The 288,358-nt window shown below is 41.7% G+C and overlaps 8 protein-coding genes and 2 long non-coding RNA genes across 17 annotated transcripts; 5 read left to right on the top strand and 5 right to left on the bottom strand.

The window, feature by feature from the left end:
- The first annotated feature begins 27,797 nt into the window (after positions 1-27,797).
- Positions 27,798-29,708, top strand: LOC309505458. The gene is made up of 3 exons (XR_014208445.1): positions 27,798-28,126; positions 29,013-29,046; positions 29,296-29,708. It is a non-coding gene; the product is annotated as an uncharacterized lncRNA (long non-coding RNA).
- A 43,646-nt stretch (positions 29,709-73,354) lies between these two features.
- Positions 73,355-88,377, bottom strand: mfsd1 (major facilitator superfamily domain containing 1). 2 transcript variants are annotated; one of them, XM_082179179.1, is made up of 16 exons: positions 88,186-88,376; positions 87,893-87,945; positions 87,436-87,548; positions 86,101-86,143; positions 85,375-85,442; positions 85,107-85,215; positions 84,042-84,144; positions 82,348-82,446; positions 82,108-82,219; positions 81,893-81,949; positions 79,594-79,750; positions 79,163-79,260; positions 78,947-79,059; positions 77,965-78,012; positions 77,830-77,881; positions 73,355-75,185 (listed from the first exon to the last, which is right to left on the bottom strand). In XM_082179179.1, the coding sequence occupies exons 1-16, from the start codon at positions 88,334-88,336 to the stop codon at positions 75,182-75,184; spliced, it is 1,380 nt and encodes a 459-aa protein (XP_082035305.1). In that variant the 5' UTR covers positions 88,337-88,376; the 3' UTR covers positions 73,355-75,181. The 2 variants fall into 2 exon arrangements, with proteins under 2 accessions (XP_082035305.1, XP_082035306.1); XM_082179180.1 differs by lacking the exons at positions 73,355-75,185; positions 77,830-77,881; positions 77,965-78,012; positions 78,947-79,059; positions 79,163-79,260 and adding an exon at positions 79,369-79,454 and having other exon boundaries at positions 88,186-88,377.
- Positions 79,973-81,884, top strand: LOC309505846 (uncharacterized protein; the record flags this gene model as incomplete). Its single annotated transcript, XM_082179310.1, has 3 exons — positions 79,973-80,005; positions 80,520-80,994; positions 81,539-81,884. The coding sequence occupies 3 exons, from the start codon at positions 79,973-79,975 to the stop codon at positions 81,841-81,843; spliced, it is 813 nt and encodes a 270-aa protein (XP_082035436.1). The 3' UTR covers positions 81,844-81,884.
- lxn (latexin) lies at positions 88,311-106,039 on the top strand. Of its 2 annotated transcripts, none has more exons than XM_082179192.1 (8): positions 88,311-88,441; positions 88,895-89,823; positions 98,613-98,765; positions 99,400-99,462; positions 103,906-104,089; positions 104,272-104,408; positions 104,608-104,670; positions 104,752-106,039. In XM_082179192.1, exons 2-8 carry the CDS (start codon positions 89,722-89,724, stop codon positions 104,866-104,868), a joined length of 819 nt encoding a protein of 272 aa, XP_082035318.1. In that variant the 5' UTR covers positions 88,311-88,441; positions 88,895-89,721; the 3' UTR covers positions 104,869-106,039. The 2 variants fall into 2 exon arrangements, with proteins under 2 accessions (XP_082035318.1, XP_082035319.1); XM_082179193.1 differs by having other exon boundaries at positions 88,363-88,441; positions 88,970-89,823.
- gfm1 (G elongation factor, mitochondrial 1) lies at positions 90,346-120,145 on the bottom strand. Its single transcript, XM_082179171.1, has 18 exons — positions 119,947-120,145; positions 118,558-118,710; positions 117,694-117,826; positions 114,135-114,339; positions 112,643-112,759; positions 112,403-112,553; positions 110,016-110,170; positions 109,850-109,934; positions 108,828-108,965; positions 107,938-108,039; positions 106,948-107,004; positions 106,716-106,853; positions 106,116-106,198; positions 96,196-96,358; positions 93,177-93,321; positions 92,939-93,099; positions 91,612-91,665; positions 90,346-91,515 (listed from the first exon to the last, which is right to left on the bottom strand). Exons 1-18 carry the CDS (start codon positions 120,019-120,021, stop codon positions 91,384-91,386), a joined length of 2,247 nt encoding a protein of 748 aa, XP_082035297.1. The 5' UTR covers positions 120,022-120,145; the 3' UTR covers positions 90,346-91,383.
- A 14,226-nt stretch (positions 120,146-134,371) lies between these two features.
- Positions 134,372-163,711, bottom strand: mlf1 (myeloid leukemia factor 1). Its single transcript, XM_082178831.1, is given in 8 exon segments — positions 134,372-135,611; positions 137,922-138,060; positions 138,516-138,675; positions 138,759-138,848; positions 138,850-138,888; positions 141,427-141,504; positions 159,265-159,406; positions 163,624-163,711. Coding segments are annotated over 8 exon segments (768 nt in total). The 5' UTR covers positions 163,665-163,711; the 3' UTR covers positions 134,372-135,532.
- A 10,444-nt stretch (positions 163,712-174,155) lies between these two features.
- Positions 174,156-176,908, bottom strand: LOC309505578 (uncharacterized protein). Its single transcript, XM_082178998.1, has 4 exons — positions 176,155-176,908; positions 174,691-174,798; positions 174,555-174,608; positions 174,156-174,280 (listed from the first exon to the last, which is right to left on the bottom strand). Exons 1-4 carry the CDS (start codon positions 176,432-176,434, stop codon positions 174,237-174,239), a joined length of 486 nt encoding a protein of 161 aa, XP_082035124.1. The 5' UTR covers positions 176,435-176,908; the 3' UTR covers positions 174,156-174,236.
- A 2,703-nt stretch (positions 176,909-179,611) lies between these two features.
- LOC309505574 (uncharacterized protein) lies at positions 179,612-185,938 on the top strand. Its single transcript, XM_082178992.1, has 7 exons — positions 179,612-179,699; positions 179,865-180,031; positions 180,594-180,747; positions 180,855-180,941; positions 184,581-184,751; positions 185,472-185,534; positions 185,725-185,938. The coding sequence occupies exons 2-7, from the start codon at positions 179,870-179,872 to the stop codon at positions 185,805-185,807; spliced, it is 720 nt and encodes a 239-aa protein (XP_082035118.1). The 5' UTR covers positions 179,612-179,699; positions 179,865-179,869; the 3' UTR covers positions 185,808-185,938.
- Positions 185,939-192,247: 6,309 nt separating this feature from the next.
- Positions 192,248-224,622, bottom strand: p2ry13 (purinergic receptor P2Y13). Of its 6 annotated transcripts, none has more exons than XM_082178968.1 (5): positions 224,300-224,622; positions 223,793-223,918; positions 196,905-197,017; positions 195,306-196,015; positions 192,248-192,797 (listed from the first exon to the last, which is right to left on the bottom strand). In XM_082178968.1, exons 4-5 carry the CDS (start codon positions 196,005-196,007, stop codon positions 192,462-192,464), a joined length of 1,038 nt encoding a protein of 345 aa, XP_082035094.1. In that variant the 5' UTR covers positions 196,008-196,015; positions 196,905-197,017; positions 223,793-223,918; positions 224,300-224,622; the 3' UTR covers positions 192,248-192,461. The 6 variants fall into 6 exon arrangements, with proteins under 6 accessions (XP_082035094.1, XP_082035095.1, XP_082035096.1 ...); XM_082178969.1 differs by having other exon boundaries at positions 196,905-197,012; XM_082178970.1 differs by having other exon boundaries at positions 224,433-224,622.
- A 47,902-nt stretch (positions 224,623-272,524) lies between these two features.
- LOC309505588 lies at positions 272,525-273,605 on the top strand. Its single transcript, XR_014208503.1, has 3 exons — positions 272,525-272,828; positions 272,914-273,003; positions 273,084-273,605. It is a non-coding gene; the product is annotated as an uncharacterized lncRNA (long non-coding RNA).
- The last annotated feature ends 14,753 nt before the right edge of the window (positions 273,606-288,358 follow it).

The raw sequence follows: 288,358 nt of genomic DNA, 5'->3' as shown, positions 1-288,358 counted from the left end.
ATGATCGTTGCAACGGAAGCGAATCAATCAAAACTAACTTTAGCTGAAAAATAACTTTATTAAAGAACCGCTATAAAGCCAAAACAATCTCTGTTACCATAAATTATACGTTTATCTCTGTAAAGCTGCTTTGAAACAATCTACATTGTTAAAAGCGCTATATAAATGAGGATGACTTGACTTGACTGTTTACATCCCCCCTCAGGCCAAAACAGATGAAGCACTTAGGGAACTGTATGGGCATTTGTGCAAGCAAGAAATCGTACATCCCGAGGCTGCATTTACTGTAACCGGGGACTTCAATAAAGCTAGCCTGAGAAAGATTGCACCAAAAACATTCAGCACGTAACATGCAACACACGGGGAGACCGAGTTTTAGACCATCGTTAGGCGCCGTTCACATATCGCGCCTAAAAACGCGTAGAAAACGCTAGTCGCGCCGCGTTCTCCTTTTTCCAAAGCGCTAGGACGGTTGCGCTCCGGAGGCATCTGTCGTTGCTAAGCAACCATCAGCTGCGCTCTCCGTTACAGCAAGGAAATTTCAGCAATGGATTTCCACCACCGAAAAACCCTTGCTGTAACTCTGTCACAAGATTTATTTACTAAGAAAAGTAAAAAACGCTGCAGTGTTTGGGTGCACCCGATACTACAAAAACCCAAGCCTATGCGTCTCCATGCATTATTCCTCTTATTTGAGTCAAAATAATGAGGGCTTGACAAGTCATAAAGTTCAGGAAATCCCTGGACCGCAATGCTGAGCTGCTCCTCCATTTTTCTGCTGAGGTTTCAAAGTAACAGAAAAGGTGAGGAAGCTGATTGGTTGGTTCTTGTCACGTGACCTACGGTGCATTTGCGGCATTCTGAAAAATTTAGATGTTTTTATCTCGATGCGGCGCGGATGCGCCTGGAAAAAACGAGCGCGTCGCACCGCGACCGTGTCGCTTCCATAATGAGCGCACATACCGCGCACCTACATTTGAAATAACGAACTTGAGCGCGCAAAAGACGCGATATGTGAACAGGCCCTTACTCTCCTTTCCGGCATGCTTACAAATCCCTCCCCCGCCCACCTTTCGGCAAATCAGATCACTCTTCTGTTCTGCTCCTGTCTGCTCACAGGCAGAAGCTGAAACGGGAAACACCCGCCCACAGGACAATCCAGCTTTGGTCGAACCAATCGGATTCTATGTTACAGGACTGTTTTGATTACGTTGACTGGGACATATTCCGGGCTGCATCTGTTGATGACATCGATGTATACACAGACACCGTCACTTGTTTCATAAGGAAGTGTATAGAAGATGTTGTACTGACCAAAACTATTCAAATGTACCCCGAATCAGAAACCGTGGATGGACGCTGATGTTCGCGCAGCCCTCAGCACACGAACCTCCGCCTTTAATTCCTGTAACGTGGAGGAATATTAACATGCCAGTTACGCCCTCCATAAAACCATCAAGACAGCAAAACGCTAGTACAGGAACAAAATAGAGGCTCAGTTCACCACTTCCAACGTAAGAGAAATATGGCAAGGATTATATAACATCACAGACTGCATCGATCGCAAATATTCTACTATAGATACTGCTTCCTCACTGCCAGACGAGCTCAATGCTTTCTTTGCTTGTTTCGAAGTCAGTTACCCCGCGCCCGCGGCTGAGACTGCTGAGGTTGGTTCACTCTCGGTGTCCCGATCCCTCAGGCACATGAACATCCGTAAAGACGTGGGTCCAGACGGCATTCCTGGCCGTGTCCTTAAAACATGCGTAAACCAACTAGCAGGAGTTTTAACAGACAATTTCAACCTCTCAATCTCTTTGTCTGTTGTCCCCAAAAGTTTAAAATCATCTACCATTGTACCAACACAAAAGACACCCAAAGGTCAGCTGGATCCTGGACTTCCTGACAGGCAGACAGCAGGAGCTGTTAGCAACATCTCCTCCCCACTGACCCTCAACACCGGAGCTCCTCAGGGCTGTGTTCTCAGTCCTCTCCTGTACACACATGATTGTGTGGCCTTATACACATCCAATGTCATCGTTAAATTTGCTGATGACACAACAGTGGTAGGCCTGATCACAGACAACAGAGAAGAGGTGCACACTTTGACAAACCGGTGCCATGATAACAACCGTTCTCTGAACATCAGTAAGACCAAGGAGCTGGTGGTGGACTTCAGGAAACAGAACAAGGATCACTCCTCCATCATCATTGATGGGACCTCAGTGCAGCAGCTTTCACATCACCAAGGACCTCACCTGGTCTGGTCATACAGAATCTGTTGTGAAGAAGGCTCATCAGCGTCTCTTCTTCCTCAGGCGACTGAAGAAATGTGGTATGTGCCCAAAATTTCTTAAACAATTCAACAGCAGCATCGTGGAGAGGATTTTGACTGGCTATATCATCGCCTGGTACAGGAACTGCACCGCTCTTAACCCGCAAAACTCAGCAGAGAGTGGTTGGGACGGCTCAGCACATCGTTAGAGGTGAACTTCCCTCCCTCCAGGATATCTGCACCCAGCGATGTGTGAGGAAACCACGGAAGATCACTAGAGACTCCAGCCACCCGAGGCATGACCTACTCTCGCTGCTAGCATCAGGCAGACGGTCCCGCAGTATCAGGACCCGATAGGTATGATAGGTATGATGCTGATAATCTTAATTTGGAGCAGTTATCTTGCTTTTATAAACCGTGCGTAAAAAAACTTAGGTGTTCTATTTGATGGCACCCTCACATTTGACAAGCAGATAAACTCCGTCGTAAAATCCAGCTTCTACCATCTAAGAGTTTTGGCAAAAGTTAAGCCTTGGCTCTCCTTTAAAGATTCTGAAAAGGTAATTCATACATTTGTCTCTACCCGACTTGATTACTGCAATTCTCTCTATGTAGGAATAAACCAACAATCTATTTCTCGACTTCAAATGGAGCAAAACTCTGCGGCTAGACTTTTGTTGGGTGTACGTAAGCGTGAACATATTACCCCAATTTTAATGTCTCTTCATTGGCTTCCTGTTCGTTATAGAATCGATTTTAAAATCCTTTTATTGGTTTTTAAATCCTTAAACGGACTGGCACCGACTTATTTGTCAAGCCTTTTGTCCATACACAAGCCATTGAGATCTCTCAGACCTTCAGATCATAGGCTGCTCAAGACTAAAAATGAGAGGGGATCAGGCTTTCTCTGTTATTGACCCCAAATTGTGCAATAGCCTCTCACTGTATATTAGAAGTGCTCAAGCACTCTCTGATTTTAAATCTAAGCTAAAAACGTATCTGTTTCCTTTGGCTTTTAATGTATTATAGAGATGAATAGAATCTTTTTTATTGTTTTTGTCTGTTCTTTGTGTGAATGGTGTTATAATGTGTAGTAGTGAGTTGTTTTAAAACTGTGCTATAGAAATAAACTTGACATTGACATTGACTTGCACCTAAGAATTTCACCGTCGGTACACTTGTAATACGATGTGTGACAATAAAGCGAATAATAATAATACTAAGGTGAGGATCTAGATCAGCTTTTATTTATTGAAATTAGAAGCTTTTTGGATACACATTAAAATATGGCACCAACATTTTTTTAATCTATGGATTTTTATCTGAATTGTTTTTGAGCAAGTCTGCTTTGAGTGTGATTAAACCTGAAGTTGTGTATACAGTATATAAATGTAATGGGTAAAATGTAATGTAATTCATGAAACATTCGTAAATATACGAGTAAATATGTGAGTGATTTGCGCGTTAAGAGACCTTCCCGAAAACTCTTCTCCTGATTCACAAATACTTTGTAAACGTCAGATGTGATAGTGAAATGTGTGTGTGTGTGTGTGTGTGTTAATGAATTCCAATCATTCGTAAATGGGACGCGCGTGCACGCTCATTCTTAATTACCATAAATCCCGCCCATTAAATCCGACTGACAACTATATATGGGCATCATATTATGACACCAAACGAAGGATTTCAACATGTCTTCTCAAAAGCGAATGAAAAAGAGAAATTTCTCAGATGCAGAAATTGAATTTTTATTTTCAAGCGTACATACTGGCGTATCAGGTCCTAAAAAAAAGGAAGCTTGGCAGCATATATTACAGATGCAGTTAATGGAGTTTCATCTGTTAATCAAACAGTCCCAGAAGTGAAAAGAAAATGGTTCGACATGAAGCTTGACTGCATCACTTGTGACTTGTGGACTTGTGTTCCGTTTGCAGATGCTATTACTGGCTCTCATAATAAAAGTAAAAAGAAAAAACGTATGTAATTCCTATATATAATATTTTTTCAAAATGCTGTGTAAACATGTCCCAGATTAAGGTGAATTAAAATGCAGCCATATTAATGAGCAAAACGTTCGGATGTTAAACGCACTATTTACACGTGGCTGGAGCAGGTGGAGATTTCTTTCGTACTAACTAATATATTTCAATGTATTTGGAATATATGCCACATATATTTTGACACTTTTGGGGACCCATACAGAAAAAAATACATTGAAATATATTCTGAAATATAACAAAAATATATGATGTTAAGTGTGAAATATATTTATTGGGCCAATTTCAAATATTTGCATATATTCCAAAATATATACTGAAAATATATTTCAAATATATTTCTTTTGTGTATGGGATAAGCCACTCCATGTCACTTTGTGTTATGTTTTCCTGGTCAAAAATATTTCATATGAGGGTTTGAATGTTTGCCTGTGACAGTACAGGGAACTCTGTGTTGTTAAAAAAATAAGTCAGTATTACTGAAGCAAGGTTAAAATATCAAATCTAATGAGACTATTAAACTGTGCCTATGAATTCATATAGCAGTTATAAATGATCATGTCAGAACATATGTTTGATTGATATCTCTACATTCATGACATCTATACTTCACATATATACATGATATAAAGCATCACTGGACAGACTTTAGCTGAACAACAACCGAAACGCATAATTTCCGTTTATCACTGTAAAGCTACTTTGAAACAATCTGTATTGTATAAAGCGCTATATAAATAAAGGTGATTTGACTTGAAACATGAAGCAGAGTGAACATGAACACTGCCTTTTGTAATTATTGTGCCTAATATTTGGTGGATTATGGTGGATTTTAAAGGCATCTCAAGTACGGTTGATGTGTGTGTGTGTGTGTGTGTGTGTGTGTGTGTGTTGATCAATGTTTAGATGTGAATAAAAGTCTAAATTAAATCTGTTCATGGTATAAAGTAGTCACGTCTCTTCATAAAACCTGGATTAAACTGCTTGATTTATATGGATTACTTTTACAATCTCTTTTTGTACTTTTTAATGCATTAAAGTTTTAGTTGCTTAGACTTTCAATGGATGGACAAAAATGCTGAGAGAATATCAAACATATCTTCACTTGTGAAGATTAATGAAAGTCTTATGGGTTTGGAACTACATGATTTCATTTTTGGCTGAACTATCCCTTTACGTATAATGACCACACTGGACTTACATAGAAACTTTTACATTCAAGTTACACATTTCATTAATTCTTGCTTTCCCTGGGAATCTAACCCATGGCCGAGGCTTTGCTAACATCAGGTTCTATCGTTTAAGCTACAAGAATGCATAAAAAAAAATAAAAAAAAAGATGAATTAAACGGTGCCGTTTGCCTGTGCAAGTCATAACGCTAGCGTGTTGTAAATGTCTACCAGGTCTTTGTTACGCCGTTGCTTTAGTGTTTTTTGATCAGGTCAGGAGTCTCTGTGATCTCCTGGGGCCTCATTTATAAAACTGTGCGTAGGATTTGCGTCAGAAATGGCGCACGGATGAAACATAGGACGTGCGTACGCACAGAAATATTCAGATATGCACATCCTACGCAGTTTTCCCTTAATAAATCACAATCAATTCTAAATGTAGCGCAGCTTTTGCGGCTTCATGTCACGCCCATAGTTGCCCATAAATAGTCTGTGAAACGCCCACAAGTTAATATTCATCGATTGCGAAATCATGGCAAACACAGAGAGGAAAACCAAGAAACGTAACTTCACTCACTCGCAAGCGTGAAGCGCAAGATCAGCCATTGTGCGTCATTACACATTGTGATGGCATCATCGCATTTTATTACCATCCATTTGATTGCATCTGACAAGCTAGATGTGTTATGAGGATGAATTTCATAACATGCCAATATTATTGCAGAACATATTTTACTTTTCTTTTTGCAAATATGTGTTAATTTGCATTTCTGTTGTAATCTTCGTTTGATTTTGTTTGTTTTACACTGCAGATCGATCAGACGGGTGTTCGTGTGGCTGTTAATTGTAAGATTTGCTTTGTGAAGTCTTCATGTTATTTATGAGAGGCAGTATTGCCATTTCTTTTACACAACGGTTACAGTTTCACACACTTTCACACACTTTCACGTGTTTCTTCCATCTGCCGACGGTGTCGCCATTTCTCATTTCACCCGTTTTTGTGCGTACGCCTGGGTCAGAGTTTGCGTGAAGGACCACACATTTTCCCGTCAAGTTTGCTTTTTATAAATACCAATTATTGCGCAGAGAGCGGCGTACGCCTTCTTTTGTGCGTACGCAACTTTTATAAATGAGGCCCCTGGTCAGGAGTCTCTGTGATCTCCTGGTCTGTAGATGCTGCTCAGGTTCTTCCTTCAAAGTGTGTCTGTGGGATTTTTTCAGCTGTTTTCTTCTCCAGCAGGTGAAAGTGGTGCATCTGATCACACTAGTAGCAGCACACTCTCCTCAAACAACACACAAGATTTGAGGAATCAAACGCTCAAAGGCTCAAATGCTGCACGTCACATGAGGTTTCCTATAGGTTAGGGCTTTATTTAAATCACTAACAACATATAGTGTGTGCTCTAACAACAGTGATGCTTGATCTCATCTGGTTGATATTCTTCTCCAGCAGCACACAGTCTTTCATGTGGCAGTAAATCTCTCGACCTGAGCCACGCGGGACGCACTTTCAGGAATCAAACGGCCTCCACCTCAGGCTCATTATTCGCGCTGTCTGCCTCTAAAAGCTCTCCTCCTGCTCTCAGGAGATCATTCTGTGTGTAAGACACCAGTCCCCTACGGCCGTACAAGCCCATCAGTCAACACACACGCTGCTCTACCAGTATTGTGGTTTGCTTACAACACACATCAACAACACACAAGCACCTTGGGCTCAGTTCAATTTTTAAATACGTTTTTTTATTTTTTTTATCAGACATGCACTTACATTGTTAAATGTGATTATTAACATTGTTTGCTGGCGTATGATTGTTGTAATTTCCCCCCAGAGGAAGTCATAATTAACTGTGTTTGTTGTGAAGCCGCCGTGTTTCTGTTTGCATCTCCAGTAAAGGAGCATTTACTCTCAAATTAGTCCATAGTCTACAGAATTAGCAGGTGTTTAGTCCAGTCAGATTTATTTGTACAGCACTTTTTGTAATACACACTGTCTCAAAACAGAAAATCTGCAGAAAATCACGATGTTGTTTACAATATTTAAATATCTTTGTTGAATAGCTTGTGTGCAGTCATGTGATTCTGATAATGCGCAAAATTCAGATGGAGGGCAAGAAGTGAAAAGCAGAATGAACGAGATGGAGGACAGTCTCTACTGTGCTGGTGGAGAAAGCCATAAACAGAAAATCACAACATATGTTGGACGTTATCCTTATGTTATGAAGAGGAGCAATTTTTCTACTGAATTGAAAGACCAGAGGCGGTAAATGTAGAGAATGTGAAGCTGAGGTCTGGTTTGTTTCTGGTAGTGAATTTAGGGCAGTATTTTGATTTTCTGTCTTGATTGTGAAAAATGTCGCCATTGTAGGTCATTCATGCTGAATGGAGAATTGTCGTAGGAACTCACATCATCGTTCAGGGAGAAAACTGGACAGTGTAATACGCTTTTTCTCCTTTTCTACGTTGTAACCTCCACACACAAGACCGGGAGGGTTTAACTCTGGAGGTCAAAGCAAATCATTCACTCGGCAGAATTTCAGCGGAGAAAAACTTAAGTGTCTTTATTTTTCATAAAGCAGGGGAAAGGGGGATAGGGAGAAAACTGTAACTGTAACTGTTGCTCCTTGTCGCATCAAATTACTTCTGGTAGTGATGTTACGTCTGACACTGAAGCTTCGATGTGCGTATCGCATATGCGACACAATTTCTAGTGAAGCCCCGTATCGGAGTGTATATTGGTTTCCCAGAGTCACGTGATCGACGACAAATGAAGCCTCACTTTCTGTCCAAGCACGTGCGCATTTCGCTTTGGGTGTCAGAAGGTTGTCGTTGTTGGCTCAGTCTGGCTGATGGGTTTGTGAGGAGAGTGCTGTACTTTTAAAGTTAATCAATATATTACATTCAAATAACCAACATTTATTTGTCACTACTTAGGCTATTCTTTTTTGTTGTTGTTGTGTCTTTTTGTTTTTGTAAAATCTTTGCACTTTTGGTGTTTTTTAAGGTAATTTGGTATTGGTATTTGGGGTTAGGGTGGGATTAGGGGAGACGGGATAGGGTGTTGGTGTTTGGGGATAGGGTGGGATTAGGAGAGAGGGGAGAGGGTGTTGGTATTTGGGGTTAGGGTGGGATTAGGGGAGAGGGGATTGGGTGTTGGTGTTTGGGGTTAGGGTGGGATTAGGGGAGAGGGGATAGGGTGTTGGTGTTTGGGGTTAGGGTGGGATTAGGGGATAGGGGATAGGGTGTTGGTGTTTGGGGTTAGGGTGGGATTAGGGGAGAGGAGATAGGGTGTTGGTGTTGGTGTTTGGGGTTAGGGTGGGATTAGGAGAGAGGGGATAGGGTGTTGGTGTTTGGGGTTAGGGTGGGATTAGGGGAGAGGGGATAGGGTGTTGGTGTTTGGGGTAAGGGTGGGATTAGGGGAGAGGGGATAGGGTGTTGGTGTTTGGGGTTAGGGTGGGATTAGGGGAGAGGAGATAGGGTGTTGGTGTTGGTGTTTGGGGTTAGGGTGGGATTAGGAGAGAGGGGATATGGTGTTGGTGTTTGGGGTTAGGGTGGGATTAGGGGAGAGGGGATAGGGTGTTGGTGTTTGGGGTTAGGGTGGGATTAGGGGAGAGGGGATAGGGTGTTGGTGTTTGGGGTTAGGTTTTTTGAGGATAGGGGAGAGGGGATAGGGTGTTGGTGTTTGGGGTTAGGGTGGGATTAGGAGAGAGGGGAGAGGGTGTTGGTGTTTGGGGTTAGGGTGGGATTAGGCGAGAGGGGATAGGGTGTTGGTGTTTGGGGTTAGGGTGGGATTAGGGGATAGGGTGTTGGTGTTTGGGGTTAGGGTGGGATTAGGGGAGAGGGGATAGGGTGTTGGTGTTTGGGGTTAGGGTGGGATTAGGGGAGAGGGGATAGGGTGTTGGTGTTTGGGGTTAGGGTGGGATTAGGAGAGAGGGGAGAGGGTGTTGGTGTTTGGGGTTTAGGGTGGGATTAGGGGAGAGGGTGTTGGTGTTTGGGGTTAGGGTGGGATTAGGGGAGAGGGGATTGGGTGTTGGTGTTTGGGGTTAGGGTGGGATTAGGGGAGAGGGGATAGGGTGTTGGTGTTTGGGGTTAGGGTGGGATTAGGGGAGAGGGGATAGGGTGTTGGTGTTTGGGGTTAGGGTGGGATTAGGGGATAGGGGATAGGGTGTTGGTGTTTGGGGTTAGGGTGGGATTAGGGGAGAGGAGATAGGGTGTTGGTGTTGGTGTTTGGGGTTAGGGTGGGATTAGGAGAGAGGGGATAGGGTGTTGGTGTTTGGGGTTAGGGTGGGATTAGGGGAGAGGGGATAGGGTGTTGGTGTTTGGGGTTAGGGTGGGATTAGGGGAGAGGGGATAGGGTGTTGGTGTTTGGGGTAAGGGTGGGATTAGGGGAGAGGGGATAGGGTGTTGGTGTTTGGGGTTAGGGTGGGATTAGGGGAGAGGAGATAGGGTGTTGGTGTTGGTGTTGGTGTTGGTGTTTGGGTTTGGGTAGGATTAGGAGAGAGGGGATATGGTGTTGGTGTTTGGGGTTAGGGTGGGATTAGGGGAGAGGGGATAGGGTGTTGGTGTTTGGGGTTAGGGTGGGATTAGGGGAGAGGGGATAGGGTGTTGGTGTTTGGGGTTAGGGGTTAGGGTGGGATTAGGGGAGAGGAGATAGGGTGTTGGTGTTTGGGGTTAGGGTGGGATTAGGAGAGAGGGGATAGGGTGTTGGTGTTTGGGGTTAGGGTGGGATTAGGCGAGAGGGGATAGGGTGTTGGTGTTTGGGGTTAGGGTGGGATTAGGAGAGAGGGGATAGGGTGTTGGTGTTTGGGGTTAGGGTGGGATTAGGGGAGAGGGGATAGGGTGTTGGTGTTTGGGGTTAGGGTGGGATTAGGAGAGAGGGGATGGGGTGTTGGTGTTTGGGGTTAGGGTGGGATAAGGAGAGAGGGGAGAGGGTGTTGGTGTTTGGGGTTAGGGTGGGATTAGGTGAGAGGGGATAGGGTGTTGGTGTTTGGGGTTAGGGTGGGATTAGGGGATAGGGTGTTGGTGTTTGGGGTTAGGGTGGGATTAGGGGAGAGGGGATAGGGTGTTGGTGTTTGGGGTTAGGGTGGGATTAGGGGAGAGGGGATAGGGTGTTGGTGTTTGGGGTTAGGGTGGGATTAGGGGAGAGGGGATAGGGTGTTGGTGTTTGGTGAAGGGTTTGTATTTAGAGCAATGGCAACAGCCAAAAAAAGGAAGACTTCCCCTATCTGGGAATATTTTGAGCTTATAGCTTCCAATGTATGTATGCATTTCTAATATATATATATATATATATATATATATATATCAATTTTTATTATTGTATGATTACTTTATTATTATATTTATTATTTAAAATTTTACTTATTTTATTGTTGTATGTAATTTCTTACTTTCATATAACTTTTTTCAGAAGGTGAGATGCTTGGTGTGTGACAAAGAGCTTGTCACACACAATCCCACCCTGTTGAGTCCCCTCCTCTTCACTCTGCTGACCCATGACTGCACACCGTTATATAACTCCAACCTCCTTATTAAGTTTGCGGATGACACGACTGTGCTGGGTCTCATTAGTAACAAAGATGAGACAAACTACAGGAGCGAGGTGAGCCGCCTGGCCAGGTGGTGCAGTGACAACAATCTCTCTCTGAACGTGGACAAGACGAAGGAGATTGTTGTAGACTTCAGGAGAGCGCACACTCAGCATACTACTCTAACCATCAACGGTACCACTGTGGAGAGAGTGAGCAGCACCAAGTTCTTGGGTGTGCACATTTCTGAGGACCTCTCCTGGACAATAAACACAGCAGCACTGGCCAAGAAATCACAGCAGCGTCTCTACTTCCTCCGTAAACTGAGAAGAGCCAGAGCCCCGCCCCCCATCATGTACTCCTTTTACAGAGGCACCATCGAGAGCATTTTAACGAGCTCCATCACTGTGTGGTATGGGGCCTGTAACGCATCTTGCCGGAAGACTCTACAGCGCATAGTGAGAGCAGCTGAGAAGATCATTGGTGTCTCTCTTCCCTCCCTCCAGGACATTTACGGAACTCGTCTCACCCGCAAATCCCTCTGCATTGCAGGTGATCCCACTCACCCGTCATACAGCTTCTTCAGTCTGATGCCATCAGGGAGGAGACTGCGGAGTCTCCAGGCCAGGACCAGCAGACTGAAGGACAGCTTCATTCATCAGGCTGTCAGGAAGCTGAACTCGCTCCCGAAATTACCCACCTTTTTTTCCACGGAACCAGGACCACTCCCCCGTCCAGATCCACATCCTTGGGTCCTTCCCCTCTCCACTCCCACTAACGTACAATGATGATGTCATGCACCAGTCACTTGTAACGTATAGGTCTGCCCATCAGTTGCTCTACTACCTCATCAGTTAGTTTAAATAAAAGGACTGCTCTTTGAGCCCTTTGGCACTTTAATCAGACAGGAATAAGCTTATTTTCTTTGCACTAAAATCTCTGTTTACTTCACTGGTTTGCACTTTACTTGCCATGTGTCTTGCGCTGCTTCTTCTTCTACTTCTTTTAGTTATTTATTAGATAGTTGTATTTTATATTTTATCTAGATTTTTAATCTTTAGTGTTAATGTTATTTGTATGCACCATGGGTCTGAGAGTAATGTAATTTCATTTCTCTATATGTATGTACTGTACATGTGGAAGAACTGACAATAAAGCATACTTGACTTGACTTGACTTGACTTGACTTGTGTATGGAAACAGCACCTCATCCATGCTAAGGCATTCAGAGCTTTACATGAGACTCCCCAGCCTCACAACAATCCAAGCACACAAAGTAGGACTGCTGCTTCATGATTTTTATTCATAATTGTGAATGCATTATCATGATTTCAATTAATATATGTATATTATATATTACTTCTTTCATTATAGCATCTCGCAAGCAAATGGTTGATGAGGCATTGGTCAACATGGTCATAAAAGACTCGCAGCCATTTACAGTGGTTGAGGATGAGGGTTTCATCCATGCCCTTGATCCTTCCTATATAATCCCAACCAGACAGGTGAGTATAGCAGAGGTCGATTTTGATGTATAATCTATATAATAAATCTGTACCTATAATAATATAATTTTACTATAAATGTTTTGTGAACTCAAATAAAATGGTGGCTTCAAAATATGAAGAAGCAAAGAGGAAGGCCAAGGCTAACATGGAAAAAGCAACTGCTGTGTCTCTAACATCGGATATGTGGACTTATATCAACACGGATGCATATCTTGCAATAACCTGCCATTACATTGATGACAGTTATAAGCTGAATACAGTGTTGTTGGATGTTGAGAAGTTCCCAAACAGGCACACAGTGAAAAATATGGCCCTGGTGAAAATGAGCAGCAAGCAAGAGATGAGATTTCCTTTGCTAAAAATGATTCACCATTCATTACAGGTGGAACAAAGAAGGTATGTATTTTTATTTATGTAGAATACTCATTAGCAAATTATTATTATTATTTATTTTTTTATTTTTTTTTTTGTAAAGAGTAAATCATTTTGTATTTCATAGGTTAACCAAAAAATCTAAAAACTAATGTTCTCCTCATACTTCTGAGGTGGAAACCTTTGGCTTCTGTTGGACAGTGCTGTGGAGCAAAGCTCAAATGCCACTTCTGATGCGATCATAGAAGTGGATAAAAACCTTACAGAGACAAACATACAAAGAGCTGAAGATCCACTTGAATACTGGATAATGCAGAAACATGTCTTCCCCCATCGATTTACATTGGCATTACAGTGTCTTTGTACCCCGGCCTCCTCTGTACTATGTGAAAGAGTGTTCTCTAAGGCTAGGGAAGTACTGTCCAAGAGGAGAAATAGACTCAGCCCCAACACTGTGAAAAAGCTTTTATTTCTCAATAAAAATCACCTTTCTGTCATTCCTACAGGTACATAAGCACTATCACTGCCAAGTGTCATAAGCACATTTAGTAACAGATGATCCTATCACACAGTGTCCTTATGTGTTTGTGTGTAGAGAATGAGAGAGAGAGAGAGAGAGAGAGAGAGAGAGAGAGATAGAGAGATAGGCCGCTGTCGGTAGCCTTAAAGAGGCCTAGAAATAGGGTTTCGTCCCACCAATACACTTTACGGGTGTTAATCGAGCTTGATCGCCGCTATCAGATGAAGATGCGCTGCTTACGTCCTTACGAGAGAAGGCCTACATTAAATCTTATTGAATCATAGAAGCTCATATTATATTTTATTGTCACACTTTAATGGATAAATTAATTTATTTAAAGGACAAATCAAACACAAACATGTAAGCCTTTTGTGACGATCCCGTATGAAACGCCCCGTTGACTCCCTGAGTGGTTCCACCTGGATGCTCTAATCAGTCAGTCCTTCAAAAGAAGCCTTTGCTTGCTCATTGGGGCTCCATGTTTATTTTGTTTGCGTTCCTGGTTATTATTGTTGCGACCTTTGGAGACATACATTACATTATCTTGCATTACATTACTTCTCATGCCATTTCATGCCTACACTGTACTTTACACCACTGATTTGACTGATGCCATATTTGCACCTGTTTGGTTCAGTTTCGGTTCTTTTTTGTTAATACATTTTGGCGTTAAAAGTAATAGCCATGTGTGTCCCTTTCTTTGTTGCGGCCTTTTGGAGCCACAGGTCGTAACACTTTGTACACACAACATTGAAACTATGGAGTGTGTTGTGGTTGCTTCATCTGCCAGAGCTTCTAACACAGGCTTCTGGCTGCTTTATTTTAAATAAGCACAAAGATGGCGCTAGGGCTGGACCCGAATATTCGAATATTCGTTCGGTGGGTTGGTATTCGATTTGAAAATTTGACATTCGAATATTGTTTTTTTTTGTTTTTTTTTTACACCCCGCGAAACGGTTCTCATTCGCGCTTGAATAAGGCTGGCGACACACTGGCTGCGTGGCGTGAGCGTCTCAGCTGCGTGGTGTGTCCGTTTTTATTTCTGCTCCCATGTTAACAGGTTGAAGTTTGCACACTGCCTGCATGCTAGAAATAGAACCGACGCCTAAAAGTGTTCCAGCAATGGGAGTGTTCTCTGGCTAGCGCAGAACAGCGGAGTTTGTATGGACTGAAGTGCATGCCTGAGCTTGTGTTTTGGGTTAAGCTGCGTTGCTTTGACATTGTGGAAAATAGAATAATAGAAACAAAATGTATTAGCCTTTTTACCCATTATTATCAATCTAAATTAATCTCGTTTTTAATTTAAGTTGTTTTTTCTTTATTTAAATTTCGTTTTTTCTTTATTTAAATTTCGTTTTTTCTTTATTTAAATTAAATTATTAATTAAATTTAAATTACCCTTTACTGTGTCAGTAATTTGTTAGTCAGAAAAATATTAGACTACCTTAAAAGTATTGCTTAATTTAACAGACCTGTGTGTGTGCGTTTTATAGCACTAGTGCAGTGTCCATTCTCGGAGCATATAAGCCCTGCCCGCTTGAGGTGCGCCGCTTCCCGCTCGCGCTGTTCTGTAGTTTACTAAAAGTTTATTAATTCTGAATGTGTCGCGTCTCGCGTGTACATCTATATTGCACCAAATGCAACACTGCACTTGTGAAGTCGATTGGATGAACGGTTCTCGAAATAATAAAAATGCAAACAGACATACCGACACATAGAGATTCCTGCCTTTATTAGAGAGAAGAATATGTTCAGCCCCCTCTCTCCGAAGCTTCGAATATTCGATGTTCATTACTACCGAAGCTCCGAAGCTCAAAAAATGGTATTCGGACCAGCCCTACATGGCGCTGTTCTCGACACTCTCGAAGCTTTGAATCTTTTCCCGGAACAGTCAGGGGAAAGCCTCAGTGCTTCATGAGGCTTCATTTCCCTATCCCTAACTTCTGGAGGGGAGGCAGAAGAGGTTTGAGATTAGTTGAGGTGGTTCATTTTACTCATGTCCTCAACTAGGCCTCTTTCCTCAAGAGATTGTTTGGGTTACGACTGGTCCAATGCCTGGGGTGAGAAACATCGAGCACTCTGTGTCTGCTCACTTCTCCTGCTTCTCTTCCTCTACTGTGGCTTCTTTGTTCTCTTGTATGGGGCTACTAATTGGGCCCAACAGCCTGCAGCTGAGGCTCCCTGTCAGAGGGGAAACGGTGCACACCTGTGTTAGAGCTGTCCTTGGTCCTGAACATCACTGTGTAGCCCAGACCTTGTGTCCTCCTATGATGGTGCTCTCCATGGTGCCGCAGGTGACTGTGCTGCGTTGTGAGGGACTGTGTTTTCTTCTGGCCACCACAGACCCCCTTTTGCCTGTGTAAGCGCACGCCCCAAAGCAGTCATGCCTCCTGGACATGGCATCAGTATTTGCATGAGAATTCCCAGCCCGGTGTTCTACTTTAAACTGGAAGTCCTGCAACTGAAGAAACCAGCGAGTGATTTGTGCATTTTTCCCTTTGTTTTGAGACATCCATTTAAGTGGGGAATGATCAGTTACTTCGACCCAACAGTTAATATCTAAATTTTTCAATAGCCCATTTTACAGCAAGACATTCCTTTTCAATTGTGGCATAATTCTTCTCATGGGGCAGCAGCAGCTTACAGCTAATAAACATGACTGGGTGTTCCATACCATCCTGCAACTGAGATAGCACAGCTCCAATCCCTACTTCAGAGGCATCTGTTTGTAGAACAAACAGTTTGTTGATGTTTGGGGCTTGTAAGACTGGTTCACAACAGAGGGATTGCTTAAGCTCGATGAAGGCCATCTTTGCTTCTTCGGTCCAGCTCACCTGGTTTGGGAGGTACTTGCGGGTCAATTCGGTTAGGGTGGCTGCTTTTGTGGTGAAGCCAGGTATGAATGTTAGCACACTTTAGTCACCAAATAGCCCCCAGGAAGGTCCTTACCTGTTTCTTGGTTTGAGGCCGGGTTTCACATTTTCTCTCCCAAAAGTGTACCCTAGATAGTTGGCCTCTTCTTGGGCGAGTGAACACTTGCTTGGGTTTGCTTTGAGAGCCGCTGACCGTAATGCTTGTAAGACAGCTTCTAGATCAGGGTTTCTCAAACTCGGTCCTGGAGGGCACTGTCCTGCACAGTTTAGCTCCAACCCTGATCAAACACACCTAGCTGTGAGTTTCTAGTGATCCTGAAGACATTGATTAGCTTGCTCTGGTGTGTTTGATCAGGGTTGGAGCTAAACTGTGCAGGACAGTGGCCCTCCAGGACCGAGTTTGAGAAACCCTGTTCTAGATGGTAAAGATGTTCCTCCCAACTCCTGTCGTGGATAACAATGTCTTCCAGATATGCAGCCGCATATTGCTGGTGGGGACGGAGGACTCTATCCATGAGTCTTTGAAACGTGACTCCTCTATAACTCCTAGCTCAAGCATTGTCTTTACCTCTGTCTGGATGACTTCCCTTTTTGCTTCTGGGATCCTGTAAGGTCGAAGTCTAACAACCTTCCCCGGTTCTGTTACTATATCATGGGTTATAAGGGAGGTTTATAAGGGGGACACATTGTTCCACCAAAAGTGAACCCCTTCTCGAAGCACTTGCAATCAAATGAGGCTTTGAACCTCACCAGTGAAGTCCTTTCACTAAAACAATACAAGCCTCGATACGGAGCTCCGGCGGGAAGTACCTGACGTTCTAGACACAAGCTTCGAAGCCTCTGTGTCAGCCGTAACATCACTACATACAGAGGCCTGGTTTCACAGACAGGGATTAGATAAAGCCAGGATTAGGCCTTACTCGAATTAAGACTTTTAAGTAGCTTTTATAAATGTGCTCTAGAAAAAAAACCCATTAATGGTGTGCATCTTGAGACAAAACAATGGAACTGACATATTTTAAGATATGCTTTCAGTTAAAACAGCTCAAACATGCATATAAGTCTGGGACTACCTGAAACCTTGTCAGTGAAACCAGGGGTTATTGCCATTTCAAAACATAATGAAGCCTCATAGAAAAACATCATAGAAACCCATAATTCAGGATATCATTTGGTGTTGAAGTTGAAGTTGAAAATGCTGCTCTTCGGCTATATGTTCGCCCTGCTTTGTGTGTCTGTGCAGCATTGCTGGGATACTCATTAAAATGTGTGTGACAACGACCTTCAATCACCAGGCTAGCTCAACGAAGATTTATCCTTCGAAAAAACGGAAAAGCATTAACAGCAATTATACAAAGGATTTCAGCATGTGAACAATCTTCACAGCCCCAGTGAAAGATCCTGCTCTACCTAATGACAACGCTCCTCCCTGTTGGTGATATTCAACCTAACTCGGGGCCTGCAACCCCAATGTGATGGGAATGCTCAGTATTCAGGAGCTGTTTCGTGGACGGCGGTGACCGGGCTGGGATCGACTGTAACCTACAGTAGGTCATTTACCTGTGGGCATCTGGAGGGTTTCCGGGAGTACCTTTGATCTGTGCCAGCTGTGGAGAAACACTGCAAACTGCACTATCAATCATTCTAAAGTAATCTGGGACCGACGTGCCAAACCAAAGGGTGTATTGGGAGGACATTTGAATATTCAAACTGTGCTCCCAAAAACATGAACAACTTATAGATTCAAATATAGATATTCTGTGCTTATCTGAAAAAATGGTTAACCAATTAATCTCCTAGTTCTGCTTTAGCTATGCCTGGGTATATTTACTTCAGACAAGATAGGAAACATGGCAGGCTTCTTATCTATCTAATGGATCGTTTTAAAAGTAAGCAAATTCATCTTGAATGTTCAAATGAAATTGAATGCAATGCTGTGGTTATTAATTTATCTTTTGTAAATGTCTTTTACTGTTGTTGGAGGCCCGCTTCATCTGATATTTCCTTTTATCAACATTTTAGAAATGTGTTTAAAGAAGTAGATGTAAGTAAGCAGTGTATTATACTTTTTAAAACTTAATTGGTTAGACAGTAAGACTAAAAGGAAATAACACAATTAGTTGAGAGCCCTACACAGATTACGGCCACCTCGCTAACTTTATTAGACCTTATATTTACTAGTAAACCAGAAAGAATTATAAAGACGTTTAATCTTTTAAATGGACTATCAGATCATAATATGATGCTCATTTCTAGAACATTAACTAAAGCCCTATTCGGACTGGATTAGTTTAACATGGAGAAGTGGGGTAAAGTAATTATTACCAGAGCTTCTCAGTGATTTTAGTCCCGTCTGAATGTGCATCTCAGTGATCATTACGGACAGTAAAGATTACAGTGATTTTTACATTCTGGAAAAATTACCTCAGGTGATACTAATCCCGTGTGAATAGACCCGCTGTAAAAATTTACATAAATATTCTGTCATTTCATGTTTAAAAGTAGTTTCCCGCGGTTTTTCAAGTATGGAGACGCTTGAAAAAAGCATTCAGTTGCGTTCTAGACGCTGGGACGAGTCTGTGGTAAAACTCAAGTGTTTTCCACACACCACTCAGAGCAAAAAGAAGATCGAAAGCACTTGTTAGAGGCACAAAACATATTTTAGCGTTAGATAAGTGCCTATTACCAACACAATCCAATCTGAAATTAATTAACACATCGTTCGACCGGACATAACTGGTTTATATATATAAATGTAGGTTATATGTGTTTGCGCATGTGATATCAGGAAGCAGCGTAATACACACATGACGACAGGAGTGACGGCGGTGAGTAAATTGAGTTACTCTCCCACTTCTGCTAGTTTACTGAGATCTCTTATCCTGTGCGAATTGGCCATTAATATTACAGACGTCCTGTGGTAAAATTACATTACTCCATCTACCCTTGTAAAGTTAATCTCCTCTGAATAGGGCTTAAGAAAAGGTTTATCTACTTTATAGCTGGTATTTGAACGATCTTCATCAAGTTTGTCCTGATGTAAATATTCAAATGTATGCAGATGACACTGTGATTTATGTAAATGCAAAAACCAGAGAACAAGTGGCACTTAAATTATCTTAAAACGGCATGCATGGTTTTTTACAATTAACTCTTTCACCGCCACTGACTGAATTTTCCGGCTATCCGTGTTTTCACTGTTATACAGTAGGGGGCGCTATTACACATCTTCTGAAAGAGTACAGCATCTCCTGATCAAAGGACAGGTGAATAAGAAGCAGAAACCAGCAATAGAAAACACATTAATCAAACATTCAACAGCATATAAATCAAAACTGCCCTAATGTTACTGAAGGAAATGTTGAACCCATGAAGAGGAAACGACTGTGAAGCTTTTGGGGTGTTGATTTACTCCATCTGTGTTTGATCATCGTTTCTGTATGATGTTTGATTTTTATTTATTTTTAATGCATGAAGCTAGATTTTTTTTAAGCAGAGGCTCTGTTCTTTCTTTTGATATATTGCATGTTCATATACTCATACAAAAAATATTCTGGGGTCCATGAAATTTATGTGAAAATTGGCGGTGGCTGGCAACTTAAACAAAAAAACAAAAACTGGTGGGGAAAGAGTTAAAAAGAAGTTAAATCTAAAATATTATTTAATGGTGAGAAATGAATTAGGAAAATCTTACACATGGAGATAGTTATTTGATCCAAACATCATTTGTGTGACAAGTTTTTTGTCACTAGTGTTCATAGCTGGAAACATTTACCAATGAGCCAATCTCGGCTTTAGCAGAAATCCAAAGTGAATCCGACAGACAGAACATCTCTTTGCAGGCCGGCTTGGGGAAGTGCTGTTGAGAACTGCGGTTTCATTGTTTGCCATTGCAGGTTGGTATAGGTTGGTATAGGTTGGTATAGGTCGACAGCGTGTCTGACTGATGTTGGATGGTGGCAACAAGGGATTAAGACCAACATTAACGTTTCTTTATCATTGAGATGCAATATAGCCTAATACTGTGATGAAAGCTACAACGCATTATGAAAACTTGATCCAGGCACATGACAAGCTACATCTATTAATAACTTAACATCTTGCTGTCACCACCATCACCTCACTCTCTTCCCAACAACGAGTAAGCCATTCAGCTAATGTTAGTGTTTTAGCAAGAAATCACAATCAGGAGGAACACATTTCAAACGTAGCACTTTACAGAAATGCCCTTATTTCAAGATTAATGAAAGAAAACTTGAAGGTGGAAATACAAAAAATACCTGATGTGCAAACTGGATGATGTCCCGTTATTGCTCTGATACGTTAAACAATTTTACCTCAAGCAACTCTCTTGTTAACCCAGAAATGTGCGCAAAATCAGGACATGTGACACATACTCTTTACCAGCAATAAAAATAATAAATATGTGTGACACGTTCCTTTTCTTCAGTTGTATTTTCAAACAAACAGATTACTAGGAGTTTAACGGTACACCTATTTGAACAATTTCGGTTCGGGACTTTTGGGACTTTTATTTTGGCAAATGCAACATTGTTTTAACCTCTGCATGTGTGGAATTTATGCGTGTGCTAAACATAATCTGAAACTCTGAATTTACTATTCATTTCGATATACTTCTGATAGCATCTGTACAACACACAGTCTCTATATTCATGGACACACAGTGAGCTGCTGCATATAAAGTGTAAAACATCCAAGCTGTCCTAAACATTAAACATGCTTCATATTCAGCATTTTAATCTAACTCATAAGCATGTAAAGCAGCTTGCTCTCCTGTCAATGCTCTTGAGACCTGTTCTCCTCAGTGAACTTCATCTTCACAGACTTCACTGAAGGAGTGGCGAAAGGAATGGCAGTGCAATGATTCTGACCAAGATAAACATTTTGCTAAAACATTCTGAATCTAAAAGTGGAAGCCCTCTAGAAATTCAAATTAAGGGTGTGTTCACACATGTAGTTCAGTTCGCCAATTATTATTATTATTTTTAAATAATTTAGTCCTGGTCTGATGACCATTCAGATTGGCATATTTATCACAGAACCTAAAGAGACTGAACTAAAGGCATAGGGATACGTTCACAACCTGATTGGTCAGCGTTTATGACGGTTGTGGTTCTGACGCCTGTACTGAACTGGGCAACATCACAACTGTGATGTCATTTGTTACCTGACAGTCCTTTTAAAGGTCTCTCTCTTCCTGTTTTTAGTGCGTTTAGCGTTTATGTTTCATTCGAACCGCACTAGTGTTTGTTTTGAAGCGGAGCGAGACCCATCCTTTCAGCGTCTCGGTCCGCTTGTTTGGTGGCACCAGGGTTTAGATGGCAGCGTTCACACATGTTCAAATGAACCGCAGGAACTGAGCAATCGCACCAGAGTTCGTCTTAATCCAACCAAACATGCCAAGTGTGAACACAGCCTAAGCTGTCATGGAGAAGTAATGGTTGACACTGTTGAATAGGGCTGTGTAAAAAAATATAGATTTCTCGATTTTAATCGATTCTCAGTTTTACGAACCGATATCGATTGTTAAATCCCAAGAATCGATTAGTCATCCTTTTTCAGTTGATGAATGAATGTAACATTGTAGCGCTGCATCCCATCCAATAAATCCCAATAATCTTTGTGCTTTGTTACTATTGATATGAAACAAAGTCTCAGATTTCAAATTACGTCCGTTTTCTTCCGAAATTCAAAAACATAAATACAGTTTTGTCGCTGTGGCGTGAGATCACTCTGGCTCAGCTCTAGAGAAGCACATGATCTTCTCTTACGCCTTAACACCAGTTACCGCACGAAATAAACATGAATGAGCATCTGAAAGTGTGTTAAAGGTCCCATTCCATGGATTATTTTATTATTTTAGAATGTTTCCTGGGGTGCCCTTATAATGTTAGTATGTTTTTTAGATCAAAAGTTGTTATAATTTATAAATAAAAAGCATTTTTCCTAACCTGATTTTAGCCTCTGATATGAATGCTCTGTTTGAAGGGGCGTGTCTGTGTGAGACTTAAGTGTAAACGCCCACTGCTGTGATTGGCTGTGAGACTTTAGTGTAAACGCCCACTGCTGTGATTGGCTGCTGTGAGACTTCAGTGTAAACGCCCACTGCTGTGATTGGCTGACAGATAGCTAGCATTACATGTGGAACTCTCTCGAATACTTTTACTATTACAACTATTATCCGTTTTTACTATTACAGCTATCGGGATTAACGAATCGTGAGAAGTTTAAGTATTTAGATCTATTCCCATCACATAAAAGGTTGCAGTGATGAGCATTGAGCAGATGACAGTCTGTTGATCGCGTGAATGAAGATCTTATCATTGCAAGTTTCTGCACTCTCACTAATGATTTCACCAATGCAAACATGAGGCAAGTACAGTAATGGTGCGTTCACACCGGACGCGAATAGCGCGTCAGGCGCGAGTGATTTCAATGTTAAGTCAATGCAAAGAAGCGTTAGGCGCGTAAAAAATTCCTGCGGCGCGAATTGAGCGTCTGGTGCGTTAAGCGCGAATGTTTTATGTAGTGCTATTTGTGCATTCTCGCGTTTGACGCAAATTCTGAACTTCTGCGTCAATTCGCGCCGCGTTAACCAATCAGGAGCCTGCTTGCTGCTGTCACGTGGTGAAGTGACAGTTTATAATGTTATTTTATGTTTGGCCTCAATAAATAATTTTGTAATATGACTAAAATGCTTGGTGTGCAAAGCAAATCTTTCACATAAAAACTCGATTTCAATATATGAGAGATACTCATTTTGTATTGAATGCTATTTATTCCATATCTATTCTAGATTATATGAAACATTATTATTCTAATGTAAAGACAACAAACACAATTTAGTGTATAAAAACTTTTTACAAAATCACAGGACAGGTTTCACTTTTGGAGGCTGGCTCCATTTATTATCAAAACAAAAATAAATGACAGATTAGGTGGGTGCGGGCGAGGTTGAACCTCGCGCCGGGCTGTAGAGCGCGGGCTCGACAGGCAGCGACCACTCGAGGCCGAGGCCTTATACGGCCTACGCTGTCCTCGTCAGCGTCCTCACCGTTAGGTCCACCAAACCTAGCTCCTGGAGCAAATTGTGAAACTCCTGAAACCCTCCGGAGGGTCTGGTGGACCCGAGTACAGCGACGATGTCCCCTACGCAGCGGTTTCTGCTCTCCAGAGCATATACGAGCGGTGACTCTCTCGATTAATGCTAATGCTCGATAAACGCTAATGCTAATGCTCGATAAACATCTAAAAAAGATGGCCGCCAACGGGTTTCGAAACTTTCGCCTCCGGATTTCGCCTCTGACGCGCGTAAATTTCGCTTCAAACTTTTGTTTTTACGTGCGTCAATTTCACTCTTGACACGCGAATTAACACAAAGTGGTCAAGCGTCAAACTAGACGCAGCAGGCGCGAATTTGACGCGCTATTCGAGTTTTGGCAAGTGTCCAGATAAACTCGCGCTGTGTGATTGACAGCTTGGGTGATTGGAAAGGGATTGTTCTTTGATCGCTTTCTGTATATATATATATATATTAATCACAGTTTAAGTACGATTATTTTCATCCTACTAAGAGAAACGATGTGAAGTTGATATTTTAGTCACTGGCTTGATTTACTGATGCATAAACAGTATTGAATGACTTTGAGAGAAAGATTATCTGTCTGAACTTGAACAATTACACATCAGAAATTCACATAACCCACTGGTTCTTCAGAGGCTCGGATGAAGGAACTAAAAAAATACTTTTGTGTTCATTTGTACATCCAAACACTGAGCAACTGCCATGCTTCGCTCGTTTGCAAGCCATGATGTCTCTCGAAGGAAAAAACAATATCGTGCTCGCGCAGCTCATTTTCTCATGGGGGGGCCAGCAGAGAAAGGGGAGGTGACCTTTCCCCTTATGACGACGTAAGGGGAAGATTTCTAGATTCGCCCGTCTGAGCTTTCATTTTCTCACAAATACCCAGGGCTTGGTTTACACCCATCAAAATGTCTAGCCACTGGGGGACCATAGGCAGGCTAGGGGAACTCATATTAAGGTTAAAAAACCTCATAAAGTGACATTTTCAATGGGACCTTTAAAAGGTAGAGTACAACTTATCGAAGTCCGTATCATGTGACATGGAACCGCTCAGTGTTTCAACCTTGGAAAGACATCAGTAAAACAGCTTGTAAACAATGTCATGTAACGTCACATTTACCTCAGAAAAATCATATCCAGTGACCATAAACTCATCAGTCAGCTAGAAGAGTTAACTCTAGAGAGGAGCATTCTGCTAAATATATGCACCATATTACATTTTTAATGTTCTTCAATATTTGCATGTTTGAATAAATCTGGCAAGTTTTTACGACAGACACCATTTAAATGTTTATATTTAATATAACTTTATTCTTGTAAAAATAAATAAAAGTGTAATTTAAGTGTTTGTATACAAATCAGTTAATTTTTACCTTCAATATTATAGTAGGCTAATGAAGCCTATAGACTACCACTGACTCCCATAGTTTACAGCATTAGTGAAGAGATTTGTTTTCCTTGAGAAAATGTGCCATGTATTGTCCCTGATATCCAAAATAATCAATATTGAATCGGAATCGAAATCGAATTGCAAGCTTGTGAATCGAAATCGAATCGAATTGTGAAAATTGTGTCAATACCCAGCCCTACTGTTGAATAATATCGTTATGTATGTGAATGTACACTGTGGTTAATATGTCTCCTTCTCTCTACACTCCAACAAACCTGACCTGCTTTGCTTTCATAAAGGCTGCTAGTGTTGATGGAGGTGGCAGATTTAACTCATCCTCCAGAAAGAGAAACACAGTGGAGCACATGCACAAGAATGATATTGTGAGGAGAGCTCTAGCATTGGACGCAGGAATGTCAGGCTTAAATTGGACAGGGAACATCAGCTCCTGAGGACAAATATAAAGCGTGTGAATTACAGCACTGTCTCCTCACAGAACACCGTGTTCACCTGTAAATCTCCACACCAGCCGGCGTTTCCCTGTGTGTGTTTGTGTGTGTGTGTGTTTATAACATGTGTGATGCCTGAACCATGGGCTCAAAACATACATAAAACAGAGCCTGATTTGTAGAGCTGGTTTAAAACACATGAGGAATAGCACCACACACATTCCATTCTCGTACTAATAAATGAAAAAATAAAAATATTTGCAGTGTTTGCAGCACTGTTGATGTATTCTGGCTAGGGTTCATTCTAAATCTCTCACCCTTAGCATTAAATTCAGCTCGGATGTCGCAACACACACACTACGTAAAATAAGACACATTCAAGCTTTGTTTTGTAGATCAATGCTTCTCAACTGGTGGGCGTCAGAGAAACAACACCAGAACACATCATTCTAAATGTTTTTCCGATGCAAGACTTTTATTTTGAAAGATGTGCGTGAAAGCTGTTGAGTCTTCTGTCAGACGCAGTTTAAAGAGTTGAGCCAATGCAGGTCGAGCATGTCCCATGTCCACTGCATCTTAAATGTTCCTGTCCTAAAGTCCGCCCATGGCAAAAGAGGAAAGCTTTGGTTAGTTTTCTGAATCAGCTCATTCAGGAGCTTCACGTTGTTAATTAAGGCAAGACACGGCAGGCAAAAACATCGGGGTTTTTTACTGGTCAATTTAGAGATTTTGGGATATTTGTCTTCAATAACATGTCTTCTTTCAGACTTGTGGTGAAAAAAAGTCCGAAATACACATTTGGGTCTTTATTTTACTACACTTTGTCTGTTTGTGTCTGTAGATTTCTCATAAATTCAACAAAAGTTGTTGTTCTTAATCAACATGTTGCTCCGCGATCGCTGCCGGCAGCCTGTCATCACACACACCGCTGGATAGCTCTCTCTCTCCTGTACAATCCTGTCGGATCCAAATATGGGCATTTCCTTTTTATCAGCAACCAATCGTGAAAGTAAAAGGACTGAATGCGCAATCTCATTGGCTGATGATAAATCTTTAAAGCCCGTTTTCTCAAAATGACTTTTTTCTCATTCTTCAAGTCCGAAATCTCAACTTCAGTAGCACCGATATACACCAAGTCTTGCACCTAGTTATATTATGAAGACATTTACAGAGGTATTTGTAAATATATTATTCCTAGCCTGATTTATATAACATTTTATTCCAAAAAACATGGCGAAAATAATTTTTTTAAGGCTATTGACAGTATTTTCTGATTTACAGGAAAACAAAAGTAGATATCCATAAATCCCTCTGTAATTTTTTCCCCATCTAATATGTGAACACAATGAAAACATAATTTTTAACCTGGCTTTATCCAATACTTAGATTTCGTTTTTTTAAATATATGCAAATGAGCGCATATTTAATTAGATATTGCCTAATTTGCATATTTAAACATTAAATTACAGTCATCTTAATGTAGGTAATCAACTGGGAAAGTTTGATGGTGATATCTGCTAGTTAAAAATGTTACCCTATTCACCTGTAGTGTCTCGCCTTAAGCGAATCTTGTCGTAATTGATCAAGGGCACATGAAGTACAGCATTAGGAAATGCCCAGCGGCAGCTCCAAACATACCAGTTTCCTGATATTAGTAAAAATATTATTTTATATTTTTTAATATGATCATGTTATTACATTGTGGAAGTTTAGAATAGAATTTTCGTTAATGTTAAAAAATAAATACGACCTCACGTTGTGTCAATCACGTTACAAAACTTTATTCTGTCATAAAACAATTCCGACTGGTTTCGATGTTCTGTGTTTTTCACATGCGTAGGAAGCATTTTGAGAGGTGTTATGACCATTCAGAGCCACCGTACAAGCGGACGCCAAAATCCAGAACTGTTCAGGATCGATTGCTTCATGGAAGTTTGTGGTCTTCTTTTTAATACGTGGTTCCAGTATCGCTAGCAAAGCATCAAACCGAGCCTCTGACATCCTGAAGTAAGCTCAGGATAATCCCACAGCGAACCTACACTGTAAAAAAAACCTGTAAATTTACAGGAAACTGTCTGTATTTTTTACAGAATTTTGCCGTTTTGTCATTATACAGTGAATACCTGTTATTTTACAGATATTTGTTGTAATTTAAAGATCCACTATTAAATTTACAGGTAATTGCTTTTATTGTGGTTTTACATTAATTTAACATTTTTTAAAGGAAATTATCTGTAATTTTATAGGGTTATGTGTAATTTTACATAAAAAATTAAGTAATATTTTACAGATTATTTCTGTGGAATTAGAAAACAAAGAAAATAAGGTATAACTGCAGAAATCAGCAGTCACTTAACATGTTTTCCTTAAAGATTATTAAGCATGTGGGGGTTAAAGTGAGTTTTAAGATTTGTCCACACATTAGGCAGGCCTATTTAATTATTTATAATCTTTTAATTTTGTCTTGCAAATAGATGTTCATTTTGATCATCATTTGTATTTGCCCGTAAATTTCATTTAGGCCTATATTTTATGTCTTTTATGAATCGTTTTTCCAAATCTGCGTTGCTGCACATTGCGTGCCTTTGTGTGCGTTTGAATGTGTGTGTGTGTGTGTGTGTGTGTGTGTGTGTGTGTGTGTGTGCCCGCGCGCGCGGCCGCGCGCAGATTCAAATTATCCGCCATTACGTTTCGTTGCTTAGTCCCGCCCAGCCCACAACGGTTAGCTACAAATCTGTCTCTGTCGTCGATCTGTGTCAAGGGCAAGCGGGAGATTTGAATTCAGAGCTATAATCGTATTCGACAGAAGCAGCCGTGAGCAGGAGCGCTGCTGAACACATATTAGTTGTAGTCTGGTGTCAGTCAGTCCGGAAATAACGCGCCCTTTTTCAGTGAGCCTGGTTCGTCACAGCAGACCTCATCCCGACCGATCAACGGCTGAGGTAAGAGTCTAATACTACATGTAAATGATATTTTATATTACATTTGTGTTAAGTGGTTAGACTGTTTCCATGCTAACGTTAGCATTCTTAAATTATGTTCAGTCATAACTGGCGTCGAGGGCAAAACACAAATGCAGCATGGGGCTTTTCAATTATCGATCTGTGTTAAGAAAGATCAGTTGAACCCACTCTAACTTACTTGTTAACTTATAGACCTAAAACAATCTTTAGTAGACTTGTTATTCATATTAAAGTCCATAATTGTGTATAAAATCTTCGTTATGATAGTCAGTAACATTAAACCAATCTCTTAAATGGCGGGACATTTTGAAACCATGTCTGGAAACTGAAAACTTTATTTTTCAATTTTTATTTTTTTTAATTTTTTGTAAACTTTTTTTTAACTTTATTTTATTATAGTAAAATTGTAGTAAACACGTTTTTAGCTGATTTTTTTTTACCATTGTAATAGCCACAGTTTTACTAAAAATAGGCCTACTGTGTTTCTTTTGTTTATTTCGTAATAGTTAACATGACTAACTTTATTAAGACCGTTAAGAAATCGAAATACTGTCTGTAACTTAACGTACTTGTTGATGATACAGGAAAGCCTAGAACAGGAAGACTAGAATATGAATACAACATGATGAACCCCTAGGTGTATCTAGGTCTAGGTCACAGTAAATCATATTCATTTAATGTTACTTTCTATAAATGTAACTTAGCTAAAATCACATGGCAGCTCAAAATATTACTGCTGGCCTTTCCAGCTCAGCTTCAAGATCATAGTCAGTTGAGTTTTTGCATTGTCCCAATATGGAACATATTCTGACATGTGTAAATCTAATACTGAGTTTTAAAATAACTTGTGTGTGTGTGATTTCAGGTCACGTGGAAAGCAGATGATCATGGCAAACAAGGTATGGGAAGAATTCATTAAAACATAAAAATCATAATGGTTCTGATTCCATATGTTCATAACAGTCTTCTGATTCCATATGATTGCACTAAAAGTATGCACAAGGTTTGGATTTGCTACAGCAAGATTACGATTGTGTTAGATTCCACCCATCTTTCTTTCTTTTTTTTAACTAGGCTCTGTCATTTAGAAACATGACTTTTCCTATCACTAATATCTTAATGACACATATCTCTACCTTTTAATCCAGCCAGATGATCTGACGGTTGCTGCTCGCATCTCAGCCTACCTGATGGAAAATTCTTGCTGGATGAATGACCTTCACCTTCAAATCAGCCTTGCCAAGACAGAACTGCTTATGGTTCAACTTTCAGCCAAAACATACTTGCTGTGATCCTGCTGATTTGCCTTATCATTAGGAGGATCAGGCCCTTCCTATCGGAGCTACACAACTCTCTTGTTCTATCCAGACTGGGCTATTGTAATGCTCTCCTGGCAGCTCTTCCAGTATCAGTCAAACCTCTGCAACTGATCCAGATGCTGCAGCAAGAGTTGTCTTTAAAGGTAGCCCTATGCCTAAACTCACTGCTTCAGATCTATGTGTCCTCCAGAAGCATGTGTTCTGCAAGTGAACGGCGCCTTGTGGTGCCATCATCCCAAAGAGACACACAATCACTTTCACTGACCTTTACCTGGACTGTTTCCTGGTGGTGGAATGACCGGCGCAACTCAACACATTTTCAAGAAACTGCTAAAGATCCATCTTTTTCATAAACACTTCACCCAATAATACTATATCTTTGTTAAAAAAGAAAAAAACCTTGCTATGTGTACTGTGCGACTAACTGGGACTTGTCACTGCACTTGTTGCTTTTTATTATCTTTAATTATTATCTTAATTGGTTAGTCACTTTGGATAAAATGTAATTGTAAATGTTAAAATAAGTTATACTGTAAAGGTATACGGTAATTGCTTTTTATTGTGGATATATTTACATGTTCTAAATTATATACTAAGCATCTATTTCCTATCAATCACTTATCTTGATGTTTAGTGTTTGTTCAATTTGTACATTTGCTATTATTAAGAACTTAATTAGAGATGTTGTGAAATTGGATCGGTACAAATAAAAACGGTAAATTTACAAACATTTGTATTTGAATTTATGTACTTGTGTGCATTTTTTATACATAATTTCATTGTTATTTTACACAGAAAAACTATATTAAAAGAAAATTACTGTAGATAGACAGCATTATTATATAAAATAATTGTATAAAACCTTAAATTTACAGTATTTAATTGTTTTAAAGGTGTATATGACTTTTTTTAAACGTTAAAAATCCCAATAATTACATAAGATTTTATGTAATATTAAAGATATAATCTGTTATTTAATTATGGAAAATTACTGTATTTTAACGAGATTGTTTTTTGCCGTTATTTTACGGTAATTTTCTGGCGCCCCAGCTGCCGGAATAATACCGTTTTTTCACAGTTTTTTTTTTTACAGTGTAGTTATCCTTCCTCTCTACGTAATCTCTGGATTGGATGGACCCAATATTTCCTCTTTATTTCTCTTTTTAAGTAGAGAGAGGACAACAAAATCATCCTCGCTGCTTGAAGACTCTATTTTGTATTGTTTTGCAATTAATTAATACCAAGGTTTCTGTGCGTATGAATTTTTAGGATGACGAATATGAAAAAATGCATACAAAACTTCGGACTCAGTGTGCAAGGACCTTTAGGGGAGAGAATATACAGTTTGTACAGTATAAAAACCATCACGTCCCTGTAAACCAGTATATGCTAGTTTGAGAGTGTGTGTGTGTGTGTGTGTGTGTGTGTGTGTGTGTGTGTGTGTGTGTGTGTGTGTGTGTGTGTGTGTGTGTGTGTGTGTGTGTGTGTGTGTGTGTGTGTGTGTGTGTAATCTGCTCCAGCCAGAAATGAGCTATGTTAAATTACTATGGCGGTTTGTGGTGCAGGTCCATCAGATTTATGAGAGAGTGTGTAATGGGGAACACAGAGTCCAGGTGCGACCAAAGCTTCAATCTCACAACCTCCAGAACAACAATAAAACTAACCAATACACTTCACACAACCATTAAAACTGAATACAGCATCCAATTCTCTTCTAGCGTACAGCAACAGCGGGTGAATCTTATACTGCGACAATAATCACTAGAATACTAGAAGAGGATCCCAGTCTATGAGAGAAGCTGATTAATCATGTTCAGCAGCAAATAGTCTGTCCAATAATGTCCTATGCATTTGATCAAATTGGTTCATTTGTATGGTTTGTTTCAGTCCACTTTTCAGACCTTGAGAAGCCTGTGGAGTGAAGCAGAGCCTCTCGCTGTGGGCCAACGGCTCATTTATTACATTAAGACACTCACTGTGGCTCACAAACATGAGTAACTCTCTCAGCCTCAGACATCCGCTGTAAATCTCTGCCATCAACCAGAAATCAATGGCTAATTTCAAAGCTTGGTTTTATGAGGTTTTGCAGGTTCACATGCACAGACACGCAGTGCTAATGGACTGCAGGCCTTCGGGATTCAATGACATCAAATGTGTGAAGAAATACACCCGCTCGTGACCATTAGGATACTGGTAAACACTAAGCTAATAGGTTAATGCCAGCACCGTTAAATGAGCTGGTGTCGATCAATGCAGGAGACAGGAGTGTGATTTACAGTGCGTTCCCAATGCTCCCTCACACACACTACCCGTTCCCAATGCTCCCTCACACACACTACCGTAAATCCTGCCTTCCGTTGGCGACTGATTAGAAGCGACCCGATGACGGATGGGGAAACAAGCGATGAGGGGGGGCAGAGATGAAGCTGTTTTCAACACCCGAGTCGGTGTGAGGAATTACGAAATAATAATGCGGAGTTACTCTGAGATTCCTCAGGTCATCCACGTCTTCAGCTCCGGCTCTGAACTACACATCAGCACAAACCTCAGTGGCTCACAGTGGCCGCTTTCCATTACAGATTTGCCCAAAACTTTTGCGATATTCTCAAAATGTAGATAAAAAACGATTGTGAAATGACGGCGTTTCCATTAACCGATGTTATGTGACTGAAACGTCATTCTCTCGATGAGTCTGACATTCCAACAATTATGGTGACAGATGTTGGTAGGTTTACGTACAGTATATCTCAGTCACGGCACTAGCCATTATTGTTAATGGAAGGAGACGTAGACGTGTTATCCAAGCATTAATGGTAAGGAAAGACCCTTATACTGTGAGCGGCACATATGAGGAGTTTCTGGGTGTTTCTCCCTCATTTCGGCTTCAAGCTCTTGATAAATTGTGGCATTTCTTTGTTGTTTAGAATCCTGTATTCCTGTGATACTTTTGTCTTTTATGAGTTTAATGAAGAGCTCTGTCTCGTCTTCTGTCCAAACACACCGCGTCGTCTACGTCAGGTGACCTGTAAATGCGCAAAAACTTAAATAATTATTCCAAATATTCCTTTTTCAAACTGCTTGAAAAACCTCCTATTGCGAGCGTGAAATCTTTTTTGCGATAAATGGGAGTTTTTGCAAAATTGACGTGTTTCCATTGGGCGTATTTTCAATGCGCAATTTCAATATGCGCAATTTGAAGGGTAACGGAAACGCGACTAGTGAGCTCAGATCAGACTTCTGTCAACAATTTTAATGTCATTTATTTTTGACGTTCATTCATGTTTTTTATCAAACAGGCGAAATAAATCCCACCGGAAACCGAGCCACATCTACAGCCTAGAAGATCAAGGACCCTTTTCACTGCGGTGGCAAGTGTTCAGCTCACATCTTCTAGGTTTGAAGAGTTTCTGGTCACTGTAAGTTACTTATTTCTGGATATTAGGGGTGTAACGGTACAAACATGACGGTTCGGTACGTACCTCGGTATTGAAGTCACGGTTCGGTATAGGTTTGGTACAGCAGGGGGGAGAAAACTAAACACAAAATTGCTTCTTCTTCTTTTTTTTAATTGAACTGTGTTTTTTAAACAAATGTTTATATAAATTCTATTATTCAAATTTTCTGAAAGATAAAAAAAAAAATCAATCTCTGCTAATGCTGTTAACTATACAGGGAGCCCTTAATTACACCTTACTATAATATTAAAGGTTACAATTAACAACATAGCCCAAATTATTATTTTTAGTTGCTATTTATTTTTTGGATACAAGTCAACGCTGAAAAAAAATAAATAAAATAAAATACTGTAAATTGCACATAAGACACATAATATATAAAGTTAATTGTCTACTCCAATTCATTTTTGAAATATAATCATTTACACAGTGGCTGTCATAGTTTGTTTTTATGACACATTTATTTAAACATACATTAAACTAGATGTACCGCATCGCGGTACAAAATATGACCGCCGCTCAGGCCTGCACTGGCTTTCCACAAAAATAAATGACGTGGAGTAATTTGGCTGTATTGCGTGTTTATGTATATACCTAAAAAAAGTAATAGTATGTGCATGTCTGTCTGTGTGTGTGTGTGTGTGTGTGTGTGTGTGTGTGTGTGTGTGTGTGTGTGTGTATGTGTGTGTATTTGTGTATGTGTGTGTCTGTGTGTGTGTGTGTGTGTGTGTGTGTCTGTGCGTGTATGTATGTGTGCGTACATGTGTGCGCGTGTGTGTTTGTGTGTGTGTGTGTCTGTGCATGTGGATTTGTATGTGTGTGTATGGGTGTGTGTCTGTGCGTGTGGATGTCAGTGTGTGTGCATGCTTGCGTTTGTTTGTATTCCTGCATGTGTGTGTGTGACAGTATCATCCTAAACCAGCAACCCTTCGCTCAACAGCACCATCTACAGGCCGATGAGTGTACAGTCACTAAATGTGCACATAAATGAATTTATTTTATACCCCCCCATGGATGAAATTCTACAAAACTTAGCAGAGGATACCCCCAGAGGTTGTCAAGTTAATCATACACATGAAATATGGTGCAGTTCTGAACATCTCCACTGAAGATAGGGGCGATTAAAGCAGAATAATATTGCATTTTCATTTTTTATGGGAGGGGCGCAAATCACAAATGAGTGATTATGGTCTAGGTTGATGTGCCATAAAAATGTCTTCATCCTCGGTGCCACGGTTCAGGTAGTTATTTAGGAAAAACTGCATTTTTTGGGGTTTGGGGGGGCCCAGCGCGGGGGGGGAGTGGCCCCCGGGGACCAAACGAAATTTTTCCGTAGAAGTCTAGTGGGGCTACATGCCCACCAAATTTCATGTTCCCCGGTGCTTCGGTGTCCCTGGTCTCGTTGACGAAAAATTTACGGGGGCCCCAGCGCGGGGAGGGGGGAGTGGCCCCCGGGGACCAAACGAAATTTTTCCGTAAAAGTCTAGTAGACGAACATACCATAAAAATTTCTTCATCCTCGGTGCCACGGTTCAGGTAGTTATTTAGGAAAAACTGAATTTTTTTGGGTTTGGGGGGCCCAGCGCGGGGGGGGAGTGGCCCCCGGGGACCAAACGAAATTTTTCCGTAAAAGTCTAGTAGACGAACATACCATAAAAATTTCTTCATCCTCGGTGCCACGGTTCAGGTAGTTATTTAGGAAAAACGGAATTTTTTTGGGTTTGGGGGGCCCAGCGCGGGGGGGGAGTGGCCCCCGGGGACCAAACGAAATTTTTCCGTAGAAGTCTAGTGGGGCTACATGCCCACCAAATTTCATGTTCCCCGGTGCTTCGGTGTCCCTGGTATCGTTGACGAAAAATTTACGGGGGCCCCAGCGCGGGGGGGGAAGTGGCCCCGGGGACCAAACGAAATTTTTCCGTAAAAGTCTAGTAGACCAACATACCACAAAAATTTCTTCATCCTCGGTGCCACGGTTCAGGTAGTTATTTAGGAAAAACTGAATTTTTTTGGGTTTCGGGGGGCCCAGCGCGGGGGGGGAGTGGCCCCCGAGGACCAAACCAAATTTTTCCTTAGAAGTCTAGTGGGGCTACATGCCCACCAAATTTCATGTTCCCCGGTGTTTCGGTGTCCCTGGTATCGTTGACGAAAAATTTACGGGGGCCCCAGCGCGGGGGGGGGAAGTGGCCCCCGCGGACCAAACGAAATTTTTCCGTAAAAGTCTAGTAGACCAACATACCATAAAAATTTCTTCATCCTCGGTGCCACGGTTCAGGTAGTTATTTAGGAAAAACTGCATTTTTTTGGGTTTGGGGGGGCCCAGCGCGGGGGGGGAGTGGCCCCCGGGGACCAAACGAAATTTTTCCGTAAAAGTCTAGTAGACCAACATACCATAAAAATTTCTTCATCCTCGGTGCCACGGTTCAGGTAGTTATTTAGGAAAAACGGCATTTTTTGGGGTTTGGGGGGGCCCAGCGCGGGGGGGGAGTGGCCCCCGGGGACCAAACGAAATTTTTCCTTAGAAGTCTAGTGGGGCTACATGCCCACCAAATTTCATGTTCCCCGGTGTTTCGGTGTCCCTGGTATGGTTGACGAAAAACTTACGGGGGCCCCAGCGTGGGGGGGGGGAAGTGGCCCCCGGGGACCAAATGAAATTTTTCCGTAAAAGTCTAGTAGACCAACATACCACAAACATTTCTTCATCCTCGGTGCCACGGTTCAGGTAGTTATTTAGGAAAAACTGCATTTTTTGGGGTTTGGGGGGGCCCAGCGCGGGGGTGGAGTGGCCCCCAGGGACCAAACGAAATTTTTCCGTAAAAGTCTAGTAGACCAACATACCATAAAAATTTCTTCATCCTCGGTGCCACGGTTCAGGTACTTATTTAGGAAAAACTGCATTTTTGGGGGTTTGGGGGGGCCCAGCGCGGGGGGGGAGTGGCCCCCGGGGACCAAACGGAATTTTTCCATAGAAGTCTAGTGGGGCTACATGCCCACCAAATTTCATGTTCCCCGGTGCTTCGGTGTCCCTGGTATCGTTGACGAAAAATTCAGTAAGGTGACGAAAAAAAAAAAAAAAAAAAACTTTGACAATCCCTATATGACCGGCTAGCTACGCTAGCGGCGGTCATAATAATTAAGACATTACTAACAGGCTAAGCATGAATATGCTAATATAGTGCATATACAAAATGCTTCTCTCTAGAGTTGATTTCTCTAGCGAACTATCCTGCTGTGACACTAAACGCCTGAGGTAACTGTAATGAGATATTATTCTCAAGCTGTTTTTATTGATATCTTTCCACAGTTGAAACACTGGTTGAGAGATGTAAACATAGGCCTACCCATAGATATCCATATACATTTACATTTACATTTACATTTAGTCATTTAGCAGACGCCCTTATCCAAAGCGACTTACAAATTAGGACTAAGTTCAGCGAGTCATCATAAAGAGGCAAAAGCAACAACAACGCAGGAAGTGCTCAAAATACGAAGTTCAGGTATTATTCAGAGTAGCCTAAGCCTGATAAGTGATGTTTCAAAGGGAAAGGATTATTTTTTTTTTTTTTTTTTTTCTATAAGGTTAAGTGCTCACGGAAGAGATTGGTTTTCAGCTGTTTTTTGAATGTTGTCAGGGATTCTGCATTCCGGATGAGGGTGGGGAGAGCGTTCCACCAGCATGGAACTGTAAATGAGAATGTTCTGGAAAGTGATTTTGTGGCTTTCTGTGATGGAACCACGAGACGTCGCTCGTTGACCGATCGTAGGTGTCTGGTAGGGATGTAGACTCGTAGGAGTGAGTGAAAGTAGGAGGGAGCTGAGCCTGTGATAGTTCTGTAAGCAAGCGTCAGTGCCTTGAACTTGATGCGAGCAGCTAGAGGTAGCCAGTGCAGAGAGATGAACAGAGGAGTGACGTGGGCCCTCTTGGGCTCGTTGAAGACAAGACGAGCTGCAGCATTCTGGATCATCTGTAGGGGTTTGGTCGCACATGCTGGGAGTCCAGCCAGAAGGGCATTGCAGTAGTCAAGCCTAGAGATGACCAGGGCCTGGACGATAAGTTGTGTTGCATGCTCAGTTAGGAAAGGCCTGATCTTCCTGATGTTGTGCAGTGCAAACCTGCATGATCGAGCTGTCTTTGAAATGTGATCTGTGAAGGTCAGCTGGTCATCAAACGTTACTCCAAGATTTCTGACCGATCTTGATGGGGTGATTAATGATGACTCTAGCTGGATGGTGAAGTCGTGCTGTAGAGACGGATTGGCAGGGAGGACGAGAAGCTCAGTCTTTGCCAGGTTGAGCTGCAGGTGGTGTTCCTTCATCCATGTGGAGATGTCCGCCAGACAGCTTGAGACCCGTGCAGCTACTGTGGGATCATCTGGTTGAAAGGAGAGGAAGAGCTGTGTGTCATCAGCATAGCAGTGGTAGGAAAAACCGTGTGCCTGTATGATGTGTCCCAGTGATGTGGTGTAGATGGAGAAGAGGAGGGGACCAAGAACTGAACCCTGGGGAACCCCTGTGGTCAGCTGATGTGCTCTGGATACCTCGCCTCTCCATGCGACCTTGAAGGACCATATAAGGCTAGATGTCTTAAGGCGGAGTCTCGAACGGCATCACACCGGCGGCCATCTTGTCACAGGGAAGCTTTCTGGCGAGCTCTGTGGTATCTGAAGTAAGGTGAGTGATCAGCACGAACACAAATCCTCTTATCTCGCTGAAATCTTGACGGATTTACAAACGGTTTGGTTTCTTACAAACGTTATTAACGTGGCTATAATTCTGGATGCTTGAACATGTTTAAATATATAATATTATATTTATTGATAAGTAGGCCTATGCAGTGTCATAACTACATCTCTGACGTTTATAACAAACCAAACCATTTGAAAATCAGTAGAAAATTTAGCAAGTTATGGTTATTTAAAAAGTACATGCACCATTAACACAATGTTACGAGTGAGCGAGCTCCCTGTGGCAAGATGGCCGCCGTGTGCGGATGTCGACCTCCATTGGCCAGCAGCGTGGACGAGACATCTAGCCTTTATTATATGATATCTATGGGCCTACCGATCTTCATTTCTTCTTCTTCTTCTTCTGTGCTTTGTACTGTTAGTAAACAGCGTTGCATTGCTGCGCCCCCTTCTGGATCGAAGTGTGGATCGCCTGTGACTGAATGTATGACATCCGTACGGTTCATGACAAATACATGTACCATGTATTAAATGTAAATGAAGTATAATATAATATTTAAATATTTACATCTTTGAAATTGAAGCTCCAATAAGAGAATTTTACAGTGCTAGTTTTGGGGAGTGTCGTCAAGCTTGGCCCTGTCTGGCCTTGGCATAAACCATTCTCTTGGTTTAAAATGATCATGGGAACCCTGAGTAAGTAAATTAATCCAAATATTACATTATTATCTAATGCATTCCATTTCCTCATAGTCTCATATGCAAATAAAGAAAAATGGCTATATTGTAAGACCCCTTAAATGCCTTCTGCTCGCCCTAATAATCAATGATAGAAGGAAAATGGCACTATTTTATCATAGAAACAATGAAAGGACTGTGCACTGGAAGCGTTTTATTTCAGCAGTAGTGGCCACGTTAGGAGCTGGCAGCTTTATCAATGGTTTGAGTGTGAATATAGCTCTATTGTGAGTCAGCAAGAGAGCTGCGATTAATTCGATTTTTTGCATTTTAATTTATTATTCAGAAATGCATGTTTCAAGATCGATACATACTGGCAGGATTTGTAATCAATGCACCAGGGAAACAAGTGAATAGTTACAGAGAAACCAAAGCGCATGACGAGACTGCGCGAGTAATAGGGATGGATGTTCATCATTCTGTTTGCGTTCATCCAAAGGATTGTGTATGATGACTTGTTCAGCGAACTTAGCAATTGAAAATAGGTTTACGTGCTTATATCTACCTCTCCTGCGTTTTGATCCGGAGATTCAGTGGACAATTCACTCAATGTCTGGGAAGTGTTGTGTCACAAATGATGGAAAATTCCCTCAATGGCAGAGAAAGAGTTAACAAGTAGTTCGCCAGAACAGTTCCACAACTTTACAGTTCTTCTAACCAAGCACAATTGAATAAAACAGAGCTTTATATAAATGCAGCACATGATGCTGAACAACTGACGCCTGTCATCAGCCTAAACAGAGAATCACAGCACAGAAATAAAGCCGTTCTTCACAGAGACTGTCACCATCTGCTCAACACACTTCAGTCTCCGCTGGAGGAATAGAGTCTAGAGTCGTGTGTAGGAGACACAGAGCCTTTGCCCTCATCAGCGACCGAAGAGAAGACCTTCCGATTGAGTGACGTGAAGGTTGAGCTGTGACCGGTTTACTGCTGAGTGATCCAGCGCACCGGTCTTACACACAGATCCATTTGTAGCATCTAGACCCATCAGACACACACACAAATTATTCATTATATTTAATGAATAATCCAGCAAACTCACTCTCCCAACAAAGGCCTATGAAACGTCCCCCAAAACTAACACACTGGCAGAACCCGGTGTCCTGTTACAGGACACATTAAGACTGATAAGACTTTTTACGACCCCAAAAGGAATTTGCAGGGAGTTGTGACTCTCATTTAATTCTTGCTGAGAAGTAGCCTGGAAATCCAGACCTAAATCTGAAAGATTAATGGTCTGGCGTCGACTAATGAAGCTCGGCCAGCTCGAGGGCCGGCACCAAGCATGCATTTGAAAATCTCACTGCACGCGATTGGATAACACTACGACCAATCACAACAAGTTATCGCTTAACTATATCTGGCTCACTCCTCCATTGGCTTCTAAGACACTATAACTTGCTGGCCCAGAAAATGCATTAAAGACATCGTTAATATAGTCCAAGTGACTCCAGTGGCTCAATCTTAAGTTTATAAAGCGAAGAGAATAGTTTTTGAGCGCAAAAAAAACAAAAATAACGACTTTATTCCACTATTCATTTCCTTCTCTCTGGGCCTCGAGTGAGTTCACGTAGTGTTTTAGCGTAGCGCGTCTGTGTTGCACGTCACCACGTAGGCTCACTATTGGCCGACGCTGGTCATGTGTGTGATGCGTGTGACGTACAACACAGAAGCGCTGCGCTATTTCACTACGTGAAAAGACTCGAGGCCCAGAGAGAAGGAAATGAATAGTGGAATAAAGTCGTTATTTTAGTTTTTTTTGCGCACAAAAAGTATTCTCGTCGCTTTATAAACTTAAGGTTGAGCCACTGGAGTCACTTGGACTATATTAACGATGTCTTTAATGCATTTTCTGGGCCAGCAAGTAATAATGTCTTAGAAGCCTATGGAGGAGTGAGACAGCTCTCAGATTTAATCAAAAATATCTTAATTTGTGTTCCGAAGATGAACGAAGGTCTTACGGGTTTGGAACAACATGAGGGTGAATAATTACCAAGCGTGCTGCACAAGCCCTGAAAAGTGAAGCCAAAACGTCTCGATCGCCCCCCGGTGACTGGTCCTAGTATAGGTCATAAGCCCCGCCTCCCCGTGTTATTCAACGGGACGTGAGACCAACTAAACAATTAAATACACTTCAAATATCTTTTTTCCAAACCGGGTTTCTTTCATTTGCTGTCGTTTTTATCACGCTGATGTAAGTTCAAGTGTCTGTTTAAAAATTAAGTTGGTTTTTAGTTAGTTACGTGATGCGGTGGTGTAACGTCATGATTGACAGCTGTGATTGACAGGTTCTCTGACCGAAGTAGTCACTGAAGCACCAACGGACATTTTTTCGTGATCTTCGGAGGACTGAGGAGATTGTATTTACTTTATTTTAACAATCCATTTTTAAAAAAGTGTGCGGAATCCACTCTCCCTGAGTGCATTCTGCGAGAGTGAGGGCGGAGCGTTGATTTCGCGGCTTTACTTCCTGCTCACTACTGCGCAGGTCTGGTCCCGAGATCGCTACTGCGCAGACTCAAGTTCCAATATGTCAGCGCCATATCGGGACACTGGCGGCTTCAGTTCTCATCAATGGAAGAGAGCGAAGGGGCGTCGTCCATCTTTTTTTACAGTCTATGATAATTACTGACAGAATTTTCATTTTTGGGTGAACTAACCCTTTAAGTTAATTCTATTAACTGATCCAAATATTCATAATCAATTATAACAAGTTATGATTGATTATTAATATTTATTTAGAGCTAATTTGCTACACATAAGTTACATGCTCAGCCCTGAACACACACGCACACACAGGGATCTGCCGCAGGGATCTGTATTAGGCCCTCTGTTATTTTCAATATATAAGATGCCACTTGGAAATATTATAAGGAAACATGGAATTAGTTTCCATTGTTATGCTGATGACACTCAAATATATATTTCATCACGGCCGGATGAAAACGCTAAATTTTCCAAATTGACAGAGTGTGTTAAAGATATAAAAGATTGGATGACGCGTAATTTTCTTTTATTAAATCCAGACAAGACAGAGGTAATACTTATCGGTTCAAAAAACCGCCCACAAAACCTCGCACAATACAACTTTAACATCATAGGATGTCCTGTTACTTTATCCTCTACAGTAAAAGACCTGGGTGTTATACTCGATTGCAACCTGTCTTTTGAAAATCATATTTCATATGTTACAAAAACAGCCTTTTTCCACCTTAGAAACATTGCTAAGCTACGTAATATGTTATCAGTTTCTGATGCAGAAAAGTTAGTTCATGCATTCATGACCTCGAGACTGGATTACTGTAATGCTTTATTAGCTGGTTGTCCTGCATCCTCAATAAACAAGCTACAGTTAGTCCAAAATGCCGCCGCTAGAGTTCTTACGAGATCAAGAAAATATGATCATATAACACCGATTTTATCATCACTGCATTGGTTACCTATAAAGTTCCGTATTAATTACAAGGTAATGCTACTGACTTATAAAGCCCTAAACGGCTTAGCTCCAGTCTATTTAACGGATCTTCTATCGCCCTATAATCCATCGCGCTCTTTAAGATCACTAAATTCAAGGCTTTTGGTCATACCTAGGATATCCAGAACCACCAAAGGAGGGAGAGCATTTTCACATTTGGCTCCAAAACTCTGGAATAGTCTTCCTGATACTGTTCGTTGCTCAGACTCGCTCTCCCAGTTTAAAACTAGATTAAAGTCGCATCTCTTCAGCCAGGCATCCATATAATCCTACAGTTCAAACTACAATCCGGCCTCTAGCTCATAAATGCCAGAGGAGAACTGGCCCCCGACTGAGCCTGGGTTCTCCCAAGGTTTTTTTTTTTCTCCATTAGGTCACCTGATGGAGTTTTAGGACACCATTAGGTCACTTGATGGAGTTTTTCGGTTCCTTGCCACTGTTGCCTTTGGCTTGCTCAGTTGGGGATATTTTGGGGATATTTAATTTAATTTTATCAATCAATAAATTCCTCTTGAAACAAACTTTGTTGTATTATTTTAATTTAATACTGTGAAGCTGCTTTGATACAATCTGTATTGTGAAAAGCGCTATACAAATAAACTTGACTTGACTTGACTTGACTTGACAGCCCTGAACACAAACGCACACACACGCTCAGCCCTGAACACACACGCACACACAGCCCTAAACACACACACGACGTTTGACTCTGGACGACACTCATCTAAATATCACTTCAACAAATTATGGTCATACTTTAGTTTAGGGTCCAAATCTCACAACTATCTAACCATTAACTACGACTTTTGCCTCAATAAGCTCCTAATTACTGCTAAATAATAGTTAGTAAGGTTGTTAAGTTTAGGGACTGGGTGATTAAGTGATGTAGAATATGGTCATGCAGAATAAGGCATTAATATGTGCTTTATAAGTACTAATAAACAGCCAATATCCTAGAAATATGCACGCTAATAAGTAACTAGTTAATAGTTTTAAAGTTAGTTAAAATTAAAGTGTTACCCAAATTATGATTTCAATTGTGTGATACAGTGTACAAAGTTGGATTGGCCAAAATCACTATTTTAAACACATTGAATGTGTTTAAAACCAGCTACTTTTCATGCTAAGATCATTTTAGCTTAGATAATAGTTTGCAACATTGTGGAAAGTGTCTTTGTTCTGTTAGAGTTTTGTATTTTGAGTTGATTTCTGTGATATCTTTGTCCAGATAGGCTTGACATATGTTCCCCCCCCCCCCCCCCTATAAATAGTAGTAGATTCCCGATATTAAATGGCATGGTCCATTATCAGTTCTCCTCCAGCAGAAGTGTATGCGCTGTAAACTGTGATCTGAACGAGGACTCGCTGAGACATGAGCCATTATCATTACAGCTCATCAATAGACTAATGGAGGGTGTGTTTGTTTAAGGCCTTCAAACATAGCAATCCTGTATTGGAAGCGAGCTAGGATTTTCTTTATTGCTTATCGAATTGTACATTACATCCTCCTCCGACTTCTTTGTGTGTGTTTGTGAGGCATGAGTGGGATTCGCCAGATAACTGTAATGTGATCTTATCACATTGCTTGGCTAAGGATTTGATGCATATTGCAATTTTAGTGTGTGTCTTGGAATATACCAAGTATTTCAATAACTCTGATTTATGAAACTTTTATTTATTTTTTTGGGTTGAAAATGACAACGTTCCTCCATGTGCCGGTGCGGATGCTTCGGTCAAATACTGATGGACATCTTGAGGATGTTTTCGCGACAACAATGTACTAAAAACTAAAAACATTTTATTGGGTTAGTTGCATCAAAAAGCATGTCTAAACAATTTAATTCATAAAACTTTAACAATGTAATTTTTTTTTATTTCTTTACAACAGACTCCATTTCCAATAGTTCATTGCCCGGTCTAATCATCCATGATTGTTGTGTCCACAGCTGTGTCTCGTTAGCTCATTACCTCACCCTATATAAGCCTGGTTATCTCAGTCATTCATTGCGAAGTCTTGTCTAGAGTAATTCTGCAATTCTGAGCATTCTCCTGGTTTCCTGTATCTTGTTTTTTTGATCTTCTGCCTGATTTCCTCTGTTTTTACCTGTGCCCCTGTTATTGGTTAACCGTTGTTCATGACCTTTGCCTCTTTTCGACTACGATTGTGGATTACGCTTTTAATAACATTGCATTTGGATCCTCAGCCTTTGTGTCTCGGAGCAGTTCGTTATAGCTGATGAGCCTCAGAGAAATGGCAGAGCAGCAGATAATGTCTCATATTCACCTATTTCCAGTGAATGTGTGAGACATCTGATTCATTATCTGCACTAGTCAAATAACTAGAAGAATAACAAGTTTATAATTTGTTAAAACGGTGAAATTCAAATAAATGGAAATTCGTAAATGTAGTTAAAATACTTCATATTAGCCTGTTAAGAATTTTCATGTTATCTGATTTTATATTTTGAGTATTTTTCCTTTTTTCGTGGCAATCATAAGGCCCTTGTAGAGACTCCAAAACCTGAAATGGGTGTCAGACCAAAGACACATTCAGTGTACAAAAGTGAGATATCTATATTTAAAATCACTGCATTGCAAAAAATGTCAAAGCCTTGATAGGCAAAATAAAAATAATCAATATGTATCTGTTATCATTTAGTTTTGCAGTAGTATCCTGTATAATTCCCCTGAAATGAGAAAGATGGCTGAGAATATGACCTGCTGAATTATGGAAAATAAATGGTGGTTATGTGGCTCGGCACGAAGCAGAAACATCAGCATTTATTTTCAGTTCATCAATTCAGCCGTCCAGACTCAATTATTCCACTCATTTCACACTTAACAAATATAAATGTGTTAATCTAAAAAGAAAGAATCATTTCAAGTTTTTGCCCTCATAGAGCTCTACTTTCTACCCAAGCCACTGTTCCTAATCTGAATCGAATGTGCTGAAAACACTTGGAATTACTCAATAGCTCTGCAATTATAGAATATTAATCAACAGCCTTTCATCATCAAAAAATCAGAATCAAGAATTTAACAATGCTCCGATATTGTCACGGTATGTGAAGGGGAAGTGTATCTTTATAGTGTGAGTTGGTAATGATGTGCAGGTGCGGTGAATTAGAATTCCGGGGAAAGTGAACGAGTGGACGGAGCGTGCTGATCTGGTGACTCCGTGACAGTACCCCCTCCTCCACGGGCGGCTCCTGATGGATGGATGGGACGACGACAACAATGAGGTCTACCTCGACCCCTGGGAGCTGGTCGATCTAGGTGTTCTGAGTGGTGTTGTGTGAGAAGTGTACGATCATGGATATCATGACGTGTTGCCCAGTGTTACCTTGGAACCGTAATCCTCCCAGTCGATGAGGTATTCCAGCCTGGGACCCCGTCGTCACGGGTCTAGGATAGCTCGAACCCGGTAGATTGGCTCCTCTTCGGCGATGTCTGATGTGAGAGAAAAAAGGTTCAGAGTGAGGTTTGAGGAGTGATACGTGGAAGGTTGTCGAAATTCTGTAGTGTGGTAGAAGTTTAGCCTGTAGGTGACTTCGTTGAGCTCAGCTTACGGCAGGGCAGGCGGAGACGGATGTCCCGTGTCAAGAGCCATACCTTCTGGCCCGGTTGGTAGCAAGGGGTAGGTGTTCTACAGTTATCCGCTTGTCTCTTGTGTCTCCGCACTGCCTGTTGGAGATGCACATGAGCTGAGTCCCATACCCTCTCGCTCTGCTCGAATCAGTGGTTGACATCTGGAACCTCCGAGGGCTCTACCTGACCATGGGAATAGAGGAGCCTGGTATCCCAGGATACGTTGGAACGGGGTGAGCCCTGTGGTGGAGTGACGTATGGAGTTTTGGGCAAATTCAGCCCACAGGAGGAATTGGCTCCAGCTGTCCTGGTTCTGGTGGCAGTAGGACCTCAGGAATCTCCCGATCTCCTGGATCTTCCGCTCAGTCTGGCTGTTAGTTTAAGGATGGTAACCGAAAGAGAGGCTTACGGATACTCCGAGGAGTTTGAAGAATGCTTGCCAGACTCTTGAGATGAATTGGGGACCTCGGTCCGATACAAAGTCTTCGGGAATGCTAAAGTGATGGAAAACGTTCTGGAACAATGCTTCGGCCGCTTCGAAGGCAGTTTGCAATCCTTTTAGGGGAATCAACTTGCAGGCCTTTGAGAAGCGATCCGCGCTGACAAATACGCAAGTGTGGTTGTTTGAAGCTCGTAGGTCTGTCATGAAGTCAATACCCAGATGTGACCATGGTCGATGAGGAATGGGAAGAGGAACAAGTTTTCCTTCCGGGAGTCGTCGAGGAGTTTTTGTAACGGCACAGACTGAGCAACCCTTGACGTAACGGGAGATATCCTGAGGCATGGTGGGCCACCAGTAGCGTTGACGTAGGAGCGAGAGGATACGTCGGCTACCTGGGTGTTCAGAGCCCGGAGATGTATGAGCTGAGTCCAGAAGGGTCAGACGAAAGGTGGGTGGAACGTAGAGGAGCCCTTCTGGACCTCCCGGCGGAGCAGGGTTGGAACGATTGGCTTGGGAAAATTGTTCATCGATGGCCCATCTTATGGGACTGACGATCATGGCTGGTGGAAGAATGGGCTCAGGAGAAGAATCATCAGGGACAGATTGATGAAGATGTGACAAGGTATCTGCCTTACAGTTCTTATCCCCAGGTCGATATGAGACGGTGAAGTTTAACCTGGTGAAGAATAAAGCCCACCGGGCTTGACGTGGATTCAATCTGTTAGCTTCTCGCAGGTATTCAAGATTACGATGGTCAGTGATAACCTTGAATATGTGATGTGCTCCCTCCAGCCAATGTCTCCTCTCTTCTAGAGCTAGCTTGATGGCAAGCAACTCTCGATTACTAATGTTGTAGTTCTGCTCCGCCGGGGAAAGCTTCTTAGAATAGAAGGCACATGGATGGAGTCTAGGAGGATCACCCTGCCGCTGGGAGAGGACCACTCCGACCCCGGTAGATGAGGCATCCATCTCTACGATGAACAGAAGATCTGGATTAGGGTGGACCAGGATCGGAGCGGTTTGGAAGGCCTGTTTGAGCTGTTGGAAGGCTTCAGATGCTGCTGGGGTTAAGGACAGAAACTTGGGCCGGCCTTTGAGAGCAGAGGTCAGAGGAGAACTGAGGAGGTTGTAGTTGTGGATAAATCGTTGGTAGAAGTTGGCAAACCCGAGAAAGCGTCTGAGTTCCTTGATGGTAGTGGGTTGAGTCTATTGGTCTATATAGACCATGACGAATCGGTGAAGGAATTCCCTGAACACCTCATTCATATAGCCTTGGAAACCTGCAGGTGAGTTGGACAGGCCGTACGGCAGGACCCGGTATTCATAGTGACCTGAAGGGGTAATGAAGGCAGTCTTCCACTCATCACCTCGGCATATACGAATGAGGTTGTATGCGCTCCGCAGTTCCAGCTTGGAGAAAATGCGAGCTCCCCATAGCTGTTCCAGGGCTGCTGGGACCAGAGGATGTGGATAGTTGTATTTGACTGTTTGCGAGTTGAGGTGACGGTAGTCGATGCATGGCCTCAAGCCTCCGTCCTTTTTGGAAACAAAGAAGAAGCTTGAAGCGGCAGGGGACGTAGATGGATTAAATTAATTGTTGTTGGAGTGCCTCCTGGATATACTCCTCCATGGCCTTCTGTTCCGGGATGGACAGTGGTTGACAGGTAGTAGGTCGATTGCACAGTCCCATGCCGATGTGGTGGAAGTTGGGATGCCAACCACTTACTGAAGACATCCTGGAACGCCTGATATTCTGGAGGGATCTCCACCTTGTGATCTACCTCCGAACTCTCAATGGAGACCTCCGAACTCTCAACGGAGGTGGAGTTGATGGAGAGTGTTAGTTGTTCAGGAGTTGTGGATGAGAGAGAACGAGACTTTGAAGGTTTCTGGACTGAAGAGAGACAGGATTGAAAGCAGGCAACTCTCCATTGCAGTATTTCTCCGGTGTCCCAGTTGATGCGAGGTTGGTGTTGTGACATCCACGGGCGTCCCAGGATGAGATCAGCGGTGGATCCTTCCAGCACCATGAACGTGATTTCTTCTGTATGCAGGCATCCGATGCGGAGCGCCAGAGTGGGAGAGAAGTGCCGGATTTGACCACGACCCAGCAGCTTTCCCTGGATGTTGACAATGAGATGACAAAGGCTACTCTGGCATGATCGTTGGCGAACTGATGAGACTGTATCTCAAAATATAGGGAACACTGTAACGGGAATCCGCTGCAATCCTCCGCCTCACTGGTGAATGTCGCAGGCCGGGCCAAGGGACTTGCAGAGGCAGTGGATGAAGTAGTGGGTAAAGAATGCAGGAGTGATTGGCGTGCAGTGTGAATGACAGTGGTGGGAATGGTAGGTGGGTTATCCGATGTAGACGGCTGAAGGGATAAACTGACTGCATGAACCAGTTCTGCAAACGGATCGGCTGGGCGATTCGTTGCAGTCTCTGTGGGGCTCTGCATGAGGTCTGGTCTTCTGTCACGGTATAGAGAGAAGCAGACAGGTGAGTAGTTCAAAAACAGAGTTTTATTGAACAGAGGCACGGAGTGGAACAGCAGAGATGACTGGTGAGCATGTATTGAAGAAGCTGGATGTTAATCTTGATCTCTTGTTTGTAAATTATGTCTGTGGATACAGCGGGCAGATGGCTGGAGACAGAAGACGGATGACGGAAGACAGGAAGCGGGTGATCGGAGATGAAGCACTGAAGAGGAATCTTCAAGGTAGGTAGCAACAGGTATGTGGTTTGGTAAAGTCTGTGAGATCACAATAGGACGAGACCAGACAAGGAAGTGAAAGGGAAGTGTATCTTTATAGTGTGAGTTGATGATGATGTGCAGGTGTGGTGAATTAGAATTCCAGGGAGAGTGAACGAGTGGGCGGAGCGTGCTGATCTGGTGACTCCATGACAGATATAATGTAATTTACATTTATGAGAACAAACCAATATTATAGAAATCACAGACCAACTGCTTACAAATAAACCAAATGCAAACATTCTGAAGTGAACTAGTAAGACTCGATCACATGGAGGACTGTAATAACAGAAGTCAATATGCGAGTAACTAACAGCTCGAGCTAGAACTCAAAGATCACAACCAGAATAGAGCCGATGGAAACTGCTAAAGCTACGACAATCATCATTCACACAAAACATGACTAAAAGGAAAATGGCCATGTGTCAAAAGGTGAAGACATCTGAAAATCTTGTGCTAGAAGATGAGGTGGTACTGTACCATTAAACAGAAATCTCCCATTCAAATTAATAGCACAATATTAGGATGAGGAGCTTGATACGGTTGAGCGGTTTTAAATGAATGTTATAATACTGCTGAAAGAGCTTAATGAGCTTAATTTTCATGAAGCATGAAAACCACAGACACAGATGTGCGGTTGGATGCCGCCCTCAGTGAAGACTTTACAGCGTGCTCCAGGGCAAACACAAAAAGACAATCACAACTTCATTAATCAATCAACACAATTCACCTGATTAAGCACTAATGAGGGACCTGGCCGTGAACTAAGAGTGTAACAGCAGCGCTCCTACCTCAGCGAGGTCCGGTCTCAGGTCCATCAGCTGTCCTTGCGCTCCAGGGCAAAACGCCAGGCTCTGGGGATTCTGGGATATGAAGGGCAGAAGAAGAGGTTTTCAAAGGTCTAGATATTTTGGTGTAACAAACAAGGTACATCTGAATGAGACAAATGAAGCTTCACAAATGAAGTGAAAGAATTGACGTGTTGTTACATTTTTGGAGAGGTGCACGTCAGGGTACGCCGAAGGGTAGGTGTGCTACACACAGCCTACGACGTAGCTACAGCGTGAGTACCAATTGTTTAGTCAATACTTTAAAGCTCTTGATTCTAAGTTGTATTTTACCTTATGAAAAAGGATCATAGTTATTGTAATTGTTTAAATGTAGCATTTGTTACAAAAATAATATAATGCAGATAAGACCTCATTACCATACTTAGGGCAATGTTAATTTTCTTTTTTTATCTATAGCATTTGTTATGAAAAATAGCAACCTACACATTTAGAAACCATAGCTACAACATGCCACAGTTTTAATACAAATCTTTAGTGAATAATCTATTCCCTTAACAGATTATATTTGATAAATTCTACAACAAAGTCAAAATTAACCACAATAAATACAATAGAACTTGCTAAAGATGTAAAGGTGGTTATGAGTAGTTTAAAAAAGCTTTACAATCTATGTTGGTGCAAGACGATGTTTTCCCCTCTTTTCATCAGTCTTTTTAGTTTATGGGGCTGTTTTAGATCACGTTTGACTTTCTCTAAAGCAAGTGGTAAATTCTCAATAGAATTCAAATGGGTTGCACATTTAAGCACTTGCGTTAAAAGGTATTGTGTTTTATTTAGCAAACCTGTAACCATTTTGATCATTATGGAAAAGACAATTTACAGGCAATAGACTACGGGTACTTTACTAAGAAAATATAAGGTTTTTAAAGCTACTTAACAGTTAAAGCGCCACCTATTGTCTGATCTCCATAACAGTCTGCATGCTTGTTTAGACTCATATGTTGCATGTGCTCACCTCATTTGTGAAGTTCTGAGTTTTCATTTAGGAGTTATAGGCTTTTGTATACATTTGGCCAAGTTGGCCACGCCTTTTTTTATAAATTACCCTATTATAGCTATCCAAAAGGTAAAGTTCAACATGTTTTTGATAATTCTTGACCTTGAGAGTCCAGAGAATTGTACTGGAGTGGCTTTATTGAGGTTAAGCGAAAAAACTTTGGACTACTTTGCAAAAGTAGCTTTTTAAATAATCTCACATACTTATCGACTTCATTTTCCAGCAGGATTTGCACCTGCCCACACTGCCAAAATAACCAAAACCTGGTTCAATGACCATGGTATTACTGTGTGATTACTGTGTGATTTCATGTAATATTGTAATTTTTTGAAATCCTGTTTTCGTGGGTTTTATGAGCTGGAAGCCCAAATTATGTACAAATAAACAACTAAATACTTGAAATCGTTTAAGTTGTGGGCCCTGAATCTATAATCTATGGAAGTTTAACGTTTTGAATGGAATTATGGAAATAAATAAACTTTTCCATGATATTGTAATTTTTTGGAAAGGGTCTGTATGTTATTTAATTGTGAGCAGGGTTGCCAGGTCTGTGCAACAAAAGCAGCCCAAAAATAGCCCAATGCGATTTTCTCCATTCTCCACTGAATTTGTACATCTGGAGGGTGTTTTGGGGGTGTTGGAGCACCAAAATCATACTTTTGGGAGTGGAAATCAACGGTAACAAAACCAAAATTGGCAACACTGATTGTGAGTTTGGCAAGCAGTTTTGAGATTTCAGGATTCCCCCATTCAAATAGATAGGACTTGGTCTTGATGCCCAAAATACGGGCGTATTGCAACGGAGGCGTTGCAAATATGGCCGCCGCGTGAACAGACTTCTACTAGAAAGAGACTTTGGTAAGCGAGCGAGACTACTACCGTCTGACCAAGTTTCAAGTCTCTAGGCCTTACGGTTTGGTCTGCCAATCAGCTTTATTGTGGAATGATAATAAAAATCCTTATAATTACAATAGGGTTGAACCTGTAAAACTTTCCAGATGTAGCTAAGGAGTAATCTGACATGAACACAGGGCTGTACAGAGAGATGATGGCTTGTAATTGAGAGGATTGATTTTGACTTTGAGACATATGTGTCCTTGCCCTTATATTCGATACAATCCAGCTGTTCACATTCAGATTCCCTCAAGGTGCGATGAGTTACCTGTCAGTCAACTTTCACTCAACCACTGAAAGCCAATCAAAACAAGCATAATAGTTAAAGGGGTCATTGGATGGCCATTTTCCAGAAGTTGGTATGATTCTAAAATCCAAACGGCTTGATTATTGAGAGTGTTTATACTTTTTGAGGATAAAAAAAAAAAAAGGAGTGAATGGATTTGTTTCATTGTATGGTGGTTGTGTCCACACACTGCAAAGACACATTTATATGCAAACACCATATAAAAGTGAATTTTGCATCCGATGACCCTTTTAAAGCGGGATAAATTCAGGCAAAAACACGCCTCAGCAAATACAGAGCGGTGTAAAATAACAGTCAGAAGAACTACATTCATGTTATTAATAACGAGATAATCTATTCAAATGTGCATTTCTCACCGTTACTCGTCTCTAATCATTACAAAACAAGGATGTTTAAACAAGGCAGACTTCTCTTACTCACATAGCTTGTTCTGCAGCAGGCGTTTCGGCCTCTCTGCCGATGGCGTTTCTATGACAACAGACAGAAGACAGCGTGAGACTCGAGTGCTGAACACTGTGTAGGTGATCCTTTAGGAAAAGTCTCAGACCCAGAGGGAAAACTGCAGTGTGTCGACTTTCAAATGAGTTTAGGAACAAGATGTGACATGACTTCAGTTTGATGAGATCATGTTCAATCTGCAGGGAATAAAATATCTTCTAGGGTCACCTTATCCTTCATATTTTGCAGTTATATGCTTTAAAGTACATAAGTTCTGCCCTTATGATTAATAAAATGGTTGTTTATGACAACCCTGAAATCATTATACTGTATGGCATGCAGTGATTCCCTCTGACATCTATATTTCCTTTAATTTAAGACTCTTATCTATGCCATTGACAAATCATTTATGTTCAATCATTTATTGACTGTCTTTCTTTTCTTTCTTTCTCAGATGTTTTGCAGAATGTTCCCATCAACCTTTTCCATACAATGAAACCATATCTGAATATATGGAAGAGCATATTATCGCTGTCTTGTGAAAAACATTCTTCTAAGAAGATTTCACTTACTATTTTAGATGTAAATGAGTTCAGTTTTTAGTGTCAGTTCAGTTCAGTTCACTCTGAAGATGTGTTTACAGGTGACATGTATCAAATAAAGTCTCTTTAAAGGATTAGTTTACTTCAGAATTAAAATTTACTGAAAATGTACTCACCTCCACGTCATCCAAGATATTAGTCTTTTTATATATGTCTTTCTTTCTTCAGTCGAAAAGAAATTAAGGTTTTGGAGGATAAGATACCAGGATTTTTCTCCATATAGTGACTTCAATGGGGTCCAAATTGCAGTTTCAGTGTGATTATGTAATGTGTGTCGCATCACAGCTTGTGCAAGACGAGCATTTGTGGTTACAAAGTATATCAATGTTTATTTTGTTATAAAATGTCTGCTGGTTTGTCTAGATAAGACTCTTATTGCTCGGCTGGATCGTGTCGAGACTTTGAAGCTGCACTGAAACTCACATCTGGACCTTCAACCCGTTGGACCCCATTGAAGTCACTATATGGAGAAACATCCTGGAGTGTTTTCCTCAAAAACCTTAAATTCTTTTCGACTGAAGAAAGAAAGACATGAACATCTTGGATGGAGGAGTAAATTATCAGGAAATGTTCATTCTGAAGTGAACTACTCCTTTAAGTGACAGTCATACAGCTCAGTTAAATATACACAATTCAGAAGAGGTCATTCGGCACATTCTGTCAATGGTAAAAAGTCAAAATTAGTTTGGGAAAAGCGTCTTTCATTGGAAAGTTATAATACAGTGATTTAAAGTCCCTGTAAAGGCAAAAAAAAAAAAATATCTAAACACATTATAAATGTTAGAAATGTATTGCTAAAACACATTACAAACACTGTGAACTGAAGTACTGAATCATGGAGTTAGACCGTTAAAACGGTTTTCACCATTGCTGTGTTCAGGATCTACTGGGCGGGGCTAAAACGGGGGCTCGATGACGCACTGGAGCCGCTGAGCTCCTGGCCCCGCCCCTACTGTCGATGACTCACTGGGGCCTCTGAGCTCCTGGCCCCGCCCCTACTGTTGATGACGCACTGGAGCCGCTGAGCTCCTGGCCCCGCCCCTACTGTCGATGACGCACTGAAGCTTTCTTTATCATTCAAATTTGGCTGGGGGGCTAATAACACATTTTTCTGTTGTGTGACAAACTCAGAACACATACTTAATTTAGACTTTACAGGGACTTTAATAGTATTTTAAGTGCACTTTCATGGTGCTTTCTATCTAGCCTATTTGGCTTTTTACTTAGCATATTAATCTTATTTCTGATTTTAATCTATGGAAAAGAGCAGCACGGACATCCTACTAAACATCTGCTTCTGTGATGTTGAGAACAGCACATCTGAAATGAGGTTAAGCCTGTGTTTCAGATTGTTAAGGGCCTTTTTTGCACTTACTTCAGGGCCTGTTTCAGATGTTAGGACTCTTGCATCTTTATGCACTTTATTCCTTTATCATTCATGGTATTTATTTAGTAGGCCCATTGTGTTGATTACTCTTGTTTCTCTTTTTAGTAATAAATGTTCTTTTATTACACCTGTGTCATCCTTGTGTTGATAATACAGTAAGAGTCTCTACAAGTTGCACACATCCTTCAGATTGGTCAGATGACAAACTCCCGTCAATTCACATCATCTTTAGTTGTTCAACAATCTCGTTCTTTATTGTCAAGGTGAAACTCGTTACCTGGTTCCTTGCAATTAAATATGTTCAAACGATATCAAGCCCGATGTAAAATGAACAGTCAGCAGGTAGTCTGTGCATTCACTGCCAAAGAGTCATTTCTTTTTATCCAGTAATTTCCTTTCTCAATATGTTCCAGTGAACATGGACTGAATGAAAAGGCTCAAGGCATCAGACAGAGGAGAGTATAAGTATCTTGCAAAAAGACACAAAAAAAGCTGAGGAGGAAGAAGGACATCTGAATGATGCACACTTTCATTCTGAACACCACGACCACAGAGAATAACCATTAAAGTCACTGTGAAATTAAAATGGACAGTTCTTGTTTTGTTTTTTGTTTTTATGTAATATTGCATTATGAAGGATTAAAATGTTAAATTCATGTTCCTGGTAATGTTGAATCACAATAACAGCTCATCTCTTCTCTGATGACGAGGGCGGGGCAACCTGTCACTCACATGAGATCCACCAATAGCAAACCACAACCATCCAACCATCCAATCAAGCCCCGCCCACATTTGTTCTTGTTCCTGAAGCGTTTCACTCGGATACACCTTGCAAGGCACCAAACAGTTTGATTCACAATTAAAAATGTTGTCCTCAAGATTTTATTATATTTAAAAGCAATATTGCACTTTTAATGGCCTGCCCTAGATGGCCTTATTACTTATAGTCCGCCTGTAGTCAATCATTTTATCCTTTAAAACTCACCTTTGATCACCAAAATGACATATTTAAACATTTTGACCTTGAACATTTTTTTTTCATGTGTCCTAAACATCTTGAATGTAACTCGACACCCTTGCCTCTTTTAGTATGCGTGGTTCTATGAATATGCAAACGACCCCCGCCTCCACTCACTCACTCAGCTCAGAGATCCACTGGTTGACGATCACACGTTGATCTGATTGGTTACAAGGTAGTTTGTGACGTCAGAAACACCAGCGATTTCAAAGCGTGTGTTTGAGACTGTCTTTGGTTCACTGCAGTTTTAAGGAGGAAATACTCCGCAATGCTGTCGACTTATGAACTTACACATGGTTTGTCTTAAAGCAGATTAAAAACACCACATAGACATATAAACAACATTTAAAGCTGGATTTTCACCACGGGGGACTTTTAATATTTAATATTTTAAATATGTATCATAGAACAATTAAATATAATATATAAAGCAAATATGGTGCCAAATTTGAAATGTTGAAACACATCTTTGAAGTGATGGGCATCTGTGCAATCCACTGTAACAAAACATTTAGTTAGATTGCTTAAAAATGTGGTAACATCGGGATGAACTTGTTTTTTCCAAATATGAAAAATATTATTGACTCAAGCAGACCACATTAGACTGCAGCAATGAAAGTCATATTTAGGTCTGAGATCAGGTAGTCTGACAGGTTTCCCACAGTGCATCCAGTGACCTCTCTATATCAGACAGCAGTTTCCCTGACCGCCACCAGCCGAACGCAGTCTTAACAGAGGCCAGCTGCTGTTATCTGTGAAAGTTATCCGTGAACCCAGTACAGGAGAAGCGGTGAACAAGGGGAAGAGCTTGATCTGCAGGCACGCTTATTCACTGGAAAATGGAAACCGATTTACACAAACAATTATTCAAGTCTACATTCACAAACATCTACAGGAGAGAGAATAACTGACTGGTGCTCTTCACGTGGTGGTCAATTTATTATTTCAATGAAAGGAATGTACTATATTTTATGGAGTTTTTATGGTACTAAGTTTTATATTTACGCTGTATTTATAATCCATTTATTCACTTTTTGAGCATAGACCTGAAAATTTAATTCCCAACTTAAACTGTGGTAAATCCTGAATGCTTTAGAGCGACAGACTGAAGTTTGATCTCTTTTCAAAGACGACACTTGGCAGATTAGTTTAAAAAATGACAGAATTTTATGTTTATTGTTATGAAAAATGCACAAAAATACTATTTAAAGTTTTCATATTATATCTGGAGCTCAAACGCTGCAGGACCAGATACACTGAAGATTGAAGCGCAATAGTAGAAGTGATGCTTAAACACAAGCACTGATCAACCGCTGCTAACATGCATCCATGCTCTGAAGGGTAAAAGCATTGACACACAAACACCTCTGAGACGAAAGCTAAACATCCCCTGTGTCTCATGTTCAGACACACGAGAGAACGATGACAGGCAGAAAGCGAGCTTGAGCTCAGTTCACCTCAGAGATGCAGATTATGCTTTAATGTGTGTAATGATCAGCTCATCAAGCGCAGAAGCTCTGCGGAGGCTGCGGAGAGAGAGATCAGGGGGATTTACTCATACTAAAGTTGCATGAAGCAACATGTTTCTACCAATACAGCTTTGTCCAGTGTCCAATAACACTGTGCTTCATCTGAACACAACTCTGAGTGTTGATCGTTTATTCTCACTGCAGGAAGGTTTATGTACCCGACCTCTCTGGCACTGGACAATACTGCTTTCATCCTTGGCATGTGAGACCTCTCCCCGCTGAGATAGTACGACCGACGGGGAACGCCGGAGGAGACGGGGGTGTGGAGCGGGTGCGTCAGAGGAAGCAAAGAGAGCGTGGAATATTTCTTCCTCGACGGCGTGGGATTTGCGATTCCCGTGTCTTCGCGCTGTTTGTCCGGCGGTGCTGTTGTCCGTGCCCAGACCTTCTGTATCAAGGCCCTATTACATAAGGAAAGGTATAAACCACGGTAATCTGTGCCACTTGCGGAAGATAGAAGAGTGTGGGGGTGCGAGTGTGCCGACTGGGAACACCCTGGTAAGGACGGCATTAGTCAATGCTAGATCCCTTGCAACCAAATCATTCATTTTAAATGATTTTTATATACACAACAACTTGGATTTTTCATTTATTGTCGAAACATGGCTGAATGCTGTTGATCTCACCCCTATTATGGAAGCAACTCCGGCTGATTGTGACTTTCTTAGCTCTCCCAGAAACTCTGGTCGGTGTGGTGTTGCTTTTTATTGTAATGTACAGGACTCTGGAACTACGGTGGTCGCCTGTAATGCACTATATAAAGAAATAAACGAACGAACGAACGACTAGCTGAAGCCTCGTCTGTGAAACCGGGGGTGAGGGACCTGAAGGTAGACACTATATGGAGGAAATTAACAACATTTACACTCTTTAAGAGTTCAAGACACTGGAAATTAATTTTCTTTTGACATATAAAAGGTCTTTGTACCATTAAAGGGATAGTTCACCCAAAAATTAGCCCATGATTTACTCACCCCCATGTCATCCTAGGAGTAAATGAACAGTCTTCTTTCAAACGAATACAATCGGAGTTAGATTAAAAAATATCCCGGGCCGGCTCTTCCAAGCTTTATAATGGCAGTGAATTGTACCACAGATTTTGAAGCTCCAAAAAAGTGTATCTATCCATCATAAAAGTGTATCCATCCATCATAAAAGTGCATCTATCCATCATAAAAGTGCATCCGTCCATCATAAAAGTGCATCTATCCATCATAAAAGTGTATCTATCCATCATAAAAGTGTATCCATCCATCATAAAAGTGCATCTATCCATCATAAAAGTGTATCTATCCATCATAAAAGTGCATCCATCCATCATAAAAGTGCATCCATCCATCATAAAAGTGCATCTATCCATCATAAAAGTGCATCTATCCATCATAAAAGTGCATCCGTCCATCATAAAAGTGCATCTATCCATCATAAAAGTGTATCTATCCATCATAAAAGTGCATCCATCCATCATAAAAGTGCATCCATCCATCATAAAAGTGCATCTATCCATCATAAAAGTGCATCCATCCATCATAAAAGTGCATCCGTCCATCATAAAAGTGCATCCATCCATCATAAAAGTGCATCTGTCCATCATAAAAGTGTATCTATCCATCATAAAAGTGCATCTGTCCATCATAAAAGTGCATCTATCCATCATAAAAGTGCATCTGTCCATCATAAAAGTGCATCTATCCATCATAAAAGTGCATCTATCCATCATAAAAGTGGATCTATCCATCATAAAAGTGCATCTATCCATCATAAAAGTGCATCTATCCATCATAAAAGTGTATCTATCCATCATAAAAGTGTATCTATCCATCATAAAAGTGTATCTATCCATCATAAAAGTGCATCTGTCCATCATAAAAGTGCATCTATCCATCATAAAAGTGCATCTGTCCATCATAAAAGTGCATCTGTCCATCATAAAAGTGATGGACAGATGCATCTATCCATCATAAAAGTGCATCTATCCATCATAAAAGTGTATAGATATCCATCATAAAAGTGCATCTGTCCATCATAAAAGTGCATCTGTCCATCATAAAAGTGCATCTATCCATCATAAAAGTGCATCTATCCATCATTAGACAGCAAATGTCTAATGATGATCTACGTTCATCCATATGTCATACGTCAGGTCAGAGGTCACTCTTCCGCCAGAACTAGACTCGCGTAGGACTGTTAAATCGATGTCATGACCGCTTTAATGTGACGATCCACCAACAACTGTATCTGATGCAACAACAGAGCAATAATGAAGGAATAGATGGCCTGAATGTCAATTAGTTATCAACACAGCAAACAACTAATATTTTAATAGTGGCTCAAGCCCCTGCCCCTTTTGTCTCAAAATGTATTGTGCCCCTCTCTGATAATTGTAAATAATAATCATTATTATTATAAATAGTATAATAAATAACAATATAGGCTACTTATACACCATGCCACTATAATAATACAAAATAATTATATATATATATCTTTTGCAGCGATACATCAGTTCGCCGAGTCTTCAAACTACACGAGTAACGTTAACCTAACACGGAAAAGTTACATTAATCCTACCATGCTACTGTAAAAGTTGCGGCAGCATGCGCGAGTCATAATAACTATAACTATAATAAAAGTATAACTCGATTTCAGCCGCATTCTGAGTCTGACGTGACATTCGTTTTTATCCACAGCCATAGTTATCAGCTTGGGGAAACACATCTAGTGAAACGAAATCTTAAATCCATGTCCAACTCTAAATTGTAAAGAATTTATATCTTTGATTTCACAGTAACACTTTACAATAAGGTTAATTTGTTTATTATTCATGTATTAAAAATGTTTTAGTAAATGCTGGAATTAATACTAACTAATATTAATACATGCCGTAGAAGTGCAGTTCATTATTAGTTCACACATTTAACTAATGAAACCTTATTGTAAAGTGTTTCTGTTTTCAATGATAGCATATAATACATACATAAAATGTACAACATAAACAAAACTAAACATGAATTCCTCTTAATTACCTTATTGATTCTCACTGTTTTGTTAGGTAAAGTAAATAATATTTAGTAATATTATCATCATTTCCTTATTTTGGTTTGATGTGTTATGCATTCTAATGTCTTTTCATAGAATGCCAAGGAAAGAAAGGATAAAAAAATTAAATAAATAATAACTCCTCTCTTGTTCTCCTTCTGCCCCTGAGGAGGTCTGTGCACCACTGATGCAGTGTACATGCCAATATAAGGCAGCCAAGTGGGGTTTTACCTCAGGTACATCATCTCATTTAAATATCGAGTTCACTGCATTTGTAAAACTCACTGTTACTCAAAAAATGACCAAATATTGTCATATTTAAGTAATTAAATCTTATTTTATTTATTTGTCAATTTGTATTTAATGTTGCCTTTATTATGCAACCCTGTTTCCATTCTGGTGTAGATTTTAAAATATTATAGTGTGTAAGTATTATACATTTGGACCATTTAATTTTGCTGTAGTCTATGATGTTCATAGCAATAAAGTATCATAAATCAAACAAATCACGACCCGAATTTGGTAACAGGGTTGCAAACATTTCAACATTTCATTCCATCTCTTTCCAATTAAATACTAAAGGCTTGATTATTGAAGAGTTCGAGTGATGATGATGACGGGCGCGCGCTCACAGGATCCGGTTCGGTCCTGATTCGGGTTCGGAACCGGATCGATGATGACGGCTCGGTCATTCAGAGCAACTACTGTAGCTCGAGCTGCTGAAACAAACACCCACGAGAAAGTTCTGCTTCACCTCGTTATTCGCATATCTACCGTTCAGACGAATGCCTTCACACAAATACACGAGTTTAGAAATTAAATCGACGCGTGAGACGAGCTGAAGTAAAACCCGCGTCAGGTGCCGATGCCACGGTGAATAACCACGAACTCATCGCGCCTGAGATCGATCAGAACCGCACGTGCTTTACTCTCTCATCATCATCATCATCATCATAAACACGGAGAATGTGAGTGAAAGAGCGCGTTTACCTGAGAGATGCTGAGAGCCCGACCGTCCGGCGTCTTCAGACAGTCAAACACATGACATCACCCCCGCGAGCGTCTGACCCGCGTGAAGAGCGAGCGAGCGTCGCGTCAGGACTGTCCTGGGCTCTTCCTCTCAGCCAATCAGACGCGCAGCATCAGCATCAGTCGCGCGCTCCTCCTACTGATGCTACAGGGCACGCGGGGCTAGTTGTCACAGGCGTCGAGTCTCAGCTACTGTAAGACTGTGAGAACAAGTAAAACCTTACATTCCATTTCCGACAAACCTACCGTCATTATGTGAGTGACTAACCAAACCTTATTTTGTAAATCTGTTTTACTAATTATATTGTGCTGAAAAGTCATAATAGCCTGTTTACAATATAGGCTAGTATTAGTAATACTATTTCGTATTAGGTATTTTAATATGGAGAGCTGTAGCCTATACATGTTATTTATACATGTCTTAACTTCACCACGTGTGTGTGTGTGTGTAAAAAAAAGGCTTCAAAATCTTCTTCTTACAAGCAAAACAAGATAAATAAATGGCATAGTACATTATCTTAATAAAATGTGCAGATTTAAGGAGGTTTTGGAAACCCCTAAACAGTAAAAAAAAACAAAAAAAAAACGAAAGTACTAATGAAATGAAGAGACGTTCATGTTAAACTGGTGAATTTTGTACAAGGACTCTATGAGTACTGAAGGGCTTTTGCTGGATTTTGATCAAACATCCAAAATGCACGCAAAAATAAAGGTTTAATAATACAAGTATTTTATTTCTAGCAGCAGTGATGCGCCACATGTTGCAGTGGCACACACAGAGACACACACAGACATACACGGACAGACAGACAGACACACACACACACACACACACACACACACACACACACACACACACACACACACACACTCATTTGAGCAGACTCCTGTAGGCCAGTGAAGACAGATGTGGGCAGCAGTGGTCCGGCATCTGTTGACAGAACAACCAATGACTTTCAAAGAAGATGATGAGCATTATAGGATTTATGTACAATTAGAAATAATACTGCATTCATGGTTGCTAGTGTTTGTTAGGGTGCGCCCTATAGCTGGAGGTTTGTGTGACAAATCAATCCTGAAAACAAGGTTCGTACAGATACTGTAAAATGAAATTCCAGGACTTTACAAGCTCTACTTTTAAGTTTTCAAGGACTACAATTAGAGATCCCCTTATCAAACAATATCGTTATTATCTTTTAAATTCAAAAAAGGTAAATAGATAAGCAAAAATAAACTAATAAAACAATAAATAAAGTGCAACACAAGTAAACGTGAGGCCCTTCAGTAAACGTTGAGTTCGTTTTGATGCACTTGAGAGCTGAGAAAGATCGCTCACTGGTGGACACTGGTATGGTCACGATCAAGCATGTGAGGGCATAAAGCTTTGACATGCTGACTGCAAGCCCCGTGCTCCCCGCGGCAGCCGCCTCTCGCAAAATTCATCGCGAGATTCAAAATTCAATTAATTCAATTCACAAATTGTGCGCTTGGGAGAACATGTGAAAAATGCAGACAATCCTCCCAGATTGACAAAAAAAATATCTTCTAATCCTTAATTTTTGATGCTCCCTGAGACATCACAAGATTTAATGTGTGTGCATAACAGTGCACAAAAAGAGCCTGAGGAATGTCTTATTTTACGCGCGCCTGTTCCCCATTAAGTCCGCATGCCATTACAGCGGCTCCATCATAACACTGTGCCACTAACTTTGTTTTGCAATCGTAGCTGCCCAACACTTCAAGTACTGAAGCTGCTAGATCATGAGCTCGTTTTTTTTCCCTGTGACATCCTCAAACTTTTACTCCGATGTCAGTAACATACCGGAGTACAAATGACAGCTGTGAAGCGTTGCTGCAATCGGTGGCCTCATCCACCATAACTGCGACAAGACTTGGTGTTGTTAATCTCTTTTTTGATGGAATCATTTAGCACCTCAGCAACAGCATTTATGAGATCGCTCTGAATTTTCCCCTATGTTCCCATTAAAACGGTGGCCATGGCAAGGTGGTGTCGAAAGTCAGTGTTATATTCTGATAGCACAGAGAGTAACTTCAAGTAATTACCTTGATTCAGGGACTCATTCCCCTCGTCATGTCCCCTGAAAGACAATTCTTGCCGTCCCAAAAAGATGAAACAGTATGTCTCGGTTTTTCTTCACTCTCTCATTGTGCAGGCTTGTCTCTCGTCTCCGCTGGTCATGCAGCTGCAAATCCACCCTGGACTCACCAAAGGTCTTCAAATGTACCACCGCTGTGAGGTGACGCTCGGATGCCTGGTGTTTGACAGCTGCCTTGAAGCTATTAAGGCTGTTAAAACCCATGCTGTTCCATGTTCCCTCTCTGGTATTAAAAAGCAAACACGGCCAGCAAAATAGCTTGTTCCGCTCAGTGCTAGCTGTTAGCCAGTCATAGCGGTCGTAGTTACCCTCAGTGAAGTGCCGCACAAAACCTTTTTCGGCCTTGGTCAGCCCTAGCCTGGCTCCGCCCTCCTGCGTACTTCCGCTCAATTTTATTTCCCTTCAGTACTACGTCTGGGATTGTGGTGTATTCTTTGGTTTTCTCCGGCCAAATTTTTGGCGGCCCAATCAGTGAACAGAGGGAGTGGCTGAGAACGATGACGTTGAGATCGTGCGTTAGTTTGAGTTGTAGGGTTACGTCACGACCAAAGGTTAGCGATTGGTTATGGCAGATCCAGAGTGACTCTGGGCAGATGGGCAGATCCAATAGTTTTAAACTTCAACAGAATACCCACCTACAAGGAAGTTAATGCTTGTCAATGGAGAGAGGCCAGACTCTCTGTACAAATGAAATGTACGAGAGTCTGGTAGAACCAGGCTAGGTCAGCCCATCCAGCTTAGGTGTAAATCTTCCTTTTGAAATGATCTCTTTCTTCTCTCCAAACGAATGCCTTGAAAAAGACACACGAAGGAGATCGAAAACGGGATCGGTAAGAGGTGTGAAGGCAGCGGCTCAGTGCACTGACATCGCTCACAACCCGCCAAAATTTCTAACGGTTGATAACATCAGCGGGGGCTAGCGCCGACACATCGCTGAGCCCCTGGGGCGTTCTGTCACTGCGCATCAATATTTGATTGGCTAATGATACACATCAGTCAAAGTTATGATCAAATGGAAAATGGCAGCTTCAACGGAAGGCTAGCTATACTACTAGTGCTGGTCCACGGAGTTGTGATGCGTTTAGATGACATATGGAAAATCCAGCTCAGCCTCACAAAAAAAAAAAACATATTCTTTCTGGAAATATAATCGTAAAAATGAAAAAATATATTTTAGATTTTGACAGGGCCAGCAGAGAAGGCCTTGACAGCCCACCTCTGCATATACTTGGATATTTATATGAGCAATATCAAGCTCATTGCCATGCAAAATGGCTCAGACGGGTCGCAACATTGATTTTGTGTGCAAAGTTTTATCGATAAAATTAAACACTAATTTCACATATATTGTTGTTGAAAAAGTGCAAGCCATTAATATATACTTTTTTAATATAACTCTGATTGTATTCGTCTGAAAGAAGTATGTCATATACACCTAGGATGCCTTGAGGGTGAGTAAATCATGGGCTAATTTTCATTTTTGGGTGAACTATCCCTTTAATAAGTTAAAACAAGACTCGGCTGGACACTTGAAGGCCCAACCAAGTGCTTACCACAGCAGAATGGAACCCAAACATGTTTGTTCACCACAACACTCTCCCCATCAGCTAGGGCTTGCATAGACTAGTCGAGTAGTCGATAGATCGACTACTTCAACCACTAGTCGACGCTGTCGGAAACAATCGACTACTCGAGCGTCCATTAACCATAAATGAATTAAAAATGGCGAACGTCACCAACAGACACCACACGTCAGATGTGTGGAAGTATTTCATCAAGGATGACAAAAATATTGTAATTGGCCAACTCTGCAAGAGGCCGTTCACATATTGCGTCTAAAAACATGTGGAAAGCGCGGCCGTGCCGCTGTGTCCTACAAGCGCTTGTGCTTGCACAAGTGCATGGCGTCTGTCGTTGCTATGCAACAATGAACTGCGCTCTCCATGATGACGACGAAGAAGTATCAGCAAAGGATTCATTTATTTCTAGCCCTTGCAATAGCTTTACTACTAGATATATTTCTGGAGATGAGAAGGAAAAACCCGCCTGAAAAAACTAGCGCACCACGTTGCTTCCATTATGAGCGCGCTCGCCGCGGCCGCGCGCCTACATTTGAAATAACGACCTTGAGCGCGAAAAAGACGCGATATGTGAACGGCCCCTAGAAGCAGACGTCTGAAATGAAAGGCAAGAACGGCTATTTATTTGGCTTTAGACTGTTACATGAAAATATAAAAATGAAATGTCATAATTATAATGTTTTGAGAGTTTAGTTATGTAATTGTTGCATTAGGCTATGAATTAATAAATGTTTATTGATAAAATCTATCTATTTCATGTCTTTTCATTTACAGTAGCATGAACCACGAATAGTCGAGTAACTCGAGTATTGTTTTGATAAGAAATCGACTAGCAGAAATCAGTAGTCGTGCAACCCCTACCATCAGCTGAGCTGCATCACAATGTGGAAAAGCTTTGGAAGCTCGACATCTTGCATACAAGAGTGAAAAGCTGGTGACAAGGTCTCGACAAGGTCAGACTGCAATGGAACTCTTGCAGACGAAGACAGTTTGAGTGAACATAAACGGAGTTCAGCGATATGCCACACCTTTACTAAGGGTGCAGTCCATGCCAACTTTTTCTGCCTCACCAACTTCAGTCCTTGCCAATCTGTGGAGTACCGAGAAGCACCTCCTCCGGGATCCAGACCATGCTTGAATAGGCTGGATACACCACAAAAGTGAGTCAAGAAATGTGGGAGTCATCTAGAGTCATGGTTCATCCCGCGTAATATGGTGACTCACAATGAGAAAAACAGAATTGTGTTCAACTGTTCCTATACCCATCAAGCAAACAATTGTAATGAATTGATCCTGCCTGGTCACAATTTAAGCTCTTCTCTGCTAGGGGTCCTGCTGTGATTCAGAGAACATTCCACAGCTGTCAGCAGTGACATTAAAGGTATGTTTCATCAGGCGAGGCTACTCCAGAGGACAGACCACTCTTATGGTTCCTGTTGTGTGATATGCAGAGAGACAACCCTCCTAGTGTATATGAATGGCAAGTCCTGCCATTTGGGACAACTTGCTCCCCATGCTGTGCAACATATGCACTTCAGAGGCACGTCACTGATTACAGTCAAGAAGGAGATGATGTGCGGGATGCTTTTGAAAGACACTTTTATGTGGACAATTGGCTCCAGAGCTTCTCTTCCCCTAAATCAGCTAAAGCAGCAGTCAACAAGGTAAGAGGTCTACTGGCTAGTGGAGGCTTTAAATTAAGGCAATGGGCAAGTAACATCTTAGATTTCATAAGGCACCTTCCCCCCAGAAATACTGTCCCAAGATAGTGACCATTGGCTTAACCAAAGTCAAATCGACCCACAGGTACCCGCTCTGGGACTACGCTGGAGGTGTAGGTCAGATTCCCCTGACATACAAATCCCATCTGCAAGAAGCAAGCCCTACAACAATGAGAAATATCTACAGGATGCTGGCCAGCCACTTGGGTTCATCCCCCCTTTCACAACAAGATTCTTGTTCAACTGTTGTGGAATAATAAGAGAGAATGGGATGACCCACTGCTCCCTGGTGTTATTCTTGAAGCTTGGAAAAGTGAACTCCAACATCTGGAAAAACTCAGTTTGCCTCGCTATTATGTAAGCCTCAAACTAGACCACCCCAGCTGCAACAATGAAGTCCACATCTTCTGTGATGCTTCAGAGCGGGCCTTAAGGTGTGTTGTATATCTGCGTGCTGAGGATCCACGTGGCCAAGTTGAGGTGGCATTCATTACTGCCCGATCGCAAGTAGCTCCCAATAAACAACTTTCAATGCCCAGGCTGGAGCTGTATGCCGCCCTCACTGGTGCTCAACTTGCCCGAGTGTTGCAGAGGGAACTAACAGTGAACATTGCCTAGATTATCCTGTGGACAGACTCAACGACTGTTCTTAACTGGCTACAGTCTGATCCCGGTCGCTTCAAGGTATTTGTACGGACACGAGTTGCTGAGATCCAGGAGCTGACTAATACCAGAAACTGGCGTTATGTTGACTCCTTGAACAACCCAGCTGATGACATCCCAAGGGGAAAGACCCTACTGGAGTGTTTTACAGATATAGTGAAGGCCACTGCAGAGTACCTACACAAGGCAACCGTATCTGATTCACAAAGTCCTATGGCTGAAACTTATCAGAAAGCAGATTTGGAGGTCCTATGAGCTGCTCAACGAGAGAGTTTTCCAGTCTTACTGTTGGTAAATCAGTATCATCATCAAGCCGTTTAGCAATGCTGGCACCTGAACTTGAAAAAAGAAGTGCACATCATTCGTGTTGGTGGCAGACAATGTAGATGTTACCAGAAATAGTTCATCCGATTGTTCTGGATCCAAAGCACTCAGTAGCTAGAATGCTCATTCAGCATGTTGACAATAACTTAAAACACCCTGGTTCTGAATGACTTTTGTGGAATTACGGCACAAGTACTGGATACTTCGGGCTCGTGAAGCTGTTCGGAAAGAGCAACGTGCCTGTCTGGAGTGCCAGAGATGGAGAGCCCCACCCAGTCCTTCCTCGGATGGCAGATCTAACTCCTGCCCACCTGTTTGCAGTGCCCTGCATTCTTCTCTACTGAAATAGACTGCTTTGGCCTTTGCTTAGTTAAAAAAGGTTGCCGCAACGAAAAGAGATGGGGATCCTATTTAAATGTTTAACTACTAAAGCAGTCCACATTGTAGTCATGACCAGTCTATACACCGACTCCTTTCTAATGGGATTGAGGAGGTTCATTTCTCGCTGAGGCAAGACCGCTGAATTACTGTCCGACCAAGGGACTAATTTTAGGTGAGCGAGAACTCCACTTTCAAAACCATGCACCCTTCATTGCAAACTCACCTGGCTGTGCACCAGATCAAGTTAATCTTCAACCCCCCTAATGCACAGCACTTTGGAGGTACCTGGGAAAGGGAGATACGTTCCATAAAGACAGCCTTAAATGCCACCCTCAATGCCCAGATTGTGACTAAGGAAATGAACAACAACATCCTTATTAAAATTTAGGGAATCCTGAATTCCAAGCCCCTAGGTTATGTCTCCTCTGATGTGGTTGACCCAGACCCAATTACGCCAAATCTCCTTTTGATGGGGCGGCTAGATCCTTCATTGCCACAAACCATTTACCATGACTCCAATCTATTCGGTTGGTGGTGATAGAGGGCCTGTCAAGTCCTTGCTGACATATTCTGGTCCGAGCTCCTAAAAAACTACTTGCCTGCATTGCAAATCAGGGAGAAATGGCAAACAGACACAGATCCCCTGCAACCAAACACAGTGGTACTCATAGTGGACCCTCAACTGCCCAGAGCACTATGGCCAATGGGACGGATTAGTGTGTTCGCAGGATCTGATGGGCGAATATGTACAGCAGAACTTAAGGTGAATGACCAGACCTATGTCAGACTTGTCAGCCGTCTGATCCACCTACCCACTATCTCAGATGATGGGGAAAAGAATCCCCAATAACTGCAAATTTGGAGGCGGCTGTTGAAAAGTAAAGTGCAAGCCAGTCCAGCAGAGGGCGCTAAAAGACTATTATCATGACTGCCTAAAAAAACTATTACGCTCTTACGCGCAAGTCTTTTCATTTGTAGTGATGCGACAGGCAGAAGGAAACCAGGACTTTAAGTGTTGTTTGCTAAATTAATCTTGCTTTGGTGGATTTGTGCGTGCAGAATTATTGTGAGTACTATCATATTTACGCACTATATGTATATGTTTGTAAGGATAAACAACCATTTACTGTTTGCCGTTGAAGGACTGAATGTCTTTTTGAATACTTATAAGACAATCTAATAACTAGGCTATTTACTGTATTGTTATGTATAATTAATGTTTGTTGTGACTGTACTAATAAAATATATTATTTATTATTATTTCCTTATGTAGAACCACATCTCTATCCACCTGTAACTTTACCGAAGTTAGTTAGAATTATAGAGAACTTTTATGGAGAACAAAGACTCGTGCATTCTAACAGATGCCCCACAGTGATCATCACTCAACTAGCAACACAATCTTTCTCCTTCATTACTAATTGTCTTTCAATAATCCAAGCACTTTTAATGATTTTTTCCCAGGATTTAAAATAAAAAACGTCAAATTCAATTCAAGCATTTTAAGCACCTTGTACGAACCCTGTGAAAAGCATTTGTGCAGAAGCATTGGATATTTCAGTGTGTTTTCTCTGTTACCTGCACGCCCAGATGTGTGCGTGTGTGTTTTCTGTTAGCCGCACGCCCAGATGTGTGAGTGTGTGTTTTCTGTTAGCCGCACGCCCAGATGTGTGAGTGTGTGTTTTCTGTTACCTGCACGCCCAGATGTGTGCGTGTGTGTTTTCTGTTAGCCGCACGCCCAGATGTGTGAGTGTGTGTTTTCTGTTAGCCGCACGCCCAGATGTGTGAGTGTGTGTTTTCTGTTAGCCGCACGCCCAGATGTGTGAGTGTGTGTTTTCTGTTAGCCGCACGCCCAGATGTGTTTTCTGTTACCTGCAGGCCCAGATGTGTGAGTGTGTGTTTTCTGTTAGCCGCACGCCCAGATGTGTGTTTTCTGTTACCTGCAGGCCCAGATGTGTGAGTGTGTGTTTTCTGTTAGCCGCACGCCCAGATGTGTGTTTTCTGTTACCTGCACGCCCAGATGTGTGAGTGTGTGTTTTCTGTTAGCCGCACGCCCAGATGTGTGTTTTCTGTTACCTGCAGGCCCAGATGTGTGTGTTTTCTGTTAGCCGCACGCCCAGATGTGCGAGTGTGTGTTTTCTGTTACCCGCACGCCCAGATGTGTGTGTTTTCTGTTAGCCGCACGCCCAGATGTGCGAGTGTGTGTTTTCTGTTACCTGCACGCCCAGATGTGTGCGTGTGTTTTCTCTGTTACCTGCACCCCCAGATGTTTGAGTGTGTGTTTTCTGTTAGCCGCACGCCCAGATGTGTGAGTGTGTTTTCTGTTACCTGCACTCCCAGATGTGTGAGTGTGTGTTTTCTGTTAGCCGCACGCCCAGATGTGTGAGTGTGTGTTTTCTCTGTTACCTGCAGGCCCAGATGTGTTAGTGTGTGTTTTCTGTTACCTGCAGGCCCAGATGTGTGAGTGTGTGTTTTCTCTGTTACCTGCACACCCAGATGTGTTAGTGTGTGTTTTCTGTTACCTGCAGGCCCAGATGTGTTAGTGTGTGTTTTCTGTTACCTGCACACCCAGATGTGTGAGTGTGTGTTTTCTCTGTTACCTGCACACCCAGATGTGTGAGTGTGTGTTTTCTCTGTTACCTGCAGGCCCAGATGTGTGAGTGTGTTTTCTGTTACCTGCACGCCCAGATGTGTGAGTGTGTGTTTTCTCTGTTACCTGCACACCCAGATGTGTTAGTGTGTGTTTTCTGTTACCTGCACACCCAGATGTGTGAGTGTGTGTTTTCTCTGTTACCTGCACACCCAGATGTGTTAGTGTGTGTTTTCTGTTACCTGCACACCCAGATGTGTGAGTGTGTTTTCTGTTACCTGCACGCCCAGATGTGTGAGTGTGTGTTTTCTCTGTTACCTGCACGCCCAGATGTGTGAGTGTGTTTTCTGTTACCTGCACGCCCAGATGTGTGAGTGTGTGTTTTCTCTGTTACCTGCACGCCCAGATGTGTGAGTGTGTGTTTTCTCTGTTACCTGCACACCCAGATGTGTTAGTGTGTGTTTTCTGTTACCTGCAGGCCCAGATGTGTGAGTGTGTGTTTTCTCTGTTACCCGCACGCCCAGATGTGTGAGTGTGTGTTTTCTCTGTTACCTGCACACCCAGATGTGTTAGTGTGTGTTTTCTGTTACCCGCACGCCCAGATGTGTGAGTGTGTGTTTTCTCTGTTACCTGCAGGCCCAGATGTGTGAGTGTGTGTTTTCTCTGTTACCTGCACGCCCAGATGTGTGTGTGTTTTCTCTGTTACCTGCAGGCCCAGATGTGTGAGTGTGTGTTTTCTCTGTTACCTGCAGGCCCAGATGTGTGAGTGTGTGTTTTCTGTTACCCGCACGCCCAGATATGTGTGTGTGTGTGTGTTTTCTCTGTTACCTGCATGCCCAGATGTGTGAGTGTGTGTTTTCTGTTACCTGCACGGCCAGATGTGTTAGTGTGTGTTTTCTGTTACCTGCAGGCCCAGATGTGTTAGTGTGTGTTTTCTGTTACCTGCACGCCCAGATGTGTGAGTGTGTGTTTTCTGTTACCTGCAGGCCCAGATGTGTGAGTGTGTGTTTTCTGTTACCAGCACGCCCAGATATGTGTGTGTGTGTGTTTTCTCTGTTACCTGCAGGCCCAGATGTTTGAGTGTGTGTTTTCTCTGTTACCTGAACACCCAGATGTGTGTGTTTTCTCTGTTACCTGCACACCCAGATGTGTGAGTGTGTGTTTTCTCTGTTACCTGCACACCCAGATGTGTGAGTGTGTGTTTTCTCTGTTACCCGCACGCCCAGATGTGTGAGTGTGTGTTTTCTCTGTTACCCGCACACCCAGATGTGTTAGTGTGTGTTTTCTGTTACCTGCACGCCCAGATGTGTGAGTGTGTGTTTTCTGTTACCTGCACGCCCAGATGTGTGAGTGTGTGTTTTCTGTTACCTGCAGGCCCAGATGTGTGAGTGTGTGTTTTCTGTTACCCGCACGCCCAGATATGTGTGTGTGTTTTCTCTGTTACCTGCAGGCCCAGATGTGTGAGTGTGTGTTTTCTCTGTTACCTGAACACCCAGATGTGTGTGTGTTTTCTCTGTTACCTGCACACCCAGATGTGTGAGTGTGTGTTTTCTCTGTTACCTGCACACCCAGATGTGTGTGTGTTTTCTCTGTTACCCGCACGCCCAGATGTGTGAGTGTGTGTTTTCTCTGTTACCTGAACACCCAGATGTGTGTGTGTTTTCTCTGTTACCTGCACACCCAGATGTGTGAGTGTGTGTTTTCTCTGTTACCCGCACGCCCAGATGTGTTAGTGTGTGTTTTCTGTTACCTGCACGCCCAGATGTGTGAGTGTGTGTTTTCTGTTACCTGCAGGCCCAGATGTGTGAGTGTGTGTTTTCTGTTACCCGCACGCCCAGATATGTGTGTGTGTTTTCTCTGTTACCTGCAGGCCCAGATGTGTGAGTGTGTGTTTTCTCTGTTACCTGAACACCCAGATGTGTGTGTGTTTTCTCTGTTACCTGCACACCCAGATGTGTGAGTGTGTGTTTTCTCTGTTACCTGCACACCCAGATGTGTGTGTGTTTTCTCTGTTACCCGCACGCCCAGATGTGTGAGTGTGTGTTTTCTCTGTTACCTGAACACCCAGATGTGTGTGTGTTTTCTCTGTTACCTGCACACCCAGATGTGTGAGTGTGTGTTTTCTCTGTTACCTGCACACCCAGATGTGTGAGTGTGTGTTTTCTCTGTTACCTGCACACCCAGATGTGTGAGTGTGTGTTTCCTCTGTTACCCGCACGCCCAGATGTGTGAGTGTGTGTTTTCTCTGTTACCCGCACGCCCAGATGTGTGAGTGTGTGTTTTCTCTGTTACCTGCACACCCAGATGTGTGAGTGTGTGTTTTCTCTGTTACCTGCACACCCAGATGTGTGAGTGTGTGTTTTCTCTGTTACCTGCACACCCAGATGTGTGAGTGTGTGTTTTCTCTGTTACCTGCACACCCAGTCTGGACAGATAGCGGTTGCGCAGACCGAACGGGGACAGAGGCTTCAGATGCTCTCGATCCTCCATAGCCTCCTGATGGACACGCTGGACATCCCTGAGACAAAACTGCAGTGTCACTACACTGACATCTGCTACTTACACACACACACACGAGACAAAACTGAGGTTCACACACTCACACGAGACAAAACTGAGGTTTCACTACACTGACATCTGACACTTACACACACACACACACCTGAGACAAAACTGAGGTTTCACTACACTGACATCTGCCACACACACACACGCTGGACATCCCTGAGACAAAACTGCAGTTTCACTACACTGACATCTGACACTTACACACACACACCTGAGACAAAACTGAGGTTTCACTACACTGACATCTGCCACACACACACACGCTGGACATCCCTGAGACAAAACTGAGGTTTCACTACACTGACATCTGACACTTACACACACACACACACACACCTGAGACAAAACTGAGGTTTCACTACACTGACATCTGCCACACACACACACGCTGGACATCCCTGAGACAAAACTGAGGTTTCACTACACTGACATCTGACACTTACACACACACACCTGAGACAAAACTGAGGTTTCACTACACTGACATCTGACACTTACACACACACACACACACCTGAGACAAAACTGAGGTTTCACTACACTGACACACACACACACACACGCTGGACATCCCTGAGACAAAACTGAGGTTTCACTACACTGACATCTGCTACTTACACACACACACACACACACCTGAGACAAAACTGAGGTTTCACTAGACTGACATCTGCTACTTACACACAAACACACACACTAAAAAACAACACAGTACATCTCATGTTTTTATTATCATCCTGAGAGTCAGTGCCAGATTGAGAGTGAAGACCAGTCAATAGTCTCGGTGCTGCACTGCAGCGCTCACACTCACACACCGTCATCACGAGCTGCGCTGGACATCTTTGATCATTAGCTCAGAAAAATTTATATCAAATAGTATTTCAAATACAGCATTACACGCTGAACGATTAAATATTACACAGAGATGAAGCTGAAGCCATATAATCATACTACAGAATATAAGCAAATACATCTCATGACGCCGTCAACGACATGATGGGTCAGATTTCATATTTCAACCCAAATACTTCTGATAGAAAACATTAGGTAAAAAAATGTGTTTATATTCCACTATATTTTAAAACAAAATGTAATCGTACATAATTATATATTTTAATCAGGTAAACTCTTGAAATAGTTTTAACAATATCTGGCCATGTGAATGTGTTTGGTCTTGCGGGACTAGATTATTAAGTTTGGACTCGCCACTGCTAATAGACCCACACTGTAAGATCTGCAGCATTAACAGACATTCATCAGTGCTGTATCAGATCTAGACAGGTGGAGCTGGGGAGGAGGAGGGCTTCAGAGGAACAGCACACTATCCTACAGCAAACACTCAACCAGACTATTGAAATGCTGAGCAAGCATCTCATTGGCTGAGGGATCAGCTGAGCCAATCAGCTTGTGCCATGCCGTAATGATGTCAGGATTGCATGTAAAGGACCGTCAGCCTGTGCCATCTAGAGTTTTATGACTGAAGTAAATTACAAAAGAAATAAAAAATAACCACAAATCTTTAAACAAAAGACGCTTTTAAGTCAATATGAAATGCCATTTACAATGAGTAAGAGGCCGCTCACACAGAACGCGTTTCTCCATTCCACTGTGACACTTTTCCATTGTTTTTCAATGTAGACGGACGTCTTTAACCGTTGTGCTCATTACACGGCGTTCTAGAAACACGGCGCTCAAGTTAAAAGAAGATCAACCGTCTCACGTTTTTAACAGCACAAACGCGTTCTGTGTGAACCGGCCCAAAGACAGTTAATCTTGATAAACAGGCGGTATATAGTCAGTTCTTTGGGGATAAAATCAATCAAGTGAATCCCATGTTACTGTGCAAACAAACCAGAGTTATAGAAATGATTAAAACTGTAAAGTAAAGACAGGAGCAGCTTCCAGTCTGAGTGGATCATGATGAAGTGAACCCAGTGTCCAGTGAAGGACAGGATCACTCACCAGTCGTCAGAACCAGTCTCTGGTTCAGTGCTAAAGCGGTTCGACTCGAGAACGAGTGAGAACTGGTCCCGTGTGAAATCATGGACCCGGAGTATCTCTGCAATCGGCTTCTAGACACAGAAAGCTCTACGATGTTTATAATGTCCGAGACGCTTCCCTGAGACTTCGGCTGCACCTCATGAAGAAACGTGCCTCGTATTTCATCCCGAAAGGAAAAAGAAAGAGAGAGAGAGAAAGAAAAGGGGGAAGAATACATAGAATACCTTGTGACATTATTTTCATTACAACAACCCCATTACTACAATAATACAGTATTAAAATAATGCTATGCTGGCACAGTTTCGTTATTAAAACCATGAGTTAAAATCATAGGTACTACTGGGTAGTCATTTCATGAAGTATTATTAAAATTGTATATTAAAAATATAGAAGAATTTGAGAATAATGTCACAAGATCATGTAAAATGCGTTCTAGTAGTGTGTGTGTTGTGTGTCCATCTGTCCGGTGCTCATCTAAAGGATTGTGGGTGATGTGAAAGTGTTCAGTGAAGGTGAAGGACGCAGTGCAGAAGAGCCGTCACCTGAAACACAACACACACACACACACACATTCATGAGATACACGAGTAAACCAAACGCTCACAGAAGTTCTTCACACACAGTTCATCCTCACAGAGTTAGACGTAAAAACACAGTCCTGAATGAAACATGTCAAGCTTCTCTCAGCGGCCATCTTGTATGTACAGAGTGATTGTGGGATTATATGTGTTGCTGCTAAAAGAAAATATTACATAGAGCAGCATTTTTATAACAGGCCCATGATTACGGCTGCACGATTCATCACGATTTGGCTCATATTTCTTCTGAAGCATTCGGCACGGTTTTGGGTCAAATTGGAAATTATACTCATCTCTGAAGAAATGTTTAGTAAACATGATAATCCATGTGTTCTTCTACAGTGTACAGGAGGGTTTTCATCCCCACAGTGGATTCATAAGAGACTCATATGTCATATTAAAGACATGCACTCGCTTTTTGATTTTGCATAACTCCTGACAAAAATTAAGAAATTATTGTCACAGATTTTTATCATGATAATATCTGATCATAAATCCTTAGACCTTTCTAATGATTTATAGTCATAGGCTGCCTGCATGTTAACAGGTAACCCTGAGTTTTTTCGTAAACCAAAATTATGTTAAATAAAAATATCATTATTTTCTAATTATTATATTGTTATTTATTCTTAAATAAAAAAATAAAAAATAATAAATATAAGTGTTCTTGTTTGTTTCATAATTTTATTTAGCAATAATAATAATCATACAAATTATTTAGTATTAATATACAAGCACAACATTTTGGGCTAAATTGTGCATCCCTACAAACAAGCACAACAAATCTGGAGTTCTTAATCTTTTTTTTTTTTTTACAAAAATAAATACAAATAAATAAATAAAAAGTATTTTAAACTGCAATTTTATTTAACCAGAAAAATATAATTAACAGTAAACGCTGCTCACACACACTCAGTCTCTGCATGCGCTGTGTGTTCAGCTTTCCAATAACGTGCGTTTGGGAACGCAGAGAGTCGGACGCGGTGTGTGTGTGTGTTTCAGTGTCTCGGGTTTCTCATGCTGTGAGTGTGTGTGTAACGTTCATCTGGGAACGCAGTGTGTGCCACTGCACAAGATTTGTAACGTCACTTATCTGCAAATCTACGCCAACACACGAGAACACATAAATATGTTTCTAAATATGCGACTTCTTGTTCATGGCGATGTCAATATAAAGTGTAACCTCTCGCTGTGAGTTTGCCTGTTCTGATGTGATCATGTTCCTGTTCAGGAAATTACAGCGGCTGTTCATTTCTATCCTTCAGAAGTGACCAGATATTAAAGGTTAAGTGGAATGTAGTTTGGCCAATATTAAAGAAGGATTTGATCATTTCACAGTGTAACTACTAACACCAGCCGTTGTGCCTCTGCAGGCGTTTATTACAGTAATGTACAGAAGTTATATTTATATTAGTTTATATAATTTATTTTACAGTTTTGTTCAATAAAACGCGTATGATTACTTGCTTAGAACCAATTATTATTGCTTAAAGGCTGTTGTTCACTTGGATCTATTTTTTTAACACAATTTTTTTATCAGATTACTCGATGAATCGATAGAACACATGGTAGATTAATCGATTAATCGATAGAATGAATGGCAGATTACTCGATTAATCGATAGAATGAATGGCAGATTACTCGATAGAATAAATGGCAGATTACTCGATTAATCGATAGAATAAATGGCAGATTACTCGATGAATCGATAGAACACATGGTAGATTACTTGATTAATCGATAGAACAAATGGCAGACTACACGATTAATCGATAGAATGAATGGTAGATTACTCGATTAATCGATAGAATGAATGGCGGATTACTCGATTAACCGATAGAATGAATGGCAGATTACTCGATTAATCCGATAGAATGAATGGCAGATTACTCGATTAATCGATAGAATAAATGGCAGATTACTCGATGAATCGATAGAACACATGGTAGATTACTTGATTAATCGATAGAATAAATGGCAGACTACATGATTAATCGATAGAATGAATGGTAGATTACTCGATTAACCGATAGAATGAATGGCGGATTACTCGATTAACCGATAGAATGAATGGCAGATTACTCGATTAATCGATAGAATAAATGGCAGATTACTCGATAGAATAAATGACAGATTACTCGATAGAATAAATGACAGATTACTCGATAGAATAAATGACAGATTACTCGATAGAATAAATGGCAGATTACTCGATTAATCGATAGAATAAATGGCAGATTACTGGATTACTAAAATAGTCAATAGCTACAGCCCTATTTAAAAGTCTGGACTGTTCTTGAATTCGCTGTAGAAACACACAGCAGCGCCAAACAATATCTGGACACTCAAGTCACACTTAAAATGAGAAGTTGGGGGTTAAACGTGTTGAATTGTCATGAAAACAGTGTCACAATTCAACTGTTCAGGCTGACATATGAATGACGTGTTCCTGACAGACTGTGAGATTCACCCTGACTTTTCCTCCACAGTTTCTGTTCCAGCAACGCTTCTGTCAAATGCTTTGCGTGAACAGTGTGTTTGTGGATGTTTCTGGCTAACGAAAGCTCCTTCCTGACACTGAGGAGGTGAAGGACAGGTGTGTACTCACTCAGATTTGAGTCGCTGGGCTCGTGTCGAGGCGGACAGGTTCAGCTCTCCCTCTGAGGACAGAAGCAGAGGAAGTGTGTGTGAATGATGACCCGTTACAGGCCGAGTTTATCAGGAGTGAGAGTGCTGAGCTTACCTGTGTAATAATCATACAGATACAGCACCACCACAGCGAGCAGAGCCACTGAAACACACAGCACATCATCTCACACACACTTCAGGAGGAGGACAGAAGTAAATCTTAAAGAAACTACACAACACGGGCCAGAACACACAGTTTAGTCGAAATAATTATACTAGTGTACTGAACAGAGCCAAACCTGCACATCGATTAGCGCGGAGTGTGTGTGTGTGTGTTCATCAGCTGAAACACTGTCAACAGAGAGCACTCAGCATGCTTGTGTGTGTGTGTTCATCAGCTGAAACACTGTCAACAGAAAGCGCTCAGCGTGTGTGTGTGTGTGTGTGTGTGTGTGAGAGCTGAAACACTGTCAACAGAAAGCGCTCAGCGTGTGTGTGTGTGTTTATCAGCTGAAACACTCAACAGAAAGCACTCAGTGTGTGTGTGTGTGTGTATGTGTGTGTTCATCAGCTGAAACACTGTCAACAGAAAGCGCTCAGCATGTGTGTGTGTGTGTGTGTGTGTGTGTGTGTGTGTGTGTGTAAGCGCTCAGCACTCGCTCAGATCAAGCTGAGCGTCTGGTGTTTTTGATGATCGATATGTAGATGTAGAAGTGGAGTGTTTCTGAATGCCAGTTTGCTATTGTGTGTTCATGTAGTTACGCTGTGTGTTGAAGTGTGTGTTCTCAGGTTACTGAAGCACGTACACTGCTTTATGCACTATTGTAACCTAATGTTCCTCGTACACACATTAAGGAAATTATATTTTATTTAAGAACAATTGTTTCAAAAGATAATGCACTTTAAAAAGTGAATGTCATTCCATTTCAATAAAAGATGCGGCTTGCACCCTCTTGTGGACATTGGAGACAATACAGTACTTTTTTAAAGTATTGCCTTTAGAATTTGAATATAATTCAAATTTTGCTAATATTTAAGAAAGAAATTCGAATTGAGCTTTTCAGCCGTTTTGGCAGCTCTAGTGTGCAGAGACTCACGGCACAGGCAGGCGATGAAGAAGACCTCGAGGAAGAGGTAACCCTTGTTGTCCAGGATGCTTCCCGCAGCCATCGACATGACGGCCAGACCCAGGTTCTGGATGGACTGCATGCTGCGCACACACACACACACACACACACACACACACACCAGAGCGTCAGAAACACCTGCATGATCTTCAGCAGAGGATGAGGAACATCAGAGGAGAGACTTACAATCCGTACGCCGTTCCCAGCTGATGCTCCGGCACCACAAACGCCACCATGGGCCACAGCGCACAGGCCAGCAGAGAGTACGACAGGCCTAGGAGACACTGATACACACACACACACACACACACACAGGGTTAAAGATCTGATGGGTCATCGGACACACACACAGGCCAGCAGAGAGTACGACAGGCCTAGGAGACACTGACACACACACACACACACACAGGGTTAAAGATCTGATGGGTCATCGGACACACACACAGGCCAGCAGAGAGTACGACAGGCCTAGGAGACACTGACACACACACACACACACACACACAGGGTTAAAGATCTGATGGGTCATCGGACACACACACACACACACACACACACACACACACACACACACACACACACACACACACACACACACACACACAGCTTCAGGTTACCATGGCGATCCAGGGGTTCCAGAAGGTGAAGGCCAGCATCATGTGTGAGAGGAGTGTGGTGACGACGGCCAGCAGAACCCAGAGCACGTTATGCCCGGTCCGGTCCACCAGAAACCCCAGCAGAGGAGACGCCGGCGCCGAGATGATGTACACGACACTGCACAGTTAAAGACCAACATGCACTTTCAGTCGCTAAAGCAAATAAAAATGACTGTCATTGTACTGTTTTGAGCTTGTGTGTGAACAGGGGGTAAATCACTAGTTGAATTAGAAGTTGCAGCATTACTGTTAACAAGACTGCTCTGGGCCAATTACAGTATCGCTACAGTAAAAGATCTGACAGACAGTGAAACTAATGTGCTTCTCCAGATCTGGGTAGATGAAGGAAAGCAGCAAAGCTTTTAAACATCAGGTCCAGTGACGGACATCACTGAGTTACTGCCTTAAACTCAGACTAGACTCAGACTCCAGTGATAAAGACTCCAGACTTGACTCAGATTCCAGTGATAAAGACTCCATACTTGATTCAGACTCCAGTGATAAAGACTACAGACTTGACTCGGACTCCAGTGATAAAGACTCCAGACTACAGTAATAAAGACTACAGACTTGACTCCGACTCCAGTGATAAAGACACCAGACTTGATTCAGACTCCAGTGATAAAGACTCCAGACTTGACTCAGACTCCAGTGATAAAGACTACAGACTTGACTCAGACTCCAGTGATAAAGACTCCATACTTGATTCAGACTCCAGTGATAAAGACTTCAGACTTGACTCAGACTCCAGTGATAAAGACTCCAGACTTGACTCAGACTCCAGTGATAACGACTCCAGACTTGACTCAGACTCCAGTGATAAAGACTCCAGACTTGACTCAGACTCCAGTGATAAAGACTCCAGACTACAGTAATAAAGACTCCAGACTACAGTAATAAAGACTCCAGACTTGATTCAGACTCCAGTGATAAAGACTCCAGACTTGACTCAGACTCCAGTGATAAAGACTCCAGTCTTGATTCAGACTCCAGTGATAAAGACTCCAGACTTGACTCAGACTCCAGTGATAAAGACTCCAGACTTGACTCAGGCTCCAGTGATAAAGACTTCAGACTTGACTCAGGCTCCAGTGATAAAGACTTCAGACTTGACTCAGACTCCAGTGATAAAGACGCCAGACTTGACTCAGACTCCAGTGATAAAGACTCCAGACTTGACTCAGACTCCAGTGATAAAGACTCCAGACTTGACTCAGACTCGTGATAAAGACTCCAGACTTGACTCAGGCTCCAGTGATAAAGACGCCAGACTTGACTCAGACTCCAGTGATAAAGACTCCAGACTTGACTCAGACTCCAGTGATAAAGACTCCAGACTTGACTCAGACTCCAGTGATAAAGGCTCCAGACTTGACTCAGACTCCAGTGATAAAGGCGCCAGATTTGACTCAGACTCCAGTGATAAAGACTCCAGACTTGATTCAGACTCCAGTGATGAAGACTCCAGACTACAGTACTAAAGACTCCAGACTACAGTAATAAAGACTCCAGACTACAGTAATAAAGACTCCAGACTTGATTCAGACTCCAGTGATAAAGACTCCAGACTTGATTCAGACTCCAGTGATAAAGACTCCAGACTTGATTCAGACTCCAGTGATAAAGACTCCAGACTTGATTCAGACTCCAGTGATAAAGACTCCAGACTTGATTCAGACTCCAGTGATAAAGACTCCAGACTTGATTCAGACTCGTGATAAAGACTCCAGACTTGACTCAGGCTCCAGTGATAAAGACGCCAGACTTGACTCAGGCTCCAGTGATAAAGACTCCAGATTTGACTCAGACTCCAGTGATAAAGACTCCAGACTTGACTCAGACTCCAGTGATAAAGACTCCAGACTTGACTCAGACTCCAGTGATAAAGACTCCAGACTTGACTTAGGCTCCAGTGATAAAGACTCCAGACTTGACTCAGACTCCAGTGATAAAGACTCCAGACTTGACTCAGACTCCAGTGATAAAGACTCCAGACTTGACTCAGACTCCAGTGATAAAGACGCCAGACTTGACTCAGACTCCAGTGATAAAGACGCCAGACTTGACTCAGACTCCAGTGATAAAGACTCCAGACTTGACTCAGACTCCAGTGATAAAGACTCCAGACTTGACTCAGACTCCAGTGATAAAGACGCCAGACTTGACTCAGACTCCAGTGATAAAGACGCCAGACTTGACTCAGACTCGTAATAAAGACTTGTGAACATCTGTCTGTGTGTGTGTGTGTGTGTGTGTGTACCTGTTGATGGCTCTGGCCTGGACAGTAGTGAAGTCAAACTTCTCGATGAAGAAAACTCTGTTTGTAAAGACAACATCATTCAAACCCATCCATTGTAATCTCATCATAATGATGTGCAGATGATTCTCTTCTGTTTATGTCAAGTTTTACACTCATTTTAAATTGTTTACTCTTGATTTTTGTTTATATGAATATTCAGCTGGACATAAACTCACTGGCCCAGTCCAATAAAGGGGAAGATGGCCACGTAATACGCCACACAGATGATGAAGATGAGCCAGAGAGAGAAGGGAAAGTCCTTGACATCAGTCAGCTTGATGACTTCCCCTACACGAGCCACACACACACACACACACACACACACACACACACACACACACACACACACACACTTCTGTAAAACACACTCTGCTGAAGTGCTGGATTCTCTGAGATCACAGTCAGGATCATCTCACCGGTTTTGCCCTGCTCCTTCTTCAGGATCTTCTCTGCCCGTCTGTCCAGGAACCCCAGAATCAGAGCGCATGTGAGCGAGAACAGACACGTGGACGCCGCTGCACACACACACACACAGACACTCAGCTGTTGTCTATAAGGGGGTGTAAACTTTTGAGCATTTCAGTTCCTCTCATTCCACGAGAAATCCTTTAAATGTGATATTCTGAGCTGAACAGGAAAGAAGAAATCTATCGTTGAAACAAACAAATTATAGCGACATTCATTATAAACAACAAGTGATACTGTGGGAAACACACTAGTCAAATAAACTCTCTCATACGCCACCAATGCAAATGTTTTGTATGCTTGGTGTTCATGTCAAAAGAAGAGTTGTGTGTTTCAGCAGGAAGGCCTTCGTCAGGGTTAAAACACGTTTATCTGGAACATGAGCTGTTACTCCAGAGAGGAGAGGAAACACTGGAGATTCAGTGAGACGGAGGAAGGAGAAGTGAAAGACGAGGCACATCAGGGTGTGTGTGTGTGTGTGTAACTGATCATCTGATGTGTGTGTGTGAGTCAAGACACGATCTGCAGAACTCAGTTTATAGATGCTCAACTCACACTTTCTAGCTCGAAAACAACTGGAGAAAATGTTTAATGAAGGAACATTGTGACTGGTTGAGATCAGACTCATTTCCAGGCTCAGAGGTTTAAAGCGCAGTGATATCTGTGATATCTGAGATATGCACACTACTGGTCAAAAGTTTTAGATCAGTACGATTTTTAATGTTTTTAAAATAAGTCTCTTCTGCTCACCAAGGCTGCATTTATTTGATTAAAAAATACAAACAAAAAGTCATATTGTGAAATATTATTCCAGTGTAAATCATCTGTTTTCTATGTGAATATACAGTAAAGTGTCATTTATTCCTGTGATCAAAGCTGAATTTCCAGCATCATTACTCCAGTCTTCAGTGTCACATGATCCTTCAGGAATCACTCTAATATGATGATTTGATGCTCAAGAAACATTTATGATTATTATCAATGTTGAAAACAGTTTAATTACATGTTTACTTCATGATGCTATGATGAATAGAAAGTTCAAAAGAACAGCATTTATCTGAAATCTAAAGCTTTTGTAACATTAAACACGACCGTTCAAAAGTTTGGGGTCAGTAAGAACTTTAATTTTATTTTTGGGGGAAATAAATAAAATAAATCAATACTTTTATTCATCAAGGATGAGTTACACTGATCAAAAGTTACAGTAAAGACATTTATAATGTTAGAAAATATTCTATTTTAAATAAATGCTGTTCTTTTGAACTTTCTATTAATCAAAGAATTTTGAAAAAATGTGTGCACAACAGTTTTCAACATTGATAATAATTAATGTTTCTTGAGCATCAAATCATCATATTAGAGTGATTTCTGAAGGATCATGTGACACTGAAGACTGGAGTAATGATGCTGGAAATTCAGCTTTGATCACAGGAATAAATGACAGTTTAAAATATATTAAAATGTCATTTTAAATTGTCATAATATTTCACAATATTACTGTTTTTTGTATTGTTTTTTATCAAATAAATACAGCCTTGGTGAGCAGAAGAGACTTCTTTTAAAAACATAAAAAAATCTTACCGATCTTAAAACTTTTGACCAGTAGTGTATATATCTGATATTTGTGATATTCTGTGATACTCACCGATCATGAGTGTGATCCCGAGAGTGGAGTGTCCCGCTGATCCCGTCAGAGACTGAATACGGCCGTACACCCAGCCGATCACGTTCATGTTCACTGTGCTGCCCTGAACACACACACACACACACACACACACACACACACACACACACACACACACACACACACACACACACACACACACACACACACACACACACACACACACACACACACACACACACACACACACACACACACACACACACACACACACACACACACACACACACACACACACACACACACACACACACGTCAGTCATATTCACTGAGATCACACTGAAATAAACCTCTCCACTGATTTAGGATGGACGTGTAACTCACACATCTTTCATCTTTCACACATCGAATTATCACCAGAACTTCATCGAAAGTTTCACAATAATCCACCAAATTGAGTTTGTGTTTTACACACACACACATACACAAATGTTTGTGGTCAGTAAGATTTTCTTTAAATAAATTAATAATTTTATCATGCAAGGACGCATTAAATTGACCAAAAGTGACAGTAAAGACATTTATAATGCTGCAAAAGATAATAAATGTTGTTCTTTTGAGCGTTCTATTCATATAATAATCCTGAAACATAAAATGTATGACGGTTTCCACATAAATATGGACTGATAATAATCATAAATGTTTCTTGATCATCAAATCATCATATTAGAGTGATTCCTGAAGGATCATGTGACACTGAAGACTGGAGTAATGATGCTGAAAATTCAGCTTTGATCACAGGAATAAATGACACTTTACTGTGTATTCACATAGAAAACAGATGATTTACACTGGAATAATATTTCACTGTTCTATAGAGATATGAATACATATTTTTCTTTAATAAAATGCAGAACAAGTATGAAATCACGTCAAGTATGAAATATTTATAACCAGTAAATTGTCTAAATTGTTCACGGATCATTGATACGTTTTTGTGTCAACGATCATTTTAAACCCAAGAATGATGACCCACACACACACACACACACACACTCACACACTCACACACTCACACACACTCACCAGTCTGGCCATGCTGAGCTGCAGGCCGAACACCAGGTTGAGCTCTTTCCCTTTAAACCAGTTGACGGCATACGTGTTCTGCGCCACAGCCAGAGACTCTCCACCGATGCTGCACAGCAGAGAGGATCAGCGTTACACACACACACACACACACACACACACACACACACACACACACACACACACACACACACACACACACACACACACACACACACACACACACACACACCACAACTACAGGCTTTTAATCAAGAGACACGCTCACCCAAACACAAACCGACCCAAGTTCATCAGCCAGAAGTGATTGGCCAGAGCGCCGGCCGCGAATATGATCTGCAAAACAACCGCACACACACACACACACACACACACACACACACACACACACACACACACACACACACACACACACAGGGTTGCGTGAGTGTTGTGGATGATTGACATCACTAATGTGAGCAAAAGCAGAACAGTTTACATGTGATGTACATAAAACTTTATAAATAAAATATACATTATAAATATAGTTAGAAAAGTGATTCAGTGAAGAGTGAGTGGATTCTGTCTCTTGTTGTTTGAGTGTTATAGAGACACAGGAATATTAGTGCTGTCACTGTAAGAGCTTTACAGTACAGTAACTCATATGTGTGTGTGTGTGTGTGTGTGTGTGTGTGTGTGTGTGTGTGTGTGTGTGTGTGTGTGTGTGTGTGTGTGTGTGTGTGTGTGTGTGTGTGTGTGTGTGTGTGTGTGTGTGTGTGTGTGTGTGTGCTGAACACAGCGCGAGTCGTCTCACGATTCAGTGCTTTAAAGTCATATTGAAATGCTCACAAAGGAATCGATAAGAGGAATCATCATTTTTATTTTATAACAAATATCCGATTCCTGAACTCAAGAATTCAGTTCCAGAATTGATCGATTTTCGATTCCCAACCCTATCGATGCATGTGTGTGTGTGTGTGTGTGTGTGTGTGTGTGTGTGAGAGAGATAACCTACCTGCCCCACTAACACAAACAGAGCAAAGATTATAGTCCCCAGCCTAGAACAACACAAGAGTTAGTCAGCGGACATTCAAGAGCGCGTCACACTCTCAGTCCAGCAGAAGTGATGAGGTATGAGTGAAGCGGGAGTGTGTCTGAGGCCGAGGAGTGTGTGTGTGTGTGTGTGTGTGTGTGTGTGTGTGCCATATGAATAAAGGAGATGTTATGATATATGAGTGAAGCGGGAGTGTGTCTGAGGCCGAGGAGTGTGTGTGTGTGTGTGTGTGTGTGTGTGTGTGTGTGTGTGTGTGTGTGTGTGTGTGTGTGTGTGTGTGTGTGTGTGTGTGTGTGTGTCATATGAATAAAGGAGATGTTATGATATATGAGTGAAGCGGGAGTGTGTCTGAGGCCGAGGAGTGTGTGTGTGTGTGTGTGTGTGTGTGTGTGTGTGTGTGTGTGTGTGTGTGTGTGTGTGTGTGTGTGTGTGTGTCATATGAATAAAGGAGATGTTATGATATATGAGTGAAGCGGGAGTGTGTCTGAGGCCGAGGAGTGTGTGTGTGTGTGTGTGTGTGTGTGTGTGTGTGTGTGTGTGTGTGTGTGTGTGTGTCATATGAATAAAGGAGATGTTATGATATATGAGTGAAGCGGGAGTGTGTCTGAGGCCGAGGAGAATGGCAAGCCGTTTTAACTTTTATTCATTTCCAGGATTGATATCAACAATTTACACTAGTTAAAATGATAATTCTTGATATCTGTAATTCCATTTTCACAAGTGACTGTTCATTTCTGATCTCATGAATGTGATTGTTACTAATAAGAAAGCCATTTTAGATATCTGAAATTATATTGATATCAGAAATACATTTTCAGATATCAACAATTAAATTGTCACTAGTGAAAATGGAATTATTGATAAGAAAAATGAACATTGTTATTTTTTGTAACATTGTAGTAGCAATTTAATTCTTGATATCAAGAATAGACATTTCAACTAGTGACAATTTAATTCTTGATATCAAAAATAAAGGTTTTTACTAGTAAGAATTGTATTTCTGATATGTGAAACAGGAATTTCAACTAAGAAATCAATTCTTGATATAAACAATTGATTTTGAATGGCAGCCTATGGTGACATTTCACTAGTAAAAATACAATTACAGATATCAAGAATTATAGTTTTTACTAGTGAAAATGTAATTGTTGATATCAAGGATTCATATCCTGGATATGAATAAAAGTTAAAACGGCTTGCCACAGAGGAGAGTGTGTGTGCCATATGAATAAAGGAGATGTTATGAGTGAAGCGGGAGTGTATCTGAGGCCGAGGAGAGTGTGTGCTGGACTGGACCTGATGCCAAAGACCCGGTCCAACAGAAAGCCTCCCAGGAAGCAGAGGAACACGTTGGGCCACGAGTACCAGGCGTACAACTGCATGAAGGAGGCCGTGTTCAGACTCATATCCTACACACACACAGAGAGAGAGAGAGAGAGGGGGAGAGAGAGAGAGAGAGAGAGAGAGAGAGAGAGAGAGAGAGAGAGAGAGAGAGAACACACTCTTTCAGCTGATGCTTTATTACACATTCAGTCCTACTAGACTCGGGTATTTTCTGTAATAATCCGAATGCCAATGAATGAAAAATCCAATTGGGATTTTGTGGAGGGAACCAGGGTGAACCTGCAACTCTCCATGTATTAAAGAGCTGATACAAAAACAGCCAGCATCACACACACATTACCTTACTGTAGACTTACAGGATCTATTATATTTGTGAATGTTTTCTCAGAGGACATAAATCCACACACACCTGTGTGACTTGAGTCTGAAGCGCAGCTGGATTATCATAACAGAAATAACTGCCTGCAACAGACACAACAACACAGTAAACATGAGAAGTTTCACTTTCACATGAAATCTGACACCACTGAGCCCAAACATGGTAACAACAGAGTAAGACCACGGTACTCTGACTGGGAATGACACAATATCATGCGAATATAACGCGATATGGATATGAATATGTGGATGGTGTGTGTGTGTGTGTGTGTGTGTGTGTGTCTTGTGACTCGTCGTCGGGATTGATTGTGTTCTTCTTCTTACCGAAGCCCAGAAAGCACATGAAGACCAGCACCAGGATCCGGTGGAGCAGATGCCTCGGGTCACACAGCGGGCTCAGGTGCCGAGACCCCTCATCGTCTTCATCTTCATCATCTTCATCTAGGAGACTCCGGTGCTCCTCTCTGTCTGCCATGTTCAAACTAGCGGAGTCATGTGACAGGCAGCTGAGGGTCACGTGATCATAGGGAACACTACCGTTTTTTCTAACTTGTACAATCTCGCATTTCCTGAACGCATGGTATACATTTATATATATTTTTTATTGTATTTATCAGTGTTGTGTGTGTTACTCTCACAATTAAATTCGTGTTTAAAATCACAAGTTTGTTTACACACGTCAAACCGAAGCGGATGACCGTTGGAAACGCGTTCAGACTATCTGTTGTTGATTCGGTTCAAACACTCGAAACCGATTCAGCGATTTGTTTAAAGTGGTTGAAGTCATTTAGTTTGGTGGTTTTATTTCACCATGAAACAATACCTCATATTTTTACAAAACAATGTGAATTAACTTTCATGTCACAAGATTTTACAAATTGATTAATATAAAAACCATTATATTATTATTAATGTTATATGCAAGTAGCCTACATAATAGTTAAGGTCACCTAAGTGGGACCAAAAGGAAGGTTATATTCTAAATTGAATCGCTAATTTAGAATGTAATCTACATTTCTTTCTTTTTTTCCAGATACGTAAATGTACTAGTATTGTGATACATAAACACACAAAACCATTAAATTAGTTTATGTCTGTCAAACTCCAGTTTATGCCATAAATCACATGACCTGCTAGACGTGACATCATTTCCTTGGAGGGAAAGCAACTCCAAGAACAAAGTAAGTGTCAATCATAAACTTTTCTCTCTTTTTATCATTTCTAGAAGACTCTAATGGCGTAAAACATACCATGTCATCCCTGTTGTGTTGAAAATGTTACTTTTCTTCCTACATGTTCTCTAAATCTTCTGCTAGCATGTTGTTGTTTCCTATCCTAGCTAGCAGTGGGCGTCTATAGCTTCAATAGCCCATTACACATGGTGAAAGTGGACAGATTTCCTCAACCACACAAACACTTTGGTCTTATTATCACACTTTGGTCCAGCTTCCAGGTGTTTTATCGTGACGCTACAGTCAGATGATATATGGATCACTTTACTGTTTATTATGCATGAATTCCTGAAGCAGAGCACAAAATATTATCTTTGAGTAAACAATCCGTGTCCTCAACATCACTTTCCATCATTTTATTCTTCTGTGAAGTCTCCTGAACTTGAGCCAGCTCCTTTTTGGCATCATCTTCCAGGAAGTGACATCATTGTGGAGGGACAAACATCAGTGGACTGGTGAATTCTGAGATGTTTTGTGTCGTGAACTTCCTGTGTGAATGATCTAGTGTCTGAGCTTACGCAGGTTTGGGTGAAGCCGTGGCGAGAGTTTGCTGAAGTGTGTCTGGATCTGTGTGAGGAAGAGCGTCAGTGTTGGTTAACTGATCTCAGCTGTATAAACAGGACTGAGGATGATGGAGGTGTTCTGGCTGCTTCTCTCTCTCTCTCTGCTTGAGCTCAGTGTGGCTCTACCCGTCTCTCACACCACGGACCCAGCGCCGATCCAGTCCCAGGTAAACCAGTGCTCATTACGATGTGGTGTTTCTCCGTGAGTGACTGTGTTTGCTGAGGTTATTCCTGTCTGGCGTGAGCATCTTCAGGGTTGTTGTGATCCAGAAAGCAGCATTTGAAAGCTTCGATGGCTGATTTGTGTCATGCGATGATTTCTGAGGAAGCTTTATGGTCTAATGAGATACAATAACTAAGTGAACATTTAATTACTACAATATTATTTCTCTTTACCTTCATAAAGTGGAAGAACTGACCACTGACCGCTACTTTCAGACGCCATTTTGATTCTTTTAGCGTCAAGTGTCATGGAATCGAACACACAGGATTGTGGGATATCATAAGCAGCGAAGGACACTTTAGCCAATCAGATGAAGGGATCTCGGTAGACAGGAAGTGACACGATCACTGGATACAGACGTGCTTATCTTTTAATCAGTTTTTTTATGATTGTGAACAAGAATTATTGTTTGTTTGATGGTAAATATGAAAGATTGGTTAAAAAACAACAACAAAAAAAACAGTGCGTTTGCAAAGTCTGAATGTTTATTTTTATTTTTCATTGATGAGCCAAAACATTATTTTGTAGTCATAGGTGAAGTGAATATTGTTGATCATCTCCAAACAAGGCCACATATTAAAGTCCCCCTGAAGTCTCATTTTTAAACATCAAAATGACATATTTAAACGTTTTTACCTTGAAAAAAGTCCTCATGCCCTAAAATAGTTTGACTGTAACTCGACACCCTTGCCTCATTTAATATGCGTGGTTCTATGAATATGCAAATGAGCCCCGCCTCCACTCACTCACTCAGCTCAGAGATCCACTGGTTGACGATCACACGTTGATCTGATTGGTTACAAGGTAGTTTGTGACGTCAGAAACACCAGCGATTTCAAAGCGTGTGTTTGAGACTGTCTTTGGTTCACTGCAGTTTTAAGGAGGAAATACTCAGCAATGCTGTCGACTTATGAATTTACACATGCTTTGTCTTAAAGCATATTAAAAACACCACATAGACATATAAACAACATTAAAAGCTGGATTTTCACCACAGGAGGACTGGGTAGATTAGATGGTAATCACTGTTCTGGCTCATCAGTGTGTGTTGTCCGGTGAGATGCATCACATATGTATTTATTTTAATATATTACAAAGAAAAATTCCCGCTGAAAGATAAGTGTAAGTTATGGGGTTGGCTGTGTGTAAACTGACCCGGGTATGTGGCGTAACATCCCTTCGCTCTCTACATATGGCTCATGTTTCTCCGTCACAGCAGGTCTGAGGGAATCATGTTCTCGTGTGTGTGTAATAGCTCAGGTTAGAGGAGGTGTTACGTCTTTCCCAATGCGACTCGAGACACACAGATTTAAAACAGATCATCATTTTATATTAAATCACCACATTTGCAACTATTTGCTGTACAGAGACATTTACAATGTATAAGCAAACCCTTCCAGAGCCGATCTCTGCAAATCACCCGTGACCTTCTTGACATGTTCACTTGTTACAAACGTCCGTGAGCTGTGTGTGTGTGTGTGTGTGTGTGTGTGTGTGTGTGTGTTCAGTTCTTCCACTTGCTCTTCTTGGTGGGCATCTGTCCCGTGGCCTCCAGGTGTTTGTTGACCAGATCTTCCTGAACGCTGGGCAGACAGGGCTGATATCTGCTGTAGTCCATGGTGTACTCGCCTTTACCCTGAACACAACACACACACACACACACACACACACACAGATGAGAGCAGGAACATGCGTCTGTACAGTCTTCAGTACTGAGAAGTGTGTGTTTTACCTCAGTGCAGGAGCGCAGCTCTGTGGAGTATCCAAACATGTCATTCAACGGGATCTGAAACAACATCATGATCACAATCATAAGGGTTTTGAGTTTAATCTCACACACAAGTACAGAAACAGAAGCAAGAACACACTGTAAATGTGTGTCATTCACACACAAGCTCATTCACGTTACTACTGTACGGTCTGAATGATTTCCGTTTGAGGGATTTTCAATCACTGACTGGAAAAAGGAAAACCGTACAAAAAAAACTTGTGTAAATACAGTGAGACTTTATTTTAAGGAGTCCTTGTTACAGTGTAGCACTGAGTAATATAATATTAATCAACAACATGTACTTGTATAGTCTTACTATAGTTAGTAAGTACGTGTAAAATGTAACCAAGGACACTGTAAAATAAAGTGTTACTGTAATACATATTTTGTGCTTTACAGTAAATTATATATTGAGATTTTGCCACAGGAAATGAGAATTTGGACTAAGGCTGTGAAACGATTAAAAAAAAATGTTGTGTTTACATAATGTGTGTGTGTGTACTTATATATAAGTACACACACATGCATGTATATCTAAAAAAAAAGATATATAGTATATGCATGCAAATATTTCTTAAATATATACATGCATGTGTGTGTACTTACATATTCAAAATAATTATACATGCTACACACACACATATGTAAACACAAACGTTTATTTTGGATGCGTTTAATCGTTTCTCAGTCCTACTTTGGACAGAAAAGTCAAAAATTGTCAGAAGCATCACAATGCAAAGAATCTCGAGTGTCTTAAAATAGACTTTTTCTTTAAACTAGCGTTGCACAACATATCGGTATCGGCCGATATATGTTCATTTTTAATATCATCATCATCGACCCGATGAGAAAATCTGCTCAATATGTTAAAGCCGATAAATAAGTGTATTATTTCCTCCAGCTGAGACACTTCAGATGTGCACTGTTCAACATGAGGGTTTTAAATTGATTGAAATATGATTGGAATTACAGGAAAATGCAGTAAAGTGCAACATGTGTGTCATATAGGCGACGTAAAATGACAAACAACAGGCTATATATCTGAAGTGTTTGGGTCATGGCTTTTAATGGTGAGTTGTTTTTTTAAATCAGGCTCTCAAAAATTATATAAAAGTTTGGATTTAGATTTATCGGCCAATATATCGGTAATCGGCTTTCAAATATAAATAATTATCGGGCCGTATTTTCACATGGCTGCGTCCCGAGTTGAAACTATCCTGTGTGGTTTGCTCTTGTGGTGATCCAGCGGTGTGTGTGTGAGAGACAGATGCAGTACTGAGTAACTCACGTCAGCGTAGAGTGTGAAATAGCCCTCGGCCCCGTCCTGTCCCGTGATCACGCCGTGCCTGCGGTTCACCCCTGCGATGACGACCCCCTGGAACTCGTTAGGAGCCACGATCTCCACTGACATCACGGGCTCCAGGATCACCACACTGGCCTTCTCCAGCGCTGAACACACACACACACGTTAACACCAGCGGGACACCGCACCGAGAGCAAGAGAAGAGGAGATGTGGACCTCATACCCTGTTTGAGAGCGCCCTCTCCTGCCCGGATGAAGGAGATCTCGTTGGAGTCCACCATGTGATGCGCTCCGTCGTCCAGCACGAACCGCACGCCGGAGATCCTGTGTCCCGTCAGAGGACCCTTCTCACTCGCCTCCCTGAATCCCTGAGGACAGAGGAACAGCTTCAACCAATGCTATGACCAGCGCTGAGGCTAGACACATTTATATTAATGAGCCATAAATCATAATAATGCACCTTTAATTGCCTATATAAAATATGTATAGCCTAATCAGTGCACTTTTCTTAATTCAAAGATTAAGAAATTCTGCTGACTCGTCATCTTCGTCGTTTCATACGGATTACATAATCGGAGAATATATTTTTTTTCCATTGGAATCTGTTCATTCAAAAGTAGACATGTCAAGCTTTCTATAGATATATTTCTCATGTCTGTGAGGCGAGCGTACGCTGAGTTTCGGCTCATTTGTGTGATGCGCTCGAGTTCACTGAGACGACAGAAAGCGACATTATTTTACACAAACACAACGTTTTGTTGTTATTGTGAGATTTCAAAAATAAAAGTAGACCCTTTATAGTCTGCATTATCTGAATGAGCAAACATGAGGGAGTATTATAAGGTAAATGCAGAGATTGCGCCTGTAATAATGCAGTAAACAGGCTCTCCGCACTAACACTTAGATATGCACCTGATAATAGCACACGTTTCTAGGTTAACGGACTTGTAAAGTTGCTGCTGCTCACATGTTCCTGGTGATGAGCCATATTTGAGGTCGATGAATGATAGGCGAATATTTGGATTTAACGATCTGTCCGTTGCAAGTCTGCGGATTATGCCACTTTTTCCAAGTTTTTTTTTCTGCGACTAAACGACTAATACAATTTTGGTCGACTAAGCCTTGACTATTAGGGAGCAGCCCTAACCTAAAGTGAGCCAAAGTTCAACCGAAAATGATCATTCTGACATCATTCACTGACCCTCATGCAGTGGTGGACAGTAACGAAGTAAATGTAATTCGTTACTGTACTTAAGTAGCTTTTTTGAGTATCTGTACTTTACTGAAGTATTTCAATTTGGGAAGACTTTTACTTTAACTCCACTACATTTCAAAGTCAAATATCTTACTTTTTACTCTACTACATTTTCAAAATCAGTCGTTCCTTTTTATTTATGAGTGGATAAAAACTTAACTGGTCAAACAAGCCACCTATCACAGTAGCCTACAACGTGCGCGCTTTGGTTTGAACTTGCCTTGGTGGTATCTACTAAGCGCGAACCAGAGCCGTTAAATATGAGAGTTGCGACCATAGACAGATAAGAGGTTGCGACACACACGCCGTTCGACTTGAACCGGCGCTGCACAGACCGATCAGTTTAGTATAGAGCGAAATCGCGAGAGCGATTGAAAAGCATACAGAGCCGTCTACTCTCTAATCGCTCTTGCGGTATTTTAATGTCATTCACCGATTGGTCTGTGCAGTGTGCCGTTTCAAGTCGAACAAGCCTACTGTGATCTCGCCGCCGCGTGGTCACGTGATTCGTGTAACTCTCAATGATGAACATTGCTTATTACCTTGACACTAAAATTACTTGCATATAATAGTTTTTTTTTTTTCTGAGGAGTAGCAGAAACACTGCATTAATACGTTTTGGTGTTTAATTTTGTAGGGAAATTGGCTGCTCCCATAATGTAGTGTGTAGGCTATATATATATATTCAATGGCATTGTGCAGGTTTATGTGAATGTATCATAACATTAGGATGTTTATAATTATGCAGGCGGTCTATTATTTAAATAATTAAAGCGTCTATTTACCATAGACGCTTGTGAAAAATATGTACAGTAAATACTGTAAATGTATTATACCTTATGGGATCAGTCCCCTTCCGTCCAAAAAATTTATTAAATTCAAATATAATTAATGTCATTTTATTAATAGATTGATGTGCCAAGAGTGACAGAGTCTTCATGTAGACTGAGTTAAGCAAGAGTCTTGTGACAAAAATTATAATAGGACATTATAGCAATAAAAAAATCATAGTACTTGGATACTTAAGTACATTTGAAGGCAAATACTTTTGTACTTTTACTCAAGTGAATGTTTAAAGGCAGCACTTCTACTTTTACTTGAGTAATATTTCACCTTGAGTATCTTTACTTTAACTCAAGTACATGGTATGTGTACTTCGTCCACCACTGCCCTCATGGCGCTCCAAACCGACATGACTTAAAAGAAGATCCTCTCCGCTCTTTTCCGTGTGAAAGTGAACGAGGAACAAGTGTTCTCAAGCCCACGAAAGAAACGAAACCTTAAAATGACTCATTTCTGAACTCATTTCATGGAGTTCTGTCTCTGATTGGACCGTGCGAGTGAGGAGAAATCTGTTTCACACAGTTTCATCCACACACTTTGATCACCTAAATTAAATATAAAAAACTTCATGCCTTTAAATATCTTGAATGTAACTCGACACCCTTGCCTCATTTAGTATGCGCGGTTCTATGAATATGCAAATGAGCCCCGCCTCCACTCACTCACTCAGCTCAGAGATCCACTGGTTGACGATCACACGTTGATCTGATTGGTTACAAGGTAGTTTGTGACGTCAGAAACACCAGCGATTTCAAAGCGTGTGTTTGAGACTGTCTTTGGTTCACTGCAGTTTTAAGGAGGAAATACTCAGCAATGCTGTCGACTTATGAACTTACACATGCTTTGTCTTAAAGCATATTAAAAACACCACATAGACACATAAACAACACGAAAAGCCATCATTTCTCTGTTTTATTCTTTGTATCGGTTCATGTAGCTCTAGAAACCATGTGATGTATTTGGGGAACTAATGCCACAGACACTTTCTGTTTTCACGTTTTAGTGAATTTTGTGTATTTACTATGTATGTTTGCACTGATTGCATGCCTATTGTAGCCTGTACTTCTCTGAACAGTGGCTTTAACTCATCATCACATGCTGATGATGATAACGCCTGTGGATTGTGTAGCGAGACTCTCCTCACCTTCTCCACGGCGGGCACGAACTGCCTGGGGATGTTGGTTCCCACGGTCTGGTCACTGAACTCCAGTTTGGTGTAGTTCTCTGGCTCCAGCGGCTCCAGGACGCCCACCACTTTACCGTACTGACCCGAGCCTCCAGACTGCTTCTTATGGGTGAAGTCGAACCTGCAACACACACACACACACACACCTGCGTCAGTGCTGGAACACACATCCAGTTTTCACAATACACTCCGTTCTCTGTGGATGCTGATGTGGAATTAACCAGCAATATTGTGATGACATTAATATTTTTGAGTGATGATGCAATATCTGTGTGTATACTTTACCCTCTGGTGCTCTACGGTCATTTTTAACAATTAATCATTGTTAAACGGTCAACAAATTAATTCTTTTTTGGGGGAATTTTTTACTTCATCGGAATGGTACGAAACTTGGTAAAGGTTTTGGCACTTGCTGTGTGAACACACACACACACACAAATCATGAACATGATTAAATGGTCCTGAAAACAATAGTCACACTTGTGCTCCTCGCGGTCAAAAATGAGCACATTGGAAATGAATGAGACGAATTTCCTCTAGTGGAAGCGTTTGGTACTGCAGCCGAACACACTCTCACTGAAAGCTCGTTTTTTTTTTTAGATATCAGGCTCACATTTGGGACATAACTTGTTTAGATGTATGGCTTTGATTTTCTCACAGTTTTAGAGTAAAACATGTTTTTGAAAATATATATTTCATAAAAAAAATTAATTGTATTTTTGCAAATTTTTCATAATAAACGTAAAAAACTTTTTTCACTTCAGCAATAATTCAGTCTTTGAAAAGAGATCAAACTTCAGTCTGTCGCTCTAAAGCATTCAGGATTTACCACAGTACAAGTTGGAAATAAAATGTTCAGGTCTATGCTCAAAAAGTGAATACATGGATTATAAATACAGCGTAAATATATTTTAGTACCATAAAATCCCCTAAAAATACAAAATATTAAATAAAATAAAAACATTATCAAACTAAAATATAGAACATTCATTTCACTGAAATAAAAAACATAAATTTCGGTAATTTTTGACTGACACGTGAAGAACACCAGAGGGTTAAAATGCTTCTGTGATGTATATAAACTGATTTGTTTATTAATTGTACTATATTGTTGTTGTAAACACATTCACACACACACAAAAAACACTAAAATGTACTGCATATGAAATTTAGTGCAAAACATGCATTGATTACATAAACTGTATTTTACTTCTTGCAATAAACATTCTGAATGTAAGTGGCTAAACTGTTTGGTTGCAATAATGGTTCCTCTGTTCAACTGTTTTAAGCCACTACAGATCTTTATCATCCAGCCATTTTACTTTGTATCATTTTACTGTCCACTTTCATGATGGATGGATGCACTTTTATGATGGATAGATGCACTTATGATGACAGATGCACTTTTATGATGGATGGATGTGCTTTTATCATGGATGCACTTTTATGATGGATGGATGCACTTTTATGATAGACAGATGCGCTTTTATCATGGATGCACTTTTATGATGGATGGATGCACTTTTATGATGGACAGATGCGCTTTTATCATGGATAGATGCACTTTTATGATGGATGGATGCACTTTTATGATGGATGGATGCACTTTTATGATGGATAGATGCACTTTTATGATGGATAGATGCACTTATGATGACAGATGCACTTTTATGATGGATGGATGGATGCGCTTTTATCATGGATGCACTTTTATGATGGATAGATGCACTTTTATGATGGATGGATGCACTTTTATGATGGATGGATGCACTTTTATAATGGATAGATGCACTTTAATGATGGACAGATGCACTTTTATGATGGATAGATGCACTTTTATCATGGATAGATGCACTTTTATAATGGATAGATGCACTTTTATAATGGATAGATGCACTTTAATGATGGACAGATGCACTTTTATGATGGATAGATGCACTTTTATAATGGATAGATGCACTTTAATGATGGACAGATGCACTTTTATCATGGATAGATGCACTGTTATGATGGATAGATGCACTTTTATGGACTTCTAAATAGAAACAGCCATTCACTGCCATTATAAAGCTTGAAAGAGCATGACATTTATAATGTGCTGATAGAGAAACCGTGCAGTGTCTCTTTAAAAGAGGGCGGGGCTAAAGCACAAAACAGGAAGTGCAGGACTCTCATCTCGCAGAAACTCTTTCAAGCAGCTTCTACAGTTCTGCTTGTGTCTGAACACTTGAGTGTTTCTTCATCTCCTCGTTTTGACAGTGATCACATGCTCTTGTTACGCAACTGTTAGAGACTCAAAGTCCAGTGTAAGCCACACACACACACCCTGTGAGTGAGGTGTGTCTCAGTGCTTGTGTGTTTCTCTGCTCACTCAGACACAGACGATGGCCACAGGAGATCTGGTTCCCACACACTTCCCAGCGCGGCGAGCGGCTCAAGTGGCCCTGCATCACCTGAACACACACCACGGCTCGCCCTTCAGGGTGTTCGGCCTGCAGCGGGTGCACACGGCCAGGGCGGAGGACCAGGTGAGACGAGCTCAGAGACACTTCAGCTCAGTTAGAGACACTCGTGAAGGGAAAAGAGAAGCAGAACTCCAGAGCACGTAGATGTGGATTTGAGAATACATACAATAGTCACAAACCTGTATTCTGAATTTGAAGTAGTTACATGTTTAGGTTTGCATCTAATATATCGCGAAAACAGTTGCAAAAGTCAAGGTGTGAAATATGAAATGGCAGATTTGAGAAGTTGCAAGTGCCTAAGTAATGTTGTACTGCGAATGTGAATGAAAGGATGAGTGCAAATATGTATTACAAGTTTGTGTCTGTCATTGTATTTCTGTGAATGGCATTTTACACGTTTGTAACTACTTGTCTGCAGCTTCAAATTCAGAATACAGGTTTGTGACTATTGTCTGCGAGTGCAAATCTCAACATTCAACTTCATATTTGTATTTAATAGGTTTTCACATTGGAGCTGTGAGTGTAAATTTGAACATATACGAGTATGAATATCTATTGTACAAGTTCTCTATTCACATCTACATGCTCTGGAGTTTTGCTCCTCCTTTACCTTCAGCGAGACTCGCCCTGTGAGTGTTTGCTAAAGGACTGCTAACTCTTGCGTTTGCTAAAGGACTGCTAACTCTTGTGTTGACAGGTCGTGGGAACCGCAGGGAGGAAGTACAGCCTGGATTTCTCCGTGACGGACTATGGAAGCTCGGTACGTTTCAGATCCATTACAGACAAAGTGTAAAACCAGTCAACAACACAACTCACTCTGACTCACTCCTGCCAAACCAGCTGAATGAAAGAGCTCTAGTTTAATACTAAATCAATAAACTTCTGTCATTGTTAGAGAAGAGAGTATCTGTTACAACTTTAAAACTGGTTCTGACAACGATTTGATCAAGATTATCGTCATTAATTTTTTGACCACAATAACAATAATTTGATTTAGGTATGATTCATAATTCTTTTAATTATGTTTTCGGTAACACTTTACAATAAGGTTTGTTATTTTACATTTTAACTAGATTAGTTATCTTTGTTCACGTTAATTTCAACATTTACTAATACTTTATTAAAATCTTGTTAACATTAGTTAATGCACAGTGAACTAACATGAACAAACAATGAACAGCTGTATTTTTATTAACTAACATTAACAAATAGAGTAACAAATGTATTGCTCATTGTTAGTTCATGTTAGTTACATTAACTAATGTTAACTAATGAAACATGTTTTCAAATAAACATTCACCAGCACAAGAAATGGCCCGATGCCGTCACATCAATCCGTGTCAGTGAATTAACTACCATCAGGCGTTTAAAGCTTACGAGCATCAAGATTCACCATAAATATTTTAAGTTGCATTCTCTACATCCATCTTTGTCCTCTGCTTTGTGCAAACTATGGGTGTAACTTCCCGACTGCCAATAAGCATGTTTAAATTACATAAGCATTTTGACAATGAAGTGACATTTTTCTCACTCCTGAGCCATCTAACTTAAAAGTATAAGAGTATTAAAGTTCCCCATCATGCTATTTTGAAGGTTCCTAATGTTGTTTTGGAGTCTCCTACAACAGGTTTACATGCAGCAAAGGTCATAAACACTTTAATTCTCTCATAATATCCAATCCATCAAGCATTCAGTCTATTGAAACCCCGCCAAGTCTAAGTTATGTAACACGGATGTTGCGTTAATCAAAAAACTGTTTCATTAAGTGCTTTTCGTCATTTTGACATAAGTATTGTGTTTCTCCCTGCTTTAGAAACATGCCTGAAAAGCCACAGATATTCCTGTGATACTGACGTCTGATTAAAACACCAAGTGTTCCATTGTTTTCCTGATGGATAAAAACAGATTCTGACGGAAAACGTCCAGCTCATTCAGTCAAACTGATGGATCAGGATTATTTGTGTCATTTAGAGTGGCAGTCCCTGGACAGGAAGTGCCAGCCATACTTTAAAACGTGGATATTCTCCAAATATTCCATTATATAAATGATATGGGTATTATAGTAATTAAAGTAATGTAATATTATTAAACTCCTTAATCGATGCATTACATGTTCATTGACAGCCAAATGTTTGGGGTCAGCAAGATGTTTCAATGTTTTTTAAAGAAGTCTCTTCTGCTCACCAGCTGCATTTATTTGATTAAAAAAATACAGTAAAACAGTGAAATATTATTCCAATGTAAAACGACTCGGTTCCCTGAGATAAGGGAACGAGTATTGCGTCTGCTAGACGCGATGGGGAAAACTCCTTTTTCTCCGAATACTGAAGCCTTTATAAAAAATAATGCAGTGCTACTGCACAGCCATAACCGTACAGAGACTAACTGCATGCTTATTGGCTGGTCATTGGCTGGGAACTGAACCTATGGCGTAGCGGCGTAACTGCGCGAGCCAATCAGGGCAAAGCCCACCGATCCGAGCGCAGAGCCCGGCAAAAGGGGCGGGGCATCTGCCTATGAAAGCCGCTAATTTCGCCATATGATTCAGGTTAACCGACTGAAACGACTAACACAGAGTCATGTGCGCCATAGAACGGCCGTCTCTGCAATACTCGTTCCCTTATCTTAGAGAACCAAGGCTACGTAAGTAACCGATTCGTTCCCTTTCGAATGGTCAGTCGTATTGCGTCGTCTTGACGCGATGAGGAACCAATCCAATCACGCTGTGCTATGTTTAAGCAGAACGACATGTTCTATGACCCGAGCCTAAGACGCTTCGACAAGGGTCCCAAGGGCAGTGGTCTAACGGGGCAATAGCGACCTGAGGGGGTTCAATAGGGTCAGAACCCTTAAGAATAATAGTGAGCCAGGCTCGCACAGAGGCCAGCTCCAACTATACGGAAAGGATATGTGCCTACAATGTAGGGACTTCCAAGTCATAAAATCTGGTGAAGGTGGACGGCAAGGACCAGCCGGCTGCCGCACATATATCGCTAATAGATACTTCACTGGACCACACCCAGGAGGCGGCCATGCCTCTGGTGGATTGGGGGCGGGGCGGGTTGAGCCTCCTCGCTCCCTTCAGAAAGCGGACAATCATGTGAACTTTGAGCGTGGATGGGGTACGGCCTGCATCCAGTAGCTCTTGGAGAGATGAAAGTACCAGTGGTACTCCACATAATGCAGGGTCCTGGTTCTGGGCTGAACACCAGCTGGAGAACACAGACCACTTAAGGGCGTAGAGGTGTCTCGTGGATGGGGCTCTAGCCTCACAAATGGTGTTTAGGACTCTCGCTGGGGGGTCCGTAGGCTACACATGGAGGGCCCATAGTTTGGGACAGGGTTGCCAAATCGTCCCGTTCGCCTGGGAAAGGAGGTCTTTCCTCAGGGGTATGCTGTGGGCCTTCCATGGGGCTGCTGTGAGCAGCTGAATCAACTCGTGGAACCAAGGTTGGGTCCGCCAGAGAGGGACCACTAGAAGGACTACGTGTCTGCCTTCCCTGATCCTTTTGATGACCTGAGGGAGGAGCGTGACTTGGGGAAAAGCATAAAAGAGGTGGCTGGGCTCGACTGGGGGAAAAGCGTAAGTTCGAGTGTCGAGTTCTGCTCTCCCAAAATAGCTCTAGATCATTTGAACCATCTGGGGATGAAGGGTTCATTCCCCTGGGGACACATTGCCCCGGGACAGCATGTCTGCTCCCGGGTTCAGTCTGCCCGGCACGTGCGTCACTCTCAGCGAGCGCAGGTTGCCTCGTGCCCATAAGAGGAGACTTTTGGCTAGACTGTACAGAGGTCTCGACCTGAGCCCGCCCTGGTGGTTTATATAGGACACCACTGTTGTGTTGTCTGACTGGACTAAGACATGGTGACTACCAGGTGTCGTAGGAAGGTTTTTAGGGCCAGCAAAACCTCCAACATTTCTAGGCAGTTGAAATGCAGCCGTTTCTCTGTGCTGGTCCAAAAACCAGAGGCCAATTTACTATTAAAATTTACAATTTACTGCAAGGGGTGTATTTGTTGCAACCCAGCGGAAATACAGCCGATGCAGAGGCCATGAGGCCTAGCATCCTTTGAAAGGTTTTCAGATCTGTGGGAATTTAGTTCCACCTCCGACTGGGCCAGAACGAGCCAGTCGTCGAGGTAGTTGAGGATGCGCATTCCCTTCTGTCTCAGGGGGGAAAGTGCTGCATCCATGCACTGCGTAAAAGTGCGTGGGGCCAGGGACAGTCCGAATGGTAGGACTATATACTGGTAGGCCACCCCTTCGAACGCGAATCTCAAAAACGGTCTGTGACGGGAGGCTATTTGGATATGAAAGTATGCATCTTTCAGATCCACTGAGAAATTTCAATCCAATAGCAGAGGGTGAGCAAAGGAGCGCAGCCACGGCTTCCTCTAGGGGGGCAGCTTCTCATATCCCTTCTCCACAGCGCTGTCGATGGTCGAGAGCATGGGGGAAGTGAGGGGCGAAGCCGAGAGATGAGAGGGGCATGCTCTCGCAATGAGCGCTACAGAGGGGGGGCTCTACATGTGCGACATTTGAATCAACGTCCCCGCTCTTTTAGAAGGAAATTTGCCTTTTAGGTGCTTGCCAGAGAGCGCAGGGAAACAGCTCGCCGTGTGATGATCAGCTGGAGAACGCTCTGGATCTTCTGGTCGGCTGTTTTCCTTGGCAAGGAACGCTTTCTGTGTATTCTGTGAGGTCCGAAGATCTTCGCTGAAGGAGATCAAAATTTATGTTATTTTATAAAAGGCATCAGAATTTGGAGAAAAAGTAGTTTTCCCCATCGCATCTAGCAGACGCAATACGACTGACCGTTCGAAAGGGAACAGCTGTTTTCTATGTGAATATACAGTAAAGTGTAATGTATTCCTGTGATCAAAGCTGAATTTCCAGCATCATTACTCCAATCTTCAGTGTCACATGATCCTTCAGAAATCACTCTAATATGATGATTTGATGATTATTATCAGTGTTGAAAACAGTTGTGCTGCTTCATATTTCATATTTTATGAATAGAATGTTCAAAAGAACAGCATTTAATACATTTCATCTTCTTTCAGAATAAATATCTTTACAATGAAAAAACGTCTTGCCGACCCCAAACTTTAGAACAGTGACACGTGATCGAGTTAGTCGACTGAAGCCCAGGTTTTCCATCATAACACGTCTCTAATGTGTGTGTGTGTGTGTGTGTGTCAGGGCTCGGTGCTGCGCTGCTCAGCGGAGGTGTTGTTCCCCCGGACGGAGACACACACACACACTCCTCCGGAGGTGCATCTGCGCTGTGAGGATCTGACACACATCAGCAGCTCGCCGGAGGAACTCGCTTTCTACCAGAAACACACAGCGCCCCACAGCGCCGTCTCTGCGCACGACCTGCCAGGTGTGTGTGACACACACCAACACACCTACACTACCAGTCAAACGTTTGGGATCAGAAAGATTTACAACTTAAAAAATCTTCCTGACCCCAAACTTCTGAACGGCAGTGTCATCACACACACACAGGGCTCATCTCTCTCACTCTCTCTCACTCTCTCTCTCTCTGTGTGTGTGTGTGTGCAGACAGCTACGGGAACATCAGCCAGGACATGCAGCCGTTCTGGCATCTGGCTCGTGTGGCTGCATCCTTCATCATGCTGAGAGAGTCCAGCGAGAACACAGAGTATAACATGGCACAGGTGGCCAACCTCACACAGCAGGTCAGAGCTCCACACACACACTCAACACACAATAGTGATACTAAGGAACATGTGTCCAAACTTTAAAGCAGTGATATTGAAGTACTGTCCGGATCTAGAGACCGGAGCTCTTGGACTTTAATTAAAACCTCTGCTTTAAAGTTGTGTAAGTGATTGCCACATGTTCCGAGAGGCTGAAGAATAACGTCCTCTATCTTAGGAGACGAGCGAGAAGCAGCTGATGCTGAAGTACCACGTTCTCCTTCATGACATCGTCTCACAGGTGAGAAACACAGATCTTTAAAGCAGAGCGAGGTCTCGGACTGAGGAAGAGTGTGTGTTCATATCATGATCTGTTGTGCAGGAAATCATCCACTGGAAGCTGTTATGCTCCTGGTCTCCTGAGGGGGGCGTCAGAGTGCTGGAGACCGAGTGGCTTCCCAAGTGCCCTCATGACACCGGACCGCCAACAGCAAACTGAGCACACACACACACACACACACACACGTGTCTCCTGAGGGGGGCGTCAGAGTGCTGGAGACTGAGTGGCTTCCCAAGTGCCCTCATGACACCGGACCGCCAACAGCAAACTGAGCACACACACACACACACTGCTGTCTGATCACACATCAACACTAATAAACAGAGAGAAATACCACTGGCTGCAGTTCATTCATCAGAGAAAGCCCCTGATTCACTGCTGGACACATGCAAACATATAGCTAATGATTCACTATTATAGTTTTTGCCATTTTTTGAATTAGATTTTATATTTCCTGTGTTCAATTGAAGGCAGTTAAAGTTTTATTCGTTTTTTTTTCTTTTTTTCCGCAAATTAGACTTTATTTTATTTATTTTTTCTGTTAATTTACTTCATTTCAAATGTTTTGGTTAAACTTTATTTTAATGTTTCCTTTTAACATTTCAAATCTACATTTAAGTACTGAGTAATGTTCATTAACAACATGTACGTACTATATAATGAGGGTTAGGGGTTTGATTAAGGGTTAGTTGTAATTATGCATAATTTATAGTTATCACTACTAGGGCTGTCAAAATGGCTGAAAAGCTAAATTAATATTTTTTTCTTAAATATGAGCAAAATTCTAATTATATTCCCATTCTAAAGGCAATACTTTAAAAAAATAGTGTCTTTTATGCCCACAAGAGGACGCAAGCGAGCACAATAAACAAACAAAAAATCAGATCAAGCGTCGCATCTTTTATTGAAATGAAATGAAAATCACTTTTTAAAGTGCATTCAGTAACCTGAGAACACACACTTCAACACACAGCGTAATGAACACACAACAGCAAAGGTTTGGTCAAGTGTGTCGTTGCAGCTGCTCAGTATGTGGACACACACACTTGTAAGATGTTTTGGTGTAAGCAAGATTCTCTCTCACTCTCTTTTTCCGCCATTTTTCCAATTAACAACGCGGCGCTGAATACTGGAAAAGCTCATAAAAACACACTGCGTCAGTGATGTCATCATCATGTCTCGCGACTCTCGACACACCAATTCGAATGTGTTTTTTTATTTTATTTTTATCAACGAATATTCATAATAAAAAATTTATTAGACAGCCCTAGTCACTGTAGTGCCTATATGTAACGTGTGTAACCACTGTAAAATAAAGAGTTGAGGATAATATCTGTGTTCAGGATCAGATCTTCATATGAATGTGATTTCTTCATGTGTGATGTGTGTGTAAATGCAGGACTTACGGCACAGCGCTGGTCACCGTCTCTCTGAAGGCCACCTTTGGTTTCCCCATCACACACGGACAGTTATATTCCCTCTCCATCCTCTATAACACACACACACGGACAGTTATATTCCCTCTCCATCCTCTATAACACACACACACACATCAGTTTCCCCATCACACACGGACAGTTGTATTCCCTCTCCATCCTCTATAACACACACACACGGACAGTTATATTCCCTCTCCATCCTCTATAACACACACACACACATCAGTTTCCCCATCACACACGGACAGTTGTATTCCCTCTCCATCCTCTATAACACACACACACACACACACACACACACACACACACACACACATCAGTTTCCCCATCACACACGGACAGTTGTATTCCCTCTCCATCCTCTATAACACACACACACACACACATTAGTGTCTTCCTCAGGATAAATCTCACGTGTGAAGCATGTGTGTGTGTACCTGTGAGTAGATCTCCAGGTGTGTGTGTGTGTGTGTGTGTGTGTGTGTGTGTGTGTGTGTGTGTGTGTGTGTGTGTGTGTGTGTGTCTGTACTTGTGAGTAGATCTCCAGGTCTGTGTGTGTGTGTGTACCTGTGAGTAGATCTCCAGATGCAGCTCTCCCATGCCGGAGATGATGGTCTCTTTGCTCTCCGTGTCGAAGTGAACTCTAAACGTGGGATCTTCCCTGGTGAAGCGGTTGATGCCCTTGGAGAACTTGTCTGTGTCGTTCTAGAGGACAGAAGAGGAGGAGGATGATCACACACTCTTATAGATGAGGACAGAGAGAGAGAGAGAGCGAGCGAGTCCTTCAGTGATACTGTACCTTGTTGGAGGGTCGTATGGCCATGGAGATCACAGCCTCAGGAACGTGGATGGATTCCTGCGAACACACACATTATTCCTCACATCACTACACAGATGTTCTTAACGCGTGTTCTGGATCAATCTCACACACACACACACACACACACACACACACACACACACACACACACACACACACACACACACACACACACACACACACACACACACACACACACACACACACACACACACACACACACACACACACACACACACACACACACACACGGGGTCATGTTTCATTTCACACCACATTTGAAAGAAAAAGAATTCCAATAATACGTAAAGACAATTAATTCTCATTTTCACTATAACAGTATAACTAATGACTGAAATCAGCTCCAATACCACAACAGAATGGTGTTCACTGCACATTTACTGCACAAGACTGAGTTCTGAATGAAGCCAGGTCTCAAATTCAGACAAAATGGAGGGTGCAAATGAATTAAAATTAATCAAAACCATCATAACTCAATAATAATAATTTTTTAAAAAACACTCTATTTCAAAGAAATGCTGTTCTTTTGAGCTTTCTATTCCTCAAAGAATCCTGAAAAACTAAGTGTATGACGATTTCCACAAAAATTTATAGCAGCAAAACATTGATAATCATAATAATAATCATAAATGTTTCTTGAGTATCAAATCATCATTTAGAATGATTTCTGAAGGATCATGTCTGACAACTGGAGAAATCCAGCTTTGATCACAGTTTACTATAGATGACATCTCTTATTTTAAAGGCAGAGCTCTTGTACGGTTATATAATGACATGACCAATGTTGCATTAATAGCGCATCAAGTATATATTTAAAGAAAATCTAGTTCCTCACTGGGGGCTCTAACCTGCATTATGCCCTTTAAACTGTACTGATATTTCACACATCACTGATTCCCTGTGTCTCTGAGCAGGTTTAGGGTGTGTTGTTCTCGGTTGATCACGTACCATGGAGATGTTGGCATTCGTGCGGGCAGTGAATGTGTCTCCGCTGGCACAGTCGATGCCAAACAGGGCACAGATGTCTCCAGCAAACACCATCTCTACATCCTGAACAACACAAGAAACACACCACACACTCCTGAACAGTCTGATTCAACACTCTCACTGGCTTCGTTTACATGCACAACTTTTGTTTCAATGAGACTGAATTCATTCCGACTGATGAACCTGAGCATAGTGTTTACATGAACGCTGAACGTGATCGGGTTGATGTGCGCGTTTATGTCACAAGCTTCAAATCTGAATATATTTTTTGACATGCGCACACTGCACAAATATACAGAGTTTCCCGCTGTTGGCGCATAATAACCATTCTCCTGCATTGGTTCTTTATTTGTTTTAAACAGCAGACTTAATATTTATCCATTTCTGGTCATAATTTGGAGAGAATGATCATATGAACCGTTGTGCCGCTGCTTATATTTATCACGCTGTAAAAATGCCCAAAACCGTCGTCTGTGGATGAGAATCTGAAACAAGGACTGGTGGGACGTTGTCCTGCTCCACTTCACACACACTGAAGAGTGGAAGGAGAATTTTAGGATGACGGGACACTCATTTATAAGACACTTTATTCAACAGGAAGAACATCTCATTACGCTATTTCTACATCATTGCACATGTGCAGTCCTTTCAGTTTCGGTTCTCAGTCTGATCAAGTGTTTACATGTTCTCTCGATCGGATCATTGGGATTGGGAGCCGTTGGGAGCCGTTAATCCGATTACTAACGGATTATTTGGTTGCATGTAAACATAGCGAGTGAGAGAGAAACACGCGGAGTCTCACCTCCATCTGAAGAACTGAACAGTCTCACTGAGAGAGAAACATGTCTCACCTCCATCTGGTCTGCGTGGAGTCGCACGAGTCTCTGAACTCTCACCCTCTTCGCCGTGCGGGTGTTATAGATGTACTCTGTCTTCCTCAGACACCCCTGATACACACGCACGTACGTCAGCTGACCGAAGCGCCCCGCCTGCAGAATAACAGGTCAAACACAGGGTAAAAACAGGTTAAACGGATTAAACACATGGTAAACAGGTCAAAACACAGGTCAAACACAGGTCAAACACAGGTCAAACACAGGTCAAACACAGGTCAAACACAGGGTAAAAACAGGTTAAACGGATTAAACACATGGTAAACAGGTCAAACACAGGTCAAACACAGGTCAAACACAGGTCAAACACAGGTCAAACACAGGTCAAACAGAGTTACATGGTAAACACAGGGTAAGCGGATTAAATACGTTAAACAGGTTTGACACAGGCTAGACACAGGCTAGACACAGGCTAGACACAGGCTAGACACAGGCTAGACACAGGCTAGACACAGGTTTGACACAGGTTTGACACAGGTTTGACACAGGCTAGACACAGGCTAGACACAGGCTAGACACAGGCTAGACACAGGCTAGACACAGGCTAGACACAGGCTAGACACAGGCTAGACACAGGCTAGACACAGGCTAGACACAGGCTAGACACAGGCTAGACACAGGCTTGACACAGGCTAGACACAGGTTTGACACAGGTTTGACACAGGTTTGACACAGGTTTGACACAGGTTTGACACAGGTTTGACACAGGTTTGACACAGGTTTGACACAGGTTTGACACAGGTTTGACACAGGTTTGACACAGGTTTGACACAGGTTTGACACAGGTTTGACACAGGTTTGACACAGGTTTGACACAGGTTTGACACAGGTTTGACACAGGTTTGACACAGGTTTGACACAGGTTTGACACAGGTTTGACACAGGTTTGACACAGGTTTGACACAGGTTTGACACAGGTTTGACACAGGTTTGACACAGGTACACGATGCGGCTCACACGACTTGACTTCAGAAGTTCACCTCGAGTTTGAAGGCCAAGCCAACAAAGGGCTGAGTGTCGTCTCTTGTTGGATCCATCAGAATCTTTGAGCCTTCTCGAGCCTCCCTGTAAACGACACACACACATTAACACACCTGTAACTCTGTCTAACGGTGTGTTTCAGTTAGCTGCAGCTCCAGCACTCACTCCTGGTTGAGGATGGCATAGTTGCTGACTTCAGTGGGGTTGGGCAGATACTCCAGCACAGCGTCTAACAGGGGTTGAACTCCTTTGTTCTTCAGCGCACTGCCCACCAGCACAGGAGTGAACGCACGCTTGATCGTCACCCTGCGCACGGCCGCCTGAAACATCAGCATACACACGCTTTCAGACCCCTACATACACAGCAGGACTACAGATAGTGCTACAAACATCAAATCAGCCAATCAACTGTGTCGCTGAGATACAGTTTCAAATCGGTCACTTACGAGGTTCAATCTTAGATGAGGATGCTGGGTACCACTTTATGTCTTTGTTACACACGTTAAACATACTTAATACAGTAGTGGTGCAACGGATCACACACATAAGTGCTAGGCAACGATTAATCGTGATTAATCGCATCCAAAATAAAAGTTTGTGTTTACGTAATATATGTGTGTGTACTGTGTATAATTATTTTGTATATATAAATACACACACATTGTATTTAAGAACAAATTTAAGTAACTTTAAATGTAACTTTGCTTTTCATTTATTACTTAAATCTCACTTAAAGCACTTTGATACCGAATCAAAAACTACTACCCTAACTGATAAAGTTCACACATTATTAAAGATGAAGATTAAAGTGAACAGTCAGTAATAAAATAAGAACAAATACACAAATTACAGGCAGAGAAGAAACTAAATAAGGTATATTCAGGAACATAAGTTAATAATTAAGCCTAAATGTAAAATAACACTATTTGTTCAATGTAGACATTAAATACAGTTTCATCTTTGTTAAAGCTGTGTTTGTTGTTTTATTAGCATTAATGACACAGGAAACAGCAGGAATATTAGGCTTCTGTCACTTTAAGACTGAATTAGGCTGCTGTCACTCAGACCCGAGAGAACTCTTGCAGAGGCAGATATTTAGACATTTTGTGCGTATGTGTCCGTTCAAGGGCAAGGAAACTCTCTCTCTCTCTCTCTCTCTCTCTCTATGTAAATTGACAAGACAAAACGCGTCCAAATGTAGGCCTGTCACGATTATGAAATTCGGCTGACGATTAATTGTCTAAAAAATAATTGCGGTTATGACGATTAATTGTCAGTTTTAGGGCTTTGACGATTAATTGTCTGTGTTAGGGCTTTGGCAATTATGCTGATTAATTGTCTGTTTTAGGGCTTTGTGCTTCATTCATTAAATAATTGTGATGAATTTAATCCTTTGTAAGTTATCATTTTGCAGTGTAAGTTTACAGTTAACACCTTTAAATATTAAATAAATAGGCTATATTCAATAGCTATGACAATTTGTTTATTAAACTTAGTGAGTGTATAAATCAGCAGCAAAAAGTAATTTTTGAAAACATCTGCACAGTAATTTAATAAAATCTAAACATGTTAATAAAAACAAATGTGCACAAACCATGATAATATGATACGCTTCAAAACAGAGCGGAACAAAGCGCGTATGCGCATCGCGGGTGCAGAATGATGTGCTTAATGCAACATGGAGTCGCAGCGATGCACAAGTGCGCATTTAAAAGTTCACGGCACAAAGCGAAGAAATGTCGAGGGCACAAATCCTAGTGTATATCAGTCCAACAGTTTATTGATCATTTGTTTCTTCACAGTTTTAAACTCCAGTTATTTTGCGTCTGATGCCAATTCATTGTCCTTGTGCTGTGTAGGCACACGGTAGCGAGCGAGTCATTTAGAAACAGCAAAAAACTCCAGCAAAATAAAGTCATTTTATGCAAATCCACAGCCCTTTATCTACAGATCAAGCATTATAACGTCAATGTCACATTGGAGAAAGTTTTACCGTGTATCCTGTCGTAACCGGACGACGCGCGCTGTTTGAATGCTGAACGGAATGATTGACAGCTGCAGACGAGTTTGTGAACTTTAATTTAACAATGTAAATATACTACTGTCCCTCACATTAAGCTATGGAATGGCTTCAGATGACTTTGAATATATTGCTAGAAAACGTAATTAGTGCTTGACTGCTTGTCTATTTATTTTGGTTCATGACTCCCCCTTGTGCCGTAGGTCTATAAAAGAGCGCAACAATCGCGGTTAGATCAAATAATCGCGATCAGACGGTTATTTAATTATCGCGACAGGCCTATCCAAATGATAAACTTTCACTCTATGACGGTTAGATTTAGCAGTTAATCCGCGAGTCACATGCGAGCCGAACCGTGGGGCAGCCGATCCGTACGGGTCACGATCAACTGCGATCCGCTGCACCCCTACATAACAGTAAATTATGCACAATTACAAGCTCATCACAACTAACCTTAAACCTTAGCATTACTTGTTAATCACACTGGAACAAGGACAGAGTAAAGTAAAGTGTGTGTAGGAAGCAGACAGACCTTGAGGTCGTCCACAGTGGGAACTCTCTCCTCCAGAAACATCTCTCCGAGCGTCTCGTCGGCGTTGGCCACACACTCCACCAGCTCCTGTCTGCGGTCGGACGCCTCGGACCGCATCTCCGCCGGGATCTCGGCAAAGCGGATGCTCTGGCTTCAGCCAAACGAGAAACACACAGATGATGAGAAACCATGTGATCGGCAGCACGTCTCCAGTTACACAACACCAAACTCATGCTCTACCCGAAAGGGCCGTCGAAGAAGATGCTGCGCTCCTCGATCAGATCCACGATGCCTTGCAGATTTCCCTCCAGCCCGATGGGAATGTTGACAAACGCTGCATTTTGATTCAGTTTAGTCCTGCCGGAGAAAATAAAACAACCTTACTGAGAGCCTGTAAGATCTGCAGCATTAACAGACATTCATCAGTGCTGTATCAGATCTAGGCAGGTGGAGCTGGGGAGGAGGAGGGCTTCAGAGGAACAGCACACTATCCTACAGCAAACACTCAACCAGACTATTGAAACGCTGAGCAAGCATCTCATTGGCTGCAGGATCAGCTGAGCCAATCAGCTTGTGCCATGCCGTAATGATGTCATTGCTTGTAGATTGCATGTAAAGGACCGTCAGCCTGTGCCATCTAGAGTTCAACGCCAAGAAATGTTTCTACTGACCCCACCACAAAAAAATAAATATGCATAGTTATTGTCTTTTTTGTGTTTTTGACCCATAACCTTGAGTTGATATATAAGGTTGTGACACCAAAAACTACTAATCTAACTCAATTAACTAAATATAAAATATTGTTAAACTGTCAGTAATAAAATAATAACAAAATCAAATTACGAGCAATAGCACAAAAACAGTAAAACAAACATACAAATAAAATAAACACTGCTGTTCATGTTTCTAAGGCAAGTCTAACAGTAATAGGTGGAGAAAATCAATAATCAAATGTAAAATAGTAATGCGGGATCTTGACTGTATAAAATAAACAGATGAATCCTTATTAAAGGTGCAAGTTTTTCAGCCAAAAGCAGTGAGTGATTTTTTTCTTTGTCCTTTGTTGTTTGATCATTACATCAAATCACAATATATTTTTATACTTTGATCTAAACACAGAAAGCAACAGGAATATTAGGCTGTTGTCACTTTAAGAGCTAATGCACAGATCCAATAGACCATTACACATGCATTTTATTTCTCAACTATTTATTTTCACTGTTTACTAGGATCATTTTGTGTAAATATGTCCGTTCAAGCGCAAGAAGATGTGAAAGAGAGCTCAATTAATATATTATCATTATTTACATGTAAGTGTGAGTGCAGTATATATATATATCCATCTGTCTGACTGCCCAATTAAATTTCCTCACCATTATTTCCTTCAAAACACAAGACTTTAGTTCATCTTTGAAACGCAAATGCACAGATCTTTAATGGAACCAATAAGGTTTGTTCTGGTGCGCCCCGAGCAAGTACGTTTGAGCTTCTGCTTATCATATCTGATGTGCTTTATATATGTGCTATGATCAATTTTACATGCGAATAAAAGCCTAAAGTAAAGTTTTGGGTGAATAGACCTTCAAAAGAGGGACATAAATCTCTCAGGTTTCATTAAATACATCTTCATTTGTGTTCTGAAGATGAACGAAAGTCACATGGGTTGGGATGACAGGATGTTAATTTTCCACAAGATTTGTCCCGTGACCTGTGACCTCTGACGGCGCATCACCTGAGCTGCTGCAGCGCTCGGCTCGGATTGGCCCCCTGCCGGTCCAGTTTGTTGATGAAGGTGAGGAAGGGCACGCTGTAGCGCTTCATCTGCCGGTTGACGGTCATGGTCTGACACTGCACCCCCCCGACCGCACACAGCACCAGCACGGCCCCGTCCAGCACACGCAGGGCCCGCTCCACCTCGATGGTGAAGTCCACGTGACCTGGACAACACACACACACACACACCAAACGCTGTTACCACAACCAGGGTTTGAGATTAACACCCCCCAAATGCGGGTATAAATCAACTATGGCGAGTAACTCTGCCAATTTAGAGAGTTATTTTGTTCACTCACTTTGTTGGAGAAGTTTGTGTAAGACAAATCTGCCCAGATTTAGCACAAACACTAAACTCATGAGTCATCATGATGTATTAAACACAGCGTAATGCACAGAATCTGCTCAGATCTGGCTAACTTGAACACACGTCACCACAAATAACAGCGCGCTTGTTTATTAGCATTGAAGAAACAGCGGAGATTAAAAAGCATTTGGTTAGAAAAGACATTATTATTTCCCAACATCCTGCATTATTTGGATGTTCTTTGAACTGTATTGATCGGTTCACCTAAAAGGATGAGGATGAGAGGGGGAGCTGGAAATGGCCGGATGACAGGATTTTGTTTGAATAAGAAATTAATCTATGAAATACAAATTTTATGATATATATAGTTACTTTAGTTTATTTCGGTCTCCTTCAAAAGAAAAGAAAAAAAAGAAAAAAATTCACAAGCAAAAATAGAAACGAAAATTAAATTACAGTGTAAACAATATTTTTCAAAGAAAAAAAGTTTCTTGACCGAAAAGGTGTCGGCTGAAGCTTATGCTTATTGTGCCGATCCTTTTTACATTTCATTTATTTTACACACAACACCAAAACACCAAAACCATCTTGCGTACATAAAGAACGACTAAAAGAAAAAGAAGCTAAATTCATTCAGCTTTGAATAATGTAATTTAAAAAAAAAAAAATTCTCAAAGATACCAATGGATTTACATGTTTTCAGTTCATCATCAGACTATTCCACAGGTTAACCCCGTGAACAGACAGACATCTCTGTGTGACGCTGGCTCTGATCTGTGGATTACTGAACACAACTGTTCCTCTGAGCTCATAAGCAGGAGATTTCATCTGAAATTTATTATTTTAAACATTATTTTGGCTATTTTATATTCTACGAAGTCATTAAATGAATATTCATTATGAATAGCTTGTTTGTTGGGTGATAATAATCTGTGTTTTTTGCAGAATAACAGCTGGTTTTATTGTTGTTTCGTATGCATTTCCCCAGATCTCTATGCAATATGTCATGTATGGCACTATTAGAGACTGGTACAGTATGTTTAGGGCCTTTGAATCAAGAATGTGTTTTATTTTGGACAGGATAGCCAGAGTTTATGAAGTTTTTGACTTTATGTAGGTTATGTGGGATTTCCAACTGAGCTTGTGGTCAATAATGACACTTCAGATGTTTAAAAACACTTTAAATGTAAGTGAAAACAATAATGTTTCACTTACCATTTCTAGTTCAGTCATTTCAATTCTGATCTGGACATTTGTATTTATTTTTTATTTTTATGTTTTATTTATATTTAATGACAATTTATTAACATCGAACCATTTTTTTAATGTTTTATAATTTCTGCTTCCACTGTGTCCAGAAGCTGTCCCAAATTTTGATGATCGTAAACAAAATAGAGTTGTATCATCTGCAGATAAGACGCAATATAATTGAGTAGACACATTACAAATGTCATTAATATATAATATGAACAGCTTTGGTCCCAGGACTGAGCCCTGAGGTACTCCACATGTGACCCTCTGGAGCTGTGACCTGTCAGTGGTGAACTGCACACACTGAAATCTATTCCTGAGAAACTCACTAATCCATCTTTGTGCAACGCCCCGATGCGGGTTTTTTTAACAATATTTTGTGATCGAAGGTGTCGAATGCTTTCTTCAAATCCGACTGAGTAATTTTTATTATCTATTGCAGAGGTCAGTTTTCCCACCAGCTCTATTACAGCTGTTTCTGTGGATCGCTCTGCTTGGAAGACATTTTGATGATCATTTAATGGTTTATATATTTTTTAATGAAACTGTCAAGTCTTATTTCAAATACTTTAGTCACTATACTATTGGTCTATAGTTTGAGAGTGAATGGCGGTCACCATATTTGTAGATGGGGAGGACTTCAGCTATTTTCATGCTGTCCGGAAAAACACCAGTTTTGAGAGATAAGTTGAAAATATAGGTTAATGGTTTTACAACAAACGTCCTTAACTAGTGCCATGTCTATATCATTAACATCTGCAGATTTTATTTTATATTTATTTATTTATTGTATTTATTAGTTAATTTTCTTCTTCTGACTTTAGAAATATTGAGCTAGTTTTTTTATTTAATTATGTCAACATCCACACCTGCTTTTAATTCTGGTTGCACAGTATTGTTTGCTAGATTGGCTCCTAAATGTACAAAATAACTATTAAAATTCATTAGCAATATCGATTGGCTCGGTTATAGTTTTCAAATGATTTGTGAAGTATTTTGGATATTCGCTTTTCTTAGTGTTTCCTTTGATTGCACTATTTAGTCTCTTCCAAGTCTCTTTAATATTGCTCTAGTATATTATTATAATAGTCCTTTTTGGTTTTCCTTAACATGTTTACTAGCTTGTTGTTTATATTTGAGTTCGGCTTCCTTTGTTCTCTTTTTCTAAAAAATGTTTATATAGGAGATTTTTCTTTTTGTAGTCCTTTAGTGATCCAGGGTTTGGCTTCATACTTTGACTGCTTGTGTATGCGCACAGGACAATATTTGTTGAATAGGTGGATAGAAATAGACAATAATTTTTCATAAGATTCATTTGGATCATTAGTTAAGTAGACTTTTTAATGCTTGTTTAAAGGCTTTTATGGATGTTGCTGTTTTGAGTCGTCTTAGACTATATGCTTCTTGTTTCTTTGCATCTTTACTCTGAGAAAAGTGTTGCAGTGTAGTAAAGACAGGGAGATGATCACTTATCTTGACTTGACTTATCTCGTTTAGGAGTAGTTTATTATCTTTCTATTCTACTGTCAACTGCATTTGTAAAGATATTGTCATTTAATGTAGAACTATTGGCTGTGATTCTTGATGGTTTTAAACTAAACATAGTATCTATAAAGTCTCTGTGCTTTTGTAATTTGTGCACATTCAATAGGTCAATGTTAAAGTCTCCACAAACAAAGGTTTCCTATGACATGTCACACATTTCCACAATTGTGCTGTTAAATGTATCAATACATGACCCTGGAGCCCTATATATACAGCTTACCAGGATCTTTCTTTACCATTATTTCCACTGTAACACATTCCATAACATTATCTATTTTAATTTTCATCTTATTTACTAATTTACAGTTAAAGTTAATTTCAAATTCTATAAGCAGAAGTGTTTCAGACGGCAGGAGCGAGTGTGTGGTGTCCTAGCTAACATGAGCCCTGTTTCTCCTCAGAGATGGAGGGTCACCTGGCGTGTCGATGATGTTGATGTTGTGATGTTTCCACATGGTGAAGGTGGCGGCGGACTGGATCGTGATTCCTCTCTGTCTCTCCAACTCCATCGAGTCCATGATCGCCCCCACTCCATCCTTCCCTCTCACCTGACAGGAGGACACGTTATGAAGACGTTACAGGGAGAAGGGTACTTCTGGAGAACCTTGTCAGAGCGTTCTCAGCTGCATTTAAAGGGGACATATCATGAAAATCTGACTTTTTCTGTGTGTAAGTGCTATAATCGGGTCCCCGGTGCTTCTGCCAACCCAGAAAACATGTAAAGTGAAACCCAGTAACTTTGTTTAGGCAAGCCTTTCTCCGCAAGCATGTGAGAAAATAAGCCGAACTGATTTCGTTCTCCTTCTGACGTATGAAGAGGATGTTTATTATAATATTACCGGCCCTTAATCTGCACGTTTACACCCACAGCCACTCCATTTGGTTTCGCAAGCGACAACAGTGACCAAATACATAAATGTTTCCACTAACCATTCAGAAACGTCTAAAAGTGAAACTCTTCCTGAGTCTCTCCGTGAGGCTGCACTCGCTACTGGTTATTCTGAGATTCGGGACGACTGAGACTGGTGTGTTTTGTTATTGCTGGAGTATCTGAAGCTGAGATTCTGCAGATCATTTGCATTTAAAGGGACACACACACACAAAAACAACGCTTTTTTGCTCACACCCATTAAGCGGCAACTTTGACAAGCTGTAATAAATGATCTGGAGGGGATTTTGAGACACATTCTGGAGACACCATATAGATTTATATTACATCTTGTGAAAAGGGGCATAATACATGACCTTTGAAGACAGCTGGGTGTTTAGCGAGGCTCACCTCGTGCATCTCCGCGATCCGGCCGGTGTAGTACAGCACACGCTCCGTCAGTGTGGTCTTCCCCGAGTCGATGTGTGCAGAGATGCCGATGTTCCGGATCCGCTCGTTCGGGGCGAAGCCATTCGAGCACGAGCGACAGCAGCGGATCAACACCTGAGACACACACACACACACACACACATGATCAGAGACACACACACACACACACACACAGAACAGTAGCGGATCAACACCTGAGACACACACACACATGATCAGAGACACACACACACATACATACACAGAACACAGCAGCGGATCAACACCTGAGACACACACACACACACATGATCAGACACACACACACACACACACACACACACACACACACACACACACACACACACACACACACACACACACACACACAGAACACAGCAGCGGATCAACACCTGAGACACACACACACACATGATCAGAGACACACACACACATACATACACAGAACTCAGCAGCGGATCAACACCTGAGACACACACACACACACACACATGATCAGACACACACACACACACACACACAGAGAGAGAGAGACATGATCAGAGACACACACACACACACACACACACACACACACACACACACAGACATGATCAGAGAGACACACACAGAATGATCAGAGACACACACACACACACACACAGAGAGAGAGAGAGAGAGAGAGAGAGAAAGACATGATCAGAGACACACACACACAGAGAGAGAGACATGATCAGAGACACACACACACACACACACACACACACACACAGAGAGAGACATGATCAGAGACACACACACACACACACACACACACAGAGAGACATGATCAGACACTCACACACACACACACACACACACACACACACACACACACACACACACACAGAGAGAGACATGATCAGACACACACACACACACACACAGACATGATCAGAGAGACACACAGAGAGAGAGAGAGACATGATCAGAGACACACACACACACACACACACACACACGATCAGAGACACACACACACACACACACATGATCAGAGACACTCAGAGACACACACACACACACACACACACACACACACAGAGAGAGAGAGACATGATCAGAGACACACACACACACACACACACACACACACACACACACACACACACACACACACACACACACACACACACATGATCAGAGACACACACACACACACACACACACACACACATGATCAGACAGACATGATCAGAGAGAGACACACACACATGCGCGCGCGCGATCAGACAGACAGCTAATATGCAGAATGTGTGTGTGTGTGTGTGTGTGTGTGTGTGTGTGTGTGTGTGTGTGTGTGTGTGTGTGTGTGTGTGTTCATACACACACCTGTTTTACAGTGCCGTGTCCGGGCTCGTGCGGGTGTAGTCGAGTTAAAGCTGTCGCTGCTCTCAGAAGCCGCATGTTGAGTTACAGTAGATGTGTGTGAGTAGTGTGTTTACTCTGGTGTCACACACACACACATGAGCTCAAAGTCACGCCGACCGGCTGCTTGTGAAACAGCTTGCTTCCTGTTCTACGGTGAGCCGAGAGGGACAAAACTACATTTCCGAAACGCGCTTCCTGAAGCTTCGAAACCTTGTGTGAATCATGTTACCCGGATCCAGTGATTCGTCACGTGGTTTCAGTAAACGAGTCTTCGTTGCCTCAGAACTGTTTCGAAACGTTTATTTTGAATGATCTATCTCTTGTTAGCATTATTTCGCTGGAGAACATGTATGGTAGGCTACCTAACCGTTTATCTTTCGTCTTTTACTTTTATTTATCCTCTTCGTGGATCAATTTACAAACTCAAGTAGGGAATAATATGCATGTGAAATAGGCCTACACAAATAACATGTAATTAAATCTCCATTATATAAGACTATTCCTAACCAATAAACAACAGCAAATTTAGTATAATAAACAAAAGCATAATCTTCAAACAGTTAAGGGGTTTGCAACCCGAGAGAACAAATAAATAAATAACATTTAAGCATGTACAACATCAGAAGGAGAGAGACTCATACATGAGTATTTTATGGATGCTAGATCATTTTTACATTCATTTTTAAAACAAGTTAAAGAAGGTTTACTGTTATTACACTTGCTTTTATATACATTATTATATATTTACCCATAGTAATAATGTTTGACATCAGTGACATGTTTCTTGAGCGACCATCTTCATAAATCAAAACCTGAAATAAGTTTAGTGAAGGAATTTCAGCATATTTATCCTTAAAGATCCTGCAGAACTGCAACGTGAGACCGACTTTAATGGGAATCTTTCCCGTAGGATTTCAGCAGCTGGATAAACATTACTGATGATTATTATGAAAGATGATTAATGACATGATTAAACTGAATGTCCTTCATTTTAGGTACAATTGGCCATTTAAGATCATAACAGTACCTGTTTCTAAATGTTGCATTAAACATTTTAATGTTTAATTTCCCATTTCTTTGTCATTGCACTTTTTATCCCGTAAGTACTCCTCCAGTCTTCAGCTCAACATGTGTGTTTGACAAGTTTAACAAACACACGTGAGTGTGTAAGAGTGTTTTGTATTGCTTTACACACACTATTACATTCTCTAACGGAGCATGTTATCACACATTTCTCCATGAATGAATTATATTGAATAAACTGACCAGCTTCATCTAATAAATCAACAACATATAACGCTGTTTTCTCACGCCACTCTTGTTTAAATAACGTCTTCATACTCATTGTAATGGCGCTATTATTCCACAGGGTGGAGGAGCCATGCCATGTAAATATCATTTTCCATAAGTGTGGAAATCTGAACGCACTTTAAAATCACATTTCAGCAAAAAAGTCTAATCCTCCGACACACTTTGGTATATGAAACCATCCTGGGTTAGCTAGACTGTGTTAAATATGATTTTATCCAGTTCAGTTTGAGTTCTCCAATCATTGATTCAAATTCAATCCTCCGTTTTATAGTCGTTAATCATCTGGGATGTTTTAATATAATGAGGTTTCTTTTTCCATATAACATTGAACATTATAGAGTTAACCTTTTTGATCAGCCGAGGAGAATCATAAACAGAATAGATTTCTTCTGCTTTGCTCAGACGGATTCTGCCCATAATAGACAGATCTCTCCAGCGATTCAGAGAGTTTCATACTATATTTGAATCTTTAGATATTGATAAACCAAGGTGTTTCACTTCAGATTTAATCAGGAATGGATTCTGTACTTTCCTCATCACATGAACACAGAGGAAACACAGACATAACTCTTGACAAAACTTTTAAAAATATTACTGTCATCAGCAAATAATTCGATACTCATAATCAAACATGTTATTACTTTTAGTTGAGGATAGTTGACAATTATAGCATATAAACAATTTTGGAGAAATTGAACAACCCTGTCTAATTCCACGTTAGATTTCAATTCCAGGATCGAGGGATATATACAGTAACTATAAATATTATTATGTAACAAATGCTTTTCAAATGTATGTTCCTCGGTATTGAATGCTTTAAAGAATAAATAAAATAAGGCTCTCTGACTGTCTCATTGACTGATAATCGATCATATCCAGGATATAGTCTAATATGATTTTGGATTTCTTAATGAATGCTGACTGAAACTCCTCCACAAGTTTTCCAAGTCGATTAGCATAAACCAATGCAAGCAACTCAGAATGGGCTCATAATGGAGTTACTGGTCTCCAGTTATCTGACGACAGCAGATGTTTCTATATTATTATGTAAAAATTTCCTTATATCCTTCCAAAAATGCTTTAAAAATTCTGTTATTAAACTGTCGATACATGGTGATCTTCCGTTTTTCATTTGTTTTAATGCCACATCAATTTCCACTAAAGTCAACTCTTCCTAACTTAGTTTTTGGATATTATCTCTAATATTTCCAAATGAAGAATCACAATCCGCCTTTTTATATTTATATTTATAAAGGTTATGATAGAAAAGCCAAATTTCAGCGTTAGGCGATATCTTTAATCTCAAACTTATTCTTTTTTTTTCTTTTTCTTTGTTTGTCTCTGTTTTTTAAGGCCGAATAAGTATGATGAACTTGTTTCTCCTTTTTCAATCCACCGGGAACGGATATATGCTTTTTCTGAGTCCAACTCATCTAACTGAGATTGAGATGTGGTTCTCTTTCATCATCTCGTTTCGAGATCCACCTATGGGAAGGGCATCCGCACCTGACCTCTGCAGAAGCATCCAATTGCACCAAGTCTGGCCTGACAGACAGAAGCGCGTGACCAATCATCACACGCCCCTTACCAAGTGTATAAAGCACTAGCACGCGCTATCTTACCTCAGTTGTTATTCGCTTCTCGCGACCTCTTTGCTTCGCTGCTCTACGTGTTTCGCTGACTTCACTACAGTCAACAGGAGGATATATCATCTTCGATCAGCCTCCGCCTGGCGTGATTGTCAGTCGGTTACGTTCAGTTGCGATTGGTTTCTGGTTGCAAGCCACCCACGCTTGCTACCTGGATTCGCTCAGGCTGCCCGCCTGCTTCTTAGCTTTCACCTCTCCCATGGATCACAAACAAGCTGTTTGTATGGCCTCCGGTCCTGCTAACCCGTCGGATCCGCAGTCGCGTGCATGTCCTGCCGCCTGCGGTTCACTCATCCGTTGCAATAAAACAGAACGATTGGTTCACATCGATCGATCTGAAAGATGCTTTTTTCCACATAAGCATGTATCCTTCACACAGGAAGTTTCTTCGTTTCGCCTTTCAAGGCATATGTTACGAGTTCACAGTGCTTCCGTTTGGCCTAGCTCTCAGCCCGAGAACATTTTGTCTGTGTGTGGAGGCGGGGTTAGCCCCGCTGAGAATAGCGGGGCTCAAAATCCTGACTTACATAGACGATTGGCTTATTATAGCCGATTCAAGAGAGATCGTCATGCAAAACACTGCCCGTGTACTCGCGCACATCACAGCGCTCGGCTTCAGAGTGAATGTGAGCAAGAGCAATTTCACTCCCACGCAGAGTAATTTTTCTGGGTCTGGAGCTGAATTCGGGCACAATGCGCGCGCGTTCTCTCCTTAATGAATTGCCTCACACAATTCAGAGAAGGAGCGAGAGTACATTATCGCGCATGTCTCAGGTTACAGGGTCTTATGGCGGCGGCTATTCATGTCCTGCCTTTGGGCCTTCTGAGAATGAGGGCGTTCATGAAGTGGGTTTTATCTCTTCACCTCAGCCCTTTACGCGATCCCCGCCGCTCTGTCAAAGTGAGACGTGCACAGTAGCGCTGCGCCACTGGAGGAACGCAGAGTTTTACGCGCATGGGACCCCTCTCGGGGCGATTATGCTGTGGAAAGTAGTAACGACAGATGCATCCTTAACAGGATGGGGAGCCACGCAAGAGGGCAGAACAGTGAATGGTGTGTGGCCAAGCACACTTCACTCAGCCCATATCAATTATTTAGAGCTCCTCACGGTGTGGAAGGCTCTGAATTACTTTCTGCCCCGCTTGCAGGGCCAACATGTGCTGGTGCGCTGCGACAACACGACAGCCGTAGCATATATCAACCGCCAGGGGGGGATGTGCTCCTCCAAGCTGCATGCTCTCGCTCACAAGCTGTTAGTATGGAGCAAGGCGGCACTTCCTGTCGTTACGGGCAACTCATGTCCCGGGCATACTGAACAGGGGCGCAGACCTCTTGTCAAGGGGAAACCCTCTCTACGGGGACTGGCGCCTCCATCCTCAGATAGTGGGTCTACTGTGGAGGAGGTTCGGCCAGGCAACCGTAGATCTCTTCGCCTCGCGCGAAAATGCCCATTGTCCTATGTTCTTCTCGTTACGGGACGAGGACGCCCCACTCGGCGTGGACGCACTGGCACGTCCGTGGCCCAACGTGCTGCTCTATGCATTTCCTCCCCTTTGCCTCATAACGCCGTCTCTGGCCAGGGTGAGGGAGCAGAGCTTGACCATGATTCTGATAGCTCCCAGGTGGCCCAAGGCACAGTGGCTCTCAGAGATTATCCCTCTGCTGTATGCCCAGCCGTGGCCCCTCCCACTTCGCACGGACCTGCTATCCCAGGCGAACGGGGAAATTTACCACCCGCACCCAGACAGGGTGGCCTGGCCCGTGAGAGGGCCAACTTAAACGCGTTGGGGCTCCCCCCACGTGTTGTGGCCACTATTCAGGGTGCCAGGGCATCTTCGACACGGTCCCTTTACGACTGTAAGTGGCGGGTGTTTGAAGAGTGGTGTGAAGGGTCGATTAACTTCATATCTGTGCTCTACCACTGACATTTTATGCTTTTTGCAGGATCTTATGGATAAGGGAAGATCCTTTTCCACTATTAAGGTCTATTTAGCGGCTATCGCTGCATGTCATGTGGGATTTGACGGCTCTACGGTGGGACAACACCCCCTTATTCGTAGGTTTATGAAGGGCGCACGCCGCTCTCTTCCGGTACCCAGGAGAATAGTTCCTGAGTGGGACCTCTCCATGGTGCTGGAAGCGATGGCTCATCAGCCGTTTGAGCCCCTGGGAAGCATTTCCCTTAAGACATTGTCTTTAAAGACGGCTCTGCTACTGGCCCTGGCATCTGCCAAGCACGTCAGTGATCTGCATGCACTCTCTGTTCATCCCTCGTGCACTAAATTCTCTCTCAGTGGAGATAAAGTTTTTCTCAGGCCCAACCCGGCCTTTATGCCAAAATGCTTCCCGGCATTCACATGTGAGGTGATTGAGCTTTCCGCGTTTCACCCAGCTCCTTTCTCCTCCACAGAGGAGCAGAGGTTGAACACGTTGTGCCCTGTACGTGCCCTGCAGGCGTACTTGGACAGGACCAGCTCGTTTAGAAAAAGCGACCAGCTTTTCATCTCTTGGGGCCCCCCTTACTCAGGGAACCCCATTTCTAAACAACACCTTTCTCATTGGCTTGTGGAAGCTATATCGTTGGCATATGAATCTAAGGGAGTGCAGCCTCCAGAGGGCATCAGAGCTCACTCCACTAGGGGCATGGCTGCCTCTTGGGCTCTATTTAAGGTAGTCTCTTTGCAGGACATATGTGCCGCTGCAAGCTGGGCCTCTCCCCATACGTTTGTCAGATACTACCGGCTCGATGTTACGAGAACCCCGGTAGCTCATTTTGTCCTGGGTGTGGGCTTTTTGTAGCTTCGTGCTGAGACATCATTAACATTTCACTTTACACTATTTTTTAACCCCCTGACATTCAAATGTAGAAAAGAAATATACATAAATTAATAATGTAACTGTTATATGAACTCAAAATCATTCTACTATGCAGGAGTGGACATGTTGTCCTTAACCATACCAGCTCATTACAATGAAACTGTAGTTAACTACCTTTCCTTCGACAGCGTTCTCAGATTATTTCCCTCTGGTACAGCCAGGGACAAACCTTGAATAGTCTGGATGTGACCTTTCGGGATCATCAGTTCCGGATCATCTCTCAGTCCATCAATGAGTGCATAGGAATGCTATCTTCACGTGTTCTTCTGGCTTCTTGCACTTTTGGCCTCAACTCAGCACAGACTTCGCAATCTTCCTTTGAAAAGTCTTCTTTAAACTGGTTGTTCATCTCTTTACACACTCTTGCCTCTCTCTCGAGATTTGTTCAGAATCTGCCAATGTCTTCTTTGTTCTCTTTATCTGCTTGTGCATTTTCCTCCATTAGGGAATTATAAACTTCAAATGTGGGTGTTTGTGGGAAACAAACTTAATTCATATTTGGATAACGTTGTTGTTGCGTTTAACTAGTCATGTGCGTCAAGGCATTGTCAGTATGTGAGTGTGGTGCCAAGAAAGATCATTTTCCCTTACCCTATTTATGGAGGGATGGAGAAGAAAGCAGAAGGAAACATGTTCATGTGTGTGTGTAAAAGAGTTTTAAAGTCTCTTATTGGTCTCATTAACCAAGCTCCATAAAACAAACTAAATAAGGCCTACAATTCACTAAAATAACACATATTATAAAGACACTATAATGGTGTTAGATGATTTGTTAATGGCATTTGATTGATTAGAGCATCAATACAACATTTGCGAGGTGTTTTTCTGAGTTTTCGCTGCATTTACCCGCTCTGACCAGCGTGTGGCGCTTCCAGCGCTTCCAAACAGCGGATCATTTGGCCAAGCAATTGGTTCAATTGATTTAAAGTTTGGAAAAGCTGTATTTCTTCCCTCACTAAAACCGACAAACAAATTTCAAATGATTTGCCTGACACTTTTATCGAAAGGTTGAACTGTACAAAAACCAGCGCTGTTTTTAAATATAGGGTGAAGTCAGCCAAAGTGGGACATCAGCTAAAATGGGACAAATTAGCTTATGGTGTAGCGCTCAAAAACCACCCATACTCCTTCAAAAACCATAGTTGGAGATACAAGAGACCTTGAGCATTTGTTTAAAACATTAATAGTGTAGGTAGAATAGCTTTATTTGCATTTAATACACAGTTTCCCAAAAAGTGTCCCAATTTTGCTGACAAAATTTTGCTCCAATTTTTCCACTGTTACGTTAGAAATGCTCCATGACGAGATGTAATATTCAGTTTGTGTCAGTGCAGATCAATAATCAAAACATTCTTATACATGTTTTGATGTAGACTATAAGAAATAAACCCATTCTTTGGTCATGCAAGCCGTCGAGACTCCTGTGTCTCCTTCAAAAGCAACGCCCATTCATCTAAATAATAATAACTGATGCATTTTCTTGAGTAAACTTTATTTATCATGCTTTAGTTTTGATAGCTAGTGCCAGAGCATTACTTTCAGAAAGCATTTATTTAGCCATCATTGTGATACGCGTGTGGTTCGGGGACCTACGCAACTTGCAACCTTATTTTGCAACGTGGAATTAAACTATTTTCTGTGAAGGTGAGAGACTTCCGATACCACAACATTAAAACCACTGACAGGTGAAGTGAATAACATTGATTATATCATTAATGGCACCTGTCAAGTTGTGGGATATTATAGGTAGCGAGTGAACAGTCAAAACATTGGGTTAAAACAACCCAGTTAGCACATATAGAAGTCTACAGAGGACCATGAAAGCAGTGGGAAGGTTAGATAGGTCCTGATGATGATGCTGACGTCTCTTGATTGACAGTGGGAGTCGTCCTCATGACTTTTCCTCAGAAGTGTCCACATTTAAAGAAAAATGGTTGTGTAAATGTAAAAATCAAAGCTCTAATACACTCTTGACAAAACATGGCACATTATGTGTTAACCTGAAGTAAACGCTTGAGGAAAACCATTTATTAAATATAATCACACATTTGATAAAAGTATGGTGATCAATAAAAATATGATTTGAAAACCTACCAGGCGAGTCTTGGATATTGCGTCACACTCCCCAAGGGTCCTGTAGAGCCGTGGTGTGTACGTGTGATAGGGTGTGTATCTATCGATCTATCATATCTCTTTAGGAAAGACTGACTACAGTCACAAAAGTGTCACATAACCATTAATTCCAAGGGATTCATCAGTAATACCTGCTTATCAGGACACTCCAGGACAGTTTTCATCTCATCTGCACGGTCTTTACGGCTTGATACATTTTGATGATGAGTTGCTACTGTATGTTTGTTAAATTTTTTTATGAAAGCTGTTTTGTTATTTTGAGGTCCACACAAGTGATCCTTTGGCAGAGCCGATCCTCCTTATACACAAACTAAGCTATGTGTGACGGGCCCCGAACCACCAGGGGGCCCTCTTGCTCATCTGTAAACATGACGTAATTTACCATAATGTGAATATTTCTATATAACATGCAGATATATGTGCGGCGTCTACTAAACATTTGCGGAATGTAGAAATATTTGCAGATCATGTGGAAATATTTGTAATAATGATTTATATTTATTCAGTAACTGTTTTGGACTCTGACAGCCTGCAGAGTGGCAGATAATGAGTCTTGACTAAATCCTTCTAAACCTTCTGGAACGGAAAAAAAGTGCCAAAAGTCTGTATTTTTGTAACGTTTAAATGTCTTATATAGTTTTGACAAAGTAATAAATTCATGAGAAAGTTGTAAACCAATAACTCCAGTCCAGGTCTCCACCGGGTTTCGCTAGAAATGCCCCATGATGAAATGTAACTTTCGGTTTGTGTTAGTTAGTACTCATCAATAATAAAAACGTTCTTATGCGAGGGTTAATGTATAAGAAATAAACATTCATATTCGTGTGACTCAGGTACTTTAAAAACAATGCTTTAAAATGAGCTAATTTCGAGAATTATTGATGTATTTTCGTGTTTACCTAAGCCTTCTTCACTCTAAAAAATGCTGGGTTGTTTTAACCCAAATTTGGGTCAAAATTGACAAACCCAACTGTTGGGATTGTCCATGTTTGACCCAAATTTGGGTTGAAACAACCATGCCTTTGATTTATTTATCATGCTGTAATTTCGTTAGTAATTTGCACATTTAGAAAGCCAATTCGGCTGAGTTAGTTTTCCTGACAGCTAGAGAGTGCCAGAGCATTACTACTGGAAACACATTTATTGTCAATGAAAAGTTGGTTTTAATTTTACTTACTGCCAATTTAACGTGTTTCAACAGATTTCCCTTTGCATATCTATATACAATTCCATTAGTCTATTGCAAACTGGCAGTGCACATTGCATACTGAAAACCCTTTTAATTATTACATAAGTTGGCCAAAACATCATTCTTCTTTATACAAAATAATGTTTTCAGTTGTAGCTTAAGGCTGTCAATAGTCGGCCAAATGAATCATATTTTGTCATTAACGTGATGTTCTCTGAAATTTGCCACTTTTCCTTTCAAATGATAGTGCTTTAATGTCAAATGTGTCGCTCTTTCTAATGACGGAAACAATACAACATTTATAATGAGTGTTTTATTGATCAGTGATGTTTCTCTTAAAAGCAGGGTCAGACATTATCAGGAGTCAAAACTCAAGAAATGAAGGCAAAATGGCCCAGGTATGAATATGAAATGCTCCTCTCTCTGCTTCAAATACATAATCTCCAGAGAAGCATCAACATTAACCTAATAAAGTGATAAATACAGTCCACCCCGGGCTTCCCGTGCATTTTGTAATGAGTTACCTTCTGAGTTCTCCGACCACGGAAACCCCGGGGATTGTTTTTTTCCCGGGGATTTGAAATTAAGGCAAATCGTGTGTTTTTGTGCAAAGAAAGATGAAAGCTTACCAAATGTTTTGAACAATCAAAAGTATGACATACATTTATTTCAGTAGATAGTCTATGGTTCAAAGATAATACAAAGTCTTTTTCATTTAAAAAAAAAAAAATCACTATTTTAATAATATGAAAATGTAAAAAAAAAAAAAATTATGTTTCGATCATAAATTTACAACAACAACAAAAACGAACAAAACAAATCAATTATATTCAGCATGGAAAAAGCGGGGCCTGGATTAGCCAGGGTTGACTATAATTTTTTTAAGTATAAGTAATAAATATAAATATTTGAACACAAAATCCATCCTCCTTTCTTTCCTCAAGAAGACTTCAATTACTTGTACAGGTTATCTGTGCGTTTCAGTTCCAAAAATAAGTCTTTTGCTATCGCCATGGAGGCTAATGCTGAGAGTCGAGTCTGTCCTTTCTTATTTCTGGCACAAGTTTTACTTTGCTTTAGGGCTGAGAATATCCACTCGACAGAAGCAGTGGACACAGGGATAGTCACCGCCAAACATGCCACTGTGTACAGCTGTCCCATGCTCTCACACAGATCTTCTGCTGAAGGAAATCAGGTGCCACACGAGGAAGACACCGCTGGCAAATTTCGTAGAGTAGTTGCATGCGCCTAGTGGATCTAGAGAAAAAAGCAGCGATGCCATTTAGGTGGGCACAAAAGATCTTGCAAGCTTTGAGACCCCTTGAGTCATTACTAAATCCAGCCGATGTGCACAGCAGTGTATGGATGAGGCCATAGGTGCCCTCTCCTGAACTTTAGCCTGCACCCCATTTAGTCCAGATGACATGACCGCTGCACCATCAAAACACTGTTCCACAACTTTCTCCAGACATTCAAATTCCTCCAAGAAACGGACAATAAGGGCAGCAATATCATCGGCTCCCTTGCCACCGCTGCATTACTCACGTCTGTCATCTCGTCCACCATAGCAGCGACAAAGGGTGCTTTATTAATCTCCTTTTTTATCTCTTCAGCAATAGCATTAATCAGGTCGTTTTGTATTTTTCCTGACGTCCCACAAAACACTTTGTTAGTGGACAGGTGGTAATGTAAGTCTGTGTTTCAGCAAAAGAAAAGAAAGCAGCTCCAAATACTTGCCTCTATTTGTGGATCCAGTGCTTTCATAGTGAAACTCTAGCAATCTCCAGTTACAGTATGTTCAGCCTAAAGGATCCTACTCACCTGTCTACTCACCATACTCCACAAAGAGGTGTATGCTTGCCTGCTCCGTCACTCTCCAGTCATCTGATATACAGTACTCCTGCACCCTGGTAAAGAAAGAAGAGACTCAGTCATTCAGTATTCACCTCCTCCGCCTGTTGCTCCATACGGCTCCACCATCCCTCCGGCTTCGCCTTGGTCCTCAGTCCCACTGGATTCGCCTCAGTCTTCCAGCACCCTGGCTCCGACTTGGATGCTCGTCACTGTTGCTCTGCTTCAGTCTCCAGATCCATCAGTGTCAATTGGTCTCGATGGCTCTTCTGCTTCGCCTGGGTCTCCTTGGTCTCCACCTTACAAAGCTCCACCTCTGTCAGTCAGGTCTCTGTTTCCATCCTGGTCCCACCCTCCATCAGTTTTGCCATTGGTCCTCATCCTCTCTTTAGCCTGGCTCACTCTGTGGTGTTTTCCTTTACCAGCTAGTCTTCAATGTGGTTAACAGATCCTTACCCACTCTACTTACCTGAGAACTCTCCTTGTGAAACTCCAGCAATATTCGTGACTACCTGCTTTCTCAGCAAGTACAATTTTAGTCTTAAGTGTGTCAAAATTCTAAGAATGACGTAATTTTACTCTTATCCCTAGTCAAGAGTGATAAATTAGTTAAGAGTGCTGGTGAGGTATCCTAGCTTAGTTAGGAGTAACAATATGGCAGAAGAGAGAAGGAGACCACACACTTTCCAACGAAACATATAATGTGTTGAAGTTATATGATGACGGGGAGTTGATAAAGCGATACAAGCTTGATCGTCAAGGTCCTTTTCTTATGACCTCATAAGAAATTTGATAACTTCTCCCACTCTAAAATTCAATGCTTTAACTGCAGAAATCAAAGTAATAATGATATTTTTGGCGACTTTAAAAATGCAGCAGTGCACCGGTGATGACTCGGGCTCATCAGTCCACAGTAAGCAGGGTCTTAAATCGCACTATTGTGGCACGAACCACACCAAACAGACAGTAGTGGCCAAAAGCGATGTCTGAAAACTAACTGAAGGATGTCTGAAGGGGAGATTTCTTTCACTTAATCCATCAAAATATATTTTTAAATGTTAAATATGAGGGAAGAACAAAATTCTGACAAAATTATTTGGCAAAAAAGGCAATACAGGTATTATAGAAAAATAAAAGCTTACGGGAAAAAGCATTGACTACAACATAATCAATTATGTATAAATAATTTAATATTTTGTTGGTTCTCTCTTTGCATGTGTTCATAATTTCTTTCTATTACAGCCTCACTAAAAAAATTGTTCGCACAAATTGCCATGTTTCATTGCTTTATCACAAATAAAACAATTGACTCAAAGCATAACTACGCAACAAGATGTTAGTTTTCCATGGCTGGACATTACTTTTGACCATAGAGTTATGGCAGTTCACTGACTTCCCAACTAAAGTTTAAACCACGCGGCAAAAGCAAGCCGCTTTATGAGGACTGCAGGCTTCCCTGGAGTTGTTGGATCCATTGACAGAACTCATGTTCGCATCATTGCTCCAACTGTAGATGAGAAGACATAGAAAACGATTCCACACCATCAATACTTATTTTTGAATATTTTGCACAATACATTATTATTTTATTATAATTACATGAAATGATTGGTGTCATTCTGCCGTGATTACTCTTCCAGGCTCACTATTGGCTGATTTAGAGGTTGAGGGCGGCCATTTTTGGGTTGACATCATTAGAGCCCATGTCCCAAATGGCGCACTTCATGTGGACTTTCGGTCTCGTGGACTTAAATTGTGCGTGCTCGCTGAGTCTACGAGTCCGTAGGCTGTCCCATTCAGCATTTTAAGGCTCTGAAGTGTGCCCAGCAGCGCCCCCTTTGTACCCTTGAAGCGGTCTTCCACGAAGCCCGCATAGATGCAGGCTCCACACACTTTAACTACCCAGGAGTCCTTGCGAAAGGCCAATCAGACAACGGATGGGAGGAGATTTCGCTCACAGACAAATGTTGACATGCTGAGAAGAAAATATTACGTTTTTTATGACCTAGATGTACATTTTACCAGTTATTACCTACAGTTTATACAAACATTATGGTCATCGAGCAGTGGTTGATGTCTCAAACATAATAATAGCGCGTTGAATAATACGATCGCATTATGATTCATTAAATAAATAGAACTGAATGTCAGGGCTTTACTGAGTCACATATAAACACAGTATGAATATTGAAACCTGTAAATTCATCTGAAACTCATGCACATTTTCATTATGTGTTAAAATTGTAATCTTAGTTCAAATGGAACATTATGTATTATTATGTACAACTGTATACATCATTTAAATAAGCATGACGTATCTATTGTCTAATGCCCAGGTGATATGCACAATATCAAAATACAGAACTGTAAAATTAGGCTGTGTAGTTGACATGGAGATAAGACGTCGGAGCGCAAAAATGGGATTCCTCCTGTCCGACAACAACCAGACCTTTATCTCCGGCTTGACGATCAAGTCTGTCCCAAAAATACTTCTCAATGCGCCCTCGTGGACTCGCGCCAAGGGCCCTATAGGTCTGCACTACATGACGTCACCAAAGTGTGGACTCTGAGGAAGTCCACAAGTCCGGAGTGTGCCATTTGGGACAGGGCCATGGTCTTTAGATCACAACACTTAAAGGTTCAGTCTGTAAGAATGACAGCTAGTGGTCGAAATAGGTACTGCAGACCAATTCAAAATATCGGAGATCGTTGTTTCTCCCGCCCCGCCTCCTCAGACTCGACGCTCACGCGGGTTGCCAACAGCAACGAGCGCAATGGACAATGAAAATGGGCAAATTGGCAACGTGCAGAATCACAGAACATAACAATAACAAACGTTCCAGCCTGGAAACACACATTTCAAAGTAAAATAACTGGCTGTAGGAGTGTTTTTCTGAGAAACGAGTATGTGAACTTGGCATGTTTCCTTAATATATGCAAACATATTATGGTATTTTTATGCTTTAGTAGAGTGAAAAAGTTACATACAGCACCTTTAACTGTCGCCTCAGTCAGCCTTTGCTATTTAGCATCTTTATAAATATATCCTACTCATAAACGAGTCTTACTTTTAACTAATACATTTTTGACACTCAAGTCAAAGCTAAGCCTATTCTTAAGAGTATTTCTGAGAAGATTTATGGCCCCAGATGTATTCAAATCATTCATCTTGCTGAATCAAATCAGGAGACAAATGAAACTAGCAGGATAAAGATCAACAAAAACTTTAATAATGAATTGCCATATTATATTAGTTCATTGTGATAGTATTGTCCTTTTGTACTCAATGTTTGTTCTCAAAAAATGTCTCTCTTCGAAGGAGAAAAAGAAGAAGTGTGGCTTCAAATCAAGGAAGAAAACACTATTAGAAACATGTATATAAAAAGTCTACTTTAATGCAATTTAGTTTTTTACAAATGTTTACAGAGGAAGTTTTTTCAAGGGTTTATGGAGATTACTGCAGAATAAACACATGGACAACATCAATAAGTGCATGACAGCACCGGCTCCCAACTCTGGTTCTGCAACCTGGCTCCAAATCATTAAAGGGGTCATCGGATGCAAAATTCACTTTTACATGGTGTTTGCATATAAATGTGTCTTTGCAGTGTGTGGACACAACCACCATACAATGAAAAAAATCCAATCACTTCTTTTTGTTATCCTCAAAAAGCCTGAACACTCGTTTGGATTTTCTTAGCACTATGATGTCATATTGATCATGCTCCGCCCACAACCACTGACTGGACTGTCCCGTATTAGCATTTTTCCGCCCTTTTTATATTCTGTCTGCCAAGGCAGTCTTGTGTCGACGCCCCCCATGGAAGAGAGGGGGTGGGGTGAGCAGTTGCTCATTATCATTTAAAGAGACATGCACCGAAACGGGTCGCTGTGAACAGAGCTGCTATTGAGGAGGTAAAAAGGGTGTTGTTTTACACAACCATTGAGGAATTTTAACCAAAGTATGTTAGAAACTTTACATGAAGACCCAACTTGTGGAAAATGGGCATCCGACGACCCCTTTAAAACTCTGCTGTCCGGGAGGCCGGGAGCCCAGAGGGGACAGTTCACAGGGGACAATGTTGTTGCTGATTTGAAATGTTCTTCAAATGTGAATTTGGCTAGCAGTTTTTCAGATTTCAGGATTTTCCCATTCAAGTGGATATGAGTTGGTCTGGTTGCCTGGAGGAGTTGCAAATATGACAGCAGAGTGAACAGACTTTCCACGAAAGGGACTAGGATACAGTATTCAACAAGTCACGACTTAACCAGCGGAGTATGTACTATTAAAAGCATTAGACCTGGTGTTGGTTTGAATGACGCACTACTGATAACCATTTTAAAACATATGGTCATTATAAAAAACAACAACAACAACAACAACAAAAAACACTCTACTGGAGTTACCTAGAAATAAGTTCTCTGTATAGAGCGCAGCACAAGTTTGTAGTGAGAAACAGGCGTCAGAAAGTCAATGGCAGACATGAGGAAACTGCAGTAAGAAGCATCAGCGAGTTGTTTTATTCTGAATGAGCTTTAGTGCTTCTTCCCGCTGGAGCCGTTAACGTTGAGCTCATTGTAATGGGTTTGATTTTTTGCAGCTGCTTTGGCATTTCTGTGAACACAAAATAGTAAAGAAACATTTTTTATATTAAACAGGACAAATCGCATTTCAGTGCAGCCCTAGCCTGGTTAAAACCAGACCATTCTCAGTAGTAACTGAGTTATGGTCTGGCAAAGCTTCATTAATAACTCATTTCCAAAGGGGCGTCACCAACGGACGTCGCTCAAATGCCTCTGGGCGCAATTGGATAGACCTAAAACCAATCAGAGCGATCGTCATCGTGTAAAGCCCGCCCCAACGTTTCTGATTGGTGCCGCGATTTCAACGGATTAGAAATGGGCTTGAATGAGCTCTTTGCCAGACTACATGCAGAGCAAATCTAAATTTGCCGGAAGTTGTCTGGGTTTTCCCAGGCTAGTGCAACACTAGATTCTCTTTCAAATGTGACCTTTAACAGTATGGTGTCATGTAATATGGCTGTGCATGCATCAGCTGGTTAGTTCAGCTATTTAAGGAACATTAACTACTGGCAAACGTTCAGTTCAGTGCAGTGATACGAGTCACCCGCCCTTCATTAATCTTACATGACCAACATTATAACATACACCTTTTTTTCATCCTAAAACTTGCTTGTTTTAAAACTTTAAATGAGATTTTGAATTCAGTGTGGACTCTTGGACAAATCTTCTTGGCTAAACCGTGCAAGGTTAGATATTTAATATTAGTAAGTTATCTAAAAGCCATTCATTACTGTTACTGTCTTATCGAGACATATCCTAACAGAAAATCAAAAAGACTGCAGATAAAACTGCATCACCTCTGTCGGCGTCCGTGTGTTCGAAACACACTCAGTAGTTATGGCACTCTGTTTATAATACTGTTATGAACTTTTCTAGGATTAAAGTAATTTTCTCACGGAAAAATGAAAATTATTCCACAATAAAACTATAATCACTGGCTTCCGGCAACAGTTGTACGTGTGTCTCTCTTGTGAACGCGAGTATAGCTGTTGTCTGAAGCCAGTGATTAAAGTTGATAATGTTGGTTGATAAAAATATGGATACTTTTCTTCGCTTCAGAAGGCCTTTATTAAAGGATTAGTTCACCCCAAAATGAAAATTTCCTAATAATTTACTCACCCCAATGCCATCCAAGATATCCATGTCTTTCTTTCCTCAGTGGGAGAGAAATTATGTTTTTTGAGGAAAACATTTCTGGATTTTTCTTCTAACAATGGACTTCATTGGTTACCATCGTTTTTAAGTCCAAATCAATGCAGTTTCAAAAGTGTTTGAAGTGTTTAAACGGGCTGTACGCGATCACAGCTGAAGAAGAGGTTGTTATCTAGAGAAACCATAGGTCATTTAAATTTTTTTTTAATAATTTATAGACTTTTTACCTTCAATAGTTGGGATTGAGCTGATCAACAAACGGACAGGGAACTACATCATCACGTTGAAAGGTCACGCCGGCGCCGGCAATACTAATTGAACTACTATTCATATTCATCAGAATGTTATTCATATACTATTCATATTCATATTCACTGAATACTATTACTATATATATAATAGCAAACAATACTATTTGAACCCTCCTCCTACGTACGGTCGCATTGTAAACAGTGGGGCGGTACTTCTGCCGGCGCCGGCGCGACCTTTCAACGTGATGATGTAGTTCCCTGTCCGTTTGTTGATCAGCTCAATCCCAACTATTGAAGGTAAAAAGTCTATAAATTATTTAATTTTTTTTAAATGACCTATGGTTTCTCTAGATAACCACCTCTTCTTCAGCTGTAATCGCGTACAGCCCGTTTAAACACTTCAAACACTTTTGAAACTGCATTGATTTGGACTTAAAAACGATGGTAACCAATGAAGTCCATTGTTAGAAGAAAAATCCAGAAATGTTTTCCTCAAAAAACATAATTTATCTCCCACTGAGGAAAGAAAGACATGGATATCTTGGATGGCATTGGGGTGAGTAAATTATTAGGAAATTTTCATTTTGGGGTGAACTAATCCTTTAACCCCTGGGAGTCGTATGGATTACTGTTATGATGGATAGATGCGCAGTTACCATTCACTGCCATTATAAAGCATGGATATTTTTTTAATATAACTCCGATTGTATTCGTCTGAAAGAAGTCATATACACCTAGGATGGCTTGAGGGTGAGTAAATCATGGGCTAATTTTCATTTTTGGCCGAACTATCCCTTTAAAATGAATCAAGATTTCTCCCAGCTTCAGTATCAAACTGAAAATCAATGGACATTTAGATAAAAAAACACACACAGTTCATCTGATTTGAAATGGCAGCAGCATCAGAAGTGTGTGTCATGTGTGCCCCTGTCACTGACCTGCGTGTCTCCTGTGGTCCTGTGATGGCTGCTCGGTGTACGGCCCGATGCCTCGGCGCTTCCAGGCGGGACATGGGCGCAGAAACATGGAATCTGGACACCTCACGCTGCCACTCGTCATCAAAGGACTGGGCCTCCGCTGAAGAGACCAAGCACAAGGCTGACATCAGAAACAGTGTCTGCAGGAGCTAATGGCCCTGATATACTTCACAGCAAAATCTATCAACTGGTGTGACGTCGAACAAAATCAGGCCAAAAGGCAGTGTGCTTGGAGCTCGTTTCTGGAGCACTTTGGGAAAACAAATATCCATTTGGACTTGTTTGTCAGTTGTCTGCAAGGTGAAGATCTGATTTCTTAGAAATGTCATTTTGGCATAATACTTTATTTATTCAAATCATTTATGCCAAGTATAAGCAAAGTGAATATTTTTCTTGACATTTTATTTTAACTAAATTTGTTCTGAGCATTTGCTTAAGAGTAGTAAAAGAACATGCACTGAATGTGGTTTTTTCACTGCTTGCTTATCCTTCTTTACACGTTTACTTCACCAGAGAAACTTAATCACTTATTTGTCTCTATAATTCAGTCCTCACTTTCATCCATGTTCTGGAAGTCCTGGTTGAGTTCTTTCTCTCCGGTTTTCCTGTTCTCTTTCCTCTCGATGACGTGGCCTCTGTCCTGAATGTGATGGCCAATGGACATCTTTACTTGTCCACTCTCCGAGTCCTTCAGACTCTTCCTGGTCTCCTTTAACTATAAAACACCATAAATGACTTCCTAATGTTGCTCAACAGGTGTGTTTAGATGTTGGAGAGTGATTGAGAGCAAGTACTCACTCCTCCAGGAGCACAGCGTGTCTGAGATGAGGCCTGGAACACTTTTGGGGCCTCATTTCCCATTTTAGAGTATGTCATGACGGAGGAGGAGGGAAAACGAGTGGCTGTTGGAGTCTGACGCCATGTTTTCCTGAAAGAAACAGTTACAAAAACATCTGAGAAACTTTCTACCAATAACTGCAGGACACTGAATTCAGTCTAGTATTCATATGTGACTGATTCATCAGTGTGTAATTACTGACCGGGTGTTCATATGTGTAGTGAATGATACATATGCACAACAAAAATAACCTTTTTATTTGAAATTTTATGAAAAATATGATATCAAAAAAGAATAGTTTCGGCTTAAATCATAAATCACTTTTTTAATGTCACATTTTACAATATATACACAATATACATAATAAATATACAAAAGGTTCAGGACAATACACAATTATACACATAACACAGCTGCAGATGTGCAGTGATAAGTAGGTGATGGCAGAGTTGTTAATGTGTTAAAGTGCAGTGATTGCAGCATTAGAGTTCAGTTTGGTTGAAATAGTGGTGATGGAGTTTAAAGGAATCCTATATTATGCCATTTTATGAAGTCTTGATTTTGTTTTTGGGGTGTACTAGAATATCCTTTCATGCTTGATTGTTCAATAAACACATTATTTTTCACACATTTTGCATTATTACAGAACCTCTCTCCCCAGTCTGCCTCGAATGTGCCGTCTAGTTCCTGTTTCGATGAAGCTCCTCCTTCCGAAATACGAAAAGTGCTGTGATTGGTTAGCTGGCCCAGTGTGTTGTAATTGGCAGCGCTTAGTGTGTGTTCACTAATCTGTTTCATCTGCTCAGGAGTAAATATTAAGGATGGCTACAATTTCCAACCATTTCAAGCCCGATTCAGACCCTGACAATGTTAACTAACAAAAGGATTGTGCTGAACGGATTTCATGCATAGACTTTGCAAGCATGGATTTAACAGGACGTTCCAGAGTGGGATGTTTTTTGTTGTAATTTTCTTATACATTTTAGATACAATGTTATCCACTATTTAATCATGATATTTGTCGGGAAACTATGGTAATACAAAGAGTAATCGATAACAAAATCATGGATAATTTTCCTAAGGGGCAGTGAACAGTCTTACAAAAGCAAGAGCTTATAAAAGCTACAGTTAACACTACATCAACACTGTAATGTTAGTTAGCAGGCTAGCAGAGACAAAGCTTTGCCCTTCGTCTACATCATAGAAACAACATAAAACGTATAATTGGAACTTAATAGAAAACACAACTACAAATAATAAGACGTACATACTTAAAGCTGCAGTCTGTAGTTTTTTCCTCTTTGTCGCCATCTCTGTTCGAAATCTGCAATTGCAGTTATTCGCGGAATTATCAACTTTACGCGGGTTGTGCCTCGGCACGGCACAACGCGGATGAATCCAATGTTTTGAGGAGAATGTGCGGCTGTCAATCACCGCGCTAGTGGGGTGGATACTGTCATTCGCAATCACAGATTCTACTTTTTGGAAACTTGACCAACATAAGAATTTTCACCGGAAAATGTAATCTGAACAAGTAAGTAACATCCACTTTAGTTCTGACCAACTAAGGGAAAAAAAGCATTGCAGTAAATCGTGCTGATTAAATCTAACGATCACTTATTATATCACATCAAACCGTGCAAATTATACTTTGTTCTCAAATTGTTATTGTTAACAACATAAGCATTGCGTGACTCGTTTAATGCCCTTTCCGATATTTATCTTTGTTTTCACATGGCCACATTTTTCTGTAGCCACTACGAAGTCCGAAGTCTTTTGCATTTTACAACGGGTGAATCTCCAGTTGTCACTGGTGACTGTCGTTTGAACCTTTCTGTATCCACCATCAAATTAATACATTTAAGTATATCAAGTGCTGTGAGAAAAGGCTATAAATCTCCACCTCCAGCATCCTCACACTCATAGCCTACTAGCCGAGACTCTTCTTTATGTGTACAGATGTGACGTAATGACGCAAAGACATGCTCGAATTTCCCACGGAAATCCACCAGTACACCTAGAATTAAAAACATTATTACAAGCTTACCGTTTTGAATCAAGCTACGGCAAGCAGAGAGTTTTAAAGACTGGCTGGTTATGTACTTGCTCAAAATTTTATTTTGGTAAATTTTTAACTCAATAAAGTTACGGACTGCAGCTTTAAGTTGTGATCCCAAAACCTGGCCGCCACACCAGAGTCTTGTCACGTTTGGCCGGAAGCTAGAATTTTACTTAGTAACGTGTTAAATATTAATATTTTTCTTACACAAACTCATCGTTTTGCTTTAGAAGGCCTTTATTAACCCCCCAGAGCCAGTTTGTTTATGATGGATGGCGAACCACTCTAAGTTCGTCAGCCATAGGAAGGTCAAACTAATTCGTTTTTGAAGCCATTATCTGTGCCTTTCCGAGTATATAATAACTGAATTGCCTACAATTCCCATTCCTACTGTTGCTATGAAAATCAGCTCATTATAAAAACCCATTTTAAAAGAGAATTTTCCACAATCTTGCAAGTTTATTAAGTTTAATCGGTGGCAGAAGGTGCAGATAAACTCGCTGACAATGTGGTTCATAGAGTATTGAAGAGATGCTGGTACAATATGACAACAGAGAGGTCAGACTTACAAAGTTTCTGTGCATCGCCTCCATCCTGTTCCTCATGCTGTCTATCATAGAGAAAGGATTGCCAAAGAAATCCAGCTCCTGTTGACATTTCACACACATTTAGTGACACAGCAAAGAACAGATTCAACTACTGCCATCTAGACAGCAGTTATTCAAAGGAAATGTACTTGAGTTTGTATCATCACTTAATTTACCTACATTGTCCTTAAATCAGAATTGTTATTTAAACTATTTTTTATAATAACTTGTATTTAGAGTTAAAATATTACACTAAAAGCTAACTGTGTGAAGCTGTGATGTCCACTGGCCTGTGTGAAGTGGCCTTCTTATTCTGTCATGTGATATATTTCCACTTCACTTCTATCATGTGATATATTTCTAGGGGTGTAACGATACACGTATTCGTATTGAACCGTTCGGTACAAGGCTTTCGGTTCGGTGTTCGGTACGCATTTTCAAACCGAATGGTTCTTTGGACAATTTTTTCTGCCGACCAAAATTTCATTATTTCAAATGTAGGCGCGTTGCGCGTGGCAAGCGCGCTCATAATGTAAGAGACGCCGGCGCGACCACAACATTGCCCAACATCAAATGGTAAACGTAATGCAAGCGGAACGAAACTGCTCGTTATTGTGTGGTTGAAGGACCATTTATCAGTTTGGACCAGTGCAGCGTGAGCCGATCGTGATCATGCGACACTGTTACTAGCCTACACAGCGCTAATAAGAGATCCAGTAAAGAAAGCATTTGAATTCACCACAGAAGAAATAACATCGCTGCGAGATCTAGTGAGAAACATTCACATTTCTCCGTTATTAACGGATCAAACAGCGCGTGGAAGCCAGGAAGAAACATTGTGCCATGAATTAACTATCCAGTGTCCACAGATCAGCAACATTCACCATGGATTTACTGTAGTAACACTAACTGCAACCATGGAAGTTTGGCAGGACTAGTGGGCTATAATGCCTTCAAGTAACATTACGTCGGTTTTATTTCGACATTATGAATACAATTGCTGCCCTCAAATGTTAATATGAACTAAAATAAACCTTTCTTTATAACTACTACAATATTACATTTCATTTTTTCCAAGGAGCTGTTTTGTTTTATATGCTCCTAAGAAGAGTCAATTATAGCTACAGAATTGCTCAAAGTAAAAAATATCATAGTTTATGATGTTAGTTTTAATTAAAAAAAAGAATAAAAAAAATTTAAATCAAGGAAATTTCTCTGGCATTTCTTTCTTTTTGCTGTATCAAAAACGTACCGAACCGTATCGAACCGAACCGTGACACAAGTGTATCTTATCGAACCGAACCGTGAATTTTGTGAACCGTTACACCCCTATATATTTCCAAGTGAAACAAGAAACAAATTGGATGGTGGGGGAAAATATGCTTCTTTTATCTATCTTTATTTGCTTTTATTGCTTTAACCTTTGATAAAGGGGTGAAGCAGGTATTACATTTTGATGAGTGATGTCACAGCAATGGTGTGTCATGATGTAGAGTGTCCATTCAGTGTTGACACCTGTCTGCGGGTCAATGCTATGAGCAATGGAAAGACACAATAAGGTCTGAGGTACCAAATAGAAAGTGCAACACAAACACTGTAAACACACTATGAAAAAGCCCAAAGGACAGTAATAATCTATGTAGAACAGTCACACATTCGTATACACAACAAAACACAGGTAGTGAGATCTAGTCAGAACTAATAACTGAGGACACACTGGGAGTCATACAGTAAGTGGTGGATTCAGGCTGACTCTGGAGATTACAGGTCAGATTTCACTGACCTTGCAGTTTCTAGACCTTGAGATGCATGGGAGTAGCTAAACTGAAGTTAATAAATGGGTAGTTGAAATGACATGATGTGTGACACCCAAGTGATCTTATTCCTAAAAGACGATTCGCCTATGGCCACAGCAGAGTCTCTTCATATCATGGCCGCCACAACTGAGTCTCGTCACATCATGGCCACCACACCAGAGTCTCATCACGTCATGGCCACAAGCCAGACTTTCTTCACATCATGGCCGCCACGCCAGAGTCTCGTCAGGTCATGGCCGCCACGTCAGAGTCTTGTCACGTAATGACCGCAGCACCAGAGTCTCATCACGTCTTGGCCACCACACCAGAGCCTTGTCATGTCATGGCCGTCACGTCAGAGTCTTGTCACGTAATGACCGCAGCACCAGAGCCTTGTCACGTCATTGCCGCCACACCAGAGTCTTGTCACTTCTTGGTCACGACAACAGAGCCTTGTCACTTCATGGCCGCCATGTCAGAGTCTTGTCACGTCATGGCCGCCACACCAGAGTCTTGTCACTTCTTGGTCACCACACCAGAGCCTTGTCACGTCATGGCCGCCACACCAGAGTCTTGTCACTTCTTGGTCACCACACCAGAGCCTTGTCACGTCATGGCCGCCACACCAGAGTCTTGTCACTTCTTGGTCACCACACCAGAGTCTTGTCACTTCTTGGTCACCACACCAGAGCCTTGTCACATCATGGCCGTCACTTCAGGGTCTTGTCATGTTATGGCCGCCACACCAGAGCCTTGTCACTTCATGGCCGCAGCACCCGAGTCTCGTTACGTCATGGCCGCCATGTCAGAGTGTCACGGTTTTCAGGTTAACTGACTAATTTTTGCTGTTAACTCTCTCTCTCTCTCTCTCTGTGCTCGTGAGTGCTGATTGAGTCATCTGTATCACCTGGTCCTCATTAGCACAACTCTACTTAACCTGTGTCTTTTATGTTCTGTGTTGTCAAAAGTTTGGTGTTTATTGTGCAGTGTGTTCCAGCTCACAGTTGTGCCTTAGTCCTGTGCCAGTCTGGATGATTGCTACTCTGACAAATTCGGATCTTGTTTATGGACTGTCTGCTTGCGGCTCTTGTTGTTGCCTGGATACCCACGACTATCTGTACCGGTGTCTAACTGGCTTTGCCTGCTGTTCACACTAGTGTCTATCTAATAAATTCACCTTACTGCGATTGTCTCGTTCATCTCTGACACAGAGTCTAGTCACATCATGGCCACACGCCAGACTTTCTTTGTCATGTCTGCCACGCCAGACTCTCTTCACGTAATGGCCGCCACGCCAGAGTCTCGTCACATAATGGCCGCAACACCAGAACCTCATCACGTCTCTTGTCTAGCTTTGGTGAGTTTAATCAAGTCTGTTTCACAAGTTCACACTTACAAATAATCAGATAAAGTAGTATGAATATTTGGCGTACTGTCCGAGGAGAGGGCTCCGAACCCAGAGTACTTCCCCCGTATTTTTGTTTAGGAAAGTAACCAGGTGAGTGTAAGGAGACGGGGTGGTAGAGGGATGCTGAAAACTGTCAAGGAACATAGGTGGGTCGACTGTGTATATATAGGCCTCCACTCATGCTGATTGGGTAGACATGTTGATTACTGATTGCTGATGTTGGAGAATTTCCCTTGTCTCATGTAAAAGTCTGAATGCTGTAATGCCAAGCAGAAAATGGGTCACAAGGATAAGAGAATGGAAAAGTACCCAGAAATCTTTAAATGCAGGTGTTGGGATGCACTGGAAGAAAATCATGTTATATAAGATGTTTTTGAGATGTTCCACCAATAGTAGAAGGTCTAGGGGGAGATGTTTTTAATGGTGGCAAGGCCACAAGGAGTGACAAAGAAGAAGAGATAGATATGAGGGTGCCCTTTGGGCACCTAGAGATAAGAAAAAAGTATAAGGTCTGGGAATGGTAACTTTAGATGTCCAGATGGCCAGCTGGCGTCTCACTTTGTTGCTTGTCAATAAAGTTTATTCTTCTGACCTGGAACTTCGACTCTGAGAGCTTTTTTGAGACCTGAAACAAAAAGGACTTTGAATTTGCCACAACACTGACTAATGACGTGATTAGATCATTTGAACGTGTTCCTCCCGAACTTTAATAAAACATCTTTTTTTTTTTTTAATCTAATTCATGGTTTTCAATAAAAATGCACATGGTTTCTCAACTTCAATTTGCCTTCAGTGGATAAAGGTTACAATATGATTCATGAAAAATTAAACAATTCATTAATGATTACCGCAGCAGAAACTAATAAAGAGTCTTATCTTATTAATAGATTAATTAATTAATTAATTGTCATCATGGATTAATTCCCTATCCCTAGTATTAACTTAAATTAATGTGTTAATTACCACAATGGGTTGAAGCCATGTATTTCAACTTCCAACATCTGTTTTAATGAATCATTAGCCAAGATTTCCTTACATTATGACTTTACTTGTTGGGGCTGTTACCATTTTAATTGAAAATAACATTCAAGTAAGTGTCCAAAAACATTACTTTCAGTTATCACTTTTAAAAAGTATATTCATAATAAGTAGCTTCATCTTTTAAAAAGTATGCTAAAGTGTATTTCTTTTTCATAAGGGTTGTAACTTAATAAAGGTTGTGACCAAATTCATGTTGTAACTTTTAATTTTTACTATGTTTTTACTATGTGTGACTAAGTTTTCATGAGAGTCACCCGTTAATGGCATCTATATGGAATGTGTGTGAAAACATGTTTTAATGTTTCTGTAACTCACGGTGCTGAGAGCTCTGAATAAGTCCCAAAATTGAAAGCTGTCACCTCTGGTTATCGCATCTAATAATGGAGGAGCAGCTCGTGTTTCTCTGAACAGTTTAGGCCAGCATTGCCTAAGTTCCTTCTTACGGTCGAGTCGATTCAAAACCATCAACACTCCTCAAGCTATTAATGCCTCTGGAGAGGACGACACCACTATCTGCTCGCCGTTGGAGTGTATTTTTAAGTGCTTCAAAATCTGCTGGAGGACAGGTCATGTACGCTATTTTAGGTCAGCTGTGTTTAGAAGACACAACCCTGAGGTCATGACCCATTTATACTACATGCTATCACAGCAGAGGGTCTCATATTGCAGGTCTTGTGTCTCATCTGGGCAGAAGGATTATTCAACAGATGCACTGGGAAAAACACTTTCGATTTAGCAAATGACCCACACAAGAGAGCTCTAGGAAGAGGACGCAGTTCTGGGAATAATCAGAACATCAGCAACGCTTTGGACGTGACATTAACACTGTTTCTCAGGTTACTTAATGGATACATCTGTTACTAAACTGCACATGTGACTCATACGCTGGTTCAAAATGTTGTCAAATGTGTAGAAGTATTTTATATGATCAAATGATGATCACCATGTGAAGTAAGCAACCAAAAAGGAAAAGTCATAGCCCGCCACTGTTCACTTTGAGCAAACCACTCTAGGTAACGGCGAACTAGTTTAGCTAACTGCAAGACCTACTCGAGCACACAGTTCTGTATGCGTCTGTGCTGATCTGTACTGCCAGTAGTCATTAAGCTCAAATATTCTCCCAGTGCTCAACACAGAGCGCTGTGCCTAGGGTTGCCAAAGCCCCTTTCACACAGCGCTTTGAACCCGGCAAATTGCCGGCAAATTGCCAGAGCGCCTTCTGTGTGAACGCAAACTCGACCCGGGATTTATGCCGGGTTCGATGCCGGGTCGGGACCTAGTAACATTGCCGTGTTCAGTCCCGGAACGCGCGCTGTGTGAACAAAAGCCGTAATAATGCCGTGTCGTAGTGATGACGCTGAAGCCGGGCTCGTTCTCCAGCTGTGAAACGGTACGTAAAGCGCAAGTTTATAATCGAATCAGAGAAACAAATGCACAAGCGTGGTTTCTCGAGAGAGAGATCGCAGCTCATAAGCAAACTTAAGACGCTGCTGAGATTACAAGTCACATCGATGTCACGTGTCTTTACGGCATTTTTACGGGTTGTGTGTGAACGCACTCTCTGATTCCGGAAAATCACTGGCAGTGTGAATGAACCAAAATCAAACGAACCCGGGTCACTTTATCCGTGTATTTTCCGGAATCTCTGTGTGAAAGGGGCTCAACTGTCCCGTATTAGCCGGGACGTCCCTTATATTGGGCCTAATAGATTTGTCCCATACATGTCCTATTTATTGACTGCAACGCTGATCTAACCAATGACTAAGACTAGCATAGTATAGTATTATATATGTGTGATAGCTTATAGTACAATACTATATGAAGTTAATTGGTATTGTATAAGTTGTATGTATTTTTAATGAAAAGTGAATGAATTTCCACAATCCTACAGTTTGGAAAATTAAGTGACGGCTGTTAATGAATTTACTAAATGTTGTCCATCAATGTTACTGACATTGGCAATCATCATGTGGCACATTTATTTTTCAGCGTATAACTAAAATGCTAAACGAATATATATACACATAAAAAACTTAATATATAAACTAAACTGCAAAATGAATATAACAGTCTTGTTCCAGAATAACAGTTCTGAGCAAAAACAAATGTGGGCGGGGCTTGATTGTGTCTGTGGGGAATTGATTGGATGGTTGTGGTTTGCTATTGGCTGATCTCACGTGAGTGACAGGTTGCTCCGCCCTCGTCATCAGGATTATTAACACAATAATGATGTGCACCCATAAATCATTTATAATAAATACTCCAATGTTCTATAACAAATAAGAAATGTCCATTTTGATTGCATGGAGACTTTAAATAAAAATATTAAACTAGTAGTTTACTAAGAGCATGCATCAAAGTGTACTTTCATAAACATAAAATGGGCTAGAAGTATATAACTAGTAAACTAAAAGTATACCAATAATTTCACTTATTGTATAGTTGCAATGATAAAGAAAAAATTAGACGTAAACTACTTGTGTACTTAAAGTTTACGACTGTTACACTTACAAGTATACTTTTATAAACAAAAAAATTGCCCAATATACCCACAAAATGGTACATGTTTAAGAATACTTCTAGTGCTGATATTAATATACTTACTACATAAAGTTTACTTGGAAAATATATTTGAACTTTACACTATAATAAAATGTATAGCTTATTTTTCATTCTTGTTCTGTTCTGAATTCTATTAAATTTGTTGAGGAGTGAGTGGATAATAGCCTAGTTTGTAGTGTATAATGTGTGTAAATGTTTTGTTTTATGTACCAGTATTTAATCTACATATAAATTAATCCAATTGTTTGCAATTACAAGATTAACAGTGTATTTTGAAGTTATCATGAGATACTTCCTCTTGCGTTTTCTCTCGTGTCGTAAACTCTAGGGGCGAGGATCTAAACCATGAATTTGTAAGGGCGTGACATTCAAATGACGATTGTTTTCAGCCATTTATTAACGTGCGATCATTCGTACAATGGGACTGGCAGCATATGAATGTTTCATGAATCACACGTGAACCCTGTCGTAAGATGATTTCTACGTTAGATTGATAAATGAGGCCCAATGCTTTGTGTTTAGTTGACTGATATCCCACAAGCAGAACTGTATATTTTCGGCTATGTTTTCTAAGAAATAATCAATACTTATGGAAATCAGAGAAAATTGAGAAGTCATTAGTGACATGACATTTACAGCTCATCCGATTGGCTCAAACTTTTCTGTCTATTGTTTTGTTTTTGTTTTTTACCACCTCAGAACTAGGGCTGGGTAAAAAATATCGATTTCTCAAATTTTAATCTATTCTAATTTTTACGAACCGATATCGATTCTTAAATCCCAAGAATCGATGAGTCATCCTGTTTTCAGTTGATGAATGAATGTAACACTGTAGCGCATCCCATCCAATAAATCGTCTCCGGTTACTTTCGTAACCTCGGTTCCCTGAAAGGCAAGGAACGAGACATTACGGATGTCGTATATGGGAACTCCTCTCATCCTTCACTTCCGCTGAAATCTTATAGGCTAACGCCAGCAGAGCTGGCCAATTGACGCAAATATGCAAATACTGAAACACCGTTGCAGTTATAATGCAAGTGCAGCGCCAATTCCCTTCAGAATCGAACAACGCTAAATAATAGCGAACACGGCGGCGAGCGTAATGTCTCGTTCCTTGCCTTTCAGGGAACCGAGGTTACGAAAGTAACCGGAGACGTTCCCTATCAAGGCTACGGAACTCGACATTACGGATGTCGTATATGGGAACTGTATAGAATCCCGCCGTGGCAGCAACTATTGAACAGACCCAATACAAACCTCGCCCCCAGAGTGCAAGCGCCTGATAGGCCGAGATTGACAAATAGCGAACCTCTAACCTCTGATAGGTCCAAAGGGACCAATCACAAGCTTACCAACACTATATGGAATTTGCATATCCCGAGCAGTATATCTGGGGGAAGGTTGCACTGTAGACCAACAGGGCAACAACAACAGAGAAAGCCAACGCATAGCGGTGACAATAGTACAACACACAAATAGCACACAGAACAACTCATGAGCAAAGCGCAGAGCAGCTCTCTTAATGCTGTGTAAGCGATCAACTCACCGAAAGCACTCGAGACGCTACAGAGGGTAAATCCAACTTGTAAAATCTGGCGAACGTGTTCTGAGAAGACCAGCCAGCCGCAAGACATAAATCCTGAATAGACATACCCTTAGTCCAAGCCCACGAGGAGGCAATCGCCCTAGTCGAATGGGCCTTGATGTTCAGGGGACATTCCTGTCCCAGGCAATCATAAGCCAAAACAATAGCGTCCACGATCCAGTGAGCAAGCCTCTGTTTTGAGACCCCCCGTCCCTTGTTGCATCCACCAAAGCACACAAACAGCTGGTCCGATTGTCGAAACGCTGCCGAGCGAGAAATGTATTCTCGGAGCGCTCTGACTGGGCAAATAGCACTCTGAGCATCCGAACCCTGAGAGGTTGATGGCTCAGCGGCCAGGGCAGGCAGAGAAACAATCTGCGCTCTGAACGGGGTATTGAGCGACTTAGGAACGTAACCCGGCCTCGGTCTGAGAGTAACATTACAGTTTCCCGGTCCAAAGCGAATACAATCTTCACCTACAGAGAAAGCCTGTAAATCCCCAACCCGCTTCGCCGAGGCGAGAGCGAGAAGCAGAGCCGTTTTAATCGATAGTTCCTTAATGGCAATCGAGGCCAGGGGCTCGAAAGGCGGTCGTGACAAAGCCTCCAAGACCAAAGCTAAATCCCACGGCGGCACAGAAGGCGGCCGTGCAGGGCACAATCTCCTAGCTCCCTTGAGGAACCGTGTCACCGACGCATGTCTACCGATAGACTGTCCGTCAACAGGGGGGTGAAACGCGGCAATAGCGGCCACATAAACCTTCAGAGTGGATGGCAGGCTCCCTTCATCCATCCTATACTGAAGGAAGCGTAGAATATCCGACACAGAACAGTCCGCTGGGTCTATGCCGACATCCTGACACCATTTAGAGAAAACACCCCACTTCAGAGCATACAGGCGCCTGGTGGACGGAGCTCGCGCCTCCGCGATGGTATTCAAAACCCGCGAGTGCAGCGCGTCCCGCCCGCTCAGCGACCCTGTAGCGGCCACACATGGAGGCTCCACAGCGCGGGGCTGGGATGCCAGATCGTTCCGCTCGCCTGAGACAGAAGGTCCTTCCTGAGCGGAATCTCCCATGGCTGCCCTGCTAGTAACTCTACCAGATCCGCGAACCAGGGCTGATTCGGCCAGTTCGGGGCTACCAGAGTCACCGCCGCCTTCTCCTCCCTGATTTTGCACAACACCATGGGCAAAATTTTCACCGGAGGAAAAGCATAGAGACAGACTCTCGGCCATCGCGCAGTCAGCGCGTCCACCTCCCGGGGGGAACGGGACAGCGAGAAGAACATCTGACAGTGCGCGTTCTCGCTCGTTGCAAAGAGGTCGACCTCCGCCCTGCCGAAACGATTCCATATCAGCTGAACCGTCCCGGGGTGAAGCCTCCACTCCCCCTGGGGAATCCCGCTTCTCGAGAGCATATCCGCCCCGCGATTTAGAACACCGGGGATGTGCGCCGCTCTCACCGAGAGGAAAAACCGGTCCGCCCATAGCAGAAGGGATTCCGCCTGCCTGAATAGGGCTTTGGAATGTACACCGCCTTGGCGATTTATGTACGAGACCACGGAAGTGTTGTCTGTCCGAATCAACACATGCCGCTGCTCCAGCTGAGACCGGAAGGTTTTTAGAGCTAGAGAGACCGCTTCTAGTTCCAAGCGATTTATGTGCCACTCCATCTGCTTCTCTGACCACCGACCCGAGGCGGGCTTGCCCAAGCAGACCGCTCCCCATCCGGTGGATGAAGCGTCCGTCAGGACCTCCACTCGCCGCGTCACTAAGCCCATAGGGACACCTGAGCTGAAGAGATCTGGGTTCCTCCACGGGGCCAGGGCGCGGGCGCATCCGCTGGTGACCATAACGCGCCTGTGGCCAGAATACCACGCACTCGGGGGAACGCGCGCTTTCAGCCAGAGTTGAAGCGGTCTCATATGCAGCAGCCCCAGATGACACACCGAGGAAGCCGCTGCCATCCGTCCCAGTAGCCTCTGAAACTCTTTTAGCGGGACGAGCCTGCCAGGTCTGAAGAGACTGAGAGAAGAACTCAGAGCCTCCGCTCGCTCGGGGGAGAGGCGCGCTCTCATTCTCACCGAATCCAAGCACACTCCCAGGAATGTTATCGTCCGGCTCGGTGTGAGCACACTTTTCTGGACGTTCACCCTCAACCCGAGCATCTCCAAGTGTCGAAGGAGGGTATTCACGTGGCTGACCAGCGTTTCTCTCGACTGAGCGAGAACTAGCCAGTCGTCCAGATAGTTCAAGACGCGCATTCCGCTCGATCTGAGGGGTGAGAGTGCCGCGTCTACACATTTTGAAAACGTTCGGGGGGCTAGGGCCAGTCCAAACGGAAGCACCGTATATTGGTACGCCGAATCCTCGAACGCAAACCTCAGGAATCGTCTGTGACGCTTCACTATCTGAAAGTGAAAGTAAGCGTCCTTTAAATCCACTGAAGCGAACCAGTCCCCGGGGCGAATTTGCGCCAGGATTTGCTTCAGTGTTGTCATCCTGAAGGCGCGCTTGTGAAGCGCTCTGTTGACAGGTCTCAGATCCAGAATGGGGCGGAGACCCCCTCCCTTCTTCGGCACAACGAAGTAGCGGCTGTAGAACCCGCTGTCCCGCTCGCTCGGGGGAACTGGTTCTATAGCCTTCTTCTCGAGCAAGCTGCACACTTCCTGCCTCAGCACATGAGCGTTTTGGGGCAAAGTTAATGACTGAATTACGCCGCGAAAGCGGGGTGGTCTGCGTTTGAACTGAAGTGTGTACCCGCGCCGAATTATATTCAACACCCACGGCGAAATGCCCGGAATAGCTTCCCACGCTGCCTGGAAACGACTGAGCGTGGGCTGATCTAAACCTGCGGTCATCGCCGCTGCGGTCATGGCCGCTATGTGAGTGCTGGGGGTAGTTATTGACCGTGACTCTGCGCTGCTCGAGGGCAGGGCGGGTAACACAGTGTGTGGTGCAAGAGGAGAAAAAAGCTCTGTTTGTGAAGTAGTGATTTGCTTTATTTGAACAACATTCACAACATTTGCATACACAGAACAACTGCACGCGTCGCTCGCAGAACTCTGAGGGACGAAGTGCACTAGAGCGCGCCGCTTGAACGCGGGGCCGGCCTGACGCTCTTTCCTCCTCTTGCCCGAGCGGTCAGGACGACTGCTTGGGCCTGGCAGGGGACGCGGTGGGCTTTCTGCGCGGGCTCCTCTGCGTCCTCCTGTTACCTGCCCCTTGCCACTGACCGCTGCGGCCCTTACGGGCATCCTGTCCCGGGCGGGGTGCTGCCTGTCTTCTGGCCGCAGCCTGGGGTTGGCGGCCTGAGGCTGAGGACGAACGAGAGCGCGGCTGCGGCGGCGGCGGCGCCCTTGGCGGAATGACGTGGCTCATAGCCTTGGCCTTTTTCTGCGTCTCGGAGTAACGCTCGGTTACTTTCTCCATGGCGTCTCCGAACAGGCCTGCAGGGGAAATGGGCGCATTCAGGAGCGTCTTCCTGTCGGCTTCCTGCACGTCTGACAGGGTGAGCCACAGATGCCTGTGGAGGACCACGAGGAAGCCCATAGAACGGCCGATCGCCTGGGCCGAGCGCTTCGTGGCCAGGAGCGCGAGGTCCGTGGCCGAACGGAGATCTCGGATGGCGTCAGCGTCAAGAGAGGCGGCGCCATCCAGAGACTTCAGCTGCTTTGCCTGGAGCACTTGGAGAAGGGCCATAGCATGCAGCGCGGATACTGCCTCCCCCGCGGCACCGAAGGCTTTGTTGGCCTGGTGGGCCGTAAATCTGCAGGCTCGGGACGGCAGGCTGCGGTCCGAGCCCAGGGCGGGAGCCGACGGGCAGAGATGAGCGGCGACGGTCTCCTCGACGGGGGGGATGGTGAGGTAGCCGTGGTCCCCCGCCTCGTCCACGGGGGCAAACATAGCCTAGGTGGAAGTGAGGGTGCGCGCCGATTGCGGGGCCGCCCACGACTTCACCACGTGCTCATGCACGTCGGGAAAAAACGGTGTTCCCCTTTTCGAAGCGGCCTGACGGCGGCTCGATTGTAGGAACCACGTATCCAATTTGCTCTTTGATGGTTCATCAGGAGCTTTCCAGTCGAGGTCCAGCTCCTCGACGGCCTTAGAGAGGACGCGGAAGAGCTCGTCCTGCAGGTCCGCAGGGGTGTCCTGCTCCGCGGCCGCCAGCGGTGCGGCCTGCTCTGCACCCCAGTCGTTCTCGGAAGCCGACAGCGACATGGAGTCGTCCCCCTCACTCACCCCGAAGGAAACGAAGTCAGCGACGTCGCGAGGGGGATGAAAGGTGGGGTCGGGGAAGCTCACCGGGGAGCGAACCTCGACTCTGCGGTTGGGGGGGGCTACCAGCGGCTCAGAGGCGGCGGTAGGCCCAATCCCCGCTGCTGCGCGAGCTTCCTCCCTCCTGGCTCTGAGGGCTCGAAGGGATAAATCCGCGCAGTGGTCGCAGGACCCTCCGTCCCCGAGGGCTGACTCAGCATGGGCCAGCCCCAAGCACGCGATGCAGAACAGGTGCGTGTCGGTGGGGGCGATGGGGCCCGAGCATAAGTTGCAAGTAGTTGCCATCGGATGCAGGAGACAGTGCGAGTATCTCCGACGCAACTTCAACGACGGCGAATAATCCAAGTTTGTAGTATCAGCTTTCTAGCACACGATTTAAGCGTGAAGAGAGAGATTCTGAAGGGAATTGGCGCTGCACTTGCATTATAACTGCAACGGTGTTTCAGTATTTGCATATTTGCGTCAATTGGCCAGCTCTGCTGGCGTTAGCCTATAAGATTTCAGCGGAAGTGAAGGATGAGAGGAGTTCCCATATACGACATCCGTAATGTCGAGTTCCGTAGCCTTGATAGGGAACACAATAATCTTTGTGCTTTGTTATTATTGATATGAAACAAAGTCTCAGATTTCAAATTATGTCCATTTTCTTAAGAAATTCTAAAACATAAATAGCGTTTTGTGGCTGTGGCGTGAGATCGCTCTGGCTCAGCTCTAGAGAAGCACATGATCTTCTCTTCTGCATTAATAACACCAGTTACAGCGTGAGATAAACATGAATGAGCTTCTGAAAGTGTGTTAAAAGATAGAGAACAACTTATCAAAGTCCGTATCATGTGACATGGAGTCGCCCAATCAGTGTTTCAACCGTGGAAAGACGTTAGTAAACAATGTCATATAACGTCACATTTACATCAGAAAAACCAGATCCAGTGACCATAAACTCGTCAGTCAGCGAGAAATATTAACTCTAGAGAGGAGCATTCTGCTAAATATATGCACCATATTACATATTCATTATAATTTTTAATGTTCTTCAATATTTAATGCATGTTTGAATAAATCTGTAAAGTTTTTTATGACAGCCACCATTTACATTTTTATATAATTTCATATAACTTTATTATAATAAAAATAAATAAAGTGTAATTTAAGTGTTTGTATACAAATCAGTTAATTTTTACCTTCAATATTATAGTAGGCTAATGAAGCCTATAGGCTACCACTGACTCCCATAGTTTACAATGATAGTAAAGAGATTTGTTTTCCTTGTGAAAATTTGCAATGTATTGTCCCTGATATCCAAAATAATCAATATTGAATCGAATCGAATCGTAATCGAAATCGAATCGAATTGCAAGCTTGTGAATCGAAATCGAATCGAATTGTGAAATTTGTGTCAATAGCCAGCCCTACTCAGAACCATGGCAAGTCTCAAAAGTTTATATTTTATCATTAACAATCATTTTTAACTGAGGAAATATATAGTGGTTTTCACTTCCAGAATCCTGCTGTTGCTCTATATTGTGGCATCTATTGCAACCCAAATTTTACACCCCTAAACGGCATGCAGCAAACCAACTATGATTGCTCACTGTAGGAAGGTACTGTATGTTAGCCAGTACTGTATGTTAGCCAGTCAGATGCTATGTTTGGCAGTTCTTGGCCAAAATAAGCTGCAAAGTGGACCAGATTTCATGCTGCTACTCAAACGTCTGGCTCCGCAGGTGCTAGCATGTACCATCCATCCCTGACCCCAAAACAACCCAAACCTCATCTAAAGCCCTGACCCATGGGTGAGCATGCTATCTTTACCGCCTCTCGCTGGCGTTTACCCGCGGCCGTGAAGAGGCTGGCATCAGATGAAAGTAATTACCCAGGATAAATATACTGAGCAGAGAGAGGTGGGGAATTACAGATGGACACGGGGACTAAGTTTAGCGTTCTGAGCTGCCAAAGTGGCCAGCTGGTCTGTGACACGCTGTCCACCGCGGCCAGGCTGTTAGCATACAGCAAGACAACAACTTTAAGCAGGGTTTAGTTAAAGGTTAGTGCTAGAATACACTCCTTTATTAAGAAGGAATTTATTTTTTTGGCTAGTAATAATGCATACTAGTGCTATTGCTCATAGTTAGTGATCTGAACAATCCCCTAACCTTGAGCAACTGGAGAAAGTGTGGTGTGTAACTCATCCTGCATCACTGTTGTTGTTGTTTGTTTTTTACTACGGACATTCCTCAGATCATGTGTGTGGTTGAGGAGAGTGTGCTGCTACTTTAGTAAGTGAATCAGACACACCGTTTTCACCTGCTTGACCAGAAAACAGCTGAAAATATCCCACAGGAACCCGAGCCACATCTAGACTTGAGCAAGTCAAGGCCGTGACACACCAAACTGACATAAAAGAGCTATCGGTGACGAAAGCTGACTGTGTTGAAGCCTTTCTGTTCCTGCGTGTCTGTACATATCCGTGTTTCCCAACCACTGTGCCGAGACACACTACTGTCGCTTGTCAGTTGTGCCATGGAAAATTATTACATTTAAGAAAATAATTACAAATAAATGCTACAAATAAGAATATAATATCGCTGTTGGGTCGAAACATTGAATCTCTCTATATTTTGTCATTGTTTTATCAAATTAATGCTATTGGTCATCCTTTACGTATGTGGGTTTTACAAATATTTAACCAATAAAAAGCATTAAAAAGAGGTTGTGACCAAACCATTGGCTCCTCAAACTGTCAGTCAAACCTCATAACTTCATCCCACCTCCATTTAGAGTGTGATCTCGGCTTGTTTGCAATGCAAGGGAAAATTAAGAACTAATGTTTGCGTAAGTACAACGTTTTAAGAAACTCTGTTCATAAAGGCTAACATCTTTTGTATTTAAAGAGAGGAAAATAGTCTAAGTCTTTGCCATCTACACTAAACTCAACATGCTGAATCGGGTGAACTGCTGCCAACATGAGCCTGACTAGAGCCGATGTGTGGAACACGCTGCGAAAACTAGCCCGACAGACGCCAAAGTACCTTTAAGACAAGTCATTTCACTCGGCGGCCATCTTTGAAACGCCTCTCGGGCAGCTCCTATCTCTTTCAAGCTTACGATTGGGCTGGATCACGCTAATGTGCATTCGCAGTGGAAGCGCGTGTCTGACTGACTACCCAAAAAGTCTAAGGGTGTCACGATTTCGATTTTAAATCGAAATCGATCGAAATTAATGCTCAATCTCGATTATCGAATCAAAAAATGGAATCATCGATGCTGCCACGCCCCATATGTCACGTCAGCTCGGCTTGCCTGTAATAGGTAAAACTCCTTTTCTCGAGAATATTGAAGCCTTTATTTTAAAACGCATTGCAGCTGCACAGCGAGAGCATCATAGCTCGTCTGAGCGAGCTGATTGGCTGTGCTGCGGCAACTGCACGAACCTATGGCGAGTAGGAGCGCCAATTTGGACGCGGCTGAAGTGTATAAATTCCGAGAAAACTCGCCAAAGGACTTTAGGTTTAAATCGACTGAAGCGAAGTACCTGATATGAGCGAAATAGCACGGCAAGGCAACGCAGTACTCGTTCCCTTATCTCTAAGGGAACCGAGGTTACGCAAGTAACCAAGTACGTTCCCTTAAGAGAATGTTCTCTCGTACTGCGTTGCAAACGCTGTGGGAACCCAATTTAAAACGCTGTGCTATTGGCCTGTGACTGCTCTGAGGAGTCCAGGGAGCCCCGGGACTATAATAGGTAATAGGTTATATTGTTTAAGTTTCCAATTGACTGAAGATATAAGTTATTGTTACATTATGTTGTTAATAAACATTTTAAATTTGACAATGTAGTGTGTGGTACATTGCAAACAAAGGTCAGATATTATTATATTGCATAAAAGTCTAAAAATGGCATAGCTTGTGCTTTCAAAACATTTTTTTTTTTTTTTTTTGAGAATCGAATCGAACCGTGACTTTAGAATCGAAAATGTAATCGAATCGAGGATTTGGAGAATCGTGACACCCTTAAAAAAGTCTGAGTGTCAGAACTGTGTCAGTGGCACAAAGCCTTCCTGCATCAAATAAAACAGCTTTAGCTGTGACATGACCTACAAACATCACTCCAGGACACCAGAAGACTCAAGTTACAGGATTGTTAACCGCCAAATGACAATGATGACATTCATGAACTCCTTGCATACTGTGAAACTGGGACAGGTGAAGAAGATTGCCTGGTTGCATGAAGCACCTTAAGTGTTATTTTCCCTTAATAACGCCCTTAGGTTTCCATTGTTGCAAAAAATAACCCTTAAGGGTTTCTTTAGGAGAAACGTCATACACCCTAAGAATTTCCCTTAAGTATCTATTTTTAAGTAATCTCTTAAAAAATGATGTGTTGCATAAAGCCCCTTAACTGTCATTTTCCTAAGTATAACGTAAGGTTTGGAAAACTGTTGCACGGAGCGAGCAGGTTCAATCCAAGTCTTCTAAAGAGACGCGATTTATATGATAAACTAATTTAAATTTTGACATTTTTTCATATATAAACACATACAGCACATCTTAAATGGTAACGTATATGGATTACGATGAGCGAATATTAAAAATATCTTTATTTGTGTCTAAAGATGAATGAAAGCCTTATGGGTTTTTAGACCAACATGAGGGTGAGTTTGATTTTCAATTGTAAGTAAACATAACCGATCTGAGTTTCTGTCTTGTTTGGTCCTTCTCGTTCATATATGGTTTTCTTTTTTGTTATCCTTATCCATGTTTTGCTGTTTTCTGTGAAACTTGCCGCTATCTGTATTAACAAATAACTCGTCCATGGCAGCAATCGAATTTTATAACGGCAAAACCTGGGTCGCTTTTGTGAAACACTTACCGGGTTCCCTTAGCTAAGAGAACCGTTTGAGGGATTATATGCAACACCCTTCAGTCATTCCCTTAGCTGAGTGGAAATCAGGCCTTAAGTCTCAAACTTAAGGTGCTTTATGCAACCGGGCACTGGACTGTAGTATCTGGACTACGATAGTCACGAGCATCTAGAATGGGGAAACTCCCAACTTTACAAGCCAAATCTAAAAGCCATTCTGGGGTTGATGGGATCAACAATAGTGGACGACACCACAGGCTGAAAGAATGGAGAATAAGTTAACACTCACGCGGTCAGTGCGAGTGTTTGGGCTGGTGTTAGGTTGACCCGCGCCCCTGTCTGTGATGCTGGGCATGAAGCCCTGGCCGAAGGGGTCAGAGAAACCCCTCATCATCTGCCGCATGCGCTCATGATGCACCTGGAACAGGTCGCTGGAGAAGGACATCAGACAGAAGATCAGATGAATAAACCATGCTTGCAATCTTGCTCTTTGACAGTGGATCTCAACTGGTGGGTCGTGACAACAGGGGCCAGTTGCATAAACTTCTCTGTTAAAGTCCCCCTGTGGTGAAATCCAGCTTTTAATGTTGTTTATGTGTCTATGTGGTGTTTTTAATCTGCTTTAAGACAAACCATGTGTAAGTTCATAAGTCGACAGCATTGCTGAGTATTTTCTCCTTAAAACTGCAGTGAACCAAAGACAGTCTCAAAAACACGCTGGTAAAATCGCTGGTGTTTCTGATGTCACAAACTACCTTGTAACCAATCAGATCAACGTGTGATCGTCAACCAGTGGATCTCTGAGCTGAGTGAGTGAGTGGAGGCGGGGCTCATTTGCATATTCATAGACCCGCATATACTAAATGAAGCAGTTTGTTTAAATATGTCATTTTGGTGATCAAAGATGAGTTTTAAGGCATACATTTATTTACTACAGGGTGACTTTAAGATTGTGTCTGAAGAACTAGCTTAGGCAAGAGGTAATCAGTCTTACTTTTCCAATTCAAATTAGACCAATCAACCCTTTTATGTAACTGACTTCAGTACTAAAAGTTAGTACCAGATCTTAAATAAAAAAATTTAGATGACTAACTTTCAAGACTAGTTTAACTGGTTTATGCAACGGCCACTGATGCCAACATGGACAAGCTGTGTGTGACAAGTGTGACGTGCTCTCAATCTCAAAAACCATGACCCAAACTACACAAGAAAGACAAAAAGACTACATTAAAGGGGTCATATGATGCGATTTCTAGTTTTCTTTTTTCTTTAGTGTGTTATGTGGCTGTTTGTGCATAAGATCTGCAGAGTTACAAAGTCTCAAACCCAAAGAGAAATTCTTTGGAAAAGTTAAGGCTCAGCCATGCCTTCCTAAAACGATTCGTTCAAACACACACCCCACAAATCTACGTCAGTGTGTGGGTTAGGGCTGTGCCGGTAAACTGGACGACCGCACCACCGCTGTGGCTGAGTAGCACCGGCGCTGGTCCGCCAAAACAAATTTAGATCTCAAAATGGAATCTCTTGTTTCTTTTCCCAAATCTTCACTCGCGTCTCACCCATTTTCGCAGGAGATTATAAACGTTTCTTCCTTTGGTTCGCGTTTAAGTAGGCCTATTATATTCGCATTCTTTACTGTGGTAAAGTAGAAACGCTGTGGGAAAGATAGCCTACCTTTTTACTTGCACGTAAAAATCTTTTTAACACAGTTTGCTTGTTATTATACTTGGTAAGGCACGTCAAGTTTATTAGTAAACCGCGTTTCACACGTGCGGGTGATTTTAGTTTCGCTTTCTCTGGCAGCGCAAAATCAAGCATAGCTTAAATGTCTTGCCCTTGAGGAACCCCTTCAAACCTTTTACAAGAAGTAGAAAACCTGAAGATATTAGAAAAGAGATCCATAGGGCCCTATTTTAACGATCTGAAACGCAAGTATCAAGCGCGAAACGCAACTTTGTGGGCGGATCTCGCAAATCTAAAATGGGTTGGTCTGAAGTAGCTTCATTATGTGAAATAAACCAATCAGAGCGACATCTCACATTCCCTTTAAGAGCAGGCGAGCTTGTTCCTTGGCGGATTGCTATTATAACGGCGGATTTGCCAGACGCACGCCAGGAGCGGTTCACAGCCGAGGAGACCGACGTTCTCGTCAGGGCCGTAAAACACAGAGAAGTGACATTGGGGATGGAGAAACACACCCAAATTAACTTCGGTTAAACAGGCGTATAATAATTTGGGTAAATGTGTAAGCTAGATTTATGCCTATTTTTTCACATCTTCATGGACACAAAATTGATTTCCCTCATGTGGAATATTTTTCCTTGTAATTATGGTAACTGCTGCTTCTGTGTAGATGAGAGAATCAAAGTGTATGCGCGTTGTGCACACGCTACATTGATTATGGCCAAGCATGCACCCTTAAAATAGCATATGAATAACATGCACAACGCGCCACTGACTTTAAACAAGGTTTTTCCTGGTCTGTGACGGAATTGTTTTCTGAAACTGCAAAATAGCACCAGGGAACGTTTGCGCCGGAACACGCCTCCTCTTTTCACTGAACCGCCCCCGGGAGCGCAAGTTCATTCCCTAATTTACCGACATGTGTCTGTGGAGGGAAAAGTCTGCTGTGCATCGGGTGCAAAATAGGAATGATACATGCGTCGGTGTACAAAGTCAATTGCGCTGGGTGCAAGATAGGACCCATGGTCTCTTTCCTGCTCGTGTCCCACATCTCGGGTCCCTCTCAAAGCGCAGAGCGGTAGGCTTATCACGCGTCTTTGTGTGGAAATATAAAACAAATGTTTTTTAAATATTTAACTTTATTACATTATTTAAGTTAATATTATTAACTGATATTTATTTCAATGCTTTACAGGCTTTAGTGTGTTGTTTCATTGACGGAAGTGCTCAAATAAACACGCATGTCTGTTACGAAATGGATGTTTGAGCCTCGTTTATTATTATTATTTTATTTCATTGTATTTAATTGAGGTGTATATATATATACAGTATTTAGAAGGCGTAACTTTTATTCTCTTTGTGCCGCCGGCGCCGCCATGTCGTGGAAACGCTGTGTTTCGTTGTGACAGCCAAACTACTTTGTTTGGCCTTCCAAAAGAGGACACAATTAGAAAACAGCGGTTAAGCTTTATTTACAACACTGTTCCAGAACAGTACAACCAAAATATTGGACTGTGTACTGCACATTTTTCAGAGGACGTACTGTTCAGAATACAAGGCCGGCTGCGCTCAAAGGCTAATTGTGAAGTGAAGCAATTCCATCTTTGCATACATTCTGGCGCTTCTGACTCACAGACACGCAAGTATGTTTTCATATTTTAAGAATTTGCTACTGACTATTCAAATGTAAATTTTGAGTAGTATAGAGTAACGCTTGTTTGTTGTTTCTACGATCACAAATGCAGATATGGTTTTATGTTTACATGGTGTTCTCACACCCGTAGTGCAGCGCGACCCGTAAAAATACTGTAAGTCATTATAATCAGTAATTATGTCCCCAATGAAATAAAACTTTACTTGTTTTGACGCGTTTCAGAAAGGCGGAGCATAGAGGAGCAACAATAATGTACAGTATGTGTAAAATAATGACTTTTTTTTAACCTAAAACCGCGTGAACACATTGCATGAAACCAACACACACAAAATAATGTTCTTTGTAGAACCATCATATGACCCCTTTAAACACAGCTTTACTTGCAGTGAGGATAAACAAGTGCTCCATTTTCCCGTTCAGACTGTGCCATGCTTATAATTTCCCAAACAGTTGGGCCAATGTAGTTTATGGGTAATACTACTAGACTTTAATGTTAGAATTCAAAGACATCTGTGTTAACAGTCACAGTGCATCGCATGCATCGAGGACAGAAGTGCCTACCTTGAGGAGCTATTTTAGAAAGGAAAGAAGAGAGACAAGAAACATCATTACACTGTCTATTTACAGCATAATGGCATAAAGCATGCTGGCCATCTCTACATGTCTGTTCAGTGACTTTACAACCAAGACCTCGGACAGATCTGAGATCAAACTACAAATGAACTCGTGTAGGCCTATGAAAGGGCACAGTGAAAGGTTAGGCTTTATTTTAAGGTGTCCTTTTTAAAGTGTAAATTTACATCTAAGTACTGAGTATTATTAATTAACAACATGTACTTACTATGGGTTTGGTTTAGGGTTAGTTGCATGTAACTTAATTATGCACAAGTTATTACTATAGAAACTACAGTATAGTAAAAAGGTCAATGGCTACTGTCAACTGTTTGGTTAACATTCTTCACAATATCTTCTTCTGTGTTCAGCAGATGAAAGAAACTCATAAAACTCATGAAAAAATACTGCACTACTAATTTTGACCAAATTTACAGAGCAAACAGTGTACTATATCAGTCAGCTAACAGAGCATATTTTAAACCACTTAATAAAAACACTTAGTAAACCTAGCACTACTAATGAAATTAAAACTATATATTTTGAATTATGAAATTTTGAATTATGACTTGAATTATGAACCTAGTTTACATAATTAGCTGATTTCGAAATTATTCTAAAATTAGCTCTAAAACGATTATAATGTTATATTTTCACATTTCTAAATAGATATTGAATATAAAAGTTCATAAGACTTACGAAAAGAAAGGGTCTTCTTCCAGCTGGAGTCTGTTGAACATGTTGTCGGGTGAACTGTACTGAAGAAGACTGTTGCTGTTACTATCGAGACTCCACGCGCTGCGGGCGGAGAGTGCGCACGTGACCCACTCTGAGCCCTGCGATTGGCTGAATCCTGAACTCTTCTTATTCACTAGAAGCATCTAGATATTTAATCCGTGTACACTGTCACTGTCTGCCATGCATATACTTGCTTTTCCTGCATACTGTTTGATCATTGTATATTACATATATTGCATTGTTCTTTCACTTGTATAGTGTAAAACGTGAATGGCTTTATTGGTCTCCGGAGTAACTGAAATGCTGTAACTTTGATCTGTAAAGTAACTAAAACTACAATGTGCATCTGTAAATTTATAACATTATGCATTATATCTGTACAGAAATGCATCAGGTGTCCAGCAGATGAAGACTGGCAGTGTCTCGCTGTTATCATCATGCCCACTAAAGCAGGTGTGTGTGTGTGTGTGTGTGTGTGTGTGTGTGTGTGTGTAAGAACATCCAGCAGGCCAGACCCGATCCTCAGACATCTGTCAGACGGAGAGGCCTAGCGTTCCCTCACAGTAGGCTACACACACACACACACACACACACACACACACACACACACACACACACACACACACACACACACACACACACACACACATGTCTGTCAATAACATGCCAGTGCACACTCAAACATGCAGTGTGTGTGTGTGTGTGTGTGTGTGTGTGTGTGTGTGTGTGTGTGTGTGTGTGTGTGAGTGTGTGTGTGTGTGTGTGTGTGTGTGTGTGTGTGTGTGTGTGTGTGTGTGTGTGTGTGTGTGTGTGTGTGTGTGTGTGTGTGAGTGTGAGTGTGTGTCAGATGGAGAGGCCTGGCGTTCCCTCACAGCACACACACTTTCTGTCAATAACATACCAGTGCACAGACATGCAGCCTGTGTGTGTGTGTTGTGTATGTGTGTGTGTGTGTGTGTGTGTGTGTGTGTGATTTGTCTGCATACATGACCCACAAAACAAAGGCGCACTCATACTGTGTGCTGTAACTCAATGCCAGTGCTGTGGGCCGCATGATCTTTCTTTTTTTTGCGGGTCTGTTGATTAATAGATTGATTTACAATCGGCATTATTGAGCTGGAGGCTCACGGCTTTAGCAGAGACACGACACACACTTTCCAGCATGTTCCACACATGCAGGTTCGCTGTGTTCAGAGGAACGAGGCCATCTAGTGACTCCAGTCTGAACACACAGGCTGTGTCTCAAACCCATATAAGGCACTGTTTAAGGGGACAGACATGTGTAGTGCTCTCCGAAACCATAGTGGACGTTATCGAGTGCACTTAACATTCAACAATATTATTGATCTGCCTGCATTGACACCATTATATGAAAACTGAACTGAGCTGGACGACGACATCACTGTTTTGTCCAGAGCGGCTATATAGATAAATTAACTAAGTTAATAACTAGTGATTTTTACAACAGAAATTAATCAACACTGAACTTACTTAAGCTTTCTTCTAGAAAACTAGTCCTGTCCGAATAGGGCTTAACATGTTCACAAACGCTGATTAATTCAAAGATAGATGTAATGTTAGTCATCATAATGATTCTATTCTGATGTGTCTGGCTTTAAAGCCTGTTGTTTTCTTCTGTTGGGTCAAGGTTCTCTGAGTATTGCTCTCGAACTCCCGGCCGTATGAATAAACCATCTGAGGGACATTTACTGAAGTCTGTCTCTTTTGTTATTTATGCTGCGCAGAAAAGAAGTTAGAGTAAGAGACTCGGCCGGTTGTCGACGGAAGACGCAGAGAGCTGGAGTATAAAGGTTATTAAGTGTCGATTTGCAGACACTCGGTGTCGATCAGTAGACGCGACAGATTTATTTATTAAAGGGGTCATATAATGGTACATGCACTTTTACAAGTTGATTGTACTGAAGTGTGTGTTGGCAGTGCCTGTACACAACCATCATAAAATAATAAAAATCCATCCAGTGTTTTTTTTTTTTATCTCCTTATATGTTTTCCCCTGTCTCAAATCAAGCCGTTCGACCGTGTGACGTCACGCGGTCGGACGCCCCTCCCACGATTGTTGATTGACAGCAGCGTTTCAACACAGACCCGCCCTGAGCGAGCTGTCATCATAGTCCGCCATTGTTGATACGCTGGAGCAGAATGGTGTCTAAGTGATTGTGGTGTTCTGTTCTTGGGTGTAATAAGGAACACAGCATCATTTTGATGTTCCTAAATCCGTACAGCTGAAGACGCAGTGGCTGAGTTTGTTTTTGAAGGGAATATTTCCCACGATCAACGTCAATGCTTTCATGTTTGCGCGAATCATTTCTCACCAGACTGCTTTACAAACGAGGGTCAGTATAAAGCTGGTTTTGCTAAGAAGCTGCTCCTGAAAAAAGGATCGGTACCAACTATTTGTGTTCCTGCTGCACCTCCAGAAGAACTGAAGTGAGTGTAACGTTTTATTAACCTTTATATTAATCTTTATATTAAAGGGGACATATCATGCTAAATCCACTTTTTTAGCCTTCAGATGAACTGCCGCATTTTGTTGTATATTTGGAGTGTTTAGAAGTACAGAAAAGTTGAAATTATTCTCTTCAGGTGCTTCGTTGATATCTTTATATTCTGTTTTGGTCATATTTTTCAACCGGTTCAGATTTTTCTGTCATCTATGACGCTACGTCACAGTATTTGCAGCGGAACTGCCAAATAAGGACATCGACTTCCGGCCCAACACTTCCAGCAATCCGCCATTTTTATTTCTCGCTGCAATTTTGTAGTCCAAGCTAAAGGATGCAGAAATTACGAGAGGGTAAGTTAAAATGTTCGGTTGTTGGATGTAGTAACCCACACGGCTTCATTACACCGTCTAATGTAGATGAACTGCCGCGCATGTTTAACTGAAAGAACGAGTAGAGAGAGAGACCCGGTCGCGCGCGCGCACTCTCTCTCTCTTCGGAGCCAGGCGAAAGTGTAAACAAGACTTCACCGTCTCCAAACTAGGCGCTGTCTTGCTCTCTCTCCCTCGCAGATATTAATCAAAATAAATCGACACGGTGGTAAAAGGTCGGAAGACCAAAGTTTCATGTGTAAATACAGTAACACACCATTGCGATACATCCATATGAAGACGTTGTTCTGCAGGTTCGTCGTCTTCATTTTCATCTCGCTCCGGCTCCGACTCTGGCTCGAACATGTAAGGCTGGATGGACAAGTCTTCCGTTGTTGACATTTTGTTAATAACGTGTGAATAAAACGTTTCTGTGCCGCTAGATAATCGTATCTCTGCTATCAAACTACAAAAATGGCCAAACGGGGTGGAGTTGAACCGAGTGTCGCCTCTGCAACCTGGAGAGGGGGCGGGGTATGAAGTGTCTCAATTGTATTTAAAGAGACCAAAACGAGTTGCTCTCAGACGCACATCAGAAAAGGGGTAGAAAAGGGGCCTGTGGAGCTATAATAATGAGGAATTCAGACCCAAGCATTGCAGTTCCGCTTTATATAGACTACAAATGTATGATTTATATGTAAAAAGGAACGATTTAAAAGCATGATATGTTTCCTTTAATCTTTGCAAATCGCTAGCACGCTTCACGATTAATGCGGCTGTTTACACTCAGGGTACATTACAGCATGTTTTCTATGTACGACGTTCTCCATATAATTCATAATCCCACGTTTATAATGAACAACGCGTTATGGTTATTGTGTTATTACAAACTGTGTACGCAGGCGTTAAAGTTAACGTGGTAACACTACACTAAGATACTTTAATTGTCGAACTTCTTGCGGAACTTTTCATTTAGACTGGTCAAAAGAATCATAATGGCACAAAAATGGCATTATATGATCCCGTTAAGGAAAAGTCTATGTAATTTCTTTTTTGAGAATGCACCAAATCTGATGCTTCACCTCATAGAGACCAGTGGCATTGATTCAGTGCATTGACCAGCGCTGACGCCATTCATGGGAAATACCCTTGAAAGATAAAAGGATGCAAAAAAAAACAAAAAAACGTTGCTTTCCTTGGACATGGCAAATGTATTTGTTTTTGATGAATATACGACTTGACCTGAAGGACAGACGCAGGTAATCAAAGTCAATCTCTCTCTCGATCACTGTCTGTTTAGGCTTGTTAAGTGCAAATCCACAGTCTAAACAGATAAACACAGTGTTTTCATTATGACCTTATTTAACATTCAATACACATGCACAGAGTGCAAAACAAGAAGGGCATAGCCTTATGAAAAACAGAAAAATGTCAATATCACAGCTGCTTGCATTCCTCTACTAATGCCTTTTAGAGATTCCTCATGCTGAAACTGCCACAAGTCCAGAAAAGGTTTATGAAGTCACAGTCCACAATCAGATCACGGACACAGCTACTGAGACACTGCACAGGACAGGAGGTTTCGGGCTCATGAAACACTCTAAAGCCGCGTTTCCACCGAAGGAACTTTCCCCAGAAACTGGAGACTTCGGGCTGGTACTCAGTGTGTTTACACCGCAGGGAGATTTCGGGCTGGTTCTCAGTGTGTTTACACCGCAGGGAGACTTCGGGCTGGTACTCAGTGTGTTTACACCGCAGGGAGACTTCGGGCTGGTTCTCAGTGTGTTTACACCGCAGGGAGACTTCGGGCTGGGACTCAGTGTGTTTACACCGCAGGGAGACTTCGGGCTGGGACTCAGTGTGTTTACACCGCAGGGAGACTTCGGGCTGGTACTCAGTGTGTTTACACCGCAGGGAGACTTCGGGCTGGTACTCAGTGTGTTTACACCGCAGGGAGACTTCGGGCTGGTTCTCAGTGTGTTTACACCGCAGGGAGATTTCGGGCTGGGACTCAGTGTGTTTACACCTCAGGGAGACTTCGGGCTGGTACTCAGTGTGTTTACACCGCAGGGAGACTTCGGGCTGGGACTCAGTGTGTTTACACCGCAGGGAGATTTCGGGCTGGTACTCAGTGTGTTTACACCGCAGGGAGACTTCGGGCTGGTACTCAGTGTGTTTACACCGCAGGGAGACTTCGGGCTGGTTCTCAGTGTGTTTACACCGCAGGGAGATTTCGGGCTGGGACTCAGTGTGTTTACACCTCAGGGAGACTTCGGGCTGGTACTCAGTGTGTTTACACCGCAGGGAGACTTCGGGCTGGGACTCAGTGTGTTTACACCGCAGGGAGATTTCGGGCTGGTTCTCAGTGTGTTTACACCGCAGGGAGACTTCGGGCTGGTACTCAGTGTGTTTACACCGCAGGGAGACTTCGGGCTGGTTCTCAGTGTGTTTACACCGCAGGGAGACTTCGGGCTGGTTCTCAGTGTGTTTACACCGCAGGGAGACTTCGGGCTGGTACTCAGTGTGTTTACACCGCAGGGAGACTTCGGGCTGGGACTCAGTGTGTTTACACCGCAGGGAGACTTCGGGCTGGGACTCAGTGTGTTTACACCTCAGGGAGACTTCGGGCTGGTACTCAGTGTGTTTACACCGCAGGGAGACTTCGGGCTGGGACTCAGTGTGTTTACACCGCAGGGAGACTTCGGGCTGGTTCTCAGTGTGTTTACACCGCAGGGAGACTTCGGGCTGGTTCTCAGTGTGTTTACACCGCAGGGAGACTTCGGGCTGGGACTCAGTGTGTTTACACCGCAGGGAGACTTCGGGCTGGTACTCAGTGTGTTTACACCGCAGGGAGACTTCGGGCTGGGACTCAGTGTGTTTACACCGCAGGGAGACTTCGGGCTGGTACTCAGTGTGTTTACACCGCAGGGAGACTTCGGGCTGGGACTCAGTGTGTTTACACCGCAGGGAGACTTCGGGCTGGGACTCAGTGTGTTTACACCGCAGGGAGACTTCGGGCTGGGACTCAGTGTGTTTACACCGCAGGGAGACTTCGGGCTGGTTCTCAGTGTGTTTACACCGCAGGGAGACTTCGGGCTGGTTCTCAGTGTGTTTACACCGCAGGGAGACTTCGGGCTGGTACTCAGTGTGTTTACACCGCAGGGAGACTTCGGGCTGGGACTCAGTGTGTTTACACCTCAGGGAGACTTCGGGCATGTTCTCAGTGTGTTTACACCGCAGGGAGACTTCGGGCTGGTACTCAGTGTGTTTACACCGCAGGGAGACTTCGGGCTGGTACTCAGTGTGTTTACACCGCAGGGAGACTTCGGGCTGGGACTCAGTGTGTTTACACCGCAGGGAGACTTCGGGCTGGTACTCAGTGTGTTTACACCGCAGGGAGACTTCGGGCTGGGACTCAGTGTGTTTACACCGCAGGGAGACTTCGGGCTGGTTCTCAGTGTGTTTACACCGCAGGGAGACTTCGGGCTGGGACTCAGTGTGTTTACACCGCAGAAAACAGGGTCTAAATGACGTTCCGGGTAAATATTTTCAGGGGTGGGACTTGGGCGCTGAACATGCTGATTGGTTGAGTTCATGCTGCATTTTGATTGGTTGACTTCATGCAGCATTTTATTTCAACCACCATTTTTATTTAATCTGTTGCGGTGTGTGCAGTAACAGATGTTTTCTATTCAAATCAACAATGGAGTTTTAAAAATACGACCGATGGACCGACAACGAGGTTCAGGCTTTATTAAAGGATTAGTTCACTTTCAAAAATATTTTTGCTGATAATTTACTCACCCCGATGTCATCCAAGATATCCATGTCTTTCTTTCTTCAGTCAAAAAGAAATTAAGGTTTTTGAGGAAAACATTACAGGATTTTTCTACACAGAATGGACTTCAATGGCAACCAACTATACCAATGTTCACAGAAGGTTCAAATGTCCGTCTAAATGCAGCTTCAAAGTCTCTACACGATCCCAGTCAAGAAATAAGGGTCTTATCCAGCAAACGATCTATCATTTTCTAAAAAAGATAAATATATATATACTTTTTTACCACAAATGCCCGTATTGTACCATCTTTGAGATGCGCCTCGTATTACGTCATCACGGTTGGAAAGGTCATGAATAAAAAAAATAAAAAACATTATAATAAATTAAAACAAAGATATCGGACGATTTGGAAGTTGGAGGAGAAAATGAGATGAAATGTTTCGCCCTTCCCGACCTTTCTGAACCGGAGTACACAGACAAATAACTTAGATAGATGACGTGATGCGTGACCTTTCCAACGTGATGACGCAATGCGTGGCACATCTCAGAGATGGTACATAACGAGCAATTGTGGTTAAAAAGTATATATATATATATATATATATATATATATATATATATATATATATTAGAAAATGACCGATCGTTTCGCTAGAAAACACCCATATTTCTCAACTGGGATCGTGTCGAGACTTTGAAGCTGCATTGAGACAGACATTTGAACCTTCAAACCATTGGTTGCCATTGAAGTCTATTATATGAAGAAAAATCCTGGAATGTTTTCCTCAAAAACCTTAATTTCTTTTCGACTGAAGATAGAAAGACATGGATATCTTGGATGACATCGGGGTGAGTAAATTATCAGCAAAATATTTTTTTGAAAGTGAACTAATCGTTTAAGCTTAAATTCAGAGGATGAAATACAGCGGGAACTGTGAAGTAGTGTGTAATTTGCCTAGTCTTCACGATACTTTAGACCGTGGTGAAAACTCAGACAGCAACAGGTCTAGAGGAAGTTCCAGGAAGTTTGTGGGAAGAATCTTCCTGGAACAAATTGTTCCGGGTAATTTTGGTGGAAACGTGGCTTATGCTTACCTTGCATTTCTAGACCCCAGGAACTTCACTCAGTTGAAATGTTTTTTAAATGTTTTGAATTGAAATATTCACAGCTTAAATAATCAAGATGTATCTGGTTTTGCTCAGTATACCAATACTCCTGGCCATCTTCATGCACAGATGTTTTATGTGTGGCTTCCAGTAGAGTTTATGGGCAAGTACAACACCCAGAAATGTATTTTCATAGACTCTTTCAATTGATTCGTTATCAATTACTATTTTAACATCTGTATTAACAGTGCGATTTCCAAATATCATGAATTTAGTTATGTTCACGTTTAAGGACAACTTGTTTGAATCAAACAAGAGTTTTAATTTATTCATTTCATTAGTGACCATTTCCACCATCTGCTGTAAGTTGTTCCCACATCCAAAAATATTTGTATCATCTGCAAAAACAGTAAATTTTAGAACATTTGATAATTTACACATGTCATATAAGTATAGGACAAACAATTTTGGCCCTAAAACGGACCCCTGTGGAACACCGCAGGAATTACTAAGGCTCACTGACCGGTGATTACCCATTTGAACAAACTGACTCCTGTTTTCAATATAGTGTTTTATCCAGTTGAAGGCCACACCTCTTATGCCATACCTTTCTAATTTTTTTTAACAGGATTTTGTGATCAACAGTATCAAAAGCTTTTTTCAGGTCAATGAAAATCCCCACTGCGTAGTTTTTATTTTCAATACAGTTTGTTAATCTTTCAACTAACTCGATAAGTGTCATAGACGTTGATCTACTACTTCTGAATCCATACTGGCTGTCCATTAGTAAATTGTTTCTGTTAATGAAATTGTCTAGCCTTTTTGACAAATAGTTTTTCAAGTATTTTTGAGAATTGAGAAAGCAGAGATATTGGTCTGTAGTTATTGAAGACATGTGAGTCTCCAGATTTATACAATGGAATGACTTTAGCTATTTTCATCTTGTCAGGAAATACTCCTGTTTTAAATGATAGATTATATATACTGTATATGAAAGTGGGTCAACTATCCCATCTATAACTTTTTTTTACTAGAGACATTTCAATGTCATCACAATCCTTGAAAGTTTTATTATTACATTTATTTACAATCTCTATAAATTTCCCCGCTTTCTACAGTTCCCAAAAACAATGAATATGGGTTATTTTCCGTCACAGAGTAATTCGTCCCTGTGAAATGTATGTCTTTGGCCAGATTAGGGCCCGCATTAACAAAGTAAGTGAGAGTAAACACATATGGTGGAGTGAAAAGTAAGATATTGTCTTTCAAATGTAGTGAAGTTAAAGTAAAAAGTTTCCAGAAAAAAACAATACTTGAGTAAAGTACAGATACTCAAAAAGTAAGTAAAGTACTCCAGTAAATCTACTTCGTTACGGTCCACCTCTGCTCTGTGATATTCCTCTCCTGATTCAGACACGATAAACTCTAACTGGAGAAAGCAATAGGACTCATTCATTGAGTGTTTGTTGTTGCTGGAGATTTCCACCAAGCCAATCTTAAGTCAGTTCACCCCAAGCTTTCCCAAAATTTGAAATGTCCAACAATATCTTAGACCAGGTGTACTGTATACTATTATACCATGGTCTGGGTGAATACTCGATTCTGATTGGCTGCAGGGTGTCCATTAAAAACTGATAGAGGACACCTAGTAAAGGAGTTCTGGTGAAACTGACCATTTACCGTTCGAAATGAATAAATAAATGCGCTGGCTACATCAGCTGAGAGTAACCATAGCAACAGGCAGTAAACTGAAGGCTTCTACGAGCTGAGCGGACTATATCCGTCAGGCGTAACCAGGGAAACCAAGTTATTGTTTGTAAAAACTTTAGATTTCGATTGTAAAACTAATTAAAATATAAACGAATGTTTTAAAAATGTGTTATTTGGCAAGTGACCATGGTATAAGCGGGTTAATGCCCTTCGAGGTGTCCATTGTCAGGTATTAAAGCAGCACTCAGTAGCTTCGGGACTTCTTCGCTGTATTCTCGCTTTTTGCTCGCAGGTTTCTCTCTAGAGCTCCCCCCACAGCTTCGGAATAGATATTTGACAACACTGTTGTAAAAACTCGTTGTTGATTCTCAGACACCAGAGGCTATAGATCAACGACATCAAAGCAGATGGGACGTTCTTTAAAACGTCTTCTTCATTCGGGTTCGGACAGCGTGAGGGAGCGCAATAATGACAGCATTTTAGCAGATTTCTTTTGGCCGTAAAGCAATTGTCCGACGCACGTCGTCCATTAATACCTGACAATAGACACCTCGTCGGGCATTAACCCTTACATATCATAGGGGCATATAAGGGCCATGTGGGACTCTCTGATCACCGGCTATATTTCTGTTTCCAGTCTATAGACCAATAATACAGACAAGAACACCAATAATCAAAACTGTGACGATGTGGCCAACAGCAGCTAACTCTCAAGCTAACCAGCATGCACTGCTTCAAGTCAAGTCCAACGCACCTATTGATATGAATCATATAAACAAAAATCTAAAATACAGTTGCATCTGTAAAAAAAATAAATAAAAATAAATAAATAAGTAAACTTAAAAAAGTAGCATAAGCCTTAAAAATTTACATTTAGTCGACCGACAACTCAGATATTTGAGTTGACTAAACTTAACATTTTAAGGCAGCGCGAACGCTTTAAGTTAAAACAACATTTTTTTACAGTATGCTTTAAAAAATTATTATATTGAGTAATCATAACTGAGAAAATCAAATTGAAATGGATGAAATTAATTGTATAGCCATTGAAAGGACAAAGAGAAAATTCTCACATATTATTTAATAACTGTAAAAGTCCACAGATTAAATAAAATAATAAAACAAAATTCTCCATAGATTGAGTCATGCCAGTTCTTCATCATCGACATCTTCAAAGGTATATGTTTCTGTGAGAGATAATGTGAAACAAAGCAGAGGATTACAGATGTGTTTGTCTATCGGTGCCGCTAATAATGTGAAGGATCAATAAGTAACAGTATTTTACACTCATCATGATAAAGTTTCAATTTATATTGCCACAAAATGAAGCACAAAACTGCCTGATGTGGAAAAAAAGGGCCTAATGTGTGTAAACGCTGTATTTATATAATTATATTTTATAATTAAATAATTTTCTTTTACAAAACCAAGCATTTGTGGACTTTAGACTCTGAAACTGACCTCTTTTCTCTTCCCCAGCAGCAGATAATACCAAACATATCAGTGTAAAGGACCCTGTAATGAAAAGGTCAGTTAGTTTAAGACTATAAAGTAAATGCTTTTAATAATGTCAAATACTAGTGTAAATAATGCATACTTCCACGGCACACTGCGAAAATATTATCCTCATGTTTAATGCCGTAGAAACCCAGTGTGCGATTCTTCTTCAGTGTGTTGCCTGGGATGACAAGTACAGTGTTTTCAACTGTGGAAGAAACATAACAACATGAGGAACAGCAAACACACACGATATCACACACACATTTATTTATTTATGCATTTATGTACACATTTCTGCTATCGAGATCCTTCGCTGATATCGGTGTTGGACAAAGAGAAGAAGAGAGGAATATACAGTCAAACCAAACTTTATTCACACACCATCAACATTTCTCACATTATCACAGTTTATTCGCTATAGTTTAGAAAATGGTAATAAAATATGAGCAGAACTCAGTTGATATTTGACTGGTTTTGTCCGTCCTTCTGTTAGACTGTCTCACACTTGAATTATGTTGAATATCTGTCAGCTGTTAAATTTAACTACACAATTAGATAATACCAGTTTAGCTCAACCAATCACCAAGCAATGCTTCATTGTGTTCAGTCTGTGTGTAAAAAGAGCATTAGCAATTAAAGCTGCAGTCGGCAAGATTTGTTTGATCATATTCACTGAAACCGACACTACGCTCCGACAGAACAACACAAATCAGCCGCTTTTAGAAAAAAAGGAGGCGTTTTATTGGTTGGCGCCTAAGCCAATGAAATGGGACTTCTATTGTACAGGATGATGTTAGTCCTTTATTTATTTTAATAACAGTCAAATGCATTAAGCCATGTTAGCGTTTCAGAGCGTCGGGGACGCGGGTTTCGTGACATCATCGCGTACAATAGAAGTCCCATTTCATTGGCTAGGCGGCAACCGATAAATAGGGCAGGAAAGTTAGTTTTAGGTTTGATATTCCTGCATATTCATATTTTGTACATACAATTTCTGTTTCTGATGTATATCACATTATTATTATTATTATTATGTTTATTTTATTATTTCTGTGTTTTCCTTAGTCTCATTTAAATGTCTGTTCTCATGTCATATACATTTTAGGGTTGGTGATGTCACTAACCCCGGAGGAATGTCGTGTAGTTCCTACCAGCCGATTAATCTCACTTCTTAAATCTCTTTGTTATATAAATAATACAAAATCCCTAAGATCAGATGTATAAAATATTATGAAGAAATATTTAAAGAAAATACATGCACTTATAAAAGCTTTGCTTGTATGTGTGTTATTGTGTCAATACAATTGTAGGGTATGTTTTTTTTTTACCATATCTCTTTGCCATGTCATACTTTGTTTTTCATTGTTTTTTTATAATTTATTTTATATGTATTTGTATGGAATTCCTTGACAATGTAACGTTAATCAACCATCCCTTTAAATCTCAGGCTTCTCCCTTAATAAGAGCTGAATCTACATTCAAATACAGATTTTCTTGGTTAACATCACAATCTACTTCACATATAGCTAATGTACACAGAGGACTAAAGTGTTGGACTTACGTTGGTCTTCAGGAACGAGTTTTCTCTTTAACTCCTGCACTGTGGTGTTCCTGAATTCCTCTTCTGAATTCGCCACAGAAACTGGTATTCTCTCCTGTAAGTTGACCATATCCATACGGTAGATCTGGAAACTCATGTTGAATGTGCCCGAACTTTTACAAAATTCCCTCAGGATGTAGAAGTAACTGCACTGATGCACACAGTGATGATAGTTCAGCAACGGCCGTCGCCAAGAACGTAAAGATCTCTTAGCAACCGTAACCAGGCGCGCGCGCGGCATTCAGTCATTTATTGAGATTTAAAATAAAATAAAAATCTATCGTCAGAAGAGGAGTTTTTACTATTGTATGATGTAAATAAGTCTAAAAACCTATTTACCGTGTAATACTTGGCTTTTAATCTTGATTATGGAGGAAGACGAATGCTTAAATTAATTTCGTGTAAGAAAACGTGACCTACCAATTCTGGTTGATGTTCTGGGGAGATATTGACCGGTACAGTGATGCAAAGGTTTGTTCAGCGACAAGTCCCAGTCCAGTGCATGACCAAAACTCCGTGCTGGACTATATAATCTGCACATCATCACAGGATAACTCAGTGGAATTAAACATCCTGAACCCTGTAGCATTAAGAACTTATGCTGACTGCATCCTCCTAATGGGAGCCGCTCTGGATAACTGAGTTACCCATTGCCAGACCAGGAGTAACACAGAGAATCCTGTATATTATGGTCACCAACGCATCCACAGGCTAAAATACCAGACACATTCCTAGTGGTTTGATTGCCCATATGTACGGCCCTATACATTTAAATAATTTATGGAAACATTGTCATTCCCTTTAAAATGGATAGAAATAAAAATAAAATATATATATTTTTTAATTAAAAAATATATTTTAACAGAGGGAAAGAAGCGTGACTCTGGAATGCTGGCAGAATCTGGGCTGTTGGCATTAACATCATGTCCCAGTGTGTGTGTACGGGGACCCAGTGTGTGTGTACGGTCGGGGACCCAGTGTGTGTGTACGGGGACCCAATGTGTGTGTGTGTGTGTGTGTGTGGACCCAGTGTGTGTGTGGGGACCCAGTGTGTGTGTACGAGGACCCAGTGTGTGTGTACGGGGACCCAGTGTGTGTGTACGTGGACCCAGTGTGTTTGTACAGGGACCCAGTGTGTGTGTACGGGGACCCAGAGTGTGTGTGTGTGTGTGTGTTTGTGGACCCAGTGTGTGTGTGGGGACCCAGTGTGTGTACGAGGACCCAGTGTGTGTGTATGAGGACCCAGTGTGTGTGTACGGGGACCCAGTGTGTGTGTACGGGGACCCAGTGTGTGTGTGTGTGTGTGTGTGTGGACCCAGTGTGTGTGTGTGGACCCAGTGTGTGTACGAGGACCCAGTGTGTGTGTACGGGGACCCAGTGTGTGTACGGCGACCCAGTGTGTGTGTACGGGGACCCAGTGTGTGTGTACGGGGACCCAGTGTGTGTGTACGGGGACCCAGTGTGTGTGTGTGGGGACCCAGTGTGTGTGTGTGGATCCAGTGTGTGTGTACGGGGACCCAGTGTGTGTGTGTGGATCCAGTGTGTGTGTACGGGGACCCAGTGTGTGTGTACGGGGACCCAGTGTGTGTGTGTGTGGACCCATTGTGTGTGTGGGGACCCAGTGTGTGTGTGTGTGGGGACCCAGTGTGTGTGTGTGGGGACCCAGTGTGTGTGTGTGTGGGGACCCAGTGTGTGTGTATGGGGACCCAGTGTTACCTTGATATTTTCAGGTAAGACCATTAAAATGATTTAAGTTATTTAAATGAGCATTTTTTTAGCATATTGCGTGATCGTGACATGATTGTTGACATGAGATAACCGTATTGCGATGTGTCTGCAGACGTTATAGGCTAACGTTAGGCCCTATTACGTTAGCCTGTCGTTATTACGTAGCTTTATGTGAACATTCGTTGCTAATAAGCAGGTTTTTACGTCTGTAGCTAATGGGGGAATTTAGTTTCTGTAAAATGACTTTTTACACATTGACAGAGTAAGGCTTATTGCATATTGTGTATGCTCGATAACGCTTCACTGAAGCCATATCATAGGCCCAACGCTACCCATATTGACTTGAGTGAAGTATTCAAGCCCAAGACGTATTTTATGGCTGTTTGGAAACCTTGGGATCTTGATCTTGACTTGACTAGAATGTAAAATAAAGTTCTGTGGGTTAGAACAAAGCTTGGCTGGATTTGATCCCACACGAGGAAGCTTACAATTACATTAATGCAAAAGATGAACACTGGCAATCTATTAGAAGTAACATTAACGTTAAAGATACTGTGGTGTCTGTTTGTGTCACATTTATTGCTGTCCTCGACACTGAACTTGAAAAATAAAACCCAAAGGCACAGGTCTGCCTGTCTGTCTGTTTAGCTGTCTGTCTGTTTAGCTGTCTGTCTGTTTAGCTGTCTGTCTGTTTAGCTGTCTGTCTGTTTAGCTGTCTGTCTGTTTAGCTGTCTGTCTGCCTGCCTGTGTTACATTAATATCTCTTTTACCTAACTTTTTTTTTTTGGCTCCCTTTACAGCATACATTTCCAGCGCAAGGACTTCTGTGGTAAGTTTGTTTTATTACTTCCATGCTCTATGTCTTTGCTGAACAATCCAAAATTTGGTTTTGGATGGTTTAGAATTCATTGTTCAAAAATCTGTATTGTGCAAGTTTCTCTCTGTTTATGTTTTAGATTGAAGATGGCCCAGAGAGGTAAGCCTTACAGTTGCTAATCCAGAAGCATTAGGCAAGAGTGTCTGAGAACGATGGTATGCTTTTTTTATAACTGATTTATTACTGACTAGCTTTTTCTTTCTTTGTTGTTATTCAACAAGAGAGAACTCCCATCAATGGGAATCAAAAGGAAACACTGAAATCATTTTTTAAGGATGGGTGTCATTTAGTTGGTTCAGAATTAATACCAAGAGCTGCATCGGCTACTGGTTTGGACACCAGTGTCGTAGAAGTAAGGTTTGCTTTAGTGCCACACTAACAAACAACATGTCAAATAAATGAATGAAGTGTTTACAGTTCAATTGGTGTAATACCCTTTCGCTATTTTTTGTTTTTCAGAACTGGATCGGTAATTACAAAAGATCACCAATTACTAATGCTTCGTCTGAGCCCCGGCCATCAAAGGCCAAAGTTCACATTAGAGAGCTGTCGCCTTACAATCTTTTTTGTTGGGACATATTCAAAAACAAAGGTGAGAAACAAAATTTAAAGGTGCTATAAGCGATCTCACGCGTTTTTTAGGCCAAAACAGCCTCCGTTTTGTTTGATAATAATTCAAACATCAACAAGAGGTTACGCCAACTGAGATCACTTAGCCTATAGCACCTTTAACGACTGCTTTTAATTTTTATACTAAATTGTTTGTTTTCATACATGACGGCCCTGTTGACATCAGGTTCATGAGGGTCAGATTTTAATGATAGTATTTGGCAAGAACTTAACTCACGCAAGTTGCATTCCTCAGTGTAAAAATGCTGTGTGTATTGAAAAGAATCATCAGGTCATCTACTTTACACGTTATCTTGTTTTTACAGAGAAATGGGTTTCACAACCCAAGTAAACCAGTGTTTTGGACTGATTGTCGTTGTATGAATTTACTTTAAAAAGGAGATGCTGACTCTAATGTGTTAAGTTTTCTGTGCATCTATTTTGTCCTTCTTTCCAGGCACAATGAATGATATTAAGGGCAGGTGGGCCACATTGGGGGAAGATGCAAAGCAGAAATACGTTCAAGAGGCAGCAGAAGTGAGGGCACATGGGCAGGCACAGGACCTAAGCCCTGAGATGAGGGATGCCCGAATTAAAATGCACCTTAAGAAGCTGAAGTTAGAGGTTTGGAAAGAGGATTCATTTGCTAAGCATTAGTGGTATTTTTACAGTATTAGATGGAAGGAGGATCAACAGCAATTGTGATGTGAGCAGAACATTGTGTTAGACAACGGGATAGTTTATCTGTAGATTTTATCGTAATTTTAAATGAGTTCATTACAAATAAATATTCCAGCTGATTTTTGTTTACAAGGCTATCAACATCAAATATTCTTACATTGAAGAAATTGCCACCCTCTCAAACTAAATTCCTACTGGTTGGGCTAGTCTATTCAGATCAAGGTGGTCAATTGAAGCATTAGTAGTCACAAATGGCTATGAGTCAAATTATTAGTTGCATTCTGACTCTATATAAATACAGCTAATGTATAGTTAATGTAAGCCTGGTGGTCCCTGACCACTTGTTTCCCACGTGTGACAACACTGTTTTCATATATTGCCAAGCCCTGTTATGAGTTGTTTCTTCAGTGTGTGTTGGATTTTTAAAAGTAGGTTTTGACTATTTTGTGTATAATCAATTATTTTCTATTTTTGTGGTTGTCTTCTTTATCTAAATATTGTAAAGGTGTCCAAGCTTGAGGATTTGGGTGTGGAAACAGCCATTTTATCATTTGACCGCCAAAAGTCCTCATTAGAGGTGTTTGAATTGAGCAGCAAAGGAGCCACTGATTTCCTCGATTCAACAGACACAGTGAACAACTTTGCACTTCATTTCAAAGGTATTGGTTATATGAAAATATACAGAAATGGACATAGGCCCGTAATAGTGCAAATATACATAATACAGTTTTATGAAATGAATTGTTGTGTGTTGTTACATCTGTAGACAGCTCCTCAGCCGCAACACCCAGTACCAGAGATCATGTCAGTGTTCTGGTTGGAAAAGTGAAAGATCTATTCACCCAAAAATATAGTAAGCATAAGTTCAAATACTTTTAAAACTGATGTAAAGAAACTGCTTATCTTGATAACCTAATATACCTTCATGAATCCATGGCATTATTATCAAATGAATAAATTATCTAAGGTGTCCATCAACCATTAGATTATGTCACCTTACCAAAATTACCTTACCACCTTACCCCCTCCTTGAACTGCCACCTTATCGTGGTGGAGGGGTTTGAGTACCCGAATGACCCTAGGAGCTATGTTGTCTGGGGCTATATGCCCCTGGTAGGGTCTCCCAAGGCAAACAGGTCCTAGGTGACGGGTCAGACTAAGAGCGGTTCAAAAACTCTTATGATGCCGACAAAATCGAGGACCGTGACGTCGCCCGGCATGGCGCAGCCGGGGCCCCACCCTGGAGCCAGGCCCGGGGTTGGGGCTCGTATGCGAGCGCCTGGTGGTCGGGCCTCCCCCCATGGGGTCCGGCCAGGCTCAGCCCGAAGGAGCGACGTGGGGCCACCCTCCCGTGGACCCACCACCTGCAGGAGGGACCGTAAGGGGCCGGTGCAAAGTGGATCGGGCGGCAGTCGAAGGCGGGGGCCTAGACAACCCGATCCCTGGACGCGGAATCTAGCTCTAGGGACATGGAACGTCACCTCTCTGGCGGGGAAGGAGCCTGAGATTGTGCGTGAGGTTCAGAGATTCCGACTAGAGATAGTTGGGATCACCTCTACGTACAGCTTGGGCTCTGGAACCACACTCCTCGAGAGAGGATGGACTCTTCACCACTCTGGAGTTGCCCATGGTGAGAGGCGGCGGGCTGGTGTGGGTTTGCTTATAGCCCCCCAGCTCAGCCGCCATGTGTTGGAGTTCACCCCGGTGAACGAGAGGGTCGCTTCCCTGCGCCTTCGGGTCGGGGATAGGTCTCTCACTGTCGTTTGTGCCTACGGGCCAAACGGCAGTGCAGAGTACCCGGCCTTCTTGGAGTCTCTGGGAGGGGTGCTGGAAAGTGCTCCGACTGGGGACTCCGTCGTTCTACTGGGGGACTTCAACGCCCACGTGGGCAGCGACAGTGACACCTGGAGGGGCGTGATTGGGAGGAACGGCCCCCCTGATCTGAACCCGAGTGGTGTTCTGTTATTGGACTTCTGTGCTAGTTACAGCTTGTCCATAACAAACACCGTGTTCAAGCATAAGGGTGTCCATCAGTGCACATGGCACCAGGACACCCTAGGCCGGAAGTCAATGATCGACTTTGTGGTTGTTTCATCTGACCTCCGGCCGTATGTCTTGGACACTCGGGTGAAGAGAGGGGCGGAGCTGTCAACTGATCACCACCTGGTGGTGAGTTGGATCCGATGGCGGGGGAGGAAGCTGGACAGACTCGGCAGACCCAAACGTACTGTGAGGGTCTGTTGGGAACGTTTGGACGAATCCCCTGTCAGAGAGATCTTCAACTCCCACCTCCGACAGAGCTTCGACCAGATCCCGAGGGAGTCTGGAGATATTGAGTCAGAGTGGACCATGTTCTCCACCTCCATTGCCAACGCGGCCACTCGGAGCTGTGGCCGTAAGGTCTCCGGTGCCTGTCGAGGCGGCAATCCCCGAACCCGGTGGTGGACACCGGAAGTAAGGGATGCCGTCAAGCTGAAGAAGGAGTCCTATCGGTCCTGGTTGGCTTGTGGGACTCCTGAGGCAGCTGACGGGTACCGACGGGCCAAGCGGACTGCAGCCCGGGTGGTTGGGGAGGCAAAAACTCGGGCCTGGGAGGATTTCGGTGAGGCCATGGAGAAGGACTATCGGTCGGCCTCGAAGAGATTCTGGCAAACCGTCCGGTGCCTCAGGAGGGGGAAGCAGTGCCCTACCAACGCTGTTTACAGTAGAGGTGGGCAGCTGTTGACCTCGACTGGGGATATCACCGGACGGTGGAAGGAATACTTCGAGGATCTCCTCAATCCCGCCGTCACGTCTTCCATTGAGGAAGCAGAGGCTGAGGACTCGGAGGCGGACTCGTCCATCACCCAAGCTGAAGTCACCGAGGTAGTCAAGAAACTCCTCGGTGGCAAGGCACCGGGGGTGGATGAGATCCGCCCTGAGTTACTCAAATCTCTGGATGTTGTGGGGCTGTCTTGGCTGACACGCCTCTGCAGCATCGCGTGGCGGTCGGGGACAGTACCTTTGGACTGGCAGACCGGGGTGGTGGTCCCTCTTTTTAAGAAGGGGGACCGGAGGGTGTGCTCCAACTATAGGGGGATCACACTTCTCAGCCTCCCCGGGAAAGTCTATTCCAGGGTACTGGAGAGGAGAATCCGGCCGATAGTAGAACCTCGGATTCAGGAGGAACAATGTGGTTTTCGTCCTGGTCGTGGAACTCTGGACCAGCTCTATACCCTCTACAGGGTGCTGGAGGGTTCATGGGAGTTTGCCCAACCAATCCACATGTGCTTTGTGGATTTGGAGAAGGCATTCGACTGTGTCCCTCGTGGCATCTTGTGGAGGGTGCTCTGGGAGTATGGGGTTCGGGGCCCTTTGCTAAGGGCTACCCGGTCCCTGTACGACCGGAGCAGGAGCTTGGTTTGCATTGCCGGCAGTAAGTCAGACTTGTTCCCGGTGCATGTTGGACTCCGGCAGGGCTGCCCTTTGTCGCCGGTTCTGTTCATAACTTTAATGGACAGAATTTCTAGGCGCAGCCAGGGGCCGGAGGGGGTCAGGTTTGGGGACCACACAATTTCATCTCTGCTCTTTGCGGATGATGTTGTCGTGTTGGCCCCATCAGACCAGGACCTTCAACATGCACTGGGACGGTTTGCAGCCGAGTGTGAAGCGGCTGGGATGAGAATCAGCACCTCCAAATCCGAGGCCATGGTTCTCAGTCGGAAAAGGGTGGTTTGCCCGCTTCAGGTTGGTGGAGAGTTCCTGCCTCAAGTGGAGGAGTTCAAGTATCTTGGGGTCTTGTTCACGAGTGAGGGAAGGATGGAACGGGAGATTGACAGACGGATCGGTGCAGCTTCTGCAGTAATGCGGTCGCTGTGCCGGTCTGTCGTGGTGAAGAAGGAGCTGAGCCGTAAGGCGAAGCTCTCGATTTACCGGTCAATCTACGTTCCTACTCTCACCTATGGTCATGAGCTGTGGGTTATGACCGAAAGGACAAGATCCCGGATACAGGCGGCCGAAATGAGCTTTCTCCGCAGGGTGGCTGGGCGATCCCTTAGAGATAGGGTGAGAAGCTCAGCCACTCGGGAGGAGCTCAGAGTAGAGCCGCTGCTCCTCCACATCGAGAGGGGCCAGCTGAGGTGGCTCCGGCATCTTTTCCGGATGCCTCCTGGACGCCTTCCCGGGAAGGTGTTCCGGGCATGTCCCACCGGAAGGAGACCCCGGGGAAGACCTAGGACACGCTGGAGGGACTATGTCTCCCGGCTGGCCTGGGAACGCCTCGGTGTCCCCCCGGAAGAGCTGGAGGAAGTGTCTAGGGAGAGGGAAGTCTGGGCATCCCTGCTTAGACTGCTGCCCCCGCGACCCGGCCCCGGATAAGCGGAAGAAGATGGATGGATGGATGGACCTTACCAAAATGACTGTTTGCAGCCTTTACACTGGCCATCAACTAGAAGGGAGAGTCACAATTGTCCAACTGTGTAACATTGTGTAACGTGTGTTTCATGTCTTTCAGAGGAGGCCGGAGGTACTGGAAGGCTCCCCTACCAGTCCCTAGAGAATCAGGGCTTGACTATTAAGGTTTCTGGACTGCCCAACAGCCTTACCCTGGGGAAGCCTTCCTTTTATGGAAGAAACCAATTGGTAGGAATTTTGCAAGCTGCAGAGGAGATTACATTTGAAATAGGTAAGTGACATTACCAGTGGTTGTCTTTCTCCACTTGTGTTTTGGCAGTGGTGAAAATAAGTTAACTAAAGAATAATACAGGCCTACATGTAAGCCTTTGTATAGTGCTGGGCCATTGCATCTCTCTCTGTCCCTTCACCCAAACCGGTCAAGGCGGATGGCCGCCCAGGCCACTCAGGGTGGAGTCATGGTTTTGTTTGAGGTTTGCCTCTGCCTCTTAAATGGATCATATGATGCAATTTCTTGTTTTCCTATTTCTTAATTTTATTATGTAGCTGTTAGTGCAAGTATAAGATCTGTAGAGTTACGAAGTCTCAAACCCAAAGAGATATTCTTTGTAAAAAAAGTTATGGCTCAGCCATACCTTCCTAAAACACTTCGTTTTAAACACGCCCCCACATCTCTACGTCAGTGTGTGCGGGGCAGAGTTTCATAACACCACCCAAATGTATACGCAAAGAAAGCAAGCATAACTTTTATCCTCGCCGGCGCCGCCATGTCGTGGAGATACTGGCCTTCCAAGGGCTGTTCCAGAACAGTACAACCCAAATATTTAACTGACTGTTTCTAGCACCTCAGAGAGCACAGATCGTTTTTTGGGTCTTTGTCTTTTCTATGATTCATTGATACTGCTGTGTGATTAATCATTTTTCTCCAGTAATGCAGAAAGGCTCATAATACACTATTGTTTTTGGTTTTTTTTCTAAAAATATCCATCAGATGCAGCCCAATGCAACCCCACTGACATGGCAGAGGGAATGTCCGAGCACATGGGTGCAGAAGGTACGCTGAGTTGTTTTTATTTTATCTTTAAATAAATGCATAACATTAAACTTAAGAAGCATAGTTTACTAGATATGCAACTGGTCATTGCACAGTTCATTTAACCACTGTATACATTATTGTAGTAATGTTAAATCAAAAGATGAAATTTACACCTTTGTGTGATGGTTTAATGTCTTCATATCACCAGATACAGCAGATGGCATCCAGACGAAGGCAGTGGAGGAAATTTTAGAGGCCATGTGTGAAAATGGTATTTCTTGTATTCGTTAGACATTTTACCAAATGCTACAAATCGAAATTGAATTGACTGAATTGAATTGAATTGAATTTATATGCAAATAATGGGACTGTCTATTTTAATCAATGATTTACTAATTAACTATTGACAGTATAAATGCTGACACATTTTCCACATATTCCTTTGGCAACAGTTAAAAATGAACAAGCTGCCTTTGAGATGTTGCTTTAAATATGGTGATGAGTATGATTTCAACTAACTGGCTTGACTTCCCAAATATTTGTGTTTTTGTTTTGGTAGATGGAGGCAATTTGTGCTGTGTCTGCCGCGTCCATTTTGATGATAAGAAGAAGAACGCAAGAAAGAAGTGGCGTTCATGGTCTCAGTGCACAGTGTGCCAATCATGGTCACACACTGCATGTGGCTTTAAAAAGTACATGTGCCTTCACTGCCAGTGTCAAAACACCATGCAAACACTCTGAAGATGTATCTTGTTACTTGTTTGAGTTGGTTTTACTGTGCTGATGGCCCCCAACCCATCCATACAAACACACACACACACACACACACACACACACACACACACACACACACACACACACACACACAATACATACATATGCTTCAAATGTATTGTAATGACTACACTTCACATGTAAGAGGATCTTTTTTGTTATTTTCATTCACCCCAATTTGTATTTATTATTGTCGTTTGTTGGCACCATCAATGTGGTCTCCTTTAAACAGGGCTTATGTGGGAACCAATCAAGTTATATTGCACTGAATTGAGTCTACATGTTTTTTATATATATATATAAATCTGTTTCATCATTGGTTAAGTAGGGCTGGGTTTTAGCAAGTACCTCACCATAGTATTCAAAACAGTGGGTTAGAGTATGACTTCATTCTCCTGTTTTGAAATACTGACATGTTATGTGACAATTGTTCTCCAGCTGTTTTATTGACCCCTTTGTTTGATTGATTGGTCGATATTATGTATGAGGAATATACATTTCGGTAAGTTGTAACTGTTACAGTATCTTTCAACAGTGTTCATTCGTGTTTATTTACTAGAGATGATCGGGTCACGTGCCGCTAGGGATCTATCACATTTACAAGCGCCAAAACGGTATTTATTGTTTGAACTTCGTAATAAAAGTGACAGAATCTGAGAGCTGAGATTTTTTTAATATCATAACTAACCTGTTCTGTCTATCTGTCGGTCTCCGTGTCCTCTTTGCTTAGCGATTTTTCTGTGAAAACGGATGTGTGGCGTGAGTGCGTGTGAAAAGTGTCAATTGCGTGTGTCTCACAGTGAATGCGTGAGAGTTGGCAGATCTGTTTTATGTATTGTTTTCCCTTATTGGCTAATTAATTGCAGTTTAAATGCTCAGTTTTATCATTTGAATGGTCTTACCTGAAAATATCAAGCTAGAAATATCGCAACGCGTCATCCAGTAGATTTCCTGATAACCGTCGAGCTGGATTCCTGTGGGACTTCTTCTGTATTTGTCGGTTAACCATGTGGATGGATGATAACAGCTTTCTGCGCCTACTGAGGCCCCCTTCTGGCCCATATCTATAAGCTGATAACCACTGATAACGCCCATTCAATCGAGTGATAACGTTCGAATCGGGTGATACAACAGACGAACGAGTGCAGTCAGAGTGTCTGTGGAGTGGTTGTTTGGGGACATAGCTTCATGGACATCACAAAGAATTAAAAAATTGGTTTGAGTAGTGTTGGAAAATTGTATGTTGTGTCTGCTTTGTTAAGACATGCACTAACTTGTCTGTACGGTAATCAGACATCGCAGTTTTTTAACTTGGATCCTATTTTTCATGAGGTAACACACATGCACAACTACGCTGTGCCATGTAGGCCTATGTATTTAAAATAAATAAAAAATTAAAATATAACGAATGATCTCTGTAATTGCAAACAAAGGTTTCTGTACCAAATATTAATTTCTGCTTTTCTGATGCATCAAATACTTATGTCATGCAATCAAATGCAAAATTAATTACTTAAAGCTGCAGTCCGTAACTTTTTTGTGTTAAAAATTATCCAAAATAATAATAAAAAAAACAAAAAAAACAGCCAGTGTTCAAAACTCTCTGCTTGCCGTAGCTCGGTTCAAATCGGTTAGCTTTTAATAATGATTTTAATTCCAGTGGTACTGGTGGATTTCCGCGGGAAATTCGAGCATGTCTTTGCGTCATTACGTCACATCTGTCCACAATAAAGAAGAGTCTCGTCTTTCCAATGCCAATGGTTGGAAAAGCTGAAGAACTGACATTCAGATGTAAACAGAAACAAAATTTAGTTTACATCTGTATGTCAGTTCTTCAGCTTTTCCAAATCTGCACACTTTGGGCTGAGCTGAGACGGGATCTAGTGTCCTTATTTCTCTTCCCACGAGGAGCTCGGCAGGACTGTAACCATTGGCAAGAGGAGATGCTCGGTGAGCCGTAAGTGCAAGGTAGGTTCTTGATTGTCTTCACAGCTCACTCCGCCTCTCCATTGCTCTACGGAAAATGAGGAATCGATGACACATGGTTGAAACCCCGGAAAACACTCTGAAGCAAACTGTGGCCCATTGTCCGAGCACACCACCTCTGGGAATCCATGACATGCAAAGATGGATTTGATGTGTTCAACTACAGCTTTAAGGAGACGACTTTAATCTCGAATTGCTACGACTTTTATTCGCGTAATTTTGACTTTATTCTCAAAATATTACGACTTTAATCTCGTAAGCTTAGATTTATGTATTTGTTTTACATTGCAGTTCAGGGCTTCCGTAGTTAAGGGACTAATTCAATTTGTTTGTTAGTGACTTATTTTATTATTTGATGCCACTGGTGAAAGGATCCTATATTCACCCTCTGCTAGATCTTTCCCAGCTGAAGCATGAGCTAAGACATACTGGGAAGAGGGTGAGCGTTAGAAAATAATAATGTTTTTACGCAGAGGATTGTCAGTGGTTTCTTAACTTAACTAAGTTTTCAGAAATGTTAGTTTTTTTGTTTGTTTTTAATAAGGTCTGTGATAACATGTCTGGAAGAGAGGGGGGGGGGGGGGGGGGGGGGGGGGGGGGGGCATTTTAATCCCATGGGAGGGCGCCACTACATGTACCTGTCGACTGACTTGGCCTGCAGCCCTGCTCCATTACATTTATTTATTTATTATTACTCTATACTGTATTATACCGGCAGCCTAATAGTCATGAATGCACTATGCGCTATCTTTTAACATATCCCCGGTGAACGGCTTCTACATGCAAGTGAAAAACTCTTCCCAAAGCGCAGTGGAATGCAGCGACCTGGCGTTTCCTGATGGATCAAGGTTGTTCCTGAACTTCCTTTTCTACGTGCAATTCACACGAGCTCTAAGCGCGTGCGAGACTTTGAATAGAACTGTTAATATTGCTGTCTTCACGAAGTGCTGAAATGTCAATCACTATACAGTATCATCATGACATGGCCTATAGTCAGGAAAAGAAGACCCAAAAGCGGGAATATGTAACAAATCAAACTTTATTAATGAAACAGAAGATCAAAGGGAATAATTTCTTTAATTTATTTTCCTTTTTTTAATCTTTTTACCCGTTGGCCGGTCACACAGCTTTCATAATTTTCAGTTACGGGACTGGCACAGAGACCTACGTGTTATTTTAATTTTTAATTTAGTTTTATTAATAATTTGATTTTGCATTAGTTTTATTTTTAGTTTCTGTGGCAATATTAATTTTGTTATATGCTTTTGTCATTTTATTTTTAGGCCTATTTTTTTTTAAATATAGCTATTTAGGTTTAATTTAGGCTGTATTAAATTATTTAGATGCAATTTAGCTATATTTCAGTTTGTTTAGTTTAAGTATTTATTTTTTTCCAGTTAAAAATTTTACAGCTTCAGCAAACTTATTTTAGTCTATTGCAAGGCAACATTGCACAAATTATTTGCACAACATTATACAAATTACATGCGAATTTGAACTGTCATCATCTGTGTGCTCATTCACATTACCATCTTTTGACTACATGGAAAATTTAAAGCCTGTAGTTTAAATTTCTGCAAAGATATTTTAGACAGACTTTGTTGGGTTTTCATTTTAATCTGCCTTTGTTGTCCCTGTCTCATCATTTACTGCACTGATCCACTGATGCACTGATGTATTTGCCATCACTGAGAAAAGAGCATAAAAATACTCAACTGATTGCCTACATATACATTAAAACTTGTTTATTCTGTTCAACAAAAGTAAAAAAAAATGCTCGGTCTACTCTACTGGTAGTCCTAATTTGTATTCAAGTAAAGTTAACCAAAAACATATTTTATAATATATTTTAAAATATAATAAATTTTTTTACTTATATAAATATAATTCATTGTTTAAAAATTCTAGATATTTTTATATTTCCTCCCAATTTTAACAATTCATTTAATAAGCTGACACTGACTGGCTTTTTACAGGAAGAGGAGACAGTGAGGGCAAGATAACTGGAAGGGAAACAAAAACTGCTGTGTTTTCTGATAATGAAGCACGTCAGTGAAAATAACCCTGACAATGTTGATCTAACACTGAATTTCAATGAACTGATGTTCAAGTTTGGTACATCATAAAAAATGTAAATTTGGCTATAACATTTTCAGTGACAGTTTCCAATAAGATCTCATTAGGTAACGTTAGTTAATTCGGTAACACTTTACTATAAGGTTCATTAGCTAACATTAGTTAATGCATTAACTAACATGAACTAACCATGAGCAATACATTTGTCACTGTATTTGTTAATCTTAGTTAACGTTAGTCAACTATCTGTTCATTGTTTTTTCACGTTAGTTCACAGTGCATTAACTAATGTTAACAAGATTTTAATAAATTATTGGTAAATGTTGAAATTAGCATTAACAAAGATTAATAAATGCTGTATAAGTGCAGTTATTTTTTTTAGTTAATGCTAACTAATGTTGTTAACTAATGATCCATACCAAGAGAAGAGATCATCTGCATGGGGGCAAGTTTGCTCTTTTCCCAGTTGACCAGAAGACCCAACTGGCTGATATGTTGGAGCAACAAGTCCCTGTGTTTGCACAACTGTTCCCAGAACTGGGAACATGAGTTCAGGACAGTAACAGCATGCTCTCTCCGCAACCTTCGTAAAGACGCGGGGCGACAGGGCCAGCCTGAAGGGTATGACTTTGTACTGATATGCTCGACCCTCGAACGCGAAGTGCAGGAATGGCCTGTGTCACGGCAGGATGGAGACATGAAAGTACGCGTCCTTCAGGTCGGTCGCTGCAAGCCAATCTCGGGGACGGATGCACTCGAAAATGCGTTTCTGCGTTAGCATCTTGAACGGAAGCTTGTGAAGGGCTCGATTCAAGACTCGCAGGTCCAGGATTGGCCATAACCCACCACCTTTCTTGGGTACAATGAAGTACGGGCTGTAGAAGCCGGTCTTCATATCGGCTAGCGGAACCGGCTCTATCGCATCCTTCGCCAGTAGGACTGCGATCTCCGCGCGCATGACAGGGGAACGTTCGCTCAGCACCGAAGTGTAACGACCACCGCTGAACTTGGGCGGGCGCCGGGCAAACCAATTCGTGTAGCCGAGTCTGATGGTACGGAGCAGCCAGCTGGACTGGTTGGGAAGCACTCTCCAGGCTTCCACAAACCGGGCCAGGAGGACCAGAGGCACCACAGATGTACCCGGGGTAGGGCAGCGAGGTGGAGGACAGGGACCTGGTTCAGAAGGCCCGGGGGCGGCGCTGCTACGGTGGCCCAGCGGGAGCGGAAGCAGCGGCAGGAGGACACCCTCGGCGACGAGCAGTCAGAGGGGGACAGGGAACGACCGCATCCAGAAACGCACGGGTGGAATGACATCTTGAAAAAGATGCAAACACACCGTGTTGCTCTTTCAGGAAATGAAAAACTCGGCAACGAGATCAGGAATGATCGCGGCAACACTGACAGGGATGGTGCCAGCCTGTACCAGTGAAGCACTCACTCTCTTTGCCCTCAACTGGACAACACAAACCAAAAACAACCAAAAACACAAACAGAAATGTGATGCTTTTAAAACAGCAGTTGAGAGCTCAGAAATCTCTCAACCAGCACTGGTAGAGACTTCCTGAAGAAGCAACGACACACTCGCTCGTTGTAATATAACAACACTCTTCAGAGACATCGACATGAAGACCGATTGGCTCCGAAGCGAAAGACAAGTGGTGCGTGTATCCGCTTCCGTGTTTATACCCGCGCTGTATAAAACAAGTTTATACCCGAGATGCAAATCTCGCACGCCAATGTGCATTGGCTCGTTTTATCAATACTCATAGATGACAGACTCCCTAAGCGTGATCCCGATCAGTCGACACGTCAACTACGTCGAACGTGAGCGACTGAAAGGGAACCAAATTTTCTTTTTACTTTTCAACAGTTTTATTGCAAGAAAGACAAGGTGGTACTGGTAAGATAAGGGAGTCTTTTTTATTTTGTGATTTCTGCTCCCCCATTCACTGCAAAAAACAATTCCAATGAAAATATCTACATCTTTAAAACAAGTTTATAGACACTTTTAGATATTTGTGCTGGACAAAAATACTGATTAACAAAATAATTTTGCAGTGTATTTTCATGGACCCTTGAATTTTCATAACAGCCACAGGATGAAGTATGTTAATGACGACCTAAATCCGTATTTGTGTCACAATGGCCTCTGATTGGCATCTCCATTCTGGTGGAGGTCTCTGTCAGAGACCCATGTGGGAGCGGACGGCGGCTCAGTGTGGCAGTGAGCTTCTTGCGGAAGACTCGACACAGAAAAACATAGATGAGAGGGTCCAGGCACACGTTAGTAGATGATATCCAGAGGGTGATCTCTTTGGCAAAATACAGCTGGTTTTGGGCCCAGCACTGGGCAGAAGTATTCCGGGTCTGACTGAGGGTGTAAGGGATTCGGGCCAGGTGGAAGGGTGCAAAGCATACAAAGAAAACACCCACTACCACATACACCTGTGGAGGAGAGGAGAGTTTAGTGCTGGTTAGCATGCTGTACACCAGAAACTGGAGCTTGTCAAATAAAGAATTCAATGCAATTCAACTACAGTGAGCTTCCTTTTGGGGAAAAAAGCAGTTAGTACAAACTATTTATAAAACACTGCTAACTACTCTGAAGCTTGATTAAAACCCATTTGGATTGAAACCCAGCTAATGACATTCTGGTCTCTCTGGCTCGGTTCCCTCCTTCAATGCGTCTATTGGATTTTTTTCACCTGTCCTATGATCCAACAGGTGAAAATCATGTGCACATCACTTAGCAAAGTAACAGCACACCTATACCAAGATAAGACACCAAGGCCCAAAGACAGCCCACAATCCGTTATTGATGGTCCCATGCATATTGCACACAAAACTGGAAACTACTTTGTCAAGCTTTAATCAGAACCAGGGATGATACAGAGTGTTTTTGACGTAATACATTATCAGTGCATAGATTTTCCAAGTTTTCCAGGTTAGGGGGAAAAAAAACTGAGAATTTTCTTTGAGGGATCTGGTAGCAAGTGTTTTCTGAGTTGCGTAGTACTACACATTATACGATGAAAGATGACGATTCGAAAGATGACCAATCGTGTTGATTTCTGTTGTCGTGCCTCCTAAACGGTGGTCCTATGTTGTACAGTGAGAGAGCTTCAAAGATGGTCTTGCGACCAAAGATAGCCTCCGATAATTTTCTAACAATGTCAAAAATTTAGCACGATCATCTCACAGTGTTTGCTGCTACGACCTACATCTACTGACTAGCCAATACAATTGCAGTATGAAATGGTGTATTGATCAATGAGACATGATGCTATCTTTTAATAAATTCTTGGGAGCAGGAGTGGCAGTGTGCCGAATTTTGTTTATTTTGAACATGCTAAAACATAAAACTTCTTACCTCAAGCTCTATTTACAAAATTGGCATGCCAAGCTGGCGTCTTTTCCCTAGCAACGACCACATCCATATTCTCCTCTTTTGATTCCTCTTTTTTTCAGCACACAATTGGAAAAGTACGATTCATTTGTTTGTCACTAGTGCTTGCTGATGATGTTATATTTTTCTACACTAACTTAAGATTCAATAGGTGTCATTATCCCCATTAGATCCATGTCGTACAGTGTGATTTGTAATGATCTAATAGGATTGCTGAAATTGCAGGGTCTGTGGCAGGTATTACGTCGGTGAGATAATCAGTACTTTTTATTTTTGGACTGGCCAAAATTTGGGTGACATGTTTTGGGCTATTGTTAAGTATATTCTGTACAACCATTCATAGAAACCAATTGGCACTGGTCTATTCTGCGGTTATATCCACTTTAGATAAACCCGCCCCCAAACTACTAGATCAAGGCTGGGCAACTCTGGTCCTTGATATGATTTAATAGGCTTGTTCGACTTGAACCGGCGCTACACAGTCCGATTCGTTTATGACATGAGAGCAGATGTGCAGCACCGCTTCAAGTCGAACAAGCCTATTAACTCCAACTATAATCAAACACACCTGAACAAGTTCATTAAGATATTCAGGATTACTAAAAAGTTATTGGCAGTTGAGTTATTGGCAGTTGAGTGGAGCTAAACTTGGAAGGAAAGTGGGTCTTGAGGGTCTGAGTTGCCTAGCCCAGTACTAGACAGTATGCAAGTTGAGACGCAGCTTATGTTTCTATTCATTAATATCATTTCCAATTCTTTGAAATTGTGTTTCCCATCCCTCATCCTGGAGGCACACCAGGCAGTACACATTTTCTAACTCCTCCTAATCATGTGTGCCTCCAGGAACAGGATTGGGAAACACTGCCCTGAATATACAAATGTCTACTAGCTGCATCTTAAAGGGATACTATGGGATTAAACTATGTTATTCCCTTAACTAAGACGAGTTGATACATACCTCTCTCGTCTTGGTGCGTGCACTCAATCGCTCTGGCGCGCGGCGACACTTTGACAGCACTTAGCTTAGCCCAGTTCATTCATTAGGGACCAAGCAGAGATGAAGCTAGAAGCGACCAAACACCTCCACGTTTTCCCTATTTAAATACAGTTACACGAATAGTTACACGACCAAGTATGGTGACACAAAATAAAACGTGGTGCTTTTCTAAGCGGGTAAAAAGGATAACTATAATGTATGGCGGAATAGCACTTGAAGTTGGGAGCACTTTGACTTATTTTGTGTCACCATACTTGGTCGTGTAACTGTATTTAAATTGGGAAAACGTGGAGGTGTTTGGTCGCTTCTAGCTTCATCTCTGCTTGGTCCCTAATGAATGAACTGGGCTAAGCTAAGTGCTATAAAAGTGTCGCCGCGCGCCAGAGCGATTGAGTGCACGCACTGAGACGAGAGAGGTATGCATCAACTCGTCTTAGTTAAGGGAATAACATAGTTTAATATGAAAAAACGGTGAAGTATCCCTTTAACAGAACTTCAGTGTCTGCACTCTCAGGGTTGGATAAGGGAGGTTGAAGAAAGTGCACTTTACCTTAGATGTGGTCTGTTTACTGGCTGTGTCACTGCTGCTTTGTGATGCACGGTACGATTCAAACACTTTCCTGCTGATGAAGGTGTAGCAGACAACCATGAGCACCAACGTACCCCAAAAAATAACCTGGCAGAAGTAGTTAAAACCTTCATGCCACATGAGTCCCATCATCCCCTTCATCTTGGTGCATCGCAGCCTTCCACCAGCTGAGATCGGCGGCATTTGGTTACTCAGGATGACATTGGGCAGAGCCAATGACAACATAACCACCCAGATAACTGCACACAGGATCCGACCCACCCCGACCCTCTGAAAAGCACATTTCCCGAACGGATGCACAATCTTTAGGTATCTGTCCAAGCTAATTAATCCGAGAAGGAGGATGCTGATGTACATGGTGGTATAGAAGAGTACAGCTGAGTACCGGCAATGAAAAGCCCGCAGGTGCCAGGAACCCAACCCCGCATCGGTCAATGCCTTTACAGGCACAGTAAGGGTCATCAATAGATCAGCCATGACTACGTTCTTCAGGTACACAACGAATGTTGAGCTGCTGCGGATTTGGAAGAAGATCCAGGCAGTCAGAGTGTTCAACACAAAAGCAGCCAGGAAAAGAGCAGTGTACAGACAAGGGAAGAGTATGGACGTTACTCTAGTGTCCCGCTCACACTTGAGTGAAGTGTTCACCTGACTCACGTTCATCTTGATACCTGGAGGGAAAAACGTCAAAAGAGCTGAACGCAGAATTGGAGAAGTCAAGTTATATCCACTTCCTGCTATAAATGGCTAACTTTACCAATATAATGGTGTAAATATTCATGATCACTGGGGGAATTCATGAGTTATGATGAGACACACTAAAGCCGCGTTTCCACCGAAATTACCCAGAACATTTTGTCCCAGGAACTTTTTCCCACGGTCTAAAGTACCGTGAAGTCTAGGTAAATTAGTCCGGTGACGTAGGAGTGTGCGCTACTTCACAGTTCCCGCTGGATTTCATTCTCTGAATTTAAGCTTAATAAAGCCTGAACCTCGTCGTCAGTCCATCGGCCGTATTTTTCAAACTCCATTGTTGATACGAATAGCAAACAACTGTTACTGCACGCAGTAACAATCAAACCAATCAAAATGCGGTCATGAACTCAACCAATCAGCATGTTCAGCGCCCAAGTCCCACCACTGAAAGTTTCTGAACTTTCTAAAAAGTACTTTCTCGCAAGCAGGGACCTTCGGAGGGGGAAATATTTACCCGGATCTTCATTTAGACCCTGGTTCCTGCGGTGGAAACACACCGAATACCACCCCAAAGTCCCTAGTTCCTGGGAAAAAGTTCCTGCGGTGGAAACGCGGCAAAATACACCAACAATTTACCCTGAACTTTACAAAGGATCTCCTGTTATGTTTAATTCTATTGAAACCCCATTTCTATGGCATGCAAACAGAAGAAGTCAGAAATACACAGAAATAACAAATAACAAAGCCAATGTATATCATTATGCTTATAATGACAATCATTTTGAGGGGAATACAGGGGAAACAGATGTATATATATATAGATGTACATATACTAAATATATGTATGCAGGAACAAACACTTACCAGGAAAATTGTTTTGGAGTAGAGTTTGGAGACTTGTAAGCAAAGCTCAAAGAGGAATTAATAAATGTCTTAATGCCTTCCACAAGCTGTATCCACAGTGAAGTGTGTCTGCACTTTTAGCCACACACACACACACAGAGAGAGAGAGAGAGAGAGAGAGAGAGAGAGAGAGAGAGAGAGAGAGAGAGAGAGAGAGAGAGAGAGAGAGAGAGAGAGAGTGAGTGAGACTTTTTGACAGTGTAGATATATCATATACTTCTATTGATTTTATATACAGTTTTATACAACTATAAGTATTACAGTCTAATACCCATTCTAACTGTACCCATAAAAACTTTTGACATGTTAAGCATATTTTTATATATTATTGGATATTGTTAAAATGATATGCTGTATTTGTTTTTGTTTGTTTGTTTGTTTCCTCAAGTGAGGACATCCCCGGATGTCACCCATGGGAAGCTTTTGTCAGATTTAGCTCACTGCTGGGGACATGTCTGTGCCTAAACTCTTGCTAAGTATGTACACAAACACATGCACAGTTATGAACACACACACACACACACACACACACACACACACACACACACACACACACACACACACACACACACACACACACACACACAGTTTTCACATGGCTGCCTATGGGTTTTTTTCTCATCAAAGTTAGTCTAACGGGAATGTCAGTAACTCTTCCTGTTTAGCTGCCCATCATATGGTGTGGTGGCTGCCCTGATAGGGGTGTCATATTTTGAGTTTGTTTTTGCAGTTTTTTTCCCTGTCCTGTTCACGTCTATTGCTGCGTCCCAATTCGCCTACTTATACTACGCCCTGAAAGCATGTACTCTTTTTGTGAAGAAAAAGTACATACTTTTAAGTGTGTAGCAAAAGAGTAGGCAAGCTTTGGGACACACTACTTCGTCATCTTTAATGGACAGATCTGTCGCGTGCGTCCTGTCACCGTAAACTGCCCTGTCAATCATCTTGTCACAGTTAAAATCCTCCATTCAATCTAATTTAATTTCCAACCGTTTCGGAGAGAAATGTTGTAGCACGTTGATCTGCCAGTCGTGGGTCTTTCATGCGGAGACTCTCCTCATGTGTTCGCATTTGGATATAATGATGCATTTAAAAGTTAAATGGCTAATGTACATGTAAATGTATCTTCACAAAAGTTCACAATGCCGCTGCAGATGCAATATAATGTGGACAACACTGAATAAAAATGTTTTCGCCAGGTTAGATACTGATACTTATTCACTCAAACCCCTTTATCTAAACCTCTCTACATAACCGCCGGACTCACACGTCCTCCATGTCTGTAGTTTTTTAGCATTTTTCACTCGTGTGTAGTTCCAATCGAATCCTCGTCCAATGTGTGATGGGTTGTGGGCAATATTAGCCATTAGAGTGTTCACGGATCTGCACTTCGGATTCTGACCGGAAAAAGTAGACCATCCGGGTATCTTTGAATACCCATTTCAACATACTATATGATTTGGGACGTACTAATTCTATTTTTGAATACTATTTAGGACTGAAAGTATGCGAATTGGGACGCACCGTCTGTCTGTGTTTCTAGGTTAGCTTTCTAGGTGTTTCTAGGTTAGCTTTCTAGGTTGTTGATTGGTTTGGTTCTCCTCTGTTCTCTGCTTGTTTGTTTCTATGGTTTCTGATTGATTTGAGTCTTCTGTTCAGGTGTGTCTCGTTAATTAAATACAAAGGAGCTGAAGAGTTAAGACCTCAGTTTCTGTTTGTTACGAGACTTTCATTGTTGATTTTTAATGTTTATGATAAAGTGGTTTTGTTTTTCTCCAGGTTATTCTCCTGTGTGTTGTGTATAATATTAGATTAAAAGTAATTTTAAATATTGAACTGCTCCTCTCATAACTCACTAACCTCTAAAAAATGCATTCAAATATGTATTTTAGTGAAAGGTTAGAATTTTGTTGTTGTTGTTTGAGGTGTTTTCTGTTTTTGCAGTAGTGCCACATACATTTGAAAAAATATAACTAAAATGCCACAAACAAATTAAGAGCCATATTGCATTCACAAATTATTTATTTCAATAAACCAAATTGAAACCAAAATTATGAAAAGATATAAGTAAAACCAATGGCAATAAGCAGAAACAAAGAGGTTTGTGTGTGCGTGTGACTGCAAAAGTGTTTGTGTTTAGGCGTGCATTTGTCTTAGGTCACACCTCTTCATATCTGCTTTTGTTCTGCATTTGTGGCTGATTTTGCAGTTTTTTTTGTTTTTGTTTTTTTGTTCTGCGCTCAAGAACGCTTCCCTCCTCTAGTATTAACAACTGCAAGTCCAGATTAAGCATTTATAATCTCAGAACAACCTCTTTGTACTTCTGCACTGTAAAACAACATAACATCTATGTAATTTTTATAGAAAAGCACTGAAAAATTGCTACAGTAAAATAATGTTGGCTATGTAGGTTACTTTGTTAACTGTAAATTACTTTCCCAGAAATGTATATTAGGCATGTTTACATGCACAATGATGCGCTGATAACTCCTAAAAATCAGCTTATTGAAATAATCCGTTGTTCTGGTTTGCATGGAAACCAATAACCCGGCAACACAAGTATTGTGTTGGATGAAGTCACAGGCGCACTTACTTACAGGCTATAAAAAGTGCGCCTGAACAACACATTATCAGCTCCAGATTGTCTAAAGGAAGACGCAAAGACATGCCTGAAGTATGGCAACACGACGAAGCATTTTATTTCCGTTCTCAGGGAACCGGGTTACATAACCTTAGAAGTTCCCTTTCGAAGTGGAACTTCTGACACTGCGTCATGGTGTTGACAATATGGGAACATTAATACCCATTGCGGCATACTGAACAAATGCCTGCTCACCATGCTTTGAAATGAAATGAGCGAGCAATGGTGTAGCCAAAGGCTACCATACAGCGCACCAAGTGACCAAGAGTTAAGGTGCCTAAAGCTGGGGCCACACTAAAAGATTTTTTAAATCTTATACAATTTTCAAAATGTGAGAGACCACAAACATGACAATAAGAAATCATAGATTTAACTTGTTCCTCTCCCAGCAAACATTGGTCCGACGGCAACGTCGTGTCCCTGGCCAAAAATAGTCGCGGTAGGACGGCATAAATCGGTAAAAATATGTAACACAGAACATTTCCTAAAAATGCATTCAGATACATTTGTACATGTCTACAGTTATCTGGGGTTGCATGTATAGTTGTTTTTTTTTACTTTTAGCTACGTGCAGTTCAATATCTACCCTAGTTGTGTATCGGTTGTGAGAGGACGTCACCTGGCGACGTCTTTTACACGTGCGTTTATAGTCCATCATGACCCTCTATGAAATCCGTGTTGAAATATGCAAAAAAAATATGCTTAATCCTTGCATGATTAATACTGCAATAACCCAGCACACATTGGTCCGACTGCACATACGTCGTGTCCCTGGCCAAAAACAGTCGCAAGTGGACGTCCACTAGGTGACGTCCTTTACACGTGCATTTATAGTCCATCATGACCCTCTATGAAATCCTATGAAATATGCTAAAGCAATTATGCATACACCTTGGTCAACACTACAATAATTAATTTAAGTGCCCCAAGTAGTTTTTAAGAGGTTCTGAAAAGACGTACACTGACGTCAAAACTGCTGCCGAGATGTTGTAACAAATCTCGCGATATTGCAAAATCCCGCGATAGGATGTAGTGTATTATCTCGCGATTTGGGGCGTTTTCTTTTTGAACAACCACCGTACCACGAGGCGAGCAGGACTTGAGGGCGCATCGTGTGTTGCAGAATTACAGAAAGTCGACGAATTACAAAAAACGTACTCGGTTACTAACGTAACCTCGGTTCTCTCTAGAGAGGAAACGAGTACTGCGTAAATCTTACGCTAGGGGAAAATCTCTTTTCCGCGAGATACTGAAGCCCAAAAATTAGCCTTAATTTTGAAATAATGTAAAACGCGTTGCGGCAGCATGCAGACACAGGCGAGACGGCTTGTGCGCCTATTGGCTGCCCTGCGGCAACTGCAGCAGCCTATCGATAAGGCCCACTCGTGACGTCAGCTCCAATGGGGGCACTTCGCGCCCAATACGTCACGTCCCGCCAGAATGGGCGTGGTCTAGGGCTATAAACATAGCTTCGAGAGGCTAGCTCACTGGTTTTTCATCGCCGAAGCGAACCAGAGCGTGTGCAGGCACGGCAAGATACGCAGTACTCGTTTCCTCTCTAGAGAGAACCGAGGTTACGTTAGTAACCGAGTACGTTCTCTTACGAGAGGTACTCTCGTACTGCGTAAATCTTACGCTAGGGGAAACAGTGTAAAACGCCGTGCATGCTAAGATCCAGCACCAAAGTCCCAAGGGCAAGTGCCCGGGCTCATATAGTACATGATCATAATGGACTCACAGAGAGCCCAGGAAAGAGTGGCTAGAATAGCATCATTCCTGTAATAATATAACATCTTATAAGGAGCAGTTATACTGATGATTAGTCGTACAGTCAGGGCGACCCCCGGCCTGGACTGACGAATATAGTGGGTCTTACACACTGCCCATAGAGCTGCGCGATCCAACAGCGAGCATTTGCTCAAGCAGTTTCAGTATTCTGGCCCGAACACATCAGGGCAGACAGTACCGATTTTAGACCGAAAGCAGCTTAGCCTGCAAGGCGGGAACCTCTAGGTTATAAAACCTTATAAATGTAGACGGGGAGGCCCAGCCTGCCGCCATACAGATATCTTGCAAGGCAATCCCACTAGACCAAGCCCACGACGAGGCCACGCCTCTCGTGGAGTGTGCTCTGACTCCAAATGGGCACTGTAAGCCCTTAGAGGTATAAGCCAGCGCTATAGCATCAACTATCCAACTGGATAGGCTCTGTTTCGACACGGCAAGTCCCTTAGAACGTCCGTAGAGTGAAAACAAAGAGCTGCTCTGTCTGTCTGAAAACAGACGTGCGAGACACATAAGCTCTTAATGCTCTGACTGGGCAAAGGAAGCTTGCGTCTCCTTCCTCGTCAGAGACCGGTAAGGCTGACAGGGAATGACCTGCGCCCTAAACGGTGTGTTGAGGGATTTTGGAACATAACCGTGCTTAGGTTTGAGTATAACTCTTGAGTCATTAGGCCCAAACTCCATACACGTCGCGCTTACTGAGAGCGCGTGTAAGTCCCCTGTGCGCTTCACTGAAGCGAGAGCCAGAAGAAACACTGTCTTGAAAGACAGGTGTTTAAGATCAATCGTCTGTAAAGGCTCGAATGGGTCACCTTTCATGGCTTCCAGCACTGTAGAAAGGTTCCATACAGGGACTGAGGGAGGCCTGGGAGGATTCAGTCCCTTAGCTCCTCTAAGGAAGACGATGACTAAATCGTTCCTTCCTACTGACTGACCCAGCGTTGTTTTTGAGAACGCTGCTATGGCCGCCACATACACTTTGAGCGTGGAAGGGGTCCTGCCCTTGTCCAACAGCTCTTGTAGGAAGGAGAGAACCTCCGTCACCCCACAGTCTAGGGGCGACACGCCACGAGCTGTGCATCAGCTGGAGAACACTGACCATTTCGAGGAATAGAGACGTCGCATAGACGGAGCTCTAGCCTGCGTGATCGTGTTTAACACTCCGCTTGGGGAGGTCAGCGGGTACCCGTTGATGGCCCAAACATGAAGGGACCACAGCTCTGGGCGCGGATGCCAAAACGAGCCCTTGGCCTGAGAGAGGAGGTCCCTCCTCACTGGCACTGGCCATGGGGCAGTGCTTGCTAGCTGCATCAGAACTGGGAACCAGGGTTGGTTTTTCCAGAACGGCGCTACGAGTAGCACTGAGCATCCTTCTCTGATCCGTTCTATCACCTGAGGCAGGAGAAAGACGGGAGGAAAGGCATAGAGCGGGCGGCGGGGCCATACGTGAGCCAGCGCGTCCCTGCTCTTGGAGAAAAATTCCAGACAGTGAGCGTTTTCTTGAGACGCGAACAGGTCTACTTCCGCTCTGCCGAATTTCTTCCACAGCAGCTGGACTGTCTGTGGGTGTAGAGGCCATTCGCCTGTCGGAACATTGTTTCTGGACAGTCTGTCCGGTCCTACGTTCAGGAGCCCTGGCACATGCGCTGCTCTCGGCGAGAGCAGGTTGCGCTGAGCCCACACCAGGAGGCGTTCTGTCAGCCTGTGCAGGTTTCGGGACCTGAGGCCGCCCTGGCGATTTATGTAGGACACCACTGACATGTTGTCCGAGCGGACCAGGACGTGGTGTCCTCGTATTTAGGGACAAAAACGCGTCAGTGCGTTGTCTACTGCCAACATTTCGAGGCAGTTTATGTGTAGAAGCTTCTCCCGTTCTGACCATTGGCCGAAGAACGGTCTGCCCTTGAGCAGTGCTCCCCATCCCAAGGTGGAGGCGTCCGTAGACACTACCTTCACACTCGAGGAAGTCCCCAGGCTAACACCTGATTGGTACAAGTCGTTTGCTTTCCCAGGTTTCAGAGCTGCGATGCATTTCTGATTGACCTTGAGACGAAGCAGACCGGAAGCCCACGCTCGGCGCGGTACTCGCGCTTTCAGCCAGAACTGTAGCGGGCGCATGCGAAGCAAGCCCAACTGAAGTACTGATGATGCTGAGGCCATGAGACCTAGCATCCTCTGAAATTTCTTGAGCGGGACAGATGCGCCGCAGCGGAAAGAGCTCGCTGCGCGCTGAATGTCTAGTACGCGCTCTGGTGACAGTCGCGCTATCATAGACAGCGAGTCCAGTTCTGTGCCCAGAAAAGATATTATCTGTCTGGGAGACAGAGAACTCTTCGCCCAATTGACCCAGATTCTCGAGGTGATCGAGCAAAATGGTCCTGTGCTCTATGAGCACCGAGTGAGATTGAGCTAGAATCAGCCAATCGTCCAAGTAGTTCAATACTCGCATGCCCTGTAGTCTGAGGGGTGCGAGCGGCTAGAGACAAGCCGAACGGTAGGACTGAGCACTGATATGCCTGGCCCTCGAAGGCGAATCTCAAACGTCGCCTGTGACGTGACGCTATTTGTATTTGAAAATATGCGTCTTTCAGATCTATTGACACAAACCAATCTCCTCGGCGAATGTGCGTGAGGGTTTTTCTGGTCGTGAGCATTCCGAACTGTTGCTTCGCAAGCACTCTGTTCAGTTGCCTTAGATCTAGTATGGGTCTGAGACCCCCGTCTTTTTTCAGTACCAGGAAGTATCTGCTGTATAGCCCTCCTTCACTCTGAGCTTGAGATAAAGGCTCTATGGCCCCTTTGCTCAACAGTTTCAAAATTTCGGCTCGAAGTAGGTGGTGCTACTTCTGTTTTTACCGTAGCTTCGACGCGCGTCACATAGCGGCGAGGGCGTCGGCGAAACTGTAGCGAATAGCCTCTTTCTATAATGTCTAGCACCCACTTCAAAACCCCCGGGTAGCCTTGCCCATGCATCTGCACGAATGGCTAGGGGCTGAATGCGGAGCGCGCTCTGGTCGCTCAGCGACAGAGGGGCTTCGGTGTGCTGTAACATAAGCGTCGCGCTTCGAGGCAGGGGGCGCGCTGATAACAGCGGGCAGATTGCCCGCGCTCGACTCCTTTGCGGTGGTCAACCGAGAGGGGAGGGCTGGGCGAGTCCCGTAGGACCTGTCATGTCTATGTGTGAATGTGGGCGCGGGATAGCGGGCACATTTACAACACTGAGAGCATTGTCCGCCTGAGCAGAGCGAATGCACGTTGGTTTTGTTTTTACAGAAACCTTGAGATATGCGGAACGTAGTGTTTGTGGGCACTGGGCAGTGGGCACATTTACCACGTTTAATGCGCAATCGACCTGGGTCGATTTCATGTGCGCGAGCCCTGTGTGACGGGCTGTGTTTGTGTGTAGGAATTTCGTCTACATTCGTAACACCATCGGCCGTGGCCGGGACACCAGAAAATACACTCTTATGGGATTTATCTGGGTAGCCGTAAAAGCGGCGTTTGTGTGCAGGCAAGCGGGCTATTTCGCCGACTTGTTTACTGCAGAATACACTGGAACAGTCGCATTTACTGGAACTGAACGAGCGAGAAGTTGCCATAGAAACAGAAAGCGTCAACATGCTGGCGTTTGTTTGCAGGCGTGCGTGTATTACAGCAGGCTTGTTCACTGCAATATTGACATTTCCAGTCGTCTGAACTTCAGAGGCGGAAACCATAGAAACAGAGTTTGGGTGCAGGCGAACGGGTTGTACCACGCGCTCGTTGGCTGCAAAATACACATCTGCAGTCGCCTTTTCAGGGAACTGCCAGAGCGAGAATTGACGGCAAAAAGTGTGTTTTGCCGGTAGACCCGGGATTCGATCGCGGGTCTCTCGCGTGAAAATCTGACGATCTACCACTGGACCACAGAGGAAGACACATAGACATTCAGTAGCGCGAGTATTATCAAAGAGCGTCAACATGCTGGCGTTTGTTTGCAGGCGTGCGTGCAAAACAACAGGCTCGCTCACTGCAATATTGACATTTCCAGTCACCTGAACTTAAGAGGGGAATGAGAAATGTGTCAGGAGTGGAGGTCGGCCCGGCCGCAGCGGGGCTAAAAACACCCTTTTCTCCTTTCACCAGTGACGCACGGGAACCATAGAAACGGTGTTTGGGTGCAGGCGAGCGGGTTGTACAGCGCGCTCGTTGGCTGCAAAATGCACATCTGCAGTCGCCTTTCAGGGAACTGACAGAGCGAAGCATTGGCGGCATAATATATCTGCCGTTAGACCGGGATTCGAACCCCGGTCCCTCGTGCGAAAAACCTAAGATTCCGCCACTGAGCCACAGGGGGGGAACACAAAGGTGTATAGATGCATGAGCATATAATAGAGCGTCAACATGTTTTCTTCGGCGTTTGCTTGCAAGCGTGCGTGTTACAACAGGCTCGTTTGCTGCAATATTGATATTTCCAGTCGCCTAATCAGGGAACTGAGTTGTCTTTTCGCCGGTGAGTGACGCGTGAATGGGGCGCAAGGGCAGGGTAGCTTTCTTGTAACGTAAAGAAAAACTAACCCCGATCGTCCGCTTCCAGCCTCCCTTGTGAACGGCGCAGTTTGCGCGGCTCGAACAGAGGGAGAGAGAAAGCTAGCCCCGTGACCGTCCGCTCCTGACATCCCCTGTGAACGGCGCGGTTTGCGCGGCTCGAACAGAGGGAGAGCAGGTATCATCCCCCAAGCAGGCAAGGCAAGCGGGCGCACCGGCGAGCTTTGCGGGTTGGGGGGGGCGGAGGAGCAGTCTCGGAGAAGGATGCCAGGTGAGTCCTCAGAGTCACCAGGCAGTAACTGGCTCGCAGTGAGGGCGGTCGCCGTCAGCGAGCGCGAGCGCGAGAGCTGCGTGATCCTCAGGAAAGGGGCGTCTTGAAAAAGACGCCCGGCTCTTTTAGTGCAATGAGAGTGTGTGTCGCGGCGGCGAGCACACACACATACACAAAACACAGTAGCAGAGAAAGGATATAACGCCGGATAGCGCAGCAGGAAGGCGACTGAAGGCGGCGCGGCCAGCGGCTTCAGAGTGTCGACTCGTCCCGCTGAAAGGCTTTTTCAGACGGCGCGGCTTCTCTCCGGATCCAGCGATGCGAGAGCTTCGCTGAAGAGATGAAAAATCAGTGAGCTAGCCTCTCGAAGCTATGTTTATAGCCCTAGACCACGCCCATTCTGGCGGGACGTGACGTATTGGGCGCGAAGTGCCCCCATTGGAGCTGACGTCACGAGTGGGCCTTATCGATAGGCTGCTGCAGTTGCCGCAGGGCAGCCAATAGGCGCACAAGCCGTCTCGCCTGTGTCTGCATGCTGCCGCAACGCGTTTTACATTATTTCAAAATTAAGGATAATTTTTTGGCTTCAGTATCTCGCGGAAAAGAGATTTTCTCCTAGCGTAAGATTTACGCAGTACGAGAGTACCTCTCGTAAGAGAACCTGCTTTTGGGTAAGTACATTTTGTGTTATTTTATAAATGTGATTGAGTTTTACTTGTTTTACTCGAAGGAACCAAAATAAATGATTCACACATTGTCAACTGAGATGTAGTTTGAGTTTGGATAAAATTAGCTAGTAGGCTAAAAGTTAATCGGGTTAAAGGCAGGGTTCTATACATTTTGCGACTATTTTTCCTGCTGGTGTGACCAAATTGTGTTATATGTCGCGCTGGCGCGACCGCAACGTTGCCCAGCAACGAATGGTAAACAAAATGAAAGCGGAACGAAACTACGCTACTCATTTGTGCTTCACGGACAGTTTATTGGTTCGGACCAATAATAGTCCACAAATCATTTAAACTTGTAGGAAAACATATGTATATATATATATAGTACCAGTCAAAAGTTTGGAAACATTACTATTTTTAATGTTTTTGAAAGAAGTCTCTTATGCTCATCAAGCCTGCAGTTAAAAAAACAAAAACAAAAAAAAAACAGTAATATTATGAAATATTATTACAATTTAAAATAATGGTTCTCTTTTTTAATATATTTTAAAATGTAATTTATTTTTGTGATGCAAAGCTGAATTTTCATCAGCAAGTACTCCAGTCTTTGGTGTCTTATGATCCTTCAGAAATCATTCTAATATGATGATTTGATTCTCAGTTATTATCAATGATGGAAACAGTTGTGCCGTTTAATATATTTTTTGGGAATACTTTTTTCAGGATTCATTGATGAGTAAAACGTTAACAGCATTTATTCATAAAAACAACATTTATTCCAAATAAAAACATTTCTAACAATATAAATTGTTACCATCACCTTTTATCAATTTAACGCATCCTTGTTGAATTAAAGTACTAATTTCTTAAAAAAAAAATAGTTATTGTTCCCAAACTTTTGAACGGTAGTGTATATTGTTACAAAAGATTTCTATTCTAAATAAATACAGTTCTTTTTAACTTTTTATTCATCAAATAATCCTGAAAAAAGTATCTCAGGTTATAAAAAAAATATTAAGCAGCACAACTGTTTCCAACATTGATCATAAATCAGCATATTAGAATGATTTCTGAAGGATCATAAGACACCAAAGACTGGAGTACTTGCTGATGAAAATTCAGCTTTGCATCACAAAAATTACATTTTAAAGTATATTAAAAAAGAGAACCATTATTTTAAATTGTAATAATATTTCATAATATTACTGTTTTTTTGTTTTGTTTTGTTTTTTAACTGCAGGCTTGATGAGCATAAGAGACTTCTTTCAAAAACATTAAAAATAGTAATGTTTCCGAACTTTTGACTGGTACTGTATATATATGCTCTTTTTAAAATATATTAACTTACATTATTTTGATTGTGGTGTCACATTTAGATTCAGCAGCTGTCCAGAGTTGGTGGATCTGTAAACAAAGTCATGAACAGGTCTGTTTTTACCTTTAATTGTTTGAGTGTATTGCTGCATACTATTTATGGTGAAAAATGTGTGTGTGTGAATCATGTAAAATGCCTTAATAGCAAATTTCAATATGAGGGGTTGTGGTCAAAAGAAGCCATTCAAAGCTACACCTTTGTATGATGTAATTTTGGCCTTATGACATTCAAAAAAATCTTTGTATAATATTAATGGAATTTTTATTAACTTGTATCTATTCAGGGGACATTCTTTAAAAGACCACCTGTCTTTATCAGAAATGTCCTTTTCACATTTACACAGTTGCATACCTAGTTAAGGGTCTCTTCTTAAGGGCACCACAGTATTGAAGAGGGCTTTTTTTATTAAGTTCATGTCATTTACCTCAAAATTAACCTTTTTGTTTGTTGTTTAACCATATTCTCTTCCCTCAGATGCTGTGAAGATGAGGAGCCCAAATGCTAGACTCAGACATTGATGCAGCAATGGCAGAACACCTGAAGCACACTCCAAGAAGAGTTGGGGGTGGTGGATATAAAAAATGAGCCATAAACAAAACCATAAAGCCATAAACCAATTTCATAGACTCTAAAAACTTTTATTTATGGCTGTTTAACAGTAATGCAAGACTGCTAGTAACTGGAAGTTAATACTGCCAAGGCTCTGACACAGTGATGGAATATTATAGAAAGACTGTAACGTATAATGTGTTGACTGTTCCTGTACTTTTGTTATATTCTAGTTGCATGGCTGCTTAACCTTAATGTAAAACTGTTAGAGAAATGCCATTGCCACAGAATTTACCACATTGTTCTATTTTTAGTATCTTTCTTTTAATCCTGGCTGTTTAACAACTGGGAGACAATTTCAAGTGTAATATTCACAATAAAATGTTGTGCTACATTACTACATTCTTTTTGTTTGCTTTAGTCCACAAATAATGTGTTGATGTACACGTGTTAAAACCGTTCTATTGACGTCCAGGTCTGACCGGACCGATTTTGGACCTTTTTAGAACCTTTGTCAAGTTCAGATGTGTAAAACCAGTATAGGTGCGATTTATTTTATTTGTAGGCTTATATACACCTACATTTGGCAGCAACGCACCTTATAAACATCCAGAAGAAGACTAATTCTGACGTCCAGGGACGCGCTGAAGAGACGTGGAATTCACGGCCAGATGACGTCAAAGACGTCGGTTCAACTTTCATTTTGGAACTATTTTTCAACCATGACGGGACGTGTCGAACGGACGTCTTTTCAACGGTCATTACACGTCCAAATGTTTGCTGGGCGAGTGTGTAGAGTGTCGCGATGTGACGAGGAAAGCACACCACACACTAACAGATTCCATTCACAAACAGCCAGAGTCCCGCCTGCAAACACGGGAAATCTCACAAAATATCTCGCTTCAAACGTGACTTTAAAGTAAACAAACATGGCGGACGACCGGCAAGAAGAAATTATACTTATAGTGTATGGACTGCTGTTTACAGAACAAAGAAAAATGTTTTGATTAAGTCATGGAGACAATGTGAACATGAACTTTACGTTACAGTGCGAGCTAGAGGTGAGTCTTCTGATCAGCTCGCTTTCTGAATGGGTATCGTTTCGTCTCACGTGATAATCTCCCATTATTCAGCACACACTCTGCTACAATTATATGTATGTAAAAGTTTGTAGAAATTACGTTTATGTGGGGTTTGTAAAAAACAAAACAAAAATTGTCACTGAAATAAGGCCATAAAATTGACTATTTGTTCACAAGACTTTGAAAACTGAATCGCGAAGCCTAAAATATTTTCTTCAAAACTATGTGAAAATCATCCTGCCCACTCATTCACATAAAACAATATATTGACTTAAAATTTGACATAAGACATGTTTTGTGTTAGAAAGCTGTATGCGAGTAGACGTGAATCATTATGAATATAGATGTATTTCACACCTGGGAAGACAAAGACCTTACCCTAATGGTCCTATCGGGTGGGACTGTGAGGGAACCAGAACAAAGAATGTGAGGAGATTAAAAGAATGGCTTTTTGATTGTTTGGATTTATTTACAACACAACATAATCCAAAGATACATAATGAAGGACAAAAAGGCACATTATTGAACACACTGATCTAAAGAGACTTGAACAGTCATACATCTTTGTGCCATTCCTGAAACAGTCTCTGTTCAACATACATGTCATTTCCAAGGTGTTTGCTTTTTCGTACAAACGCAAATGATCTGAGGCAATCCATGCAAACCTGTCAACGCCCACATCAACTCCATAAAACGCATCAAGTTTAATCAGACTAATGTACTTTATGTCGTCTTGTGAATAATAATAGCGTAATAGTAATAATAATCATGGAAAAGTTTACCTCAGAAAAAGTGCTGGTTTTGGTTTCATTTCGAGGAGCAACGGATACAGCTGAGGATTGTGAATAGTAAGTTCTTTATTCTTCAGGGCTTTGTTCTAATCGCGATATGGAATAGTGTGTATGTGTGAGTGAACGGCACAGATGCGCGCTGTTGTTTACTACATGCACTAGTAAACATGCTGTTTTTACATGAACATATGAACATCCACTTGTTTAGTTTTTTTTATAAACTATATTGCTATACTGAGATGAGCAAAAATCGACTGAAATATGTTGAAATAAAATGTCTTTGAATAAGCAACATATTAAAAAGCAAATTAACCCCCTGGGGTCGCGCCGGCGTGATCACCTCCCTTTTTTTCTTGTCAGTGTGAAAGAGACTCAAATAACTCCATCGATATATCATTTCAAAACTGTTAAATGTCTTCTTTTATTTGTGTACACTAATAATAAAAACAAAATGTTGTGTTTTTCGTAAAATAAAGAAAATAAACATGATGCGCATTCTGCCTTCTCTCTCAATGTGAAGCTCATTCTGAAACGCAACAGAAAATGATCTGTAACTCACCGAATGCTTGCCACACATACATGAGACATAAGTCTCTATTTGTAAATTATGTAAATCATATCAAAAACAAATATTCTCTGTTTAAGTAATCCGTATGAAAGCAAGGAGAGGTACAGTTTCTCAAGCGCGTCCTCATTATCTCTAATGTGACCACACCACGCGCGCACGAGCGATTCACATGCTAATCATCCACGTGAAGGAACGCAAACCTGTAAACGCCCTCATCACCTCAAAACAAAGCATCAAACTTCAGTCCTCTGCTTTTCATAGAGTTTAGAAGACTGTGTGTGTGCTGTGCTGTGCTGTTTACCTTGGATTTACCTCAGAAGAATTACAAAAATGCGATTTGAAGATAAGAAAGATTTTTAAGGTAAGAAATTCCCACTCATAATAGTAAGCATGTTATTGTTGCATAAACTTCACATTGTTGTAGCTACTAGTTAAACCGGTGCCAGACTAAAATGTATGAAATGGACAGAAACATGTTGAAATATGAAATAAAGACAGGTGGGCAACCTTTTAATGCTACATTTATATACATGCACGACATAAGGATGTTTTTATGTTCGATAATATAAAACACAGCATGATATAAAAAGTAGGCTAGTATTAATTTTTACTCTAATATGGTGAATATTATAATGTTTAGACCCATGTTTACTGTTAAATACTGTGATTGTGGATATCTGCTTAAACGTAGATATGTATTATGTGGTAACAATAGTTTGGAGCGGCTGGATCGCTTCAGTAAATGTTCTCTGCACGCGCTGTGAGTTTAAGTCACTCGCGCTGTGCGTTTGAAAAGCAAAACGCACCAAACATTAGGCTTCATGTTTTTACTCCAATATCATTTCATAATGTCATAATGAATGGAAACATTTGAAGTAACATGATAATCCATATATTTTCCTCTAGTGCAGTGAACTGAAGTGTTCCTTTTTAAAGCTTTATCGTTATAGGCCACCTGCATTTTTGTAAAGTAAAAATATAATATAAGATAATTGTTATTATTTATGCAGCCCTACAAATATATGCCCTACAAGGCACAACAAAGCTGGTGTTCATTTTATATCTTTTTTTGTAAATTTTAAATCGCAATTTTAAGCAGAAAAATCTCTTGAATCAGCATGTTCACAGTATGGGTTTCATGACCTTATTTCAGTGTTTTTACTATTATATCAATGAAGCTTTTGTTCGCCAATTGCTGCTCATATGTTAAATAGTATGGGATGTTTTGTCAAAAATAAAGTAGGTATATTGAATTATCACTATATGCTCCAATGTATATTCAAACTGAAAATTTGAAATACATACGATAAACTTTTTTCAAATAAATATTACACTTGAAATATTGTTAAAATTGTAATTGTTGTTGATTTACATGTGAAACTTTTTGATAAAATAGCAAAAAATACATATTTACAAGGTAGATGTAAACAAAATCTTAATAGGTCAACATAAGCCTTCTCATTACATTATTTATTAATGTGTTTCTTTAGTGACACATTTGGAGAGAGGGAAATATTCGAAAACTTTCTGAAAATACAGTATGAGAATTAACTGCACAATTACAAGAAATGTTTACCTTGCATATTATACAATTTGCATGCATACAAAATTTGTGGAAAAAGACACACAAAAAAAACAAACAAGATGTTTCCAACTCTAACCTTGAACCAATTCTGTAAAATGGCCCATATAGCGTATTTGAACAGGATTTGTTTCCAGGTATGATTGTGTACTCAAAATGTGCTTTTGACTTTCATTCGTATTTGGATTATATTGTTAACTATATTCTAAATAAATTAAAAGCAATATATATATTTGGTTCTTCCCTCTTAGTGACATAGCTGACTTATGTCATTGTGTTCTCAGGTGAATCACAGCACTATTCATGATCATTCACGCCCACACGCATATTGCCTTTCTAAACAAAATGTGTCTTACAAAATTTAAATCAATGTATTGTTTTATGTGAATGAGTAGGCAGGATGATTTTCAGATCACTTTGAGGCAAAAAATCCAATAGTCAAAAGTCTTGTGGACACATATTTAGTATGTGTTTTGTGGCCTTATTTCAGAAACTTCAATTTTTTTTTTCAAGAACCATGCATAAACATTATTCTCTCAAATATACAAACATGTACATACATGTTGCTCACATATTATAGCAGCCCTGTTTGTGCTGAATAGAGTCTAATTACACTTTTGCCATTAATATGTTTATAAGTAACTGAAAAAAGCACAAATGTCAGGGCATGTCAGAACATCTCAAGGACCCCAAAAACACGTTAGACACAGGGGTTAAGTCAGCAGGACTTATCAGTGGCATCTGGTCCCTGTAAAAAAAAAAGAAAATAAAACAACTGTGAAAAACAAGGGCTGCATTATGTGGGGAAGAAAATCTAATTGTGATTTTTCAAGTTAAATTTGCTATTTAAAATTCACAAAAATATATATAAAGAACACCAGGTGTGCCTTGTAGTCATATACTTGTAGGGCAGCATAAAATAAAAATAACAATAATAAACATTTTTACTTTACAGAAAACTTAAAAAGAATTGGGGGGGGGGATGGATGCGGCCTATAACTATAAATCAACTATAAAAATACTTCAGTACACTACACTAGAAAAAAAAAAAGGATTATCATGTTACTTCAAAAGTTTCCATTTGTTATGACGTTATGAAATGAGATTGGAGAAAAACATCCTAAAATAAAAAAAATAAAAAAACATTTTGGCTTTTCAAATGCACAGCACGAGTGACCCAAACTCACAGTGCTTGCAGGGAACATTTACTGAAGCGATCGAGCCGCTCCTCACTGTGAAACATTATTGTTAGCACATTATAAACATCTACGTTTGACCAGATATCCACAAACACAGTATTTCATAGTAAACACTGGTCAAAACATTATAATATTCCTCATGTTAGTGTAAACACTCATACTAGCCTACTTTTATATAGTACTGTTTTATATTATAAAGCATAAAAACATCCTCATGTCGTAAATGTATATTTATTTAGCATTTAAAATATATTGCTTACCTGTCTATAGTTCATATTTCAACATGTTTCCGTCGATTTCATACATTTTATTCTAGCACCAGTTCAGCTAGTACAATGTGAAGTTTATGCAACAATAACATGCTAGCTAATATAAATGAGAATACATTTCTTACTTTAAAAATCTTTCTTATCTTCAAATTTCGTTCTTCTTATCCTCTGAGGTAAATCCAAGGTAAACTCACAGCGTGTCTTCCAAACTCAATGAAAAGCAGAGGAATGATGAAGTTTGATGCTTTGTTTTGAGGTGATGAGGGCGTTTACAGGTTCGCGTTCCTTCACGTGGATGATTAGCATGATTAGCTTGTGCGCGCTTGGGTGTGGTCACATTAGAGATAATGAGCAGATGCTTGAGAAACTGTACCTCTCGTTGGTTTCATACGGATAACTTAAACAGAGAATATTTGTTGTTGATATGAGTTATAATATATACAGCCCAAGGGGTTGACACACTTCTGATTCCAGCTGGGTAGTCCATTGAATCAATTTATGTTGTAAGAGCCATAATTGGAATAATTAAAACTTAAAATCTTAAATGTTTGAGTAAGTATTTAAATTAATTTAGGTTTAAGTTATTTATGTACAATCGTTGAGCACCCCCCTGTTTAAGTTGTAATGGTTTGCTCTGTTTTAGTATTGGAACTGTCTTTAGCGCCTTTAAGAATTGACGTCCCCTTGAAGAATTGCGCACTTCCTGAAAGAACGAAAGAAAGACGGAGCAACACAGTGTTTGACCGGAATTTATTTATTGTTTATTTTCTGTTTGTGCAAGAACTTTCAGTATATAAATGAAACTTGAACGAAGACCCAAGTTAATTCTTTGCCCGAAATAATTAGAAGGATTATTGCTACTATACAAGTCAAAAAACTGCTCGCGGCAGAACGGCGCTTGGATTCATTAAAAGACATTCTACGAACCTCAGCTAACATTAGATGTTACAAAAGGAAGGTACAGTGATTTGTTGCTGTGTTTAGAAGAGGATTTCATATAAAGTGTAACATTTACTAGCCACTTCAGACAGACTGTTCGCGAAGATTTCTTTCAGAAGAAGCTTTCTTCACATTGTAAGTCTTTTCACAAGTGTAGTTTGTGAATATTTAGAAGACAAGAAACGATTGCAGCAGTTCAAGATTACTGCCATGGTTTACGTTAAGATCGGCTTTCTAATCAAGTGAAATGGCGGATGATTCTGTTGATGTGAACATACCACACAGGTACTGGTACACATTGGCCACAAGAGGGCACCAAAGCCTACAGCAAAGGCTGATGAAGAGAAAATTAATCGACTTAAAAATGAAACAATTGGAAAATGGCACAGTTAACACGCAAAACGAATGAGATTGACAGATTAATGCAAGATGAAAAAGATGTGAAAACTATTGAAAGAGAACTAAATGTCCTTTGTAAGATCTTATGTAAGTTTGAAGACTCGAATGCTGAAATGTGACTCGTGCTGTCTGATGAAGATGGAAAAGAAGATCAGATGAACTGGTTTCAACCCAAGATTGAACGTGTCCAGCAGTTTATATCTGATGTGAAAAATTGGATTTCAACCACAAGTAAAGGAAATGACCCTGATGAGCATGAACTTCAGGATGAAGATAACGATGGCATTAAACCAAGTAATAGTGTGTCAGAAGTGATGGCTAATCAGGATAGAAGGAAAAGTGGATCTGTGACGGTCCGTGTAACGCTTTGAAAATAGGTTATACAATTTTTATTTAAGATGTTACACCTTTCCTGTTTCGGGCTCCAAGACTGGCCGGGATCTCTTTTTTTCCGCATAAGAACGAGCAGAGAGAAAGCCCCGGCCGCGCGCGCACTCACCATCTTCAAACGCTACAGCGCCCTGCCTATGGTTAATGCATCCCCACCCCCCGCTCCACCCCCCAGTGGAACTGGTATGGTCCAACCGCGAGCAAAACACAGAGAAATGGAAAATCACAGCAATGAGTAATTTTTTATATTTGTTCAAAAATCAGACTCGGACGCAGCAACCCAGCTTGTAGAATTGAAAATTAAACTGAGAAACAATTATCCGTTTGCGAATTATTCCAAAGAAATGGAAAATGAAAGTTTGAAGGCAATTTTTCATTTGGTTAATTTTGATGGTGCAAATTGAACAAAGAACTGCAAAGCGTTACACGGACCCTGTGACAAGCAGGGCTGGACTGGGACAAAAAATCGGCCCGGGCATTTTGGCCCAGACTGGCCCACTATATGATCATAAACACCACCCATCTTTGCATGCCCTTAATTATATGCATACCAACTCCTATTCCTTAAAACCTTAAAATGTAATGAGTGAGTATAGGAACGAGTGAAAATTTGACATTTATTAATTAATACAGTTGAACTATACTCCACAGTGATGAATCCTAAAACAAGCTATAAGCTGCAATGGCATAGCAATACCAGTGTTTGTCACAGGATTTTTGGTAAAACTGTGGTGGGTGGACCTTGGTTCTTCTAGGGGGGTCCGGGGGCATGCCTACTACATAATAATAGTTATAATATATTTTGTAAAACAAATGCACTAAAAAATAAAGGAAACTTTCATAATTAGTTTTGTACCAATTTCTATACTTGAAAGAGATAAGCACATGATCTTTTATTTTGACGCAAACTGCATCAAGCTTTTATTTTGGCGGAAAACATGGTTTACAAACGCCTCTCATTAAATTTCTAGTGAATTGCGGTAATCGTCTTTATATACTGTCTATGTAATCGTCAACTATGCAGATGTGGAAATAATCTGTAACTGGGTTATGGGTTCCTACACTCATGACATAGCTTAAGTGTTTTGAAAGTAGTTCTGCTTACCGCAGGCTCTACACTTTCTCATCTCTCTCCTGATCCTCCTCACTATCATCATCATCATCACTGGAGCTGATGAAGGGCAGAAAACATATATTTTGACACATTTTACAGTGTCTGCTTTAAGGGCCTGGTTTAATTTTTTCACGCAATTTCTCTGCACAATCCTTGCGTTTCTTCTCCATCTCGCAGACTATTTTGACAGATACACACTGACACTGCTGCACGCTCGCTCACTCGTTTAAAGTTGTGATTGGGCCAGCCCAGTGTCAATCAAGAAAAGAACCAATGGGCCGCTGAGCTACGTGTTTCATGGGCTGGTCTGTCAGAAAAAAATGTTCAGCACATTTTTAGCCCGGGCATCTGCTTTGAGAAAGAGGCAAGAGGCAAGCTGAAGAGTTAAGAGTGAAGGCCAAAAGAGAACAGTTTGAACTGGATACAGAGATTGCTGCATCGAATGCTGAACTCAAAGTGTTAAAAGAGTATGAAGATGGTCAAGATGGCATGAATGATCACTACAGGTCACAGTTTGGATCACAAGCTTCATTTAAAGGCAGAAAGGAACGTCAAATGAAGCCAGTATCTAACCCTTGTAGAAAGTCTGAGCCTACTCCAAGCACTCAGGACCAAAGCTCTACCCAGAGACCATCTCAACAAATTACAGATCATGGTAATTCTCAACAGTCAATTGATGATGGCAGAAATCTGTTCAAAGTGATTCAACGGCAAAACGAAATAACTGAATTGTTGGTCAATCAGCAGAGCTTATCTCAATTGCCTCAAAGAGATGTGCCAGTGTTTTCTGGAGATCTCCTTGCCTATATTTCATTCATAAGGGCCTTCGAGCATGTGATTGAGAACAAGAGTAATAGCTCACAAGACAGATTATACTATCTAGAACAGTTCACAAGTGGAGAACCACAAACTCTTGTTCACAGATGTGAAAATATGTGTCCTGCTACGGAATACAAAGAAGCAAAATGTCTCCTTCAACAACATTATGGGAATGAACTGAAGATAGCTACAGCTTACCTAGATAAATCTCTGAGAGGACAGTAAGGGAATGAAGACCTATGCCTTATTGGATATAAAAATACCATGGCTGATGTTAAATTCACTGATGAGATGGATGAAACCAACAAACATGAGAACAGTCATTTCAAAACTTCCTTTCAGATTCAGAGAACGCTGGAGAAGTGCAGCCTTTGATATCCAGCAATGAAATGGAAGAATAGCCACATTTGAATGCTCAAATTTTGAATGACCCACTCTTTGGAGATATCCAGGAAGATAAAGTGGAGAGAAAAGTAAAGTTCAATTCTCCAGAGGGGAAGAGCTTAAAGAAGAGTGACTTCAAAGGTATTATTTTCGCCACAAACGTCTTGCCGGCTGGCAAGGACAAAACAGAATACTCACAACGAAAGAAACAAAACATAGAGAAATCTGATTCTGCAGTCCAAAGATTTAGCAAGGGACTAGGAACATACACTGGATTCCTGCGATAAGCTTAAAAGGCAGGAATGCAAGGACAGAATTCAGTTTCTTAAAAACAAAGGTCTCTGCTTTGGCTGTCTAACGCAAATACATATGAGTAAGAAAAAAAAGAATGTCATGTCCAGATTGCTCACTAAAACATCCGGGCGTCCAACATATTATCAAACAAGAAGATAACCGAGGTGAAAAGTCTGAAGACCACGACTTTGCAGTTTCTAACGCTCTTCTCTCACTGAGTCAGGAAACTTGTGGATACACCGGGGCTGGTGATGGTTAAATCCTGCTGGATTTAAGTCGCAAGAGGAAGGAGATTCAGAGAAGGATCAGTCAAACAGAAAGAGATCCCAATATTCAAAACGTTCTAGTACAAAAGGCAATGGCTACCTACAAAAGAAGTTTGCAAAAAAGAACACCTACCTTGGAGGATATGGTGAATGCTGAGCTGGATCTAATTCATTACAGTCAGAAACAGAAATTTTCGGAAGAAATAAAAATGTTGCAGCAAGGAAAGATGCATGTCAGGAAAGACAGCTGAAAATTCCAATTGGATCCTTACCTTGAGGATGGTGTGTTAAGAGTTGGAGGAAGATTGAGCAGATCAGCGATGCCTGAAGAATCAAAGAATCCCATCATCTTGCATAAAGACCTCCATATATGCTCTCTAGTTCTTCAACATTTCCACAAGGCGTTGGTCACTCCGGACAGAACCATGTTCTTGCTAAGCTAAGACAAAAATACTGGCTTCCTAAAGCAAATTCTGCAGTTAGAAAAATAATTCATGCGTGTCTTGTCTGCAGACGACTACATGCAAAGACTGGTGTGCAAAAAATGGCCGACTTGCTAGAAGATAGGTTGCTGCCAGACAAACCACCATTCACTAATACTGGAGTCGATTACTTCTGACCATTTGAGGTGAAAAGAGTATAATCTATGGTCTAGAGAGATGGTGTGCTTTTTACCTGCCTCACCATTAGAGCTATTCATTTAGAAGTTACACCTTCCCTGGACACAGATGCGTGTGTCAACGCTATACGCCGATTTATTAGCAGAAGAGGTCATGTTTCAATAATCCGTTCAGATAGTGGAACAAACTTCACAGCAGCTGAAAAGGAGTTGCGTGAAGCATTGTAGAATTTGAATCAATCAACAATTGAAGAAGAGATGCTAAAGAGAGAAATTCTCTTTAGGGGTATTTAACACTCCTGGCGCATCTCACCATGGCGGAGTCTGGGAACGTCAGATTCGCACTGTGAGAAAGGGGAAAAAGATACAATGTTCATCGTAACGGCACAAATCGAGCACAAACTAGCGGCACAGTTTTGCAACGATTTGGACCATATGGGGTGGACAGTTATGTAACTGTACTTAAAAAGTAAATTTTTTTATGTTTAAGAGGGGATCGTAGTTGCAATGTTTCTTTAATCGGCACAAATCGAGCACAAACAAACGACACCGGTTTGGTGCGATTTAGATGAGGTGGGGTGGAGAGTGCATTATATTTGTTATTTCTAGAGGTGATACAATGTTAATTTTAACGGCACAAATCGGCACAAACCGAGGGCGAACGAACAACACAGTTTTTGTGCGATTTAGACGAAATGGGGTGGAGAGTGACGTCACAGCTCCCGAATTGAATTTGTTATATCTGCGAAAGGAAAATAGATATAGTGTTCGTTTTTGCGGCACAAATCAGCACAAACGCAGCGCAAACGAATGGCATAGTTTTGGAGATTATTTCGTTTTATGGGGTGCCAACTTCACGGAGGTGTAAATTTCACGCACCCCCACACATTATTGTAGCTGATACATCGATTGGTGACATAGGTAGTGGGTACAATTGGTACTTCCCTCTCTTGATAGTGTTTTTTTCCCCTTAATATTTTCTCTTGTAGTGACAGTTCTTAGGAATGGTGCACTGGCACACATCACTGAGGCTGAGGTGGAAACAGCCAATCAAAGCTGGCTCAGGCTGAGCCAAGATAGACCTGGAGGGCGGCGGAGGCAGAGACTACAGCTGTGAAGGTGAGCTGATCGATGAAACTACAGCTCAGGCAGTGCAATTTAAATATCCAGGAGGTGGTTTCAAAATCTAAAAATCTGGGGATTTGTTACTTTGCAGTGTTACTGTAAACACCCTTAAGCCACACTGATGCTGTGCCATTCATTTTAAAGGTAGCATTCTTTTTCAAGCAAAGATAGCAACTTAATTACATGTTCCCTACATGCACCTTGACATTTTATTGATAAAGATGGCCAACTGTACACACATGAAAATACAATAAAAAAAAAGAAAAAGATTTTAAACAAGGGAATGTTGTGTATTCAGCCTTTAGTAATTTACCTCATAATTCAGGGCTCAGTAGATATTTGTTTCATTTAATCTTGGACTTCTGCCTCCCCAGAAGAAAAGGAACAATATAATTTTACAAACATGTGGCATTATAGGTGAAGTAAAAAGAATGCGATTATGGGAGTTTTAAACAAACACCATTTAGCTTATACGGCTGTGCTCAGATGCGACTGGCACACACAGTGCTGGATTTCCCCATAACGTTGTCTCTTCTTTTTCACTGTGTTACAGGCTGCCAGGAAGAACCCGTTTCTATCGAGGGGCATCATTGTCCCTGTTCCTTTTTAATCCCTTTTCTCCTGGAGTTATGTTTGGTTTTATTAAAGCATCGCAACTTCGAATCATGTCTGTTCATTATACTAGAGATAGTTACACACACAAAATGAAGAGGATCATTTTTCGATGTCAGTATAGCCTACTTTTTTTCATATTGTTTTTCATGTTGGATCATCAAGTAGCCCCAGGGCTGTATACCACCATATATGTTACATTGAGGGGGACAAGTCTTATACGTTAATAACAATAATAAGTCAACAATTAGAAATGGCCAAATTGTCCCTCCAATTCTTGCTCCGCTCTGTTTTTAGGATGACAAATAAAGGCTTAAAAGTTACATTTTAGGCTGGTCTACCTTAGTGGTCTAACAGCGACCATCCAAATAGATAGCCAATCAAATCAAAGTAGGCGGGGTTTACTGTCACAGAAGCAGGGCGGGATGGAAGTTGCAAATCATTTAATATTAGTTAATAATATTAAATAATATTTAATATTATACTGTTTTACGATAGAAATGGTAAATGACTGACAGTAATGTCCAGTGATGTAAACTACTCGACTTTTTTTCTCTCAAACATGGCTATTTTGAGGGATGAAAGTTGAATGTGTTCAGTATCGAAGCTGTTTTATTAATGAAAGTCGCGGTGCAGCGTTGACTAGTTTCTGTGCTCCTGAATGTTGCAGCATGATCTCCGCTCTCTGAGTGCAAATGATGTGTGTGTGTGTGTGTGTGTGTGTGTGTGTGTGTGTGTGTGTGTGTGTGTGTGTGTGTGTGTGTGTGTGTGTGTGTGTGTGTGTGTGTGTGTGTGGATGCGTGCGTGCGTCAATGAAAGTAGCACATTGTGTCTAATGTAAAGGAGTAACCCGAAAGGTTTGACCTAAATAAATAAATGTCCTAGAAAGCCCATGCAGACAGAGCGGCGGGATTTACAGCTTTATTTACAGCTTTCAAACATCGATCGGCCGGAGATCATTTGCGATCAGATGCCGACGTCGCGGCGATATTGCCAATTAGCAAACGCTCTACGTGTGCTATCTGGGATCAGATGTAGCCTAATCGATACACTCGTTATTTGAAGTGACTTTCAAAAGGTGATTTACTCTGTTTTGGTTGCTACCGTAGACATCAGTGTTTATACTCGAACTATACACTTTTATCTCAGTAGGCCTACTTCTGTGATCATTTGAATATTTGTAACACAGAAATATCAATACTGTGTGGTTCAAAAGACTGAAAGTAAAGCTGTTTCATATTACTGCTCTCTCTGGGTCAGCGACAGCGAACAGATTCGAGTGTTCCGGTGTGAAGTTTTTGTCATTTAAGAATAAGATCGCGTGGGTGTTTGAATCGAGATCTTTTAAAGATTAATCGTGCAGGGGTGCGTTTCCCGAAAGCATCGTTGGCCAACTATGGTCGCAAGTTCATCGCAATGTCCATTGAACTCTATTGGTAACGAGGGAACTTGCGACCATAGTTGGCTAACGATGCTTTCGGGAAACGCACCCCCGCTCTTCTGTCTTTATACTCTCTCTCTCTCTCTCTCTGCGTTGATATCTGACGCAAAACGTTAGTTAGTTAAAGTTTATTTCGGTCAACTTCACAAGAAAAAAGAAAGAAAGAAAGAGAAAAAACTATTTACAAGCAAACATAGAAACAAAGATTAAATTACAATATAAACAATATATATATAAAAAAAACTCAACCCTACCCTAATCATACTGCATCTGGGCATTTTAGTGTTGTTGTTTTTGTCAATTCCATAATTGAGTGATTTGCCATTATTGTAATACAATTGCTAATATATACTGTATGTAATATAATTGCTATTGCAAATGTTGATTTAACAAGCAGCTGGTAGGATTGTTATTCCCCTTGGATTGTATTCTTCTTGTTTTCCTTAATTTCCTTCCTGTATTGATTAAAAGCTAGATCCTTACCTAACATTTTAGTAGGGTACAACAGGGCTAAAGGCGCTATTGACTGTATTCTCTTTTAAACCACTAGATGGCACACACTCAGCTCAGCACTTTTCTAAACAACCGCTTTTGATGTTAAACGGGGAAAGTGGAACTCAAAACCAGTCACATCGCACAGTTATATTTGTGGCAATAGCCAACAATACATTGTATGGGTCAAAATGATCGATTTTTCTTTTATGCCAAAAATCATTAGGATATTAAGTAAAGATCATGATCCATGAAGATATTTTGTAAATTTCTTACCTTAAATATATCAAAAATGTATTTTTGTGAGTGAATGCAGCACAATCGCGAACATAAATGAACAACTTTAAAGGAGATTTTCTCAATGTTTAGATTTTTTTGCACCCTCAGATTCCAGATTTTCAATAGTTGTATCTCAGCCAAATATTGTCCTATCCTAACAAACCATACAGCAATGGAAAGCTTAGTTATTCAGCTTTCAGACGATGAATACATCTAAAATTGATTTGGTTTTGTGGTCCATGGTCACATATATATTTTCTGCAATATGGGAGGAGTGAAAAGCACAAGGTGTGCCTTTAGCCCCGTTTTACCCTATGTTGCATTAAAACATAACATTTTAGTAATAAAGTATATGAAAGCTTTAATTACCTTTAGCATGAAGGTGTATTATATCAATATTGTGGTGTCCAGTTGTGTGATACTTCCTCAACATTTAATTCTGCTTCGTTTTCTTAACTTCCATGCACTGCTCTTCGCCGGAGAATGGTAATGAGGCTAAATGCAGAAGCAAGCGTGCAGAGAGTCCATTGTATTTATACATATAACCACAAGCTTCAGAAGACCTACTTTAATGTTTCCATTTATAGCAATTGTCCTATTAAGGGCAGCATAGTCAGATAAAATCTTATTTGTTGGCAGTGTAGTTGTTCAGTAGTTTTCAGAATTAAGGATTCTCTAAAAAGCCATAAAATGAAAAAAAGCCTTGAATGTCACAGATTGTGAACGGCTAGTGCACTTTTTCAATAGCCAAAACTTCAGTAAACAGAACTAAATCAGCACATAATAGATAGTCAGCATACTTTGTTGAGAACCAAATACACACACACACACACACTAACATTGAAAATAATCCAGACTAACACTATCAGTGATTACCTCGACTGCTCTCCATCAGTTTCCATCTGTTGCAGGCAGTGGGTTTTCAAATGAACAACACATTCTGAGATCATGGCCACTTTCATAAACCATTTGATCTTACAGAGTGGAAACAATAAATGCTTTCCCTTACTGTGTAGTGTCAATCACACCATCATGGTAGTTGAACAAACTCAGGGTTACGGGTTTAGTTTAGAGTCAAAACCAAACCAATCCAACCAGGCTTTTGTTGGTACCATGATGCTGATCATCAACGTTCTCTGTCAACTCAGGCTTCAGTCCTGAGTTTAGGTGTGACAGCAGTAGCGTGTTGAGAAAGAGTGAAACTGCGATTCACTTCTCATGAGAAAAGCTGCTTGATTCACTTCTCTCTTCTGCAGAATATTGCGAGATTGGAAAATATTAAGAATTGAAACAAATGTACTCAGCAAGAAGAGTTGTCTATGAAAGAGGACAACTAAAAGAAAAAAGAAATATTGCTATATCAGTGCAAGTAAAAGTTACTAAGTTAGTTTATGTAATTGATATAGGTATAGAGAGAATTGAATATTTAAGCTCACATGTAGTCATTTCTATAGCTTTATCTATTGATTCTAACGCTTATTTATATTACTTTGATGGTAATTAATTTTACTTCATGTAATATATGAGCTTGCATGACAAGAATAGCTTAGTGGAGAATGAATGTGTCCAAATGTCAGCTCAGATGAGCTAAAGATGTCTTTGCAACAAAAGCTGTTAGATGTTGACATCCTGCCGTTTTCTAGAAACAGACAGTACCTCCTACTTCGGGTCAAGAGAACAAGACAATAAAATGTCCTTATATATGGTATAGGTATGCAGAATAACTCTGTCTGTACGTGAACGACCATTCTTGCAAGAATAAAATACTTAAAGGCATTTCCTGAGTGATTTGCTTCATCACAGTCTCACTATTAAATAAATAATTTCCACACCAATGACCTTTTTATATATTTATATTCATTTAAACTAAGTGCTTAATAACAATTGCTAAACTAACGTGTGATTAAGGGTATAATAATTACTTAATATCTAAATCTTACAAAATTATTATTATCAATAATCATTGCTAAAAGCCAGACGATTTTGTCTTTACAAATAATTTGCTCACAGCTGATTGGTCACTTTGCTCACAGCTGATTGGTCCAGTTTTGGTTTGAGATCTCTTACCTGGAACATTACCTGACCCGGAGCAGGTTAGCCATGGAGCGCAAGTTACTGTGGCGGTGAACCAAACCTCTTTCATGGTGCAAACTAAACTGAAACATACCCGTTGTAACGGTGGCAGCCTTAACTTTAGGAATTTAATTGGAAATGAATTCCTTAAAATAACTTTTACAAATTCGGGTGCCAGGAAGAATTAAATTCACCACAAGAATTCAAGTTAATAATTTAACCCAGGATAACTCAAACCACCAATTACACAAAATTAGGTAAAGTAATGAAATTCATTCACAAAAAAACATCACACACAAAAGATTAAATACCAAATTGTAATATTGTCCAGCCCGTGACCCAGAAACCAATCGAACTCAGCCAGTGAGGAGTGAGGAATGAATAGCGAGGAATGAAGAGCGAGGACTGAAGAGCGAGGGATGAAGAGCGAGGGATGAAGAGCGAGGAATGAAGGGCGAGGACTGAAGGGCGAGGACTGAAGAGCGAGGAATGAAGAGCGAGGAATGAAGAGCGAGGAATGAAGAGCGAGGACTGAAGAGCGAGGAATGAGGAGCGAGGGATGAAGAGCGAGGGATGAAGAGCGAGGGATGAAGAGCGAGGAATGAAGAGCGAGGGATGAAGAGCGAGGAATGAAGAGCGAGGAGTGATGAGCGAGGATGAGGAGCGAGGAATGAGGAGCGAAGAATGAGGAGCGAGGAATGAGGAGCGAGGAATGAAGAGCGAGGACTGAGGAGCGAGGAATGAAGAGCGAGGGATGAAGAGCGAGGAATGAAGAGCGAGGAATGAAGAGCGAGGAGTGATGAGCGAGGAGTGAGGAGCGAGGATGAGGAGCGAGGAGCGAAGAATGAGGAGCGAAGAATGAGGAGCGAGGAATGAGGAGCGAGGAATGAAGAGCGAGGACTGAGGAGCGAGGAATGAAGAGCGAGGAATGAGGAGCGAGGAGTGAGGAGCGAGGAATGAAGAGCGAGGAATGAGGAGCGAGGAATGAGGAGCGAGGAATGAGGAGCGAGGAGTGAGGAGCAACGAATGAGGAGCGAATAATGAGGAGCGAGGAATGAGGAGCGAGGATGAGGAGCGAGGAATGAGGAGCGAAGAATGAGGAGCGAGGAATGAGGAGCGAGGAATGAAGAGCGAGGACTGAGGAGCGAGGAATGAAGAGCGAGGAATGAGGAGCGAGGAGTGAGGAGCGAGGAATGAAGAGCGAGGAATGAGGAGCGAGGAGCGAGGAGTGAGGAGCGAATAATGAGGAGCGAGGAATGTGGAGTGAGGAATGAGGAATGTGGAGTGAGGAATGAGGAGCGAGGAGTGAGGAGCGAGGAATGAAGAGCGAGGAATGAGGAGCGAGGAGCGAGGAATGAGGAGCGAGGAATGAGGAGCGAGGAGTGAGGAGCAACGAATGAGGAGCGAATAATGAGGAGCGAGGAATGTGGAGTGAGGAGTGAGGAATGAGGAATGTGGAGTGAGGAATGAGGAGTGAGGAATGTGGAGTGAGGAATGAGGAGTGAGGAGTGAGGAATGTGGAGTGAGGAATGAGGAGTGAGGAATGAGGAATGAGGAGTGAGGAATGAGGAGTGAGGAGTGAGGAATGTGGAGTGAGGAATGTGGAGTGAGGAATGAGGAGTGAGGAATGTGGAGTGAGGAATGAGGAATGTGGAGTGAGGAATGAGGAGTGAGGAATGTGGAGTGAGGAGTGAGGAATGTGGAGTGAGGAATGAGGAATGAGGAGTGAGGAATGAGGAGTGAGGAATGTGGAGTGAGGAATGTGGAGTGAGGAGTGAGGAATGAAGCGTGAGGAGTGAGGAATGAGGAGTGAGGAATGTGGAGTGAGGAGTGAGGAATGTGGAGTAAGGAATGAGGAATGAGGAGTGAGGAATGTGGAGTGAGGAATGAGGAATGTGGAGTGAGGAATGAGGAGTGAGGAATGTGGAGTGAGGAGTGAGGAATGAAGCGTGAGGAGCGAGGAGTGAGGAGTGAGGAATGAGGAGTGAGGAGCGAGGAGTGAGGAGTGAGGATGCACAGGTGTTTTTCTTGTCGAGAAATCTGACCCACGTATCAATTCTCCTCCCCCTTCACATCTGTCACAATCATTTTAATTTATGCTTTACATTTGCAGTTTAAATAAACCATATATCAACAGGGCATCTTGCTTTATCTTTATTATTTATTCATTTCTGTAATAACCAAACTTTAACAACATAAGGGCAGATCCTTTGAACGCAGCTGATGACGCAGTGAAGTGACGCTCAAATGATCAAGAATATTCCAATATACAAATAAGCTTTCCTTTGATTCCTACAGGGGGAGGAGCTGAGACGCGAGGATGCACACATAAGAAATGAGAAGCACCCATGGTATAGGCCCCAGATGCACACTTTATTTACATTTACGCATTTGGCAGACGCTTTTATCCAAAGCAACAATCCCCCTGGAGCAACGTGGAGTAAAGTGTCTTGCTCAAGGACACACTGGTGGTGACTGCTGGGATCAAACCAGCAACCTTCGATTTACCAGTTCAGTGGTTTAACCCACTAGACCACCATCTCCTATCTCCTTTTCTAAGTTCTCTATCCTACATCCCTCCTTTTCTTAGATGTATACTTCATCAAAATTAAAATTAAACATGAGTATGCATACTTTCGTATCCTGCATACTGTCAACCCAATTACTCATCTCTGCTCAACATGGAAATTAGAACATTAACAATTCTTGTTCCTCACTTATACTTCCCTATTTCCTTTGTGCACATGAGTCCTTAAAAAAAAAAAAAAAGGTCCTTGCAAGACCTCCTAAAAAAACCCGACATCCAATTAGACACATAGTCTGGACATCATCCTCGTCTGCATTTGTGGTGAAAACCATTTCTTGACAAAAGACACGTCTCATGCTCTTCACACCACGGTTTTCCAGAATGACAGATGGTCCTATCCTCTGCACAACACGGCACGGCTCAGGCTAGAAAAAAGAGAAGGTCCTTCCAGTCACAATTAATGGTCAGCTGATCGAAATTGTGCAGTCATATACATTTTTAGGCGTCCACTTGGATGAAAAAAGCATATCTGTTAAGGACAAAAAATAGGATAAATAAGCTGATCAAGAGAGCTGGTTCATTATTGGTCTTACCCCAGACTTATTGGAGGTTACTGTGGAGAAGAGGATAAGGTCGACACTAAAAATTGTCTTGCTTTTTGAAGGCCATCCACTACACAATGTTTTTAAAGGACTCAGAAGCTCTTTCAGTGAGCGATTGGTAATGCCTCGGTGCTCCAGTGAGCGAATGAGAAGGTCTTTTGTTCCTGCAGTGGTCAGATATTTCAATGTTAATTGTTAAGCATTATTTTTACAGTTTTTGTATTTTTTTTCCACTTTTGAATTGTGAAACTGAATCTTTTTCTAATCATGTCTCACTGGTTCTTAATCAGGTTTTAATAGTCTCTTAATGCTGTCTGTTAGTTGTGTATTGTGTTTGTTGGCTGTATGGTCTAAGTTGCTGGCAAACCAGTTTCCCTATCAGGATTAATAAAGTTTTTCTAATCTAATTCTAATCTAGAATGCAGTGGTCGACTTGTTCTGTTTAGGCTATTTGAGCAGTACACAACCCCTCGCTTTGATCCGGCTGTCCACCGCTGCTCTTCTTTTATCAGCAGCCTGTCCTCCCTTTTCCTTTTCAACACAGTCCCACTGCAGATAAAACAGAGTTAGTACAGAGCTGATGACTGAACAGCAGGGCTCCAACCAGTAACAGAATGTGGAGTGGATCGATCGACCAGCAAGAATGTGTACATTTGCTTACGCCAATCTTTCCCTTAGGAAAGTGCTGCCCGTATGGCTCTGTTCTGTCTTTCAACCTTCTAGCCTCTGGACCATTTAGACACACAGAAATTATTTGTTTTATTCAATGAACAATCCGGCAAAACCAATCTCCCAACAAAGTGTGAACCAACCCTGGAAAACTGCAACTATCATCCCAGATGAAGCTAACACACAGGCAGAACCAGGTCTCTGGTTACAGGACACATGAAGACTGTTTATGACCAGAAGGAACTTACAGAGAGTTGTGACTCTCATTTAACTCTCATTGAAAAGGACAAACAAACCATTTTAATCATATATATTCTATATGTAGTGGGACGCCGCATTGAAGTGAGAGCAAGCAACCTCTATACGACATAGCTGACTACGCCACCCTGTTAAACAGGGAAATATAAATATTCATGAATTTAACCACCTACAAAGGAAACACAGGAATGTGGTTATCGAAAGGAGGGCCTGAGACGTGGATACCAAAAGATACAAAAGTTTTATTTCAATCATCAAGCAGTAATCTAACATTAAAAGACTGAAGGATCAGGTTACACATAGGGTGACCACCCGTCCCGCTTCGCATTGCACCGCACAGCATTTTCACCCCTTGTCCCGCACGTCGCATAATGAGAAAAAGTCCTGCATTTTCATCAGTCTGTCGGTTTTGAATGATCATATTTAAGAAGACGTGCATGCGTTCTTTTGCCTTTTTAAGAAAGTATTTTATTTATTATTATTTTTGCGGCATCGTTTTCACCTATATTTAACAGCGCTTCATCAGAAGTACAAACACAACAGCCGTTTTTTAAAATCCTATCCAATGGTTGAAAAGAAAGGAGTGAACATGGTCACTAGTTGGTTGTGACGGCTGTCAATCAAAATGTGGAGCGGTGATTCGTTCCATGTGTTTCCTGTCAGAAAACAAATGGATAATAGAGAGCCTAAGTCCTGCCCCTCCGCTTCCGGCTTATGGGACCTTATTTCGGGAAAAAATATGTATTGTAGTCAATGGCGAGAGACAACTTATCTTTTTATTCCATCTGAACTGTGCCCTGAATTACACATATGATGTTTGTCAATTTAAAAGATAATTATGAAAGTCAAGAAAGTCGCAGTTTGTCATAAAACCGAAGAGTAACATTTTGTTTTATGTGAAAATTGCTCAATGAACTACATCTCTCGTCTCGCACTATGTACGTATGTGTGCAGTCTGGTACAAAACACTCAGGCATGACGGCGTAACGTTACGATTATAACGTAAGACTATAGAAACAGACAGACGTTAGCTTCAGTAAAGTTAGCTTCATTCATTGAGAGAAAAGGTATGACGTCACATGTGCGCCTTTTGGGTTTGTAGTCTATAATTACGTATTTTCACAGTCTTATACCTCAACAGTTTTACATCAAACTGCGACTTTCTTGACTTTAAAATGTATCTTTTAAATTGACAAACATCATATGTGTAATTCAGGGCACAATTCAAACGAGATCAAAATATTTGTTGTCTCTCGCCATTGGCTACCATACGACATAAGGTCCCATGGTGGTCCACCGGAAGGGGAGGGACTTAGGCTCTCTATTCGGTAAATTTAAATTTAACATAGCCTAATTAATCCACTAGTTGCCTGCTGTGGTTGTTTTGATTCACACCCTTTCTAAAAATATGAAAGTTTTTGGTTTAATATATTCTTAATATATAAGACTGTGAATGATCTAACTTCATGTTGTTTTATATTTTATTTGTTCATTATTTATTTTGTTGGATTTTATTTGGACTTGGTCTGAACTGTTTCAATAATAGTGATCTGCATGATGCCGCTGCCTTTGGGCTCAGTGATGCTGAATTTAAATGACATGTAAAATAAAGACATGTTATGTTACATTGTGATGTAATGGTGTTTTCTGGAAGGGACTAAAGAACAAAGCATTTTTATCAGCTGAAAGCCAGAATACAAATGTTTTATTTATTTATTAAGTTAGATAAACATTATATAACAGTTTCAGGTTATGTTTTAGTGTTGGTAACATGTCCCACATTGTCCCACACAAACTTATATTCGTCCCACATTTGGTTTGTTTGATGGTGGTCACCATAGTTACACATACAAACATTAAAGAAAACAAACATGAAAAGGAGGCAGAGGCTTACCAATGGCAGGGAAACTAGTTTAATGAGCACAAGACTCCTATACCACCCTGTGCACAGGTCTCACCACAACACACACACACACACACACACACACACACACACACACACACACACACACACACACACACACACACACACACACGCACACCAATAAGGTCAAGCATGAATGCACAGCGCTCCTCAGCGCGTGTGCGCTCGGTTCATGTGTGTTGTGAAACCTGGGGCCTGTTTCAGAAAGGAGGTTCAACCAACTCTGAGTTAAAACTTGAACTCTGAGTTGACTTACCCTGAGATGAGAAACTCGGAGTTCTCTTACGAGAGGTTCTCTCGTACTTGCGTAAGTATCTTACGCTAGGGGAAAACCTCTTTTCCTCGAGATATTGAAGCCAAAAATTATCCTTAATTTTGCAATAATGTAAAACGCATTGCAGCAGCATGCAGACATGGGCGAGACAGCTCGCGCGCCCATTGGCTGCTCTGCGGCAACTGCACCAGCCTATCGATAGAGGCCCCTCATGACGTCAGAACCAATGAGGGTGCTTCGCGCCCATTACGTCATGTCCCGCCGAAAGCGGGTGGGGCTAGGGCTATAAATACGGCCCAGAGAGGCTGGTTTGGTCAGTTTTTCATCTCTTCAGCGAGCCTACGCATCGCTGGATCCTGAGAGGAAGCCGCGCCGTCTGATTCAAGCACTCAGCGGGATTAGTTCTGCATCTGAAGCTGCCGGTCGACAACTCGCCGCCTTCAGTCGCCGTTCCTGCTCACGCTTTCCGGCGTACATATCCTTTTCTCTGCTACTGTGTTTTGTGTATGTGTGTGTTCGCCGCCGCGACACACACTCTCATTGCACTAAAAGAGCCTTTCCTGAGGACGCGCAGCTCTCGCGCTCGCTAACGGCGACTGCCCTCACTGCGAGCTAGTTACTGCCTATGGTGAAACTTGAAAAGTTTCAGTCTGGATTCAGACCGCATCATAGCACTGAAACTGCGCTCGTTAAAATCACAAATGATTTACTTTTAGCTTCTGACCAAGGCTGTATCTCAATACTAGTTTTACTTGATCTTAGTGCTGCGTTCGATACTATAGATCATACATTACTCTTAGATCGACTACAAAATTATACTGGTGTTCAAGGACAAGCACTAAGCTGGTTCAAATCATACCTATCTGACCGCTACCATTTTGTCTATTTAAATGGAGAAAAATCGATCATAACTCCAGTAAACTATGGAGTGCCGCAGGGATCTGTATTAGGCCCTCTGTTATTTTCAATATATATGATGCCACTTGGAAATATTATAAGGAAACATGGAATTAGTTTCCATTGTTATGCTGATGACACTCAAATATATATTTCATCACGGCCGGATGAAAACGCTAAATTTTCCAAATTGACAGAGTGTGTTAAAGATATAAAAGATTGGATGACGCGTAATTTTCTTTTATTAAATCCAGACAAGACAGAGGTAATACTTATCGGTTCAAAAAACCGCCCACAAAACCTCGCACAATACAACTTTAAGATCATAGGATGTCCTGTTACTTTATCCTCTACAGTAAAAGACCTGGGTGTTATACTCGATTGCAACCTGTCTTTTGAAAATCATATTTCATATGTTACAAAAACAGCCTTTTTCCACCTTAGAAACATTGCTAAGCTACGTAATATGCTATCAGTTTCTGCCACCAAAGGAGGGAGAGCATTTTCACATTTGGCTCCAAAACTCTGGAATAGTCTTCCTGATACTGTTCGTTGCTCAGACTCGCTCTCCCAGTTTAAAACTAGATTAAAGTCGCATCTCTTCAGCCAGGCATTCATATAATCCTACAGTTCAAACTACAATCCGGCCTCTAGCTCATAAATGCCAGAGGAGAACTGGCCCCCGACTGAGCCTGGGTTCTCCCAAGTTTTTTTTTTCTCCATTAGGTCACCTGATGGAGTTTTAGGACACCATTAGGTCACTTGATGGAGTTTTTCGGTTCCTTGCCACTGTTGCCTTTGGCTTGCTCAGTTGGGGATATTTTGGGGATATTTAATTTAATTTTATCAATCAATAAATTCCTCTTGAAACAAACTTTGTTGTATTATTTTAATTTAATACTGTGAAGCTGCTTTGATACAGTCTGTATTGTGAAAAGCGCTATACAAATAAACTTGACTTGACTCTGCGGACTCACCTGGCATCCTTCTCCGAGACTGCTCCTCCATTTCTCAGTTCCCTGATCAGGCGACTGGAAATATAAATATTGCAGCGCCTGCAAGCAAACGCCGAAGAAAACATGTTGACGCTCTTATATGCTCGTGCATCTAAAAGCCTTTGTGTTCCCCCCTGTGGCTCAGTGGCGGAATCTTTGGTTTTTCGCACGAGAGACCGGTGTTCGAATCCCGGTCTAACGGCAGATAAATTATGCCTCCAATGCTTCTCTCTGTCAGTTCCCTGAAAGGCGACTGCAGATGTGCATTTTGCAGCCAACGAGCGCGTTTTCAACCCGCTCGCTTGCACCCAAACACCGTTTCTATGGTTCCCGTGCGTCACTGGCGAAAGGAGAAAAGAGTGTTGTTTATGTCCCGCTGCGGCCGGGCCGAATTCTATTTCTCACACATTTCTCATTCCCCTCTGAAGTTCAGGCGACTGGAAATGTCAATACTGCAGTGAGCGAGCCTGTTGTAATGCACGCACGCCTGCAAACAAACGCCAGCATGTTGACGCTCTCTGATAATACTCGCGTTAACTAAATGCCTATGTGTCTTCCCCTGTGGCCCAGTGGCAGATTCTCAGGCTTTCACGCGAAAGACCTGTGTTCGATCCCAGGTCTACCGGCAGATAAAATTATGCCGTCAATGCTCGCTCTGTCAGTTCCCTGAAAAGGCGACTGCAGATGTAAATTTTTGCAGCCAACGAGCGTGTTGTACAACCCGCTCGCCTGCACCCAAGCACCGTTTCTATAGTTTCCGTGCGTCACTGGCGAAAGGAGAAAAGAGAGTGTTCCTAGTCCAGCTGCGGCTGGACCTACCTCCATTCTCACACATTTCTCTGGAAAATGTCAATATTGCAGTGCAACTTCTCGCTTGTTCAGATCCAGTAAATGCGACTGTTCCAGTGTATTCTGCAGTAAACAAGTCGGCGACACAGCCCGCTTGCCTGCACACAAACGCCGCTTTTACGGCTACCCAGATAAATCCCATAAGAGGGTATTTTCTGGTGTTCCGGCCACGGCCGATGGTGTTATGAGTGTAGACAAAATGCCCACTGCCCAGTGCTCATTCCTACACAGAAACACAGCCCGTCACACAGGGCTCGCGCACATGAAATCGACCCAGATCGATTGCGCATTACATGCCTCAAATGTCATAAGCGCGACGCTTATGTTGCAGCACACTGAAGCCCCTCTGTCGCTGAGCGACCAGAGCGCGCTTCGCATTCAACCCCTAGCCATTCGTGCAAACGCATGGGCAAGGCTACCCGGGGTTTCGAAGTGGGTGCTAGACATTATAGAAAGAGGATATTTGCTGTGAGGATATTCGATTACTCTGTGTTCCCCTAGCGTAAGATACTTACGCAAGTACGAGAGAACCTCTCGTAAGAGAACGTACTCGGTTACTAACGTAACCTCGGTTCTCTCTAGAAGAGGGAACGAGTACTTGCGTATCTTGCCGTGCATGCGTCACGTTCTGATTCGCTTCAGCGATGAAAAAACTGACCAAACCAGCCTCTCTGGGCCGTATTTATAGCCCTAGCCCCACCCGCTTTCGGCGGGACATGACGTAATGGGTGCGAAGCACCCTCATTGGTTCTGACGTCATGAGGGGCCTCTATCGATAGGCTGGTGCAGTTGCCGCAGAGCAGCCAATGGGCGCGCGAGCTGTCTCGCCTATGTCTGCATGCTGCTGCAATGCGTTGCGTTTTTGGCTTCAATATCTCGAGGAAAAGAGGTTTTCCCCTAGCATAAGATACTTACGCAAGTACTCGTTCCCTCTTCTAGAGAGAACCGAGGTTACGTTAGTAACCGAGTACGTTTTCGGTTACAGAACAGCTGAAATGAGTTAGTTCAATCAACTCTGAGTTGACCTACTCTGAGTTAAGCGCGTGCACCACAGCTATAAAAAGCCATTATCAATGGAGCGCAGATATTATGAGTCCCCATGGTAACAGCGCCAGACAAAAAGAGGTCTTCATATTTCTCACCAGTACGAACATTATTACTGTAATTTTACAGTATTAGAAAATACTGTAATTTAATTAAAGGGATTACTCTTAATTCTTCTGTAATTTAAAGTAAAATCTGATGTAATTGCATTAGACTATAGGACAATTCTGTATAGTTAACATACATTTTTAAAAGGTATATTTTTAATGTAACCTTCTCCCTCTACACACTTTGGTCAATTCAAGAATAATTCATGCAATTGTATATTGTTTATTTGAAAGTATTAAAAGTGCAGTTTCTTGTCTCTCCTTGTATTGTTCAAATGGTTCAGGTTGATATGGGATTTAGTAATTAGTAGACCAATACATTCTAAAGATAATCATTATTACATTAATCTAATTACACTGTTGAAGATGTCATTTGTAGTTAGTAATATAAGTAACTTACCCAACTGTTATAATATCAGAGGTGAAACTGGAAGAACAGTATGTTATTCAAACTAATTAAAATTTTCATGTAGGGGCAATCCTGCAGGTATAAAAGAACATGGCAGCAGCTGAAAATTAAATATAAAAACATAATTCAATCAGGTAAGGCTTGAGCATATCATGGGTGTAGGCTACCTGACTTTACAAACATTTGACATATTAAATAACTAAATAGCATCCAGTGTCAGGCAGTGCAGCAGAGCCAGTCACTCCCGAAGATACAAGGGCCTTCATAAAATGTAGGTTTACATATGTTATTTTTTATATAGGCTATTTTAGAGGCCTAGAGAGGTAATAGTATGTGTCTACACATCAAACAATCTACACATTCTGATTATTTCACATTTTTATGTGGAGTAGCCTATAGAATCGATCGGTATTCTTATCTCTCCCTCCGCCCCCAGAGTGTGGAAGAACAGCAGGAGGACGGTCCAACAACTTCTGGTGCACAGATGAACACAGTTCAGTGATTTCCAGTAAATGCCACAGTTTAATTCTGTAGAATTTGTTTAGAACTACATTATGAAACTCTAATCTACTACTGTATTTTCAGTTGTGCAATATGAGCAGCACAACAACACACAAGTGAATGTAATAAATTAGCCAATGAGTAAACTTAGAAACAAATAAACAATGGAACATGAACTAAACACAGGAAGGTAACATAGGAACCAAAGGAAACTCAACATAAGAGTCCACAAACTGAACATAACCATTACAGAGAGTAATTAAATGTGTTTATATTTTTTAAAACTAGTGATTTTCTTCTGAGTACATGCAGTAAATTAACATGTTTATTGACTGCCCAGTTTACGGTTATTATCCATTCGCATATCACATTATAATCCATATCTATTATTATGTGGCTGTCAAGTATTCTCATACACATCATTCATATGCAATGGCAACATTTTCCACTAAGCCTGTTGAGATGACTACATAATCATGTTTATTTGAGACAACTGTGCTTATTGTGCATTTTATTTCCAATCACATATTCCCTACAATAAGGATTTTAAGCAATGTCTCATTTTCTGGTAGCCTGACGTCGTAATAATCAGATTCTAGTCAGAATATGAGTCTGATCTGCTCCATTGGGCTGTTATTAAGAGGCGTGTTTCAACCGAACCAGGAAAGAAAATGCCTCTGCACTCAGTTGGATTGACCAACAACCAATCAGAGCAACGGACATTCATCTATCCGATCGACAAATGCCTTTATCGCGGTTCTCTGTTCCTCTTTTAAAATGAATGCGCTGTCGATATCTTCTATAACAGACGTGATGGCGGAATCTACACATCTTAGTTCTCCAGCGGCAGCCATCTTTGTTGTAAACGAATTCAACCCAAGCGCTCTTTGGTGACGTGGATGATTACGTAACTGTTGATCATCTGTCCATCATCGTATAAAGCCTGCTTTCCAGCATATATTGTTTGTGATCGCTGGGTTGCTGGTGAAGTATGAAAACGGAGTGAATACCCACCCAGTTTTGGTGCCCAACTCTTAACCTCAGCGTGGTTTGATGCATGATTCTCTGGTTTATTAATTTAATGTTTTTCTTCTGTAACTTTTATTTAAGTTTCAGTTGTTGTTGTTGTTATTTGTTTATTTGGAGACCATTTTATTCATTTTGTTTCTCGTTATAGGAGCCGAGGCTTCAGGGCAGGCGGTTTCAGATTCTGTCATGGAGTGCTGTGTGTTCATGCTTGACCTTATTGGTGTGCGTGTGTGTGTGTGTGTGTGTGTGTGTGTGTGTGTGTTGTGGTGAGACCTGTGCACAGGGTGGTATAGGAGTCTTGTGCTAATTAAACAAGTTTCCCTGCCATTGGTAAGCCTCTGCCTCTTTTTCATGTTTGGTTTCTTTAATGTTTGTATGTGTAACCTGCTTCTTCACTGTTTTAATGTTCGATGATTGAAATAAAACTTTTGTATCTTTTGGCATCCACGTCTCAGGCCCTCGATAACCACGTTCCTGTGTGTCCTTTGTAGGTGCTTAAATTCATTAATATTTATATTTCCCTGTTTAACAGGGTGGCGTAGTCAGCTATGCTCAGTGTTGGGGAGTAACGGAATACATGTACCAGCGTTAGGTATTCAGAATACAAATTATGAGTAACTATTCCATTACAGTTACAATTTAAATAGTTGGTATTTAGAATACAGTTACATTGTTGAAATAAATGGATTACATGAGGATACTTCTCTTTTTCACAATCTCTAAATAACGTTTATTCAATATCTAAAAATAAATTAAGGCAACTTCATGCATTTCCCAGAAGCCCCAATATGAAAACGAAAAAATGTGCGGTTTGCGTGATCAGTCACATTAGCTATGTTTCCATCAACTTGTCAATCGAATTATCTGAAGTTCGGTAAAAAAAATCATGCGAATAAAGCTGGTGAAAGTGTGTTTCCATCAAACGGCTTTAAAGCGAATAAAAACCTGTGCGTAATGACGTCACATGCTGTTTTGCGATCAAATTGGTATATCGAATTGATTTGAGACATTTTAAGGTGTTTCCATTCATTTTCGCACTGAATCGCACAACATTCAAGCAAACATTTGCGAACAAAGTTTTGCTAGACAAAATGGATCGCGCCATCTACCAACAAATGATCAATATAGCACAAGTTAATAGTGCAGAGTCCTGCACGGGTCCATTTTTGGAGACCCGCCCCCGCCCGTACCCGCAAAGTTCAGCACCAGATCTGACCCGTGCCCGCGATAAATCGCACACAAGCTAAAATCATTCCATTTAAAGTGCTTTATTTTTTATCTCGCACCTCTCTCAACATCACAATAGCCTCATGAATGGACTAATGAGCGCTAAAGTGCGCTTTGTTTTGGGCCATTCAAGTAGCCTAGGCTACCCCCAGTTCACACGCGGGCGCCTCTCCGTGTCCTGATTATATTTATACTGCTATATTTAGCTCTTATGTATTAAATCCAGGAAAATGGTTGATTAAACATTGATTAAAATTAAGATACAATTAATACAAAACGAAATTCACTTTAAAGAAAGTCTTTCTACAAAAACAAACTTAATAAAGTGGTCAAAATCATGTCTGCCCACTCCATGTCTCCCGATATTCGGGATCATCTTATCTTATTCATGCTTTTTTCACTTTTCATATAATCAACATGAAATAATAATAATAATAAAAAAAAAAAAATATATATATATATTATTTTATTTAAACATGAATATGAAACTAAATCGTTTTTTAATGACTGGGCTACAACACATAGGCTTATTAGCCTGCCCTACAATCATTGAATATTATTTTGCTTGATTGACGGGTTTTTATTTAAAAGAAAGAGCGTAGCCTACGTCTGTAGGCCTATATAGGCTATGGGCAATTTCTATACACCATACTTAGGCCTACTAAAATATAATTAATATTATTTTATTGCATTTGTATTAGTTGTTTGAAGAGTAAAAAAAAAAAAATCGGTCGATCTTAACGCAAGTTTACAACCGGCCAGTCGGTCGGACTAAAAGGGGGAAAAAATTAATTGGGTCGGTCCTAAATTGACAGGATCGGTCGGGTAATGGCAAACAAGAATATAAGGATGCCCAAAACACATATTTGCGAGTGTGTAATGGCAATTTAGACATACAAATATTGCACATATTTTTCATCCGCTACCCGCCCGCAAGGAGTTCATTATCCTCCCGCATCCCCGCCTGTGAATTTTAGGAATGTCACAAACAATCCACCCGTTTTAGCCACTTTTATGCGGGTACCCAACCCATTGCAGGACTCTAGGTGCTTATGTGACAGCTGATTGCGACATTATTTTACTATTATGGCATTTCTTCGATTTTTGCTATAATAGCCGTTTTATTTTTCTGTTAAATTAAATTCAAAAAGTATCTCGTCTCCTCGTTTGTCCACTTTGTTGACACCGGCCATGTGTGCAAACCAGACAGTATATAATGGGTGCAAACTGGGCGGAAATGAACTAAAACGTCTTCTTTTGTGGCGGGTTGTACCCATAAAATGACCTAAAACTTAATCGCAATCCATTATTTATTCGGCAAATAACGTTTCCATCAGCGTTTATCGCATAAACCGTATATCGATCAAGATAAAATCCGATGAGACCGACCGTATTTCATTTTAGTCGATATTCAAGAAAATCCATCGAATTTTACTGTTTCCATAAGGCATTTTTCATTCGATATCACATAATTCGGATAAAAACGTGTTGATGGAAACATAGCTATAGAGTCGGAAGAGGAACAGCGGGAGCTAGAGGTAGAGATGGAGCCGAAACAACAGAGCCAGAAGAATGCGTTTTTATCTTTGAAATTTAAACAGCACTTCACACTAAAGAAAGAGGTAGAACGAAATATAACTGTGCAATGCAACCTCTGCTGCTTACCAGCAACCAACCTCCTTTCAGCGTCCAAAGACTCCACCTCCAACCTGAAGAAGCATCTTAAAGTAAGTCATTTTTTTCTTTAAATTAGCCAGTTTTAGTCGTCTGCTGTAGTTTTACTGGCCACCTTGCTATTTTATAGTTGTATCAGGTAGCTACCAGGGCAAACCGAAATCACGACGACACTCAGATCGACGAACACGTCCATTACAGATTTGCGATTTTTTTCTCTCTAAATGTCGACAAAAAACTATTTCGAAATAACGGTGTTTCCACTAACCGATGTTATGAGACTAAAACTTCATTTTTTCCTCTCGCGATAAGTAAAATCATTCCAAAAACCATGGCAATGGACGTTGGTAGGTTTATGTAAGTTACTATATCCCAGCCACTGCACTCCATTATTATTAATCGAAAGAGATGTATGTGTGTTTTCCAAGCATTAATGGTAAGGAACGACCCTTATTATACTTGTGAGCGGCACATATGAGGTGTTTCTGGGTGTTTCTCCCTCATATCTGCTTTGAGGTCTTGATTGTTGCATTTATTTGAGGATTAGAATCCATTATTCCTATAATTATTTTGTCTTTTATGAATTTAATAAAGAACTCTGTTTCGTATTATGTGTTGTACTGTTTCCACTGCAGTTTTGCGAAATATTTCTTTTTCGAATTGCCTGAAAAACCACCTCATGCGAGCGTAAAAACTTTTTTGCGATAAATGCATGTTTTTGCGAAATTGATGTTTCCATTGGGCGTATTTTCAATTCGCAATTTGAAGGATAATGGAAACGTGTGTCGCGGTGTGAGAAGGCAGAACCGCTGTTGGGGTAAAATCTTTGCGTGGCAGGGGGAGCTGCCACTCGACCAGTCACGGATATATGCGCCTGCCACTGCGTTATGCGCCTGCCACTCGACCAGTCACGGATATATGCGCCTACCACTCGACCAGTCACGGATATATGCGCCGGCCACTCGACCAGTCACGGATATATGCGCCGGCCACTCGACCAGTCACGGATATATGCATCACATCATTAGCGTGTCAATATCTCTTGCTAGTTGCTTGCGCCATTTGTTTATGTTGCCTTGACTGCGGAGGAAGTAGATTACCACAACGATTGCGTATTTCCGGTCACAAATACGGAAGTTGTGAGAAAGGTCTATTGATACACAAAAGCACACATACAGTGCAATACATATCTTATTTACCTATTTCTCATCTTATCTGTTTTTTTATTTGCTGTTTTTACCCGTATGGGACCACGCTCGTGGCTAAGCGAAGCGTCGCACCAGCCACACGATCTCTCGCTGTTTACGGCCACTACCAGCCACACGATCTTTCACTGTTTACATCTTTCAGACACTCCTAATGATACACGAGAGCACAAAGACAGTGCAATACAGATCTTATTTACCTATTTCTCAACTAAATCTTATTTTTTATTCGCTCTTTTTTACCCGTATATTGGAGTGCGCGCTCGTGGCTCTATAGCATCGCGCCGGCCATACCAGCCACACAATCTCTCACTGTTTACGGCCACTACCAGCCACACGATCTCTCACTGTTTACATCTATCAGACACTCCTATTGATACACAAGAGCACACAGACAGTGCAATACAGATCTTATTTACCTATTTCTCATATATAGCCTATAGCAATAAAATCGTGGCATGGTTTCTGTGCGATCACTTGCATTGTACGTTCCTCACATGCTCAATAAATATATACAGGGTGGGATTTCCCCCTTTCTGGTCAATGTATCCCTGCCTCTGCTTAATTCACGAGTTCACACTTACATATAATTTGAGGGGGTAAAGTTTAATGCGTATTTGGCGTGCTGTCCGGAGGGAGGGCTCCGAGCTCGGAGTTCGGCCCAAACCCAGAGTACTCCCCCCGTATGTAAGTGCTTAGGACTAGAAGGGTGGAGAAGGGGTGGTGGAGGGATGCTGCAAAACTGTCAATGGAATGAGGTGAGACTGCTGAGTGTATACACCTCTTACCACTGATTGCTGAGTGCTCTCCACTTTGTGTTAATTATCTGAACGTGCTCCTCCCGAACCTTGTTAATAGAACATCATTTATCACGGATCCGTGGTTTGATTAAAGTCAATTTTATTTTAAAACGCGCTAACGTTACTTATGCTGGGTACACACCAAAAGATAATCGGGCTGATTTTGGGCCGATTTCTCCCCTTCCGACAATCCTAGCTATGTCCCGATTATCTTGATGGTTTAACAGATTATTTTATCAGATTTTCCCTTGGTGTGAGGTGTGTTAAGAGTGTCCGAACCTGCTCGGAAGAACGTCGGAGCCGCTCCGATCGCGAATCGTAAATATTAAACATGTTTAATATTTACGATCAGAAATCCTGATGTGTGGGGGGAACTCCGAGGACAAACACGCGCACGCTCTGGAGATTATCACGTGAAACGAAACAATATCCAATCAGAAAGCGAGATGATGGAAGACACGGTCATTCTCACACACACACACACACGCACACACACACACACTTGCAGGAAGCTTAATGTTAAGATTTAGTATTCATAAGTGTAACTTTCGAGGAAACAAGCCTTTGTTTTTCATTTTAAAAGCAGAAGTTTTACAATACCTAAACACAATATTGGGTTTGAAAAATAAGAAAGCTGCAAAGTGCGTTTCAATCTGTAAACATTTTCAAATTTTTGTTTAACTTTTAAGTTTGTCACTGTTTATGTATATGTCTTTTTATGTTTGTTTATCGGCTTTACTCTTTGTACCCCCCTGACTGTAATTGTATAATTCTTCAAATCAATAAAAAAAATTAAATAAATTTTTTTTAAAAAAAGCTGAGTGTTAAGGGTTCAGTGAGGTTCTATAGACTAGAGGGATTAAATAACTTTTTTCTAAAGAGACAATAAATCCAATAAAGAATAAATAAAGACAATAAAGAATGAATATATTTCTGTATAAAAGGTTTTACATAATGGTAGGTACAATGGTTTTTTCACGTGAATTTTCTGTGAAAATCATTCCAAACACTATCGCAATTTCTTCCTGCATATCGTCCGTCATGCTTATTCTGAAGTCTCACGATATTTTGCGAGATTTCCTGTGTTCATAGTCGAGACTCTGGTTGAAAATCTGTTTGTGTGTGGTGTGCTGTCTTTGTCACATCATGGCACACCACCAGGGCCGGCTCTGTAAATCTGGGGGCCCTAAGCAGGATAATTTTGGGGCCCTGCCTTGCAGTGAATAATGGAGTATTGCCACCGCAAACCAGCAACTGTATACAATCTAACCCTTACACATTTCATCTGTACCTCTTTTAACATGATTGCCCACAATTATTTTACTGCTTATTAAAGTACACTCACTGAAACAGTAAAAGTAAAGATTACAGATTTGCCAAATTTCTACATCTACTTTATTACTGTCTGAATGCTTTGTAAATTTTAAAACAGCACTAACTGTTTTTTGTCCACTAGACAGCTTAAAACCTTTAGTATTAAAAATCTTCAATAAAGTTGTTGCATAGGCCTACTACAGGTGATGCTGGAGTCTCTATCTTTGAACTTCTTTTCCCTGTTCCATACTTTAAAAAGAGGGAGAAGTTGGACCAGTAATTTCTTTGCTTCCTTCTAAAGTGATTTAAACATATTCTTCTATATTGATCTATCAAAGAGATAAAAAATTCTGCAAAAGATTTTAGTTTGAGTTGGTATTTATTTTTTATATATTCCAACTACAAAAACACTACTTCAGCGAACAATCATTAGCCAAATGTGTATATAAAATGTTTAGTAATAAAATATATACATAAATCTAATAAAAGCTCTAGGTAACACTTTTTACATTTTACAGTCATTGTTGCACGTTACATGTAGTTCATACAAAAATAATTCTACAGTAAAAACTGCTTAAAATGTGGATTTCGTTTGAGTAGGCTACCTCTACTTTAATGGGATAATGTCCACTTTAACGCACCCTCTGGTTGCCAAGAAACAGCGCCGCGAATTGTACAGAAAACGCAATAGGCCGCTCTTTGTGCATTGTGTAATGTGCCAAGTTCAAAAATTAATACAAAAAGAATTCTACAGTAAAAACTGCTTAAAATTTGGATTTCGTTAGAGTAGTAGCTCTACTATAATGTGATTTTTTTTCTCCTTTTTTCTGCACCCGTTGGATAGACTCGTTTAATTTTTGCGGTCAAATTTCCAAGTCCAGGGAAGACAACGATTTTACACGGTTGGTTGACTGTTAAAATGCGGCGACACCGGCGAGTACCATCTGTAGTTAGGGGGCCCCCTAGTGGCGGCGGGGCCCTAAGCAGCCGCTTAGTTCGCTTATAGGGAGAGCCGGCTCTGCACACCACACACTATAGGAGCAAAACGCTTAAATCTAGGATTTTTTATCCTCATGTTTGTGGTCTGTCACATTTAGAAAATCTTATAAGATGTAAAAAATCTTTTGGTGTGTACCCAGCATTAGATATAGCTGCCGCAGCCTCTGCAGACTTGCTCAATGTCCCGCCCACGGCGCTATCTGATTGGTGTTACATGTGCATGTAGTTTGGCTGGTTATTTCCTTTCCTAATGTCTGTCTGCCCTCTAGTGGTTGGAAGGGTATTTTCTGTCTTATTAGGAGCAGATTTTCTACACCTGTGGACCATGTAAGAGGAGCATGGATATAAGGAGCCCCGTTGTTACATCTGGGAAGCTGGATTGGTGCGGCGGTCGCGTGGCGCTTGTTTTCCCTATTTCTTTTCTCTCCGAAGTTTATGTTATGATTATGGTTTATTAATAAAACCCCATTGGATCGAGCCTTCCGTGTTGACCCTTTTTGTGTTATGGCAAGGGCCGAAACATAATTGGGGGCTCGTCCGAAATGTTTTTTTTCTTTTTGTTTACTATGTTATTTTCTGTTTTTTTTTTGTTTGTGTGTGTGTGTGTCTGTCTGTGTGTGTGGAAGTAACTACTGTGATCCCATGTGAGTATTTACCCTATATTTTTGTAGTCGTCGGGTAGGTTTTGTACCTGCCACTTTGTTATTTTGCCTTTTTTATTTTTAGTGGTTATTCGGAGTGGGGGTACGCTTCAGTTCACGTGCAGCTGATCTTATCAATGGGAGCGGTGTGTGCGCGTTCATGATTTTAGCGTTTAAAGTCGCCTCGAGCCCCTAACGCCACTGAAGACTAGGAGGTAAAATTAGTAGGGTGAATGAGAGATGTTATGGGATCACTGTTGGTTACAATTAGTTTTGAAATTAAGTATCCGTTTCGAGTTCGTACGTGACTTATGTTAATGACCGCATTTGTTAGTGAAAGCGCTCTTTTGTATAGGTGGGAAGGGGAAAAATTCGGGTTGAAAGTTAGTGCTTGGCTATTACGTGAGGTGAATTCGTTATTTGAGGGTGAATAAAGTGTCGAAATGGCTTCTGTGGTGGATGCTTTTCGAGAATCTCCATCTGAAGAACTTCTTTTGTCATATACGAAAGAGCAGTTATTGCAAATTGCAGATTCTTATGATGTCGAAATAGCTTCTAGGCATAAGACGAAGTTAAAAGAAACTCTGCGTAATGTTCTGAAAGGTCGGCTTATTGAATTGGGTGTTTTGGAAGTGCCTTTAGAAAATAGAAGTGTGGTGGAATAGGGTGCTGATTCTTCTGTTTTAAAAGAATTGGCATTGAAAGAAAAACAAATAGACTTAGAAACGGCAAAATTAGAGTTAAGAAAGCGTGAATTGGACCATCAGTTTGCTTTGAAGCGGATGGAGTTTGACATGAATGTTAAAGCTGTTGCTGCCTCTAGTGAATTTGATGTTGGCTGAAACCGGAGGATGGTTCCTCCTTTCTGTGAAAAGGATGTTGAAACGTATTTTTGTCATTTCGAGAGAGTTGCTGTTTCTTTAAAGTGGCCTGAAAATGCTTGGTCATTGCTATTGCAATGTGTGGTTACTGGTAAGGCTCAAGAAGCTTATGCAGCGTTGTCTATAGACGAATCTGCAGATTATAAGGTAGTGAAAGACGCTATATTGAAAGCGTATGAGTTAGTTCCAGAGGCGTATAGACAGCGTTTTAGACATCGTTCGAAGCCTTCTGATCAGACCTACATCGAGTTTGCGCGTGAGAAAGAAATGCTGTTTGATTGTTGGTGCAGATCTCAAAAAGCTGAAAGCAGGGAACAAATAAGGCAACACATTTTAGTGGAAGAATTTAAAAATTGCTTACCTGCTGCTCTTGCTACCTATATAAATGAACAGAAGGCTGATACACTCCATCAAGCCGCATCTTTAGCTGATGATTTTGACGCATAAAGTTGTGTTTAAAGAAAAATCATGGGATAGAACATCTGCTGTTCCGCTTGTTTGGACTCTCGAAAATCATCTGGTAATAAGCCTCTCGTTTCGTTTGATGATAGAGTTTGTTTTTATTGTAAGACTGCTGGTCATTTGATTGCAAATTGTCCTGTCCTGGAAAGAAAGTCTAATCCAAAAACTGTTGGGCTGATTTCGGGTGGTCTCTGTTTAAAATCTAATGGAGGAACTTCTGATGGCGTTGTTTCCCCCGACAAGATTGGATATGGACCTTTCCTGCATACTGGGACTGTGTCTGTTCCTGGACAGGGTAAGCCTGTGCCCGTTCGAATTATACGTGATACTGGTGCCGCTTTATCATTTATATTGGAGGGGGTGCTGCCATTGTCTGAGGAGACCGCCACTGGTAGTGCTGCTTTAGTCCGTGGTTTTGAAATGGGAGTTATGGAGGTTCCGTTACATCAAGTTCACTTGAAGTCTGAATTAGTAACGGGTGATGTGGTGGTGGGTGTTCGTCCATCTCTTCCAATCCCTGATGTAACTTTTGTTTTGGGAAATGATTTAGCTGGAGGTAGTGTGTGGAGTTGTGCTAATGTCCTACCTGAAGTTGTATCCGTGCCACTGGTTGTTACTGTTGATGACTGTATTCAGAAGTATCCTGAGGTTTTTTCAGCATGTGCAGTTACACGCTCTATGGCTAAATCTGTTAAGACTCCGGTTTCAGAGGAGGTGGATTTATGTGATACATTTATTGCAAATCCTAATTTATCTGAATTGTTGTCTGTTACCTCACAGGAAAAAGCCAAGCAGATTCCTTTGACTGATGGAAAGGAAGATATTAAATATTGCATTGACTTGTCTTTGTCTTCTAATAAGTTAATTACTGCTCAAAGATCAGATCCTACGCTGGCTCCATTGTTTGAGGTAGTTTTTCTAGAACCGGAGAGGGCGAGTGTGGATCCTGTGAGTGTGCCTCAGGGATACTTCCTCAAAGATGATATATTGATGAGAAAATGGGTGCCCCCTAATTCTCCTGATGCCTGGAATACCATCAACCAAATTGTGGTTCCAGTGGTTTATCGAGACATGATTTTGGATTTGGCACATAACGGTTCGGCTGGGCATTTAGGTGTTGTAAAGACGTATGATCGGATCTTGCAAAGTTTTTTTTGGCCTGGTTTGAAGAAGGATGTGTCACACTACTGTCAAACTTGTCATGTTTGTCAGATAGTTGGGAAGCCAAATCAAACAATTCCGCCTGCTCCACTTTATCCAATTCCGATGGTGTCAGAACCGTTTGAACACATAATAATTGATTGTGTTGGACCTCTTCCCCGTTCTAAATCCGGTTGTAAATATCTGCTGACAATAATGTGTGCGGTTACGCGATTTCCCGAGGCAGAACCGTTACGTACCATTACTGCGAGAGCGATATCTAAGGCGCTCATTAAGTTTTTTACACTTTTTGGCTTGCCTAAAGTAGTCCAAAGTGACCAGGGGACGAATTTTACATCTGGTACATTTTCCCAAGTTCTTAAACGTCTCCACATTAAGCATAACGTCTCCACTGCTTATCACCCTGAGAGTCAGGGTGCACTGGAGAGGTTTCACCAGACCCTAAAATCTATGCTTGACCCTATGCTACACCTGTGGACCATGTAAGAAGAGCATGGATATAAGGAGCCCCGTTGTTACATCTGGGAAGCTGGATCGGTGCGGCGGTCGCGTGGCGCTTGTTTTCCCTATTTCTTTTCTCTCCGAAGTTTATGTTATGATTATGGTTTATTAATACAACCCCATTGGATCGAGCCTTCCGTGTTGACCCTTTTTGTGTTATGGCAAGGGCCGTAACAATTGGTTACACGAGTAATAGCCTATCAACACTTGCGAGACAGTTGCAGGTCCTGGGCAGTGTGTCGTGTTTCGAACAGAAGGCATCTTAGCATATTACTGAAGTGGGAATAAACCTCACAATCTGATTATCTGTTTCTATGATGACAAGCAGAGTTAGTGTCCCAGTCATGAGTCACACCACTGATAGGGTGACCATATTTTAGTTTTCAGAAAACAGGACGGGGGCGTGGTTTGGGAGGCGTGGTTAAGAGGTGGGGGCGTGGTTGGGGTGAATGCATCAAAAAATACTTGACAAATGCATTCACAACCTTGCAAATATGTTATTGTACTTTAATACATAAAGTAATACATCCTTTCCATTCAATGTTTGGCCCGCAACAATAGAATAGCCTTCTATTAAAAAAAAGTTTAGCTTTCAACACCTTTTACATGACACTATTTCTTTTCATGGCCATAGCAGGTTAAAAATCTACTACTACTACTACAAAAAAAAAAATCTACTACACTATTTCAGTAAAAAAACGATTTCAATCCTCCTGATGTTCTCTTGTAGCCTATACTTTCTTTATGTGGGCTTCTACTTCGCTAGCACCTTTATTTGACACTGACACGTACGTTCCAGCTTTGCAGTTCATGCATTCTGCTTTACACGGATCCCGACCGAAACGAAACAAACGGGAATTTTCTCTGTAAATTATCTGTGAATTTACATTTGGGCTTTTTTTTTTTTTTTTTTTTTTTTTTGCTGTTAGCTACTTGCATCTTATCTCGTACTTGACCATAAACTGAAGCGTCGACCGTCGAGTCGAGTCACGCTGCTAAAATTGAAATTCTGTGTCTGTGAACGTAAAGTCCGCCTACTTTGATTTGATTGGTCTTTTCAAATATTCTGACATTGACGAGCAGTGTGACAGACCAATGAGGCTGAGATGAACACACACACACACACACACAGGCCTCTGTATTCTGACGTGCTCTCTGCTTGCCGCTGCGGATTGAGGAACGCGCTGATTATAACAAGACGGGGCGAAGCCGGTTTCATATGTTTTGTGTGCAAAGGCAAGCATGTATTTAAAGTACCGGTACACGCTTAATGGCCCAATGAAAAATAATGAAAACCAGGACATTTGCATCACTTTATAAAAAACAGACAGGACGGCCAGGACAGGACGTGAAAACAGGACATGTCCTGGGAAAACAGGACGTTTGGTCACCCTAACCACTGAGAATGGCCGAAGTTACACACGGTGTTTCACTCAATTGAGGCTAAAGCAAAGGTTTTTTGATTACTCACTCACTCTTGAGCATCTGGCGCGTTTGATTTAAATTTCAATGTAAAGACGCGTTTACGCGCGTCTAGAGGTCCTGCGGCGCGAGGAGTTTAGCGCGGCGCGGGCGCGTCCAGTTCGCGCGAATGACGCAAATTGACTAACACAGATAATGCATCTGTCTTTTCTATCATTTCACTGTAGCTCAGCATCGCGATGTAAAGTTAACGTTATTACTTTAACAGCAGCAGTAAAACTTTTTCTACCGTGATGGTTTAACTTTGCAATCAATCCGTGGTTCAGCAGATCGAGGCTGATATAGAAGTAGCCTAGCCTATTAAACTAAGCGCTGTAATGTGAACCATCAGTGCGATAGAACAATGCGATAGTCCCGCTACATATATATATAACCACTTCAGAAATGTAAACATGTATCCAATACTCCCATCTCATGATTTTCCTTTTATAGGGTTTGGGCTATATATTTATTCAAACTCTTTTGGGATAATGTATCAAAATTGCATACTTATGGTCAACTAAAATCACATGTGTAGCATGTTTGGTCTCTATGAACTCCAATTTATTTTTGTTCCCTATGTGTTCATTTACATTGTATTTGGCTAACTCTGTGACACATTAGTATTATAAGAATCTTAATATGGAAGCAGATTAGTCTCAAATATAATTCACGCAAAAAACATGATTCACAAATGCGTAGACAATTTCACATGCATGAAACCCAATTCACGTGCACACAAAAAAAATCCACGTGCGTGAAAAAAATATATATTCACAAAAAGCAATTCACATGCGCAAAATAAAATTATATACTCATAAAATACATTTCACAAATGCAAAACACAATTTGTAGATATACAACTGTGCACAAAAACCTTTGAATGTTTAAAATGTACGAGTGTATTCTTGCATTTGAATGTGCAAATCGTCATTCACGTACGAATCGCCTTAGATATGTGTGTGTGTGTTTTTGAGACTTTGCTGGCAGCATAACACCCGTAACACAGAGCAGTCGTACTCTTTAGCCAATCAGATTTAAGCTTATCAATCGACCAATCAGTATCACGTGAGGGCGGGCCTACCTACATGTTACGTCATCAGCTTTCGACCAGTTCATGGCTGAGCAGAGGTAAGTGCAGTTAATCGTTCATTTCTGTGTTAACTGAAGTTAAAGAAGTTTGAGATCAGTTGAAGCAATAGTTTATGAACTATTAACTGATGTAAGCAAGTGTTGTTGTAATCAGATGTCCCATATCGTGTCAAAAATGAAGAAGAATGCTCTCACAGTACAGCTACAATCACGCTAATGATTGCAAAACAATCATCTATGGTCAATACCCATCGAGATTGTTCTTTAAATAGTGAATAGACCTATTTTAATGAGCACCCAGTGTTTTTGCCATTTGTGTATGATGTTAAATTATTATTAACACTTGTTTCCCTGCATTTTATCAGGATTACTCACCTTTGGTGTGACATCTGGATAGCAGTCACGAACATCTTAATTCATGTTGTTTCTTAATTCTCTTTTATACTTTATTTTTTATTTTTATTTATGTCTTAATTGGTAACAGTTTATTAAAACGTTTCATTAGTTAACATGAACTAATAATGAACTGCATGTGAACAGCCTTTATTATTTTTTATTAATGTTAACATTTACTAATACTTCATTAAAATCTTGTTAACATTAGTAAATGCACTGTAAACTAACAATGAACAGCTGTATTTTTAACTAACGTTAATAAAGATTAACAAACACAGCAACAAATGTATTGCTCATGGTTATTTAATACATGAACTAATGTTAACTAAGTTATTGTACCTTATTGTAGAGTGTTAGCAATATATTCAACATGCATTTCCTTATGTTTTGTGCTGTATTGTCATCGCAAGGTTTTTAAATAAGGTTTTTTATTGTCATCTTAAGGTCTCAGGACAATATTGTGAAGCATTAATTTTACTTTGCCTATAGTAAAATAGACAAATCTGATTTTATGCTGATGAGACAAAGGTACTTATCATAGAGAGGCAATTAAGATTATGCGACTAAGATTACTCAGTAAACTCTATTCAAATACCATCACTTAATTCCCCACGTCCTCTGTCTGCAACTCTTGTACTATAGGGTTTTAGTACTTTAAATATCAGGACAAAATCTTATATGTCCTAACAGAGAGGTCTACTGATGACCGGACTGAACACAATTCATTTTTTAACTTTTCACTTGATGTATTGCACTTATATTTATATACTCTAAAAGCAAAGTACACTCTGACTGGATCTCACAACTCCTGAAGAGACGTATATTTCTCTGTACTGAATATTGTGCTTCACAGTTTAGACTGTCAGTTCATGATCTTCATATGTAACAGGAACATTAATCATGATCAAGTCATTTTATATATTTTATTCCCAAAGGATTCAGAAACTTTCAAATTAATAAAACGTGCACATCAAATTGAACTATGTCTGAATCTTTTAATTCTTACAAGAACATTTAATAATGCATGCATAGCAAGGCTTTATTCCTAAAGTGTGTACATATAGTCCGCAGGAGACAAATTAATACAGTAACAATGCATCACTTTCAACCACTTGTTGAAACAACTGTCAAAATGGATGGCTTGCAACATGACTGTTTTCAAAGAATTACAGTAGAAATGGTAAGATCACAGTACTGGTTGTCTGCAACTTCATACATCATCTGTCTTGGAAATCTGAAACAATAAAACTACATAATATATGCAGATCAAAACATGTCTCCTATATATGCACGTCATTACATACATTATCATAGGTTGAATGTGTGGTGGACAGGACATGAAAATCCATCAATACTAAAAATAAATGTTTATATTCACATGTGGACTAAACAGCAGTTAATAAACTATTGCTTCAACTGATCTCAAACTTTATTAACTTCAGTTAACACAGAAATGAACGATTAACTGCACTTACCTCTGCTCAGCCATGAACTGGTCGAAAGCTGATGACGTAACATGTAGGTAGGCCCGCCCTCACGTGATACTGATTGGTCGATTGATAAGCTTAAATCTGATTGGCTAAAGAGTACGACTGCTCTGTGTTACGAGTGTTATGCTGCCAGGAAAGTCTCAAAAACACACACACACATATCTAAGGCGATTCGTACGTGAATGACGATTTGCACATTCAAATGCAAGAATACACTCGTACATTTTAAACATTCAAAGGTTTTTGTGCACAGTTGTATATCAACGAATTGTGTTTTGCATTTGTGAAATGTATTTTATGAGTATATAATTTTATTTTGCGCATGTGAATTGCTTTTTGTGAATATATATTTTTTTTCACGCACGTGGATTTTTTTTGTGTGCACGTGAATTAGGTTTCATGCATGTGAAATTGTCTACGCATTTGTGAATCATGTTTTTTGCATGAATTATATTTGAGACTAATCTGCTTCCATATCTTAAAGGTTCTTCTTTTAAACACCCAATCAAATTACATCTACAAATGCCCAGCAAGAACACAAAGAGTCAGTGGCTGCGTCTGAAAGCGCATACTCACCAGGGTGGCCGCGGGTCCTTAAAAAGTCTTAAAATGTCTTAAATAAAGTTTTCCTAAAAAAAGGCCTTAAAAAGTCTTAAAATGTCTTAAATTCAGATTCGATAGGTCTTAAATATTTCTGGTCACGTTACCGCTAAAATTTCTCCAGTCTGACGGACCTAATATCCATCAAATAACCAGTGAAGCATCGAATCGCGAGAATGATTAAGATTTTATTACATAAACAGCTATTGATAATGATAATGTAGGGTTTTTCTGGTAACGCTGTTGAGGCTCGCGCTGCTTGTCTCTGTGATAGATTTTATAGGAAGAAATCAAAACAAATGAGCATAACGGCAAACAAAAAAACTCCCAGAAGAAACATACTGAGGTAAAAATACACTCTCGCGTTTCGGGAGTCGGGATAGACGGAATTGTCACTTGCATAAACGGGCCAGCATCGCATCATAAGTAATTTTACCATTTGCACGTCTTTTAAAGTTTTACCTGATTAAACATTCACGCGATTTGAAACTATTCAGTAACTTACTTGCGCGCTGTCTGAGAGAGATGGGTTTTTTTCTGCACACATACATAGAGTAAAGCCGCCTTACAAACAGCTCGCGGGTAACAAAAGTTATTTTTCGTGGATTTTATCGCTGTAACAGTCAAAAACATGCGAAAATGATGTCAATTTCGGTCTTGGTGAGTATCCTCTAGTAGTCTAAACACAGTCGGTTATGTCTTAAATAAGCATAAATCGCACGTGACCGTATAATGAACACAGGATCCGTGCACGAGCTCTTAAAGGGACAGCAGACATATGTGTCTGTCATTCATTTGGTTGTCAAAACAACAAACCATAGCTTTCATTTGAAGGAATCAGGATTAATAGCCTATGTATTTAATTTAGTCAGGACTAAAATACTACCCAGTGTTATTTTACATTTGATTACTTTATTCAGTCTCTGTAGTATTTCTGAATACTAGTGTTAGACCTAAGCAAAAACTTTTCTCTTTATTTCTATTTATTGGTATCTTTATTCTATTGTATTTATTTGTGCTACTTTTTTCAATTTAATTCAAATATTGAAATCAAGCTTCCTTGTGTTGTGTAAATTCTTAAGACCAAAATTACCCCATTGTAAAAATGCAATGAGTGAGCATACATTTAGGCCAGATACATGTAATAAAAAAAAAAAAGTCTAAACTCCCCCCTCAAATTAAAAATCTAATACGCATGTAATATAATATGTATTTCCATCACAGGTTTGGTCTTAAATTTCATTCAAAGTGGCATTAAAAAGGTCTTAAAAAGTCTTAAATTTAACTTGTTTATATCTGTAGACACCCTGACTCACTGAGTCGGTACTTCATTTCAATTATTACTTATTTAACGAGCGCTAAAAGAGTAGGTCCTATAAAGCCTGATCCGGACATCATCCGCCATGTTGACGTTATCACAAGTGCAACAACTTCAAAGATATGAGCGACAGGTTTAATTCATCTATCTGTAAATATCTTGATATTGATGAAACTTGCTCATTTTGTGGTCTTCAAGAAACAACTGCCCATTTATTTTGTGTTGATTTAAGTTCCTATATTTTTAACCCTACTAATGTGACCCACAGTTTTATCCATAAAGATATCATTTTTTATTACGAAAACGTACTCGGTTACTAACGTAACCTCGGTTCTCTCTAGAAGAGGGAACGAGTCTTGCGCTAGGGGAAAATCCCTTTTCCGCGAGATATTGAAGCCAAAAAATTATCCTTAATTTTGTATTATTGTAAAACGCGTTGCGGCAGCATACAGACATAGGCAAGACGGCTCGTGTGCCTATTGGCTGTTCTGCGGCAACTGCAGCAGCCTATAGAGCGAGGCCTAGCGTGACGTCAGACCCAATGAGGGTGCTTTGCGCCCACTGCGTCACGTCCCGCCGAAACGGGCTTGGCTTAGGCCTATAAATCCAGCTCGCAGGCAGCTGATATCTGGCTTTTCATCGCTGAAGCTAACCAGAGCGTGTGCATGCACGGCAAGATACGCAGTACTCGTTCCCTCTTCTAGAGAGAACCGAGGTTACGTTAGTAACCGAGTACGTTCTCTTACGAGAGGTCTCTCGTACTGCGTAAGTATCTTACGCTAGGGGACCCAATGTAAAACGCTGTGCGTGCTGGGATCTGACACCAAAGACCCAAGGGTGAAAGACCGGGGTTCATATAGTGCATAATCACCAGGGGAACTCACAGGGATTCCGGGAAGAGGGAGGGGCGGAGCCGCGCTCTTCCACATATAGCAGCGTCCCTCAGACGCAAATTACATCATACAGACAGGGCGGATTACGGCCTGAACTGATGGAAAATTGTGGGTCTTATTCATTTGCCCATAAGCATTTTGCTGTCGATCAGCGAGCAGTGCTCATCGAGCAGTGCTCAGCAGACACAGTATTCTGAACCGATAGCATCAGGACAGACAGTACTGGTATATTTAGACCGACAACAGCCTGGCCTGTAAGGCGGGAACCTCTAGGTTACAAAACCCTATAAATGTAGACGGGGAGGCCCAGCCTGCCGCCATACATATATCTTGCAAGGCAATCCCACTTGACCAGGCCCACGATGAAGCCATGCTTCTCGTGGAGTGCGCTCTGACACCCAACGGGCACTGCATACCCTTGGAAGTGTACGCCAGCGCAATGGCGTCAACTATCCATCTGGATAGGCTCTGTTTCGACGCGGCTAGTCTCTGGAGCAACTAGGGGTTAAGTGTCTTGCTCAGGGACACATTGGTGTCTCACAGTGGATTCGAACCCAGGTCTCTCACACCAAAGGCATGTGTCTTATCCATTGCAATTGATGACTGTTTGTCATGTGCTGTCGTCCAATCGTCATTTGGGCACAAGAAGTTCAAATTAAATTGGACAATGTGAAGTGGAGTAGTAATTATCTGGTCATTCATAAATCGTTTGAAAATTATGGACAGACGAATTTATATTTATGAAGCAATAGGAATCTGCGTTGTTGAAACAGTGGATGTCAATTGACTACAAAGCACTGCACAAAACCAGCACCAAAAGTTGCATTAATGGCAAGTAGTATCACTTGTATTTAGCCTATGTATATTGATCCACCGTTTACATTTGATCAAACTATCATAGTTGGTTAAATGAAGCCCAGGCGCCACCTACGGGCCTATTATGTGAAGTGTAGGTTGACAAAAACACGCCAAATGGTGACGTGAAAAGACTTTATTATATTAACATTTTTGATAATTAGGCAGCAATAGTATTTCACCCCTTAAACCAAAACCCGTGAAAAAAAAAAATCATAATCAAATTACTAAGCAACCACTGAATGGAACGTCTCGGTTGCGTGTGCAACCCTCGTTCCCTGAAGGAGGGAACGGAGACGTAGTCGACGTTCGACTGAATGGGATCACGCTAGGGAGCCTGTCATCTTCGTGTACTATTGAACGAGCCAATACAATTGTCGTGCTTGATTTGCATCTCACACTTCGAGGCTGTCATGAGGCTTGTCAGCGGCACGATTGAGTGGGCCAGCAGTAATAAGTGGAATGAAGCCACCTTAGAAGCTTCTGACTCCAAGGAGGAGGTGGCGGGTGAGTTGCAACATGTGAGGGGAGCGTAGCTCAACAGTCACAACGTTGTCTTTTCAGACCGTTACATGCTCGCTGAGAAGCGGTGTCTCAAAGCGAGGAAACTGTAAGCAACTCGAGGCAATAGATGCCAATGCAGTCAGAGGGCGCCCAGACCTCTGTTACTGCATGCCCTTTATACGTGGCCCCTCAGCCGGTATTAGTGGACACTCGTTCTAGGAGCCATTGGCCCGGAGAAACGAAAGGTCTTTTCACGGGCTGAGGGTTTTGGCAACAGGCCAGGGTGTTTATCGCTCTGCCACGGCCACCTCGGGACTCGGCTGTGAAGCCAGTGCTGAAGCGGTCTTCATATGGAGGAAGCCTTTCCTTTTCTCTTCTCTCCGGACTGGTGCCGTTTAGATCAGGTAAGAAATCCTCTGAACACAATAAAAATAAGCAAGCAAGCGAACCACCACAAAGTCAGTACTTTTCAACAACAACAACAACAACAACAACAACAACAACAACGGTACAGTCAACAAACACTCCAAGCTCCACCTCTTCCGTTCTCTAGAATGTCTTATATCCTGGACCACAGCCAATGATTGGTTGTCTCTGACCAATAGCTGCACCTACAAACTTGAAGATAGCAGAGAGCGGGAAAACAGGAAGAAACCAATAGCAGAGGGGAGAAACACAGCTACCAATAACAAAAAGGGGAGGGAACAAAAATGCTAGCACGTAATAAGGAGCATCTCTTCCTTTTCCTGGCAAGGTAAGAGCGTAGTACAGGATGGATTTTTTTTATGTGGAATCATAGGTGGAGAGTGAACATACTCTAGGGTAACGCTAGATGTGATTCCTCTTTAAAAACATAATTAAATAGAACATCATGAAATAGTTACGTCGAAATAGTTAGCTCAGCCTCCCCGGGAAAGTCTATTCCAGGGTACTGGAGAGGAGAATCCGGCCGATAGTAGAACCTCGGATTCAGGAGGAACAGTATGGTTTTCGTCCTGGTCGTGGAACACTGGACCAGCTCTATACCCTCTACAGGGTGCTGGAGGGTACATGGGAGTTTGCCCAACCAATCCACATGTGCTTTGTGGATTTGGAGAAGGCATTCGACTGTGTCCCTCGCGGCATCTTGTGGAGGGTGCTCTGGGAGTATGGGGTTCGGGGCCCTTTGCTAAGGGCTACCCGGTCCCTGTACGACCGGAGCAGGAGCTTGGTTCGCATTGCCGGCAGTAAGTCAGACTTGTTCCCGGTGCATGTTGGACTCCGGCAGGGCTGCCCTTTGTCGCCGGTTCTGTTCATAACTTTTATGGACAGAATTTCTAGGCGCAGCCAGGGGCCGGAGGGGGTCAGGTTTGGGGACCACACAATTTCATCTCTGCTCTTTGCGGATGATGTTGTCGTGTTGGCCCCATCAGACCAGGACCTTCAGCATGCACTGGGACGGTTTGCAGCCGAGTGTGAAGCGGCTGGGATGAGAATCAGCACCTCCAAATCCGAGGCCATGGTTCTCAGTCGGAAAAGGGTGGTTTGCCAGCTTCAGGTTGGTGGAGAGTTCCTGCCTCAAGTGGAGGAGTTCAAGTATCTTGGGGTCTTGTTCATGAGTGAGGGAAGGATGGAACGGGAGATTGACAGACGGATCGGTGCAGCTTCTGCAGTAATGCGGTCGCTGTACCGGTCTGTCGTGGTGAAGAAGGAGCTGAGCCGTAAGGCGAAGCTCTCGATTTACCGGTCAATCTACGTTCCTACTCTCACCTATGGTCATGAGCTGTGGGTTATGACCGAAAGGACAAGATCCCGGATACAGGCGGCCGAAATGAGCTTTCTCCGCAGGGTGGCTGGGCGATCCCTTAGAGATAGGGTGAGAAGCTCAGTCACTCGGGAGGAGCTCAGAGTAGAGCCGCTGCTCCTCCACATCGAGAGGGGCCAGCTGAGGTGGCTCGGGCATCTTTTCCGGATGCCTCCTGGACGCCTTCCCGGGAAGGTGTTCCGGGCATGTCCCACCGGGAGGAGACCCCGGGGAAGACCTAGGACACGCTGGAGGGACTATGTCTCCCGGCTGGCCTGGGAACGCCTCGGTGTCCCCCCGGAAGAGCTGGAGGAAGTGTCTAGGGAGAGGGAAGTCTGGGCATCCCTGCTTAGACTGCTGCCCCCGCGACCCGGCCCCGGATAAGCGGAAGAAGATGGATGGATGGATGGATGGATGGATGGAAATAGTTACATAGTGTCGCCTATCAACAAAATACACATCCCAGCATAAACGCTATTGTTATTAAAGTGTTTGTTCACAAACCACTATAATTTGAACAGGCAAGCTTACTGTATGCGTGATTTGGCATGGCAGCCAGTTCGAATAATAAATAACCTAACCATCGCCTTACCTAATGCAGCAAAACATACGTTTTCTGAATGTATTATACTGTATAAGCCTGCATGAAAGCGTTCCCTTTATAATCACTAAGCTGTCACTCATCTTAAATTCTACTAATCAATTAAGCTGACTGTACAATGAATGTCTTATTTAGTCTACATTTTTGTTACAAGATAAATTATAACTTGTTAATTTGAGTGTGCAGATCTCAGCACTGAACAAAAACTCGTCGTGTGAGGTCTGATTGGCCATTGCGTTCAAGAAATCATCAGATACGTTTGTAATTGACTAATCAACATTTTTCATTTAATTTTCACACACTCCGCTTATGTGTGGATTTTTTCATGAATCAACACTCCCAGTGGCATCTACTGTAGGTAAAGTATGACAGGGGATCTGTCTCTCAGATTATTCACCAGTATGCGTATGCCTGTTTCTGTATACAGGTGAGCCACAAAAGGATCCACCTGGAAATTATGGACATACCAGGACCTGCGCCTGGACACGACGACAACACAGTCCTGAAGTGTCAACTAGACTCTCCCCTGTGAAGGCCTCCTTCCCTTCCCATTAGCTCGTTACCTCGTTGTCGTTTTATCTGTACAGAGTCATCACGTGGCTATGCGGACGCGATAAATAATTCTGTATTATACATTTTTAAGGCCAGACAAGTAGTTACGCGCATACCTATGGACTGAACACGTGATGCGCAAGTGCGCGACGTCGGTGTTTGCGCAGAGGTTGAGTAGGTTTGCGCAGAGAGAACTGATAATCATTTGCACCTTGGAACCTATTTCCGGGAGTGTGTTCCCGAGCCCCAGACAAAACAATCTCTGTTACTGTAATTTCCTATTATCACTGTTTTGCAGCCTTTTATAATATTCTGTACTTACACCTTGAAGGACAGCTTTTGCTATGGTTCCCCTTCTGACGTCACTGGCATGTAAGATGTTACCAGTATGGCACTGTCAGCAAGGTGGGACGAAGAAGCAGCAGAAGATGATGATTCAAAACACAGTTTAATAAAAATCCAAAAGGTAATCCACAGAAGGCTTAGAACAAGTGGTCAGGCGGTAACCTGACGTAGGCAGGAATTGTAGGGTAGAGCGAAAAATTCCATCTCATTTTCTTCTCCAACTTCAAAATCGTCTGACATCCTTGTTTTACCTTTTATTTTATTTTATTTTTTGTAAAGGCCGTTTGACTTAGTCTTTGCAAGTTCACTTTGTAAACACTAGGTCTGTACCTCCGCCTACGTCACACGTGACCTTTTAACGTGATTACGTAATGTATGGTACATCACAGCTAGTGCAAGGTGAGCATTTGTGGGTAATAAGAATAAAGTAAATTTTAAAACAGAATAGAAAAAAATGTAGAACAGAAAAATAGAATCAAAAGTTAAAAGTAGAGAGTATTTAGTTTTGCTTGGAAAAAGCTGGCCTAAACCGAAGTAGCATTTTAATTATTCAATTATTGAAATAATGAAATGTTAAGTGATAAACTTTTATGACAGAAATATTACTACATGTAGCCTAAATGATTTAATTACTTAATTATCAACACTTTAATAATGCTAATGTCTAGAATAGCGATTTAAGTCTGAATTGCGACTTCTCTTTGTTTTAAGTCAGTCTCAGACGCTCCTCTCCTCTCAGAGAGCCTGTGGAGGGTTTGGAGGGGCAGTTCAGTGGTGCAGGACAATAAAGGTGTTAATGTCCCGTCTTTCATATGGAGAGTGTCGGATAGCCAGCCTGATGATACAGAGCACGCAAAGGCAAAGTTCCTTTCACAATAAATCTCTCGATTTGTCCAAATGTAGGCCCTATCTTATTGTCAACAATCTGGCATTACTTAAACATGAACTGTTGATGAAACTCGTTCATGCCAACTAAACGAATGCGAGTGAGCAGCAGATACAGAGCGCTGAAATTCGCCATCAACCTCGTTTTATTGTAAGGTGAATTCAACAAGGGTTCTTTTTCTTTGAAACAACAAAGGCTAAATCATTTGCTACAGTTGTTTTTTGTAACTGGTGTTGATGACACGAAGCGACAAATACAGTATTATTAGATGTATGATGCGTTTCTTCCCTGACACATTTAATTTCAACAGAGACCCGGCGCGCGCAGTGAGGGAGACTAAAGAAACTTGCTAAAATGAGAGCCAGCACGAGAGAGAGAGAGGCAAAGAAAAACGCTCGATCTTAATTTCTGTTGCACTATTTTCATTTTGTACTGTTTTAATTTTGTACTGTTTTAATTGTACACAGCAAAGCTGCAATTTCTTTGTCAATACAAATTTAAAATGTCGCAAGAATAAGATTCTGTATTTCTCATTTTGCAAAGGGAATAAATGCTAAACTCGACGCAACCCTGTTTTTAAAGGTACAATGTGTAGGAATTTCTCCAATCTAGCGGTGAAATTGTATTTTGCATTCAAACAAATAGTGCTCTCTAGCGCCTCGCTTTTTCAAATGCGTGTTGCAACTACGGTAGCCGTCATGTACCAAGAAGCTATGCCAACTTCCAATAGCACTTCATTGAGTTTTCTTTCGGGTGATGAGGTTCGTTATTTCAAACAAACTGCAACTTGACACACAATGAACAAACAAATGTTACAGTATGAATCACAGACTGAAAAAAGCATGAGCTATGCTAATTAGTAGTGATACCTTTTTTATTAGTTTATTTTTTGATGTATGTGCATTGTTAGATATCATCATCAGGTAATCAACGGTAGGGAGAGATAGAGGTAGAGTGAAAGGATAGAGAGGCAGTGGATCGGTGGGAGCGCGGCGAGGAGGAGGACGACGGGGAAGAGGAGAAGGAGAGCGAGACTCAAAACCACCACGACAAAGACGCCCGGCAGCTACAAGAGATGATCTTGAAAGAATTGAAGGTTTCCAGAGACAGAGAAGAGAAGCGACAGAGGTTTGTACAATTTATGTGGCTAGCAGAAGCTGTGAATTTTCATTCTCAGCCCAATCCTATGCACGTAGTGAAACAGTCACAATGTGAGCTACTTGATTGTTTTTGAAAACAAAAGGCCTATAGAAAATGTTATAGAGAGCAATGTTTTCTTTTGCACACCAATAAAGTTTTCTTTTGACAACATTGATACGTGAGATCCCTGCATTGCCTCCAGTGCACTATCCTGCAAAACATGTTGTTCAACCTGTTGGCTATAGAGGTCTACCTAATACCTAGCTGTATATCTAATGGCCTAACCCTATCTTATTTCCTTTCATTTCTTCAGAGACTTCTGCAGGATATGAGCCTTAAGGATCACATCCGCCTCACAGCTGGACTGTTGGAGAGGCAGCCGGGTCTGATCTTTGATCTATAGATGGAGCATCAGCAAAGACATGGTGTCCCTACATCTGCGGAGGAACCGGGGGTACCTTGGTGTACCTGTAGCCACTGCACACGGAAATGCTGTGGATGAGACCCTCCTGCCACATTTCACACAATACTGCCTGGATGAGGGTTATCTGCGGATACATAGGCAGAACCGGGAGGATCTCACAGCATTTGGAAATGTAAGGAAGCCCGGTGATGACAACCGTTAGTACAGGCATGCAGTGTACAGACACATTATTTTCTGGCAGCATGGCGCATTAGGACAGGGGAACAGGAGAGTCATTCCCAGCTGCTGTGTTTGCAGGATTAGGGAAAAATTCCCAGACCCTCAGGGACAATACACCGGCTACATTCCAGGGATCTAAGAGATTGCCATGAGTAGTTTTGTAAATATTGTAAATAGTTAGATTTACATCTATTTATGTATTTTGTATTCTTTGGAGTTCTGTTGACTTCTAACTTTGTTACAAAGGATAAAATATTTGTTATTTGACTCTGTGCTGTATTTGTTACACTAAGGATGGAGAAAAATGTCAAAATTAGGTGCAATAACAATTTGATACACAAAAAGATTGAAATGAAGGTTGTTTGAGAACACAAATGTAGATTTATTCATATTTACAATCATTTTTGCTCAAGTATTTACGCCTCAAATACCAGTAAAACAACAGCTCAATCTGCCAGTTGGAAGCAGCATGGACGGCTAATCATGTGACCAGAGGATCCAGCAGTTTGTGAATGCCATCAGTCAATGTCCACTCAGCGTACTTTCTGACTGCTGTGATTAAAACGTAAGCAATATATTTTCAGTGTTTAGTAAAACATCATCAAACATCAAAAACATCAACAGTGAACAATGTTCAAAAAGCCAGCTCACGTGTTCCTTCGACGAGCAGTGTATCAGTATCGGTACGCCCCTAGTTTAGCACATACTTTCTGCAAACTGTGCTCTATTGTTCTAGAAAACAGTACAACTATTGTCAAGTAAAAATCTATAAGCTCATATTATGAAATACTACACCAGAAAATTAGCCTGGATGCCAGTGGAACCAGGGCCGGCGCTCCGCACACGCACATCACGCACTGCGCGTAGGGCACCAAGTGCTTGGGGGGGCACCAAAAAAATCTGGGTCGTGAAAAATCATCACAATAGGGTACTAGTATAAATAACAAATAAAATATGTCTAAAGCATGTTAATATTGGGTTTAAGTGGTCGTTCAATGAGGCCTATTATATGTTGATCCGACAAAAATTATGTGTGTATTTAAGTGGTCCAGTGGTAGAATTTTTGCCAAGCGTGTCAGAGGTTCTGAGTTCTAATCCGCACTCATATAGTTTTTTTTTTTTTTTTTTTTCATCAAAACCGATTATGTTTTTTAGTGGTTGTATATCAGGCAGGGACACTTTTTGTGCTTTTTGTTTTCTAATTGTACCGGAGCGAATAGAGAGTCTCTCCACAACGGATTGAAACGCGCGTCTGAGTGAAGGCTGTGCGCGAGCCAGAAACAAACATAGTATCCGCGCCACTGATCGCTCGGCAACGAGCACTTTGATCAGTTGATTTAAAAAAACAACACATTTCAGCGCTGGATCGACTCTTATTTAAAAAACGAATGAAATGAATGCTCTGCTGGTTAACTGGAGATGTTTTGTTTGTTTGTATTGGTACATTCGTGCCGCGAGATGTTTCAAAAGTGGTGGGGACATGTCCTACCCGCAAATTACGCCTATGCGTATGCATGTCCAGGGGCGCAGTGTTGCCAACTATTTTCAAAGGAAAGTAGCTAACGCCTTCCCTAAAAGTCGCTAAATGTCGCTAGATGACGTCATACGTCAATTAGCATATTCATGACGTCATCGCGTCGTACTTGCGTTCTGCCTGCCTATGTGTTTTCTCATTAAATTCATGCTCACAAACTGTATTTTAATATAATATAATATAATATAATATAATATAATATAATATAATATAATATAATATAATATAGCCGATTGTACAATAAAGCTGTTCTCATTTCATATATAATTTTTTTTGTCAGACAATTTAACGAGTAGGCTAGATAGTGAATGACTGCATTTTCTATGAGTAAAATTATCTGAATTGAGAGAGTTCGGGAACTGGGTGAAGTAAAGCACTGTAATAGTTAGTATTACAAGTGATAATCTCAAGAAAAGAAAGGGGAAAAAATGGTCAAACTAAATTCTTAAATATAAAACAAAAGAGAAGCAATTCATTCACGTCTGTCAGCTGCCGTGCTGCTGCTCCTCTCATTCACTGAACAGGGTAGACGCAGAGAGAGGTGTGACGGCAGGGAGAAAGCAAGACCTCGCGCTCGCAGGACTGTGCTGGCAACATTTGGAGGTCACTGAGGTTTGTCCAAAAAGTCGCTAGATTTGTCGCTAGTCGCTTTTTTGAAAATATGTCGCTAAGGGGGTCTGAAAAGTCGCTAAAAATAGCGACAAAGGCGCTAAGTTGGCAACACTGCAGGGGCGTCGCTATAGTAGTGCAAAAGATCCGGGGCTTTAGCCCTGCATGGCTAAAATCTTTCTTTTTTTTTAGGGCACCCAAATGGCTAGCGCCGGCCCTGAGTGGAACTTAGCCCCGCCTACAACATTTGAGGTCGGGAAGTTCGGTCTGGACTTGATCCGTTATGGAGCAACTATGCTCAAACCAGAGCTGTTCGGACCAATCAAATTGTCAGGGGCGGGCTTTATACGATGATGGACAGATGATCAACAGTTACGTAATCATCCACGTCACCAAAGAGTGCTTGGGTTGAATTCGTTTACAACAAAGATGGCTGCCGCTGGAGAACTGAGATGTGTAGATTCCGCCATCACGTCTGTTATAGAAGATATCGACAGCGCATTCATTTTAAAAGAGGAACAGAGAACCGCGATAAAGGCATTTGTCGATCGGATAGATGAATGTCCGTTGCTCTGATTGGTTGTTGGTCAATCCAACTGAGTGCAGAGGCATTTTCTTTCCTGGTTCGGTTGAAACACGCCTCTTAATAGCAGCCCAATGGAGCAGATCAGACTCATATTCTGACTAGAATCTGATTATTACGACGTCAGGCTACCAGAAAATGAGACATTGCTTAAAATCCTTATTGTAGGGAATATGTGATTGGAAATAAAATGCACAATAAGCACAGTTGTGTGCACATGTGTATGAGAATACTTGACAGCCACATAATAATAGATATGGATTATAATGTGATATGCGAATGGATAATAACCGTAAACTGGGCAGTCAATAAACATGTTAATTTACTGCATGTACTCAGAAGAAAATCACTAGTTTTAAAAAATATAAACACATTTAATTACTCTCTGTAATGGTTATGTTCAGTTTGTGGACTCTTATGTTGAGTTTCCTTTGGTTCCTATGTTACCTTCCTGTGTTTAGTTCATGTTCCATTGTTTATTTGTTTCTAAGTTTACTCATTGGCTAATTGATTACATTCACTTGTGTGTTGTTGTGCTGCTCATATAGCAATACACAACAGAACAAAACAGTTCTTCTCTTAATCCTGTCATTTGATTCTTGCCTTCTTTGTTTTTGTAATTAAAGTAAATCTGCTGCAGTTGAGATCCTCTGTTCTTAAAAAATCCTAAAAGCAATAATTGAACAGATTGCACTATATGGCAGCAAGATATCTGGACCATCTACGGGCCAAGCCAGATTCCACTTTATGTACACAATATTAATCTTTTACAATGTAATCCTTTTATATTTAATATTTGGCATTTGTGTGCTGTTGCGCGTTCTGTTTAAATAACAAAAACATATTGCGCCATTGACTTTAGACCAGGTTTCAGTCGGTCAATGGCTCACTCTATTTCAGTTCCTTAAAATATCAACTCGCCAACCATGCGCCTGAACACACATCGTTTTCAGACCAGCAGCCCATGGGTGCACAGATGGGCGCAAATGCATTTGCTGTAAACAACGTGGTGCAGTTAACAATAAACAATACTTTTATCAACCTTAGTTAATTATATAGACGAAATACTCCAAGGCACTCACGTGGTGAAGTAAACAGCCTTTAATAAACTGTTACCAATTTAAGCATCAAGAACGGTAAAACAAACGCTGTCGGCCAACATCGGTTAACAGCATGTAGGCTTCAATGTTATCGTCTAAACGTCTATTAATAAAAATGTCAGACAATGAATAACAAAGCTCCAAAAAGTGTTTCGAATCAATAAATTAACATTTCAGAAGTTTTTATTTTTGACAAATAGCCTATTTAACTAGAAACAAAATGATGAAGATGGGAACTAAGACCGCTTGAAGCACAGCGAGGCTCATGTTGAAGCACTGACCACACAGCTATCGTCTGAGCACTGTTTCATGAGCATGAACTTAAGGTCCTACTCTCATGCAAAGCCTCATTGATGTGACATTTTTCTATTGCAATGTTTATGTTGAAATGGTTTCATTATTTATTAAAGAGAATTATGCTAATCATAATAATCTACTGAAAAGCCTATATAATTCTTAATTAATCCTAAAACACAAATGCTGCCGACTAACATCAGTTAGCAAGTCCTGACAATTTTACGATCATTTAGTTTAATTTATTTCACTGTTATATTTCAGTTCATAAATCTAGGCCTACTAACAAGTTAAAATACCACAAGACAGCAAAGCTTCTTTTCAACATTGATAATTATCTGTCAGGAAATGATACGAGGATTCAAGTGCAAGTCAAATAAAGGTTTATTTAGAGTGTTGGTCAGATGCAGGTTGAGTGATGATGGGTGATAGTCCAGTGAAGGCACTTGGTAGCACAGGGATGCTGAGAACAGCCCGATCCTCTCCGGTGAAGAGATGGTGAAGATGATGATGAAGATGATGATAGGAAACAGAGACGGAGCGGGAACCGGCAACCAGGAAGTGGATGGCGTGGAAAACTGAAGTGCAGGAACAACGATGAACACAGGAGACGGCGACAAGCGGGAACACACGGGAACTGGAAACAGACAGGAACAGAGACAGGAACACAGACAGGAACATCCACAACGCTCTGACAAAGACGAGGTGAAAACAGAGGGACTAGTAAATAGGGTTAGCTGATCAGCTGCAGCGATCAGCAACCCCGCCCACATGCACACACACACAAGGCAAGACGAGACGAAAGGAGACAGTGAATTCATAAACCGTGACATAATCATAAATGTTCCTTGCGCATCAAATCATCATATTAGCTTTTTTTAAACGTGCTTTAGAAAAAACAAAACAAAAACATTACTGGTGTGTATCTTGAGACAAAAAAATGGCACTGAAATATTTAAAGATATGCTTTCAGTTAAAACAGCTCAAACATGAATTTTAGTCTAAGATTAGCTTAAGCTCAAGGGCCCTATCATACACCCGGCGCAACACAGCGCCAGACGCGGCGCGAGTGTTTTTTGCTAGTTTCAGCCCGACGCAGTTATAATTTTCACTTCCTGCGCCACGTTGTTTAAATAGCAAATGCATTTGGACCCATTTGTGCGTCTATGGGCATGCTGATTTAATTGAATTCAGAAAGTTAGTGATGTTTCTCAAACATCAGACTTCACTACATACATTTTTTTTGGTTGTTGCTGTTTTTTGTTAAATGGTGTTTAAAAAAAGATTTGTTTTTACTGCATATTTGAGGAGCCAAGAGGAGTAGAGAAGGAAAAATGAAGACTAACACCAGAAACATCAGGGGCCGGTTTCACAAAGATAGACTTTGACTATGGCTTAGATATAGTAGATAGTCAGACTTCAGATAGACATCTAAATCAGACCGTTGCACAAAGCACTTAAGACTCTGACTATCTTAAGTAGGACTACACTACAATGCATTCTGGGTAAAATAAGACACTTTTGAAAACAAAAAACATGGCGGATCGAGTAAGCACATTCAGCCGCTCAGTGCAGTTTACCCCAGCGGAAAATATGTGTTTGTTGGAGGAGTATAACAGTTACAAGGACATTTTACTTGGGAAATTTAGCGGAGAATGTAGTAACAAGAAGAAATGTTTAAATTATGAGCCATTTTCCCTTTTCTTTTGGCTGTTTGTAATGTAACTGATTGTTACTGCTGGTTGCCAAGGTAACATAGAGTCTTAGAACTAAGTTAGCCTGGGGGTAAGGTGTCTAATTTTTTGGGTCTAAATTAAGTCAGTCTTTATTTTTGTGAAACAGTCTAACTTGCATTAGACTAGTCTATGAGCACATTTTAGACTTGTCTAACACTATAGACCGGTCTAAAATAGCTTTGTGAAACCGGCCCCAGGCTGAAATGGCCATCAATCAGGGTGGTAATAACTGGAGACTCACCATCTGTCGGCTCGGACTCGAGCGCATCTGTGTCGGCTGGCGGCTCTACGCTGTATGTGTCTGGATGAACCTGTGAGTCCTGCTCAGCCACAAGAGGACACACTTTGACTCGGGATCACGCTTAGGGAGTCTGTCATCTTCGATTATTGATCAAACGAGCCAATGCACACATTGGCGTGCGACCTTTGCATCCGCGCTCCGCCCTGCAGCGCGGGTATAAATACGGAAGTGGATGCACGCACCACTTGTCTTTCTCTTCGGAGCCGATCGGTCTTCATGACGGTGTCTCTGAAGAGTGTTGATTCATTCAACGAGTGAGTGTGTCGGTGCTTCTTCTGGAAGTCTCTCCCGGTGCTGGTGGTTCTACAGCGTGAGTGCAGCGGTGGTCGCAAGCCTTCTGAGCTCTTAACTGCTGTTAACAGCTCTCCTGTTTGTGTTTGGGGATCTCTTATTCCGGTATGGAGATGGATTCGGTCCAACACATCACCTGAGAAGACCATGCTTTGGTCGGTGTCGTTAAGAAGTGAGAAAGGGTCCCACTGAAACCTTTCAGAGGCTCTTGGGGCGTGTGGCAGACGCAGCCGCGATAGAACGGCTTCCTCCACATGAAGACCGCTTCAGCACTGGCTTCATGGCCGAGTCCCGAGGTGGCCGTGGCCGAGCGGCACGCTCCGTGTGACAATCACCCTGGCCTGCCGCCAAACCCTCAGCCCATGATCAGACCTTTTGTTTCTCTGGGCCAGCTGCCCCTAGAACAAGTGTCCACCAACACCGGCTGAGGGGCCACGTACAACAGCCATGCAGTAACGGGGGTCTGGGCGGGCCTCCGACTGCATTGGCATCAACTGCTTTGAGACGCCGCAAAATGCCGCTGCTCAGTCAAGTCAAGTCATCTTCATTTATATAGCGCTTTTACCAATGTAGATTGTTCCAAAGCGGCTTTACATTGATAATAGGAAATTAAAGTAACAGAGATTGTTTTGGATTTATAGCATCTCTAGAATACAGTTATTGTCCAGCTAAAGTTAGATTGATTCACTTCCGTCGCAACGATCAATAGTTATTAACTTATAGTTATTAACAATAGTTATTAACTAACAACATTGCGACCATTGCGCCACGCTTCCCTCACATGTCGCAACTCGCCCGCCACCTCCTCCTATGGAGTAAGAAGCTTCTGAGGTCGCTTCATCCACTTTAAGCCTCGTCTGTGGCACGATTTAGCAGACCGGACCTTAACCCTCTGGGGTCTGAGGGGTTTTCTGGGCCCTGGAGGGGTTTCTGACATGCTCTGACAGAGTGAATAGAGGGCACCTTCCATCAAAAAACTGACAGGTTTATTGCTTTATTGCCCTCAAAGCCACGCCCCTTTTGACCGTGGGAATTTCCCACGCTAGCTCCTCCCACTTATGGGCTGTACAGTACACCGTGGGAAAATCGGACTTGTGCCACGCCTCCTTGTGGGTTGAACACCTGAACCGTGGGAAAATTTCCCACGCTCAGTAGTTCTAAACGATATCAACTTTTTAAAGAAATGTACAATAAAGACATAGCCAGAGTGTGAGATCAGTGTTTTTTATTTATTAAAGAAGACAGATGTACATTCATCACTTTTAAAACATCAATGAAATAAGTTAAAATAGCATTTTTCTCTAAAAAGTTTTAAGATGTTAAGACATTTTTTTTTTTAAGATGTTAAAACATCATGCGTTTTTACATACCATTCGTTAAAGGAGTTTAAAAGATATATAAGTGTTTCCTTGTGCTGGAGCAGTGTAAAGAATGTCCATTCAGTCCAGAGGTCTGACAGGATTGACATTTTCTGAAGGTTACATAGACACACGCAAGCTCCACCCCTACCCCCGCCCACAACAGATGTCACCGTGGGAAAAAACAACAGTGTCTTTCAGCTCCCAGATAGAAAATGCGACCGGTCACTTCAGTGTCCGAACTTAAAAGACAACAGAAAGAGTGTGCAACGGCCCGAAGAGACCACACCCCGTAACACGCCCCTCACAAAGTTCATAGGCTGTGTAAAATTAAGACACACCTCTCAGATGTCATTGGATGACACAAATGACATCACTCATGGGAGTCCCCCTCCAAAACTCTGACAGTCAGAGTTTAAAACGTTAACACGTTGACACACAGACACACGCTTTAATCTATTTCAGATTATTTTCTAAATGTTTTAATACTACTTGTTTTATCTATGCTTTTTTATACAGCTTTTATGTAAACCACTTTGAACATCCATATGAAATGTGGTAAATAGTCATCGCTTCCAATATTTAATTGTCACAAAATTATTAAATAATAAATATTCTATATTTTAAAGTATAGCCCATAGAGTTTTTAAGGCTCTCTCAGCTATCACACCACACACACAGACACACACACACACACACACACACACACACACACACACACACACACACACACACACACACACACACGTCTGGTTTACTATCTTTGTGGAGACTCTCCATAGATTTAATGGTTTTTATACTGTACAAACTGTATATTCTATCTCCTTACACTAACCCTACCCCTAAACCTACCCATCACACACAACTTTCTGCATTTTTACATTTCCAAAAAACTCATTCTGTATTATTTATAAGCTTGTTTACCCATGGGGACCTCAGTTTAGACAGACTGTGACACGAGTCCCCATGAGTCTGTGTGCATTCAGGTTGAAGTCCCCACCGGGATAGAAAAACATGAACACACATACACACACACACACACACACACACACACACACACACACACACACACACACACACACAGCGCCGCAATGTCTACCAAGGTGTTATGGCCCATATGATACCATCCTGCATATTTTATTTTTTCTCTTTTTGACGGATTTGTGTGAATTAGTTTTATTGCAGAGCTTATTTGAAGAGATGGGTCAAATTCGACATGTTTTTTCTAGTCATACAAATCAGGTATCAGATTCCCTACCACATGTAGAGATGAAGGGTTTCTTTGAAAATGAAGCGGGGAAAAAGGTGTTTTTAAAACGCGTCGTATCGCAATCTTTAAAAGGAGCCAAAACTATTTCATTCGCGTTCCAAGCCGCCGAAGGAGACACAACATCGAGTCAGCGCAATGTCTACAAATCATCATCATGGACCAGATCGGATCAGAATTTTGATTTGGAATTAGTGCAAATTCTGAACGACCTATGTGAGTTTTTTATCATAAATTATAAGCTACAAAATTGAAAAGATATCTCAATAAATGCTTTTATTTGCAGATGACACATCATTCCCCGAAGGTGTCTCGCCAGATGATTTTTTACAAGGTACGGGATATATTTTTGTTATGTCTTTTTTAATATTTACTATTTTAATATTTGTTTTAAAGAAAAAAGAAACTCATAGGTCTATTTCAACAGAAATCACAGAGGACGCACCGACTCATAGCTCCGCCCACCCGCCGGAGCCAACTAAGTACCCATTGGTTGTTGATCCAAACCCGTCCAATCAAATTTACGAAGACGTCACTCCAAATACAGCCCCTCGACCCCTGCTCTGAGTGTGGACACAGAGAGTACCGAACGTCAAACCTCACCTCCAGTCGAAGAGGAGAATTCTTCCCGTTCGACCCTGTCTTTGGCTTCGACAAACACCGGACCGATTAACATCATTGACGCTTCACACAAAGGGGTGAAACGTCTCCGGGAAATTTATGGAGAAGAATTAATCTATCCGGAGAGAGGTAAGGGAAAAAGAAAACTATTTTGTCTAATCTTTATATTTTTTATTCGTTGATTTTTTTTAAAATAACTGAATATTGTTTTTAGAAGAAAACAGTGAATCTGTTACATCCACAACTGGAGGAAAGAAACGATTCGAGAAATATTCTCACGAGAGTCCGATTACGGATGAATACGGTAAGATTTCTTGTTTCATTAGACTATATTTTATCTATATTAAATAATTCATATAATATATTTTTATGTTTTTGCTTTAGAAGAAATCCCCTCTTCTCCAGAAAGAGGGGCAGAGGCGTTTTTGGATTCTCAACAATCAGTACTGAACACTATCAATTCTGAACAGAATTTATCAGAAAGCAGTGATGAAGATGACCGGAGGTTTAGTCCTCTGTACAACACGGCAGATCTCTGTGGATTGAGTTATGCCACTTTACGCAGTGCAAACAGAAGCTTCCAACGTGTTCTCGAAATCGCTACACTACCTCTCACTTACCACCAGACAGCGGATATAGTTTCAGGAGCACAGAGCGGTATTACGGACCTTCTACATAGACTCATTGATACACAGAATCAGCACACCGCCGATTTAAGAAGTGCGGTGGAATTTTTCGGTGTTTGCCAAGAGCGTGTGTTGGAAGAAAACAGACAATTACGCAACACGGTCTTATCACTCCAGCAAGACCTTTCGGAGGTGAGGAACGACCATTCGTTGCTTATTACTGTACTGTCTCTAATCTCTGAAAGATTAAATGTTATTCAGAGACAATCGAGGGATACATAAAATGATGATTGACTAGTTTTAAAAAAAAACATTTCACTGTTATTGTTTTAAAATCGTTTGTCTGTTATTGTTTTTATCTAGGTGTGTGCGTATATGTGATTATGTTTTACTGATAGCCTACATTTTATGATGTATACCTATTAACAACATTGTGGTCTATATTTGATGGCATGCTTCTGTTTCACACAATTTTAAAAATAAAAAAAACATATCAAAATGTTTCCTAAAAGACAGAGAACCGACTCAGAGTGTGATGAAATAACTCGCTCAAGATCAATTGACCTAGGTCTGAGAATAACGAGAGACTCAATCTTTTAATACGTGAACAGTTAAGAGGTCTAAATAGTACTGATTTGTCTAATACGGAAAGATTGGATAATATTATAATCGACCAGCATGGCTGGATAGAGCCGACCGGGGATGATGGAGATGAGAGCGCACAGACAGGTGGTACACTAGGGTCATCTCAAACGAGGCGTACGGAGTTAAGTCGTGCGGAGATAGATTCTCTGATGACTGATGGCGGGGTTGTTCGGGGTTTCACGATAACACCACGACCGCGTTTTAATGGTGTAGAGCTACAGAGATCGTTAGATCTCAGACAAATACAGACCACCGATTTTGTAGAATATAATTCACGCCTCCATAATATTCTAAACGAGGTGGTTGACTTTTCACAACAGCTGGCGGGCCAGACAGGGTTCATAAACATAGCTCTTGCTGTAGAAAGTTTGCCGGGATCGGTAAATGCAGTATTAACACCTGATAACAACCACGGCCCCTCATTATTCATAAATCAGATTGAGCAAGTTAAATATGCATGACATCCGAATGTCGCTCGTATACGAGCAGAACAAGACAGTGTGCAGAATGTCTGAGATTCTGTAAAAACAACTTCTGTTACGAATCACATAAAAAATCACAAACCCCCGGTGAAAGATCTCAGTGTGAATCTGTGAGATTTTGCTCAAAATGCCATGCCGTTTATAGAACGCCACCTGGTGGTGAAAAAATAAAACCTCACAAATGCTCTCCAGAGTATTGTGTACATTGTTACGAGATTTTGACGAGCGAAGGTGATCATGAATGTTACATTCAGCCTCTAAAACCTGAACCCCAAGATAAAAAATACATTTATTATGATTTTGAAACATTCGTTCAAGATGGAAGACATGTGGCTAATTTTGTATGTGCAATGACACAGACAGGTGAGACGTTTGAAGCCGGAGGGGTAGATTGTGTGGCACGTCTGATTAAACACTTCAGACGCCCAAAATATACAGGATACACATTTATTGCACATAACTCGTCAGTTATTAATTATCTTGTCGGGGAGGGCTTGACTCCAAAAGTTATTATGCAGGGGTGTAGAATTCTATACATGTATGATACTGTGTTTAAGCAACGTTTCATTGACTCATGGCAATTTATCCCCTTTAAACTTGCAAAAATACCCGCAGCCCTTAACTTAGATGCACACGAGAAGGGGTATTTTCCCCACCTTTTCAATAAACCACAAAATGCAGAATTTACCGGTCCCTATCCTGCAAAAGAGTTTTACGGTTATGAGACAATGAGTGAAGCCGAGCGTGTCAGATTTGACACATGGTATACAGATGTATTGGGTGACATCTTTGACTTCAAAAAGGAGCTCGCTTTTTACTGCAGGAATGATGTGATTATTTTACGTGACGCATGCGTAAGATACAGGGACGAATTTATAAATTTCACAAACATCGATCCCTTCAAGTCAATCACATTACCAGGTGTGTGTGTATGAAAACTTTCAAAACAAATTTTCTCTCCCGCGACACGCTGGCTCTAACACACAGCCATGCCTATATTAATCAACACAAGACGTTTTCAAACGTATCTATCCAATGGCTTGAGTATGTCAAATTGAGTCAAAACGTGGAGATAGAACATGCACTAAACTATGGGGAGCGTGCGGTAGGACCATATCACCTTGATGGTTATTATGAGGCTGATGATGGGGTGAAAACAGCCTTGGAATTCCTAGGCTGCTTTTTTCACGGTCATGATTGCAGATTTAAGCCAGAAGAAATTCAACCTTTATCAAAAGTGTCTCAGAAGGCAGTCGGATGCAAAACTAGAAACCCTCCGAAAAGTTTATGGCTTACGCGTTATCGCTATGTGGGAATGCGAATGGGAGGGGCTGAAACAGACAGACCCTGACGTGATAGAGTTTACACAGGCATACCAGGCATACCAGGAATCATTCCCGGATCCCATATATTTGATCTGGTAAAGAGCGTAACGTCATCACAGATGATGCATGACAATCGACGCCCTGCCGGCTGGTACGAGTTTCTGGATGCATTTGCAACATTAAATATTCCTCATTCGACTGTAACCAATCATAATGTAAGACGGTTGCTTGAATCACTTAAAAGAAAAACACACACGGATGACTCTGGTACTACACCTACTAAGTCTTTGAAAAAACGCCACACACACACACACACGCACGCGCCTCTGATGAAAATGTATTTAACTCCCCCAGCGTAGATACAGAGCAATGGATGCATTTTTAAATAATTATATGTAATGCAGGGACGGACTGGGGCTAAAAAACAGCCCTGGACTTTCTCCCAAATAGGCCCATCATCCGGCCATTCGCCTCTAGCCGTGTGCGACAGACACTAGCCAGGATGTCCTGATACTATGCCACAATACTGCAGCCTATCAGACAAGGTATTCACAGCAAGTCACATCTCAAAACAATGATGATAATTGAGGTTGTGTTTATTAATGAAGCCTCAGCCTTAAAATAAAAACAAAAAATGTACAATGCCATAAAATACAAATAATGAAATGTCACTGGCTACAGAACCCCCAAATTACACCAACTTGTAATTATAAAACATACTATATACCAGGGGTCTCCAACCTTTTTGTGTACCTTTTTATCCCCTACCTCAAGGGATAAAATAATCTAGAAGGGATTTTGTTTGTTATACTCAAATATTTATTATACATATAACATGGTGGTGCTTTTTTACTTTTCACCATCATATGCGAAATAATAAAATATCTTGATATTCTGGTTCAGACTTACAAGCCTTTAAAAAAAAAAAAAAAAAAAAAAAAACAATTCCTGAAAAATTATGGAAATATTTATTGATTTTTTTGTTGATTTTTCTATAAACCTATTGTATGTGTTATCAAAAACAGTAGCCCAAACATTTAGTATAAATATAAATGCAAAAATAAATAAACTGCCATAACTTCTAAACAAAAACATTACTGCATTACATTTAATACATTTATACATGACTATTTTAATATAACATCATTTTTAATATGAATATATACAGGCACATTTCTGCCAAAAAAGTTTGTTTTACTACAGTTAATGTTGTGGAGTGAAATGTTTTCAAACTGGTTTATTCTTGGAACAATGTTTCGCCTGTTTTTTGCATCAATATGTTGAGAATATCAGCACTGTTTCATCTCGCTTTTTACAAGCTTAAATCACAATGTCATCTGTGGGTTTATACGAGAGATAGAGAATTCTGCGCTGAATTGAACTGCTTCTCTCAGTGGATCGTGCAGCTCTGTGTAATAATGTTGGTGTGATCGAGATCAGCCCGCACAGCTGCTTTGGCCGCGATCGCTGTTTTTGGGGCCGAGCTGATAATGCTCTGCGCTGCTCAGATCAAACAAGTTTTGTTCCGCTTTTTGAGCGTTTTGATGTTTCTCATACACAACGCAAATGACAGTGTATAGCCTAATCAAAGAGAGTTTGCAAAAGTGCAAATTGAAAAGTTTAGTTGAAAAGGTCGCAAAATGATAGCCTACCCCGTTTTTTTTAACACGGTGTATAAGTGATCGTATTAGTGCCCCTGCTGTTGGCTGTTCATATTACTTTATTAGACTTTTTTTTGTGCCGACGGCCCTCGGTTGGACGGCCGTTCTGGACTTTTCCAGAACGCACAGATTGTCAGTCCGTCCCTGATGTAATGGCATAGCTATGTGGGTTTTTTACAAAATATTATCATGTGTGCGTGAGATTTTCATTATGTGTATTTGTGTTTTAGTTTTTAATCTATGTATGTTATTGTACAACATATTGTATGTAACGTCAATGTATATCGTGTTATTGTTTTGATGTCAAATAAAAGAAAGAAAATGAGTTCTGTTTCATTCTTACTGACCGCCAGAGGCAGTGTAAACACTATGGATAATCGCTGCGCCAGCTAAGATAGGTCGAGTAAATATACCAACAAAGTCACGTGCGTGACGTATGCTGAGCCCTGGAGGATTATAGGCTACAGTAGCTCAGCAATCTACCTCTTTCGCTTTCTCGCCTCTTTGAGATAGGTTCTATTCATTGTATTGTATTGGATATTTTCGCGCTGTCAAGTGCAGCTTATTAGAGCAGCGAGATTCGTCCTCACAAGCTGTGACAGCGCGCATCTACAAGATTTTGGATTACTTTACAACACTTGGTGAGTTATATCACTTTATCGGTAACACTTGTGCCTCTCGGTGCAATCCGGTGGCGTGTGTTTACTGCACCTATATTAACGGTCTCCCGTTGATCTAACGTAACGTTTTCTCGGAGTGTTTTTTTCTTTCCTCGAATGCATTTTACCTTTATGGTTCCTCGGTTCTATCCGCCGACCATTTTAAACGCTTAATATTTTCTTTTACTTGTTGAATATTACCTGTCGGTTCACCGAGGTAATTATTTTATTTATTTATTATTATTTTCATTCCGCTTAACTTAACCTTACGGTTCACCGAGGGTGTTAGCGAGTAATGATGGCTAACAGCTCGATCGCCACTGGTTTCCCAATGGCTTGTAAGCTGTGCCCTAATCATCTTCTCCCTGACGACGGTCATGACATCTGCCCGTCGTGTTTGGGCGTTCAACATCTGCGAGAGGCTCTCACGGACCCGTGCATGCACTGTAGCCTTTTGCCTATGTCGGAACGACAGCTCCGTCTTGCCGAGTTAGACCCTAATTCAACGGTGAAACTTGGGCAGGTAGATGTAGCCCCTTCGCGCACTCGAAAACGCCGTGCCTCGGCGGCAGCTGGTGCTCCCCTCCCATCTAAAAAGGCCAAATCGCGAGGCGATGTACATTCACATGTTGAAAAAGGCTCACTTTCTATGACGGTATCGGCACTTTCTTCTGAGATGGCGGAGCTGAAACGCCTGCTTCACTCGCTTCAGCCTGCCACATGTGCTCCGCCTGTAAAGATGACACAGGAGGATGAAAATGTTCAAAGTCGGGAAGAGTCTCTTGTCTCCCCTTGTTTTTCCCATCATTCTGAGTTCGATGTGCTTTCTACAAGTGCTTCAGATTCATTTTTTCACGATCATGGGGATACTTTGAAGGTTGCTGCACAACCTTCACCTCAGGCTGTTCTCACTGGTTACCCAGCAGCAGAGGGGTCTAGTGGGGGGTCTGTTCAGTCGTCTGGGCAGGCCCAGCCCTCCTCCGATGATACTTTGGCTGTGCTTCAAATGGCAGTTGCTCGTTTGGGACTTGATGAGTCACCTGCACAATCTGCCCAAACAAATGTGTTTTTCAGACAGACCACAGCTTCAACCTCTTTTGCCATGCCACCATGTAAGGATTTTGTGGCTGAATTCTCAGATGCTCTCACCGGTTCTGGTCCGCCTAAGCGGCGCCCAAAGACTGCTCGAATGCTAGCATCCATGGCTGGAGCAGATTCTATCGGGGTGGGTCGCGCTCCGGAAATTGAGCAGCCTGTGGCAGCTTTGGTGGTGTCTCCTGATGAGGCCCTACGTGGGAACGTACGATGTCCCAGTGCGCAATGCGGTCGTACGGATTCCTTGCTTAAAAAGGCATATGAGTCAGTTGCCTACATTGCCCGAGCAGAAAATACAATCTGCCAGTTACTCCTTGCTACCACCAGTACGCTTGAACCGGCAAATGCGGATCCCTCGGTTTCACAATTTCTGCAAACTGCTCTGTTGACTACAGGTCATGTGACCCGCGAACTGGGTAATCTAACAGCCACGCTTCTGGCTGCCCGCCGTCAGGTGTGGCTTGCCCAAGCACGACTGCCGGAGGACTGTAAAAAGACATTGAGAGACCTTCCTTTTGTTCCCGGGCATCTTTTCGGTCCAAATGTTCCGGAACTGTTAGAAAAAAGAGTTAAACTGTCTGAAGCCACTCGCCAACTAACACAGGTGCAGCGCAACCCTACGTTTAGGATGCCAGCGGTTCAGACCCGACAGCACTATGCCCCAATGGAGCAACGTTTCCGACGACACGCTACACCTCAGTCACAGCCCCCTCAAAGACCTCGTGTTCCTGAAGATGCAAGAGTTTTTCGCCCACCTCATCGACCATTTCCAGGGGGACCCCGTCAGCGTCCCCCCGCAAACACAAAAAATCGCACACATAAAGCCTGAGACAGTCAGGCCGGCGGTCGATCGTTTTTCTATAGATCAGTTGGAGTACTGGAGATCAAACACAGCAGACCCTTGGGTGCTGGAGACTCTGAGCAGGGGATATACTCTACAGTTTCGACGCCGGCCTCCCGGATTCTCAAAAATTGTTCCTACAATTGTCAGAGACGCGGTTCGCGCAAAGGCTCTCTCTCTGGAAATTTGTTCACTGTTAGAGAAAGGAGCCATAGAAAAGGTCCATCCCCTCGTTCAGGGAGACGGGTTCTATTCAACATATTTTCTTGTTCCAAAGAAGGACGGTGGTTTCCGTCCAATTCTCGACCTGAGGTTTCTGAATTTGTTCCTGAAGGTCCTTCCTTTTCGAATGCTGCGCACAGCCGACGTTCTTCGGTCTGTGACTGCAGACGATTGGTTTGTAAGTGTCGACCTGAAAGACGCATACTTTCACGTCCCAATTGCTGTACATCACAGGAAGTTTCTACGTTTCAGTTTTCGGAATCAAGCTTACCAATTCAAAGTACTACCCTTCGGCCTTTCCCTTGCTCCTCGCGTCTTTACAAGGTGTGTGAGTGCAGCTCTGTCTCCTCTTTGGATGAGAGGTATGCGCATCCTTCCTTATTTGGACGACTGGCTTGTCTGTGCCCCAACAGAGCGGCAGGCAGTACAAGACTCCAGAATGCTTTTGAGTCATGTGCAGAAGCTAGGGTTTTCTGTGAACGAGAAAAAGAGCCGTCTGATTCCATCACAGACCACTACGTTCATAGGAATGACCCTGAATTCCTGTCTAATGTCTGCCACCCTGTCTCAGGAACGTGTGACAAACATTCTGCAACTTTTGGCTCGCTTTCGCCCGGGAGTGTCTTTACAGTACGAGGTGGTCCTACGACTGATAGGCATGTTAACAGCGGCTACTGTGGTGATCCCCCTGGGTCTACTCCACCTCAGACCACTCCAGTTATGGAACAACAGTTTGCGGCTAGATCCCACCAGGCATCGCCATCGACTGGTTATCATTTCTCACCGTTGCATATGTGCGTTGAAGCGGTGGAGACAGTTAGAGTTTCTGAAGGCGGGGGTGACACTGGGTGTTGTTTCCTCTCGTCGGGAGTTGGTCACAACAGATGCTTCCCTCACAGGATGGGGGGCAACGTGGAATCGGAGAGGTATTTGCGGGCGTTGGACACCGATCCAGGCCACAGAACATATCAACCTGCTAGAGCTGAGGGCGGTGTTTTTGGCCCTAAAGTACTTCATGCCGGTTCTGGCAGGCCGCCATGTTCTCGTTCGGTCCGACAATACCTCAACAGTGTTCCATCTGAACCACCAGGGCGGCACAAGATCCCGCAGGTCTCTACGGTTGACTCACGAGATTCTGACATGGTGTCAGCCACGACTCGCTTCACTGAGAGCAGCTCATATTCCAGGAGTATGCAACCAGACAGCAGATGCTCTTTCCAGGGATCAAGTACATCCAGGAGAATGGAGGCTTCATCCAGTTGTAGTCCAGGAGATCTGGCTAAGATTTGGAAGAGCAGAGGTGGATCTCTTTGCTTCAGAGACGAACACCCACTGCCGATTATGGTTTGCAAGGACAGAAGTGTCCAGTCCTTTGGGCCAGGATGCACTGTCTCACGAATGGCCGAACTGCCTGCTGTATGCGTTTCCTCCTATCCCTCTGTTGTGGGAGACATTGCACAGGATCTCCCTGCGCAAACACAGAGTGTTACTTGTGGCACCTCGGTGGCCAGCCAGACCATGGTTTCCTTTGTTGCTGAGACTTCTGACGGGAAACCCATGGAAGCTTCCCCCCAGAAAGGACCTCCTCTCCCAACTGGAGGCCAGTGTTTGGCACCCGAACCCGACTCGTCTGCAGCTTTGGGTCTGGCCATTGGGCTAAACCCTTCCCTGGAGCATTGTGATCCTGCTGTTATTCACACCATCTCTAATGCTAGGGCTTCTTCCACACGGCAGATTTATGCTTCTCGTTGGAAGCTTTTTTCTGCATGGTGTGAGGAACAAGGACTCGTTCCTGCAACGTGTGGCATTCCGAGTATCTTAAGATTTCTTCAACGTTTACTGGAAGAAGGAAAAGCAGCTTCCACGCTGAAAGTGTACATTGCTGCTATTTCTGCATATCATGTTCCAGTTGGTGGATCTTCTCTTGGCTCTCACAGTCTTGTCTGCAGTTTTCTGAAGGGTGCACGCCGTCTGAACCCTGCTCGGAATCCTCATTTTCCTGTGTGGGATTTGTCACTCGTGCTTGATTTTCTGGGCTCACCCCAGTTTGAGCCCTTGCAAAGCATTGACATTAAATGGCTGTCTTTGAAGACTTCTTTCTTGTTAGCTATTGCTACTGCAAAACGAGTCAGTGAGTTGCACGCACTGTCTGTTGACAATCTATGTTTGCGTTGGTTACCGGATGACTCCGGGGTGGTTCTACGACCAAATCCTTCTTTTCTTCCGAAGGTTCTTCTTCCTCAGTTCATAAATCAGCATATCGAACTGGCCTCTTTTCAGACTTCTTCAGAGTCTGATCCAAGTGCCCAACTTTTGTGTCCTGTCCGTGCCTTGAAATATTATGTGAACTCTACTGCTCAGATTAGACAGTCAGACCAGCTATTTGTCTGCTATGGTGGTGTGAAGAAAGGTGCTCCAGTGTTGAAGCAAAGGTTGTCGAACTGGATAGTGGAGACAATTACGTTGGCCTACAAGGCAGCAGGAAGACCTTTGCCCTGTGGACTAACTTGCCATTCCACTAGGGCCATCTCATCTTCATGGGCTGTTTTTAGAGGAGTTCCCCTGGTGGATATCTGCACTGCTGCAACCTGGGCTTCTCCATGCACGTTTGCCCGGTTTTATAAGGTCAACGTTGCTGCTCATCATGCCGTTAGTTCTGCGGTTCTTCTGGAGCGGCCTTAAATCATCAGGTGGGTGGCATTCCTCATGACTATGTTGGTATGTGTCATCCATAGTGTTTACACTGCCTCTGGCGGTCAGTAAGAATGAAACAGAACGCTAGTTACGTATGTAACTGTGGTTCTGTGAATTCTGGATGACCGCCAGAGTTCTCAGTCACTCGGAATGCGCGAGAAAGGCGTACCGAGGTAGATTGCTGAGCTACTGTAGCCTATAATCCTCCAGGGCTCAGCATACGTCACGCACGTGACTTTGTTGGTATATTTACTCAACCTATCTTAGCTGGCGCAGCGATTATCCATAGTGTTTACACTGCCTCTGGCGGTCATCCAGAATTCACAGAACCACAGTTACATACGTAACTAGCGATTATTCACCTGTTTACGAGTCGTTTATTCATTACATATTCTTTATTTATTCGATACACAGGAATTAATAAGACTGGAACATTTTACCAGACTGTACACACTGGATACATTTAAATCTTTTACTATCACAGACCATGGGTTTCAATTTTTTCACAGAAAGAGACACCATAACATCATTTCTTAATAGATTATCATTATGGTAAAATTTCATTATCTTCATACTTAACACCTCGTGAAATATGATACAGAAAAAAGACCCAATGCTGTCCACAGGTGACTGATGTGAAATCTTGGACTTGTCTGGTAGAATGATGAATTTGTGTAGAATTGTTTTTTAGAAAGTCGAGAATAGATGGAGGAAAAAAATCTGAATCCGGAGGATTCCTGAAGCTGTCAAAAAAACATCCGACCCCGTTTCGACCCATGTACACGGCTAACCAGTGGCGGCCCGGTTCGTCCGATCGATCCGTATTACAAATTAATAGAGCCGGGAGATCTATCAACGTTTCTTTGGGAAGATGATCGCTAGCGAATACTCCTAAAAAATTGACATTACACGTAATGTTGTCCATAATTCTCGTTAGCTCCACAGTGTTCATTTCAATCCCTTTAGTAGTGTTCTGCCAACACCTGTCTCCGATTTGATATTTCAAGAAGAGCTCTCTAAAACGTGCTTCTAACCTAATATTCCCTGATCTAATCAGCGACACATGCTGCGAGCACTCTTCATCCGGAGTAAGATTATAGGCAAACAGTGTGTAGCCGTTGAGAAAATCCTCCCTATCTATGGCCAGAGACTGATTCTTCAAATGCCTCCCCGTGGCGGTAACCAGTTGATAAGACTCTCTCACGGCATTTCCTAAATTAAATTGCGGCTGAAACGGCCTCGTAGGGACGTGTGCCCCGTCAGAGGTGAGATTTAAATATTCTAGATGAAAGTGTTTAAACGCGAATGGGTTTTTTTTTCGTAAACGCCAGTAAAAGCATCATTATCAGTCAATGCTATAACGATGGATTTTGGTAATGTGCCTAGGAAGAGGTTTTCATGATTTGAGACGCGAGATCCAGCCGGTATGCTGAAGTTCTTCATGCAGACTCTGTCGATAGGATATTTGGCCGTGGCCGACAGTAAAGCTTGAGCGTGTCCCAACTGAAGAGAAGGGGAGACAGACACTCTTTTGATAAAGAGAGAAGCGGAGATTATTTTTAGTTTATAATCGATCGCGTCCCCACGCATAAGGCAGAATGCGTCTTTCGCTCTAGTTAAACGAATACGAATATCTACACCGTTCAAAAGTAATTTCGGCTGAAAAAATATATCGCTGTGTATCGGAGCTAATAACTCCACAACATTGCTGCCATCTGTAAACGCAGCTCTTTTTGTTAAACCTGCATTTGCACCAGCTGGGTCTGTAGCGTCCATATGACCAGCTGTATCTTTGTAAAACAGTCCTGCTGAAAAGTTATTCTCTAGGGTATCTTTTCCATAATTAATAAGCATCTCAAGAATACACCTGTACGGATACGTGTTGGAGGGCTGTGACACTAGCCGATCTCCTAGGGAGACATCCACCTGTGAGAAAATAGTCCCTCCGGGATAATTAATCAGAGACACGGGAGCGCCTTCCGGTAGGTCATTTCCGTCTGGCAGAGTTATTTTAACCCGAGTGTATAGCAATGTGTTATTCAGATCTGTGTAATCTTCACCAGTCCCCGCGATGAAAAATTCAATCGGAGAAGAATCATTAATCGCTGACACGGGAGGGATCTCCACATAAGTGTTTTTCTCGATAGCTGTTTGAGTTAAAGGCAGGGTAAAAATATCCAATTCTGATTTGATACATTCGTCTGACATTGCATGAATCAACGACATGGTTTAGAAGATAGTGTTGGTTCGTCTTTTCAAACTTGTAGATCTTTTCACACGTTTCGTGCGGCTTCTCCGTCTGCTTTTTACAACTGGGCGTTTCTTAGTGACGCGTCTAGTCTTCTTTATACCGTGACCACGCCCCCTCCTCATACGGGTCCCCGGTGGCCTTAACCCTCTACGCATGACCATAAGACCGTGACCGCTCTGTCCCTCTGTGTTATTATTATTATTAAATGACTTTGACAAGGCACTGGTGACTACATCACTTACTATATTTTTTGCCGCAGCTTTTATATGTGGCTTTGCTATACTGAAACCCCTTCTTAGAAATGGAATTGCCATACGATATAACCCTCGAAACAGACCTCCGATCCCTGACGCAAAACCGGAACCGCACATAACCCTGGATTCCGGCATACCCCGGGATTACATGTCCTGTTTGAGCCTGGTAATATGATATGTAACGCTGGGGGTCTTCTTGGTACGGATTGAGATAAGCCATTTTTAAAACAAATGTTTTCTCACTGGTCTAAAGTGCAGCTTCATCACAACTTTTCCGTAGGTGAATCGTACGTCTTTATTCTGATCGTCTCTAATTTCAATTCCAATATCTGATATGGTGTTTTTATTAAGACGGACGTAATGAGACTTGTTGTACCTGACACTCACGGCTTTGTTACTGGTCGTGTGTGCACAGTCTCTAATAAGGGAACATATGCGTCACCTACTGCTTGATATTCTATGATATCTATGTACACAAATAGAGTGTAAAATCCTCCAGTAATATCAGCCTGATGTGGTGCGTATGTGCACACGTCTTTGTGTTCATCCGAACTGTTTACATTTTCTATAGGTTTTTAACACCGGTTTTTAATCCTAGAATAACGGCTAGCTTTCCATAAAACGTTAGCGATGCTCTCTGATTTGTTTTCAGAAATATCTTATTCTTTATATTATCGTAGCCAAGCTGCACCCGGGATGGAAGAGTTGCGTTTATTTCTTTGAGTAATACTGAAATATCCTCAAAATAGCCGTATTTTAAATTATTATGATTCGTAGATATTTTTAGGGCTTTCCGGAAAGTTTGAATATTAAGATCCCCCCGGAGTTTGGTACATTCATCGTCATTCAAACATTGTTCACATTCAATAATAAAACCAGCGTCTTCCTCGTTGAAAGTATGCCAAGTTTTTGGATAGTGAAACTCGACCAGAGCCACTTCCCATATTCCTTTTAAATGTATTGCCTTTGCCAATCTGGTTCTGTAATTAGATATGGTATTCTCTGGGTAAACATGACCGGATGCATTGCACGGGAGTGTGACATAGAATCCGTCCTCCTCAGACATCTCAGATGTTTTTGGTTGAATGAGAACGTGAACGACTTTCCCTAGGGTTTTAAAGGAGTGTGTAGATCAATCACCTGCTTTTCATGAATCCAACTATTGAATTTTGATTTCACCAGAACGTACATGGCTTTTCCGCGTCACTTTTTATCTAGAATTTTTTCGACTTTAAACGATTTATCATCGCTCACAAAATTTTTTTGGAGTTCTTTTTCGTAAAAAAACCCCTGTATTATCTCTCCATCATAGTCCTGTATCCTGTATACGACTGGATTTCGGGGTATACACGCACTTATAGTAAAGTATTCTTCGGTATAATTCTGTTCATACCCTTTGGCAAATATATTCCGGACTTTAGATATTCTGACCACGTCACCCACTGAGAATTTAAAGACAGGGATCTCTTTACGCATTTTCCCGTATAAATTGTCGAACACCACCGTCTCATTTTCTTTATTTACGTCCAACGGTCGCATTTTTATGGACTTGTGATAACTGGAGTTATACCCCTCTGTCAAATCTTGCAAAATATCACAGTAGCGTCTGGAATTTATCGATGTAAGATACCTCCACATTCGTCCTTTTAAAGTTTTATTAAACCTTTCGACTACACTCGCTTTTAATTCAGAAGCTGTTGAAAAATGTGTTATATTATATTTTTTCATCAACTGTTGAAAAGGCTTATTGAAAAACTCTGTACCCTTATCTGTCTGCAACTTGATGGGTATTCGCCCCTCTCTCAAAACTGACAAAAAAGCTTTAGTTACTTCGGACGCTGATTTATTTCGCAACGCCCTTGTCCATGCATATTTTGAGAAGATATCAATAATAGTTCAAATAAAATGTATATTGTCGTTCTCTTTTGCGTAGGCGGACATATCGACTAAATCGGCCTGAAATTGCTGGTCTTTCCCATAAACCACTACACGATTCCGCTTATAATTTATTGGAGCGGTTCGATGGAGCGTGTATGTGTCCTGGCTAGCGAGCCATTTGCACACTTCATTATCAGATAATCTTACACCGTGTTATTCCAATACAGCTTGTTTTAATCTGTCTTTACCTCCCAAAGCACCAGAATTTCTGGGGTCGTAGTAGATCTTCTTCATTAATTCTGCCATGTTAACGCTATGAGATTTCAGTCATAATGAATCGAGTTACAAATTTGTTCAGTATTTTATTTTATTTCACAATATAAAGTCACAAGCATTCTCAAACAATAAAGATATTTTTATTTCACAATATAAAGTCACAAGCATTCTCAAACAATAAAGATATTTTTATTTCACAATATAAAGTCACAAGCATTCTCAAACAATAAAGATATTTTTATTTCACCATATAAAAGTTACACGAGCATTTTCAAACAATAAAAAGTTTACTTTTTTTTATTAGAATGTAAGAAGTAGAAGGTTACAAACATGTATAATGTGAATTATATCACACAAACAAAAAATGTAATTTCACAGACATTTCAAAATTCTTCTCCAAAATGTAATCGATAAAAAAATCTAAAATATTACATACATCTGGATGTTCATTACTTAACAAACTGCAGACATCAGTTACATATGTACAAATACACAGTATATACACAAACTCCTTTAACGAATGGTATGTAAAAACGTAAGACTTTTTAAACTAGTTTGTGTTTTATGTAACAGTTTTACAAATCAACATTTAAAAAATGTCTTAACATCTTAAAATAACACTAACTAATTTTTGAATAACTCTTTTTAGAGAAAAATGCTATTTTAACTTAAAAGTGATGAATGTACATCTGTCTTCTTTAATAAATAAAAAACACTGATCTCACACTCTGGCTATGTCTTTATTGTACA

This window comes from Leuciscus leuciscus (genome assembly GCF_965113295.1).
Source record: "Leuciscus leuciscus genome assembly, chromosome: 9".
Taxonomy (NCBI): Eukaryota; Metazoa; Chordata; class Actinopteri; order Cypriniformes; family Leuciscidae; genus Leuciscus; species Leuciscus leuciscus.
Note: the sequence above shows the minus strand (reverse complement) of the source record. Positions and strands in the feature narration are given on the sequence as shown.

Excerpts from the sequence above, each read along its gene's own strand:
- gfm1 (XM_082179171.1), bottom strand. The coding sequence starts at position 120,021 with ATGCGGCTTCTGAGAGCAGCGACAGCTTTAACTCGACTACACCCGCAC. Across the intron at positions 107,005-107,937 it reads CGAATGCCAACATCTCCATG|GAATCCATCCACGTTCCTGA; the intron begins GTACGTGATCAA and ends GTGTGTTCGCAG. Across the intron at positions 93,322-96,195 it reads TCGTGCCCGCCGTGGAGAAG|GGATTCAGGGAGGCGAGTGA; the intron begins GTGAGGAGAGTC and ends CTCTGTCCTCAG.
- LOC309505574 (XM_082178992.1), top strand. The coding sequence starts at position 179,870 with ATGAATGATATTAAGGGCAGGTGGGCCACATTGGGGGAAGATGCAAAG. Across the intron at positions 180,032-180,593 it reads TTAAGAAGCTGAAGTTAGAG|GTGTCCAAGCTTGAGGATTT; the intron begins GTTTGGAAAGAG and ends AATATTGTAAAG. Across the intron at positions 185,535-185,724 it reads CGAGCACATGGGTGCAGAAG|ATACAGCAGATGGCATCCAG; the intron begins GTACGCTGAGTT and ends TCATATCACCAG.
- LOC309505578 (XM_082178998.1), bottom strand. The coding sequence starts at position 176,434 with ATGCCGCGCGCGCGCCTGGTTACGGTTGCTAAGAGATCTTTACGTTCT. Across the intron at positions 174,799-176,154 it reads ACTCGTTCCTGAAGACCAAC|TTGAAAACACTGTACTTGTC; the intron begins GTAAGTCCAACA and ends TTTCTTCCACAG. Across the intron at positions 174,281-174,554 it reads TGCTGGGGAAGAGAAAAGAG|AAACATATACCTTTGAAGAT; the intron begins GTCAGTTTCAGA and ends TATCTCTCACAG.
- mfsd1 (XM_082179179.1), bottom strand. The coding sequence starts at position 88,336 with ATGGCAGACAGAGAGGAGCACCGGAGTCTCCTAGATGAAGATGATGAA. Across the intron at positions 87,549-87,892 it reads TTCAGACTCAAGTCACACAG|GATATGAGTCTGAACACGGC; the intron begins GTGTGTGTGGAT and ends GTGTGTGTGTAG. Across the intron at positions 82,447-84,041 it reads CGGGATCACACTCATGATCG|CGGCGTCCACGTGTCTGTTC; the intron begins GTGAGTATCACA and ends GTGTGTGTGCAG.
- lxn (XM_082179192.1), top strand. The coding sequence starts at position 89,722 with ATGATGGAGGTGTTCTGGCTGCTTCTCTCTCTCTCTCTGCTTGAGCTC. Across the intron at positions 99,463-103,905 it reads TGACGGACTATGGAAGCTCG|GGCTCGGTGCTGCGCTGCTC; the intron begins GTACGTTTCAGA and ends TGTGTGTGTCAG. Across the intron at positions 104,409-104,607 it reads TGGCCAACCTCACACAGCAG|GAGACGAGCGAGAAGCAGCT; the intron begins GTCAGAGCTCCA and ends CCTCTATCTTAG.
- p2ry13 (XM_082178968.1), bottom strand. The coding sequence starts at position 196,007 with ATGAACGTGAGTCAGGTGAACACTTCACTCAAGTGTGAGCGGGACACT. Across the intron at positions 192,798-195,305 it reads GTAAACAGACCACATCTAAG|GTGTATGTGGTAGTGGGTGT; the intron begins GTAAAGTGCACT and ends TCTCCTCCACAG.